The sequence below is a fragment of the Pleurodeles waltl genome, chromosome 5 (assembly GCF_031143425.1).
Source record: "Pleurodeles waltl isolate 20211129_DDA chromosome 5, aPleWal1.hap1.20221129, whole genome shotgun sequence".
NCBI lineage: Eukaryota > Metazoa > Chordata > Amphibia > Caudata > Salamandridae > Pleurodeles > Pleurodeles waltl.
In genome coordinates, this window is record NC_090444.1 from 479,992,762 (window position 1) to 480,281,119 (window position 288,358).

Here is a 288,358-nt window from a genome sequence, read left to right on the forward strand (position 1 = left end):
AGAGATACATTCATGTTCATTCACATTTGGTGTAAATATGACAATGGTCTAATGTTTGTTGGCTAAAGCTACACACAGCAACAGTGATGGAAGTAAGTCCTGAAATTATGGGTCCTTAGTTGTGCATAATGTGAATGTCATGCACATTGTGACTTACAAAACGGTGCACTAATACACTATGGAGTTATTATCATATTAACTTTGGACATATATTGTGAAGAGCCATGTGGAATCCATGGAGTGATAAGAAGTAGCAAAGTTACATCATGCTACACAACTTCACCAGTGAATGTAACTCTTTGAAATGTTATGAGCAAATGACCTCAAGCACAGACTGTCATCCTCATGTGAGATGGCCCTAGTGGATATATTTAATTTCCTTTCTGTCACTCATGTGGAATAAACAAAGTTACACTGACACTTCATATATTTCAAAGCCTCTTTGTTTTGTGTTGCACTTATTTGAGATACTGAAAATATGTCCTTGATATTACAAACTATTTACATTTTCTGTCTACTAGCTGGAAAATGTGGATCTTTATGTATTTAGTCAGTACACATGCTAGTAAATGCTAACTTCAAAGCCTACATGAACAAGAGATTGCTACTCATTTAGTAACTTATAAAAGTTGCAATCTGTGTGGCCATTCATGATGTTCTACATGAGGTAGAAGTGACACTTAGACCTGACATATGTGTACAAATCTTGTTTAATGTGGCTGACTCATGAGTACCATGGTAGAATGCAGAGTTTCCAATCTGCTAGCGCATCACAGTGTCATGTCATTGAATCTGAAATAGAACAATATATATAACAATAAAAAGACACAAACACTCTTGTCGTATTAGGATAATTTAATTTTCTTTATCATTGTTGCTGTTGCCTACATTTATTCATGGGAACTTCTGTTTATGAAAGATTGTTGTGGTGGAGGAAAGCCAAATAACATATAAGTAATTCAATAGTACAAAAGAAATATGCTCATAAATTGGGAAACTTAACTTAACAGTGCACTAAAGAGCATAACCATTAGCTAAAATTATTCTTTGTGACTAGAACCGATGAACAAGCTCAACTACATGTCACCACTTTAAGTCAATAGTGGTTTGAAAAGAAGGTGGCATGATGTCAAACACATCAAAATAAAAAACTGTCAAGCATATCAAAATAAAAAACTGGTTAGAAATCACTCACTAATGTTCAACATGAAATTCCAGGTCTCAAACTTGAGAACTTTACATCTCCATACTCTGAGGAGTGTTCAGCCTCCTGTTCTTGTTTTTGGGGTGTTATAGGAGACGGTGGAGTGAGAGTTAAGGGCTCTGATGAACAAACATCACAGGGTGAAGATGTATGGCTTAATTTCAAAATGACATTGGTGAATGTCACAAAGGCTAAATTATATTTACTGGCAGGGGCTTTCCTGTTCCACAACACAGCAAAGACGATGCTGCTGATGGCACTTGTTGTTTTCATGAAGAAGTCCACTTGCCCTCCAATCGGTAGGCTAAGGTCTCCAGTCCTTGTTCAAAGGACTGGATAGAGGAATTGATGACTCCTAGCTGGTTGACAACATCGCAGGTGCTTGGTGTGAAAGGCTGTTGTTCACCGCTCAGCAACATAACACCAGCAATGTCAGCTGAGGAGGCATCAATTCCATGGAGCCATGAATGGGTGTCTTGTTCTGCCTCTGACAATCACTTATTGGGGCCGAGACACTCCGGACTCCTTCAATAGTGCCTGCTAAAGTGTCCATCCCCAACTTGACTTCTTCCACCATATGCTGCTGGATTCCTACCACTCTCTATTGAAAGTTGACTTGGGGGTCATCAGAGTCCTTGCTGAAAATTTGGCAATCAGGTGCATAAGAATCAGCCTGGGTTGGTTCACTTGGAGACCCAACAACATCTTCTTACCATGCCAAGATTGGAGGTAAAATTTCAATAGTGTCTAAGACTTGGTTGAAGGTGTCTTCATCCATGGAAGGCTGGGGGAGTTGAAGACAGGTTGCTTATCATGGACATGGTGTTGTACACAATTGGTAGCTGTTTCTTTTGGAAAGGAAGTGGAATACATTAGCAAGCTTCAGAGATTGTATTTGATGGAGAGAATTTTGCATTGATTATGACATCCGTTTATTACACTTCCTCAACAATATATACCAACATGTCAAAATAGGCACATTGTTGTACAGGCCAAAGTCACCAGTATGTGCATGTGCTATGGTTTCACACCATCATTTTGTATTACAGTATTGTTGATAAGTAAGCACACCAATGTACCATGTTGACACTCACATATTAGGAATACATATGCATGACCACATAGTTCAAAGCTCAGACATGATAAACATTCCAAAACAAATATTGTATACATCAATTTTTCAACAAAACCTGCTTTCACATCACAGTTGTATTAAGTGTCTGTGGACCTTGGTAAAACTGTATATTCCTTGCTTATAAAGTGATACATGCTCATTTGATAGTAGAAACATCCTTTACCATCTTTCACCTGATGTTAGCAAAACATGACATTATTACTACTTAGTTCAAGCCTTCACTTTAGTATAACATGGAGCACTCGCATATCAAAATACATATTTGTTTTCAACATTATTACTGAGAAATATAGTTAGATTCTTGCCATCCACACACATTTCTGACCGTAGCATACACAGAATCAAAGATTGTCCAACATATCCTGCATTTACCATTCTTCACACCACAGAGATGCATCATGATGGATAATGGCCATTGAATAGTTTACGAGTAAATAGGATTCATGGGGTTCTACTTCAAGTATATGTTGTTGGGGTGAGTTGAGAAGGAATTTTCCCTCACTTACCATTTCTGAAAATTCCATGACATTAATATCCTAAACATGACAACCAGTATGTTTGTTGTTTAAAACATACCCATACGTGTGTTATTTTGGGCGTGTGACACATAATAAGTTAATGAAGTGATCTGTGTCATGAGTGAGCATAATTCAAGCAATTTCTTGGATTTCAGTATAATGACCTATGTTTATGTTTGAAACAAGTGGAACTTGTGAAGATATAGCACAATCCTGCACACATATCCAAACCTGCAGTGCAAGCACCCATGTCATTTGAGGGAAGTGGTTAAGATGCTGATTTAGGCAGCACACAATGCACCACAGGTAATTAGTATCTATATTGTGGGCATGTATCATAGATTTAATTTGGTACTATACACTCCCTTAGTATATATGCACATGACTGCAAGGTGGCTTGTGGGATCACTTTACTGGGCAATTTAGTACCTAAGCCTTACGTTTGTGTGAAGGCAGATTTGTGTGCTTCACAGATTACCCAGTGATATGCAGCTCACGGGAAAGAGGTCATTCCCTCAAGGGATTGTTTTTGTGCATGAAGGTGTCCCTTCCTGCACAGAAAAAAACCTGCCTGAAGCACAGGCACCTTTGCACCATGGCTCAAGGGTGCCTCTGTTGGTGCTATACTTCACTCACTGTGCTGCACAGGGAGAGACCAGGAATGTGTCATATTTTAGTAAATATGGCACATTTCTGCTTTCTCCCCCTTCACGTAGTGCAGCAAGTTGTTTTCCATCATTGCGTTGTGTGACATCTTTGCAAATCTGGCTCTGTGTCTGTAAGTGATATTGGCAATTTAAACATCCATGTTACCAACATTGTGTAACTCACCCTATAAATCTTGTCGGTCCTCAATGTCAGCAATGCCTATGCCTTGACTCTGGCAGCCAGCTCAGTTGGAATGTGTGATGCCACCTGCTCCTCCAGTTGGTTCAACTCCTCTTGGGCATCCAGTCCTCCTCTGTTCCTCATCTCAGCCTTCAGGTTCCTGTCTAGTGTCTCTTTTGTCCTGCGTTTGTGATCATGCCACCTTTCCTTTCATTCAGCTTAAGTCCTTCTTGTTGGTGCCACACAGATGATCCCATCCACTATTGCTCAAGATAAATCACCCTTCTTCGCTAACTGTAATTTAAAAATGACAAACAAAAGGTGCTCATTTTTTGTCATCTTAGTGATCAAAATTTACCTTGCCTCCTCTGTGAAATTTACCTTCCACTTCTTTTTGATCTGGATGTCATACCTATCTTTGGGGTTGGGGTCCTCCTGCTTTCCTGATGCTCCTTCTATGCTTCCAAAATGGTGGTGTGTTGGAACTTACAATTGTTTCGTACTGTGTGGGTTTTTGAGCCTTAGCTCCACGCAACTGCCTTCTACATGATGCAATGTGATATAAGATTTCAAGCACACCAACATTAAATCACAGTGTGGTTCCATAGTGATTCTCCCATCAAGTAACTCTTTATTTAATGCAACTTGGTACAGTGTTCCAAAAGATAATTAAGGAGGTAGCACAATTTTCAATCTCAAAACAGGATAACCAAATAAATGTTCACAGCATTCATAGCCAACACGTATTTTGTCTGCTGTGAATATATAGCAGCAGACTTCATCAGGGCTGTAATGTCAAAATACATATATTAAGACAAATTCCAAATTGTGCAAAGTACTTGTTCCATCACCAAAGATCACCACTTGGACCACCTCCTGTGACGGTCAAAAACATGCAACATGATCCTTTATACTACTATCAACTCCAAGGCAGCTAATTACCAAACACCATTTGGCAACAATCTGTGAAAAAAGAAAAATTTTAAAGTGAGAAAGCAAGTGTATAAGCAAATGAAAAGCCTGGCAAAGTAGCACCACAATAAGAAGTGAGGCTTAAGATCCATTGCTCACATTTCACTAGAATATCAAACTAATTGCCCATCACAGGCAACTAACTAAATTACATGTATACCACTGTGGCAATAAATAGAATACCTAAGCCTACACATCCTCTCATGGATGTATTCAGATCCATATGTGCTCAACTAAAGTCCAATGAAAAGTAATAATGAAGTCTCCTAGTCTCAGGACGTAATTGGCATAGTGTCTGCAAAAAAGTGTTATGTAGTGATTTAACCACCATCAATCTTAAAATAATAAATTAAAAAACTCAAAGAAATATTATAGCCTGGTAATGCACAGAACATACATTATGAAATACTTCGAAGTCTATATCAGTGGGGGGCCAATATATCGACAACCACCTTGTAATCAAACAACTTTCTATATTTCTGGAAATTGTTATAGGAAAGTAGATACTACGGGCATAATTACTTGTGCCTGCTGAACAAAGGTAAAGCAACTATAGGTATAGTTGAAAAAACTGTAAACTTAATTATACACTATCTAACATCATTAGTATGCCCTGCCAAGTATATCCATTAAGGAAACAAAGTAAGCACATAGGTTCTACATAGAATTCCACAAAACATCAACCTTACCAATAGAGAGTGCTCCAACAGGGATCTCGGAGTGCCACAAACTTGTGTTGCCGGCATTCAGTGTGGCTGCCATCTTAACCATCATATTTATAGGCAAAGAAAGAGGACAAAAGCAGTAAGGTAAACCAAGAACTATTGGCTTCAAGACAGACTGTTAACCCCTTCGCTGCCAGGCCTTTTCCCCCTCAGGTGCCAAGCCTTTTTATGGCTATTTGGGGCAGTTTGCGCTTAGGCCCTCATAACTTTTTGTCCACATAAGCTACCCACGCCAAATTTGCGTCCTTTTTTCCAACATCCTAGGTATTCTAGAGGTATCCAGACTTTGTGGGTTCTCCTGAAGGAGACCAAGAAATTAGCCAAAATACAGTGAAAATGTTTGTTTTTTTAAAAAAATGGGAAAAAAGGTCTGCAGAAGAAGGCTTGTGGTTTTTCCCCTGAAAATGGCATCAACAAAGGGTTTGCGGTGCTAAAATCACCATCTTCCCAGCTTTCAGGAACAAGCAGACTTGAATCAGAAAACCCAATTTTTCAACACAATTTTGGCATTTTACTGTGACATACCCCATTTTTACTATTTTTTGCGCTTTCAGCCTCCTTCCAGTTAGTGACAGAAATGGTTGTGAAACCAATGCTGGATCCCAGAAAGCTAAACTTTTCTGTAAAGTAGACAACATTCTGGATTCAGCAAGGGGTCATTTGTGTAGATCCTACAAGGGTTTCCTACAGAAACAAACAGCTGAAATAAAACAATATTGAAATTGAGGTAAAAAAACAGCAATTTTTTGCCACGTTTTACTCTGTAACTTTTTCCTGCGATGTCGAATTTTTTAAAGCAATATACCGTTACGTCAGATAGACTCTTCTGGTTGCGGGGATATATAGGGCTTGTAGGTTAATCAAGAACCCTAGGTACCCAGAGCCAATAAATGAGCTGCACCTTGCAATGGGTTTTCATTCTATACCGGGTATACAGCAATTCATTTGCTGAAATATAAAAAGTGAAAAATAGGTATCAAGAAAACCTTTGTATTTCAAAAAAGGCCACAAGATAAGGTGGTGAGATGCAGTGGTTATTTGCACATCTCTGAAATCTGGGGTCCCCATACTAGCATGTGAATTACAGGGCATTTCTCAAATAGATGAGAGAGATAATAACAAGTTTATTAGTTAATTAAAACCATAAAACTTTTCCTTCCACGTAAACAATAACAGAACAATTTTAGTTCAAAAAAACAATTACAGTTCTTTGGCTTAGGGTGAAATGGTAAGTAAAATTTCCTTCCACATACATTCTTTTAGAAAAGACATACTAGTGCTATAAGGTATTGATAATAGGGCAACAGAATAATCTTATTGAAGGTAAGAAAAAATACAGCGCAAAATAAAATCTTGTGATTAAAATGAAATGATATATGAAGTTTTCCTTCCACAAAGAAATATAAACAGTAACCCAATGAGGTATTGGTAAAAATAGTGCAAAGTGGGAAGAGACCTTCTATCGATTTTATTTACCCCTACTTAAGTCTGGTTTTTGGTACCAGACTTTATTATGACATAAGCTAAACAACCCAATGGACTACCTAGGAGACTTCCCTTCTTTAAGATGTTCAATGCGGGTTATAGGGATTTCGCTATCGTTTCAGCCCTCCCTCTGAGTTGGTTATTTTGAGAGGCTGTGGTTTTTAGAGTGAAAATTTCCAAAAATTTAACCAGCCTAATGTTCAATATTGTATTTCGAGGGTTAAAGGCTGCAATTAATGCTTGTCTGCAAGATCTAATTTTTAAACCGTTAAATTCTTTTTTTAGTAAGAGTCTCCTTTCAGCCGCCAGGGCTGGGCAAATGCAGACCACATGCATCAGGTTTTCATCTGCTAGATAACAGAGACGGCACTCCAGGGAGCCTACTTGCCGCTCCTTCTTCCATTTTGGCGTGAGGTCTAAAGTAGGGACTTCATCCAGCCTAAGTCTGAGAAAGGATTGCTTGATTTTCCTTGAGTAGGGGCCAGCCATAAGTGGTGATTCTTTAAATGTTTTGTAGGAGTTAAGAATCAACCAACTATGCTCCCTTTTGGCCAATGAGATCTTATCTTCTATCAAGCTCTGTAATTTACTTGCTTTATTCACTGCTTTATTGAAAATGGGGATGGGTAGAGACCGGTTCCATACATCATCTAAGTTCAAAAGATTCTTACTTTTTTCTAGATACCTTATGTAGTTGGGGTTCCCTCTTTCTAGGATAATTTCCTGCCAGACTAGATTGGCTAAAGACCCTTTTGAAGCGCGACTCAGTTTGTAGCAGCATTTAATGTATGCTGCCGGTCGGGCTAACGACTGTTTGACCAGCATAAATTCCAATCTGACCTGGGCTGGCGATGCACGTCCGGGCAGCCGAAAAACACGCTTATAGGTTTTTATCAGAAGTTTATCCAGAAGACCTACTTCCATCCCCCTCATTATTTCGGTCCCATAGGTAATAGATGGAAGTAGTTTCGCTCTCATTACAGCTGTTAATGGGTTCAGAGCATGACCACAGATTGAGATTGCTAGCTTGCAAAAGGCGTAAGTAAGGGCCTGCGTCTTGTTTTTTATAGCCTCTTTTTGTGGCGTGTAATTACCTCTAGCATCTACCACCAATCCTAGGTATCTGTATGATGTTACTTCCTGTAGGGTTTTTCCATTCATATGCCATTTGCCTTGTGTGGTTGGCCTGCGGTTTAAGGTAATCATTTTAGATTTTTTATGATTAATTTCTAAATCATTAGAACCTGAGTATTCTTCTAATGCCTTTAACAATTTCTGCATGCCTATTCTGGTATTACTGATTAGTAGTAGGTCATCTGCATATAATAGGTTGGATACTTGTTGACCGCCCAGTGATGGAGAGTGGGATGAGTGACCATTTAACTTGGCGGGGAGATCTGCTATGTACAGGTTGAAGAGTGCTGGAGCCAATACACAGCCTTGCTTCACCCCCACTGTTGTTTTGACTGCCCTGGATAGGTGAGAGCCTTCCCCCAATTTAACCTTTACCCAAGTATCAGAGTATAACATTTTGATGGCATTTAAAATAGGGTGTGGCAGCCCCCACTGTAGTAATTTGGCCCACATTTTGCCACGGGGGACACAGTCAAAAGCAGCTTTAAAGTCAACAAAACATAAATAAGTTGGAGTCCCCTTTGCTTTTGCTCTGTTTATGATCAAACCTAGCCCCATAAGATTTGTTAATGTTCCTTGGTGCTTGGTAAACCCGGTTTGATTAAAGGGTAGAATATTGTTCTCTTTAATCCAGGCTTCTAGATGTTTAAGCACACAGCAGGAAAAGTACTTGAGGTCAACGTCTAAAAGAGCGATTAGTCTGTAGTTGCTTGGGGAGAGCGCGCTCCCACCTATATAGATGGGGTGGATTATTGAGCCTTTCCAGGATGCCGGGATAATGCCTGTTGTAATCACCTCACTAAACATTGCTGCCAGGAAATTGGCCCATCTTTCCATGTCTTGTTTAAATAGTGCTTGCGGTAGGCCATTGGGGCCAGGGGCACAGTCCATTCGTGACTTTCCAATGATTTTTAATAGTTCTGGTGCCGTAAATTTAAAAGGTTCAGGGGTGTTGGGATCCCCACCAATCATATATGACTGCATTTGGGGGCCTTCTTCGATGGTTGATTCTTTTAGATGTGACCTTAAATGGGATACCCATACTTCCTCTGTTATGTTTGCGTTATTGCCTGCTTTTGCACCATTGTCTATTGTATTGATGATTTTCCAAAATCTTTTGGAGTCAGATGGTTTGGTCGCAAAATGTAGTTTGGCCCACAGGGCCTCCTGTTGGCCTTTTTTAAAGGTCCATAGAACCCTTTTATACAATTTCCTTTGCTCTCTAAGGGCGGTCAATATTGATCCATTATCTGGGCATTTACGCAGTGACCTTAATAATTTACCTACTGCTGCTTTCCTTTTGCGCACTGGCAGCGGTAAAAGTGAACTTTGGCGGTGATTCAATTGTGCTCCCTTTCTCGTGTTACTTAAGGAATCTTTTTTATGAGGTTGTGAGCAAAGTTCTCCCAGACTGTTGTCAACTTTGCTCCACCTGTGATAGTTGATTCTGGGTTTCGTAGGGCCTCTTCTGCTTGTCTTTCAATGGTGTCAGAGGACATTTGAGTCGCTTTAGATTTTCGGAGCCTAGTGTCCCGTTTAGGGCTGCCACTTTCTCCGTTTTTTGCGGTGATGCACAAATCCCAAATACCTGTGGTTTGTGGTCGCTTTCCGTGCGGTCCATGATGGTAAAGGTGTTTACTAACTTATATAAAGCAGGGGACACCAAAGTGTAGTCTAGATAGGAGACCGACTTCCCAGAGAATCTTGTCCATGCCGGTGGAATATCCGGGCACTTCCGTCCGTTTAGCGCGAAGAGGCCTACTAATTCACAGGTGCGTATGAAACTCTCCCCTATTTTATCTTTCCTACGTTTTTTTGGGAGGGTTTGGGCGGGCATTCTTGCAACTGTTTGGATGTGATCCTCACTGGGGTTGTGGAATAAGCCGAGATCGAAGTCGCCCGACATTAACCAGAATGCTGATTTTATTGTTCCTTTTATCCTTAATAGTTGAGTTAGAAGTTTGTTTGCTTCAATTTTTTTATTTTTAGGATTGATGTATGTGTTGACCAGAATCAATGGCTCCTGTGTGTTTTTCCCCCAATCGTCTCGCTGGAGCAATTGGAAAGGTTGGTCTTCCTCCTTATGCTCAGAGATTTTTACCAAAAGGCTGGTGCTAACGTAAATGGCGAGGCCTCCCTTTGGCCTTCCACACCTATTTGTTTTCGTTGCTGGGCTAAGGTATTCCATGAATCCGATTATCGGTATTGATTCCATTGCCCAGGATTCCTGTATGAGTAAGATGTCGAAGGAGCTGAAAAAATGTATTACTGCAGGATCCTCCAGTTTTGACCGTAGGCCACCGATTTTCCAGGAGCAAATGGATAAAATGCCGTGTGCGGGTTGATCCTTACCAATTCAATTATTGCCCATCGGTCTTGGGGGTAAAACCGTCGCTACCCGTTCCCTATCTGGATACTTTTGTTGACCCAAGACCACTCTTTCCCTCCCGTCTTCTCTCCATACTTGGACTGTCAGCGGGTGGTTAGGTGGATTCTCCTCACTACATCTTTCTTCAATGGGTCTGCTGGCCTGATGTACTCCTTTCAGAACTGACCATGTGCCTTTGGGAGTTCCCAGGTGAGGTCTCCTTTGTAGGTGGTTACCTCAATGCCCCAGGCTTTCAATAGGTCCTTTCTATTCAAGATCCGCTTTGGGATATCTGGTGCTGAGAAGATGGTGAGTGTTGGATCCGTGTGTTGGTTGCCTCTTGCTTGGATACATTTTATAGCTGCCAGGTCCTCCGAGGCTACAAACTGAAGATCCGGTAAGGCTTTTATGATTCTTAAGATCGAAGAGCGATTAAGAACATCTGTGGGGGACCTGGAGGTGAATTCTGGAATCCAGAGTAACTGGAGGGTATTCGTGTCTGTTATACCTGACTGATTTTGCTCTATGCGCGGGTCTTGCTCCATATAGCCATCTTCCCTCTGACTAATGGCAGACTTGCTGCCCAAATTGACCAGTGTTGTGTGATGGGTTTAGGTTTTGTGCTCTGCTGGACCCTTGTGGGGCTTGGTCTTCGGTTCGTTATAGTGCCAATCGCTTCGGGAGGTCTCAGGGGGGACCTTGTTAAGTGGGTGACGTCTGCTGTGGCTGGGAGTGTTGTCACATCTATTATTGTGTTAGAGCTTGTACTTGTGTGGGTAGTAATGTTTCTATTATACCCTCTATTTGACGTCGCCTGGTCTTTAGATGGGTTCTTTGATGAGTTGAATTGATGGGGTTGGGCGGACTTCCTTCCCTTCCTTGCCCGCTTTCGTTCTCTTTTTGAGAGGGTCCGAGTTATGGGAAACTCAGGGTTCCCAGGCTTATTGTTGGGCTGTAGCGGAGGATGATTCACCATGGGTTCCCAGTGGACACTTGCTAGTTGGCGGCAGTCAGCCAATATTCTCTCCTCACTTAAAAAAGATGAGACAGGCGCAAGGGAGGAAAGGGGCTGCTGCTCTTTTTGTTTCTGCTCCCTCGGAGTAGATTTTAGCATGGTGGCGAGTGGTTTAGACCATGTATGTTCATCCTTCCGGGTGGAGCGGATTTCTTGAAGTATTCCCTCTAAGATTTGCGGCAGTTGAGATATCTTTTCTACTACCTCTTTACAGGAACAAATTGTATAGTCATTAGAGTGAGTGACTTGCGCCCTTGTTATAAGTGCGTTTAATTTTTCCAACTTACTGTCAATCCCGGAGACAAATACTGCCAGGGTGTTTAGCAAGTCAACTTGAATGTCCATTTTGTTTGAATGAAATTGCAGCGCCATGACCGTTGCTTGCATTGAATTTAGGATTGCAGCCCACATTTCTTCTGACCTGACTGCCACGGGGGCTTGTGACGTTAAGTCGGGCGCTTGGTTACCACTTGATAGAACTTTGTTTATTGTTGTTTTATGGGGGACTTTCTGTGCCGCTGTCACTGTTTCTGTTTTTTCTGGCCCGTTTGTGATGACCTGTTCTATACCCCAGAGGTCCTGTTCTTCTTTTTCACAGTTATACATTGGGAATGAGTGAAGTTTTGGACTTTGACAGAATGGGCCACCTTCCTGAGATTCTTGTTCTAAATGTTCTGCGATTGCTACCAGTTCTGAGTCCAGGATGGGTAGTTTCGCTGGACTAGATGTCCATTGGCATTTAGTGGCGTCTAGGGGTTTATTACATAGAGTTAAGTCTTGCCTAGGATTGTAGAGGGATCCTGGTGAAGGGGTAGCTGGCATCGCATTGTCCTGAACTATACTTGATGCGTCTACTTTCGTGGGGTGATTTTTCCTGATCACTACTGTGGGCGATAGGGGGGGGGGAGGAGGAGAATTAATTCTGAGTTTCTTTTCGCTGCTTCCTTGCTGTTGCCGGTGTTGGCTGAGTGGGGTTATTTCCCCAAAACTTGTTTGGGTTGGAGCCAGGGAGTCAAATCTTTTTCTGGTGGCAATGGTACCAGCAGTAGGGAAATAGTCGGTTATCTTGTGATGCTTGGGAGAGGCTACGGTCTCTGGAACCCCCTCCGGCAGAGCCGCCGGTTTCCAAAAGCCGGGCTCCCCCCAGATCGTTTCTTCCATGCTTGAAATTTGGTCGCCTCCCCCGCGTGTGCCCTTTGTTAGGTTTTGCCTCCTGCCTGGGAGGAGGTGGGGGAGATCCTGTTCACTGCTTGCTCTCCTTTTTGGGGTTGCTTCATCCAGAGCCAGGTCGCCCTTCCTTTTTCTCTTTCCTTGTTTTGCTGGACGGTTGGTAATACTGCCTCGTGCTTTGCCTGATCTCATGATCGGTATGTTTTGCTGCCTTGGAGCAGGATGATTTTGGGCGGGCTGTTGGAGTGAGGGAGAAGGGCCTTGTTGAGCCTTGTTGTGCCTTTTGTTGTTTTGGGGCAGTTATGAGTGCCGTCCTCCAAAAAGAGGCTCTAACGGATGTTGATATCTGAGTGTGCGATCGCCCTCAGGGGATTTTGGAGTTTTTGAGGGCCCGAGTCCGGAGATACTGGACCGTGCCAGTCCTTGTTGTGTTGTGTCGGTCTCTCCCGCTCCTGGCACTTGCTGCCCTGGGCAAGGGCGGGTGGAGGAGCAGGGCAAAGGGGGGGGGGAGGGGTGAGACCACGGACTGCCTGGTGGATCTACCAGGGTGGGTCGTGGTGGGGGGTGCTGCGCGCCCTTGCAGTGGGACCAATACCAGAGCCTGGACCAGCTTCCCTCCGCCCTGTTGCCCTCCTTGCCCCCCTTGCCCCTGTCTTACATTTGGAAGGAAAAAATGTAGAGAAAGACAAGGGACAATAACACTTTTTTTACTATTCTGTGTTTCCCCAAGTCTCCCGATAAAAATGGTACCTCACTTGCGTGGGTAGGCCTAGCGCCCACGACAGGGTATGCCCCAAAACACAACGTGGACGCATCACATTTTCAGAAAGAAAACAGCTGTTTTTTACAAAGTGCCTAGCTGTGGATTTTGGCCTCTAGCTCAGCCGGCACCTGGGGAAACCTAGCAAACCTGCGCATTTTTGAAAACTAGACACCTAGGGGAATCAAAGATGGGATGACTTGTGGGGCTCTGACCAGGTTCTGTTACCCAGAATCCTTTGCAAACCTCAAAATTTGGTCACAAAAACACTTTTTCCTGTCATTTCGGTGACAGAAAGTTCTGGGATCTGAGAGGAGCCACAAATTTCCTTCCACCCAGCGTTCTCCCAAGTCTCCCGATAAAAATGGTACCTCACTTGTGTGGGTAGGCCTAGGGCCCACAACAGGATATGCCCCAAAACACGACGTGGACACATCACATTTTCAGAAAGAAAACAGAGCTGTTTTTTACAAAGTGCCTAGCTGTGGATTTTGGCCTCTAGCTCAGCCGGCACCTGGGGAAACCTTGCAAACCTGCGCATTTTTGAAAACTAGACACCTAGGGGAATCCAAGATGGCTTGACTTGTGGGGCTCTGACCAGGTTCTGTTACCCAGAATCCTTTGCAAACCTCAAAATTTGGTCACAAAAACACTTTTTCCTGTCATTTCGGTGACAGAAAGTTATGGAATCTGAGAGGAGCCACAAATTTCCTTCCATCCAGCGTTCCCCCAAGTCTCCCAATAAAAATGGTACCTCACTTGTGTGTGTAGGCCTAGCGCCCGCAACAGTATATGCCCCAAAACACGACGTGGACACAACACATTTTCAGAAAGAAAACAGAGCTGTTTTTTACAAAGTGCCTAGCTGTGGATTTTGGCCTCTAGCTCAGCCTGCACCTGGGGAAACCTAGCAAACCTGTGCATTGTTGAAAACTAGACACCTAGGGGAATCCAAGATGGGGTGACTTGTGGGGCTCTGACCAGGTTCTGTTACCCAGAATCCATTGCAAACCTCACAATTTGGCCAAAAAAACACTTTTTCCTGTCATTTCGGTGACAGAAAGTTCCGGAATCTGAGAGGAGCCACAAATTTCCTTCCACCCAGCGTTCCCCCAAGTCTCCCAATAAAAATGGTACCTCTCTTGTGTGGGTAGGCCTAGCACCCGCGACAGGATATGCCCCAAAACACAACGTGGACACATCCATTTTCCCAAAGAAAACAGACCTGTTTTTAGTAAAGTGCCTAGCTGTGGATTTTGGCATCTAGCTCAGCTGCCACCTAGGGAAACCTACCAAACCTGCACATTTTTTAAAACTAGAGACCTAGAGGAATCCAAGATGGGGTGACCTGTGGGGCTCTCACCAGGTTCTGTTACCCAGAATCCTTTGCAAACCTCAAAATGTGGCTAAAAAACACTTTTTCCTCACATTTCGGTGACAGAAAGTTTTGGAATCTGAGAGGATCCACAAATTTCTATCCACTCAGCGTTCCCCCAAGTCTCCCGATAAAAATGATACCTCACTTGTGTGGGTGGGCCAGGTGCCTGCAACAGAAAAAGGCCAAAAACTTGTAGAGATTGAGGGGATAGCACAGCGAGTTGATAAGCCAAAACTTATTTTGTACATCTTTAGGCTGACTCTGCTTTGGGGACCCACACAAGTGAGGTGTCATTTTACTTGGTCGACTGAGGGGAACGCTGGGGAGTAGGAATTTTGTGCTGGAGCAGTGATCGTACAAAGAAAAGTCAGGCAAATATGCTTTTTTAAGCACATTTTGAGGTTTGCAGAGGAGTCTGGGTAAGAAATGTTGGGGGATCCACACAAGCCACACCTCCCTGGACTCCTTGGCTTGTCTAGTTTAAAAAAAAATCTGGGTTTGGTAGGTTTCCCTAGATGAAGGCCGCACCCAGGACCAAAAACATAGGTGCCCCCTCCCCCCCAAAGACAGGTAGTTTTGTAATATATCATTTTGATGTGTCCACATAAGTCTGTGATGTGCCAAACACTGAAATTGTGAAAAGAAACGCACTTAGGTTATGTGAAAAAGACCCCTCACCCACCAATCAAGTTGGTGGCACGCTTCATCATTGGGGTCCCACCTGAGACACCTAGCGTGTCACAAGTGTGCTGAAACCCCTGATTACAGCGGAGCAGGTTTTGTCATTTTTAACAACACATACTGGTTGGATTTGGCACGAGGGTGAGTGATGGTTCAGCAGATCAAATTTTATTAACAAGAGATTTCACAAAAGTGAAACGCACTGTTAATAGCTGAAAGGCCAAAAAACAGAAACAATGACTCACAGCTCGTGAGCTGTAAAGCCACAGCAAGGCACCAACCGCTTTAAAGTCCATTCACACACCTTTCATACATGACATGCACAAGACCATTCACGCCGCCAGCCACGGGCCCAGCACATTACAACACTTGCATCTACAGACAGCGCCACTCAAGGGTCCATCACTTTCATACGCCCACATGCCTGATACAGCAATCACACCAACTGATGTGTGTGGACTGGCGGTTTGGCTGGCACCGCCAGCCAAGCGCCACCCCACACACACCGCCAGCCAAACGCCACCCCACATACACCGGCAGCCAAGCGCCACCCCACGCACATCGCCAGACAAGCGCCACCCCACACACACCGCCAGCCAAGCGCCACCCCACGCACACCGCCAGCCAAGCGCCACCCCACACATACCATCCCTTTTTTTGTTTGTTTTTAAACAACAAAGAAACCACCAATCATAAATAAGTACAAAACTACAAACACAAAAGCTCTAACTGAATACATGACTAATGCCAACCGTGAAACTGAACATATAAAAATATAAAACAGCAGTTTACGCTCACGGAATTTCCCAATAATTCTTCTGTGTGTGGTAGCTCCTGAAACAGCCACCCACACACAGCCCAGGCTTTGAAGGACAATCAGGGCAGTACATCCTAGTCTCCTTCCCGATACCTCTTCGAGCACAGACTCTACATCTCTTAGCAGGAAAGTTTTTTTTGGCCGTGGGAGGAATGTGCTCAGCAAAGTGACGATCTTTCAATCTAGCCACAACCTCCACCACTGCTTCTCTAGGAACTCTTGCCTGTTCCAGCACAACAAGGCTAGCTATGATAGACTCCTGAAATTTCACAAATGTCATCCTTGACTCTGGAGAACTATCCTTGAACACAACAAAAGCATTAAAAGTTGTCAAGTGGAACAAGTGAACCGCTGATTTCTTATACTAAACATAAGACTTACGAGCAGCAGTGTAAGGTTCCAACCTCTGATCTACTCTATCAACTCTATCAACTCTGAGCTACTCTATCAACACCACCCATGTGCTTATTATAGTCTAAGATGCACACAGGTTTGCGCACTTCGGCAACCTGACCCCAAACAGCCACAGGTGAAGTACTCTCATCATGGATGGTACTTAGCATGTATACATCCCTCTTGTCTACAAATTTCAGAGCTAGCAGCTCATCCTTCCGCAAGGCACTGCACTGTCCCTTCTCAAGTTTTTTACAGACAAGCTCTCTTGGATAGCCTTTCCGATTAGAGCGGATTGTGCCACAAGCAACAGTGTTCACTCTGAACAACTCCTTGAACAACTGAACTCCAGTGTAGAAGTTACCTACATATAAATGGTGTCCTTTGTTAAACAGTCGTCTACCAAGTTCCCACACAATTTTCTCACTAACTCCAAAAGTGAGTGGACAACCAGGGGAGTCAATACTGGAATACCTACCAGTGTAGACCCGGAAATTATAAACATATCCTGTACTACTTTCAGACAGCATATACAATTTAATTCCATACCGTGCCCTCTTGCTAGGAATGTACTGCCTAAAAACCAAACGACCCTTGAACAGGACCAAAGACTCATCTATAGATATTTCTTTGCCTGGAACATAGATCTCTGAAAACCGATCTACCAAATGATCAAGGACAGGTCTAATCTTAAAAAGACGGTCAGAATCAGGATGATCTCGTGGCAAGGCTAAAGCATTATCTACAAAATGCAACATCCGAATAAGAAGCTCATACCGGTTACGACTCATGATGGCAGGAAATATAGCAGTTGCCATCAAGAGACTAGTAGACCAATATGAAGACAGCGATTGCTTCCTTATCAGCCCCATCAAAAAAGTTAAACCCAAGAACCTTTTCAACTCTTCCAGATTTGTGGGAATCCACCGGTTAGCTGTAGAGTGTGGCCTTAGTCTGGCTGCCTTGTCCCTCAAAAACTGCTCTGCACACAAATTAGTCTGCTCAACAATCTCTTCCAAAAATATATTGTCCATAAACAAAAAAGTTGACGGGCAAAAAGTTTTCCATATTAACTCGACACCCTGGAAAACCAGTAAACGCAGGCAACTGTGGCTGCTCCATGTTTGGTGCAACCCACGTGTCAGGTCTTCCAATGGGAAGCCTTTCAGCCGCTGGCTCCTGCACCATCAGCACATCAGTGTCCTCCTCTAAAACAGGCCCTTCATCAGCACTGAGAGAGGCTTCATCATCAGATGATTCCTCTCTGACAGAAAATTCACTTCCAGAATCTTGCAATTCCTCCTCTGCCTCAGATGCAGAGTCAGTCTCATATTCATGGTCAGAAGATGACTCAAAAAGCACACTAACAACCTGCTGAGCGGTCATCCTACGGCTAGCCATGGTCCTTCCTACAAAAATTAACTGGACAAATACACCAACAACCAGCACTGTGTAAGATAAGTAACAAAGCGTAGCTTTATCACTAAGAGTTATAAACTCAAAAACTATACTGCTCACTTGTCTGAAAAAGCTTGACTCACCAGCAACTACTCTGCACAGCCACAGCAATCACCAATGATATCCCACTAAAAAGAGAAAAAAAAAAGCAAATTAGACATAAGACAACACAATAATCATTGTGCATACATCTAAGGACAATTTCACACACAATCCTGCATTCAGTAAACCACCTACAAACATGTCATTCATGCATGGCAACAATACTCACTTGGAGTAAATTTATTTACTTACCTAAAACATGCAACTACACAAACCGCAGGAAAACTACTGCCAAAACTGCAACAAGCCACAGCAATGTCAGCAAAAGCTTTGAACTAGAACAAAAAGGAGAAAAGCTGTTATTATCATAAAAGCAAATACTTTGCCAGTTGACAAACACCCCGCCACCAACCATTTAAAAAATTTCCCTTGTGTCTAGTGTTCTCTGCTTGGGGGAAGATGTGCCTAAATAAAATAGGCCAATCTACCCCTTAGGGGGGCAGAAATGCCATAGAATATATGGCCCCCTTTGGGGGTGACCCTTGCCCAAGGGGCCAACCCCCCCACACAAAGCACACACATGATCCCTGGCGCTAAGTGGATTCTGCCCCCCTTGGTGGCAGATGGGCGTAAAAAAAAAAAAAAACAAGGCCGATCTGCCCCCAAGGGGGGGCAGAACTGCCCAATAGTGGTTTTTGGCCCTTGGGGGCGACCCCTGCCCAAGGGGCCGCCCCCCAACACAAAAAGAAAAAAAACACAAATAAAATCCCTGGTGTCTAGTGCCTTTCTGCCCCCCTTGGTAGCAGATCGGCCTAAAAATAAGGGCAATCTGCCCCCAAGGGGGGCAGAAACGGCGATAAATACATTGGCCCCCTGTTAGAAATGGGGTTTCTGGTTGGCTAGGGTATGCACCTCAGCCAGGCAGAACTTACCCACTCTAGTCAGGGCAAGGGAGTTACACGTCCAAGATAACCCCTGCTCACCCCCTTGGTAGCTTGGCACGAGCAGTCAGGCTTAACCCGGAGGCAATGCGTAAAGCGTTTGCACAACACACACATACATGTGACGCAATATCCCCACCACAAAGGAAACACAACACCAGATTATATGAAAATATACTGTATTGTACACAACGTAATCATTAGACCAACATCACATAACAGTACTATCCTGCTACCTTAGCAGTTGTCAGAACATTACACATTAGTTACTCTGCAAACTAGCAGTAGTCACACATAACACACAGGTTACTCAGTATTCTGCAACATAAGCAGTAGTCAGGAAACACGTAATCACATTAGAACACTTGTCATAAGAATATCATAAAACGCCCATAGTAGGAACATTAGAAAACCTATGGCAAGTTAGGGAAACATATTAGCAAGTCACGCCCATAAAAGGAACATGTGCACACATATGTAAAAGCATCATAGAACAGGTAGGCAATATATCATAATAGCAAAGTCTGTAGAAAGAACTTTAGATTAGGAACATATTGGTCCATTTAAAAGTACCTGTCTTGATGGGGAGGCACTTCCAGTGCCTAAAACAACTAATGGGGCCCCCGGCGCTCCTCTGCGCAAAAACGGGGGCCTCCCTCAACATGGCAGACCGAGAGGGGCGGCACGCACCCTCTCTGAATTTTTGACGGGCCCCTTCTGGGACCCGTGATCACTGGGGGGCCCCCCGGGCCTCCACCGGCCCTCTCCAAGGGGGGGCCCAAGTCAGGGAAATCCTTTAAAGGGGGAGGGGGGCGCCTCGCGCTCCCTCCTGGCAAAGATGTAAAAGATCGTTGCAGGGGTCAGGGGCCACAGCACGCTGCCCCTGGGAACAACTAAACAAGAAGGAGCACACGGCTGGTGGGCCCAGCTACAGGCCAGCACAAGGGGTGCAGATGGTGGCAGTTCCTCCTAGTGACCAGGCAGGTCACAGGTCAGCACAGCAGCAGCAGTCCATGGCGGTTTCCTGGTGAGTCCATTCATCAGCGTTCTGTGTCCAGTTTCAAGTTCCAAGAATGTTCAAATTGTGGGGAAAATTCCCCTGTACTTATAGTCAGTTCTTACAGTGTTTTACAATGGTAGGGAGAGGAGGTTCCAGCCAGTTACAACTGGTTCTGGGAGTGCCCCCTCTCTCCTTTCAGCACAGGCTCCAAACATCAGTGGGGGGTTAACGACCCTATTGTGTGAGGCCAGGGCACAGTCTTTACAAATGCAGGTGTGCCCCGCCTCTCCCTTCTCTCAGCCCAGGAAGACTATTCAGTATGCAGATGCACCTCGGTGACACCTCCACCCTCCCTGTGTACAGGCTGTCTGAAAAGTATGCACAAAGCCCCAACTGTCACTCTGCCCAGACGTGGATTGGAGTCAAGCTGCAAAACACCAGAATTATAAGCACAGATAAATGCGCACTTTCTAGAAGTGGCATTTCTGTGATAGTAATAAAAAATACACCCACACCAGTAAGCAGTATTTATTATCACCATCACAACCATACCAAACACGCCTACGCTACCCCTCATAAATCAGACAATACCCCTTACACATAAGGCAGGGCATTTCTAATGCAATCCTATGAGAAGGCAGCACTCACAGCAGTGAGACACCAAGTTAGGCTGTTTGTCACTACTAGGACAGGCCATGCAATATGGCACATGTCCTGCCTTTCTACATACATGGCACCCTGCCCATAGAGCTAGCTAGGGCGTACTTTAGGGGTGACTTACATGTAGTAAAAGGGGAGTTCTGGGCCTGGCAAGTAAATTTAGATGCCAGGTCCCTGTGGCAGAAAACTGCGCACACTGGCCCTGCGCTAGCAGGCCTGAGACAGGTTTGAAAGTCTACTTCAGTGGGTGGCGCAAGAAGCGCTGCAGGCCCACTAGTAGTATTTAATTTACAGGCCCTGGGTATAGAGATACCACTGTACAAGGGACTTATAGGTAAATTAAATATGCCAATTAGGTATAAGCCAATCATACCAACTTTAGATGGGAGAGCACCTGCACTTTAGCACTGGTCAGCAGTGATAAAGTGCTCAGAGTCCTAGAGCCAACAGCGAGAGGTCAGAAAAACCAGGAGGAAGGAGGCAAAAAGACTAGGGATGACCATGCGTATGGCCAAAAGTCCAACACAACCCCCTACCAGCCAAAAGCCAGGGGAGAACAATCAATACCTTGATGTACTTCCCTGATTGGGGCGATAGAACAAGGACCCAGGCCCACAACAGCAGGGGCATGTTCCAGTTCTACGCCTTCCTGACTCCACTGGGATCTCTCTGTCAACGCGTCCCAGGCAGCCTAGACCAACCCACGGGGATTCTCTAGCTGCCAATGGCCAGAACCAGGCCCCAGGCCATCTAAGAGCCTCTTGTCTCTGAAACCATAATGAGTGGGGGGCGGTAGCCCCAGGTGCAAAGCAACCTGTCTCCACTCCATTTCCGATCAGTTCAGGGGCTCTACCCTGCCACTGATCCACCAACCTAGGGTCCGCACCCATAGGTTCTACAGGGGCTAGAGGCGAGGCTCTCCTCCCTGTACCCCTCCTTCTAGGATCCCGCCCTCCTCTCCTAGGAGGGGTATCACCAGAATCCACACTTGCCAGGGTGCTGGGTACAGCAGCCCTGCACAACTTTCTCGCCAGCCCAGGATCACTACCTGGCGACTGACCACCCAACCTAGGGACGACACCCTTGGGTTGCACCGGGGTCCGGGGCGGGCTTCCCCCTCCCTGAACCCCACTTCCAGAGTCCTGCGTCTCCCCACCTCGGGAGAAGCCACCAGAAGTTTCACACAGGGGGGTGAGCACACTAACCGCCCCCCCAACCAGGTCAGAGTTTACCCCCTGAACCTGTCTATCTAGTCCAGGGACGACACCCTTAGACTGGACCATTGCCCAGCGAACCAGGACTTCCTTGGGAGCACACCTACCCCCTACCAGATCAGAGCTTACCCCCTGAATCTGGCAATCCAACCCAGAGTCACTACCCTGCGGTTGAACCACTGCCTGGCGCACCAGGACTTCCTTGGGAGCACACGTACTCCCCATCAGGTCAGAGTTTACCCCCTGAACCTGATCATCCAACCCAGAGTCACCACCCTGCGGTTGAATCATTGCCTGGCGCACCAGGACTTCCTGGGGGGCACACCTACCCCCCACCAGGGAAATACTTTCCCCAAGGGCCACACAAGAGTCTGACTGGCGCAGGTCTCCTGACCTCTGCCCATCTGACAGAGTCTGGATTCCCCCCAGCCCAGAAATGGTCTCACCAAGGTCCTTCCTGGGGGGCTCTGCTCTCAGAGCTAACCCCTGACCCTCCAGGTTCTCCACTGGGGCCCGCAGCCCCCTCTCAACCCTATGCCTGGATTTCCGCCTCTTCCGCTGTAGAGCGAGACTACCAGACACCAGGACCGGCGGAACGCTATCACCAGCCACCCGCCTAAGTCCTAATGACAAAATGGGATCCTTCTGAACAGCTGGCCCTACGGCACAGGTTAGGCTCACCTCCTGGCGTTCACTCATGGAACCTTCAGGGGCCTGGGGCGGTATCTTGGGCACCTTGGGCCTCAGCCCAGCCCCATTCCCTCTCCTCAGAGACGGGACATGGGGTCCCTCACCCATCCCAGTCCACTGGGACCTACCTGGGACACTCCATTCCTTTCCCACCACACCTTGTTGGGAAACACCTAGACCACTCTCATTAGGAACACCCCCTAATGCCACACCAGACCCTCTGGTACGCAACCAGAAGTCTGCCTCCTTTGCGAGCTCCCTGGGGTCAGAGAGCTCACACACTGACAAGTGTTGGCGTAACTCTGAAAAACAACAACGAAACAGGTGCTCTCTGAGAATCAGATTAAACAGCCCTTCAAAATTGTTTACTGTGCTACCCTTCACCCATCCATCTAGTGCAATGCAGCAATCCTCCACAAACTCCTCCCAAGACTGGTGGGACAGTTTCTTACCACCCCTAAACCTTTTTCTGTATTCCTCAGGGGAAAAACCATACTTCACAATCAGTGCGTTCTTCACAGCGGAGTACCCCTCCCTGTCACTCTCTTCTAGAGTCAGTAGGGCATCCCTCCCCTCCTCAGGAATAAAACTCCCTAGGCCAGTTCCCCAATCCTTCTCAGGGATACTGCGCTCTACCAGAGCCCTCTCATATTCCTTTAACCACTGACGTATGTCACCCCCCTCTTGGAACCTAGGTACCAGATCTATGGGTATGTGAGGAACATCTTTGCTACAGCACTGTACATTGCTGCCACCACTGGACTCCACCTGCAGCGCTGGTGAGTCCAGAACCTTCAGACTGCGCTCTAGAGCGAGTCTTTCTCTGGCAAAGGCCCTCTCTGCCTCTGCCATTCTCTCCTGTACTAAGGCCTTCTCTACCTCAGCCCGTCTCTCCTCAACAGCTAGGCGCGCTAACTGCAACTTCAGGTCCCTCTCTTCCCGCCTATCTCTTAGCTCATCAGGCGTCAAGGAATGAGAGGTAGCCCTGCTTCTTACACTGGACCGAGCAAGGGACTCCCTATCACTGGGGCCTTCCCTGTCAACTGGCGTCCCCAACCGGTCATTCTCACCCTCCTGATCAGTCTGTCTACCACTCTCTAGGGATGAGGTCTGGGAGCCCTCCCATTGGAAACCCTCGCTACACTCAGGATCCTCTGGGTACCCCCTACGCACACTCCCTCCCTGGGTAAATGTCACAAACCTTTCAAAGAAATTCAGAGATCTCCTGAGGTCCCCTTCTACAGGCAGCCCTCTCTCTCTACAGAACCCCTCTAATTCCCCCTGCGTGTAAAACAGCAGGTCCTCTAAATCAAAGGTAAGCCCCATCTTAAAAAGGTACAAATAACTCAACTGTGACAATCACAATACCCAAGCGTGAGAACTGAAAACAGGAAAAATTACCAAAGAGAGAAAGTTAAGAGAAGCCAAACATGTGATGGTCTAAACGCAATCCTTGTAGTGAAATAATGAGTCGCAATGGTATTGTGCAAGCGCAAGTCCTATCCTCACCGCTGACTTCCAAGAGACTGCTCACCCCCTTGCTAGCTTGGCACGAGCAGTCAGGCTTAACCCGGAGGCAATGCGTAAAGCGTTTGCACAACACACACATACGTGTGACGCAATATCCCCACCACAAAGGAAACACAACACCAGATTATATGAAAATATACTGTATTGTACACAACGTAATCATTAGACCAACATCACATAACAGTACTATCCTGCTACCTTAGCAGTTGTCAGAACGTTACACATTAGTTACTCTGCAAACTAGCAGTAGTCACACATAACACACAGGTTACTCAATATTCTGCAACATAAGCAGTAGTCAGGAAACACGTAATTACATTAGAACACTTATCATAAGGATATCATAAAACGCCCATAGTAGGAACATTAGAAAACCTACGGCAAGTGAGGGAAACATATTAGCAAGTCATGTCCATAAAAGGAACATGTGCACAAATATGTAAAAGCATCAAAATACAGGTAGGCAATATATCATAATGGCAAAGTCTGTCGAAAGAACTTTAGACTATAATCATATTGGTTTCTTTGAACAGTACCTGTTTCGATGAGGAGGCACTTCCGTGCCTGAAACGAATAAATGGGGCCCCCGGCGCTCTTCTGCGCAAAACGGGGACCTCCCTAACTTGGCAACTAGAGAGGGGCGGCACGCACCCTCTCTGATTCCTTGCCGGGCCCCTTCTGGGACCCGGGATCATTGGGGGGCCCCCCGGGCCTTCACCGGCCCTCTCCAGGGGGGGCCCAAGTCAGGGAAATCCTTGCAGGTGGAGGGGGGCGCCTCGCGCTCCCCCCTCTCAGAAACGCGGGCCCTTCCGGGGACCCGCTAAACCCTGGGGTCTCCCTGGACCTCCGTGGCCCTGCCAATGGGAGACCCCATGATAAAAGACTCCCGGCCGGCGAGGGGGCCAACAAGAGAGTTGGGGGCCAGGGCGAGCCTCCGGGAGGCTGCTGCCCGGCCTGGAATCACAGGAGAGTCCTCCGGGACTCCTGCACGAGAGGGAGAGGCGTCCTCCTCTCCCTCTCCGTCCAGATGACGTTGCGGTCCCAGGTGGGGCCGGCTGGTGCCCCGGGGGCGCTCCACAAAGAGCGCGTCCCCCGGGAGCACGATAGGAGCGTGACAGCTCCTTCTTCCACTTCTCCTAGTGCCCCGGGGGGCACTAGAGCCGGCGCAAACCCCGCGCCTGGAATCAGCTGTGCAGCCCGGGCTGCGGCGGTGATTTTATTCAAGATAATGCGCCGTATGGAGCGCAAAGGCACCACGAGGCTCCCGGGCTGCGGCGATGATTTTCCCTCGAGGGCTTTTCACAGCGCTAGGACCATTAGGCAGCCTGGGCTGCGGCGGTGATTTTCTTGCACAAAAGAAAAGCGCTTTCAAAGCGCAATGGCCCCTCCGCAGCCTCAGTCATTACAAGAATGCCTTGTTCATCGTAAAAGCATTCTGCCAAAGGGTTGAAGGATCGTAGCAGGGGTCAGGGGCCACAGCACCCTGCCCCTGGGAACAATTAAACAAGAAGGAGCACAGGGCTGGTGGGCCCAGCTACAGGCCAGCACAAGGGGTGCAGATGGTGGCAGTTCCTCCTAGTGACCAGGCAGGTCACAGGTCAGCACAGCAGCAGCAGTCCATGGCGGTTTCCTGGTGAGTCCATTCATCAGCGTTCTGTGTCCAGTTTCAAGTTCCAAGAATGTTCAAATTGTGGGGAAAATTCCCCTGTACTTATAGTCAGTTCTTACAGTGTTTTACAATGGTAGGGAGAGGAGGTTCCAGCCAGTTACAACTGGTTCTGGGAGTGCCCCCTCTCTCCTTTCAGCACAGGCTCCAAACATCAGTGGGGGGTTAACGACCCTATTGTGTGAGGCCAGGGCACAGTCTTTACAAATGCAGGTGTGCCCCGCCTCTCCCTTCTCTCAGCCCAGGAAGACTATTCAGTATGCAGATGCACCTCGGTGACACCTCCACCCTCCCTGTGTACAGGCTGTCTGAAAAGTATGCACAAAGCCCCAACTGTCACTCTGCCCAGACGTGGATTGGAGTCAAGCTGCAAAACACCAGAATTATAAGCACAGATAAATGCGCACTTTCTAGAAGTGGCATTTCTGTGATAGTAATAAAAAATACACCCACACCAGTAAGCAGTATTTATTATCACCATCACAACCATACCAAACACGCCTACGCTACCCCTCATAAATCAGACAATACCCCTTACACATAAGGCAGGGCATTTCTAATGCAATCCTATGAGAAGGCAGCACTCACAGCAGTGAGACACCAAGTTAGGCTGTTTGTCACTACTAGGACAGGCCATGCAATATGGCACATGTCCTGCCTTTCTACATACATGGCACCCTGCCCATAGGGCTAGCTAGGGCGTACTTTAGGGGTGACTTACATGTAGTAAAAGGGGAGTTCTGGGCCTGGCAAGTAAATTTAGATGCCAGGTCCCTGTGGCAGAAAACTGCGCTCACAGGCCCTGCGCTAGCAGGCCTGAGACAGGTTTGAAAGTCTACTTCAGTGGGTGGCGCAAGAAGCGCTGCAGGCCCACTAGTAGTATTTAATTTACAGGCCCTGGGTATAGAGATACCACTGTACAAGGGACTTATAGGTAAATTAAATATGCCAATTAGGTATAAGCCAATCATACCAACTTTAGATGGGAGAGCACCTGCACTTTAGCACTGGTCAGCAGTGATAAAGTGCTCAGAGTCCTAGAGCCAACAGCGAGAGGTCAGAAAAACCAGGAGGAAGGAGGCAAAAAGACTAGGGATGACCATGCGTATGGCCAAAAGTCCAACACCCCCCAAGGGGAGCGACCCTTGCCCAAGGGGCCACACCCCCACACAAAGCACACACACACACATAGCATCCCTGGCGCTACGGAAAAAATAGGCCTATCTGCCCCCAAGGGGGGCAGAACTACCCAATAATACATATGGGCCCCTGGGGGCGACCTATGCCTAAGGGGCCGCCCATCAACACAAAAAAAAAACAACAATAAAATCCCTGGTGTCTAGTGGCTTTCTGCAATCTGCCCCCAAGGGGGGCAGAAACAACGAAAAATACATTGGCCCCCAAAGGGGAGCGAACCTTGCCTAAGGGGTCGCTCCCCCACACTAAAAACACACACACACATACACAAATCCCTGGTGTCTAGTGGGCATTCCTGCTGCCGGATCGCATCGCGATCGGGCAGCAGGAATGCTCAAAGAGGCATGGAGGGAAAGGAAAACCCTTTCCTTTCCCTCGATGCCTCTTTCAGAGGCATCCCTCCCGCATGGAGGTGAAAAACTCACCTTCTCCTTAGAGCCGCTGGAAGCAAATGGCTTCCAGTGCGTCTTTCACCCTTTCATGATGTCAGCGTGCGATCGCGCGCTGACGTCATTGGGGGGTGGGGCGGGGGTGGAAGGGGATGGGATTCCCCTTTCAGCCCTGGCCTTGGGGGTGGGGGGCAGCCCTCGGGGGTAGCGCTAGCGCTTCCCCTGAGGGCCGGTCCCAGGACGTAATGGTTACGTCCATGGCGCCACACGGGCGCTGCCATGGATGTAACCATTACGTCCGTGGCGACGAATGGGTTAATCTAAGAAAGGGGACGGACTACCTAAAACGAAAACAGTTGCCATCTTAAATGGATGATATATCCATATACGTGTTCACAAGGAATATGTAAATATATAATCCAGCAAATCCCAACAAAGAACCATTAACCTTGCGGTAAAGCGTGAATAAATTACCTGCGGCACATCTCTGAATAATGCATCGGATTCCTACCATCAACATTGCACATTGTTATAATATGAAATAATGTATATGTACATAGAAAGAGGAGAGAGCAGTAAAATAAACGACGGACACTCAGCGTCATCCATATAAATGATTGCCATCATATTTGAGTATCTGAGAATCAGACAGGCTGTCAACCTGAAAATGAAAATAAGAGATGGGCTACCTTCAAACTAAATGTAAATAGTTGCCAATGTACTCCAATTCTATGTCAGGACCGGAGGTTTCAGATTACTCTTCTCCTTCTTCGCTGTTTATTATTCACAAAACACAGCAGCCAATAAAATGAAACCTTTATAAAACTACAAATCCCATAAACATGACGTCAAGCATCACCGCTAGTCGACGTCCACACTGTCACATATCTTTGATAACCTCCATTCTCGTTCCTCTTTCTTTGCAGCTTCGGCACAAGATAAGTACCATTATTCCTTCTTACGATTGCATTAACGGGCTGGCAAGCGGCGCACGATCGGCCATTTTTGAAGTAATAGCACCCGGCGGGGTGCCAGGAGGCAAAGGGGAACGAGCGCTTGCAGCACGAAGACCGTAGTCCTCTTTCTAGATCGCACCCACGCATGCGCTCCTCGCGCCACGGGCTTCTGTCATATTCAAATTCTGACAGCGAGCTCACGCCGCTAGAGCCGGCTGTAATCAGGTTGGCTCCCGCGTCAATACAAGGTCGAGCAGAGCATTCCACTCACCAAGGCTGACATTTGGCTATCACAGGCTTTGCCTGAGTGGGAATACTTATTATATATACTTACTATATATACACACCTCCTTGAGAGAGGTTCTATAAAGCTACTGCTTCTACCTTGTTTTTGCCTCCCATACAGCCACACAAGCTTTGGGGACACCCCGCCTATTTCCTTCTTGCATGGGAGCTTTCTTGCTCAAAACTGTACACTATGACCACCATGAGTGCGCGACAGAGGCCAGAGGATGCAGACTTCTTTAATGAGCAGGAGGATTTACTCCTCACTGAGGACATTGTCCATGCCCTGGAGGCCTCTGTCGCACAATCTGTTAACCAAGCCCTGGCAGTTGGCGTCCAACCTATTGCCAGGCAGCTTAAGCGGTATGCCTTGACTGTTCCTCCCTGTGGGAATGCCTTACCCCTTTCCTCCAATAGTCAGGATGAGCACTCCCAAGGCCCTGAATGTCCCTATGCAGCGCCCATGGCCCGTATCTCCCAGTATTCTCACAAGTATTCAGCGCAACCGTTCACCAGCACCCAGGCCCTCTCTTACCCTTCCCCAGACGATGCCTCTGATGCCTCCTGTTTGTCCCAGTCAGATTCAGGCGATTAATCGATTCCTCACAAACGACGCAGACACTCCTCTGACGGACCGCATGGCTCCCCTCCCTCCTTAGAAGATTCAAACCCTTCTTCTGCTCTCATTTTTAACCCAGACAAAATTATCCACCCCAGGTCCTAAGACTGGGTCCCCCTCCCTGCAGTGCCGGACTATGCCCATGCATGCATAAGAAAGGCCTTATACAAGGACATCTGGAGTCACCTCCGGTCCGAGTGTTCACATCCAGACATACCCGACAAGGTGGCTATGACCCCTGAGCTGGACCCAAATTTGGTAACCTTCCTAAAACACTCCACAAAGGACCCCAAGAAAGGCATAGATAGGTCCTGGAAGTCCTGCCAGAGCAAAGTCCTGGACCTCTCCGGTCCATTATGTAAGATCTCAGACTTGGCAGTGACGGTGAAAGAATCTGGCTAGCAAGTGGACCCTGACACACTGGCCCAATGGGCGCAGCGCGCGCTCTGCCTACTGGGGAACGCTAACTGCGCTACCTCCATGGTGAGGAGAAATCTATCCTACTGACAATAGACCCAAAGCTGGCAGATATCGCAAATGATGAACCGGGGCCCCTTGCCGATGGACTCTTGTTCGGCAACAAGTTTGTAAAGGATTTGGGCAAATTCATCCAAACATTCACTGCGCTGGACAAAGCCCAGACCTCAATGAACAAGGTCTTTCGAAATCAGATTTTTGCCAGGGCTGGCAGACTTCGAGGGAGCCCTCAGTCATCCTACACCGCGGCAGGCAGAGGATTCTCGTCTCCCTGAGACACCTTTTACCTGGCCAGAGCGCAAGCAGGTCGCACCTGCTTCAACGAAGGTTGTTTCAAGGCCAATTACAACTCTGGCTCCAAGCCTCAAGGTAAGCTTGATTTCACGTTCTCGGGTAGCCCTTGGGGGAAGGACCAGATTTTTCCTGAGCAATTGGTCAGCACTAACATCAGACCAATGGGTTCTAGAGACAGATGCAGGATTCCGCCTAGAATTCTGTGGGAATCCTCAACAGGTGCCCTTGCCACCTCCTATAAATTTTTCCCAACTAGATCTAGCTTTAATTTGGCAAGAGGTCCAACAATTGTTACTCAGTAACAGCCAGACCCTTCAGGCTACTGCAGCAATATATTTACGGTAAACAAGAGAGGTGGACGGTCACGCCTCGTGATCAATCTGAAGGATACCTGGATTCTACACCAGCAATTCAAGATGGAAGGGATCCACCTGCTCAAGGACATTCTCAGGGAAGGTGACCGGATGGTACGCTTGGACCTGAAAGATGCCTATCTCACAATTCTGATATTTCCCCCTCACAGAAAATATCTTCAATTCCAGTGGGACAGTCAATGGTTCCATTTCAAGGTTCTTCCGTTTGGCCTTTTCTCCGCACCCTGGAGCTTCACCAAGGTTATGCGCCCCATATTAGAGAGCCTTCGGGGCAAAGGAGTCCGGGTGATCGTCTATTTGGACGATATGTTGCTGATGGCCCAGGATGCTCATCTCCTACTGCAACATTTAGATTGGACCATACGGTTGCTCCAGGACCTGGGATTCTTGATCAATGTGAAGAAATCTGCTCTGACACCATCTCGTCAGATGGAGTTTCTGGGGCTCCAGATCGACTCTGTTTCCTCTCTCCTGTTCTTTCCGGCCCAGAAGTTACAATCAATGCGGAAGGAGATAAAGTCCTCTCTTCAGAAGGACAAGATATCTCTAAGGGTTCTAGCCAGGATAGTGCAGCTTCTAGCATCTTCTATACAAGCCATATTTCCAGCACCCCTACATTACAGGGTGCTACAACGTCTAAAAATCCATCACCTTCAAAAGGGTCTTTCCACACAGAACTCATCACTCTCACTCTGGAGACACGGTGCAAGCTTCAATGGTGGCTCGACCACATGGCAGCGTGGAACAGCAGGGCCATCTTTGGATCTCGCACAGATGTCATTCTGGAATTGGACGCCAGCAAGTGGGGCTGGGGAGCCAGTTGCAACGACGTCTCCACAGGAGGACATTGGTCTCGCGAGGAGTCTCGACTTCACATAAATTGCTTGGAGCTGTTAGCAGGTTCATTCGCCATAAAAACCCTGACCCCTCGTTCCAACTGTTGAGTTCTCCTGCTCATGAACAGCGTCTCTGCAGTGTGTTAGGTCAACAAGCTAGGCGGGACAAGATCTCATATTCTAGCAGAGATATCGAAGGCGTTTTGGGACTATTGCCTCCAGAATCAGATCTCGGTAACAGCAGAATGCCTTCCAGGTCAATTCAATACGGTAGCGGACTGGAATTCCAGATTACTCAGAGATCCCAGCGAGTGGAAACTCCATTCCTCGGTTTTTCACGCCCTTCAAAGGAGGTGGGGACAGTGTCACATAGACCTCTTTGTGTCCTGTCTCTCCCATCAGCTACAACAGTTTTTCTTTCGGAGACCAGATCCCCTAGCAATCACCATGGTTTCCTTTCTCCAACAGTTAACAGGGCCACTCCTGTACGCCTTTCCCCCCTTTATAATGATACCCAGTGTTAGAAATGGGGTCTTTGGTTGACAGTCAGGTTACCCCCTGTTCAAGCAAGGACCCTCACTCTAGTCAGGGTAAAAGAGAATCACCCTCAGCTAACCCCTGCTTACCCCCTTGGTAGCTTGGCAGAGCAGTAGGCTTAACTTCAGAGTGCTAGGTGTAAAGTATTTGTACCAAAACACACACAGTAACTTAATGAAAACACTACAAAATGACACAACACCAGTTTAGAAAAAAAGGAAATATGTATCTGAACAAAACAAGACCAAAATGACAAAAATCAGCAATACACAAGTCAAGTTATCAATAAAAATGCAAAAAGAGTCTTTAAGTAGTTTTAAACACACACTAGCGCTGCTAGCGTGAAAATGTACCTGGTGCGCGCCCAAAATAACCCCGCACGGGCGAGTGTGCATCAAAAAGGGCTTGCGAGGCATTGATTCCACTTACGAGCGGGACCGTGCGTAGTTTCTCCTTTCGCCGGGTCGGGCGCGTCGTTTCTTCTCTCAGCAGGAGAGCGATGCATCGATCCGGTCAGCACTCTCGAGTCCAGGCAGGCCTTGCGTTGTTTTTCCACGCCCAGCGGTACGTGAGTCGGAAATCCAGCCACACGATGATCTGCAATCCCCGCAGCGCCGGTTGTGATCTCCCAGCCTCCGTCAGCGATGCTGCGCGTCGTTTCTCCTGTTCCGTGCGACGAGTCTTCGGTCGCGTTTCCTGCGAGCATCGTTTCTCAGCTGCGGAGCCGGCGGTGCGTCATTTTTTCAGCCGCAGAGCGGAGTCGCGTCAATCTTTTCCCCGCACCGCGCTCTGTGCGTGGATTTCCTCGTCTTTAGGCTGCCAGCTTCTCCTTTCATTGTCCCAGGATCTGGATGGGCACCACAGGGCAGAGTAGGAGTCTCTCCAGAGACTCCAGGTGCTGGCAGAGAGAAGTCTTTGCTGTCCCTGAGACTTCAAACAACAGGAGGGAAGCTCTAGATCAAGACCTTGGAGATTTCTTCTCAAGATGGAAGGCACACAAAGTCCAGTCTTTGCCCTCTTACTCTGGCAGAAGCAGCAACTGCAGGATAGCTCCACAAAGCACAGACAGGGCAGCTCTTTTTCCTCAGCTATTCAGCTCTTCTCCAGGAACAGGTTCCTCTTGGTTCCAGAAGTGTTTCTAAAGTCTGTGGTTTTGGGTGCCCTTCTTATACCCAATTTCTCCTTTGAAGTAGGCCTACTTCAAAGTAAAGTCTCTTTTGAATGTGAAATCCTGCCTTGCCCAGGCCAGGCCCCAGACACTCACCAGGGGGTTGGAAACTGCATGGTGTGAGGGCAGGCAAAGCCCTTTCAGTTGTGAGTGACCACTCCTCCCCTCCCTCCTAGCACAGATGGCTCATCAGGATATGCAGGCTACACCCCAGCTCCCTTTGTGTCACTGTCTAGTGTGAGGTGCAACCAGCCCAACTGTCAAACTGACCCAGACAGGGAATCCACAAACAGGCAGAGTCACAGAAATGGTATAAGCAAGAAAATGCCCACTTTCTAACCGTGGCATTTTCAAACACACAATCTTAAAATCAACTTTACTAAAAGATGTATTTTTAAATTGTGAGCTCAGAGACCCCAAACTCCACATGTCCATCCGCTCACAAAGCAAATCTACACTTTAGTCAGATTTAAAGGTAGCCCCCATGTTAACCTATGAGAGGGACAGGCCTTGCAACAGTGAAAAACGAATTTAGCAATATTTCACTGTCAGGACATATAAACCACATTACTATATGTCCTACCTTAACCATACACTGCACCCTGCCCTTGGGGCTACCTAGGGCCTACCTTAGGGGTGTCTGACATTTAAGAAAAGGGAAGGTTTAGACCAGGCAAAATTTACAGTTAAAACTGCACACAAAGACACTGCAGTGGCAGGTCTGAGACATGATTACAGAGCTACTTATGTGGGTGGCACAACAAGTGCTGCAGGCCCACCAGTATTATTTGATTTATAGGCCCTGGGCACCTCTAGTGCACTGTACTAGGGGGTTACTAATAAATCAAATATGCCAATCATGGATAAGCCAATTACATACACATTTTGTAAAGGAGCACTTGCACTTTAGCACTGGTTAGAAGTGGTAAAGGGCCCAAAGTAACAAAAACAGTAAAATCAGAGTCCAGCACACATCAACAACCTGGGGAACAAAGGCAAAAAGTTAAGGGAGACCACGCCAAAGATGAAAAGTCTAACACCCCGGGTTGCATCTCAATCTCTCAATCAGAAAGTGGTGCTGATTCTGATCACTCCCCTCTGGAGAGCTCAGCCTTGGTTTCCAGTTCTCCTAGAAATGTCCAGGGATTTTCCAGTTCAGATTCCTTCAATCCCAGAACTATTGCTGGACCTAGCTGGGCAGACACACCCACTTCTGATCCAAGACAAATGACACCTCATGGCTTGATGCATTTGGTGCAACGTTGGCACCTGCCAGGCCTTTTGGAGCAATCTGCTTCCTTCATATCAGCATTTTGGTCAGACTCCGCCCTCCACCCATAAACGTTATGCCTTGGCATGGCGCGGATGGGTGGGTTGGTGCAACCCTTGGGATTTGGATCCCTTGGGGGCCCCAGTTGCTGCTATAATTAATTTCCTGGTAGCGATAGCATCACTGGGGCTAAGTTTCGGCATTGTAAATAATTATACATCCGCTATCTCAGCAGGTCATATCTTCCTAGATGGGAAACCAATAGGGGAGTACAAGAAAAAGAAATGAGCTACAACTAATGTTCCCTGTTGTCCACAATACAGGACAACCAAAAAATAATGATAGCAGAAATACAGAAAATGATATTTATTACATATGTATGTACAACAACGACAAAACAAAATGGTCAAAGTTAGATATATAAATATTTACATATTCACAAGGAAAGACAAATACTTATTTCTTTAAATATACCTACACATATATACAGTGAATAGACAAAGACAAAGTGTCACACAAGACAAGACAGAGGAGATAAGAGAAACATAACACTGAAAAAATACGATCCAAATTGGCCAAAATACAATAAGATACAAGCTAAATATACACTTTCTCTTTCTGGAGCTTTGATAATACTTGTAATAATAACATATTATAACTCAAATCTTAATTACATCTCCGCCTAACTAATTCATGATTTTTTTTTATTTTAATATTAACCCTAAAGTTCGTAATCCATCGAAAACAACTGTAGGAACCAAGCCTACGCGCTTTTCGGCGGTAACCATCCAATTTGTACAGCCGCCTTTATCAGGGCAGTTCCTTTTCAATATTTGGTAGCTAATGTCACAGGTCTTATAAGTTCTCGTCCTTCCCACCCGAATCAATCCTGATAAACATAAAAAACAACGGAATAATCCATTTAATCCAATTCCTTGAGATCCAAATATCCACCAAAATAATATCGCAACCAAAAATCAGATCAAAAGAATCCAAAGTACAGAAAAAGTGCAAAACAAAAGAAAAAAGAAAGAATAAAAAAACGAATACAAAAGTGATGGGATAACAAAAACAAAACCAGTCGGACACCAGAAACCAGTGGAAAAAAAAAAAATTCAAACACCAAGTACGTGCAGAAAACACCACCATATATATGTGTTCTCCCATAGTAACCTCCACAGAAAAGATATTAATAATAATAAATACCAAACAACAGTGTTGATACGCTCCCTCAGAAAGAAGGCACAGAAGGGCTGATTCTCTAACTTCAACTTCTGACCCCAAAGAGCTCCTTATGTAGGCACATAACTGGATATGCAGACCTACCCCTGTTTTCAGAACAAGACACCTTAAATAAATAAGAAGGTATAAGGGGCCAATCTTTTACCAATAAGGACAAAGGCATATTTCTTCACATACCAAAATAATCTTCAAGATAACAGAATTTCTAGGGGGATCATTCCACACAACTTCCATCAATCTTCCATCTGTGTGAAAAAGGGGAAAAGAAGGTCAAAAGTATGATGATAGTAGGGTTCCTCTACCAAAACTAATCTCTCTTGTTTTTTTCTCTAGTTATCTAAGGTCCCCAGTCCATTATGATTGGGGAATCTACTTGAATGTATTATAGAAATTCTTAGTCAAAGCTTCACAACCCCACTTGCCTCAAAACTGGGTAATATGCTTTCTTGATATGTGAAAAACGAGTCATCGTATAGACTCGAAGACAGCACGTTTCGAGTTTACCGACGTGTGGAAATCCTATCCTGTAGATGGAAACTGTAATTTTTAAAAAGAGAAAATCCTACCTTCTGATAAGCCGATTTCTTTACAACAGATGTAAATCACGGACGCCCGATCAAAGCTTGCCGAATATGGCATCCTCCATTTTAGAATCAGGCATCCCACTCTCATTCGCGGTAAAAACCCGCGCGACAGTTGACGTGATCGCGAGATCTCCTAGCAATAATAAATCAAGAAATGGAGTCGGCCATCTTAGAATGGTCATAGGTCCAGCCTCACACTGGGAAGATGATATGCAAAAAACGAGTCATCGTATAGACTCGAAGACACCTCGTTTCGCGTTTACCGACGAGTGGAAATCCTATACTTTAGATGGAAACTGTAATTTTTAATAAGGGAAAAAGCCTACCTTCGGATAAGCCGATTTCTTTACAACAGATGTAGAACACGGACGCCCGATCAAAAATTGCCGAATGTGGCGTCCTCCATATTAGAATCAGGCATCCCACTCTCATTCGCGTTAAGAACCCGCGAGACAACTGACGTGATCGCGAGATCACATAGCAGAGATAAATCAAGAAATAGAGTCGGCCATCTTAGAATGGTCATAGGTCCAGCCTCACACTGGGAGGATGACCGAAAATAAAACAGAGGAATAATTCTAGTTGAAAAAAACATCCCACTCGATGTTTTATTTAAAGAAAACCACGCAACTATAGAGATACAAAATAAGATAAAAACAAAAACAAAAACACCTACGATGGTCTATTACAAAAAACCTGAGAATCATAAGAGATGTATATATATGTATCTTTCCCTTATCATAAATGGACCAGGGCCTCTCTAATTACATCACAGTATCAAAGATCTTTGGGGAAGAGAACAGCACATACTACCAAAGATGTAAGACGATCACTCACTTCTAGACAGAAATGCACTACATGTTCAGAAGCATTCAAATTAAGGCATTTTCCCAAGGTATGTGCTCGTTAAGACCATTATCATGTGTGCCCAAAGTAAACATCCAAAAAACTTCCCGCTTTTTTCTTATGCTTTCCATTTCTTTACCAGGAACGGCCTTGATTTTTTCCAAAATCGTCCACATCAAATCATCCAACTCATGTTTTTCTTTCAGCCAGTGTTGCACCAGGGGAGCTCCCTCCCTCTTATTCCGTATATTAGATAGGTGTTCTGAAATTCGTACTCTAATTTCACGTCCAGTTTCTCCCACATACCCCACTGGGCAGGGACAGATAATCAAATATACACAATTAGAGGTTCTACAATTAGTCATATCACACAGTTTGTACTTCTTTTGTCTCCATACCAATAGGTCACTTACCATGGCTTTGGGACATGCTTTACAGGTGCCACACTGGTGATTTCCCATAACTGGGACAGTACCGGTAATGGACTTCTGACAGAATTCTTTCTCTCTTGGTAGGGCTGCCTTAACTAGTTTATTACGAATGTTCTGATTTTTCTTAAACGCCAATAGAGGTCTTTCTAAAGGTCTAAGAGTTTGGTCACTGTTCAGGATTTGCCAGTTGCTGTTGATTATTTTCCCGATTTTATCGTTCATATTCGAATGTTGAATGACACAAACTAATTGTTGTTTGGGTTCTTGTGTGGAAACCAATAGGGGAACACCCTCTTGTGTCTAGGGTGATGAGGGGTATCTGATTGGCTAATCCTCCTCAACCAAAGTACACTCATCTTTGGGAGGTAAATAGCATCTTAAACTTTTTGTGACAATGGCCTTGTAACTCAGACTTATCCAGAAAACAATTGTCAGCTAAACTGACGATCTTGTTGTGTTTAATACAATGTAGATGTGTGTCCGATGTGAGAGCTCTAGACATTTCTGGTCGCGTGTTTTCCCAAATGGAGTTACCTTTTCGATCTCCAGGAGAACGAAGACTTGTTCAAAGCAAGTAACCTATCCTAGTTATCCAGAAGATACCAAACTGTGTGTGGTGCATTGTTTAAAGGAGCATGAGGACCGTACCAGAGAATTTAATCAATCTCCTGGGGCCCAATTGTTAATTGCACTTCAGAAACCTTTTCATCTAGTATCTTCTGTGACTTTAGCTACCTGGGTGAGTTGGATTCTGAGTGAAGCAGGGATAGGTACTTCTGTCTTTGGAGCCCACTCTGTGAGAGGTGCTATGCATCGAAGTCTTTTTTTCTCGGGTCTCAGTTACAATAGATAATGAGGGCAGCAGACTGGTCATCCAACTCTACATTTAAGAAGTTTTTTTATAAACCAGTTTTGGATGTAGCCTCGGTTGTCTTACAACAGCTTTAAACAAGCATAATCCGAAGCCTCCGACCCTGATATAGAATGAAAAAATTTCAAGCATATGTGACAAGAATTTTCAATTCTGTTAAGGACACGGAGGTGAGGATTGTCCCACCCAAAAGATCTAGTTTTTACCCACCCAGAAGTGTTGTCTCAGAATAGTGTGTTCATTCAATTGTTCATTGAATTTGATGCAATTTTGATCATGTTGTCTTTTAATTATTGCTATATACATTGCAATGCATATTTCTCTAAGACTGCATGGATGTAATACATTTATTCACATAATATCCAGCTGAATATTACGTAGACATTTTTTTCTTTTATTTCAGTATCCGATCAGAAGACTTTGTGATGCACCTAACGTGGAGTACGTCTTCCTTTGGCTATGTTGGCCTGCTGTTTGAGGAATCTGCTGATTCGGCGCTGGATCCAGTTCTCAGTTTCTTGTTAAGACTGCTTTCTCTAATGTATTTAAGACTTTATTCCTCACTGCAAAGAAAGAGGAACGAGTATGGGGGTTATCAAAGATATGTGACAGTATGGACGTCGATTGGTGGTGATGCTTGACGTCATGTTTAAGGGATTTATAGTTTTTATAAAAGTTTTATTTTATTGGTTGCTGTGTTTTGTGAATAATAAACAGTGAAGAAGGAGAAGCGTAATCCTCGCCTCTGTGTCCTTAATAGAATTGAAAATTCTTGTTGTGTATGCTTGAATTTTTTTCATAATCCCTATGAACAACCATTGAGCTCAAGATTAACCATGGAGAAATTACCTATATTACCATATGTAAATAAACCAACAGAATCTCACAATGAATGATAAACATATGTAATAACACTAGTCAAAGGATAATTCCTGCATTGCAGTTAAGTGCAACTAATGTGAATTGTAAGCAATATTTTCTCATAATTATCCAAGAGTACTTACGTCCAATGTATTCTACAAAAACAAATCCTGAGCACATCACCATTGCCAGGTGTATTCTCACCTATAGGACTTCCAGTTAATTACAGGACAGGTCTTACAGTGGTAAGTGCCACACATTGACAATAACGTGTAGTTCATCATCATTTACTTCAGCTATATTATCACAACTATGTTCTACAGCTATGTTGTCACAACCCCATCTCTAAATTAACCAGACACTAAATAGGAATCATTGTGAAGAAAGTAGAAAAAAGTGTAAGCAAAGTTAAAGGGAGGAGACACACTGAGATGCAAATACGTTCACAGCCGCATGCATACGTTGAGTCACATGAATAAAAAGCTATGGGGATTGTCCCCATTAGAATACTCAAACATTAGCATGAAATTGTGTAAGTCATCATAAGCGATTTGTACTCCAAAAAAGTTACAAAAATACAGACTTACAAACTGGGCTTACGGTTCATAATATATCCAACATTAATAAATAGCAATGTATATTAGACACAACTGCATATACATCATGTGGATATTTCTCTTGCTGAAAGTTTAGTTCTGTTCCAATTTGGTTTAAAGACAATCCTTACAGCTGATTATAGTGATATTAGAATAGAAGCTATACTTTCACAAATACATGGAAGAACAGAGAAAATAGTGGCTTTTGTTTCTCGCTCATTTTCTGATGCAGCAAAAGAATTATTCAGTCATCAGGCGAGAGGCATTAGCAGCTGCCTGGGCCACAAATGATTTCGGTGTCTTCATTTGGTTTACATGAAGAAGTGATAATAAGCCACTGTTGCAAGTAATGAAGCCTAATTGTACAACCAACTGTTCAGGTCGCTTAGCTAGGTTGGCTGTAAAGCTTCAAGACTATGATTGTGAAATAGAATACCTGCGGGGTGAAAAAACATAGAAGTGGATTGTTTATCAAGATTAACTGACAGGGCTTTGGATAACTGTCCGTTTGAGTCTGAAGAAGTGGTGGCTGACATAAAAGATGCAACTGAACTTTTGCAAGGCTGTGTATCTATGAACGAGTGGATGATGGCAATGGACAAGGATGTGACTCTTGAGGCTTTGAGAAAAATGCTCATGGGAAAATGAGAAGGGGAGTACATTACCTGATGCAATTAGATCACTCTAAAAGGTTCTACCAAAATTATACCTGGTGGCAAATCGACTGGTTATGAGGAGAGAAAAATGTGTGCCACCGACAACTGTTCAAGAGAAACTCATAAAATTAGCTCATGAGGGGCATTTAGGACTGACCCATACAATCAAAAGGCTTAAAGGAAAATATTGGTGGCCGAGAATGGATGGGCAGGCAAAAAAAGGGTTGAAAGGAGTGAAGTATGCAAGTACTTTGAAAAAAAACTGAAAGTCGGGCTGGGAGTGACTGAACATGATCAACATATTATTGAAGTGGAAGTTGGGTGGGAAAAGCTATATGTAGATTGGATAGTTCCATATCTTTGCCGTCGTGAGCAGGAGAGATATTCAGAAGAGAAGGCATATCTTCCAAGTTAATCACTAACAATGGCACTCAACTTACTCCTCTTGAGATGAAAACATTTCGGTCTGATCTGAGAGCAAAACATGTCTCTACTTCGCTTTATAGACCAATGGTCAATTTGAGAGGTTGGGTCGTCTAGTGAAGGGCACCATGGAACTAACATATAAATCTGGCTTAGATGTGCAGAGGTCAGTCAAACATATGTTATGGGCACATCACACGCATTATGGAATGGGCAAGACACCATTCAAATTGAAGGGAAGGCAGGCAGCCAGGAACCAAATTGGTTCCCTCTTTGTTGCAGGAAAGTGAGATGTAATTTGTCAGGGTGAAAGTGAAGCCTTGTGGTGTGAGTGGTGGTCTGTCCAAGTTTAGAGCACCATATGAAGTGAAAAAAGTGGGTAGAAATTGGAAAGTTACAAAAAAGTCAGACATGGAACGTTTGGAGAGCTGCTCTATTTCAGAAAAAAGGGAGTAGTGTGATCAAACTAGGTGAGAAGGCCGGTGGTTGCACCAGTTGGCTGTTGATGAGCAACAGCGATTTTTATAAACCTCTAGTGGGTGATAAAATGACACCAAAACGATTAAAATCGGATAAGGGGAACGGGAGATATGATTTTTTTAAGAATTAGTGTTTTTTAGCGCTGATCTGGTCATCTGGTTGCACATTGACTGGGGCAAAGTCAAAATTTAAGGCCGACCGCAATCAAGCCCTGCTCGGCTACAGCAAGCGGGAGGCCTCGGTCAAAGGTTTACCTTCAGACTTGGTCATTTTCTTGAAGATTTTCTTCAGCGGGATGAAGTTGCCAGTCCGATTGACCTCCCTGGAGCCCTTCCTTGGATACGTGTTGTGGGAGCCCTCAGTGAATATTTCTACGTTCGGACTAAGATGATTTTTCAAGATGAAAGACCTTTGACCGGGCCGAACCTGGATCTTGATCCGATATCCCTGGAGCCCTCTTCAGATACACTGCTTGGGAGGTTCCAGTCAGCTTTCTACGTTCGGACTTAGTCACTTTCTCTGAGATTTTCTTCAGCGGGATGAACCTGCAAGTCAGTCCAAGTCACGGTTGAGGCAAGCCGGCTAGAGTTGCTGCGTTGGGTCGGTCCATTTAAGGAGCTTTTTCTAAAAAGTTCTCCAATCTTCTTCATACTTATGGATCTTCTTCCAGAAGGTCTTTTAAGGTTCTTTTGGGGTCTACAGCTCACCCCAAGGTTCCAGAAGCTCTGCGTTGCTCCTTGAGAGCGCAGACTACAACTCCCAGAACGCACCTTGCTCAAACTACAAAATGGCCACTGGACAGTGGTCAGCTGGTCAGTTACTTCAGGATTTGATGCAGGGGACTCTGTTTAGCTATTTTTCACCTGTAGCAATCAGGGATTCCCTCCTTTAATCAGTTGAAGCCAGGCAAAGTTCTTCTTGTGGTGAAGCCCAAGCGTGCAGCTGGTGCAGTCCTTCAGAGTACAGTGTCCAGGTGCAGGTCAAGGGTCCAGCAGGTCCTTCTTCTCCTGATGTTCTTCCTTGTAGGGATCTGGTAGGGAACTGATGTGCGGGTGCAGCTCTGCCATATCTATCCTTGCTCCTGGGTGAAAAACAGGGGGGTCCTGGTTCACTAATCAGATGCAGGGACCCTGTGAGGACTACTTCCTGGGAAGTGTGGCAAAAATGAATTCCATGGACCAACATTCTTCAAAAATCCATCATGGCTGAAACTGATTTTTGTAAGTTACATCTGGCTGAGCCCATCCACTGGTGTGGCTAAAAATCTTAAACACACCCCTCTCTTGCCCTCTCCTAATCTAATCAAGAGGGCACATAATTGTATGGGGTTGCAGGATGTGAGGGAGGTGCTGGGTTGCTCCAAATGTCCTTCCCTGCCTTTGAAGACCAGTTTGGCAGCCCTCCCCTCTGCTTCCCCATCTGCTGAGGTAGCTCTCCTCTCCCAGTCCCATCCTTTGTGTCCAGCTCAGGCCACTTCACACCTCATCAAGGCAGCTTGGTGTAGGGAAGTACCATCTTGCCTGGTATGTTACCTCTACTTTTACATGTATGTCAGTTTGTTTTTGCCTGTCTCACTGGGATCCTGCTAGCCAGCACCCCAGTGCTCATAGTTTGTGGCCGGAATGTGTTTACCTGTGTAGTGACTAACTGTGTCACTGAGGCTCTGCTAACCAGAACCTCAGTGCTTATGCTCTCTCTGCCTTTAAGTTTGTCACTATAGGCTACTGACCACTTTTACCAATTTCAATTGCCATACTGGAACACCCTTATAATTCCCTAGTATATGGTACCTAGGTACCCAGGGTATTGGGGTTCCAGGAGATCCCTATGGGCTGCAGCATTTCTTTTGCCACCCATAGGGAGCTCAGACAAACCTTCAAACACAGGGCTGCCATTGCAGCCTGAGTGAAATAACGCACACGTTATTTCACAGCCATTTTCACTGCACTTAGGTAACTTTCAAGGCACCCATATGTCTAACCTTCACTTGCTCTGGCCCGAAACTGGACAAAGGAAAGGGGAGTGACCACTCCCCTGTCCATCACCACCCCAGGGGTGGTGCTCAGAGCACCTCCAGTGTGTCCCAGACCTCTGCTGTCTTGTTTCCAGAGGTGTGAGGGCACTCTGGAGGCCTCTGAGTGGCCAGTGCCAGCAGGTGACGTCAGAGAACCCTCCTGATAGGTGCTTACTGGACTAGGTGGCCAATCCTTCTCTGAGGGCTATTTAGTGTCTCTCCAGTGTGCATTTCCTCAGATAACGACTTGCAAGAATCCAGCAGGACTCCTCTACACTTCTCTCTTCAACTTCTGCCAAGGATCGACTGCTGACTGCTCCAGGACGCCTGCAAAACTGCAACAAAGTAGCCAGAAGACTACCAGCGACATTGTAGCGCCTAATCCTGCCGGCTTTCTTGACTGTTTCCTGGTGGTGCATGCTCTGGGGGCTGCTTCAGCAGGCACCAAACTTCAGCTTCACCGGTACTCTGGGATCCCTTTCATCCTGACGAGCATGGCCCCTGGAACACAGGTGGTGGACCCAAGTGACCCGGACTGTCCAGTGGTCCAACTGTCCAAATTTGAAGTCCTTGCCTCCTCTCTCCAGACAGTAATCCTGTGCACCGCTTGAACTGCAGCTACAAGGGCTTCTGTGCACATTACCAAGAAATCCTGCATGCACAGCCGAGCCTCGGTCCCCAGCACTCTGTTGTGCGAAGCTCGGCTCCCTGAGTTGATCTCCGGTGTCGTGGGACCTCCTTTTGCAGTATTGAGATGACTGCCATGTTCAGTGTTCTTGAACCCATGTTCAAGGACTTCTGTGGGTGCTTCCTGCTTGTGCATGGGCTCTCTATGTTGCTGAGGGCCCCCTCTTTCTCCTCTCCCAAGTGGCAACATCCTGGTCCTTACTGGGCCCGGGCAGCACCCTTTTTCTCTAACCTCAACTCTTGCAGCTAGCAAGGCTTGTTTGCATTATTTTGCCAAGCAAACACTTCTGCATCCTCCAGTACGCTGTGGGACATCTTCTGCATGAAGTAGAACTTCCTACCTCCTTTCGTTGTTGCAGAATCTTCAGCTTCTTCCAACCAGAGGCAGTCATTTTGCACCTTCATCTGGGATTTAGTGGGCTCCTGCCCCCCCGGACACTTTCGCGAGTCTTGGACTTGGGCTCCTTCCTTTGCAGTTCCTCAGGTCCAGGAATCGGTTTTCAGTGCTTTGCAGTCTGTTGTGGTCTTTGCAAAATCCCTTATCACGACTTTGGTGTGTTTCTGGGGAAATAGTAGTACTTTACTCCTACTTTCCAGGGTCTTGGGGTGGGGTATCTTGGACACCTTTAGTGTTTCCTTACACTCCCAATGACCCTCTACACACTACAATAGCCTAGGGGTCCATTCGTGGTTTGCATTCCACTTTCTTAGTATATGGTTTGTGTTGCCCCTAGTCCTATTGCATCCTATTGTGTTCTACAGTGTTTGCACTATTTCCTGACTTTTTTACCTACTTGATTTGGTTTGTTGTGTATAATTTGTATATGTTACTTACCTCCTAGGGGAGTATATCCTCTGTGATATTTTGGGCACATTGTCACTAAAATAAAGTACCTTTATTTTTAGTAACAATGAGTATTGTCTTTCTTATGATATAGTACCTATATGATATAAGTGGTATTGCACAAGTTTTGCATGTCTCCTAGTTCAGCCTTGGCTGCTCTGATATAGCTACCTCTATCAGCCTAAGCTGCTAGAACACTACTACTCTACTAATAAGGGATAACTGGTCCTGGCACAGGGTGTAAGTACCATTGGTACCCACTATAAGCCAGGCCAGCCTCCTACACCTGGCCAGGCTGCCAGAGGCGGGCCAATCAAAGAAGGGCACTACATGACTGAAGTTGGCAACTTTTCAGGTAGAGTTCAAAACTCTTTACCTGAACTAGTTATAATAAATCCACTAATTGTATGTTGTGGGATTTGTTATAACAATTAATGTGATACCAAACTTGAGGTATCTGACAATTAAGGGGACTTTGTTAATTAAAATAAAGTCTCCCATTTTAGCCTATGGAGGCCATTCACTACACTGAGGGAAAAACGAATTTGGATGTTTTACCTCACCAGGGCTTATAAAACTATTATTATAAGATCCCTGCTTACAGTTACATGGCACCCAACCCTAGGGGCACATAGGCCACACTGTAGGGGTGACTTATATGTAGAAATAAGATAGTTTGTAAGTACTTTTAATTCCAAAGTCGAATGTGTATGTGACTTTAGTTTAAAAACAGCCAGCAAGGCATGCCTGCCTTTAAAATGATACTGGGCACCTCAGCAGTGCACCTATGGTTACACCCTCGATGCTGGGGTCTCTAAACCTACATGCCCTACCGTAAACTAGGGACGTAGAGGTAGGTTGACATAGTCAATTATAATTAGCCTAATTTACATACTCATTTTACACAGAGCACAGGCCCTGGGACTGGTTAGCAGTACCCAGAGCACCATCAGAGTCAGGAAAACACCAGCAAAAGTGAAAAATGGGGGCACAAAATTATGGGGCCTGTACAATCAGCCCTGTTTTCTCACACACATATATATATATATATATATGCGCATCCTATTTATTGTTCTTAGGGTTATTTTGTGATATTTTGTTTTGCTGTTGTTTGGAAGGGAGGGGTTATATTATAATTTGGTTTTTTCCGCTTTTCATTTACAGTATGGAATATTACACATGTCATGGGGTGATGTAATTGCGTTGTGGGGGCCCCATAATGATTTTCAGTGTCTGCAAAGCACTCGCGACGGGTGCAACTGCACCCGTCGCACCCCTGCAAATTCCTCTTTGCAGGGGCTTTCCCGCTGGGCCGGCGGGCGATCTTCTTGAGATCGCCTGCCGGCCCAGCGGGAAAGTTAGAATCACCGCGGCGGTCATTTGACCGCGGTGCGGTGTTTGGGCGGTTTCCGCCCGGGGGGCGGCGCCCGCCGCCCGCCGGGGTCGGAATGACCCCCTTAATCTTCCTGTTCCAAAGGAAAATAAAATGTGTAATGTAACGTGGTGCTCAAATGCCTCTGACCTTGTTTGTGTAAATAAAACTGAAGAAAAGCTTCCTTTTCCAGCTGCTCTCTAATTTTATTTTCATGATCAAACTTAGCCCCACTTACCAGCCACACTGAACTTCCATATTTTTCACTCTGAACCCCACCTTCTCTTCACGCGGTCATAACAAGGCTACGTCTGAAGAGTGCTGCTGTTCTGTTGAATGAGGTGTGACCATGTTATTACGAACACAGCTAATATTTACTTCTTCATATAGTCAAGAAATGACATAAAGAAGTAACATGGTGCATTACATGCCTCTTCTGAAATGGAAATCACAAAATATGAAAAGCGACAGTACAGAACTCCCCAGATTTCAGCTGTGCCAGAGCTTTAATGTTACATCCCCTTTACTGAAAATGAGGAAATTTGAAGGTGATAGGGAATAGGTGTTGCAATTTAATTAATTTATGTAGTTGCTTGACATGGCCAAAGAAAATAGGATGGATAGCAGATACGGTAGACTCACTTCTTGTAGTAAGTGGCAGAGTTGCAGCACGGGGCAGAAATGGGGCTTCTGGAAAGTTTCAAAACGGGCCCTGTGGCTGGGCCTGGAGTATGTATTATGCATTAGAAGGTGAGCTGCTAGGATGAAGGCTCCCAGCTGCAGAGCAGCACGCATTTATCAGTGAAAAGGCAGAGGCTGGGATATTTAATATTCTATAAAAGCGACTTTCTGATGTGGCTGTTTACATCTGCAACAGCTCTTTGTTGATTGCAAGTTTCGTTTACACATTTTCATGTAGTTGTGCTATACCATCTTTTATAATGATGAACTACGTATTTATTGACCTACTTAAATCATCTCCCAGGCTTGCCATGGTTTCCTTGACAAAGTGTGCACACATAATATCCTTAGCTTCCCTGACCAATATAATATTTAGCTGCTCTAGGAGAAGATACATTTATGGTCCCTCCACCTATTACCATGGTGCGTTATGTGCTGCATTGAAAACTTACTTGGTGCCTGGTACTTGGTGATACCCTAGGTAACTGCGTAGTATTACTTTGCCTTTGAACTTTCCATGTTATTTCCTACATGAAATCGAAGCATTTTATGAATTTAAAGGGTGTCCCTTTAGATTGAGATTTAGCTTAGAAGCAGTGTACAAAAACGTTACAGAAGCTTTTCTGTAACTTTTCGGTTGATGTCTTTTCTTCTGTTATCCGCTTTCAAGCTGGCTTGCGGCCATAACCAGCAAGCAGTGGCAAAGCCAACAGGTTTCGCCATTTGAGATGTATTGACTTTCTCAATGGTGTTTAGCTATGCTGTATAGCCTTTTGCATCATTTTGTACGTGTGCATAATGTATGCTGGCACCTACAAAATGACATGGCTGCTTTTTTTCTCTTTTTATTTGCTGATTGAATTCAGATTGGCAAATAAAAAAATGTGGTGGAAAAAGTATTTTTTGAACGCAGGTGAGGCAAGCAAAGTAACATGGGGCAAAGTGGCTATGGGTTAACTAACATTGACATAGAGGCAAGAAGGTAGAATGGGGTGCCGGTTCAGGCTGAAGAAACACGGCTATCCAGAAGCAACACTGAGAGTGCTGGTGGGGGACCAACAGGGAGCGTGGATGGTGGGGGGAAAGCAAACAGGCGAAAGAGAGAGAGCATTTGGAGCTGGGAGGGGGTAAAAGCATACAGGTGAGAATGCAACAAGTGCAGGGGTAGCATAAAAGGGCAAGCCCAACATGGAAGGTGGAAGCAAATGGGAGAGACAGCAGTGTGGAGAAGGGAAAAGAAGCACGCTAGGAAGCCAGCTGAAAACATATGATCTCTCATTCCAGGGGAGGGACAAACACACAAAAAGGAAGGAAAGCCCACACATGCTAACAAACAAGAAGAAAGCAGAGGAGACTAACAGTAAAGCCAACCAATGGTGAACAATGGGCGGAATCTAAGCCTGCTCTAAGCTAACATCATGTCTTGCTGCAAATAGCGCATGCACTGTCTGGAAACATGAGATCTAACATCCTAGATTGCCAATAATTGTGTGCCATATTTTAAGGCAGTGTCATGAAAGAGGCACTTTTACAGATATGAAAAAAGAAATGTTTTGGCATTTTTGCCATGTTGACCTATTTGAAGAGATTTTACAAAATACACAAGCTCTGGCCAAGACAGCACGTCTGGCCTTGGTAGGTGTGTACAATGGTCAGTGTTTGCTTATTTTTGGAAGAATGCACCACAAAAAGAAAAAGAAAAAAGCTTAAAGCGTGGCCACCTAAACAAGGCCACCAGATGTTTGGATTAAAAATCGTAAATTTAAAAAAATAATCACTGATTATATAGAAGCCTTTCAGTTGTGTTATTCACTTTATTACTGATGTTATTATTGCAATTATTATTATTATTATTATTATCGTTATTATATGAGTTTTAGTATTAGTATTGGTTTTATTATTTGTGAAGGCAACAAGAGAAATCACTAGCTGACCAAACATTAAAATTGCAGGAAGGTAAAATGTTACAATGTCACTTAAACACTTCACAGTTTTAAAAACAAAACAAATAAATCACAATCTAACTGGGCATTCAAAGAATATGCCACATACATAGCCGCTATAGTTAATTTAAGAAAACATAACTGAAAAAGCGCCCTGGGAAACAAGTTTAACAGTTAGAGAAAGCAACTATTTATAGGTGGATGTGAACAATGTGCAGAGACTTTGCTAGGAAATCAATGGGTAAAGTGGGTGGACTCTTTGCCCCAGTCTGTGGGAAAAAAGGAAAATGTGAATGACAATTTAAAAGACCCAAGGAGGAAGCCTCCTATCCTAAACGTCTCTCTTCCTATGTATATTACATTTTAACCACTTGAAAAAAACAGCAGTCTGGCGAGAAAAGCTACAGCTGTCTCAAATGGCAGTCCTGAAAATCACAGCTGGTAGCAAACTCCGGTGACACCCGAATGACAGAAAGGCGTTAGCATGGATGTGATTGTGATCTTCAACTGCATATTCAGTTTCTGAGATGTTGCCAACCAAACATTGCTCTTTCCATTACAGGCCTGGATTAACAGGCTGAAAGTCATCTGTCATTTCTGAAATTTCATCCACAACACTGCAGAAAGCACTGAGGGCCAGATGAATAAAGTCTTTTTACATTATTAAATGACCTGATTTACAGAATCAGGCTGCTTGCAATTGCAAAAAGACGTTTTACTATGCATGATGTATGAAGCCACATTGCGATTTGGTAACCCATAACTGAATCGCAGTTTGTGGTTGTGACTAAATACAGATTAGGTTTTTGGAAGGGACCTGTTTAGGGCATCTTTTCCAAACATCAGATCGGATTGGTATATATTAATGTTTTGAGACCGAAATCTGGTTGCTGGGCCTGGAATGAGTTGTCAGCCTTGGAAGTGAGATGGCAAGGTTGAGAGTCATTTAGACTTATTTGACATAGGGAAGATATATAATTTTTATATTTCAGAAAATAATGTAAATAATTATGTGGTATGAATTTATCAGAGAATGTGTGCACGCAAAGATTTGAGCTTCAACAATCCTAGATAATTAATATCATATATGTTACACAATGATGGTTGCCACTGCACAGTGTTAGTTAGGTCAGAGGTCCCACAGAAAGAGAGTTTTTGGTTTTGCTAACAACCTTGGCTCCATTTGACAAATCTGCATAAAAAAGTTCATCCAACTTGGCTCCTTCATGGAAAGTTTCACACAGATCCATATAAGTGCCAAGAACAATAGACTGGGGTCTCCAAAACTTTGATGTCCTATGTTATTTTCCATAGGAAACATTGCTCTTCGATACAGAAAAAATGCCCTATGCAGTGGGGTTTAGACTTCCCAAGAGGATTGGGCTCAGGGTCTTGCTGGAGGCCTGACTTACCTCCAACCCCTGGTGTGCATGGTTGAAAGCTGGGAGCATTGAGTGATTGGACCGAGAGCAGTGGGGTTTGAGCACAGGTTGCCCCAGTTTTGGGCATCTACTCAAGTTTTAATGAGATCAATAAACCCTAGAAACCATTAGAAAAACACAAGATCTTAGCTTATGATAAAAATAACAAATTCACCGAATCAACGAAGGTTAAAGTAATGTTATGATTATGCACTGCAATGAGGTAAAAATAATGGTTAAAAAACAAAAAAACACTGAAATTCACCAGTTAAAGTTTACTGAGCTAACACAAAAACACTGAAATTCACCAGTAATAGTTTACTGAGCTAACTATAACTTGCACCGGCCATGCATTGCTTGTGACCTTGCATATTAGATTACTCATGACATCACTAATGACATCATTGATGACATAACTGGTGACATCACTGATAACAGCATGGTCATACACAGCATGGAATCACTGCATGTGGGTGTTTGGGGTGCAAGTAGTCCTCCTTGTTAAACCAGATAAAGGCTGAATGGCAATGCTGGTATTCTGCTAGTGGCTGACGGCTGCTCTATAGTTCTGATGTGTTTGTTAATATGCTGGTTCTTCTGTAACAATAATAAGGTGATGGATGGAATGCTTGATCTAATCTCAACCACTGGGAATTGCTTGGGCCATATCCCAATCTATAGTTTCTCGCCCACAGTGCCACATCAGTTGGGACCCAGCCATATGCAAATTAGTCTTGACCCTGCTCGAGTGAGAACAGTGCAGTCCGAACTGCCAAGCCAAGTCCTCCCTGAACCAGAAAACAAGTAACCCAGGACCAGTTTCACCCTTAATTATGGACTCTTCAGGCAGGTACAACTTGATTCCAGTGGTGCAGTGATCACAGAATCGACATCTGGGCATACCCATCACTCGGGCTGCATCCCAAACCATTGTTTTTTACTCACCATGCCACCTCAGTTTGGACCCAGTCATACACAAATCAGTTGTAACCCTGCTCCAATGAAAACAGTCCATCCCAATCCATTGTTTTTTACTCACCTTGCCACCTCAGTTTGGACCGAGTCATATACAAATCAGTTGTAACCCTGCTCCAATGAGAACAGTCCATCCCGAACTGCCAAGCCAGGTCCTTCCAGAACAGAAATAAAAGAAACCTAGAACTGGTTGTACCCTTATAATGGGCTCTTCCGCCAGGTGTAGCTTGATTCTAGTGGGACAGTGAGCATGGGGACCACATCTGGGCATGTCCGTCACACTTTGGGTGTCAACTGCAGCAAAAACAACAAGGTGATGGATAGAATGATTGAATTGTTCTAAGCTATTGGCTATCGCTTGAACCGCATCCCAATTCATTATTTTTCACCCACCATGCCACCTCAGTTGCAATGCCCTTCTCATGAGCTTGTTATGTCCCTGTAGCTCAGAACAGGAGGCCAGTCAGCTCACCCCTGGAGTAACTACAGTGGTTCTGGGCTACAGGAGCAGGGTCAGTATTTCTTCCTCAGGCAGCAGGGCAGTCCTTGCCAGCTTTGAAGCATGAGAAACTTCTCAAATTCTCCCCACATCTGGTTCTGAAATGTCCTCCCTGCCCTGGTCCCAGGATGTCTGGAGTCACAAATGGCTAGTGTGAAGTCCTTTGTTTGTGTGCTGGGGATGCTCCTTTGAAGTGGAAATGTTGTAGGTGATGGCTCTGGCCCATCCTGCTAATATCCAGTCTCCGCTTTGTAATTCTGTCTGGGATGAATGCACACAGGCCAGTTGCCTACTATACCTAGTCATGTGACCCAGGATACAGGCTGCAGACATCAAATCGTTAAGACAAAAAAATTGCAACTTTTTAAAAGTGACATTTTCTGAATTATGACTTAAAATCTGACTTAACCATTAAAGACGGTTTTGAATTACAATTCATGAGAAACCAAACATGATACTTCAACCTATTCCCAATCTAAAGGTATCACTTATTAAATGCAAAAAGGTAACTAAAAGTTATCCTATAGAAATGATAGGTCTTGCAGTAGTGAAAAACAAATTTAGGAGTTTTTCACTACCGGACATGCAACATTTAAAAGTCCATGTCTAACTTTTAAAAATAAACAAATACACCATATCCTATAGGGTGTTTAAGGTCTACCCTTGGAGTGACCTATATGTATTAAAAAGGAAAGTTTAGGCCTGGCAAAAGGTATGTTTTGGTAAGTCAAAATGGCAGTTTAAAACTACACTACAGAAAGCAGTGGCAGACTTGAGACATGTTTTAAAAGACTACGGAAGGGTGTGGCACAATGAGTGCTGAAGGCCCAACAGTACCAGTCATCATTTTGGGTGCCGGTCTAGTTGTTTTGCGGGGAAGGCTATTTAGAATGAACGTTGGAAGGGCCGTGCAGCCGGCATGCCTAAGGAAAGCCAGTCTGCGCATGTCCATGCACTGACCACGCACAGTGCCAACCATGCTGCTGATTGTACCTCCTAAACCCAAAGGACCCTAACTGCTAGCGCAGGATCTGCTACTTAGAAGATCAGTTACTGCAGAATGGTAAGCAGTCAGAAAACTCCTCTTCCACACCTACCTCCATTGAGACAGGCGTCAACCCTACTCTCTATACCAACACAAAAACCAATTCCATATAAATTAATGTGCTGATTGATACTGAGAATTTGGACATACTTTTTATGACAGAAACCTGGGCTACCCGACTCTGCAGTACACCTAGGCAAGTCATGCTCTGGGTCTACAAAGTTCATGCCCCTTCAGCTTCAATAGCCCTAGGCAAGGCATGGCTCCGGGCTACAAAGTGCTTTCACATATAAAACAGAAAGGGGAAGGAGTGGGTACTATTTATAATGGAAATTCTCTTTGCTCATCCTTGATGAAATATCAGGCCCTGAACTATTAGGAGTTACTTTTAAAGTCAGAAAGGTGCTCTATGCCCTATGTTACAGACCCACCCCCCTCCCATAAAACCACACCTTAAACCACTTATAGAGATTATCTTCAACATGGCCCTTGCCCATTCAAATTTCTTTCTATTAGCAGATTTTGATCTGTGGTCCGGGTAGGAGTTATCACTGTCATATAGAGAACAGCAGGGTGCCTACAAAATACTTGGACTGCAGCAGTTATTGGAATGTCCTACCCACTGTGGTGGTCACATCCTGGATCTTATTTTTGTAATTTACGTGTTAATCTTAATAAAATATATTTTACACTTGTGCTAGACTGATTATGCACTAATATCCTTTCTCCTCAAGTTAAAGGAACTTTATACCCAAAGGGTCACAGCCATAACAAGGAAAGGCAGGGCCTGGCACAAACTCACCAGGCAAGCACATGGGTAGGTTTTTACCTTTTCCAATACTTTTAACCCCAAGAAATCAGTAGAGGACAATGGTTTAGCTCTTGAGGAGAATACCTTAGCAACACTGGACTCAGAAATAGCACCTACTAGTTCAAAACATGTCATTAACCCTCTGCCCCATGGTATAGCACATCACTAAAAGTTCTAAAACAAGCCTGTAAAAAACTTGAAAGGAAGTGAAATAGGTCTTATTCAGAAGATGACAAAAAATGCTTAAAGAACTCTCAGAATGAATATAAAAGAGAGTGATTCAAAGCAAAGGGCATCTATTATGCAACTACTATCATTGCTGCTCCTAACAGCGCGATGATCTGTGTGATATGTACAACCCTGAGTTTCAAAAATGGGAAATAACACCCTCACAAGATCTTTGTGTGCTTATTTCTTTTTTTGAAGATCAGCAATATTCAAGCAGACAATGGAGGCCCCCCCGAACCGATAGTGCCTGGTCAGTGTTAAAAAACTTCCAGTGCCCTTACATACAGAGTAGTGAACCTTGCCTTAGGGCTGGAAGGCCTGGAAGAGGGGTGTCTTACCTATATTGAATGCTGTGGGTAGTTGACAGGTCACCCAGTCAGTGTGCCATGTCGAGTTTGTCTTTTGGGTTTGCATCAGGACAGTCACCCTGCAATATAGTGCTGGGTGCACCTGAATGCATGGCCCAAGAGGGTGGCACAATCAGTGCATCCGCCCTCAGGGGACTACCCTTATGACCCCGTTCTCTGGGTATCTAAGTACTATTTACTAGGGACTTAGAGTGGCAGCTAAAGGTGTCGCCAACTGTGCCAATGCATCACAACAGTTTTTGGAAAAGAGATCTGGTCCAGGGAGCCTAGTTAGCAGGGACCCTGGCCACTAACTTTGGGGGCTACATCATTTACCAGGCCAAAAGTGTGGTAGCTGTTAAAAGAGTCTTTTTCTCACGGTAACTAATGGCACAGGTTGCAAACAGATCTTCTGAAGGTGCCCCCGGACATTTAAAGTTCAAAAATATCATGTTTACAAACCGGACTAGAGCACATCTGTAGTTATGGATTCACCTAAAGAACTGCTTGGTGTATTGCCTTTTCATTTGAGCATGCCACAGATTGTAAACACATCTTCACATTTGCTCTAGTGCAAAGCCTAGTGACTAAGGAATAAGAAAGCTGCTATGAGCTACTTGTGGGCATCTCTTAATTGATTTCAGAGAACATATACGAGTTTCAAGATGCAGTTTGGGAAAGTGTGGCAAAAGTCATCTGTGGTGATGATACATTCGTGTGCAAATAACCACTGTTTCTAAACTTCATATCTTGTGCCCATTTCAGAAAATGTTTCACTCTTTATATTTTGCCAAATGAATAGCTGTATGCCAGTTATACAATAAAAACCCATTGCAAGGTGCAGCTCATTTATTGGCTCTGGGTACCTTGGGTTGTTGATGAACCTACAAGCCTTATACATCCCTGCAACCAGAAGCGTCCAGCAGACATAATAGTATATTGCTGTCAAAAATGCCCCAACGCTGAATTCAGAATTCTGTCTTCTTTTCAGAGATGTTTAGCTGTCAGGGATTCACCATTGCAGCTAAGGGGTTAACAGAGGATGCTGCAGTGTTTTGAGAAGCTTTTGTATGTCTACCTGCACCATCTTGCCTTAATCTGGTTTCTGACTCTTGGGGCTCATTTTGGTTGCTAGCACTTTCCTGTATTAGAAGGTGGCTAGAGACAACTACTTTCTGCTTGAATTCAGTAATCTGCACAGCTTTTCCTGTAAAACAAATGTAAAAAAAAAAATCACCAACAGCAAACTATTCCTCCAATCCTGGTAAGACTCAGATTTACTTATGTCGAAGCAGATATGCTAATTAAGAGAATTATTAATGATGTATTTACTAATGAAAAATGCGTAAAGAAATTAATCATAGAGAGAAATAAAGTGCACGTTTGAAAATGTGCCCTCGGGGAGTGATCACCATGTGTACTAATAGAACTGAAACTGTATGAAATAATGAAAATATATGAGAAAAATGTAATAATATGTCACAATGAGACGTATAAGCTATGTTTCGCATTAATTTGTAGTGCTAAGATAGCTGAACTAAAGGCCTAGTTTCCCTGGGCCTCGCACACTCGAAGAGTTGAAATATTAAAAGCTTTTGCAAAGGACTGGAAGAACGCACTGACCATGACCCTCTCGATGTTAAAGTAACTTAGCTAGAATTTTCTGCAATGTACCGGCGGACAGGAGGTTATGAAGACAATTTGATACAATTATGTGTAGAGCAGGCTAAATGTACTTTCCCAGGACTTGAACAATAGAAGCACTGACTGAAGAGGGATATGCAACAATTCTGATACCTGATGAGCTGGATGATGAGAACATCGCATGAAGTACCAATCCACATCTTGTGATCAGACTTATGTGAAAATTAGTAGATTCGGTAAACAAATACAATAGGTTAAAGTCATATCTGCTGACTGACTGACCAATTAGCAATTAGGGGGATGGACTGGGAGACCCTAATAAAAAGTCATGACAAGGGGCAGAAATCGAGAGTTGTGGGAGAAGAATTGATGACGTCAGGAGACGCTCTCCGAGGTGCTGATATTAGGCTCATACTCTGAGCCTGACCCGTAGCTGACTAATTGATGACCTGAAGATGAAGATTGACTTGTTGCTGATCCATCCTGGATAGGTAGCTATGAAATGTGACTGACAATTTTTAGGCCTTTTCTTCTAGGTACCAACTGTGCTGATTATAGAAATTCTCACTTAGGTAGATTGTTTCCAAATTGATGTTTTCTCTAAATTGTTTTTTGCATGAAGACCCATGTGCTGATGCTAATCTTGGTTAGTGTTAGAAATTGGGTTTTTGGTTGGCAGACAGGTTACCCCCTGTCCAAGCAAAAGCCCTCACTCTAGTCAGTGTAAGTCACACACAATCCAAGATTATCCTGTGCCCACCCTCTGGTAGCTTGGCACGAGCAGTCAGGCTTAACTTAGAAGGCAATGTGTAAAGTATTTGTGCAATAAATCATACAATACCACCATATAGCACCACAAAAATACACCACACAGTGTTTAGAAAAATATATAATATTTATCAGGATAATTGTAGGTCAAAACGAATAAAGTTGCAATGTGAATTTGTAGAGATATCACTGAAAAGTGATATAAAGTGTCTTAAGTCTTTAAAAAGCAAACAAAGTCTCTTTCAGGCACAAAGTACCTGGTTTGGAGTGGAAAATCTCCTCAGAGGGCCACAGAAGAAGAGATACGTGGAAAAAGGGTGTGTGCGTCGATTTCTCCCCAGCACACACGGACTTGCGTCGTTATTTTTCACGCGGGGAAGTCATGCGTCGTTTTCTGGCGCGCGGACAGTCTCTTTCTGTGGATCGCGGGGATTACCCGATGTCCCGGGTCTGTGCGTGGATTCTCCTGCTTGTTTACCGGCTGCGTATCGTTCTGCGGGGCTGTGCTTCGAAGTTTCGCTCTCACAGCAGGCGTTGCGTCAATTTCTCCTCTGGAGGTCGGGCAGCGTTGTCCTTGCGAGGCCGTGCGTCGAAGTTCCGGTCGTCCCGAAGGCGTCGCGTCGATCAGCGTCGGTGTGCGGCGTTTTTCTTGCCGCGGAACAAGCTGTGCGTAGAAAATTTCAGCGCACGAAGCATCCAAGTGAAAAAGAGAAGTCTTTTTGGTCCTGAGACTTCAGGGAACAAGAGGCAAGTTCTATCCAAGCCCTTGGAGAGCACTTTTACAGCCAGACAAGAGTTCAGCAAGGCAGCAGGGCAACAGCAAGGCAGCAGTCCTTTGTAGAAAGCAGTCAGGTGAGTCCTTTAGGCAGCTAGGCAGTTCTCCTTGGCAGGATGCAGGTTCTGGTTCAGGTTTCTTCTCCAGCAAGTGTCTGATGAGGTAGGGCAGAGGCCCTGTTTTATACCCAAATGTGCCTTTGAAGTGGGGGAGACTTCAAAGAGTGGCTAAGAAGTGCACCAGGTCCCCTTGCAGTTCAATCCTGTCTGCCAGGGTCCCAGTAGGGGGTGTGGCAGTCCTTTGTGTGAGAGCAGGCCCTCCACCCTCCCAGCCCAGGAAGACCCATTCAAAATGCAGATGTATGCAAGTGAGGCTGAGTACCCTGTGTTTGGGGTGTGTCTGAGTGAATGCACAAGGAGCTGTCAACTAAGCCCAGCCAGACGTGGATTGTAAGGCACAGAAAGATTTAAGTGCAAAGAAATGCTCACTTTCTAAAAGTGGCAGTTCTAGAATAGTAATATTAAATCCAACTTCACCAGTCAGCAGGACTTTATATTACCATTCTGGCCATACTAAATATGACCTTCCTACTCCTTTCAGATCAGCAGCTACCACTTCAATACTGTATAAGGGCAGCCCCAATGTTAGCCTATGAAGGGAGCAGGCCTCACAGTAGTGCAAAAACGAATTTAGGAGTTTTACAGTACCAGGACATGTAAACTACACAGGTACATGTCCTGCCTTTCACCCACACAGCACCCTGCTCTAGGGGTTACCTAGGGCACACATTAGAGGTGACCTTTATGTGGAGAAAGGGGAGGTTTAGGCTTGGCAAGTACTTTTAAATGCCAAGTCGAGGTGACAGTGAAACTGCACACACAGGCCTTGCAATGGCAGGCCTGAGACAAGGAAAAGGGGCTACTTAAGTGGGTGGCACAACCAGTGCTGCAGGCCCACTAGTAGCATTTAATCTACAGGCCCTATGCACATAGAGTGCACATTACTAGGGACTTATAAGCAAATTAAATAGTCCAATCAGGTATGATTCAAGGTTACAATGTTTTAAGGGAGAGAGCATATGCACTTTAGCACTGGTTAGCAGTGGTAAAGTGCGCAGAGTCTAAAAGCCAGCAAAAACAGTGTCCAAAAAGTGGAGGGAGGTAGGCAAAAAGTTAGGGGTGACCACCCTAAGGCTGTCAGGTCTAACATGTGTCCCCCCCAGCTGAAAGTGGGGAGAGCTACCCGACCTCCTTGGAGCTCTCATCGCTAAGGCGGAAGTATCTGGAGGGGCCATCAGAATTGGCGTGGTCTACCCCTGGGCGATGTTCCACCGTAAAGTCCATCCCCTGTAGGGAAATGTACCACCTCAAGAGTTTTGGAATCTCACCCCTCATCTGCATGAGCCATCTGAGGGGCCTGTGGTCTGTCTGAACCCAGAAGTGAGTCCCAAACAGGTAGGGTCTTAGCATCTTCAGTGCCCAGACCACAGCAAAAGCTTCTCTCTCAATAGCACTCCACCTCTGTTCCTGTGGTAATAGCCTTCTGCTAATAAAGACTACTGGTTGGTCTAGGCCCTCCTCATTTAGCTGTGCTAGGACCGCCCCTATGCCATGCTCTGAAGCGTCTGTCTGCACGATAAATTCATGGGAGTAGTCAGGGGCCTTGAGCACGGGGGCTGTGCACATGGCTTCCTTCAGGGAGTCAAAGGCTTTCTGACAAGCCTCTGTCCAATTCACCAACCTAGGTTGTTTCTTGGAAGTGAGTTCTGTCAAGGGTGACACAAAGGTACCATAGCCCTAGACAAACCTGCGGTAGTATCCTGTGAGGCCTAAAAAGGCTCTCACCTCAGTCTGAGTTCTAGGTGGTTGCCAGGCCTTGATAGTTTCAATCTTGGCCTGGAGTGGCTGCACCTTGCCACCACCCACTAGGTGTCCCAAGTACACCATGAAACCCTGCCCAATCTGGCACTTACTAGCCTTGATGGTCAGGCCTGCCTGTTGCAGGGCCTGAAGCACCTCTTTGAGGTGGAGCAGGTGTTCCTCCCAGCTGGAACTGTAGACAGCTATGTCATCCAGGTAGGCTGCACAGAAGGCATCCTAGGCAGCTAGGACCCCGTTAACCAACCGTTGGAAGGTAGCGGGGGCATTTTTCAATCCAAATGGCATCACTCGGAACTGGTAATGGCCATCAGGGGTTGAAAATGAGGATCTTTCTTTAGCCCCCTCAGTCAGGGCGATCTGCCAGTACCCTGAAGTAAGATCAAACGTACTCAAGAACTTGGCAGCGCCCAGCCTGTCAACGAGCTCATCAGCTCGGGGGATGGGGTGAGCATCAGTCCGTGTGACTGAGTTGAGACCCTGGTAGTCCACACAGAAGCGGAGTTCTGGCTTCGCACCTGGGGCAGTAGCCTTAGGGACCAACACCACTGGTCTGGCCCAGGGACTACTGGATTTCTCGATAACCCTTAGAGCTAATATCTTGGAGACCTCCTCCTTGATGCTGGCCTTCACCTTATCCGATAACCTGTAAATTCTGTTCTTCACAGGGAGACTGTCACCGGTGTCAATGTCATGAACACAGAGGTGGGTCAGTCCAGGAGTAAGGGAGAACAGGGGGGAGAATTGCTCCAACAGCTCATAGCAGTCTCCTTTCTGGTTTAGAGTCAGGGAGTCAGAAAGAATTACCCCTTTCACTGACCCATCACCTTCTTGGGCAGAGAGGAGGTCGGGGAGAGATTTACTCTCCTCTTCCATTCCTTCATCTGTGACCAGAAGCATGTTGACCTCAGACCTCTAAAAATGAGCCTTTAGTCGGTTAACATGGAGCACCCTTAGGGGGTTCCTAGGGGTTTGGAGGTCCACTAGGTAAGTGGCCTCCCCTTTCCGCTCCTTTACTTCAAATGGGCCAGACCAGCGGTCCTGGAGAGCTCTAGGCTCTAATGGCTCCATTACCCACACTTTGTCTCCAGGTTGAAACTCTACCAGGGTGGCCTTCTGGTCATACCAGCGTTTCATTATCTCTTGACTGGCCTCAAGGTTACTTTGGGCCTCTTTCCAGAAGCGGGTCATCTGGTTGCGGAGGGCCAACATGTAGCTGACCACATCCTGAGGGGGAGCTTTCTCCAACCCCTCCTTGACAATGCTTAAGGGTCCCCTGACAGGGTACCCATAGAGAAGCTCAAAGGGACTGAACCCCACCCCCCTCTGGGGGACCTCTCTGTAAGCAAAGAGAAGGCATGGTAAGAGGACGTCCCACTTACGCCTCATGGCCTCAGGAAGGCCACCAATCATGTCTTTCAAGGTCTTGTTGAATCTCTCCACAAGACCATTATACTGGGGGTGATAGGGTGTGGTGAACTTGTAGGTTACACCACACGCATCCCACAGAGACTTCATGTATACAGACATGAAGTTAGTGCCTCTGTCAGACACTATCTCCTTTGGGAATCCCACACGGGTAAATATCCCCATCAGAGTTCTGGTCACCACCGGTGCAGTTACGGTCCTCAGAGGGATTGCCTCTGGGTAACGGGTGGCATGGTCCACCAAAACCAGGATGAACCTGTTACTTAAGGCAGTTTTGGGGTCCAATGGACCAACAATGTCGATGCCCACCCTTTCAAAGGGGGTGCCAACTACAGGAAGTGGAATCAGGGGGGTTGTAACGCTTTTTCCTGCTTTACCACTGGCCTGGCAGGTAGGACAAGATCTACAGAACTTATCTGAGTTTGTCCTCATTGTGGGCCAATAAAAGTGGGTGACAAGCCTGTCAAAGGTCTTGCCTTGCCCCAAAGGTCCTGCCAGGGGAATGTCGTGAGCCAGACCCAGTAGGAAGGTTCGGTAACACTGGGGGACCACCAACGCATGCGCTGCCCCAAAGGCCGGAACCTTAGGCTCACTGTAGAGGAGATCATTCTCCCAATATATGTGGTGATCGCCAGAGGCTTCACCTGCCGCCTGGTCTGAGGCTTGCTTCCTCAGACCCTCTAGAGTGGGACATTCTTTCAGCGCCTTGCAGAATTCCTCCCTGGTGGGTCGACCCTCAACTTGCCAGCCAGCAAGCTTAGGTAGGTCACCTAGGGTGGCAATGTCTTCCCCAGTTGGCTCGGGAGCCTCCTCCTCAGGAGCCCCGTCAACCACTGCGGGAACTTCTGGGACCGGTTTCCCGCGCCCCTTGCCCCTCCTCTTGGCAGCTCTCTGGGCCATTGTTCCAGGCTCCAGACGCCCTTGACTTCCCTCTCGGTCAGCCATGGACCGTGTGGTCATGCAGACCCACTCAGGTAACCCTAACATCTCCAGGTGAGATCTGAGCTCCACTTCTTTCCAAGCAGTATGCTCAAGATCATTGCCTAACTGACAATCTACAGGCATGGCAGGAGTCACAGCTACTTTCAGAGTACCATAGACCCCCCCCACTCAAAGGGAACCAGAGCCACCGGTAGGTACGATTGTCAGCGACTATGACCTGGTGGAATGTATTAGGGACTATCTGCTCTGTTGACACCAGCTGACTCTTGATAGTAGTCATACTGGCTCCTGTGTCACGCAGAGCCTCTACCTTCTGCCCATCAATGGTGACCCACTGCCTGTACTTGGAAGTATTTTGGGGCATGTGGGCTTTGGGCACCATTTCTCCTTCTCCCAGGGACACAAGGGAAATCTATACCTGTTCCCCAAAGCTATCTGGGTCCATCTCCCCCCGAGCGCTACACTAGTCAACCCAGGTGTCTGTCCGGTAGTGGAAGGTGCTCTCTTGGAGCACTGGGGCTCGCCTTTATAGTGACCATACTGGTAACACTTTGGGGTTGGATTTTCCTGACCTATCATATGTCCCTGGCATTTTCCCAAATCTGGAAAAGGAATGGTTGCCACCCCCTTCCCAGGGAATTCTTTTGGGGGCCTTTGGAGAGTTCCTTATCTGTAAGTTTATCTACCCCCTCTTTCTTCTGTTGGGAACCCTGACCACCTTTGTGGGGGTCTGTGGACGGGTGTCGTCCACCTCGTCTACTAATGCTTTAGAATGGCGCAAATCGCGCGCCTCCTCAGATCCCGTCCCGCGTCACCAGGGAGACGCGTGGAGGCAGGACGTCCTATCGGCCCCGGATTTCCGGGTTGCCAAGAAGAAGAAGGAAGTGAAGACGGACTTCGGGACCCGAGAGGAGGGAGCCGGAAGGGAACAGGACGGAGGAGAAACGCGCCGGGAGGAAAAGACCGTGTTGTGGAGAGACGAGGGACAGACGGCCAGCCCGAGCAGCGGAAAGAGCGACAGAGAGAGGACGAGCCCTGCCACGACCCAGGAGGGTCGTGGCTTCGCAAGGTAAGGGCCCTGTTAAAGGGACATCGAAATAAGGGGATTATAGGAGGCGAGGGGGAAAAGGGAGGGGTAGGAGGAAAAAGGAATACCGGGGAGGGCATAGGGGAAGAGGGCAGGTTGGGCTGAGCACTGGGAACCTGGGGAAAACACTGTTTGTATCCTCTCCCTGCCACCAGCCTTACATAGCTATTATGGTACCCCCCGTATGCCTACACTAATTTAAAATCACTGACCCCAGTATTTCCTTCCCTCACCCTCCCGCACACATACTAACTCAAGGCGACAATCCCATACCTCCCCACTTACCTGGCCTTATCTTCTTGTTTTCCGAGACGCCACCGGAAGAGGAGCCTGGGAGACGTAGTCCGAAGATCATCACCACCTAAGGGAAAAACAGAGCATTAAGGATTAATAAAACCAACAAGCCCTTCGCAGAAACATCTCCAATAAAAAGGATACGAACAGAAGAGAACTGTATTACTACACTAGTTATTATCTCCACCCTATAATAAATAAAATTTTGATTTTTCCCTTTTTTGGGACTTCCTTAAAGTACGAGTCAGAGTCCTCTGTACCGCCGAGCCTTCCACAGTGGTGTCAGAAGTGGGATTTAGGGCCAGATGTAGCAAAAAAACAAATAGCGAGTTGCAATTTAAATTGCAACTCGCTATTTGGTATGCAGAACGGTGTCTCAGACACCGTCTGCAAGTCGGTAAGGGGTCGCAAAGACCCACCTCATTAATATTAATGAGGTGGGTCGCAAATTGCGGCCCCATAGCGACTATGGGCACTCGCAAACATGGAGGCCTGCTGTAGTCAGCAGACCTCCATGTTCGTGACTGCTTCTAAATAAAGCAGTTTTTTTTTTTAAGTGTAGCCCGTTTTCCTTAAAGGAAAACGAGCTGCACTTAAAAAAAAATCCGAAACCTTTAGTTTCGGTATTTTTTCAGGGCAGGTACTGGTCCCTTGGACCACTACCTGCCCTGAAAAAATAATTTGTGGTCCATTCACAAAGGGGAAGGGGTCCCATGGGGACCCCTTCCAATTTGCGAGTGGGTTACCATCCACTTCAAGTGGATGGTAACTGCGACACCATTTGCGACCGCATATGCGGTCGCAAATGCTATTGCATACCACTGCGAATCGCAAATAGGAAGGGAACATCCCTTCCTATTTGCGATTCGGAAATGCATTTTGCGAGTCGCTCCCAACTCGCAAAATGCATTTCTGCATTGGAAACTCACATTTGCAACTTGCAAACGGCATTTTTTGCCGTTTGCGAGTCGCAAAGAGTTTCCTACATCTGGCCCATTATCCCCAGGCGGTACGGAGGTTTCGTGACCATGGGAGAGAAGCCCGCATTAGAGGACATGATAAAACAACTGGCGGAGGGTCAACGCCACCTGCAATTGGTATGGGAAGCACAACAGAGAGAGGCCAAGGAAGACCAAGAGGCCTTCCAAGCCGCCCTGAAAAGCCAGGCCACCATAATGGCTAATAATCAACTGGTGCACGAAACCACCCTTCAGAAATTGACAGATACCATTGCAGCCAGCAAGGTACACCCTAACGTGCCCAGTTCGGTGCTACAAAAATATCAAGAGGGTGAGGATCCTGACTCATTCTTTACAAACTTTGAAAGAGTGGCCTCATCAGCCCAATGGCCTGAAGACCGATGGGGTCAATACATCACCCCCCTCTTGACGGGTACCCTCCAAACTGCCTATCAGGCTGCGAATCCCGGCGGCACTAACCCTTATTCAGACATTAAGAAGAGTATTCTTGAGAGAGTGGGACATGATACTGAATATTATCGGATGAATTTCAGAAAAGTTAAATGGGGACATAATGAGGATCCGCGTACATTTTACTTCAGGGTCAAGGACTTAGGACTGAAATGGTTGGGACCTCTAGGGACCAACCGCGAAGACGCCATTTAAGCCATCATCTTGGAGCAATACCTAGACTCCCTTCCTGGGAGTACCCGTAATTGGATAAGACAGCATCCTAAGATCGACACCGAACTGGCCGTCGACTTGGCTTGTGCCTACCACCGGTCTGTGGATATTAAAAGCCAAGCTCCCAGACCCATGAGTAAAATACCCATAGGTCCTCCCCAATATACACCGCGACAAGGCCTTGAGGAACCTGGTCCCTCCAGGAGTGCGGAGCGGAGCCCCATGCAACAACCACAGTGTTTCAGTTGTGGTGAATGGGGCCACATAGCAAGAGGATGCCCAAAGAAACATGAGGGAGTTGAACCTATGGAGATAGGAGTTACTCGAGGGAGGGTTTTGCGCATTGGAAAGGGAGATAAGACATTCAAATACACCCTAAAAATAAATGGACAACCGGTCGGGGCCTTGATTGACTCCGGGTGTAGTCAATCGGTAATATGCCGAGACATAGTAAAATCTGTAAGTCCGACTCCAAATCAGTGGGTTACGATATGCTGCATCCATGGGGACAGGGCTAACTACCCCCTTGAGTTGATAGACGTAGAATGGGACACATATAGAGACCTCCTTCCCATGGGAGTCATGGACAACCTGATAGAAGATTGTGTCATTGGCACTGATTATTTGAGATTTCTTGAACTCTTAGATCAAACACGAAAATCTGAACCTACCGATGATTGGTGGCGGGACGCCCCGTTTGTTACCACACCCATTAATGGTCCCCCAGAGCGGAGAAAACTATCCCGAAAAGAAAAGAGAGAAGAAAAACGAAAATATGCTCTAAACAAGACACAGGCGTACCCAGAGAAAACAGTGGCCAGTATAAACAATGCCCCGATTTCGTTTAGAGTGAGCCAACGAGAAGATCCCACCTTTGGGCATGCCTGGAGGAGTGTCAAAAGTGACTCTACCGGGGAGGTAGGTCCACACTTTATAGTCCATAAGGATCTTCTATACAGGGTTACCTCGACGATAAACGGTGAAAAGAAACAACTAGTGGTCCCAGAGCCTTACCGGACTGAGGTGTTGTTACTAGCCCATAATCAACCAGGAGGAGGCCATTATGGGCGAGAAAAAACGGAAGAATACCTATTGAGACGTTTTTTTTGGCCTGGAGTCTGTGCCCATATTTGAAAATACTGTACACTATGCCCTAAATGACATCTAGTTGAACCAGGAGCAGTAAGGAGAGCCCCTTTACATCCCCTACCAATTATAGACACTCCCTTCAGACGTGTGGGTATGGACTTGGTTGGGCCTCTTTTACCGTCTACTAAAGGTCATACACATATCCTCGTTCTTGTAGATTATGCTAGCAGATACCCTGAGGCGATCCCTCTTACCAGTACCACTACCAAAACCGTTGCACAAGCCATGATAAAAAAAAATTCCCGTGTTTGTTTCCCCGAAGAAATTCTCACAGATCAAGGCACTCCCTTTGTATCTGGTCTCATGAAACAGATATGTAAAACACTAGGAATTGCCCAAATAAAAACTGCAGTATATCATCCACAGACAGATGGTTTAGTGGAGCGGTATAATCGCACCAATAAAACACTCCTGCGGAAAATAGTAGACGACTCAGGAAAAGATTGGGACCAGAAACTACCCCTAGTTCTTTATGCAATACGGACACATGAACAGTCCTCCACTGGACATAGTCCGTTCGAGTTAGTATTCGGGAGACAACCCCGTAACTTACTTGACATGGCGGCAGAACTGTGGGAGGAAGAGAATAATGAAGAGAAACCCCTCTTAGACTATATCCACAAATTAAAAACACAAAAACAAACAGTTTGGGAAGATGTGCAACACCATTTAGAGAAAGCCCAAGAAACACAAAAGAACTATTATGATCAGGGCGCCAAGTTACGGGTTCTTCAACCCAACGACCAGGTGCTAATAATGCGACCTACATCTGAACATAAACTACTGGCTAAGTGGCAAGGACCTTACCGGGTAATAAAAGCAGTCTCACCCGTTACTTATCTGATTGAACTAAACGATCACCCTAAACGGACCCAAATCTATCACATTAATTTATTTAAAAAATGGGAAAACCCTGAGAACAACAGCGGTCTTCCTGCTATTGGCTACCTAGTAACACCCACCAATACATTAGGACTTGACCTATATCCCACCGCACAACCAGGGAAACTAAAAAAAAACAGTATCAATGAGTCTCTTTCTGAGACTGAGAAAAGTCAATTATTCGAGTTGATACAACAGCATTCCGAGTTTTTCTCCGAGCTCCCAGGCCAAACGTCTCTGGTTCAACATCATATTCGGACACCAGAGGGCCAGACCATACGCCTACGGCCCTACCGGATTCCCGAGGCGAGAAAAAATCTTATGGAAGAAGAGATAAGGAAAATGTTATCTTTAAAAGTCATCGAACCCTCCACGAGTCCGTGGTGCTCCCCAGTTGTTTTGGTTCCAAAACCGGATGGCTCTGTCCGGTTTTGTATCAACTTTAGGAAACTTAATGGGATATCACTATTCTATACATATTCTATTCCCCGGGTGGACGAGGTCCTAGAAAAGATAGGGAATGCACGCTTTATGTCTACCATTGATCTAACTAAAGGATATTGGCAGATTCCCTTAGCCCCGAATGATAAAGAAAAGACGGCCTTTGCAACCCCTTCCGGTTTAAACCATTTCACTGTTCTTCCCTTTGGACTTCACGGTGCACCCGCTACATTTCAACGCTTAATGGACCGGCTCTTACGACCATTCCAAGCGTTCACCGCAGCATATCTCAATGACATTGTCATTTTTAGTGCGACTTGGTCAGAACACCTACAACACCCAGAGAAAGTGTTTTCCACGCTAGCGAGGGCTGGTCTCACAGCTAATCCTAAAAAGTGTGTACTAGGGCAAACCCAAATAGCCTATCTCGGGTATGTCATTGGTATGGGGGTCCTGCGTCCCCAGAAAGATAAGGTAGAGGCCATTAAACAGATACCTCTCCCCAGAACCAAGAAGGAACTCCGTTCTTTTCTAGGGTTGGTGGGATATTATCGTAGATTCATCCCACAATAGTCCACCATTACGGCCCCCCTCACCGACTTGTTGAAGAAGCAGTATCCCGCCACCCTTCCTTCTTTTTCACCCTCTCAGCTTCAGGGGTTCCAATTTCTGAAAGAGGCCCTTACGACCGAGCCGGTGTTACGGTGTCCCGATTTTTCTAGGCCTTTCCACCTCTTCACCGATGCTTCCAACATTGGCCTTGGGGCTGTCCTAGCCCAACCCGACGACCTAGGACATGACCATCCTATCGTATATATTAGTCGTAAACTCCTGCCAAGGGAACTACACTACCCTACTATCGAGAAGGAATGCCTGGCCATAAAATTACAGTATTATCTCCTGGGCAGAACTTTTGTCCTATTCACTGACCATGCCCCTTTGACTTGGTTGGCCTCCCATAAAGACACTAATTCCAGGGTGTTACGCTGGTTTCTTGAGCTCCAGCCTTTTACTTTTCAGGTCCGCCACATCCCTGGGTCCAGCCAATGCCCCGCTGATTTCCTCTCCCGCTGTCCGGATTCTACGGTCCTCTACCAGTCCTGTTCTTGGGATAGGGTGTGTAGACGGGTGTCGTCCACCTCGTCTACTAATGCTTTAGAATGGAGCCGATCGCGCGCCTCCTCAGATCCTGTCCCGCGTCACCAGGGAGACGCGTGGAGGCGGGACGTCCTATCGGCCCCGGATTTCCGGGTTGCCAAGAAGAAGAAGGAAGTGAAGACGGACTTCGGGACCCGAGAGGAGGGAGCCGGAAGGGAACAGGACGGAGGAGAAATGCGCCGGGAGGAAAAGACCGTGTTGTTGAGCGACGAGGGACAGACGGCCAGCCCGAGCAGCGGAGCCGGGAAAGAGTGACAGAGAGAGGACGAGCCCCGCCACGACCCAGGAGGGTCGTGGCTTCGCAAGGTACGGGCCCTGTTAAAGGGACATCGAAATAAGGGGATTATAGGAGGCGAGGGGGAAAAGGGAGGGGTAGGAGGAAAAAGGAATACCGGGGAGGGCATAGGGGAAGAGGGCAGGTTGGGCTGAGCACTGGGAACCTGGGGAAAACACTGTTTGTATCCTCTCCCTGCCACCAGCCTTACATAGCTATTATGGTACCCCCCCGTATGCCTACACTAATTTAAAATCACTGACCCCAGTATTTCCTTCCTTCACCCTCCCGCACACATACTAACTCAAGGCGACAACCCCATACCTCCCCACTTACCTGGCCTTATCTTCTTGTTTTCCGAGACGCCACCGGAAGAGGAGCCTGGGAGACGTAGTCCGAAGATCATCACCACCTAAGGGAAAAACAGAGCATTAAGGATTAATAAAACCAACAAGCCCTTCGCAGAAACATCTCCAATAAAAAGGATACGAACAGAAGAGAACTGTATTACTACACTAGTTATTATCTCCACCCTATAATAAATAAAATTGTGATTTTTCCCTTTTTTGGGACTTCCTTAAAGTACGAGTCAGAGTCCTCTGTACCGCCGAGCCTTCCACAGGGTCCCCCCCAGGTACCTTCTTGGACACTCTGGTGCTAACCCAGAGGTCCGCCTCCTCAGCAAGCTTCCTGGGATCAGTCAGCTTACTATCCACTAAGTGCTGGCGCAACTCTGTAAAAGTAGTATTAAGCATATGCTCTCTCAGAATCAAGTCATATAACCCTTTATAATCATCTACTTTGTTGCCCCGCACCCATCCATTCAGTGCCTTACTGGAAAAGTCAAAGAAATCTACCCATGTTTGTGTGGTTTGTTTGGTGCTGTCCCTGAACCTCTGACGGTATCCCTCAGGGGTCAGCCCAAACTTGGCAAGTAAAGTGGCTTTCTGAAGTGGGTATGTGTTTTGATCAGGTTGATCCAATGTGAGAAGTGTGTCCCTCCCCAATGGCGGTACATAACCCCACATAGCTACCCCCCATTGCCCTTCAGGAACCTCATGAGCCCTTAGTGCAACTTCATAAGCAGCTAACCATTTATCTATGTCATCTCCCACCACAAAACTGGGCACCACATTTTTGGGTATACGAACCTTCTTTTCTCCAGCAGGTCCTGTCAGTATGCTGCCACCATTATTGCTGGATTCAGACTGCTTTGCCTTGAGATCCAGCTCCTTGAGACTCAGCCAATCACAGTTTTCTTTTCAGCCAAGGCTCTCTCAACTGCAGCTTCAGCTCTTTCAGCTTCAATCTGTTTGGCTGCTCTTTCAGCCTCAGTTTGCTTGGCTTCTCTCTCTGCCCTTCTTTCCTCCTGTTGAGCCTCAATTTTCAGTTTTGCCATTTGCAATTGGAACTCCCTTTCCTCTCTCCTTTCCTCTGCGGTCAGGCTTTGCACAGAGACACTGCTCCCTGGTCTGGAAGGGGGCACAATTGCAGTGGTAACACCATCCACAGATAGCAACAAATCCTCTGAGGGGCTATTTTCTGGCTCTTCTTCCTCATCATCCTCTTCTAAATGGGCTTCTGGACAGGCCCTCAGCGCCACTTGAAAGTCCTCCTTTTTGGAGGCCCCTTGGGTGGGTACCCTCATTGCCCTGCAGAATCCTTTTAGTTGTTTGACCGTATATGTATCCAACAGGACTAGGTCAAAGTTTCCTATCTGAGACCCAGTCAGAGACATGTTGAGTGAGGATTTAGTTTTTGAAAATTGTCAGGAAAAAACAAATTTGCAAAAAGAGATAAAAATCAAGTTGACCTTCAACTGTGGGTAGGTAGTGAAATACTTAGCTACTATATGTCACTGCACAAATACAAGTCCTATCCTCACTGCTGCTCACCAATGTTAGAAATGGGGTTTTTGGTTGGCAGTCAGGTTATCCCCTGTCCAAGCAAAAGCCCTCACTCTAGTCAGGGTAAGTCACACACAATCCAAGATTATCCTGTGCCCACCCTCTGGTAGCTTGGCACGAGCACTCAGTCTTAACTTAGAAGGCAATGTGTAAAGTATTTGTGCAATAAATCATACAATACCACCATATAGCACCACAAAAATACACCACACAGTGTTTAGAAAAATATATAATATTTATCAGGATAATTGTAGGTCAAAACGAATAAAGTTGCAATGTGAATTTGTAGAGATATCACTGAAAATTGATATAAAGTGTCTTAAGTCTTTAAAAAGCAAACAAAGGGGGTCATTCTGACTCCCGCCGGCCGCGGTATCCGCAGGGCCGGCGGCAGCCGCCAGAATACCGCTGCGCGGTCACAAGACCGCCGCGGGTATTCTGGGCTGGCGGGCGACTGCCAGAAGGCCGCCCGCCAGCCCAGCGGGAAACACCCTTCCACAAGGATGCCGGCTCAGAATGGAGCCGGCGGAGTTGAAGGGGTGCGACGGGTGCAGTTGCACCCGTCGCGATTTTCAGTGTCTGCATGGCAGACACTGAAAATCATGGTGGGGCCCTGTTACGGGGGCCCCTGCAGTGCCCATGCCATTGGCATGGGCACTGCAGGGGCCCCCATTGGCCCCACGACACCCCATACCGCCATCCTGTTCCTGGCGGCCAAAACCGGCAGGAACAGGATGGCGGTATGGGGGTCGGAATCCCCATGGCGGCGCAGCAAGCTGCGCCGCCATGGAGGATTCCCCAGGGCAGCGGAAAACCGGCGCTACACCGCCGGTTTTCCGTTTCTGACCGCGGCTGTACCGCCGCGGTCAGAATGCCCTTGGGAGCACCGCCAGCCTGTTGCCGGTGCTCCCGCGGTCCCCGGCCAAATGACCCCCAAAGTCTCTTTCAAGCACAAAGTACCTGGTTTGGAGTGGAAAATCTCCTCAGAGGGCCACAGAAGAAGAGATACGTGGAAAAAGGGTGTGTGCGTCGATTTCTCCCCAGCACACACGGACTTGCGTCGTTATTTTTCACGCGGGGAAGTCGTGCGTCGTTTTCCGGTTCGCGGACAGACTCTTTCTGTGGATCGCGGGGATTACCAGATGTCCCGGATTCTCCTGCTTGTTTACCGGCTGCGCGCCATTCTGCGGGGCTGTGTGTCGAAGTTTCGCTCTCACGGCAGGCGTCGCGTCGATTTATCCTCTGGAGGTCGGGCGGTGTTGTCCTTGCGAGGCCATGCGTCGAAGTTCCGGTCGTCCCGAAGGCGTCGTGTCGATCAACGTCGGCGTGCGGCGTTTTTCTTGCCGCGGAACAAGCTGTGCGTTGAAAATTTCGCCGCACGAAGCGTCCAAGTGAAAAAGAAAAGTCTTTTTGGTCCTGAGACTTCAGGGAACAGGAGGCAAGCTCTATCCAAGCCCTTGGAGAGCACTTTTACAGCCAGACAAGAGTTCAGCAAGGCAGCAGGGCAACAGTAAGGCAGCAGTCCTTTGTAGAAAGCAGTCAGGTGAGTCCTTTAGGCAGCCAGGCAGTTCTCCTTGGCAGGATGCAGGTTCTGGTTCAGGTTTCTTCTCCAGCAAGTGTCTGATGAGGTAGGGCAGAGGCCCTGTTTTATACCCAAATGTGCCTTTGAAGTGGGGGAGACTTCAAAGAGTGGCTAAGAAGTGCACCAGGTCCCCTTTCAGTTCAATCCTGTCTGCCAGGGTCCCAGTAGGGGGTGTGGCAGTCCTTTGTGTGAGAGCAAGCCCTCCACCCTCCCAGCCCAGGAAGACCCATTCAAAATGCAGATGTATGCAACTGAGGCTGAGTACCCTGTGTTTGGGGTGTGTCTGAGTGAATGCACAAGGAGCTGTCAATTAAGCCCAGCCAGACGTGGATTGTAAGGCACAGAAAGATTTAAGTGCAAAGAAATGCTCACTTTCTAAAAGTGGCATTTCTAGAATAGTAATATTAAATCCAACTTCACCAGTCAGCAGGACTTTATATTACCATTCTGGCCATACTAAATATGACCTTCCTGCTCCTTTCAGATCAGCAGCTACCACTTCAATACTGTATGAGGGCAGCCCCAATGTTAGCCTACGAAGGGAGCAGGCCTCACAGTAGTGCAAAAACGAATTTAGGAGTTTTACACTACCAGGACATGTAAACTACACAGGTACATGTCCTGCCTTTCACCCACACAGCACCCTGCTCTAAGGGTTACCTAGGGCACACATTAGAGGTGACCTATATGTGGAGAAAGGGGAGGTTTAGGCTTGGCAAGTACTTTTAAATGCCAAGTCGAGGTGACACTGAAACTGCACACACAGGCCTTGCAATGGCAGGCCTGAGACAAGGAAAAGGGGCTACTTAAGTGGGTGGCACAACCAGTGCTGCAGGCCCACTAGTAGCATTTAATCTACAGGCCCTATGCACATAGAGTGCACATTACTAGGGACTTATAAGTAAATTAAATAGTCCAATCAGGTATGATTCAAGGTTACCATGTTTTAAGGGAGAGAGCATATGCACTTTAGCACTGGTTAGCAGAGGTAAAGTGCGCAGAGTCTAAAAGCCAGCAAAAACAGTGTCCAAAAAGTGGAGGGAGGTAGACAAAAATTTAGGGGTGACCACCCTAAGGCTGTCAGGTCTAACAGTTAGGTAAGGCAATTAAGGGTGACGTTGATAGTGACAATGACTGACAAACTGAATTGCTGAACTTCACTATTAATGCTGGTATTCTTAGTTTATAAAAAATTGCATTGTCGCATATATTTTCTCCAAGAGATGATGTTTTCAATTAATAACTTAATAAATTAAGTTGGTTGAATAAAGATTGAACTAACAGATGACTTAGAGTTGTAATCAATAGGCAAATAAAAATTGTTAACTCTTTATGAGTTGTGGTCATTCATGAGTAGATGGTTTAAGGTGTTTTTCTATAAATGTTACCTTGATTATTGATTTGATTATTGGTCCAACTGGTCACGGCATGACTAGAATACTTCATGCAATTCAAAAGATTAATCGACCTATACGCGTCCCCCTGTAAGTTTACTTATTAAGGACCAGGCACGCTAGCACTTATTTGACAAAAGATACTTACCATCCATTTGGTGGCCTGTATTGGATCTTCTTGGTGATTATTAAACCCAGGAGTGATATCACTTGTACGTTAGAGCCTAAAGAAACAACACAAAGAAAAGATACTTTAGGTAATGAGACTGTTGAACATTGACTCATATCAAGAGACTTGTGTATGAATATTTTAGATATCTAAAAGATCGAGTGTTTGTTTAATCTATTTTGGTTAGTCTTCGCTTTATTTTTAGAAATGAAGTAATTCCTTATGAGCCAGGACTTTTTAAGGGACTGTAGTTTGGGAATAGCGGGTTTGCTGAGAAGTAACACAAGTTTTATATATATATATATATATATATATATATGCATATATATATATATATATATATATATATATATACATACATATATATATTAGTACTGAACCTAACTTTTGTTACCTAGGATCCTCGCCTTTAAATGTTCTGGACATAGTACTTGTTGGGTGGTCTGTCTTGTCTGGGGGATTGAGGGAATTTTGGGTAAGGGTTCATAGTCATATGAGAATCATTTGACAGCTGTTAACAGATATGACTAGGAAGAATTATAGTGTTGACTTTATAATCCTTCACTATACTGATGCTAAGGAGGTTGTGAATCGCTTCAAGGTTCCTGGACCCTCTGCACGGACCTTGATTCTTCACACATGTATTTCTTTCTCTCCAATTTCCCTTTCTGGCTGAGGGCTATTCTGACTTAGAAAGTTGTATGATCCTCTTGGTTGTAACAGTGTTTGGCACACAGCAAGTTGGCTTCTGGAGAATAATCTCGCTCCTACAAGATTTCAACACCACCATTCATTTGCTGTGGGTTGCGTCCTGACATGACAAGGTCAGCCAACTGACACTTGGGCCCAGATTTACTAGATTATCATGCAGCGCAGGAGCGCAAAAAATCTGCGCTGCCTGAAAAGGACAGAGCAGGGGAGAGCCATATTTACAGAAATAGGGCACTCTCCTGCCCTTTCCTCAGAAATCTGCTGCCGTGCGCCACGCACACACATTTGTGTCATAATGCAAGGTTGTGTGCATGAGTCCAGCATAAGTTTTGTAGTGGAAGAGTACCTTTCCAGTACAAAGCACTATACATAGACACACTTTAAAACTTTTCGTACATTGCATGTGTGCTGCACATTGCAGCACACATGCAAAGTCAGAAATGAGAGGAGAAATTAAAACATTTCTCCTATTAATGCTTGCTTTCACCTGGCATTACTTTTGGTGCAAAACCCTGTCTACTATTGTTTGTGGCTAGAGTTGTGTGTCAAACGGCATGGGTAGTTGCATGGGAGCCCCCATGTACCACCCACTTAACACCCCCTTGGTTTTAAGTAATGCAAAGCAGTGCTTTGTGCTGCTTTGTGTTACTTTTAGGGTACTTTTCATTGCAAAACAAATTTTGCCCTGGAAAGTAAATAGGTAAATAATATTTTGCCTCAATTTCTGTCACTTTTGTGATGCAAATATGGCATAAAATATTAGTGAAAATACCCCTTGGAGTCACTTCTGGGGTCCTGGCCTTAAACAAAGCAGGTCCAGCCTTCCTTCAGGTTCTGTAGGCAGCAACGCAATCGATCTTTTGATTCCTCACAGGTCCCTAAGTGTACGCAGGGGAGGTCTGTAGGGTCCTCTTGTATGCAAAGTGCCAGCCTGTGGGTGGAGGGCAAGCCTTAGGCCACACCATAGAAAGGTTCTGGTCAGTAACTCCCCTCCCACTGGGTTTGGTGCTCACCTGACTAGAGAGACAAATGGGAGTCAGGCCCTGGTGTGAGCTTCATCTGACAATGACAAGGCAAGCATCCTTTGAAGCTCAGGAAGGGACTGGCCACAGATCCAAGGTATCCTGTCAAGGCGGGAGGCCACCTCCCCTTACTGAAAACCCTTTTGGTCACTGTTGTGTAGTAATAATCACCAAAGGGGAGCTTTCAAGGATCAAGTGACATCTGGACATTGGCAGGAAAGCCCTTTGATTTTAGGCAGGAAAATGACAATACTCTAAAAGTGTATTTTCCAAAATAGTAATGTAAAATCTGACATGGCCATTAAATTGGATTTTATTTACTATTATAACAAGCAGTTAAATCATTTTTCTAGCTGTTTTCAAAATGAAACTAAGCATTATAAGTTGTTATAGTCTAACCCCTTTGTTTTCATATGGAAAAGGCACACCTGCGACAGTGAAAAACGGCAGAGGAGGTATTTCACTGCCAGGACGTGTACAACATTATAAATACTTGCCCTGCTTTTTAATATCATACACCATGCCCTGTGGATATTTAGGGCCTATCTTAGGGGTGATTTATAAGTATTAAAAAGGAAGGCTGAGGCCTGGCAAAAGGTTTGTTTTGCCAGTTGGAAGTGGCAGTTTAAAGCTGCACACCCAGGCTGCAGGGACAAGCCTGGTGACATGTTTTAGGGTGCTACTTTAGTGGGTGGCACAACGAGTGCTGCAGCCCACTAGTAGCATTTAACTTACAGGACCTGGGTATATCTGGTACCATAGACTAGGGAATTTCAAGTAAATAAATTATGATAGTTAGGGGTATTAAAAATATGATGATGTACTAGAATAAATGAATATTCATTTAATAGAAAGTCTGGCTCCTATTGTTCAAACTCTGTTCCTAACACGTGTTATAGTTAGAATAAAGGGTACATGTCTCCAGTGACAACTCACTCATTGTGTGTGGCTACATAGGCATTCATTCCAGGCAATGGGCAAATGTTTCCTCTCAAAATATCTTGTGAAGCATGATTAAGTGCGTTCATATGTGAGTATATAAGCATTAAAATCATTTTAAAGAGAGGTGTTTTTCAAAGTATTATTGTTGCATGTTAAAAAAGAGACAAAAAGGCAATTGAACTCAATCTGTGGATGTGTTGAATGCGACCTTCAAAGCTTCATTAAAAGTAGGGAAAAGCATACAGCTAGTTTTGCGGTATTTAGCATCTTTGACAACCTGGTGTACCCTTTCTTTGTTTTCCCCTCTCCCTCTCTATCGCTCACTCTATCTTTCTCTCATTTCTTCCACTATTGCTCCCTTTTGTCTCTCCTCTCCCATGAATCTCACCTACTTTTGGTTTATTCCTTCCTTATCATCCTCTCCCTCCTTGGCAAGAAAGCTAACGCTCAAGAGATGAGGGATTTATCTTCCAGCTCAACCAAAACAACATTTGTCTACCAATCTAACTAGCAATTTTGGATCATGATGTGGGCAGGGGCAGAAGAGGAGCAAGTTACTCACCCAAGATAATAAAAGATGCAAGGAGAGTGAACTGTAATTGGTTAGGCTTTAGGTAATCCTTTTGAAGAGGAATTATATTTCTGGTTGACCTCATGGACCATAACCAGGTAAGGATATTTTCAAAACCGGATTGATAGGAAATCAAGAAAGCTCAGACTCAAAGTACCATCCATCTTACGGTGCTAGAGTCCACCTTGAACTTTATTGGGTTCAGGATGTGGGAAGGCAGATGAGGAAGCATGCCACATTTTAATGGGGTGAGGGCGCTAAAGTTCCCAGAGATACCTCTTTCTTGGGAAAATCGAAAGGAAACTGCAATTAACCGGATCTTTTTGACGTGTATTTAGATATTTTGGGAGAAGGAAGGTCCAGGTATATGACCTCTCGCCCCTCTATTGTGTATGAGCATAAAGCTTGAAAATCATACAGTAAAAACTGAATAAATAAGACATACTCACATAAGTGAGAAAATGATTCAAACACATAATCAAACACTGAATCAGACTCTTGGTTCTTGAAAGCGCAGAGAGGGCATAAGATTAGGAATGCTGTTACAAGAATTTTGATCATGACAGTACATGGTGAGATTTGGGGTTTTGGACTGGGGATTTAGGAATACTGTGGATATGACCAAATAGGAGCAGGGAAGATTAAATGGGAGATTGTGAGAAAAAATGGGTATACATTTGGATTAGATGGGGCATATTGGGGGCATTTGGGGAGGTATTTCAATGATGCAGGACAATGTGGGAAGGAGAGATAATTGTGTAGTTGTTCAATGGAGTTGTGGCATAAGTATAGGATATTTACCAAATATGAAATACATGGAGAAGGTTGTTCTATTTATAATTGAGGTAGAAGCTCTTATTTAAGAAAGACTTATTCCCTAGGTATCTGCCCCATATAATTTTCCATCTTTTCATGCAAGAGAGAAAATGGGGACAAAATGATTTAGATCAATAATATTGAATTCTGCTTCTGAGGGTAAAATTGTTCAGTATGTTTTTAACTTTAGGTATTGATGAAATAAGTTGTAAAGACTTCAATTAATTTGCTGTAGTCTTTGTTATGCACCTATTCTTTCAAAAGTTTAAAGTTTTGCTTTTCCATCCACTAGTATAAGGTTTTACAATGTTTGTATTTATTAAATGTCAGAGAAAGAATATTGTTGGAATTTCCCAATTGCGATGACGTACCCTTGGATCTTTTTCTTTCCTTTTCATCATTCATCTATAACATATTGTTTTTCTCAATATCACTGGTCTAGACATCTTTATTCCAAGATTCACACATCCATCTCTTGTTTTCATAGATCTGTATTGTTCATACTTTAAAATGTATTCGAATTTTTGTTTTATATATTTGTTTTCAATTTTGAAAATGCTTTTTGTCAACTTCAGTCTGCTGATCTAGTTGGACTATTGGTAGATTCAAATAATTTTAAACTAGCTGTCTATACTTTCTGATTACATGTGTCACGCCTTGACTTGGTTGGTTCATTTTCACTAGTCCTTTAAGGGTTTAAAATAATGTGTCCGCATGTTGATCATTCTTCTTCAGCTCTTTAGGTTACATATGGAACATAACAACTGGGTGCAAGGGCAGTAGTTTTGACAGCATGTCATGCATTCCCTTTATCACCCTCAATCTTGATCACAATCTGCATTTAATTCCCAATAATAATTTTTGATGCTTCACATAGAGATGAAAGTTAATCTTCTGTTTTTGCAATGATGCACTTTTAAAGGTAAAATTCCAAGTATGCCCTTGGGATCCATCTGCTAAATATGTCTGATTTGCCTTTTCCCTTTTTATAGGGATAACCGGTCTTTTTAGTGTCCCTTGTTTAATTATTTGTAAATTAAACCATTTCTATGAATTATTGATGAGGTGTGTCATTGTAACTTCAATTTTTATGTGTTCTATGAAAGCGTACACTTTATCAATATCTCAATTTTTAACTGTGTTTTAGTGCCTGATTTTGTAATGAATTTGCTTTATCTGTATAATGTTCTAGTGACATTTAGTTTGACCTACCGCTTCCTAAAGACTCTTCCATCAATATATACTGTTGTTACTTAACTCCCCCTTTTAGAAATACAGTGAAATATACCTTATTTGTTTCATTTATTAGGGCTAACTTTGTTGGATCAGCTTCCATGAAGTGAGGTATCATTTGGGTGACTAACACACATTTTTACCATCTTTTTCTTGATGGCCTTTTCAATTGGATCACAATATGTTGTTCTTGAATTTAGTTTGATTAAATGTAAGATACCACAATTACTGAACAGAAGGTGACTAACCTGTGATAACTGGCCTGGCAGGAATGATTCACGAAGCTTGTTGTTTCACACCCCCTGATGCTCAACCAAGCCAGTGGCACACAGCACTCATTCTGGAGGAACACAAAGGGGAGTAAGGGAATGGGTAGAATAAGAAAAAAGTCAACAGCTGACTGTGTGGCAGCTTCCTTGCATCACCCTTCCGGCTCGTCTGTCATCTGTCTCTCAGTGTGTAAGTGTCTGTTAATTTGTATGAGACTCCTTCCAAAAAAATGGTTTTTTTTCTAGTTGTTTTTCACTAGAAATAAACTAGTCTCTGGATTTGGAAAGTGCTGCATGGTTTTACTAATGCCTCTCTCTGGTTAACCCCTTCTGTGCCGTGGACGTAATGGTTACGTCCCACGGCGCAGTGCTCATGTGCTGAGAATGTAACCATTACGTTCTTGGCACTGAGCTCAGAGGGAGCGCTAGTGCTCCCTCTGTGGGCTTCCCTCCCACCCCCCCAAGGCAGGGATGGAAGGGGAATCTCTTCCCCATCCACCCCCGACCACCCCTGACGACCACAGTGATGTCTGATGACGTCAGCGCACATTCGCGCGCTGACCTCATCAGAGGCCACTTCCCCATTGCGCTGGAAATCGGAAGAGAAATGCTTTGCATTTCTCTTCCGATCATGTGATGGGGACCCTGAGAGGCTTCAATGGGAAGGAAAGGAATTTCCTTCCCTTTGAAGTCTCTGAGAGCATTTCAAAAGGTGGATCGTAAAGCGATCTGGCTTTTGAAATGCCCACTAGACACCAGGAATCTATTTTTTCAAAAGAAACTGGCATAAGCGGAGCGACCCCTTGGGCCAGGGTCGCTCCCCAGGGGGGCAATGTTTTTCTAGGCCTTTTCTGCCCCCCTGGGGGCAGATCGGCCTATTTTTGTTAGGCCGATCTGCCCCCAGGGGGGGCAGAAACCAGTAGGCGCCAGGGATCTTTTTTTTTGTTTTTTTTTTGAGTTGGGGAGCAACTCCTTCGGCAAGGGTCGCTCCCTAGGGGGGAAATTATATTTAGCCGATTTCTGCAGATCAACCTATTTTTATGAGGTCAGTCTGCTCCCCGGGGGGCAGAAACCACTAGACACCAGGGAGTTTTTTTTTCTATAGTGAATTCACGGAAGGGGAGCAACCCCTTAGGCAAGGGTCGCTCCCTGGGGGTGGCAATGTATTTTAGGCCATTACTGCCCCCCCTGGGGGCAGATCGGCCTATTGTTATTAGGCTGATCTGCCCCCACGGGGGCCAGAAACCACTAAGCACCAGGGATCATTTTTGTTGTTGGTTTTTTTTGTTTTTTAGAGTTGGGGAGCGGCCCCTTAGGCAAGGGTCGCTCCCCAGAGGGCAAATTATATTTAGGCCATTTCTGCCCCCCTTAGGGGTAGATCGCCCGATTTTTGTTAGACCAATCTGCCCCTAAGGGGGCCGAAACCACTAGGCACCGGGGATAAAATTTTTTGTGTGTGTTTTTTGTGTTTTTTTAGAGTTGGGGAGCGACCCCTTGGGCAAGGGTCGCTCCCTAGGGGGAAAATTATATTTAGGCCATTTCTGCCCTCCTTAGGGGCAGATCGGCTGATTTTTGTTATGCCAATCTGCCCCTAAGGGGTGCAAAAACCACTAGGTACCGGGGATATTTTTTTTGTGCCAATTTCACGCAAGGGGAGCGACCCCTTAGGCAAGGGTCGCTCCCCGGGGGTGAGGGGATTTATTTTATGCCATTTCTGCCCCCCGGGGGCAGATCGGCCTATTCTTATTAGGTTGATCTGCTCCCGGGGGGGCAGAAACCACTAGGCACCAGGGATCATTTTTTTGTTTGTTTTTGCGTGTTTTTTTGTTTTTTTAGAGTTGGGGAGCGACCCCTTAGGCAAGGGTCGCTCCCTAGGGGGAAACTTAGAATTAGGCCATTTCTGCCCCCCTTGGGGGGAGATCGGCTGATTTTTGTTAGGCCAATCTGCCCCCAAGGGAGGCAGAAACCACTAGGCACCGGGGATCTTTTTTTTTGCACCAATTTCATGCAAGGGGAGCTATCCCTTAGGCAAGGGTCGCACCCCGTGGGGTACAAATTTATTTTAGGCCATTTCTGCCCCCCCCGAGGGCAGATCAGCCTATTGTTATTAGGCCGATCTGCCCCCGGGGGCAGAAACCTTTAGGCGCAGGGATCATTTTTTTTTTTTCTGTTATTTAGAGGTGGGGAGTGACCACTTAGGCAAGGGTCACTCCCCTGGGGGGTGAGGGGGATTTATTTTTGGCCATTTCTGCTCCCCGTGGGGGCAGATCGGCCTATTTCTACTAGGCCGATCTTCCCCCGGGGGGGAGAAACCACTTAGGCACCAGGGATTGGTGTGTGTGTATGTGTGTGTTTTCTTTTAGGGGAGCAGCCCCTTGGGTAAGGGTCGCTCCCCATGGGGGCACATTACTGTTGGCCATATCTGCCCCCCTTTGGGGCAGATGAGCCTATTTTTGGAAGGCCCATCTGCCCCCAAGGGGGGGGCAGAGATCCCACTAGAGACCAGGGAAGTTATTTTTTCCAAAATAAGAGGGTGGGGGTATGGCCATACCCCCACTCCAAATAAATGGGACCAAAGTTGTTCTGCCCACCAGTGGGCAGATAGGGCAATTACCCCTGATCCACACCAGGGGGGCCAGAAAGTCTAATAGATGCCAGGGAATTAAAATATATATTTTACTGAAGGGGTTAACAGTCTTTCAGCACTCTAAAACATCTTATCCCACAGCAAGCAAGAAGACATGTAAGAGCTTGGCTAACTCTCAAAATCGTCCCACTTGGAATGGTGAGGGCTGCACTTTATGGACTTTGGGACGCTGCCATGTAGAACAATCCACAAGACCTTGACACATCTAAAAACTAAACATCTGGGTGATTCAAGGGTGGTGTGTTTCACATGTACCCTGCACCATTTTCGTACCCACAATGCCCTGCAAACCTCCAACTTGGCTGGAAGTCACACATTTTTCCCATGTTTTTGTGATGGAACCATCCGGAATCTGCAGGAATCCACAAAATTCCGACCACCCAGCATTGTCTCATCTATACCGATAAAAATTCTGCTGCACTTGTCGGCATAAAAATGTTTTTTCGCAAACTGCCCTTTTGGAACCCCTTTGATTCCCCCTCAATATCAACATGTTTTTGGCTCTTCCCTTTCACAAGCACTTGGCCCACCTACACAAATGAGGTGTCATTTTTACCGGGATACTGAGGGGAACGTTGAGTGGTATGAAATTTGTCCCAGTACGGTAATCCAACACAGAAATGTTGGAAAAATGTGGGTTTTTTTGTGCTAAATTTGAGGTTTGCTGAGGATTCTGGGTAAGAAAACATTGGAGGATCCACGCAAGTCACACCTCCCTGGACTCCCTCAGGTGTCTAGTTTTCAGAAATGTCTGGGTTTGGTAGGTTTCCCTAGATGGCTGCTGAGCCCAGGACCAAAAACGCAGGTGCACCCCGCAAAAACAGATAGTTTTGTTTTTGATAATTTTGATGTGTCCAGATAGTGTTTTGGGGCATTTCCTTTTGTGGGAGCTAGGCCTACCCACACAAGTGAAGTACCATTTTTATCGGGAGGCTTGGCGGAACGCTGGGTGGAAGGAAATTTGTGGCTCCTCTCAGATTCCAGAACGTTCTGTCACCGAAATGAGAGGAAAAAGTGTTTTTTGGCCAAAGTTTGAGGTTTGCAAAGGATTCTGTGTAACAGAACCTGGTCAGAGCCCCACAAGTCACCCCATCTTGGATTCCCCTAGGTGTCTAGTTTTCAAAAATGCACTGGTTTGCTAGGTTTCCCCAGGTGCCGGCTGAGCTAGAGGCCAAAATCCACAGCTAGGCATTTGTAAAAAACACCTCTGTTTTCTGTGGAAAAATGTGATGTGTCCACGTTGTGTTTTGGGGCATTTCCTTTCGCGGGCGCTAGGCCTACCCACACAAGTGAAGTACCATTTTTATCTGGAGGCTTGCTGGAACGATGGGTGGAAGGAAATTTGTGGCTCCTCTCAGATTCTAGAACTTTCTGTCACCAAAATGAGAGCAAAAAGTGTTTTTTTGGCCAAATTTTGAGGTTTGCAAAGGATTCTGGGTAACAGAACCTGGTCAGAGCCCAACAAGTCACCCCATCTTGGATTCCCCTAGGTGTCTAGTTTTCAAAAATGCCCTGGTTTGCTAGGTTTCCCCAGGTGCCGGCTGAGCTAGAGGCCAACCACAGCTATGCACTTTGCAAAAAACACCTCTGTTTTCTGTGGAAAAATGTGATGTGTCCACGTTGTGTTTTGGGCCATTTCCTTTCGCGGGCGCTAGGCCTACCCACACAAGTGAGGTACCATTTTTATTGGGGGAACGCTGGGTGGAAGGAAATATGTGGCTCCTCTCAGATTCCAGAACTTTCTGTCACCGAAATGAGAGGAAAAAGTGTTTTTTTGGCCAAAGTTTGAGGTTTGCAAAGGATTCTGGGTAACAGAACCTGGTCAGAGCCCCACAAGTCACCCCATCTTGGATTCCCCTAGGTGTCTAGTTTTCAAAAATGCACTGGTTTGGTAGGTTTCCCCAGGTGCCGGGTGAGCTAGAGGCCAAAATCCACAGCTAGGCATTTGTAAAAAACACCTCTGTTTTCTGTGGAAAAATGTGATGTGTCCATGTTTTGTTTTGGGCCATTTCCTTTTGCGGGCGCTAGGCCTACCCACACAAGTGATGTACCATTTTTATCAGGAGACTTGGGGGAACGCTGTGTGGGAGGAAATTTGTGGCTCCTCTCAGAATCCAGAACTTTTTGTCCCCGAAATGAGAGGAAAAAGTGTTTTTTGGGCCAAATTTTGAGGTTTGCAAAGGATTCTGGGTATCAGAACCTGGTCAGAGCCCCACGAGTCACCCCATCTTGGATTCCCCTAGGTGTCTAGTTTTTAAAACTGCGCAGGTTTGCTAGGTTTCCCTAAGTGCCGGCTGAGCTACAGGCCAAAATCCACAGCTTGGCACTTTGCAAAAAACAGCTCTGTTTTCTTTGTGAAAATGTGATGTGTCCACGTTGTGTTTTGGGGAATTTCCTGTCGCGGGCACTAGACCTACCCCCCCAGGTGAGGTACTATTTTTATCGGACACTTGGGGGAACGCTGGGTGGAAGGAAATTTGTGGCTCCTCTCAGATTCCAGAACTTTCTGTCACCGAAATAAGAGGAAAAGGTGTTTTTTTGGGACAACTTTTTTAGGTTTCTAAAGGATTCTGTGTAACAGAACCTGGTCAGAGCCCCACAACTCACCCCATCTTGGATTCCCATAGGTGTCTAGTTTTTAAAAAATGCGCTGGTTTGCTATGTTTCCCCAGGTGCCGGCTGAGCTAGAGGCCAAAATCCACAGGTAGGCACTTTGTAAAAAACACCTCTGTTTTATGTGGAAAAATGTGATGTGTCCATGTTGTGTTTTGGGGCAGTTCCTGGCGCGGGGCTAGGCCTACCCACGCAAGTGAGGTATCATTTTTTCTGGATATATGGGGGAACACAGAATAGCAAAACAAGTGTTATTGCCCCTTGTCTTTCTCCACATTTTTTCCTTCTGAATGTAAGACAGTGTGTAAAAAAGGTGTCTATTTGAGAAATGCCCTGTAATTCACATGCTAGTATGGGCACCCCGAAATTCAGAGATGTGCAAACAACCACTGCTTCTCAACACCTTATCTTATGGCCATTTTGGAAATACTAAGGTTTTCTTGATACCTATTTTTCACTTTTTATATTTCAGCAAATTAATTGCTGTATACCTGGTATAGAATGAAAACCCATTGCAAGGTGCAGCTCATTTATTGGCTCTGGGTACCTAGGGTTCTTGATGAACCTACAAGCCCTATATATCCCCACAACCAGAAGAGTCCACCTGACGTAACGGTATATTGCTTTAAATAATTTGACATCGCAGGAAAAAGTTACAGAGTAAAATGTGGAGAAAAATTGCTGTTTTTTTACCTCAATTTCAATATTTTGTTTTCCAGCTGTTATTTTCTGTATGAAACACTTGTAGGATCTACACAAATGACCCCTTGCTGAATTCAGAATTTTGTCTACTTTTCAGAAATGTTTAGCTTTCTGGGATACAGCATTGGTTTCTCACCCATTTCGGTCACTAACTGGAAGGAGGCTGAAAGCACAAAAAATAGTAAAAATGGGATATGTCCCAGTTAAATGTCAAAATTGTGTTGAAAAATGGAGTTTTCTAATTCAAGTCTGCTTGTTCCTGAAAGCTGGGAAGATGGTGATCTTACCACAGCAAACCCTTTGTTGATGCCATTTTCAGGGAAAAAACCACAAGCCGCCATCTGCAGCCCTTTTTCCAATTTATTTATTTTTAAACGTAATTTTTGCTGTATTTTGGCTAATTTCTTGGTCTCCTTCAGGGGAACCCACAAAGTCTGGGTACCTCTAGAATCCCTAGGATGTTGGAAAAAAAGGACGCTAATTTGGTGTGGGTAGCAAACATTTGTTTTGAACAAAAAGTTATGAGGGCCTAAGCGAGAACTGCCCCAAATAGCCCAAAAAAAACTCGGCACAGGAGGGGAAAAGGCCTGGCAGCAAAGGTGTTAATACAGATTGATGTCATTCATCGAATAATAATTAAGTACTTGTAAATAATCAAGCATCTTGCATTTGTGTCCAACAAGTTCTTTTACTGATGCTCAGACATGATTCCTTTGTCTCAAATTCCTGACTTGCATGTACGCATGAAGGAGGTAAACATTAAATGCACTCTCTTGTCTTTTTTATCTTTTGCACGTCATTGAGAACTCCATCCAGAAAGCGCAAGGTAGAAGATTTCCTGGATGTGCAGGTAAACTGGATCGGCAGGAGAAGCATGGGTGATGTCTTCATTGGAACTACCATCGCCTAGCAAAGGGTGTGGTCCAAGGGAGAGGTATTTACACCCTCCTGAAATCAAAGATGACAATGGATGTTTCCAGAACCTTCTGGTTTATTCCACAACATTCTGGATTGTTCTGAATAGCTCGACGTGCACTGCCAAAGTCTATTTACTGGCTTGTTCCAGAACCTTCTGGTTTGTTCCTGAACCTTCCTGCTAATTCCAGAAACTTCTGGATTGTTCAAGATAAATTGCAATGTGCTTTCAAAATATATTGATAAGCAATTAGTTGAAAACCTTGTTTATTTTTACCAACAGTCTTAAATTATGTGTTTTCATTACAGTTCTATTGCATTTTAAAAGTTGTGACTCCTCCCTTACCTCAAAGCTTTGGGAACCATATTTGTGCATCTCCACAAACATATCCAAAAAGACCAATCCCCTGGGATGTTCTGTGAGACACCTGACACTGTAAACGGCGACCATGACATTATAGCACCTACTTTGTTTTTGAGGAGCCTACTTTTGGGCACCTCCACATTGGATTCTTCACATACTTCTATATTACATGAAAGTTTGGCCCAGCAGAGCATAAAACAGGCCCATAAACAGCCAAAAAACATCCCATACACTAACCTGGGAGCTTGTGCGACGGGCTCTGCTTGAATGCCCTATAGGCAAGTCTAACCCTGGTGGCATATTAATGTGCATTTTTGGATGCATGCTTCAAGTGCGACATACGAGCCCAATTTACATATTTCTTAACAGAGGTCGGTTATTATCTCAGATGAGGGTGAAGTAGTTTGAAATCATGCAGATGCCAACCTGTGCGGAGACGTCAACATTTTGTCATAAGAAGCTGTGGCATGGCATCATGCCACGTGCAGAGATAAATCACACAGCATCCTCTGGAGCTCCAAAACCACTGCAGGGCGAGGCAATAAATAGCATTAACCCTGCCATTTTACAGACAAAACTAATCATCTCTCCTGCTAAAGACCCTTACCTTTTTTTACCCGAAGGTATTCATCCCACGAGCACCGGTCGTCTGCTGTGGAAAATAATCTCCTCTCATCATCGCGAACAAATAGATTTGTCTAGTCGCCTTACAGTGGTGCGTTTAAGACGAACACCAAGCGCGCCCTTCATTATTTAAACAGCAGCAGGGGAGTTTGAAACTTAAGAAGCATACAGAGAGCACGGGAACATGTCAAAGGCCAGCATGGAAGTCCTTCATTGCTCAAAGGTTAAGGGCATTGCCTTATACATTTGCACCACATTATTTCCTTCTTATGTTCAAATAGCGCCTCCGTTCTCAATGACTAAGGGCTTCTGCCTGACTGAATGAAACGAGCCGTCAAATATACTACGTGCACTAAATACAATATAGAAATGCGTTTTCACCCTCAAATCCAGCACTACACACGTTTTTCAGAGAAGGCCCATTAAAAATACCAACGTAAGAGAATCGTGTAATCATTGCAATTAGAAAATAGAACATGAAGCGGAGAGTGTGCATAATTAATACATTGTAAAGAAATACTAAATAAATGTCAGCGTCTATAAATAGCTTGAAGGCACACTGAATTGCCTGGGAACCGTCGCCAGCCTGAAGAATAGCTGCACTGCAACTATTGATGCCAAACGTCTCGTAAATATACACCAGGCATTAAAAGTTTGCTGTCCTAAATGAGCATGCAAAATAAGCCCCGGCACACCTCCCTCTTTCCAATATGCACTTACGCACGCACGCATATTAACTCATACGCACGCGCGTTATTTATTTAACACACATACGGCTCCCTTAACTAAGATTGTTAGTAATATTCACATGGAATGAGACATGCAGCTTTCACAGATCTGTAAAAGTAAATATATCTAAGCAGACTTCGCAACCACCACCACCATGCTGTGGGACAGCCACGGCTCTACCGTCTCATTAGGGTTGTTGCCCTTCACGTGTCACAGCCTGCCACATAGACCTCAACGTCTTCAACCTGCCAGAGTATTATTGAATGTCTATTGCTTTGGTCAGAAAGTACTTGTTCTACATAAAATTGCCCATTTATATGCATTGATCGGAAGGGATAATAGTGAATGTCAATGCTGAAAATCATAAAGACTGAGACATATTTAGCTAAATATTTTAATTATCCATGTCAGTACGTATTATTACATTTATGCATTAGTGTATGCATTTGTTTGTGCATGTAAGTGGACTTATAGAGTGAAAAGCTGACCTTTAAGCAATAAATCCCTGAATTCATCTATAGGTTTTACAGTCATATCTATGTGTTGTTCAGGTGAGAGTGTAGTATGGATCACATCTATAAAGATGCCGAAGGAGGTATGCTCAACACCATTGCATCTTTGCATGCTGCTGCAGAGTCTGGCACTTGAAAAGTTGAAAGGTTTTCCCTGGATGAATAAGTATTGCTGCTCTTTATCTTCTACTGACCCAGGAAAAATGTCTGGCTGTGCCACGTTATAGGGCCAATCCGAATGAATGTTTCTTTGCAGGAAGATATGTTCAAATAAGTCAGATAGAAGCAAATTACTGCATGCTTGTAGGTGTTTATCTATGTCATTAAGTTGTCTCTTTTGAAAAATGAGGCAATTTCGCATGCAGTTTCTGGAACGCTTTGTCATAAGGTCTCTCCCAATATTCTTTCCAGGGGCATCCACACATAATCGATAAGAAATATGTCAGAATGACTAACATTCCTGCACTGGTGAGCACCGTATGCATATTAAAAAGGCGCTATGCCCCCGCAATCAAGGTCAAACAGCATTGTGAGATTGGTCAAAAATCGACTATCACAAATTGCACAGGTAAAAACATATGCATTAGTAGAATGCCATTAATGAATTAAATAGAATCTGAAGGATACACCTGATCTTCTTAATTGTAACATCTTTCGGAAATAGCCTTGTGCTATAGGAAAGCTATGTCGCACACTCTAGTATCATAGCTACGATTGCTTATTTGTTTCCTTTACATAGAGATTGATACTGAGATAGAATATAATTGTCCTGCTGTAGGAGAGATGTTTTAGTACATTACATGTAATGGAAATCAAAAGACAGTATTGAATGCATTTTATAGTGCCCCCTGGACATGATCCTGTTCTGAAAATGTGTCATTTAAATACAGAAAGGGTTTATATTTTTCAGCAGCCATACCCAAAAATCTACCTGAATGTCAGTTGTAAATGAAATGCCTTTAAACTTTAGGTTATACATGGCATTTCCAATGTCAGCTTAAACTAGAGTAAAGATGAAATGTGCCCTTGTTGATGTTTACAAAATGCATGGAAAATATGCATCCATCTTTTTCAAATGAAAAGTTTGGCATGAGTAACGCAGCGTTTTTACGAAGATTTGATATTTCAATTATTGACGGTCGGGGTTTTCTATTAGAATTTGTTTTTAAGAAAAGATTTTTCGGTTCTTATAAAATATTGCTGGGGGCAAAGTAAAATTCGCAGTGAATAGAATTTCTAAACAGTGTGCATTTTAATACACCAGTTTTGATTTGATCATATTACTTGCCCACCCTGTGATTTCCTGAGTTGTTTTTCCTTATCAGTAGGGGATTTCTTTGAGATACATTTTATGTGGTATGGTATCAATATCATCTGAATCACCAAAGAATAAATTTGATTTTAAAATGATTTGTCTCAAGAGAAAAATACTTACTATTTACCATCCTGCGCCCCCACCCCCACCCTTACTGCGAACCTAGCAGAACAATGTAAGGGTTGCCTTTTTTCTAGAATAGCTGGGCAAGTTGAGCATTTTGTACGCTACTCAATATCCTATTGCCATTAAATCCACTTGTTCATCATAGCAGATTTAGTACATTGTTAGACCTGGCCCTTGTGGCAGGTTCATCCCCTGACTTGTTGCCTAATTCCTCCTATTTTTTCTGACCTCTCGCTGTTGGCTCTAGGACTCTGAGCACTTTATCACTGCTGACCAGTGCTAAAGTGCAGGTGCTCTCCCATCTAAAGATGGTATGATTGGCTTATACCTAATTGGCATATTTAATTTACCTATAAGTCCCTTGCAAAGTAGTATCTCTATTCCCAGGGCCTGTAAATTAAATGCTACTAGTGGGCCTGCAGTGCTGCTTGCGCCACCCACTGAAGTAGCCTTTCAAACCTGTTTCAGGCCTGCTAGTGCAGGGCCTGTGTGCACAGTTTTCCACAGGGACCTGGCATCTAAATTTACTTGCCAGGCCCAGAACTCCCCTTTTACTACATGGAAGTCACCCCTAAGGTAGGCACTAGCTAGCCCTATGGGCAGGGTGCCATGTATGTAGAAGGCAGGACATGTGCCAGGTTGTATGGCCTTTCCTGGTAGTGACAAACAGCCTAACATGGTGTCTCACTGCTGTGAGTGCTGCCTTCTCATAGGATTGCATTAGAAATGCCCTACCTTCTGTGTAAGGGGTATTGTCTGATTCATGAGGGGTAGCGTAGGCATGTTTGATATGGTTGTAATGGTGATAATAAATGCTGCTTGCTGGTGTAGGTGTATTTTCATCACTATTACAGAAATGCCACTTCTAGAAAGTGCTCATTTCTCTGTGCTTATGACTCTGGTGTTTTGCAGCTTGACTCCAATCCATGTCTGGGCAAAGTGACAGTTGGGGCTTTGTGCATACTTTTCAGAAAGCTTGTACACAGGGAGGGTGGAGTTGTCACAGAGATGCATCTGCATACTGAATAGTCTTCCTGGGCTGAGAGAAGGGGGAGGCGGGACACACCTACATTAGTAAAGGCTGTGCACTGGCCTCACACAATAGGGTCATTTACCCCCAACTGATGTTTGGAGCCTGTGCTGGAGGAGAGAGGGGTCACTCCCAGAACCAGTTGTAACTGGTTGGAACCTCCTCTCCCCCACCATTGTAAAACACTGCAAGGACTGAGTATTAGTACAGGGGAGTTTTCCCCACACTTGGGGAACTCTTGGAATCATTTTGGAACTGGATACAAAAGGCTGGAAGGACTCACCAGGAACTGCCATGGACTGCTGCTGCTGTGCTGACCTGTGACCTGCTTGGTCACTGTAAGGATTTGCCACTTGCTGCATCCTCTTTGTGCCGGCCTGTTGCTGGGCCCCTCCCCCTGTAGGCCTTTTCTTCTGGCTCTGTCCCCCAGGAGCAGGGTGCTGTGGCCCCTGACCCCTGTAAGTGTCTGCAGCCAGTGTAGGAGGAGCGCCTTCTTTGGGAGTATAGAGTGCCAGGATGAGCTCTTGTCGGTGGTGGCAAAATGCACTCTGAGAAAGCGGTCTAGTGCCCAAAATAGCTATCTTCTGCGCTTGAAATCTCTTTTCATCACCTCGAATCACTGCCACAGCCCGAGCAGCTCGTTGTCTCAAAGCGCGTAAGGAACGTGCTGTGTAGTGCCCCCGGGCACGAGAAACCCAGCTCCAGAGCAAGGGTGCGCTCAGGCGTAACCGCAGGGCACGGAGTGACAAGTAGGACACCCCCGGGGCACCAACGACCTGTTCTTCAGCTGCTTTTGCTGCGGTTCATGTTGGAGGACACATGTCTCTCCCATTGTGAGACACCTGCTGTTGAGGGGGTGAGGGCCGGATCGCCACACCTAGGAGGAGGTGGGTGGCCTCCCTGAATGCTAATAGGGGCCACACAAGCCTCAGCTTTCTCTGGAGGCCTTCCCCCCACACCAACAATCTCATTTCCGGCTCCTTGTGGGCCGGTGCCCTTGTGTTGCCCCAGTTAAGCCAGGGGGTGGGGCCCTCAGAGATCGCAGGCCCCAGGAGGGGCCCGTCATTAAAACAGAGGGGGTGCGTGGTGCCTCTCTCCTTCTGGGATTCCTGGCTGAGCTTGCCACCCCTTGTGTGGGCTGGTGGAGGCCAGGGGGGCCCCTAGTGATTGCAGGCCCCAGGAGAGGCCCGTCCTGAGAGCAGAAGGGGTGAGTGGCACCCCCTCCTTCATAAAATTAATTGCTGACCTTGGCCCCCCCTTGTGAGGGCCGGTGGAGGCCCTGGGGGGCCCCCAGCGATCATGGGCCCCAGGAGGGGCCCATCAGTAATACAGAGGAAACCAAACCAGGTACCACTAAAAGACAATGGGGGTCATTACAACCCTGGCGGACGGTGTTAAAGCAGCGGAAATACCGCAAACAGTCCGGAGGACAAAAAAAGGGAATTATGACCTTGGCGGAAACCGCCAACAAAGACAGCCACTTTAACACTTCGCCCGCCACGGCGGTACAGACAAGCAGCGCGGCGGTCACCACCAACAGACAGGCGGAACACAATGTACCGCCCACACTATTACAACCCGCCAATCCGCCACCTTTTCCGGGGCGGATTCACCGTGGATAAAAACACGGCGGAAACAGCTTTTGCTATGGGAAAACGCTCACCTGAACATATCCCACGAGGAATCCATGGAGCTGGAACTCCAAATACTCCCTGCCCTTATGTTTCTGCTCTTCTACGACCAACAGCTATGTAGGCGCCGCAGACAACGGTGAGTACTGCACCTACGACATGGGGGAGGGGGTAGGCAAAAGTTAGGGGGACACACACCAAACACCCCCACCCCCACCCTCGCATATTACAACATACACACCAATGCATTCACAAAAATCACAGTAACAACCCACTATCCCCCCGGAAGAATGAATACACAAAGCGAAAATCGGTCAAACAATGTAATGTGCCAATATACATGTCATACAAAAATATACAGATATATATTTGAAAATCAGTCAGAATTATATACAAGACGAGAAGTAGTGCAGATATGTACATAACAATGTCCGTGCACCATCAGTCCAAAAATACATGGGCGAGGCCCACAAACGATACCTGACCACAATCGGAGAGAACACTGCCGGGGCATCAGATAGAAATTCTACAGGCACCTCAGAGGGAAGGGAAGGGGGATCACCTCAGCCGGATGACTGCAAAGCCAGATCCACGATGGGGCTCCAAGCCCATTCATGCCCTCCTGGGGAGTGCAAAGCAACAGTCTCTCAAGTCTATACAGTGGGTGGTTTGCCCACTGTGCCATCCTGGGGTGTGCAAAGCCACAGTCTCTCAAGTTGATGCAGGTCTCCACTGGTACTGGGGGGGACTGGTGCCCAGACTGGATGAGTCTCCCCGTGAAAGGTCGTGTCCTGTCACTGTCCCAGCTGCACATGGGATAAGGATGCCTGATGTGGTGGGCCATTCATTCCTACCCGGTGCATTGCCCTGTTCAGCGGTGCTTTGCCATGGCGGTCTTTGCCCTGTTCAGCGGTGCTTTGCCATGGCGTTTCAGGACAGTTCAGCGGTGCTTTGCCATGGCGGTTCAGGACAGTTCAGCGGTGCTTTGCCATGGCAGTCTGTGCCCTGTTCAGCGGTGCATTGACATGGCGGTCTTTGCCCTGTTCAGCGGTGCTTTGACATGGCGGTTCAGGACAGTTCAGCAGTGCTTTGCCATGGCGGTCTGTGCCCTGTTCAGCGATGCATTGACATGGCGGTCTTTGCCCTGTTCAGCGGTGCTTTGCCATGGCGGTTCAGGACAGTTCAGCTGTGCTTTGCCATGGCGGTTCAGGACAGTTCAGCGGTGCTATGCCATGGCGGTCTGTGCCCTGTTCAGCGGTGCATTGACATGGCGGTCTTTGCCCTGTTCAGCGGTGCTTTGACATGGCGGTTCAGGACAGTTCAGCAGTGCTTTGCCATGGCGGTTCTGATAAGGAAATTGGTGTGTGGCATGACGTTCTATACACTGGACATTGGTGTGTGGCATGACGTTTCATCATTGCCCAGCGGGGCTGTGGCAGCCGGAGCCCTCCAGGGCACTGACTCCGGTGGTGGCAGTGGTCTCCTGACCAGTGATGATAGTGGGGCCCTCCTGGGCACTGACTCCAGCGGTGGTGATGGTCTCCTGACCAGTGACGATAGTGGGGCCCTCCTGGGCACTGACTCCGGCGGTGGCAATCGTCTCCTGACCAGTGACGATAGTGGGGTCCTCCTGGGCACTGACTCCGGCGGTGGCGGTGGTCTCCTGACCAGTGACGATACTTGGGCCCTCTTGGGCTGTGACTCTGGCGGTGGTCTCCTGACCAGTGACAATAGTGGGGCCCTCCTGGGCTGTGACTCTGGCGGTGGTCTCTGGACCAGTGACGATAGTGGGGCCCTCCTGGGCACTGACTCCGGCGGTGGTCTCCTGACCAGTGACGATAGTGGGGCTCTCCTGGGCTGTGACTCTGGCGGTGGTCTCCTGACCAGTGACAATAGTGGGGCCCTCCTGGGCACTGACTCTGGCGGTGGTCTCCTGACCAGTGACGATAGTGAGGCCCTCCTGGGCTGTGACTCTGGCGGTGGTCTCCTGACCAGTGACGATAGTGGGGCCCTCCTGGGCACTGACTCCGGCGGTGGCGGTGGTCTCCTGACCAGTGACAATAGTGGGGCCCTCCTGGGCTGTGACTCTGGCGGTGGTCTCCTGACCAGTGACGATAGTGGGGCACTCCTGGGCTGTGACTCTGGCGGTGGTCTCCTGACCAGTGACGATAGTGGGGCCCTCCTGGGCTGTGACTCTGGTGGTGGTCTCTGGACCAGTGATGATAGTGGGGCCCTCCTGGACACTGACTCCGGCGGTGGCGGTGGTCTCCTGACCAGTGACGATACTTGGGCCCTCCTGGGCTGTGACTCTGGCGGTGGTCTCCTGACCAGTGACGATAGTGGGGCCCTCCTGGGCTGTGACTCTGGCGGTGGTCTCTGGACCAGTAACGACGGTGCTGGCGGTTGTGTCTCGACCGCCGGAAATGATGGCGCACTTCTCCGCCGTGACACTCACAACAGGCTGGGCAGACTTCCTCTGGCCCTTCCCCACCTTTGGTGGAGTCACAGCTGACTCTCCAATCCCCTTGGAACCCATGTCAGTTATTTTCCCACCTGGAGTCTTAACACGGTCCCGTCGTCCACTCTCCAATTTTATTGCCTTTACAGGGGGTGGGCTGCCAGTGCCTTGGCTCCGGGTCCTACTGCCTGCCCTGGTGGCCGGTGCACTCCAAAAACCTTGAGCAGGCACCACTGGTATTGGAGGCTTTTTGGCTGAGGCGCTACGACAGGACTGATGAATTGGAGGGGGGGGTGGGGGCAAAAAGGTCAACTTTACAGAGGGACAGTTTCTGACGAACACTGGGATGGCTAGCTGGAGGGGGTCTGGGAGTGGAGGAAGAGGAGGTGGTTGTCGGAGGTGTCACTTTAGGTGTTTTGGGTGCAGGTGCAGGTACTGGAGGCTGTCGTGAGGTGGATGGATGTTGGGTGAGTGATTGCTGGCGTTTGTGTACTTTGGGAGGGGGCATCACAGACACACTGGGAGAGGACACAGGGGACGTATAAATGGCAGTGGAGGTGGTGAGTGCAGGTGAGCGGGGTGTGGTGCTGGGTGTACTGGTGCGAGTCCTAGTGGCTGTAGATGTAGTGCATGCAGGTGAGAGTGTAGACTACACTGGGAGGGAGGAGGGAGAAGAGGAGGAGGGGGAGACAGTGGAGGCAGTGGATGTTGTTGTGTCTGTATGTGGGTGAGGCTTGCGTGAGTGCTTGTGGTGTGTGTGGTGCCTATGTTTGCTTGAGCTACTTGTGTGTGTTGACTTGTGTGCATGCTGGTCTGTAGGTGTGCTTGGGATGGGCTGGGTTACAGGAGATTGGGTCTGGGTGGAGGAAGTTGGAGGGGGGAGGCTAGACACAGGGACAATTGCTACCATCAGTGCTGAGGCCAAAGATTGTGGGGTTCGCTGAAGGACAGCCTGACCAGAATGAATGCCCTCCAAGAATGCATTACCGTGTTGCAACTCTCGTTCTACACCCTGGATGGCATTCACAATGGTAGACTGCCCAACAGTGAGTGACCTGAGGGGGTCAATGGCCTCCTCACTGAGGGCAGCAGGGGTGACTGGGGCAGGGCCTGAGGTGCCTGGGGCGAAGGTGATGCCCACCCTCCTGGGTGAGCGGGCACGGGGCGAATGCTGAGGGGCTGCTGGGAGGGCGGTGCTGGTAGGGGAGGTGGCGGCTGTACCTGTAGAGGTGGGGGGCACAGATGGTGCCACCACCACAAGGGAGCTCACATCGTCGAACGAGTCTGTGTCGCTGCTTGGTGATCCGGTGGCTGACGTGAAGCTCCCCTCGCCCTCCGTCCCACTGGTGCATTCAGAGTCTGTGGTGTGGCCCTCCATGGCCATGTGGGATGCAGCTCCCTCTTGCTCCGGTGCCACTGTACCTCCGCCTGTTGATGCTGATGTACAAAAGGACAGGGAGAGCAGACAAATGGGGGGAGACAGAAGAAAGAGGGTTTTAGTGCATGGCATACCGCTACCGTTGGCGGACAAGACAAACGCAGATGCCCCCTGCATTACGCCGTGCTCCTGCCCTCTGCACATGCAATTTCTGGGATATGGCCTATATGGCAATGGTGGACATCGGCGCACATGGATGCCACAGGGGCAACTATACCTCAACTTGGCACTCTGCTGAGGTAGGGTAGAGTGCCACATGGCCTACATTACGGAGGGGCCTTGCCCACCTAAGTCGCCCTGGCCTAGGGACACCCACAGCCCATCTCCCCCACCCAGACACCTCCACTGCACGCTAAGTCCGCAGAATGAGGTTGTACTCACCCCCTTGTGTCTGCTGTGATGCCCTCAAGCGCCCTTCCAACTCCGGGTAGGCCACCGCCAGGATCCGGAACATCAAGGGGGTCATGGTGCGACGGGCACCCCTCCCACGTTGGGAGGCCATCCCCAGCTGAGCCTCCGCCGTCTTCTTGCTGCAGCGGCGAATGTCCTCCCATCTCTTACGGCAGTGGGTGCCCCGTCTCTGGTGGGCCCCCAGGGTCCGGACCTCCTTGGCGATGGCATGCCAAATGTCCCTCTTCTGGTGGGCGCTGACCTACATGACATGTACAAGGAAAGAGAAACAGTCATTACCAAATGCACCGTCGTTGTGAGTGGCCCCCTCCCTACTCTGGCCATGTGGCCTATTCATTCCCATGCATTAATGTTCTATGGACTCTGCCCCCTTCCCTCTTCCACCCAGCCCTCTCCACCCAGGCCTAGCCCATACAACGTGCTCCCTGTGTACTAACCTGTTGGTCTGGAGGACCGTAGAGTAGCGTGTGCTGGGGGAGGACCCCGTCTACCAGTTTCTCCAACTCCTGTGCAGTGAAGGCAGGGGCCCTTTCCCCAGATGCAGCAGCCATCGTTGCTTCCAGACCGAGGTCACAGCAGCACTTGCAGTGTAGGTCCTCTCCTGTCGAAGGTCAGGTATGTAGTGATTGAACAGATAGAAAATGACGGTGACATCCGCGGCGGTGACGTCCGCGGCGGTGCGCATCATCACCGCCAGCGCACCTGTTTATTGGCTCCTGGGACCCATAGGGTCCAATGTTAACCAATGCAGCATTGCGCCGCGGTCTACGACCGCCTACCGCGACGGTGTGTAACGCCAGCGCAGTTACCCCACAATCCCATTGTCCCAGTTTAGAGGTCAGGCAGCCGCCATCTCAGGGGCCCACATGGCTTCATTTCATACTGCGTCACACATAGCTAGGCCTACACTCAACACACATACAGGAAGGGTTATGTGAGTGGTGTAGTCTTGTGTGTGACTGTGGGTACATACCTGGAGGACTAATGATTGGTTCTTCGCTGTTGTCCTTCGTAGGCACCGTCTGCTGGGACATATGAGAAGATGGCGGAATTCTCCGGTGTACCGACCGCTGGTGGACCTGTTGACAATGGAAGAGCGACATGTCATCGTAACCTACCGGTTTGACCGTGCCACAATCCAGGAACTATGTACCCAGTTGGAGCCAGACCTGATGTCACCAATCCGCCATCCGACTGGAATCCCCCCTGACGTGCAGGTGCTGTCAGTGCTCCATTTCCTTGCAAGTGGGTCTTTTCAGACAACAGTGGGCATGGCATCAGGGATGTCCCAGCCTATGTTTTCCAACGTCTTGTCCAGAGTGTTGTCTGCCCTGCTGAAACACGTAAGGAGATACATCATTTTCCCTGAGGTGGAGGATTTGCCTACAGTGAAAGGTGACTTCTATGCCCTTGGACATATCCCCAACATCATAGGTGCTATTGATGGGACCCATGTAGCTCTGGTCCCCCCCACAGGAGTGAACAGGTGTACAGGAACAGGAAGAGTTATCATTCCATGAATGTACAGATGGTATGTTTGGCAGACCAGTACATCTCGCAGGTAAATGCTATGTTCCCTGGCTCAGTGCATGACGCCTACATCCTGCGGAATAGCAGCATCCCTGATATGATGGGTCAACTCCTGAGGCACCGTGTATGGCTATTGGGGGACTCTGGTTACGCCAACCTTTCGTGGCTATTGACCCCAGTGAGGAATCCCAAGACCAGGGCAGAGGAACGCTACAATGAGGCCCATGGGCAGACTAGGAGGGTGATCGAACGCACCTTCGGCCTCCTGAAGGCCAGGTTCAGGTGCCTCCATATGACAGGTGGATCCCTATTCTACTCACCGAAGAAGGTGTGCGACATCATTATCGCCTGCTCCATGCTCCATAATTTGGCATTGCGACGCCAGGTGCCTTTTCTGCAGGAGGATGATCCAGATGACGGTGTTGTAGCAGCTGTGGAGCCTGTGGAGCCTGTGGACAGTGATGAGGATGAAGCTGATGAAGAAGACAACGACAACAGGGAGTCAGTCATACAGCAATATTTCCAGTGACACACAGGTGAGAACATTTTCATTTTTAGCATTACATTAACTTTCACACGTCTACCTCTATCCTGTTTTTCGATTTAAGTCAACATTTGGTAACTGAGTTGTACCTTTCCATTACGGTTTCACAGGTGTGGTTACCTACGTGTCAACTGCTTGCATCCTTCAAGGGCTTGTGATGTGTGACATAGGTATGTTAGCTTTAGAATGGCACACCCATTATGACACTGTCATTGATAATACATTTTTACTAAATCACAGACTGACTCCAGATTGTTTTGTGTTTCAAGGGTGTTTATTGAAGTGCTCAGATATGGGAGGGGGTTGTAAAATTAGGATGGGTGATGGTGGAGGAATGTACATGGCAGAGTCCAGTCTATTAGTCTCACAGGTGCACTGCCCATCTGGGCATAGGAAGAGGAGCTGGGGCAGTTAAAGTATGGACAGGGTAACAAAGTGGGACAGTGGGAGGACAATCAGGGTGGTGTCATTTCCTGGCGGGGGTCTTGCCATCTTGCTCTGTCCTGTTCCTGGATCTCAGGGACCGCTTGCGTGGTGGTTGTCCGTCTGCAGGGGGTGGGGTGCTGGTGTGTTGGTCCTGTGGCGGGGCGTCCTGTCCACTAGCGCTGGCGGAGGTGGTGGGCATTTCATCGTCCTGGCTAGTGTCAGGGGCCCCTTGGAGTGCCACGGTGTCCCTCAAGGTCTGCTATATATCCTTCAGCACCCCTACGATGGTGCCCAGGGCGGAGCTGATGGTCCTGAGCTCCTCCCTGAACCCCAAATACAGTTGGTCCTGCAGGCGCAGGGTCTCCTGCAACTTGTCCAGAACCGTCGCCGTCGTCTCCTGGGAGTGGTGGTATGCTCCCATGATGGAGGATAGGGCCTCGTGGAGAGTGGGTTCCCTTGGCCTGTCGCACAGCAGCCCTCCCAGTTCCCCTGTGTTCCTGTGCCTCCGTCCCCTGGACCGTGTGCCCACTACCACTGCCCCCATGTCCCTGTTGTTGTTGGGGTGGTGGGATAGCCTGGGTGCCCTGTAGTGGTGGACACACCGCTGATTGACCTGTCCTGGGTAGGGAGGTTTGGGCCCGCTGGGTGGGTGCTGTGCTGGTGTTACCAGAGGGTGGAAGGTCGGTGTTGGGCTGTGCCTGTGCAAGGGGAACCGACTGTCCCGAGGCCCACGATGGCCCGGGCAGGTCATCAGGATCCAGTAGGGCAGAGCTGCTCTCGTCACTGTGGGCCTCTTCTGGGGGTGGAGTGGTGTTGTCTGGACCCTCTGGTGTGGTGATGGTCCTTTGGGTTCCTGCAGGGGCATAAGAGCATGATTATTGCATGTGTGTGTGTAATGGTGTGCAGTGGGTGGGTGTTTGTGTACCCCAGTGCATGCATTCCTGTGTGTGAGTTTGTGTGGTGATGGTTGGGGGGGTGTACTGGGTATATGCAGTGGGCATGCTTTAGTGAGGGGTGTCCATGCTTAGTTGTGTCATGCAGGGCTTGGTGTTGGGATGGGTGGTTTGTGTCATGGGTACATTAGTGAGGAGTTGTAGTGATAGGGGAGGGGGTGAGGGAGGGTGTGTGTGATAGCATGCAGGTAGGGTGGGGGATCTGATAGTTAAGATTTGAATTACCAGTGTCCCATCCTCCACCGACTCCTGCGAGGCCCTCAGGATGCAAGATGGTCAAGACTTGCTCCTCCCATGTTGTTAGTTGTGGGGGAGGAGGTGGGGGTCCGCCGCCAGTCCACTGTACCGCGATGTTGTGCCTGGAGACCGTTGAACGCACCTTCCCCGGTAGGTCGTTCCACCTCTTCCTGATGTCCTTCCTATTTCTTGGGTGCTGTCCCACGGCGTTCACCCTGTCCACTATTCTGCGCCATAACTCCATCTTCCTGGCTATTGATGTGTGCTGTACCTGTGAGCCAAATAGCTGTGGCTCTACCCGTACGATTTCCTCCACCATGACCGTGAGCTCCTCCTCGGAGAAGCGGGGGTGTCTTTGGCGTGACATGGGGTGGTGTGGGTGATGTGTGGGGTGGTGTATGTGGTGATGAGTGTGGTGAGTGTAGTGGTGTGTGGAAGTTTGTGCGTGGATGTTGTGTGGGTGATGGTGTTGTGTTCCTCTGTGTAGTGGATTTGTCTATTCTGCGCTCTCTCTCTGTCGCCTTTGTGTCTAATTTTTGGTCATAGGGGTTTGTGGGTGATGTGGGTGTGTGTTTTATATTGTGTTTGGTGTGTGGGAGTGTTGTTTGTATGTGTATCAGGTGTGTGTATTTCAAATTGTCCAATGTGGCAGTGTTTTGTATATGTGTGTGTATTTTGAGCGTGGCGGTGTGTACCGCCAATGGAATACCGTGGTTGAAAGACCGCCGCGTGGATTCGTGGGTCGTGATAGCATGGGCGTGTTTCTGTTGGCGTGACGCTGGAGGATTTGTTTTCGCTAGTTTATCACTGACCTTTGGTGTGGCGGACTTGTGTGGGTGTCTGTATTTCAGCGGATTCCAAGATGTGGGTCATAATAGCTGTGGCGGATTTCCACGGCCGCGGTGGTGTATTGGCGGTCTTCTGCACGGCGGTAAGCGGCTTTTACCGCCAATGTTGTAATGACCCCCAATATGTACAACATAAGTTCTTCTTAGAGACTTTTATTGATTTATATGTTGCCTAACTGTTTGATTATGTTTTTCATAGGTGTATGCAAATGTTCCTTTTATGGGCATAACATGCTAATATGTTTTTCTGACTTGCCATTTGTTTTATAATGTTCCTAATATGGAGGTTTATGACATTCTTATGACAAATGCTTTAGTGGGATAACGTGTTTCCTGACTACTGCTTATGTTGCGGAATACTGAGTCACCTGTGTGTTATAGGTGACTACTGCTAGTTTGTAGAGTAACTAATGTGTAACGTTCTGACAATTGGTAAGGTAGTAGGATATTACTGATATGTGATGTTTGGTCTAATAATTGTGTTATGTACAATACAGTATATTTTCATATAACTTGGTGTTGTGTTTCCTTTGTGGTGGGGATAGTGTGTCATGTGTGTTGTGTGTGTTGTGCAAACTCTTTACACATTGCCTCCAGGTTAGGCCTGACTGCTCATGCCAAGCTACCAAGGGGGTGAGCAGGGGTTATCTTGGACGTGTAACTCCCTTGCCCTGACTAGAGTGGGTGGGCTCTGCCTGGCTTAGGTGCATACCCTTGCCAACCAGAAACCCCATTTCTAACATACATAAAGTAGTACCCCAGTATTACTTGACATATTTACAAATTATATTCACTAAGGTAGAGGTGGGTAGTTCCACCAACATTTCTCCTGTCTTTTATGTGCAGTGTTTTGTGCCACAAGTGCGGAGCACTCTGTACACGTGGGTGTACATTGTTAGTAGAAATGTGAGAGGGCCAAGGGGAGAGGCTATAAAACGGGGTCTCTCTACTACAAAGTGAGAAGAGCAAACTGAAAAGGAATCGCGCTCAGGAGGGGGCATTCATATACACACCTCCACAAAACAGACACCCAAAGGTAGTTCAATTGGTTATCACCAAAGTTAAACCCACTTCAGCAGCAGTAATCCAGCCTCCCTAACAATCTGAAATCAACTTCAGTCAAGCCTTGGAGTGAGTCACACACCCCACATGGCCACTCACAGGCACGACAGTCGCATAGACATGGATCGAGGCAGCGAAGAAGCACAAAGGAAAAATATACAAATTGAAAAATTAGTTTAAAAAAATGTATTGAAATGTATTTTTCTAGAAAGTATTTATTTGTCTTTTTTTGCAAAAAGTAAATCATACAAGCACACACCCTTAAGCAGAGTCACAAATAGTATATAGCACATAAAGCTTCAAAACCTATTTCTCTTCAACAAATCTGCTAATACAAGGGGCTGGGCAGCCATGACTTCACAACACCTTGTCAACATAGAAAAAGTGGCACATTAGTAAGAACAAATGTAATCAAAATGCCAATGAAACTCTGAATCAATCACTGGACGAACAATACATTTCTACATTTCATGTAATGATGTTGAATTGAATGATAAAATAGCCTAAATCAAACCTATTAGACATGTCACATTACTTCTAGATAAAAATTACATATCATGATACACATGTAAGACAAACAGATATGTAAAAATCCACACAAACAATTATTCAACCATTTCAGTTCACCAAATTCAAGTAATGTACTCCAATCATCCTTTTACTTTTAAAAGTGTGATCATAAGCTAAAGTTTTAAATGTTAATCCAAATGAGAGATGGTTGCATCATGGTCACATCGCAGCAACTACTATTGTTTATTTTTAGAGAAAGATGTGAACCATAAATATTTCTTATGGGTATTATTTAATATCTCTAACAACCTCTCCTAAAGGGAAAAGGTCAGGTGGTTTCAGCCCCTTTTAAGTGTGGGCCTCATCAGGACCATAGGAGAAGGAAGAACCTATTTATGCCAAGTTGTGTCAGAAATGCCAAATATCTGATCAGTAATATGGAAGACTTAGATTGTTTTGTAATTCTGCTTTAAAAGCGAAGCTTCTTCTGCTTCTGCAAAATCCAGACCGCACTCACTAGTGTGTCCCCATTCGGGCTAGAATGCCCGCGTCAATTACAGTTGCCATCATCGGCTGCAGCATCGGCATTCATCTCGCGCTTCCCTGAAACAAAACAAAAGAGGGGCAAAGCTCCTCCACAAAAGCTTGTAGCAGGTGAAATTCAGTACGTCATCAAACAATCACACACAGCTTGACCACATATGATGACAAAGTACAGCCAAACCTATTTTTTCACCATGTTAGAGAAGGTCTTTTTCGCCATGCCCCTCTTTTTGTTTTTAGAAACATTTGCTTGAGGAGAACCAGCATATACAAGCATAGGGTCACTATGGTTGGTATGTATAGAGAAGCAGTAGTGGCAAAATATCACTTTTCTTGAGATGTGATCCTTGACATGGTTGCAGACTGGACTCAAGTGATCCCTTCACCTACAGCCCACTCCAAGGCCATCCAAGTATGTCATAATACTGACTGCACTCCATTTCCTGGCCACTGGGCCTTTTCCAGGAAGATTCTGAGGACACACTGAGCAACTCACAGGCAAGACATCCAAGGGGCTTGTTCCAGTTACTGAGATGCATTACCACACATGTGCACCAGAATATCGCCATACTACTCACTGGTGAAAAGGCAATGGTTGGCCAGGAAATTCTTTTCCATTGCCCCTTCCCCCAGATATTGGGTGCAATGGAATGCATCCACATTGCACTTTAGCCATTCCACCATAGGAAACACCAGTTGCACAACAGACACTACTGGCACTCCATCAATGTGGAAGCTGCAGTCAATGAAAGTTGCTACTTCACTGTTGTGTATGCTGCATTTTCTGGATACACACATGGTAGTTGCTGTTAGACCTGACAGCCCTAGGGTGGTCATCCCTCAAACATTTTGCCTTCCTCCTCCATTTTTGCAAATCTTATTTTTGTTGGCCTTAGAACACTGTTCACTTTACCACTTCTAATCAGTGCCCAAGTGTGTTCTCCTTTAAACATGTTGAAACTGGATTACGCACATTTAATTTACATATAAGTTCCCAGTAAAAGTGGTACAGCATGTACCCAGGGCCTGTAAATTAAATGCTACTAGTGGGACTGTGGCGCTCATTGTGCCACCTACTTAGGAAGCCCTTTAAAAATGTTTCAGACTGGCATCACAGCCTGTTTGTGCAGTTTAAACTGCCATGTCATCCTGGCAAAATGAACCTTTTGCCAAAAGAAACTTTTTGCCAGGCCTACACCTTCCTTTTTAATAGATATGTCACCCCTAGGGTCAGTCCAGAAGGCAGGGTGCAGAGTATTTGTAAAGTTAGACATTACTTTTGACTTTTACATGTCATGGTAGTGAAACACTCACGTTTTTTTTTTCCTACTGGAAAGCCTACCTCTCCCATAGGATAAGGTTGGGTTAACTTATTATATATATTAAGTGATTACATTCAATTAGGAGCAGGTCGGAATACCAAGTTTGGTGTCTAAAGAATTGCAGTTTAAAACCCACTTTAATGGTTACGTTGGATTTTAAGTCCCAGTTTTGAAAATGTCATTTTTTTCTTGCCCTACCCATTTGGTGTCTGCTGCCTTTATCCTGGTCACATGACTAGTGTAGCTGCAAGTTGGTCTTGGTGTATTGCTCCCAGAGAGTGAAACAAAGGGCCATGGGTGTTAGCAGGATGGTCCATCTCTGCTTTGATAAGGGGGAGGAGCTGTCACATACTACGCTTGCACACCACAAAGGCTCTGCCTGAACACACTCACAAAAGGTTTGACATTAGTCTATTGTGACCTCAGACAATCTAGGGCCAGGGCAGGGAGGCAGGAATTTCCAAACACTTCCGGGGGTGGAAACCTCAAGAACCTTCTCTTATTTCAAAGTAGTCACTAGGTATAAATATTGGACCATCGGACCCAAAGCTTCAGTACACATCTAGACCTGAGGAAAGCTCAAAAGGACTGGACTACTGATCAGCTCTGCAAGAAGGACTGTTACTCTGTTGTCCTACTGTCTGCTGCTTACTGCCTTGCTTTCTGAATGAATGACTGGACCTGCACATTGAACCCAGGACCACCAGAGTGGCTCTATGTAGCAGTTGGCTGGCCTCCTAATCAAAGTCTCAGGGACAGAACAGGCTCAAACAACCTTAAACTCAGCACGTGGACTCTGCCACCTGTGAGTCCTGTCTCTCCAAGTGGTGCCAGCCCAGTCCTGGATTCTTGGAAGTGTGCCTGAAGGTGCTCTGCCAGCCCACCTGTGGGCCCATCAGAACCAATGCAGAGTGACATATCGTCTTGCAAGATTCAGCATCAGAGCCGCTGCATGACACATCCCTGACACAAGACTTTGCACTGTGGCCCGCCACCCCTTGGAACTGCAGCTACGCAACACATCCCGCGCACAGACCCCGCATCACCACTGCAGTTCCTCAGAACCTCCAGTGTGTGATGCATCTCCACACACAGACCTCACATCTCCTCAGCAGCTCCCTCAGAACCATCGTTGCATTATGCATGTCTACCCAAGGTCCTTGACTTGCCTCTTCTGTGCAACACATCCTCGATGCAGGGCTTCACATGGCTTCTCAAACAGAATTTAAGGTACTTTTGTTCAGCTGGCCTAACTTCGTCCCTGTAGCCAGCCGGTGTACCATTGCAGTCAGAATGAACTTGGGACTTAGTCCTGGTATCGAGCGGCCAGATAATCACAGTGGGCACTTTGTGCTTCTAGGTGCTATTTTTACTTCGAACTTTAAAAATGTATATCACTGGTTCTAGTGATTGGATTCTTGTTATTTTAGTGTCAAATAATTTAGTCAATTTTACTTCATTTTTCTAAATTGATATGGGATTTTTCTCGTTTTGTGATTCACTTTATTACTGGTTGAAGTGGTACTTAAATGCTTTATACATTGCCTTTGAGTTAAGCCTGACTGCTTTGTACCAAGCTACCATAGGGTTAAGCACAGGTTAATTTGGGGTTTGCTTGTCTTTCGCCCTGACAGAGATTATGGTTTCTGCCTGAGAAGGGTGCCACCCCCCTCACTCAGTAACCTAATTCCAACAGTCACCTATTGTACAGCAGTAGGATCTAGGGGATTTCGGTGTCATGTGGCTACCAGGTAAGTTTAACTCACAATGGCACTTGCACTGTACCTGGGAAATGGCCACTAAAAGATATTCTCTTATAACTTCAAACTGTCGCAATAAACCCATGGGAGAAACATTGATTGCAGGCATGCATGGAATCCTGCAGTATTATAATGTTAACAGCTGTAAATCAAATATCATGTCTTTATTGTAGGTAATGTCAGCTATGGCATTTCTCTCTTTGCACCCCTTTCCAATGTCCAAGCAGTCTGCCTCAGCAGAGGTACAACAGAGCACACATGTGCACAAGCCATCAGTGAGCACACTTTTAGCATCCTGAAGTCGTATGGAGGTTGTCTTGATCGTACAGGGGTATCCTTCAATACTCCACAGAAGTAGTGTACAAGAGCAAGGTAGTTTCTTGTTGGTTGCACAACATCACCATTTGAAAGAAGGTTCATGTGAACTTGCTCCCGAACTACAACCCTATCCATGATCCTAGGATGGGTCACAGCCAAGGGGTCAAGATCTGCATGATGTATGATTGACTAATTTTCTCATACATCACCTGAGTTGTTAGCTTGGATGCTGCATCAAAGTGGTTGGGCAATGATGAAATGCAAATTATGACATCATAAAGATACTACCCCGAGATACCACAGTTGTACCATATGATGTCCCAACCAAACTTGTAGTTCTAAATGTAATAACTATTTGAACACACATAACTAACTTACTCATCATTTCATTCAGTTGAGAGAGCGTAGCTTATATTATCTATATTGACATGAAATGTTTATGAACTAATGTGTGATAATGCGGCATAGAAATTGTATTAATATATTTTGCTAGACGTGCACTTGAAATGTGACCACGGGGAGTGGCCGCCAATGTATACGTGGACTAATGGAAATATCTAATGTTTATGAATTATTGTAGTTTAATAGTTTTGTACTAATTATTAATGATTATGTTATTAAAGTTTTGCTAAATAAACTTTGTAGGCCTTAGTTAGCATGAGTCAAGGCCTAACTGCCTGGCTCTCATATTGAATGTGTTTTTCTAAACGTGCAGTGTGCTGACTAGCAAAAGGATATGAACTCTTGTTTTTTTCCTTTAAACTAGAAGCCGAATGTAACTATAGTAGATCCGTTCTCATGAAATTCATATTGCTGGTAGAAAATGTAATGGTTAAAATGCAACAGTGTAGATTAGTATAATGTACAAGGTCATTCACACCGGTACGGACAATGGAGCTACTGACTGAAGATGTGCTAAGAATTATAGAAGGATGAAATCATACCGGACGTGCTACCTCTGAGGACGTCAATCATATGGACCAATAAAAGTCTGAGAACTAATGTGGGGTGGAAAGATTAATGACATAATCCGTTTTTTAATTGGCTTAAGATAGTGGGGTGCAATAAATGTCCAATCAAATTTTAGGGGAATGTTCAATGAAAGAGGGATAAAAACCGCTGTCAACAGGAAGTAGATCAGAGAATTAGGGAGCAGGAGACCAGGAGAGATTGGTTAGGGAAATGCTATCGATTTGATCCAGAAATTTGTCACTCTTTTTGGTGACTTATATGGTTTTACTTGAATCATCCTTGTCCTTAGATTGCCCATGTTACACTTCACCTCCTTATGAGGAAAGTGCCCCATTTTCTCGTGAGCTGAGTCTCTGACTGATGGCGAATCAACTGATGTCCTGAAGACGAAGACTGAACCTGGGTGCTGACCTAAACCTTGGAGGGTAACTATGACAATGAAATTGTGATTTGTCTGTTTGCTTTTCCTTTCTAGGTACCAACTGCTTACTTTTGACAGAGACCATAGCTAGATGTTTTCAAAATTGGTGTTCTAAATTGTTTTGCATGAAGCCCAACATGCTAATGCTAATCAGTGGTTAGGAAAGGGGTTCATTAAATTGACGCAAATAGACAAACAACTGAATCTATGCTCTGTTGAACTGACGCGGTAAAGACACTTTACTAAAGTTGATCTATGTTGACGCTGTGTTATGGTCTAATTATTGCGTTCCTTGCTTTGATTAAGTCTTATTCGAGTTGCCAAATTATGACAATGTTACTGAGTGTTTTGGTTTTGAGATTAACACACCTCTTTTTAGAATTGTAATTAATAGGGAATAAAACACATTCAATTCTACTAAACTGGTGTGGTTATTCCTGACTGTAAGGTCATGGTGGTGTTTTGAGTTGATTAATGTCTCTGACTAAAGTAAAATGCATTGTGGTAATAAATATTGATGACATTATTGATATATTGATCGACATATTGATTAGCTATCTCGTCCTAAGGTGTCTCTCAACTGGGTCAAAAGATTCATTGGCCTAAAACGAGTCCTGATGTGTAATAAATCATCATAGAGGGAAGCGTTAGCACAGTCATACATATAATACTTCATTCATCCACACTTCGAATCTCCCCTCACAGTATGACAGACCTCATGAAATGTGTGGAGAAAGACATCTAACACAGGCTGTTTTAAAACCACATCCCATACATTGAACATTTAACTCTTATTCATTTTGAAGAGAATTTTACTTTAAAGTGTTGTGTGATACCATGATGGTGCCATTAATAACCTCAAGTATGTTGCTGCTTCACTCTCTAGCTTCTTCTCTAGTTTTGATGCCTAAGTAGTGCAGATCTACATAGCAGAGGGAGATTTCCCTGCCTCTGTTACCTAGGCCTATAACTATGTAGGAAGGATATTTTTTTACCATTTGTGACAAACAGGAAGAGGACGTAAAACCATTCCTAAGCCGTTCTGATCCTCATCCCGATCCTTCTTTCATTCCAAAAATCTCAAAATAGCTAGCGAAATGATGATTGCCCCCCAAGTTCTCACAGATGAAGTGGAAGTCAATTGGGGTTTTGGGGTGGGGGGTCTCCACAATTGTAGGTGGTACTGGACATCCATCTGAGCAATGCAACCTACATGGACATCTGAGTATCACAAAAAAACACAGGACGAACCAATAACCCAGAGGGAACATGTGTAAATATATAGAAAGAGTTAGAAAAAAAACAATTAATTGCATTGCCAGCAGTTTTGCTTCTCTATCGCGAAGTAAATCGTCCTTAAAATGACATATTGAATAGTACTGTATTGGTAATTTTCATCAATAGCTTGCCTGTATCATAACTGGTACATGGATATTTCTGATACCTTCACGTGGCAAATCCAGTTGATGTTTTTATGAATGGTGGCCTATCTCCTCAAATGTTTCATGAAAAGGACCTCATTCAATTACTGACGCCTAAAATTGATACGTTGACTCTGGGATAACATTTATGGACATCTGCACTCATTAGAAAAGTTGGTTATGTGTCCTTATACTAGTTCCATTACTTTTTCTTGTATGAGGGTCTTAGCACTAAATCACCTATTACTACTCTGCATGGACTATGATTTGCTGACTGCTCACCAATAGTTCTGTTACTATTGCTGTACTCGTTTGATGCACACATTTAAATGTTAATGTTCTGTCTTAACAACAACTGAATAAATTGAATCAAGAAGCCTTATATGCCTTCAACACAATTTATTGGTTGCACACAGAGGCCCTTCTGACAGTCAGAATCAAACACTTCATATTCTGAACATTTAGGTGGAAGTTGCCTGGCACTGTAGTGTCGTGGAAGCAAGTTCTGAGAAGACTCACAGTGCTATGAAGCACAAAAGAGAGAGAGCCTCAGAACCAAGGGGACATGGCCGACCAGACACATAACATTGAAAACTCTCCCTGGAACAGAAAAACGTGTTCCTAAAACCGTGTGAAAATTGTACAAAGAATAAAATGTATAATAGACATCCAAAATTATATTATTTATTAAAATATACTGATGTCTATTTCGAAATTACGAGAACATACTTTTCAGTAACATTTAACATCTTCAAATAGTTGATTACTCCATAGGCTTAGTCCACATCGATTCCTTACTTTTCCGAATCAGCAGCGTCAAGAAGGTGAATTTGTTTTTATAAAGGAACTGCTTAACAAAGGTGTTCAGTGTGAGCACGTTTACTGGTTTAAATGCTTTTATTTGGCTCACACCGGGCATGTGGGCGTGGACCTGGAGTTTGGCGCTCTTTGATGCATATCTAATTTATGTGTTCTAAGCCTATAGAGTAATTCACAATTTGAAGGTGTTATATCTCACTAAAAAGTGGTACAGCTGGATACACAGGAGTTTTTTTTTTTATATCCATATCCTCTTCAGGTTGTTTGAGATGGAAAATGTTTTTTTTTAAAGAATAACATTGAAATCTGGTGATTGAAAAGAAAAAAAGTGTTTACGCCCTGTACAAGGTGGTTTCAAGCACTTTAACCCACCAAACACACCAATGAGCGCAAAAGATCATTTCATATAAAGTTTAATTTTTAAAATATGAATCATTATTTTTTTCAGTACCATACCGTCTGTAAATGGAAGAACGATTGATTATACCATATTTCTCTCAATCTGATAATATATGTTATCCTAGCTTATCCGTACATCTCAATACATCTTAATAAATAATATCATTGTGTAAGTTTACTGTACATTTCATTCTTGACACAGTTTGTACATGGTTTGTAGTGGCATGTTTTCTTGTTCTGAGGGGAGTTTTTTCAGTGTTTTATGGAGCTGTGATGCTATGCACACCTCAAAGTGCAGAAGGTGATGGTAATATCTTTCAAACCCCAGGTGTGGTAACCAAACCTCAGTCCACTGTACTGGGGTCCGGAGAAGACCTTATCCAGACCTTCACACTCAGCTGGAGACTCATGAGTAGGAGCATGGTGATGTATATTGCAAGTCTTCTGCTGTATCTGTGAACTGCAAGGGTTGTGTCATGTCTCCTGTTTAATGGGACTCATCATGTCCCTGTTGTCTGTATGTCATACTGTCATTCATAAAATGTAATTGAGAGCATATGATCAATGTAACTATTGTCTGGATTTGCCAAGTTTTCTAAAGTCTATGTATTATTCATTTTGACACACCAGAAATATGTCATGATAGACCATATGTAGTTTACTGGAAACTCTCTTTGTCACCAGGGCCATATACCCTAATTTCCAGAGTCTGTAACTTCACATGAGACTTATACCTGTGTCTACTTCTCTTTTGTCAGACATACCTCATAGACAATGTGACCCAACTGTCTTCACCAGTCTGACACTGTAACACACCTACACATGTTATTGTTATGTCAAGTATAAACAAGGCACACTTAAACGTTTTCACAATTGCACACTGTTTTAAAAACTTACATTTTATACTCATTACTTTTCACCTGTAGCCCTCTGAATCATACCTATATTCTTGATTGCCATCATTAGGAAACATGAGACAGACGTTACTTGAGTACGTCAAGGCATCCCAAGTGTCAGTGTGAATTCTGAAAATGTTTTATATTTACGGGGGAAATACCCTGTACTATCATGTGCAACAACTATACATTTGTTGCCTATAGTCACCAAAGTTAAAAGTGGCTTGTGGGAATAGCAATCTTTCATAGGACAGGTAAGTGCTGAACATGACCATGTCACTCTTTTTCACGGTCACTATTGCAATGATGACAACATGTGTTGTTATGTACATGAATTAGTGGGAATATGTACTCATGAATATTTTATTCTTTTACCATACCTTCTCAGCAGTCAGATAAGAAGGAGAACTACAGGAGAAGGGGATAAGAAGGTGAAGGGCTTCTACTGTTTGGTCACACAAGATGACAACACCACCAGTGAGGAGGAGAGGACAGGAGCAGGGAGAGTGTGAACACTGGAGTCACAAGATGACAAGAGTCTAAGTGGGGGCGGAGGGACTCCTCCTTTCAAGGAAGATTCATTAAGAGTTGCGTTCCAAGAACAGGCTTCTCTGTCAATATGGCCGGAAGGTAAATGATATGTGAAGTTTTTTTTGGGGGGGGGTGCACCGAGGTATAATGTAGTGCAAAGGGAGTAGTCCCCCGTTATGGTGTGTGTTACAAAATGGCGCAAAGAAATGTAAGAGATTACTTTACGTAATTTATTCTGGCATTTTTAACACCTGCTCAGACCAGGCGTTAAAAGCAGGCTCCCATTTGGTTTCAATGGGCCTCTGTTTACTTTGCAGGATTAGTGTCAACATTTTTATGCTAAATATGAAGAACACATGGTGGCGTTAGGGGACGATAAAGGGTGCAAGAAAAGTGGAGCTGCACTGGGTGCAGCACCCCCTTTCATAAATCTGCCACTTAGTCTGAAAAGTAGAAGTCCACAATTATCAGTGAGTGTAAGGAATCAGAGTGTTAGTTGAGGGAAGTGAGAACCCACCTCATATCATATAATAATTAGAATTCATGTCAGTGTGAATCAGAAAAATCACTAAATAAACCTGTTCTGAACCCTCTGGCAGCTCTGGCACCAGGCTTAAAAGTCCATCATCTGTTCTTTTTGCTTTTGTCCCCCAAGTGGGAAGGGTATACCCAGACGTGGGTCCCGTGTTCACTGTGCCACTGGATTCAAGCTAGTCTAGCTGAAAAAGGGTGATACCCAGAAACCGGTCCTAGGATGCTTGTTTCCGGTCCAGGGAGGATCTGGCTTGGCAGTTCAGGCTGGACTGTTCCCATGAGGAACAGTGTCAAGACTGATTTGCATATAGCTGGGTCCAACCTGGGGTGGCGTGGTGAGCAAAAAAAACGATGGATTAAACCCAGATCTTTGTGAATTGGGGGCGAATGTTTGATTTGCTCTGCATTCCGTCCATCATCTGTTCTTTTTGCTTTTGTCGCCCCAAGTGGGAAGGGTATACCCAGACGTGGGTCCCGTGCTCACTGCACCACTGGATTCAAGCTAGCCTAGCTGATGAAGGGTGATACCCTGAAACCGGTCCTAGGATGCTTGCTTCCAGTCCAGGGAGGACCTGGCTTGGCAATTCCGGGTGGACTGTTCCCATGAAGAACAGGGTCAAGACTGATTTGCATATGGCTGGGTCCAACCTGGGGTGGCGTGGTGAGCAAAAAAACGATGAATTAAACCCAGATCTTTGTGACTGGGAGCGAATGTTTGATTTGCTCTGCATTCCGTCCATCATCTGTTCTTTTTGCTTTTGTCGCCCCAAGTGGGAAGGGTATACCCAGACGTGGGTCACGTGCTCACTGCGCCACTGGATTCAAGCTAGCCTAGCTGAAGAAGGGTGATACCCTGAAACCGGTCCTAGAATGCTTGTTTCCGGTCCAGGGAGGATCGGGCTTGGCAGTTCCGGCTGGACTGTTCCCATGAGGAACAGGGTCAAGACTGATTTGCATATGGCTGGGTCCAACCTGGGGTGGCGTGGTGAGCAAAAAAACGATGGATTAAACCCTGATCTTTGTGACTGGGGGCGAATGTTTGATTTGCTCTGCATTCCGTCCATCATCTGTTCTTTTTGCTTTTGTCGCCCAAGTGGGAAGGGTATACCCAGACGTGGGTCCGATGCTCACTGCGCCACTGGATTCAAGCTAGCCTAGATGAAGAAGGGTGATACCCTGAAACCGGTCCTAGAATGCTTGTTTCCGGTACAGGGAGGATCTGGCTTGGCAGTTCCGGCTGGACTGTTCCCATGAGGAACAGGGTCAAGACTGATTTGCATATGGCTGGGTCCAACCTGGGGTGGCGTGGTGAGCAAAAAAACGATGGATTAAACCCTGATCTTTGTGACTGGGGGCGAATGTTTGATTTGCTCTGCATTCCGTCCATCATCTGTTCTTTTTGCTTTTGTCGCCCAAGTGGGAAGGGTATACCCAGACGTGGGTCCGATGCTCACTGCGCCACTGGATTCAAGCTAGCCTAGATGAAGAAGGGTGATACCCTGAAACCGGTCCTAGGATGCTTGTTTCCGGTCCAGGGGGGACCTGGCTTGGCAGTTCGAGCTGGACTGTTCCCATGAGGAACAGGGTCAAGTCTGATTTGCATATGGCTGGTCCAACCTGGGGTGGCGTGGTGAGCAAAAAAACAATGGATTAAACCCAGATCTTTGTGACTGGGGGCGAATGTTTGATTTTCTCTGCTTTCCGTCCATCATCTGTTCTTTTTGCTTTTGTCGCCCCAAGTGGGAAGGGTATACCTAGACGTGGGTCCCGTGCTCACTGCGCCACCGGATTCAAGCTAGCCGAGCTGAAGAAGGGTGATACCCTGAAACCGGTCCTAGGATGCTTGTTTCCGGTCCAGGGAGGACCTGGCTTGGCAGTTCGGGCTGGACTGTTCCCATGAGGAACAGAGTCAAGACTGATTTGCATATGGCTGGGTCCAACCTGGGGTGGCGTGGTGAGCAAAAAAACAATGGATTAAACCCAGATCTTTGTGACTGGGGCCGAATGTTTGATTTGCTCTGCATTCCGTACATCATCTGTTCTTTTTGCTTTTGTCGCCCCAAGTGGGAAGGGTGTACCCAGACGTGGGTCCCGTGCTCACTGCACCACTGGATTCAAGCTAGCCTAGCTGAAGAAGGGTGATACCCTGAAACTGGTCCTAGGATGCTTGTTTCCGGTCCAGGGAGAACATGGCTTGGCATTTCGGGCTGGACTGTTCCCATGAGGAACAGGGTAAAGACTGATTTGCATATGGCTGGGTCCAACCTGGGGTGGCGTTGTGAGCAAAAAAACGATGGATTAAACCCAGATCTTTGTGACTGGGGGCAAATGTTTGATTTGCTCTGCATTCCGTCCATCATCTGTTCTTTTTGCTTTTGTCGCCCCAAGTGGGAAGGGTATACCCAGACGTGGGTCCTGTGCTCACTGCGCCACTGGATTCAAGCTAGCCTAGCTGATGAAGGGTGATACCCTGAAACCGGTCCTAGGATGCTTGCTTCCGGTCCAGGGAGGACCTGGCTTGGCAGTTCCGGGTGGACTGTTCCCATGAGGAACAGGGTCAAGACTGATTTGCATATGGCTGGGTCCAACCTGGGGTGGCGTGGTGAGCAAAAAAACGATGGATTAAACCCAGATCTTTGTGACTGGGAGCGAATGTTTGATTTGCTCTGCATTCCGTCCATCATCTGTTCTTTTTGCTTTTGTCGCCCCAAGTGGGAAGGGTGTACCCAGACGTGGGTCACGTGCTCACTGCGCCACTGGATTCAAGCTAGCCTAGCTGAAGAAGGGTGATACCCTGAAACCGGTCCTAGGATGCTTGTTTCCGGTCCAGGGAGGATCTGGCTTGGCAGTTCCGGCTGGACTGTTCCCATGAGGAACAGGGTCAAGACTGATTTGTATATGGCTGGGTCCAACCTGGGGTGGCGTGGTGAGCAAAAAAACGATGGATTAAACCCAGATCTTTGTGACTGGGGGCGAATGTTTGATTTGCTCTGCATTCCGTCCATCATCTGTTCTTTTTGCTTTTGTCGCCCCAAGTGGGAAGGGTATACCCAGACGTGGGTCCCGTGCTCACTGCGCCACTGGATTCAAGCTAGCCTAGATGAAGTAGGGTGATACCCTGAAACCGGTCCTAGGATGCTTGTTTCCGGTCCAGGGGGGACCTGGCTTGGCAGTTCGGGCTGGACTGTTCCCATGAGGAACAGGGTCAAGTCTGATTTGCATATGGCTGGGTCCAACCTGGGGTGGCGTGGTGAGCAAAAAACCAATGGATTAAACCCAGATCTTTGTGACTGGGGGCGAATGTTTGATTTTCTCTGCTTTCCGTCCATCATCTGTTCTTTTTGCTTTTGTCGCCCCAAGTGGGAAGGGTATACCCAGACGTGGGTCCCGTGCTCACTGCGCCACCGGATTCAAGGTAGCCTAGCTGAAGAAGGGTGATACCCTGAAACCGGTCCTAGGATGCTTGTTTCCGTTCCAGGGAGGACCTGGCTTGGCAGTTCGGGCTGGACTGTTCCCATGAGGAACAGGGTCAAGACTGATTTGCATATGGCTGGGTCCAACCTGGGGTGGCGTGGTGAGCAAAAAAATGATGGATTAAACCCAGATCTTTGTGACTGGGGGCGAATGTTTGATTTGCTCTGCATTCCGTCCATCATCTGTTCTTTTTGCTTTTGTCGCCCCAAGTGGGAAGGGTATACCCAGACGTGGGTCCCGTGCTCACTGCACCACTGGATTCAAACTAGCCTAGCTGAAGAAGGGTGATACCCTGAAACTGGTCCTAGGATGCTTGTTTCCGGTCCAGGGAGAACATGGCTTGGCATTTCGGGCTGGACTGTTCCCATGAGGAACAGGGTAAAGACTGATTTGCATATGGCTGGGTCAAACCTGGGGTGGCGTTGTGAGCAAAAAAATGATGGATTAAACCCAGATCTTTGTGACTGGGGGCGAATGTTTGATTTGCTCTGCATTCCGTCCATAATCTGTTCTTTTTGTTCTAGGAAAGCGCAGCACTCAAAGAACAAACTCCATGGAGTCACTTAGCTGCAGTCTTTTCCGGAGTGCTGGAGGAATGCCTGGTGTCAGCTGGTACAGGAACGAAGAAAAGAATTGCCTCAAAAGTCCTGAATACGAGGATGACAGCAGGTGCTAGACTGCCAAATGAGATGCTGAGATCAGGAAGCAAAACAAAGCCAAGCAGGGAGGCATGCTTCACTCTGCTATTTATAGCCTATCAGGAAAGCAGTTGAGGTTTCACATGTAGATGAGTCACCACACCCAATTAGAAGCACATGTCTACACCACACCCAATTAGAAGCACATGTCTACACCTGCTCACATTAGCAAACAAGCATTGGTAAAACAAGCATTGATAAAACCAATTGTGTAACACAACACATTGGGGGTGATTCTGACCCCGGCGGTCAGAGACCGCCGGGGCCCGGGTCGGCGGGAGCACCGCCGACAGGCCGGCGGTGCCCCGCAGGGCATTCTGACCGCGGCGGTTCGGCCGCGGTCAGATGCGGAAAACCGGCGGTCTCCCGCCGGTTTTCCGCTGCCCATGTGAATCCTCCATGGCGGCGGAGCGTGCTCCACCGCCATGGGGATTCTGACACCCCCTACCGCCATCCTGTTCCTGGCGGGACAGGATGGCGGTAGGGGGTGCCGCGGGGCACTGGGGGCCCCTGCAGTGCCCATGCCAATGGCATGGGCACTGCAGGGGCCCCCGTAAGAGGGCCCCACTTAGTATTTCAGTGTCTGCTATGCAGACACTGAAATACGCGACGGGTGCCACTGCACCCGTCGCACCTTCCCACTCCGCCGGCTCAATTCTGAGCCGGCGTCCTCGTGGGAAGGATGATTTGCCCTGGGTTGGCGGGCGGCCTTTTGGCGGTCGCCCGCCAGCCCAGGGCACATCCCAAAATACCCTCAGCGGTCTTTCGACTGCGGAGCGGTATTTTGGTGGGGGAACTCTGGCGGGCGGCCTCCGCCGCCCGTCAGGGTCTGAATGACCCCCATTATGTTTACTTAGAAACATGAAGGTTTAACCAAGAACAGAGATATGATTTAACCCTAATCCCTGAGAATGCTGACAGATAACGTAGGAGGCACCTTGGGGATTCCTGACACAGAGGAGGAATCAGAATATGTAGTGGTCGATCCGGTCTCCCCAGTGGCACTCCCCTTGCCCTTCATCCCACTGGTCCCCTCGGCTCCGCTGGTGTCAGCCTCCTGGGTCCCATGGGCTGCAGCTTCCCCACTCACCGGTGCCCCTTCTCCTTTGCCAGATAATGCTGAAGCACACAAAGACAGAGGAGGACACGGAGGGAGGGACAGAGAGAGATAGGGTGCAATCGGTCATTGCCTGCACAACAGTAATACAGGGTAGAACATCAGCATTTGATGCCATGCCATGATACGTTATGCCTACCCTTGCACATCCTACAACTAGGGAACACCATGGGGAAAACCACAACAATGCACATGTCAACTGCTGATGGTCTGACTGATGCATACATGTATATGAGGATTGGCATACCTGCCACACCTGTCCAGCACCTGCCCAGTACCCCTGGCCGTTGAGACAGGCATGTAATGGACTGCACACCCAACAGTATCCTGCATGGGTAGTTGTCAGGCCTACTTGGCTGTGAGCACTGTGACCACGTGGTGCACCCTACCCCACTACACATGCAGTGCCAGCCAGCATATTGAGATCCCGGGATCCAACCCTGGCACAGTTGTTGGCAAGGACTAATGACAATGGCCTGACACCCCAGGTCCAATCATCCTGTTGCCATGAGCTGGCAAGCACATCTAGCAAGTAGGTGGCCACACAGTTTCAACATTGGATGAAGCTGACCCGCTACCACTGACTGCATGGCATTACCCACACCTGTGATGCCAATCCTGCCCAGATGGACACTTCCCATAGTGGACATCATTGTACCAAGCACCCACGCCACAGCTATCCAATAGTGCCCACCCAGAGCCACTATGGCAACACATGTAGGAAGTGAGAGTGTGTACTTACCCCCATGTGGCTGCTGTGCTGCCCTGAAGCACCCATCCACCTCAGGGACAGGCCACCGCCAATATGTGGGCCTTTAGGGGGGCCAGGGTCCAACGGGCACCCCTCTCTCATTGGGAGGACATCCCCAGCTCGGGCTCCGCGGTCTTCCAGGCCCAGAGTCTCAGGTCATCCCACTGCTTTCTGCAGAGGTTGCTCCACCGGGCATGGACCCCCAGGGTCTGCACTTGCTTGGCGATGGCATGCCAAATCTCCTTCTGATGGACGCTGACCTGCATGGGTGACACAGACAGAAGGACTCAGTCATGTAGAGTGGCATCCCTGGGACAGCAGTGGACAGCACACATCACACTTTCACACCCACACGTCGTCACCCAATGTAGCCTTAGACCCCTCACCCATGTCCATGTTCCAGACACACTGCCACCTACCAAGGTCCCCATCCCCATACACACTACTCACATACAGGACAATGACATTTGGCTCACATGCTGCTCTGGTGCCCCATACATCTGTCCAAACAGGGGCAGGACCCCGTCCATGCGCTGCTCCAACTCTTTCTGGTTGAAGGCTGGGGCCGTAACTCCTGCATGATGTGGCATCCTGGCTACCAGAGTCAGAACACAGCAGCACAAACAGTGGAGGGCTTCAGTGCACGAGGTTCAGAAGTCAAGTGAGAAGGAGCACATGAAATGGCAGTCACAGCTGCCGCGGACATCACTGTCACCGCCGGCAGTGATCACCATTGACTCCTGACTCCCATAGGCAACTGTGTTAACCAATGGTGAGTTGCACGGCGGTTGTGACCGCCTACCGCCATGACGTGTTATGTAAGCAGGAGTAACTCCTTACCACCTGCCCCATGCATGCAGGACAGGCGGTGGCCATTTTACATGTCCAATGAGTATTGTGGGTGAAATGTTAGTGCATCATGGGTGACATTTGGTGATATGTGGCCACATCAACACCGTTGACACAGTCTATGGTGTACGACATAATACCAACTCTCTCCTGTTCCTAAGTACGATGTAAGGTTGAGGAGAAAGAATGCACTGGTGTACAGGCCCCTAGTCGACCTTGTCACCCTGGAGGAGTATCACGTCATCCAGACCTATCACCTGAACCGTGAGTCCATCATGGAACTGGTGGCCTAGTTGGAGCCGGATCTGTTGCCTGCCATTCGCCATCCCAATGACATCCTCCCCACAGAGCAGGTGTCATCAGTCCTCCACTACCTTGCCTCAGGCTCCTACAGCTCCTACAGATCCTGCTGCTCCTGCAGGGATGTCACAGTCCATGTTTAGCAACATCCTGAGGGATGTACTATATGCCCTGCTCAAACATCTGGGCAGCTACATCCGGTTCCCCCAACATGCAGGATTGCCCACTGTCAAGGCTGCGTTCCATGGAGTGGCACACATCCCTCATGTCATTGGGACCATTGATGGCACCCACATTGCCCTTGTGCCACCCAAGAGGAGTGGACAGGTCTAAAGGAACCTCAAAAACTTTCATTCGGTTAATGTGCAGGTGGTGTGTCTTGCGGACCAATACACCTCCCAGGTGACGGCCAGGTTCCCAGGCTCTCTGCATGATTCCTTCATCCTGTGGGACAGCAGCGTCCCACACATGTTGGCACCACTTACGAGTGACCAGGCCTGGCTCATCAGTATGTACCCCTGCAGATGTGTGCCCCGCAGCTTTCTGCACTATTGTATCGCTGCCCTATCACCCTCTTGGTGTTGTCGTGGCTCTTACCTCTGGGCACACAGGTGACTCTGGCTACCCCAACCTGCCAGGGCTCCTGACACCCGTTAGGCAGCCATCTTCAGATGCAGAGGACCGTTACAATGAGGCCCACGGTCGTACCAGACGGGTCATTGAGAGGTGCTTCGGCCTGCTGAAGGCCAGATTCCGGTGTCTGCATATCTCCAAGGGTGCCCTGCTCTACAACCCACAGAAAGTGTGCCAGATCATTGTGGCCTGCTGCATGCTGCACAATCTGGCCCTGAGGCATCACATCCCATTGCTGGATGCAGAGGAGTGGCTGATAAATGGGCAGTGATGAAGAGGAGGATCCTGAGGATGCAGCTGACTCCAGGGCACAGTTTATTGGACAGTACTTCGACTGAGAGGCAGGTATGTGTCAGCTGTCTGGGATGTGTCCTCTACAACTTTCTCCCTTGTCCCTGCTACCACCTGTTGTCTGTAACCACTGACGGTATTTGTTGCAGCTCTGACTCTGGGTGGGTTATCATATGTGCCCATGACTTAGGTAGTCACAGTGTACTGGTCAGGCCTATAGTCAGGCAGCTGTTGCGCTGGTACTCTAGTACCATTAACGTGTATGTACAATGTTCCCTGAGCTGCCAGTTTAAGTGCTATGTGTGTACCACACAGGGTTGTTGCATCTGTGCAGCATCTATCTGGGAGTCGACATTGGGTGGCAGTGCTACGTTGTTGTTGGTGGCAGGTGGTTTGGGGTCAGGACTAGCATTGGGTGCTGTGAGGGTGGGACCATTGGGTTGGTATGTGTTGTCTTTGTGTTTTGGTACTAGCCATGTGGTTGTGGACTTGACTGCCATATATGCCTTGGATGCCTGTTCCTACAGTGCATTTGTGTTGCATTGGCATCTGTGACTCCTACAGTGATTGTTGTCTCTGTCTTTCTACTTTCAGGACATTCAGGACTCTGGTACCTGCCTGACCTGTTGCCTCCCTTGACACATATATCCAGCCACTGGCTGCTCCACGATCAACCTCCCTGCATTTTGCTCCCCCTCTGTCACCCTCCCATGCTTGTGCTGGGTGATGGGTTGCCAGTTGCACATGTATTGTCAGTTCCATTCGTACTCATGACAAATAAAGACGTAGGCAGTGTAGGAAAGTACCATCTTGCCTGGCATGTTACCCCCATATTTCACTGTATATATGTTGTTTTAGTGTATGTGTCACTGGGACCCTGCCAGCCAGGGCCCCAGTGCTCATAAGTGTGCCCTGTATGTGTTCCCTGTGTGATGACTAACTGTCTCACTGAGGCTCTGCTAACCAGAACCTCAGTGGTTATGCTCTCTCTGCTTTCTAAATTGTCACTAACAGGCTAGTGACCAATTTCACCAATTCACATTGGCATACTGGAACACCCTTATAATTCCCTAGTATATGGTACTGAGGTACCCAGGGTATTGGGGTTTCAGGAGATCCCTATGGGCTGCAGCATTTCTTTTGCCACCCATAGGGAGCTCTGACAATTCTTACACAGGCCTGCCACTGTAGCCTGAGTGAAATAACGTCCACGTTATTTCACAGCCATTTACCACTGCACTTAAGTAACTTATAAGTCACCTATATGTCTAACCTTCACCTGGTGAACGTTGGGTGCAAAGTTACTTATTGTGTGGGCACCCTGGCACTAGCCAAGTTGCCCCCACATCGTTCAGGGCAAATTCCCCGGACTTTGTGAGTGCGGGGACACCATTACACGCGTGCACTCTACACAGGTCACTACCTATGTATAGCGTCACAATGGTAACTCCGAACATGGCCATGTAACATGTCTAAGATCATGGAATTGTCACCCCAATGCCATTCTGGCATTGGGGAGACAATTCCATGATCCCCCGAGTCTCTAGCACAGACCCGGGTACTGCCAAACTACCTTTCCCGGGGTTTCACTGCAGCTGCTGCCAACCCCTCAGACAGGTTTATGCCCTCCTGGGGTCCAGCCAGGCCTGGCCCAGGAAGGCAGAACAAAGGACTTCCTCAGAGAGAGGGTGTTACACCCTCTCCCTTTGGAAAAAGGTGTCAGGGCTGGGGAGGAGTAGCCTTCTCCAGCCTCTGGAAATGCTTTGATGGGCCCAGATGGTGCCCATCTCTGCATAAGCCAGTCTACACTGGTTCAGGGATCCCCCAGCCCTGCTCTGGCGCAAAACTGGACAAAGGAAAGGGGAGTGACCCCTCCCCTGACCTGCGCCTCCCAGGGGAGGTGCCCAGAGATCCTCCAGTGTGCTCCAGACCTCTGCCATCTTGGAAACAGAGGTGTTGCTGGCTCACTGGACTGCTCTGAGTGGCCAGTGCCATCAGGTGACGTCAGAGACTCTTTCTGATAGGCTCTTACCTGTGTTGCTAGCCTATCCTCCTTCCTAGGTAGCCAAACCTCCTTTTCTGGCTATTTAGGGTCTCTGCTTTGGGAAATTCTTTAGATAACGAATGCAAGTGCTTATCCGAGTTCCTCTGCATCTCTCTCTTCACCTTCTGCCAAAGGATCGACCGCTGACTGCTCAGGACGCCTGCAAAACCGCAACAAAGTAGCAAAGACGACTACTGCAACCTTGTATCACTGATCCTGCCGCTTTCTCGCCTGTTTCCTGGTGGTGCATGCTCTGGGGGTAGCCTGCCTCCTTTCTGCACCAGGAGCTCTGAAGAAATCTCCCGTGGGACGACAGAATCCTCCCCCTGCAACCGCAGGCAACAAAAGACTGCATTACCGGTCCTCTGGGTCCCCTCTCAGCACGACGAGCGTGGTCCCTGGAACTCAGCAACTCTGTCCAAGTGACTCACACAGTCCAGTGACTCTTCAGTCCAAGTTTGGTGGAGGTAAGTCCTTGCCTCCCCATGCTAGACTGCATTGCTGGGTACCGCGTGATTTGTAGCTGCTCCGGCTCCTGTGCACTCTTCCAGGATTTCCTTCGTGCACAGCCAAGCCTGAGTCCCCGTCACTCTAACCTGCAGTGCACAACCTCCTGAGTTGTCCTCCGGCGTCGTGGAACTCCCTTTTGTGACTTCGCGTGGACTCCGCTTCACTCCTCTTCTAAGTGCCTGTTCCGGTACTTCTGCGGGTGCTGCCTGCTTCTGTGAGGGCTCCCTGACTTGCTGGGCACCCCCTCTGTCTCCTCATCCAAGTGGCGACATCCTGGTCCCTCCTGGGCCACAGCAGCATCCAAAAACCCAACCACGACCCTTGCAGCTAGCAAGGCTTGTTTGCGGTCTTTCTGCGTGGGAACACCTCTGCAAGCTTCTTCACGACGTGGGACATCCATCCTCCAAAGGGGAAGTTTCTAGCCCTCTTCGTTCTTGCAGAATCCACAGCTTCTACCATCTGGTGGCAGCTTCTTTGCACCCTCAGCTGGCATTTCTTGGGCATCTGCCCATTCTCGACATTGTGGTGACTCTTGGACTTGGTCCCCTTGTTCCACAGGTACTCTCGTCCGGAAATCCACTTTGGTTGCTTTGCTGGTGTTGGTCTTTCTTGCAGAATTCCCCTATCACGACTTCTGTGCTCTCTGGGGAATATAGGTGCACTTTACACCTACTTCTCAGGGTTTTGGGGTGGGCTATTTTTCTAACCCTCACTGTTTTCTTACAGCCCCAGCGACCCTCTACAAATTCACATAGGTTTGGGGTCCATTCGTGGTTCGCATTCCACTTTTGGAGTATATGGTTTGTGTTGCCCCTATACCTATGTGCTCTTATTGCAATTCACTGTAACTTTACATTGCTTGCATTACTTCCTTTTGCTATTACTGCATATTTTTGGTATTGTGTACATATATCTTGTGCATATTTGGCATCCTCATACTGAGGGTACTCACTGAGATACCTTTGGCATATTGTCATAAAAATAAAGTACCTTTATTTTTAGTATATCTGTGTATTGTGTTTTCTTATGATATTTTGCATATGACACCAGTGGTATAGTAGGGGCTTTGCATGTCTCCTAGTTCAGCCTAAGCTGCTCTGCTATAGCTACCTTCTATCAGCCTAAGCTGCTAGAAACACCTCTTCTACACTAATAAGGGATAACTGGACCTGGTACAGAGTGTAAGTACCCCTTGGTACCCACTACAAGCCAGGCCAGCCTCCTACAGGCAGTAACTGTGCTCAATGGTGTTCATATGGGAGGGACAAGGGCAAGAGGTGATAAGTGGGGTCATGGCAGCTCAGATCATTAGAGTGGCGAGGCAAGCTCTGGGAAGTCCAGGTCCAGTATGCTGGCCATGGGAAAATGGAGATATGAGAGTGCACAGTCGACAGGGTGCCTCAGACACACACAAGGGAGAATGTTCTGGAGCAGGTCACTTCCTGGTGGTGGTTGTGGTCTTGGCATCATGTCTGGCTGGATTTCTAGTTTGACGTCCTTGCTTACGTGGGCGTTCCTTAGCTACAAGGGTAGGGGTGCTGGTGTCCTGAGGGTCTTGTGGTGGGGCCTCCATACCACTGGCTACCGCTGACATGGAGGGCCCTTATGGGATGTGGCCAGTGGAAGGGGCCTGCTGGTGGGTGGTGGACACACACAGGATGGTGGTCAGTTCCTTGAGCACCCCTGCTATGGAGGCTGTTAGAAATGAGGTCTCTGGTTGTCTAGGGTATGCACCTCAGCCAGGCAGAACCCACCCACTCTAGTCAGGGCAAGGGAGTTACACATCCAAGATAACCCCTGCTCACCCCCTTGGTAGCTTGGCACGAGCAGTCAGGCCTATCCCAGAGGCAATGTGTAAAGCGTTTGCACAACGCACACAACACACATGACGCACTATCCCCACCACAAAGGAAACACAACACCAAGTTATATGAAAATATATTGTATTGTACACAACGCAATTATTAGACCAAACATCACATATCAGTAGTATCTTGCCACCTTAGCAGTTGTCAGAACGCTACACATTAGTTACTCTGCAAACTAGCAGTAGTCACATATAACACACAGGTTACTCAGTATTCTGGAACAGAAGCAGTTGTCAGGAAACACGTTATTACACCAAAGCACTTGTCATAAGAATATCATAAATGCCCATATTAGGAAAATTAGAAAATGTATGGCAAGCTATAAAAACATACTAGCATGGTATGCCCATAATCGGAACATTTGCATACATATATGAAGGCATCATAAACAGGTAGGCAATATATGCATCAACAAAGTCTCTAGAAAGAACCTATGATATATATTGCCCCTTTAAAAGCACCTGGTTTGATGATGAGGGCACCTCCATCGCCTGGAGAAAGAAAACATGGAGCCCCTGGCGCTCCTCGGTGCCAAACAGGGGCCTCTGATAAACTCTGAGGCAGAGGGGGGTGGCATGCACCCTCTCTGTACTACTGACGGGCCCCTCTGGGGGCCCACGATCACTGGTGCCCCCCTGGGCCTCAACTGGCCCTCACTAGGGAGGGCCAAAGGAGTTAGGGGAGGGGGTGCCACGCACCCCCTCTGATTTATAACAGGCCCCTCCTGGGGCCCACATTCTCTAGGGGTCCCCCCTCCGGGCCTGCACTGGCCCTCCAATGCAGGACGGAACCACCAAAATTGCACTGGCCCACAAGGGACCAAACAAGGGACCTGCGGCACGGCGAAGCCTCCGGCGCGGCTGCAGCACCACCTGCTGTCCAACAAAGAGCCCTTCTGGGCTCGGCAGGGCAAGGAGAGGCTTCCTCCTCTCCTGCCTGCCTCCGACTTCGTCTGGGCCTGACTCAGGGCCTTCTGGTGCCCTGGGGGTGCTCCACGGAGCGAACCTCGCCCCGGGGGCACCAATAGGAGCACGCTTGCTCTGGATTTCAAAAAAGAGATTTCCTTTGTGCCCCTTGGGCACTGTGAAGGGCTCTTCACTCGCGCTTCGGTCACATATCCTCACCGGGCTGCGGCGGTGATTATGGGCACAGCGACGCGCTCTTTCAAAGCGTCTAGCTCAACATCCTAAGCCCGGGTCGCGGCGGTGATTCCTTGCCACAATCTGAAAAAGCACTTTTCAATCACTAGCAATACAACAGAAGCAGCGCTTTCCACCGCGCTAGTGCAGACATATGTTGAGGCACTCTTCGTGCCTTAAGATAGTCGCAGGGGTCAGGGGCCACAGCACCCTGGCCCAAGGGGACAAGAGTCAGAGAAAAAGGCCCACAAGGGGAGAGGCCCAGCAACAGGCCAGCACAGAGGATGCAAGCAGGTGGCAAGTCCTTTACAGTGACCAAGCAGGTCACAGGTCATCGAAGCAGTCCATGGCGGTTCCTAGTGAGTCCTTCCCGTCCTTTGTGTCCAGTTCCAAGATGATTCCAAGAGTCTCCAAATTGTGGGGAAAATTCCCCTATACTTATACTCAATACATACAGTGTTTTACAACGGTGGGGAGAGAAGGTTCCAACCAGTAACAACTAGTTCTGGGAGTGCCCCCTCTCTCCTCCAGCATAGGCTCCAAACATCAGTGGGGAGTAAGCAACCCTATTGTGTGAGGCCAGGGCACAGCTTTTACAAATGTAGTTGTGCCCCGCCTCTCCCTTCTCTCAACCCAGGAAGGCTATTCAGTATGCAGATGCACCTCTGTGACACCTCCACCCTCCCTGTGTACGGGCTGTCAGAAAAGTATGCACAAAGACCCAACTGTCACTCTGCCCAGACGTGAATTGGAGTCAAGCTGCAAAACACCAGAGTCATAAGCACAGAGAAATGTGCACTTTCTAGAAGTGGCATTTCTGTAATAGTAATAAAAAATACACCCATACCAGTAAGCAGCATTTATTATCACTATCACAACCATACCAAACATGCCTACGCTACCCTTCATAAATCAAACAATACCCCCTACACATAAGGCAGGGCATTTCTAATACAATCCTATGAGAAGACAGCACTCACAGCAGTGAGACACCAAGTTTAGGCTGTTTATCACTACCAGGACAGACCATGCACCATGGCACATGTCCTGCCTTCTACATACATGGCACCCTGCCCACAGGGCTAGCTGGGTGTACCTTAGGGGTGAATTACATGTAGTAAAAGGTGAGTTCTGGGCCTGGCAATTAAATTTAGATAACAGGTCCCTGTGGCAGAAAACTGCGCACACAGGCCCTGTGCTAGCAGTCCTGAGACAGGTTTGAAAGTCTACTTCAGTGGGTGGCGCAAGCTGCTCTGCAGGCCCACTAGTAGTATTTAATTTACAGGCCCTGGGAATAGAGATACTACTGTACAAGGGACTTACAAGTAAACTAAATAAGCCAATTAGGTATAAGCCAATCATACCAACTTTAGATGGGAGATCACCTGCACTTTAGCACTGGTCAGCAGTGATAAAGTGCTCAGAGTCCTAGAGCCAACAGTGACAGGTCAGAAAAAATAGGAGGCAAGAGGCAAAAAGACTGGGGATGACCCTGCATAAGGAAAAAAGTCCAACAGAGGCCACAGTGGATTTGTGGGCCTGCCACTGTTGCATGGCCTCCGGATGGTATTCCCCCTGCAGCCTCTGGATCTCCTGCACAGTAACAAGGATCTGGGTCTCTGTATCAGGGGTCTGCTGGTATACACCCAGGACTTGGTTGAGGGCCTCCTGGGCAGTGCGTTGGTGTGGCTGCCCGAGCCTTGGACCACAGTCCACCTCCCACTACCTCTGGCCCCCTGTGCCTGTGCCCCTGGCACAGGGTGCCCACTCCCAGTACTAGCAGGACCTTCATTGTCCGGGTGTGTGCCCTTGACACTAGCCCCTGTACTATGGGGCAAACCTCTGATGGTGAGGTCCCTGGGGCACAGGTTTGGGGTTCAGGGGCTGGCTAAGGTGTTGTTGCCACATGGGTGGGGGCGTCCGGTGTGTCCAGGGTGGGTCTGCTGTTGGTGGACTGTCCAGTGGCCCCAGATTGCCCAAGCAAGTCGTCTCCATCCATGTAGTGGGGTGGGTTGTAGTAGGTTGGAGAGTGGCAGGTGGTAGGGAGGCATGCTGGGCAGGGGTGGTTGGTGCTTGGTAGATATTGTATACTTACCAGAGATGAGCCCTCCGCTGATGTCAGTCAGGCCCTTGGGTTGCATGTTGTCTAGGACCTTCTCCTCCCAGGATGTCAACTCAAGGGGAGGCTATGGGGGCCCACCGCCAGTCTTGTTGATGGCTATGTGATGGCTGGATGCCATGGAACTGACCTTCCCCCTGAGATCATTCCACCTCTTCCTAATGTCCTCCCTTGTGTGTGGGTGGGTGCTAACTGCATTGACCCTGTCGACGATCTTCTGCCGTAACTCCGTTTTCCTGACTATCAATGTTTGCTGTACATGGACTCCTTGAGGTGTGGCTCTACTCTAATGATCTCGTCCACCATGACCCGCAACTCATTGTTGGTGAACCGTGGGTGCTTCTGGCATGACGTGTTGTGGGGTAGGTATGCGGTGTGCGTGTCGGGAGCTGTGTGGGGTGTTTGTTAATGTGGGGGTGTTTGGCTGTGGACGATGGTGAGCTGTGGTGGTAATTTGTACAAGGTGTGCTGTGTGATTGTTTTTGTTGTGTTTAGGGTGTGCTTCGTGTTGAGTGTGTCTGTGGCTGCTCGTAGTTCTTGCGAGAGATTGTGGGTGTGTGGGAGGGGTGTTATATGGTGGCTTGTGCAGGTGTGCATGGTGTGTGTATGAGTTTCAGGTGTGGGATATTCTAACTGGCCAATGTGGTGTTTTTCACTTTCAGCAGTGCCTTTTTGTACAGCCGCAGTGTGAAGCGCCAACAGTTTAGCGCCGTGCATGTACCACTGTGCTGGAGGTTGCCTCTAGATATGACGGTCGTAATGGTGTAGGCTTGGTGGGGCCAGCAGTTGAACAGTCACTCTTTCGCCGTGGGTTGGCCTGGCAGTGTTGGTTTTCTGTCTGTTTTTGGGCGGTTTATGTTTTGTGACTCGTAATCCGGTGGTCGCTTTACCGCCACCACTGGTGTTATGGTGGTGCCATTTTGCATGGCGGTCTTGCCTGAAGCCCGCCGAAGTCGTAATGAGGGCCACATTGAGACTAATATTGAGAGTGGATTTAGGGGGTTACTGTTGAGAAAAGGTAAGCCCTTGGATAATGTGGACTTTGGCGTTGAGATAAGGAAGCGGGCTGAATAACAGTGAGTATACGGGGCTATTGTTGTACGGGTGAAGGGGATAGAGGCAGTTGAATATTTGGATTTAGGACCGGTAATATAAAAATAAGGAATGGATTGAGATATTATATGGTCACTTTTATAGGTAGAGTGCCCGAACATGAAGGGAGAACGATAGTACAAAGTAGAAAGATTTAACGGGGTAAGTTTATGGGGAATGGAATTTTAATTTTTTCCATCCGACCAATCGCCTCAATAATGAGGCTGGATAAGACTTCAAGCTATAAATACCAAGTCTTTTTACTGGTATTCTCATTATATTGGCAGAGATATTGAGCTGTCAGAGGAGTCGGGAAATAGGGATGGGGAGTTCTCTAATTCCAACTTGTATTGAATTGGTATCACACAGGTACATTACATGGAAATGGGCATCGTTAGTCACAAAAAGTATACACACGGAGGTGCTTAATTGATAGTAGGATCCACATGTGTGTGCAGGAACTGACCATAGTGCTTTGGAGACTACACATATTACTCACACCTAATGAATTTCGGACTGGTGTATTCTTTTCATATTTAAACAACACACGATGACTCGAATGTAATGGAGTTTTGATGAATTGTGGGGTCCCGCTTGCTTCACACATGATGTGGTATAGGGGTATGCCATGGATATTGAAGGAGATCTATACGATATTGTGTATGTATATCGTTTCCAGCCCTGATGAAGTCATTGGGTTATATCCCATATAAACCACATGTTTGCTGGAGTTTGATCTGAAGATGTACATGCAAATAAAACTAAAGGCTGGAGTTTGATCTGAAGATGAACATGGAAATAAAACTGTGAAGATTGCAACACATTGCTGGACATTCGAGGATGTGTGCCTTAATATGTACTGTTGTTTTTCAACAATCAGTGATTGTTGATGTCAGGGGTTTTGGGTGTGTTCCCTGTTAAGTGCACCGTATAGCAACTGATTGCGTGGTGTAATATAGCACAAAATTTGCATGGCAGTGAGCGCCAATTTTCCTCGTTAACCACCCATTTGCCTAACAGTACTCTTTCTCCTCTGTGTTGGAATATCCATAGCTTATCACAGGGGAGCCATTAGAAATCAGGTGAGATTTATGGATTAGGCAAGGATCGCTAACATTTCTGAAAGTGCATTTACCAACATAGTCAAAACTCGATTTCACCATTAAATTGAACTTTGAATAACTAATAAAATGAGTTCTTGAATTATATTTTTTGCTGATCCCAAACCAAAATAATTTTTTGAAGGTGTTTTAAAGTAATTCATTGTTTTCACACTGACCAGCTAACCTTGCCCCAGTCAAAAGGACTACTAGGACCTTTTTACTGTCAGGCCATGTGTAACATTCATTTCTACATGTTCTTCTTTTAATTTCCCTGCACCTTCCTTATTGGGCAATAGGGCCTACATTAGGGGTGACCAATACTTATTTAAAAGGAAAGGCTGGGACTGTCAAAAGGGTAATTTTGACATGTGGAAACTACAGTCTAAAAACTGCACAGCCAGGTTGCAGTGGGAGAACTGGAGGCATGCTTTACAGTGCTGCTGTACTGGGTGGGACAATGAATGGTGCTGCCCACTGGTAGAATTTAATTAACAGGCCCTAGGTACATCTCGCACAATATACTAAATCAAATCAACAAAATCAGGTGCAACTGGAAGAAAATGTGATATTAAAATTGGCTAGAGGCATTTTTATTATAGGTGCTCTTGGACAAGATTAAAAACTATTGGCCTGATTATGGCCAAACATGACAGATATCCTGCCAGCCTTTTTTACAAGTTCCATAGGATATAATATGGTGGGCGGGATATCCGTCATGGTTGTGATGGAGTGTTCCATCTGCCAAGGTCATAATCAGGCCCTATGTCTAATATACCTGGAACACAATATACTAAGCCGCTTAAAAGTGCAAATCAGATACATGCCAATTTCAACATGTTTTAACAGAAGGGAGAGCACTGCATTTTCCTACTTGTTAGCAGGAGTAACGCTCACAGCCCTTAAGCCAACGAAAACAGTTCAGACAAAAATCTGGGAGAATACTAGACTAGAGGTGGTAATTTCCAACAGCGGGCAAGGCTGCAGGCTGCAGCTGAAGAGGGTTCCACAACGTTGAATAACCATTGGATGAGGTCAAGGTGAAGCTGCTGTTTTTTGGTGGGAAAGCTTGAAGCTGGAGAAATTTGAATTTTGTACTTAAGAAAGGATTCTCTCCAGCCAAACACTTTTGGCGCATTTGCCCAGTCAATATTTCCTTTGTTTGTACTTAGTTACTTTTTTGGTGCTGTGATTCCTCAAATGGGGCAAGGCTGCAGGCTGTAGCTAAAGATGGCTTCACAAGGCTGGACACCTTCTCCATGAGGTCCTGAAGATTCAGATATGCTGCTGGGTAGAAGCTTAGAGAGGGAGAAACCTGAATCCCTTCCCCAGTGGCATCGCAGCCAATCAGATCAGCTTGTCAAGATTGTCCCAGTCTCGGTAGCCAAAATGATTCTATCTCCAAGTATTTCAGATGTGTTAAAAGTACAGCCAGACAAGGCCAAGTCTTGCAGGACCTCAGGATCAGAACATAGAGGCCAGGACACATTCTGCTAGAGGCCAATGGCAGGGTTTAGGAGAAGTCCAGTTGGAACTGGTGAGTTGGGCAGTTGCATGAGAGGCCTCTTGTAGCTTTTGTGTCCCTGTAACATGAACAGGAGGTCAGCCTTGTGACCCTTGGAGTCCACTTCTTTTTCAAGGGGATAAGAGAGAGAGCAGGTCCAGTCCTGCCTGACCCTTCTTAGGTCACAGATTGCTGGTGTCTAGCTCTTCTGATCTTCCTTGGGTCTAATAGTGTTCTGAGGAGGGTACCAGGGATGCCACATTTATGCATGAGTGGGGTGACTCCTGGCTCTTCACTAATCAGTGGGGTAAAGATTCCCAGGGTTGGGTTACCCTTTCCATTATTGCATCATTTACTGTGTGCCTTATTGCAAACAATCCCACAAAACCCCCTTCTGTCTAAAGCCAAGGTGGTGAACTCTTTGTCCCTTTGAGCAGAGCACGTGTGCCCACCACAGAGGTGTGGCCAAAGAAATGAGCACACCCTCCACTGTGATCAAACTATCTCTGCTGGCATCTTTCTCCCCACTGGGATTGGAGTCTGACTGACTATGAGAATTAAGGAAAGGACCTGTTCATCTGATATTTGCCTGGGACAGGGGAGGCCCCTTTGAAGTTAATTAAGTTCCTGTGCACTGCCAAAACGATCATACTAGAGGAACAGAAAGATCTGTTCACATCTAGGCCTTTGTTTCTGCACTGGCAGCAGTTTTGAGACCTCATGCAGGGCTTGAGCACTCAAAGAGCTGCAGGTGGAGGCTAATGCAAATTAGCCTCCAGAGGCTTCAGACAGGGAGAAAGGGATTTTCTAGAAGGACCTTTTCATTACTATTTATCAAAAAACTTAGGCCTCTCAAAAGGATTGAATTTAATAGGTCGAATTGCATTTTTAAACCGCTCCAATCAGGTTACAATTATAGGCTCGAAGCCATAATTACACTGACACTGTAGTGGAGGGTAAATAGGTGCTACAATCAACTGGTGGCATTTAAATTGCAGGCCCTGAGTACACTTTGTACCGTATACTGGAAACATAGATAAGCTATAAATGTCAATTAGGGTTATGCCGATTCAACCATGTTTAGATGGGGGAACTGGTACTTTACCACTATTTAGTAGGGGTAAAGTGCACAGAGTTCTACAACCAGCAAAAGCAGGCAAACCTTTGGGGTGCACCACGCAAAATATGGTAATTTTGTAGATTAATAATGTGAAGATTATGATCCAATCCAAGGATCACAATGTAACTCTCTTTGATCTTAATTTCTGAGTGCAATTTAGGGATCACTGACAGAATATCAGAACCAAAAATATTGTGTGGACATAATATTACATCAAAAATATTGTATACCAGAACATCAGGAAGTTAAGTGCAAATAAGTATAGATTTACTATTCTTAACTCCATATCTATGAACGTTGAAGATATATGTATATTGTCATGGTTAATATATTTGTGGTTATATGTAGTAAAACTTTGCTTATCTGTAGAAATCTACTCTCACAATTTACTTTGTCCTCGATATTCCTGACACAATATTTTGTTCCATTATATTTTTGGTTCCGATATTCTGTTTAATCACCCACCTTTGGGCTGGGGGAAGATGGATACCTCTCCCCACTTCACAATTGTAGTCTAGCGACTTAACCAATGACCAGCTCCTATTGCTCCCTTTGAGAAGGCAGCAATTTATGTCTATGTTTTTGTCTCACTCCCTGGTGCAGGCTTCCTTTCCTTTGTCCCTACCCATGACATTGACTTTCCTGGCTTTCTCCTATCTGGTGGACATTCATGGTGACGGTTATCCTGTATTTGCCTCTCCGGTAAACCTGCACATTATCTCTGCTCTGCTGCACCAGATATCTTAATGTATATCTTGTTCCTTCCTCTCTTTCAACCTACCCAGTAAAACCTTCCCTCTTTTCTCCACCCAAAACATTCCTTCCCATCGCTTTTTACATCACCCTATCTGACATTTGCATTCCCACTTATCCCATCAGTTGCCATTCAAACATAACCTTAAGTAGGGAATTACCTCTTTTGCCCTTCCCTGCCCACCTTATTCCATCCACCCTAGCCTATTCCTCCTCCTTTATCTTTACCCTTTTCACGAAATGTCCCTTGTAACCAATGTACTAACTCAGTCTGAATACTCGTTGTCTTACCTTCACTCAACTTTTCTTTTTTTCAGTTTCTTGCTTCCCTCACACACATTCAAAAACATACTCAACAACAATGCCCAGAAAATGACTTTGAAGATTGCCTCTGAACCTCATCCCTACAGAACACACTTCCATCTCTCCAACAAAGCTAGCCATGCCCTCCCTTTAGAGTTATGGTCATCACTTACCTTCCTTATTAGCAACCATTGGTGTTCCTGACTTGGATGAAGCATCATCATCCTTTCGATCTTTCTCTAATATGACCATTCAAAATGATGAGTACAGACCTCTGCTGAATTTTATTTCCTCAAGAAAAGTGGATCATAGCAGCCACACCCAGATCCATTTAGAAACTTTGGTAACACCCTTCATTGAAACTGTGAATGTCTTCTACATAACTGTAGATCATCAATGAAACACAGATTAGAAATTGCTGACACCTTTGCTGACCATGCTTTTGGCTCATTAATACTCACTAAGATGTAGTTTAACAACACATCCTATAACATTACAAACCTTCTCAATGATTCCTCCATTATATGACATAATTGCAAGTGTAGTCCATTATACATCACAATCAGGATATTTATGTTCATTGCAGGAAGATAGCAACTGGCTCCTACTCCTCTTTCCAGTTTTTGAATAAAGATATTAAACTGGGGCACTTTTCTCTCATCAAACCTATTGTCATTTATCACCCTCCTGGTGGCAAGTCAACCATTCTTGATTGGTCGAGCATCGAGCACAGATAAAACTTGTTCTATCTATGTTTTGTTTGAACAACCGTCAGAGTAACCTTAGTGACACCTGAATCAATGATTTCTTGTCATTCCTCTTCCTCTGATTTTATATGTTATAAACCTATATATAGATAAGCAAAGGGTCTACTCTGGATCTCATAATCGCTAAGGATGGTTTGATTTAACTTGGTCACCCAGTTCATGCAGACTGGCGTGATCATCATCTGATCATTTTCTCAGTGGCCTCTGATCATAGGAAAACCTTTGGCTAAATGAAAAAGAAACTTACATGGTTTAGGAACACAAAAAATCTAGATCTTAATATTTTTGCCCACTGGTTTGAACGGCCTCTCTCCTGTCAATCCTAAAGACAATGTCAAGGCCTCCTCTTCCAACTTTAATTAGTGTAAAACTAAAGTTTTCAAATATCTAACCTTTCTTTAGGGCAAAATGAAGAGGTTCAGGCCTTCTGCTCCCCGATTATCCAAGGATCCCTTTTTAAGAAACAAGTGAAAACGATTACCATCTTTTTCCAAACTGGAATCCCTTAGGGTGGCCAGAAGAAGCTTAATAGACAGTTGTGCTCTGTGGCCACCACAGACTGTGATATGCTGAAGCTTCTGGTATGCATGGGACCTGTGGACATAGTGGGATGGTCTGCACTATCATAAAATATTGCAGGTGCCACACTGACGGCACGTCAAGATCTGTTGTACATACCTGTGAACCATTTTGTAAGAAAAAATGTTATATGCTCCACCCTTTGATTTTTGACAAATTTAAATGGTGGAACATAAAGGGGTTTACGTCTGTTGCTTAGCTATGAGGCCATCTAGTGGTTACAGGTCTGTATGACAAGGATTGTCTTGTTAAAGGACATACCATTTATTCTATACAGAATGCTAATTCAAGGTTGCTGTAATGTGTTTTCAACTCATGCTTGGGGTAGTCAGCACAACTTCATTGTTTGCAATGCCCCTTGCAATTCAATTATTTGGTTCCTCCTTCCAGGTTAATTTGGGTTTGGTTTTATTTTTGCCTTTTCCTTGCTTTGAATTGTGCATTTTTTCTCTTGTATTGTTTGCTTTTGTTGAGAGGATTTGTGTGTCTTGTGCTTTTCCCTCATTTCTGAAACATTTTACATCTTGACTCCTTTCTGTTTGAGGTTCATTATGGTATCATTGCCTATCATCTTCTTTCTATTCTTTAGTCACTCTAGAGCACAATGCTGAGGTTGCTGGGGAAGCTCACCATTATCATCCTTGGCTCAGACTTCAGGGTAAGGTAAGGAAGGTGAGACTTGCCATTAACATAGTCTCACAGTTCCACTGCAGTGATATCTGGACTTCAGTGCTGGTCCACCTCATGCTCCTTGTACTCCAGTAAAGGTAAAAGACCTTCCAGAATACACAGGGGGAAAGGGGAATTGGAAAACAATGTCAATGCGTAGTACTCTCTCTTGGACCTATAATGTATTCCTCTCATTTGTTTGAGCCCTGAACACAGTAAACAAACAGCATTACCACTTATTCTCCTGAACTGAATTATATATCATGTTGTATATATGATATACCTTTTAGATTTAGGTAACATGCTGCAGCTACAAGTGCATGTGAATACAAAAAAGTGCGCCTTAAAAATTTAAGGAAAATATTAGTCTAAGGTCTATGTGCTCTGAGTGTAGTGACATATGTTTGAAACCTAATCCTTCAACTGTCTTGCATGATATTTATCCTCAGAAGCAAAATCAAATACATAGTTCAAAGACATTAGAAGGAATGAAAGATTATCCCTCTGAGTCAAAACCATAACTTCAGTTCATTAAAGTCTATGATGTACAATAATGCATTTAAGGAACAACTATAAGTCAATACCAAAGCTGATTGTGGTACTCCAACAATAAGAAGATCTCACAGGAAATTCTAGGCATGAATGAGCCTTCTGACTAAGTGAGACATTAGCAGACCATGAGGTGGGCACTGGGAGGTGAGGTTCATCCAGGTAGTGGCCCTGATGTGCTGGAGATCAAAGGTGGCCACCACAATCTGGTTCACGTTTGTTCTCATTTGACATGAGACCTTATGTGAGCACCATCTGGGTTTAGGAAAAATACATCATACACTCACCATTTCAGCTTACATCTGAAAGTATTGAATGCTACTTGGCTCTGCTTTCAATATTAACTACATGAAATCATAATTCAAGATATAATATTCTGCATGACTAAAATGTGAGAAACTATAAGTCCGTCTGTGTCCACCCACCTTGATTGATCCCTGTGACTAATCCTCATTTACTCTGACCATAAATGTTGCATACAGTGATGATGTTCCTGACAACACTACAATGAAAATATTTTTAAGGCCAAGACTACTAACATCACATTTCAGATGAATAATGCTAAGAATCACCTGAAACAGCCCTTGTATATAGTTGAGGGGGCAAAAAACCTCCTCCCTCCTTTAACGTGAATGTCCTGCTGAAAAAGCTGGAGGATTTCATGAGTTCTGTGATAAGAAGGTCATCTACATTAAGCTTTAACTACTACACTTCCCACATTCAATGAAGCTCAGTGTTACAGGATGTGAGACTTACCTGAAAGCCTTCTGCATCTGGTTCAATCACAGACCTCTGAAGCCCTAGGGAGAAAAACAAAGATATAAACAAACAACAGGGACAGCATGAAAGAACAAGTGTTAGACCTGACAGTCTTAGGGTGGTAATCCCCCAACTTTTTGCTGGCCTCCCTCCACTTTTCTGACATTGGTTTTGCTGGTTTTAGGACTCTGCACACTTTACCACTGCTAACCAGTACTAAAGTGCATATTCTGTCTCCCTTAAACATGGTAACATTGGTTCATCCCCATTTGACATATTTGATTTACGTATAAGTCCCTAGTGAAGTGCACTATGTGCATACTGATTGGGTCTTCCTGGGCTGGAAGGGTGGGAGCCAGAAACTTACATTTCAACGGCCAGTGGCTTGCCCTCACACAATGGACTGATAACCCCCCCACTGGGACCCTGGCACACATGACTGGGCTGAAAGGGGAACGTGTGCCCTTTAAACCACTCTTTGAAATTTGCCCCCACCTCAATGGCATTTTTAGGTATATAAACTGGGTCCCTGACTTCAGCAACTCAGACACTTCTGGACCTACACCTGCACCCTGTCAGAGGAGCTGCCTGGCTGCACAAAGGAATCATCTGGACTGCTTTGCTGAGAAGTACTGCTGCCCTGCTGTTGCCCTGCTGACTGCCGGCCTCTGACTTTGCTGGAAAGACTCTGCCTTCCCCAAAAGTGCTCTCCAAGGGCTTGGATAGAGCTTGCCTCTTGTTTCTGAGGTCTTAGGGCCAACAAAGACTTCATCTCAAGAAATTCCTTCGTGTCGAAAAATCAAAGTAACACCAGCAGAAATCGACACAAAGCCTGCACAGCTGACCGGAACGTTGCAGCCCCGACTTCCCGTCGGCAAATTCGATGCAGCACCTACCTTACAATGGAAATTCAGCTCATCGACTATCGAATCGAGCAGTGCCTATTCTTTCTTCCAGTGCGTCAAGGATTTTCAACGCATCATCCCTGGGCATCAAAATATCCCTGCATCATGGTGAGGAACCAAGACTGCACAACAACCAATGAAGCAAACCCTTGCTGCGTGGAAAGAAACGATGCATCATCTGTGCCGTGCCATAAAATCCTATTTTTCCATGCACCTTCTCCTCTGCGGTCTCCGTGAATCATTATTTTTGATGCATACCAAGTACTGTGTGTAACAAAGAGGCAACAGTTTATTTCTAATGATTGAGACTCTTCGAAACATTTAAAAAGTGATATTTCAACTTGTGCTTATTGGATCTTTGTCTTTTTGACCTTATCTTATTCAGATAAATATTATCTATTTTTCTCAACCTTTGTGGTGTATTTTTGTGGTGTTTTCACTGTGTTATTGTATGATGTATTGCACAAATACTTTACACATTAAGAGAAGACCCGGTACATCTGCCTTCTAAGTTAAGCCTCAGTGCCAAGCTACCAGAGGGTGGGCACAGGATAATTTGGATTGTGTTGTGACTTACCCTGTGATTTACCATGACTAGGATTGTTGTCCCTACTTGGACAAGGGTATATACCTCTGCCAACTAGAAACCCCATTTCTACCAACGAGCATTTGCAATGCAATGGGTCTTCCATTTGCTCCAGTTAGAGCTATTGTTTTTGTAAATTGCTCACTGGACTTTTCTTGCCACATAAATTAAAAATGAAAAGTAAAACAGTTGACATAGGAGATCCGATTCAAAGCGCCATGACCGCCATGAGCATGAGTGCAAAGGAGAGACACAAAAGAAAAAAGAAGTTCACTCGCAGTCAACCATATCGGCAATCGTGCAGTTATTCATGTAACAGGGTCGGTGTTCAAGGCCATAACCAAGCCGCCCCAAGGTAGGACAAATGTGAAGCATTTACCAATGATAACAAAGGATTTTTGAAAGGCAAGCCCATGAACTAATGAAAGTGATGGGCGTGAGGTGGGCATGGTTAAAAGCCCACAATACTTACAACATGTGAAAGAGCTTGGACTCGACCTAAAAAATGAATGAACAGGAAATAGAAACAGTAAAAATACTTTGTTTCTTCCTCTACAGAACATCAACCCAGAAGAGATTGAACTGTGGATGGAACTTCTGGAACATCAGTGATGTTGAAACTACATGGAGGAACTTTAGGGAGAAGTTAGCTGGAACGAGAATGCCACAGCAGAGCTCCACTTCGTGTGAACCCAAGAACACCAAAAAGAGGGCACATGGGAACAGGAGACAAGCTTACTGGAGAAGGGAGGCTCTGCTGTCAGCCGCAGTGCCTCCCATCTGCTGCAAGGACCGGAAAGGCACCTGGCTCCTTTCAAATTACTGTGGGAGCATGTCTAAGACAGGTGGGTTATCACTACCTCCTGTGGAGGTGTGGGGCAGGTAGCAGGAAACTCATATCCCCAATAGTAATGGGAAAAAGCTCTTAAATGCAAGTTCAGGAGGCATAAATGGTTGCTTTGTTAACAAGCCCAAACCGGGATCTTTTTGTTGCTTAATACTTTTATTCACACCTACGTTTAAAACGCCAGGTTACTTGTGCCTTATTAACTATCAATAAAGAGAAGGAAAAGCGTTTTTTGTGGTTAAAGACCTAAGTAGTCATTTTCAATAATCGTGCAACGTCCAACATAAGTATAAAGAGGTGAGTAAACCATTGGAAAGGCGAGAAACAATATTAGGAAGAAAAAGACTATCATATTTTTAGAAAAGAGTAAAGGCGATAAAGAGACTTAAAAAAATGAGCCTACATGCGAACAGAATACTTGTCTACACCCACCTTTCTTTTTTCCGAGGCAGGATCTGGTCCAATCTAGTGTGCACCATGTTAAGCTCCAGACATGTAGTTTGGTAAGATGAGCTTTATTGAATACCACCAACCCACAGCAGATGCAAACACTTCCAACCCTAACCAACCGTCCGATCTCTCTCCCACCCAGTGACCTCACCTGGAACTTGGATGACATGTAAATTCCAGACTGTGCCCAACATTCCTAGGTAACCACAACACATCCCCTTTACATACATTAAAAATATTACACAGAAACAGAGAAGGAAGAATATTTAAAGAATAAACAGGATAAATAAATAATAACATAATATAACTGTGTGGTGACAACCAACAATACCCGCAATGCACAAAGGCATATAATATCGTAAGTTACAAATTATCAAGATACATAATCTTTCAACCACAATGGTCTGGAGCGAAATCTGGAAGGAGCCTTGATGCATGGTGTTGCCTTAGACCCGCTCAAGGAATGATCTTTTCTTAAGTCAGGGGAATCTACCACCCGGTTATTCCATTTCACTATTCTGGACATGCTCCACACGTCTCCATTATCAAGTACAACCACATTCTTCCTAACTTCCTTAATGCAGAAAGGACCTTTGAAGCTTGACTTGCCCTTGGTTCTAAACCCAGGATCCTTCAGCAACACCATGTCACCAACTTTCCATTTGACACTGGAAACACCATATTTGTAATCATACCACAATTTGTACTTACATTGGTAACACACCAACTAGAGGAAAAAAGAGGAACGGATCATCACCACTGCCTGAAGCGGACTCAAACTCCATCAGTACAGATGTATCAAAAACTAAAAGTCAAATCTCAAATCTCAAATAAAATAACTGGAAAAGTGAATAAATTGTCTGCTCACTTATTTAAAAAAAATAACCCCAATAGTCTCAGTACCTTCCCAAAAGCATATACTCACAAACGTTAAATGTAAACCCAGGTTAACATGACTTAGTTTTACTCTCATTCGGAAAACAATCTTAAAAATCATTGCAAAAGTTAAGCTTCAATGGACCTGGTGCTGGCGAACATTGTTACAGATGTGAACAAACGTCTGTTGCTGGGGAACATTGTTACAGTCGTGAACAAACGTCTATTGCCCCACTTCTCATATTTAGTGAGCAATTCTCAAGGAGTGTTCCCTGACTGCCTCAAGATAAGCCAAGTCACTCATCTACTGAAAAAAACACAGTGGACGTGGAGGTTGTGAGCAATTTTCGGTGTGTTTCAGTTCTACCTTTCCTGGAAAAAGTTATTGAGAGTTGTGTTCAAGGCATCTCACTCAACATTCAACATCCCCTAAAAGGGATCATTTTGACAATTTTTAACCAGAGTTCAGGCGAGGGTTGTAGCAGTGAAACTACCGGGTACAGGTAGTTCAAAACACCATTTTCGTTCTTGACTTTGATCACTCATGTCTCTTTGTCCTTCTAGATTTCTTCTGCATTTAATGCTATGTGTTACTTCTTGCTCACAATGGGCCATATATACTAAGATGTTTAGTGAAAAAAGTGGATGCAATTTCTTTACTGCTTTGTGTGATCACTAAATTATAAACGACCTGAGTAACATAAGGCTGGTTCATAAAATGTTGATTCTCAAGGAAGTTGGAGTGATTTACCTAATTAACATTCATTAGGCAGATTGCAAATTTCAATTCAATTTGTTTGGCTTCAAAGACAGGAAAGGTGACCTACAAGGGACAGAAAACTACCATGCTTGTCTTTGCGTTTTCAGCGTAAACGTTTTTTTTAAAAACAAGAACAAATATTTTTAGCTTTGAAAATCCTCAATGAGGGTCTCCAGTGTTGTTTGGATTACTGCCTGCTCCCCTTGAAGCCTCCATCCTATTTTCTAAAGGGGACTCCTTCCTTTCTGCGAAAGAGTTACCACTCCAACTTGAGAGTCACTAACTTAGCAATGGATTAGAATAATGGTCGCAAACCATTGCTACATTGAATACCAATTTGGTATTTGGAAGGTACGTCCAAAATACACACTTTCTGAATACCAAACGGGAAACAATTTCATAAAATGTGTTAGTACATTTGAAAAAGTTGTTTTCCTGTTGTGAGCCTTGTCATTTACCAAATTAGAATGTTTGTGACAGTTAAAAAGTTTAGGGCCTGTTTTAGATATTGGCAGAAGGGTTACTCCATCACAACTGTGACAGATATCCCATCCACTAAAGTCTAAATCCCATAGGAAATAATGGGATTTAGATTACAGTGGAAGGGATATCCTTCACCATTGTGACAGAGTAACCCATCTGCCAATAATTAAATCAGGCCCTTTGTATATATGGAACTATCATTCTTAGAGAACACATAGTCATTGATGGCATTTTCTTCAAATGGTTCATTTCTTACTTGGCAAATTGAGCACAGTTGTTTAAAATTTGCAATTCGTTCTCACATTCAGCTGTCTTGACACAAGTGGTCCCTCAGGGGTCCATATTTGCTCCAACTTTTTTCAGGCTCTATTTACCATTTGGTGTCTATTAACAGTATGTGCACAGATGTTAAAAGGTCTGTAGTAAGATCTACTCTTCCAGTAATGTCTTACTTCTTGCCAAAACTCTGAATAAAGCTGAAGACTGTAATGACTTCAAATAACTTGAAACTTAATGCTCTATAATTTGAAGGGCTGATTTGCCAAGTTTTCTTGCAATGCAGTGCAGCAATATCAACCAACATTTCTGTACTGCACTACATTGCATGTTCAGGAGAGAGCAGAACAGTTCCGTATCTGCATGTGAACTTTAGGCATCCTTGAGTCAATGCACACACCCTTATACCATTGTGCAAGGGTGTGTGGTTGATGTCAGGCCTAGATTTTGAACTGGAAGAGTACACCTCTCGAGCAAACTACTGTGCTTTGTCAATGTTTAACACTTTTTCCACTTTGTAAGTGTAGTGTACAGTACAGAACCCATGCAAAGTTATAAAGGTTTGGAGAAAAAAATGTTTCTCCAAAGTTATTCTGTCTTGAGGAAGTGTAAGTTTTTATGCAAATACCTGTCTACCAATGTTAGTAGCCATGATTTGGGGCAAAATCCATAGGTAGTTGCGTGTGAATACCAGTGTACCACATGGCTACAAGTATCTTGTAGAACAATGCCTCAAGGGTCTTGTGCAAGCTCTTACATCATCAATGATTTACTTTTCAAACTCTCATGTAAAGGTTGATTGAAAAGTACGGCTAGCTCTACTGGAAAACAGAATTTCGTGCTGCGGCACAGTTCATCACAGGAATCAAAAAATTTGATCATATTGCTCCTGTACTTTTAATTCTTCAATGGCTTCCCTTGGAAGCCTTAGCAATGTAAAAGACATTGGGGGTCATTCTAACCCTGGCGGTAAAAACCGCCAGGGCGAATGACCGCGGTAGCACCGCCAACAGGCTGGCGGTGCACCGCTGGGCATTCTGACCGCGGCGGTTCAGCCGCGGCCAGAAACGGAAAGTCGGCGGTGTACCGCCGACTTTCCGCTGCCCTTGAGAATCCTCCATGGCGGCGGAGCGCGCTCCGCCGCCATGGGGATTCTGACACCCCCTACTGCCATCCTGTTCCTGGCGGGTCTCCCGCCAGGAACAGGATGGCGGTAGGGGGTGCCGCGGGGCCCCTGGGGGCCCCTGCAGTGCCCATGCCAATGGCATGGGCACTGCAGGGGCCCCCGTAAGAGGGCCCCGAAAAGAATTTCAGTGTCTGCCTAGCAGACACTGAAATTCGCGACGGGTGCTACTGCACCCGTCGCACTCCAGCAACTCCGCCGGCTCCATTCGGAGCCGGCTTCATCGTTGCTGGGTCTTTCCCGCTGTGCTGGCGGGCGGCCTTTTGGCGGTCGCCCGCCAGCACAGCGGGAAAGCCAGAATGGCCGCCGCGGTCTTGTGACCGCGGTGCGGTCATTTGGCGGTAACCGCATGGCGGGCGGCGATCGCCGCCCGCCGCGGTTAGAATCACCACCATTGTGTATTCGTCGCATAATGTTACACTACTCTACTCCCAGTATTTAGCCTGGGAACTCAAAGTATCAGGTGGACTCCGGTCTCCACATACTACAGAAACGCGTTCCTTGGAACCCTGCGCTTCCAAAAAGGAATATGCTATGACAGTCCTTTCTGGCCATGCTACAAGAGCCTGAAACTCACCCTCCTAACCTTCGGACCACAACCTCACGGGCTACCTTCCAGAACACGTTAAAACTGTTTTTTTCTCTTCCGAAGACACCTCGAAACACGGTATTCCTCCTTACTCTCCTTCTCATAGTATACATCTGTTGTTGAGTCCCAGCTCTCTTTCTCGCAGTAAATATCACCCTGATATACTTCAGCGGCCAGTCCCTGCATTAACTATCTCTCTTGGAGTCCCTCCTCAGCCCCGAACCCTTATGAAAGGGATGCTGCAGAACGATACCCAGATATATGTAACTCTTCTATCTGGTTCAGTTTCCCTTCCAATTGCATTTTGTTTTGTTCATGATGCTTCCATTCATTATTATCATTCTAATTTTCTTACTTACCATTATAATCTCTGACCTATTCAACAAAATTGTTCTTTTAATTTGTAATAGTATTGTAATTGTTGGCATCGTCTTAGTTCTTCTTCTTTCCTTTTCATTGAAAAGCGCTATGTAAAACTATTTAAAGAAATAGACCTTACACTTGTGCTTATTATATTCACTTACTGACAACATAACCATGAAATCATTCTATTTTCTTTAACGATGGACTACACATATATTCTAAGGGCTGATGCTAGTATATAGCTTGGCACAAACCATGCTTGCAGTGTATAATCAGTTTGAACTAAGTAGAAAGGGCAGTGATTTACTTTTTTGTTTGGCTTTCCCTATCCATAAATCTGAAGAAAATAGCCAATGTGGAATTTGTGCTATTTTAACCACTCTCTCTGTTAGTCGAACATGTGAGTAGCATATTCACCACATATGTTTGTGTTATACACATTATTCCACTCAAGAATTTTGCTGTGCATTAACTCACTGAGCTATATTCTTGACTTTAATCATTCAGGTACAATTACGCCAGAAACGTTCCTGTGAAGTTTCATCCTCTCTTTTTAATAATATACTTTTTTCCCACTTACTTTCACATAATGATTGAAAACATACACACATTTCAATAAAAGAGAACACACACTGAATGTCCCGCATTTGCCTGTATCGTAACTTCTGAGCATTCCTCGTTGTTGATTATTACAAGAGGGAAGCTGTGGATAACATAGCAGCTAATAAACGCTCCATTGTGAAAGAAAAACAATATTCAAGGGCAACATTATCGTCTGCAAATAAGGCAAAATGCAGTTGACTGGCTTCCTGGAGCTTGCCCATGGGCAACATTGAATTTACAAAGTAACAAGCACCTTCCTGAACTGCTCCTCAGTCTGTTTAGGTTTTATTCTAGTCAGGAGAGGTGAGTGGACTTCATTTTGTTGCCACTCACATTCATATATGAGCTTTCAAAATGACTTAAAGGGCTGCTGGCGCCTCCATCCATCTGCCTCTGACCTCATATGCCGACTTTCACAGTGAAAGGGCAGAGGCGAGCCCTCCCACAGCAAGTAGTTCCCGTCTGCCTCTCAGCTTGTTGCTGAGAATGGTAGAAACATGACAGACAGGACCTCCCACAGCTCGGCGTGACTATCTGGAGATGACAGCTATCAAGGATAACAAAAATTCTAGCTATCGCGTCAAGAATTTTCAATTCTATTAAGGACACGGAGGCGAGGATTATGCTTTCTCTTTCTTTACTGACTTAAACAGCAGCCAATCAAATACAAGTAACAGAAAAAACTACAACACCCAGGATACCTAACATCCTGTCACATGGTCCAATCACCATCTATGTCCTCTGCTATGAGTCCTTTGACCTATGAAGTCACTTCCTCTTTCTTTGTTCAAAACAGATAATATCAACTTGAAATCGACTTCTTACGCCATCCCGAAATCTGGAGTCATGAACTTCTTTTCCATACGGAAGAACCGAAACTTGGATGGCTCCATGCCGGAGAAACAACCGCTTAGAACATATAACCCAAACTTTCCTTGAGGTTGCGAATTTCAGGCGTTCTTCTGATCAGAAGCTGTAATAATAAACAGGTAGGTAATATCTCATAAAGTATACATTATCTCAAACTTTAAAATTTAAGAAATAATGGGAGGGTTAAATAACAATATATCATCAGATATGTACAATAATTGATAATAAATATTCCATACATATAACCATGGAGGGATAATCCTCGCCTCCGTGTCCTTAATAGAATTGAAAATTCTTGACGCGATAGCTAGATTTTTTTTAATTCTATGTCAGGACCGGAGGCTCCGATTATGCTAGTTCAAAGCTGTTCCATCACCACACTAGCTACATCCAACACGGGTTTATGATAAAACTTATGAAAAGTATTTTCTGAAGACCAATCTGCAGCTTTCATTATGTCCTCTAAACGAGAACCTAGGGCAAATGATTTAGAAGCCATAGCCCCTCTAGCAGAATGGACCCCGAAAACCGAGGTATCAATACCTGCTTCACTCATCAACCATCTCATCCATCTAGCTAAAGTAGCTGAGGAAACTGATTTAAAAGGTTTTTGTAAAGCAATTAACAATTGACCTTTAGCATCCTGACGAAATTCTTCTGTGACAATTTCATAATCCTTTAAACACTGAACAACACATAATTTCGAATTTTCCGTATGAACTGGATAGGATACTGACCTGCAATTTGTTTTAGTTCTTCTTGTCACCGAAAAGGAGACTCCTTCTGGCGAAAAAGTTCTACCTGCTAAATCTAAGGCTCTGACGTCCGATACTCTTTTGCAAGAGACAAGGCATAACAGCATGGTTAGCTTAGCTGAAAGTTGCTTGCGTGACAAATATCTGTTGGTAGGCCAAGAATCAAGGAATTTTAAAATAACATTAACATCCCATAAAACAGTATATTTAGCTTGAGGGGGTTTTGCAAGACTTATACCCCTCAACAGCTTGCAAATTAATGGATGTTCTCCAATGGGCTTACCTTCTAACTGCGAGTGTCCTGCTGAAATGGCAGATCTAAAATTATTGACCGTCCGATAAGCCAAACCCGAGCTAGCTAGTTCTGCTATAAAGTTAACAATTAAGCCAATATGTGCTTCCACTGGATTGGCACCCCTTCCATCACACCAACTAGACCATCTGCGCCAGGCTGAATTATATCTCGTATGGGTACTACTGGCCCAGGCCTGTTTAATGAACTCCGCAGCTTGTTGCGAAACATCTGGGGTATTCCATCTCGACCTGAAATTAACCAGACCAGAAGTGTTAGCTTCCCTGGCAAGTTCAGAGGATGTTGAAGGCCCTCTGGATTCAAGAGAAGATTCGGACGAGGAGGAATCAGAAGAGGAGAGGCACAGGCTAAATGAAGAGCACTGGGGAACCAAGGCTGTGCTCTCCAAAACGGAGTCACCAGAACAATCTCTGTTTTCTGTCTCCGCATTTGCGCCAGAACTCTGGCAATCATCAGAAAAGGAGGAAATGCATAGCCTCGAAACTGGGACCAGTCCTGAAGAAAAGCATCTGTCTTTAATGCATAAGGGTCTGGACGCCAGCTGTAAAATTTTTGAATTTGGCAATTCAGACGTGATGCAAACAAGTCCACTTCGCAATTGCCCTATTCCTTGACTATCTGAGCATAAATCCGAGGATCTAACATCCAGTCGCTGGAGTCTGATAGGTATCTGGAGTTCCAGTCCGCTATGGTATTCTGGTCCCCAGGCAGGTATTCCGCTATGACTACTAGACGCTGAGACAGGCAATAATGCCAAAAGTCCTTGGCAATCTCCGCCAGGATTCTGGACTTCGTGCCTCCCAGTTTGTTGACATACCTCACTGCTGATATATTGTCCATCCGTAATAGTATGCAACAGTCTGTTTTCTGCGGGGAGAGACTCTTTATGGCAAATGAACCCGCTAGAAGTTCCAGACAATTGATGTGAAGGGATTGTTCCCACTCTGACCATCTGCCCCCCGTCACTAGGGAGTTGCAACGAGCTCCCCAACCCCATCTGCTGGCATCGGATTCTATCACTACCTCCGGGCGAGAGCCGAAAATCGCCCTGCCATTCCAAGCTTCCATATAATGAAGCCACCATTGAATCTCCGCTCTTACTTCGGCAGTCAATGGTATTTGTTCTGAATATCTCAGACCCTGTTGTAAATGTCTGATTTTGAGCCTTTGAAGTGCCCGATAATGTAGGGGTGCCAGGAATATCGCCTGAATAGATGAGGCTAATAAGCCCACTATTCTGGCTATATTCCTCAATGATACGGTCTGACAGGTTAAAACCGATCTCAATTCTCTTTTGATGTTGCATATCTTCTGAGATGGAAGGAGAAGATGACATAACGTGGAATTTATCTGGAAGCCCAGAAACTCTATTATCTGTGAGGGTTTCAACAATGACTTCTGTACATTGATCAGGAAACCTAAATCCTGTAGGAGACTGATGGTCCAATCCAAGTGCAAGACTAGGACTTGAGGGGACTGAGCCATCAGCAGAATATCGTCTAGATATATAAACAATCTGACACCCTTGGTTCTGAGCCATTCCATCACTGGTCTCAGTAGCTTGGTGAAGCACCAAGGGGCTGACGATAGACCAAATGGGAGTGCTAGGAACTCCAGGCATTGACCCTTCCACTGAAATTGTAGAAATCTTCTGTGGGGAGGAAAAATTGGAATAGACAAATAGGCATCTTTTAGGTCCAGACGCACCATCCAATCCCCTTCTAACAGGATGTCCCTTAACATGTGGATGCCTTCCATCTTGAAATGTCTGTACAGAATCCACTGGTTGAAATCCTTTAGGTTTAAGACTAAGCGGTGACCTCCTCCCTTCTTGTCTACTACAAAGATAGGGCTGAGGAAACCAAATGGATGAGGGGAAGCAAATTGTACGGCTCCTTTGTCTAAGAGAGCTTGCACTTCTTTGTCTATAAAATCTTGATTTGCTTCGGAAAAACACATTAGTAAAGTGGGGGAAAGTTGTTTGGGGGTACTGACAAACTCCAGTCGAAATCCCTCTACTGTTTGGAGAACCCATGGATCTCTGGATATCCGTTTCCAATTTTCTAAACAAGATGCAATCCTGCCCCCAAGTCTGACCTGAGAAAAGTGAATAATGCTCACCTGTGAAACTTGAGTCTTGAATGGCTCCTTGTTGTCCCCTGCGATGACCCCTGTGGAAGCGGGGCCGACCCCCTCTGGGTCGCGTGGGGTAGAAGGTGGAGTCCTGATTTCCGTACCAACCACCTCTGCCTCTTGGGTAATAGTTTTGGGGACTGTTAAAGGAGCTGCCGCCGGACATACGTCCCCCGTAACGGCCAGCCCTGCCAAAAAGGCCTCGTTTGAAACCTTTTTAAGTGACATTTGTGCTTTGTCAAGGCAAGAAAAAGTGGAGCAAAACTTAGCTAGGTCTTTAATGAATGAGGATCCAAAGAGCAGTCCTTCGGCTGAAGGATCCCGCTTCTGAAGACGCAAGATCCGATAATTTGGGATCAATGCGCATAACCACTGATTTCCTATGTTCAGCTGAAATGGCACAGTTAGAGTTACCTAAAAGACACACCGCTCTTTGTGCCCATACGATAAGCACATCGGTGTCCACCGAAGAACCAGATTCTTTAGCTACATATGCCAATTCCAGGATCTTAGTCAAGGGTCCTGAAAGATCCAATAGTTTGTCTTGGCAGCTGCGCCATGAGCGGTCTAAGCCTTTTTTGGGATCTTTAGTGAATTTTTTGATGAAGGTGACCATGGTGGGGTCTATCTCTGGAGTTTCAGACACCTTGCCTTCCAAATCAGGTCTGGGACACTCTGCCTTCAGGCGTGACCTTACTTCTTTATCGAAGCTTTTTCGCAAATGGGCTTGAACATATTGCGCTACTTCGGGAGGGGGAACCCAATTGGATGACCTCGGATGAATAATCTCTGTAGGATCAAAGTCCAGAACCTGGAGTGGGGGGGGCGTTTTCTTACTTTTCTTGCTCGGCACAGGGTCATCAGAATCATCTGAATCATCAGAGGAGGAAGTCTTATCAGAGGAAGAGGAAGAAAGGGGAATTCCTTTTTTCGAACTGTAACTGTGTTCGCCACTGCGTTTTTTCCGCAGTTTCTCGAAAGCGTCAGCATGAATAGCACTGACCTCTGCTCCTGGTTCCAGATTTTTGGCTTCATCTTTAACTTTTTTGGGTTCTTGTTGCGACCAACCCTGGGAGCGAGTGAGGTCAAATATTTGCCCTGAAAAAGCACCCAGAGCTTTCATTAGAGCATCATTAACTGATTGTTGGACCAATATTGAGGAGGAAAATTATTATCAATCAAGAGTCCAATCGGGGGAGTGCAAAAACCCCAAGTTCAGGCCAGAAAAAGGAGCCCTTAACTAAAGTGTGGAGGGAGCGACCTGAAAGGCACGCTAGGCAGAAGCTGCTCTTTATTTTACAACCCAGTTAGTTTTAATAACTGCTGGGCGTCAGGGAGCAATTTTTAACTGAAGGGATTGGGCACAGACGAACACGCAGCATACACGAGCCGATCGATTTCCCAGATGGAAAGAAATCGGCTCGATAATGCGTGCGCGCGCATGTGCGCGCTAAATATAGAAAAAAGACTGCCCAAGGGCAGCACAGCTCCCACTCCCGCTCCACCAAACAGTCGGGCTACAAGAAATTGGCAAATCGCCAAAATATTAAGCGCGAGGGCGCTTACAACAATAGCATTAAAGCGTGCTGAATCGCGACGCTTATTTAAACCAATTATACATGTAAAAACACTCTTAATACATACAGCATATAGGAGAGAAAATAAACGTGTACTTATCCGCTGCGAAGCAGCAAAGAAAGAGGAAGTGACTTCATAGGTCAAAGGACTCATAGCAGAGGACATAGATGGTGATTGGACCATGTGACAGGATGTTAGGTATCCTGGGTGTTGTAGTTTTTTCTGTTACTTGTATTTGATTGGCTGCTGTTTAAGTCAGTAAAGAAAGAAAACATAATCGGAGCCTCCGGTCCTGACACAGAATCTGTGTAGCTCGGAAAGACGTTAGCTTTCAGCAGCCTGTGACATTTTAGTGACTTATGTTCAATGGGAGTAGAAAACAGCAGTTATGCTTATGTAGTATGACAAATATCATAAATGGCCCACTTCTACTCAGATTTAGCCCCTCATTATAACATTTGCAGTCTTTTTGGAAGACCGTCGTGCTGGCGGGTGACAAAAAAACGCCAGTGTCTGCGATGTATTACGAGTCAGACTTAAGACCGCCATATTACAGCGACAAACCCGGCACCGCCAGGCTGGCCGAGGGTGTAAAAGAGGCGGTTCCACCACCTGCACCTCCACGCCACAAGGACTCCACCCACAATATTACGAGCAGTAACATGGTACAGCAGTCCTTACATGGCGGTGCGGCATTGGTGGTGGAAGCACCAACATCCACCCACTCCCTGATGACCACCTTGACGTGGGCTGCTGTGTGACCCAGACAGATAGCTGGAGCAACTGAAGAGGGTGTGTGTGGCAGGTGCATGTGTGTGGTGTGTGAATGTATGTGTGTAAGCATATGTGTGTGTGCTGGAATGGGTGTGCGTGTGAGCGTGCATGTATGCATACATGAAGAGGGAGTCTGTGCATGTATACGTGAATGAAGGGGTGAGGGTGTGTATGTATGCATGCGTGCGGGGTGACCGGATGAATGCGGAGAGGGGTAGAGGTGTGAATGAATGCTGAGTGGGTGGGGGTGTGTACTAATGCGGAAAGGAGGTGCCTATGTGTGCGAGCGAGTGGGGGTGCGCGTCTGTCAGTGTGAGAGTGAGTGGTGGCACATGTATATCAGTGTGAGAATGAGTGGGGGTGCGTGTATCTCAGTGTGAGAGCAAGTGGGGGTGCTTGTATGTCAGTGTGAGAGCGAGTGGGGATGTGTCTGCAAGTGTGTGGACAGATGGGGGTGTTTGCAAGTGTGTGGACAGGTGGTGGGGTGTCTGCAAGTGTGTGGATGGGTAGGGGAGTGTTTTCAAGTGTGTGGACATGTGGGGGTGCGTGTGCCGGTGTGCTGCTTTGTAATACGTCCAGAGGTCTTAGGCCTGCTGCTGCCCCGGAGGAGCTCACCGCCGGCCATGGAGGTCCGACTCGACTGGCAGGACTGGCGGCGTTGTGGCGGTTTGGCTTCTGCCAAACCTCAAGACTCATAATGCAATGGTCTTTACTGCCTGGTCCGCTGCAGTTACCCCGCCACGGCAAGTGTGGCAGTCTTAAGACTGCCACATTCGTAATATGGACCTTAAAATCTATTAATTCCTTAAAACAGTTTGGAATGCAAAGTGCTCCATTGAAATATCATCAAGTGGCTATAAGTATAAACCACAGTTGGAAGCTGTGTGGCAAGTTGCACACTAGAGACTGATGTTGGCAGGTGTTTTCATTGTCTTCTGAACAAAGGTTGGTCTTCTCAAAACAAAATGTAAGTAGTGAAAGTGCCTTACGTGAGGCTATTGGGGAGATAGCAACCACTGTAATCATGTACTTTATGTGAGCCAAGACTACAACCCCCATGCATACTATAAAGGAAACAGATGACAGTCTAGTACATTCATTATATAATGAATGACTGGACCATGAGCTTTACAGTTACAAGGAGTTATAAACCATTATGAATGGTGTCACTTTCTTGACTTCGTAACAATGATAAGATTAGGCCCTGCTCATATCTGAACCTGTGCCTTTCATATTACAAGCAGATGCCTTTATATAAATGGGCATCACTTGTCTTGTTCAAACAGAACACCATGACTGCACCCGAGGACTGTCTCACACTGGTGGAGCGTCGATTTCAGTTGCAAAGCCAGCCGTGCCTCGTTTATCAGCCGTGTTGCGGATGGTGTGTCGAAAATTTCCCCACACGGCATTCTGTGTGTGGATTTTCAGCTCTTTTCAGGGTCCAGGGACTGGATAGGGCACCACTTGGCAGGACAGGAGTCTCAGCAGAGAGTCCAGGCACTGGCAGAGGAAGTGTTTGATGGCCCTGAGACTTCAAAACAGGAGGCAAGCTCAGTTCAAGTCCCTGGAGGTTCTTCACAAGCAGGAATATACCACAAAGTCCAGTCTTTGTCCCCTTTAACAGGCAGAAGCAGCAACTGCAGGATAGCCCAACAAAGCACAGTCACAGGCAGGGGCAGCACTCCTCCTCAGCTCTTTAGCCCTTCTTCTTGGCAATGGTTCTTCTTGGTTCCAGAAGTTATCTTGAAGAAATCTAAAGTACGTGGGTTTCGGGTCCACCCCTTTCTGCTTTTGAAGTTGGTCAACTTCAAAGGGGAGTCTCTCATGCTTGCAAGATCGTGCCTTGCCCAGGCAGGCTCCAGGCACACACCATGGGGGTTAGAGACTGCATTGTGAGAGGGCAGACACAGCCCATTCAGGGATAAGTGACAACTCCTCCCTCCACTCTAGCACAGATGGCTCATCAGGATATGCAGGCTACACCCTAGCTCCCTTTGTCTCACTGTCTAGAGGGGATTCACAAACAGCCCAACTGTCAAACTGACCCAGACAGGCAATCCACAAAAAGGCAGAGTCACAGAATGCCTACTTTCTGAAAGTGGTATCTTCAATCTAACAATCTAAAAAACAACTTCACTAAAAAATTTATTTTTAAATTGTGAATTTAGGGACACCAAACTCCAAATTTCTATCTGCTCCCAAAGGGAATCCACAGTTTAAAGTTATTTAAGGGCAGCCCCCATGTGTAACCTATTACAGAGATAGGCCTTGCACAGTGAAAACCAAATTTAGCAGTATTTCAATGTAAGGACATGGAAAAAACACATCAGTACATGTTCCACATTTAACATACACTGCACCCTGGCCATGGGGCTGCCTAGGGCCTACCTTAGTGGTGCCTTACATGTATAAAAAGGGAAGGTTTGGGCCTGGCAAGTGGGTGCACTTGCCAAGTCAAATTGGCAGTGCAAGACTGCACTCAGACACTGTAGTGACAGGTCTGAGCCATGTTTACAGGACTACTAATGTGGGTGGCGCAGCCAGTGCTGCAGGCCCACTAGTAGCATTTTATTTGCAGGCCATTGGCACCTCTAGTGCACTTTACTAGGGACTTACTAGTAAATCAGATATGCCAATCATGGATAAACCAATCAACAATACAATTTACACAAAGAGCATATGCACAGTAGCACTGATTAGCAGTGTTAAAATGCACAGAGTTCTAAAGCCAATAAGAACTGGTCAGAACAATTAAGGGGAAGGATGCAAAAATTTGGGGGATGACCCTCAAAAGAGGGCCAGGTCCAACACCTTCTTTCTATTGATCTTTCTTTCCTGCTTCCAGTTGTTCTTTCTTTTCTTCTTTCCATTCTCAATTCATTCCCATTTCCATCTTGCTTTCCATCTGCCCATCCTTCTTTTGTTCCATCTCTCATTCTTTTTTATCTTTGTGTCCTTTTTTCTATTCCTATTTCATTTTTTCCCATTCTTCTTTCAATTCTTTCATTCTTTTTTATTTCTTCCTTTCTTCTTATGATCCTCTTGTCCTTCCTTCTTTCCTTTATTCCACCCTTATTTCTTTTCTATTCCTTCCATTTGTTATCTTCTTTCCTTCAGTCCCGTTCCCCAGTTCCCATTTTTTCACATTATTTTAGTCTATTTTTCTGCTTTTGATATGTTTTTCCACCATTCCAGTTCTCATCTTAGTTATTTGTTCCTTGCATCTTTTGGTCTTGATGTCCTTTTTCCATGCTTCATTTTATTTCCTTCATTCTATCTTTGTTCCTTCCTTTTTTTTTATTTCTTTCATTCTTTCAAGTTTTCTTTTGTGCCCTTTTCCATCCTACTTCCTTTTTGCATTCCATCTTTCTTTTCTCATTTGCATTTTATTCTCTTTTTTCTTTTGAGCTCTTTCGCTTCATTTGCCTCTCACATATTTTGTCTTTACTATTTAAAAAAAAAACTCTTTGCATCTGTCACTTTTTGGCTTCTTTGTCACCCTTTGCCCCTCATCCCACAGCTTTGGTATAGTAATTATTCCACTGCAAGCCTCAGATCAAAGATAGGAAGGGCCATAAAACAATTTATTTTTCTCCAGTGGCACCCCCACATAAGCTGATAAAGTAGGTGCTTTACTGTGCCCTTGATCACAGTAGTTATATGTCAATACTTGGAAACACCAGTACTTGCTCTATAAACAGCCTACAGTCAGCAGCAGATCCCAAGGTGGCTAAGGGGCATGAAGCAGGAGGTAAAATTAACAAATCAGGGGCCAGCTCCTGTTTCTGGACAGACAAGAGTATAGTCCAATGGGAACAGAGTTGCCAGACCAGAACATTTATTTGGCTGCTGTCATGTAGCCTTGCAATGCACCACTGTCAGTGAGAGGCCGGTCAAGAGGCACAGAGGGAAACACCTTAGTTGTCCAGCTGATTGTGTGACAATCACCTTTCCTTGTAGTGATGTGGGGTGTTTACTCAAAATACATTAGTCTAACCTGTGAGGCGTGGCACTTGGCAGGGCTGCAGCACTTGACTCAGGAAGTGCAGGGTGGCGATGGGCAGCAGAATCACCTTCTGTGCCTTTCCAGCAGCTGTGCTTGGTAATTTGCCCTTTTCATCTACCCCTAGAAATAGGGTTGAGTAAAATAATGGAAATGTTATGTGTCCCAAATACAGTGTAAGCAGAAGTTAACTTCTGCTCCCTTCTTGGTGAAAGGTAAAGGATACGCCCTTGAGTGGTACCACAATGTATGGTGAAGGGGGAGACATGAATCCCTCACACCCGTATACAGCCAAGGCTTTACAGAATAGTAGTGCAATCTTGTTTTTAAAGTTTTGCTGATAATTTAGCCTAGTCCCCAAGCAAATGCTATTTGTCCACTCTATCAATGTCCTTCTCAAAACTGAATGATAGTGTGATGTAGGGTTCTTGGAGTCTTGCTAAAGCAGACAAAGGGATATTTAGGTATGTAGACTTTCTCTCAAAATTTGCTACCTAGCAATTTTGTCATATTTGATTGGTAGCCCATCATCACCAGTTCATTTCCATGACAGCCACTCTAATTTTGTGTTTACAGTTCGCGAAATCCAACAAGAGTGAATTTCGTTCTAATGCAAGAATGTGATATGGACCTCACTATTCCCTTGTAAGGTTATTAAACATCTACTATTCAGTGCTTAATATGAGGTAGTGATTGTCAGGTTTTGCCCACTAGCACTCATTTTTGGGTACTGGCACTACTCTTTCCTCATCAGGCATTTACAGAGAGCAAGAGAGGGAAAACATGCAAAAGGAAAGGAGGAGGGAGAGAAAGACTGAAAAAATGTCACAAAGGGAGGAAAAGGGACTGGCAAGAATGAGATAAAGGGGCACGTTGTGTCTGGTTGTAGATTAAAGAGGCCCAAAGTGAATTCAAGACTATGCAACCTTGGTATTCAGAACATTTAATAGCATGGCCACAGGCATCTGAACAGAACTTTGGGCAACAGCACTCAAACTTTTACAAATTGGGCATTGCTTCAATTGGAGTGTAGTAGATCCCTGAGTCCTGTGCCACTACTGCATCATTGATGGCTAAGCTCCTAAGGTTTTTCCTATTTACAATAAATTAGTAGTTGGATTGATTCTATGTAAACATTTAGGGGCATATTTGTGATTGGTTTGCGCCATGCTTACATCCCGCAACATGGTATATGCGTACCGCAAACCACTAAGCTATATTGTTGAAGCAATGCAACACCATTTTGCATGGCTTTAAATGGCTTCAAAAGTATGGAGTAAAGCAACGCAGCGCAAATCACCATGTTGTCTTACTCTGCCCTGGCTAGGCATTCCTTGGGCGTTGCACTGGGTGTTCTACTCATGTCCCATAGGTTTTGACACATTTTCAGATTTACAAGGACTTGTAAACCTGGGAATGTGCCAAAAACGTACAACTACCCAGGGGAGACGTAACAAGGAGAAGTATTTTTTTTCTTCTTTTTTCTCTTTGTTCTTTGTGTGCCTCATTCTGCAACACACATCGAAAGAGGAAAAAGCCTCTCTGGATTGTTTTCAGGGAGGAAGGTGCTAGGCTGTTAAAAGGGCAGAAGCGCAGGGGGAAAGAGCATGAATGTTCCGTATTGAATAAATATGGGACATTCCTGGCCTTTTCCTGTGATGCAGGGCAGCACCGCAAGGTGACTTCCAGTGCTGCCCTGCTTTGCCACACTCATAAATATGCCCCTTAATTTCCACAGGTCTGTGTCTGTCTTACCCTCCGTCTTGTGTTTCTATGTAAACAATAGTAAATCCACTATTATCTCAGTGGCAACCATCTTTTCATCCTCGCCTCGAGAAATGACATTTGTTTGTCATGTTGTCCCTCTTTTCACTCTTTGTATCTAAGTAAGGAACACAGTTATAAATCTTCGCTTTTCGAAGTACACCAGCACAAGAATTTAGATTCACAGCCTTTATCTTATCACAAATCTTTCAAGTAGCACAAGAAGAAACCTACACAAGTAGCTGGTTTCAGAATGTGTATGTATTGGTATTTTGAATAATATTATGTCATGTTGATATGAAGATTTTTATAGTGCCTAATCACCTGTGAGGGTATCCTGGTGCTTAATAAGTGTGTATTGCTGTCCTCAAGGGTTTTATTGAAAAAGCCATGTTTTCAACTTCTAGTGAAATTCAAACATTGAGGAGGGGGATTTAATGTGGTATAGAAGGTGTTTCCTCCCTTTAGGAGCAATGTATAAAGAAGCATGGCCTCCTACTCTACTTTTACGTGCATTTGGTACATGTGCAAGTGGGAGCCCAACTGAGAGTAAGTGCCTGGCGGGCAGTGGAACTGCACACAGCTGTTCAGGTATGCAGGACCTTTGTTGTGTAGTGCTTATACATAGTTTTTTATATTTGGGTGACTGTGAGTGTGTGGGTTTGGTGGGTATTTTTGCATGTAGGTGTGCATGTGTGTGACTGTGTGTTTGGATGGGTGTGCTGTTGAGGTGGATGTTGCGGTTGTGGTGCCTGTGGCTGTGCTGATGGTTGTGGGTGTGCTTGTCGTGGTGATTATGGGTGTGCTGGTAATTGTGTGGTGGTACTTGTGTCTGTGGTGGTGGGTGTTGTGGTTGTGGGTGTGGTGGTGCGTGTGAGTGTGCTGGATGTAGTGCCTATGGGAGTAGTGTCAGTAGTGTATGTATGTTGGATGGGTGTATGTTTGTGTTTTTTGTGTGTTTGTGTTTATGTGTGGGTGTGCCGCTTGTGTCTGTTAGAATGGGTGTGTGCAAAGACATGATTGTGCTTGAGATTGGGTGGGAGTTGGGATTTGGGAAGAGGAAGGGACCTGGGGAGGACCACAAGGTTGGGCCAGTTGGGAGGCTACGGTCAGTGCAGAGACTATTTTTGCAAGTGATCTCTGCATGCAAGACATTGAATTATGAAGGCATCCAGAAATGCAATCATTTGTTTCATTTGACAACAAAGGCCTTGGATGTCATGTCTGGCCTACAGAGATGCTGCTTAACAGGTCAATAGCCTCTTCACTGAGCACAGCTGTGGGGACTGGGGCAAGGGGAAAGGTGCCTGTGGCAAAGGTGACCCCAGCCCTTTTAGGGGGTGGGTTGGGCCAACTGTGGGAGGGGAGCAAGAGGGAGTGTGGAGATGGCAATCTGGGTGGTGAACACAGATGCAGATAGTAAAGGTCCTGTCCACCACCAGGTACTGTTCACTTGTGGAAGCATCCAATACATGACAAGCTGGTGGCGTCCATTCCATTCCCCTCACCCTCCATGCTACTGTGTCTATTGGTGTCTGAGATCTTACCAACCGATATACAGTGGCCAGCTGCTTCCCTGACTTTGTGGCCAATGTCTCCTCCTTCTATTCTAGAAGATGTTGAAAAGACAGATAGAACATTGTGATTGGATCTGTGCAAAGAAACATGATGTTATTTCAATAAAATGGTTCCCAATTTTCATATTTCGCCTGCTTCAAGCCTTTCAAACTTAAGTATACTTTACCATTACCCCATGCGTGTAGTGAACCTCTTTAGGGCTCATTTGCGTACAGTTTTGTAATTTTCAACCATTACTCCCATTAAATTTTTGATAATTTCTCTTAAACATTTTACATTTCTCCTGGAATTGTTTAACACCTCTGAATGAGACAGATTGGATGTTTCGAATAATGAACTCATGTCACAAAAACAAATATGTAGGAAGAAACCTTTGTAACATGTACATTGCCCATTTGCAAAAGTCCCTTTCAACAACTCTTCTTCATCAATATTGATTTATCATCTGGGCATAACAAAGAACACAAAAGTGTTGTTTTTGGGTGTGTGTTACTCTTTCACCAACCTGTACACATTGCTGTCTATTTTATGTAACAATGTTTGCCTAACAAATTCATGTTTGTAAAAACAGACTGGCTTACATGCACATTTGTGAAGGAATAATGCTTCATGCCAATCTGCAACTGTGAACATCAACTGACTTGAATTTTGAAGTAAAAACATATTTTCCACGTTTTTTTTCTAAATGTTTTTGCCATGGTTCTCATGTTCCTAGCCATTTTGGACCACCATTTTGCACCACCTTCTCACCATTGTTTGTTTCTTATACCAAATCATCAATGTGAAGTTTGCAACATTCACTGTATCCTAAATGCATGTCATCTGTAATAGGGCCAACATAACCTCCTCACAATTGTGATAGAACATCGCACCTGACATGAATTGTGGCCTGTTTGGCATGACTATCCCTCATGACATAGACAAAAATACAGGAACATCTTTATTGTTAAATAGGCTTGTGTCTGCTCCAAACAGTCCTTTGGTAGGGATCAGAAATCTACTGGTAAGATTCTCCACAAATTAATACACATACACCAAACACATCATCATACACCTCGTGCAAAACTTACACCTTCCAGAACTCTTCTTGTTCATTTGATGTGTAAGTCAACCTTTATGTCGATGCCATAATGTGTTGCTGTAACCAAAAAAAGTTCTCTAACAATAAAAACTCAAACAAATTACTTACCCCCTTGATGCTGCTGTTAGGCTCTCAACTGCCCATCAAGTTCGGGATAGCCACTATAAGTATGTAGGCAATTAGGGGAGTCATGGTGTGATGCATACACTTCCCACGTTGGGAAGACTGGCTGAGCCAGACTTCTGATGACTTCCTAGTCCAGCTGCGTAGGTCCTCCCACCTCTTTTGACAGTGAATGCTGCACCACTTGTAGACCCACAGGGTCCACCGCTACTTTGCAATGGCCTTCCATAATCTGTACCATCTTATTCCAGTAAGGGTTCCCTGCAGCTCAACCTCCAAGTGGTGGTTGGTCACCAGTGGCTTCCTTTGATTGACTTCAACGCAGATCCTGTTAAGCACCACGGACAACTCTGCACCTGGACGCCAAGGGCCAGGTAAATCTGTACTGACTGTCATGATCTGGTCTTAGGATCTACATAACCTTAATCTCAAAAGAGTCCTCCGCTACTCGCTTACTAAGTACATTTTTGCAACCAGTGATATTTTCTCCATAGACTTCAATGCATTTTTCAAATGCCAGTACTGTTGTGCTTTAATATTGCTTCTAAAATCTATAACTCCGGTTATATTGATTCAACCCTGTTCATTTTGGTGTTGTAAGAAAGATAACAATAAGCTCTATTTTTATAAATTGATGTCCGATTTCTTTTGAGACATGTCATTTACTCATCGTTAATGTTGCTGCTCTGAAATGCTCAACACATTTTTTCTCTGAGTAAAGCATGACTGCTCTTTGCCACACTACAAGGATCGCACTAAGGGTTTTATAGTGTGAATCCAAGGACCATTTTGGAGTATTGTGAAGGTATAACATGGCGAGGACTAAACCCCACAAAATATAATCTTTCTACAGTGGTGTTTCATAAGTGTGATATGCAGGAAAAATCTACTAAATTGACTTTAGTATTAAAAATTATTGTTGTTTTTTTTTTTTTCAATTTTTCTAGTTGGCTTCTAGGGGCTCTGTGTGGATCCCCAATCCATTAGAAATTTAAATAGGCCCAGTGAGTTATGATTTTTTAAAAACGTTTTTACACATTTCTAATAAGGTTCCAACTCTTAGGTTATAAAGCACTATGGATACTGACAAAAGTTTTGAGTTGTCTATCCTATCAGCCCTCAGGATCAGTGGCCTGAGAGCTCTGTGCAAAGCTAGGGGCATTGGCTCTAGAGCTACAGCCAAAAAGCAGAACCTGGAGAAGGCCCTCAGCCTCTATGAAGAAGAGATAGTAGAAAAGGAGGCTTCTTTCTCAGAAGGTGAATCTGTATAGATGGAAAAAGATGCTCTTTCCCAGAAGATTAAGGGGAAAAAGGTGAGGATCATGGTTTGCAACCCTTCTCCAGACCCTGTTTACCTGTGGGAAGTGACAGAAGTCACTCTAGTAGACCCCCCACTGGTAAGAGGGTAGGACTTCTAAAGGAAGAGTTGGATTGAATCTTCTTGGAAAGGAGAAAACTTGAACTTGAGGAAATGAGACTAGCCCTAGAGGAAAAGAGGGCTGAGTTGGGCCTTAGTCCCAGTGATAGAGACAGCAATAGTAACAACAGGGAGATGGAGAAATCCTTTGACCCAAAAGTCCCCAAAGGGTATGTCCATAGGCATAGTGATGGAGATGACATTGACGAATGGTTTGCAGCCTTGAGAGAGCTTACAGAATGAGTATGGTACCATCCCATCTTTGGGGCACTCTGCTTTGAGAGTTGTTCCCACTTAAGGGTAGAGATAGATTTGTTAGTCTTCCTGAGGAGGTGACTGAGTCCTAGACACACACATATGAAGGAGACACTGATAGAAGGGCTTGGACTCACCACTGAAGAATACAAACTGAAGTTTAGGAAAACCCTGAAAGGTCAAAACCAGACCTGGAAGACTTTGTGGACTGTTCAGTCATAGCAATGGATGGCTGGATTAAAGGCAATAAGGTGGACACTTATGATGGGTTGTACATTTTGATCATGAGAGAGCACATCCTAACTAATTGCACCACAGAGAAATTGTGCCAGCATCTGGTGGATTCCGAGTTGTCTTCCAGAGACCTTGAAAAGATTGCTGACAATCAAGTCAGATCCAGGGGGCCTAAGAAGACCCAGGGTGGAGGTGATCATAAAAAGGGTTCACAGGCTTCTCAGAAGGGGAAAGAGGTGAGTAAGGAGATCAATAAAAATAGGGAGTCCTCTAAGGAGCCCCAAAAGACTTCTCAATCCAGAGGAAAGGGGTATCTGGGTAAACATTGGGGCCAAAGAAGACTTCTGGGTTGTTTCATGACTGGTGATACAGAATGCTCTAAAACGTCCCCTGGTGGTGGACAATCCCAAGGGTTGGCTAGCAGAGGAGTGGGGATGGAAGTGTACTCTAGAGGTGCCAGAGGTTACACAGAAGCTACCTTAGTGTCTGTGGGGTGGGTGGATATTAAGACCCTGGCTGTTTTAGCTCCAAACATGGAACTGTTCAGCCAGTGGCCAAAGATCAATATCACTGAGGTAGGGGCTCTGAGGGATACAGGTGACAGAGTCACTATGGTAGCTACTAGACTGGTTACACCAGACCAAGTGTCGCCTGGCGTCAGTCACCAGGTTTTCAATGCTGACAATGAAACTAAGTTCCATCCCATGGCCTTAATGACCTTAGAATGGGAAGGGGTTACTGGTCCAAAGAAGGTGGCTGTGTTCCCTGTCATCCCTGCTGAGTGGGAAGTGATCTAGAGACATCTGCTTAGTAGAAAAAAAGGCTCATGCAGAGATGCTGGGTCTCCCTGGATGTGTGTGTATCTCCACCAGAGCACAGGCAGCATGTCAGGGAATGAGAGGGACTTGGATCCTGAACGCATGGACCAAGCAGCCTCTAGAAAGAGAAAGGGCAGGAAGTCTGCTAGGGCAGCTTCAAGGAGGTCACAGAGCCAGGAAAGACATTTCCAGAGGGAGATTCTCTGGTGCCTGAGGAGTAAACTGCAGCTGAGGGAGCCTGGCTTGACTGGCAGAGCTCCTTAGTGCAGGGGGATCCTCCAGAAAGGACATATGCTAAGGGCAAGGAGAATGTCCTATTCTTGGAGGCCTTAGGCAGCAAGCTGCAAGACAAGAGGAGGGTGGTGTCAGTGGTACCCACAGGGTCTACTGGGAGGATGGGCTTCTGTACGCTGAGGCCAGGGAGCCCAAACCAGGGGGATCTAAGAGAGTGATGGTCCCCAAAATTACAGAGAGTTTATCCTCATATAGACCCATGACGTCTCCTTAGCTGGGACAAGCCATAACCTGGGACAGGTTGGTTACTCATTTTTGTTGACCCCAGATGTCTGAGAAAGTGAAGGAGTTGTGTCGCTCCTGTGTGACCTGTGAAGTCAGTGGCAAGACAGGCACAGGCCCAAAGGCACCCTTTATTCCATTACCTTCGGTTGGGATACCTTTGGAGAGGGTGGGGATTTACATTGTTGTCCCCATTAGACCGTTAAACTGCATCTGGGAATTGTTTTATCCTAGTGATTGTGGGCCATGACACTAGATACCCAGAGACAATTCCTCTTAGCACTGCAACTGCTCCTGCAATGGCAAAGGCCCTAATTGGTATCTTCACCAGGATGTGGTTTCCTAAAGAGGTAATGTCAGATGGAGAGACTAATTTTATGTCTGCCTATCTGAAAGCCATGTGGAATGAATGTTGGGTGAGTTACAAGTTTACCACCTCTAGAAACGACAGACAAATGGGTTGGTTGAGAGATTCAACAAACCCTTGAATGGCATGATAATGATACTCCCTGGCAAACTCAGAAGGAGGTGTGATGCCCTGTTACCTTGCCTGTTGTTTGCATTCAGAGAGGTATCACAATTGGCGGTTGGGTTCAGCCCTTTTTAACTTTTGCTTGGTCATCGTGTAAAGAGTCCATTGAGTCTTGTAAGGGAAGAATGGGAGAGGTCTCTCAAAGAGCCCAAACAGGACCTATTTGACTATATACTAGGCCTGCATTCATGTATGGCAGAGTACATGGAAAAGGCAAACAAGAACATTAAGGCCAGCCAGGAGCTTATCAAGCACTAAAAAGACCAGAGGTCTGCACTGGTGGAGTACCAACCAGATTAGCTGCTGTGAGTGTGGAGCCTGTGGCTCTCACGGCCCTCTAGGACACGTGGACTGGGCCCTATCCAATCTTTGAGAAGAAGGGGGAAGTCAACTACTTGGTGGACGTAGGCACCCCCAGGGATCCTCACAGGGTCTACATGTTAATTTCCTAAAATCCCACCAGGTTAGAGCTGACATGACCATGCTTATGGTCACTGACAAATGACAGGCGGAAGAAAGTGATCCCTCCCTGAGCTTCTGTCAGATAACCCCCAGGATGGGTTAGTGGAAGGTATAGTCTTATCTGACACCTTTAAAGACCAACAGCAGGCAGGCTGACTGTAGGCAGGTCCTGGGCCAGTTTGCTAGGCTCTTTCCTTTAACCCCTGGTCAGACAATATAGTGTACCCATGATGTGGACACTGGTGACAGCCTCCCTGTCAAAAACAAAATATACAGACTTTCAGACCAAGTTAAAGCTTGCATAAATACTGAGGTCAGCAAGATGCTAGAGCTTGGTGCCACTGAGCCTTTTGATAGCCCATGGGCTAGCCCAGGGGTGCTGGTCCCCAAACCTCACTAAAAAGGTGAGAAACCTGAGGTGAGGTTCTGTGTGCGTTACAGAGGCCTCAATGCAGCTACCTGAACTGATGCTCATCGTATCCCTGGGGCAGATGATCTTACTTGACAAGTTTGGTGCAGCTAAATTTCTAAGTACCTTTGACTTAACCTCAGGATACTGCTAAATTAGACTCACCCAGGGATCAAAAGAGAGGCCTGTATTTTCTTCCCCAGAGGACCATTATCAGTTTACTGTTATTTCCATTGAATGGAAAAATGCACCTGCCATATTCCAAAGGTTGGGGAATGAATTTCTCTCAGGCCTGGGGCACTTACCTTGATGACATCACTGTCTTTAGCTTCTGCCTGGGAACACCTGAAGGAAGCGTTACAGGCCCTGCAGCATGCAGGCCTAACTATCAAGTGCCAGATAGGGCAGAGTTTTGTTGTGTACCTGGGCACCCTGTGGATGGAGGCCAGGTACAACCTCTCCAGCCAACAATCCATACCATTCTGGAATGGGGGCTTTCCCTTGCTTGACTGGGTACTATGGGTAATTTCTGAAGAATTATGGGACAATGGTGGCTCCCTTAACTAAACTTACTTCTAAGAAAGAGCCAAAAAAGGTAAAGTGGGCTGCAGGATGCCAAAAGGCCGTTGACACCCTAAAAGAGGCTATGTGCTCGGCATCTGTACTCAAAGCACCTGATTATACCAAGGAGTTCATTTTTCAGACATGCGCTTCTGAACATGAGATTGGGGCAGTGTTATCACAAACAAATGATGAGGGCCAGGATCAACCAGTTGCCTACATCAGCAGGCGACTCCTACCTAGGGAACAGTGTTAGAGTGCCATTGAGAGTGGTTTAATTGAGCTGAGACCATACTTGTTTGGGACTCACTTCAAGGTTCAAACTACCCACAGGCCGCTCAAATGGCTGGTGCACATGAGAAGAGTAAACCCCAAACTGGTAAGTTGGTCCACTCCCCTAAAAGGTATGGATTTCACATTGGAACACAGAACAGGGACTGACCATGCCAATGCACATGACCTTTCTAGGATTTTCCACGTATATGTAGGAAAGTGCCCCTTACGTATGGTCACCCCAATGTTTTGTCCCAATGTTAATGCGTATGAGTCTATTATTGCACTGGAAGCCTGCTGATCAGGCTTCCAGTGCGTGTGCTCTCTCCATAAACTGATTTGTCAACATGGTGATTCCCTGATTGGCAAGACTTTATCCCCTTAATTAGACTGCCAGAGTGGTGAAAACTGCTCAAGTCTGATGGTGCTGTCACCATGAGTGACACAGTCGCATGCACTGCCTTACATCTGTCAGACACCTTTAAGGTAGGCCTCCGCAACCCAGGAGGCAGGGTGCATTATATTTAAGGTGCAGACATATAAATACAAACTCATATATCTATATAGTATCCTTTCCATTAAGGTGCACTATAAGTGCAGACGGTCCATAGGATAACACAGGACTCTATTATGGTACTGACTAGATATGGTGAGTTTGGTGTCAAACAACTTGCTTTCTTTCCCCCAACTTGCTTTCTTTCCCCCATGTTGTACACTAGATGTTGCCCACCTATATGCCACCCTTTCGTTGTGCTCTGACCAGTCAGCCTGCACTTTTTCCCATGCTTTGTGCCACCAAACATGTTTCTGACCTCCTGCTAGGCAATGTAGGTGCTCCCAGGAATCAAAAACAAATGATGAGGCAGAAAAGGACGTCACACCTGCCGCCCCCGCCCAGGCTGGTGAATAGAGCCATCATGCTGGTTAGCTTCAAAGGTTTCACAATCCTTGATAGCCATCTGTTCTGTAACCTGGTGGAGGAGATAGCCCTCCCCCTGTGTCAAGCACATTTGGTTATGGATAAGTGGGAAATTATGTATGCAGAACTATGCACAACCCCAACAGGGTGACCACGCCTCTAGGATGAGCATCCTGGTCTCTACACTAAATTTTGATTTCTGCCGTCTTAGGTGTGGCAGAATAGAGGGTTCTGGGTAGCTAAAGGTGACCTGTCCCACCGGATGTGATCACCTCACTGGTGGATTAGCTGCAGGAGTTAGTTGCCCAATAGTCACTAGTCACCACGCCCCTAATTCACCTTAATCTAGGGTTTAAGAGACACCTCTGACACGAGAAACTCTGTTCTGATTGACTAACTTCAAAGAAGGACCAGAAGGAGCTCTGCATCACTGAAAACAGGACTTTGCCCACTGCACCAAGGCAAAGGAGGGATACTCTGTCCCTGATGCAACACACTGGGAACTGCATGAACAGCAGTCGCCCTTGGCTGAAGCTCATTATTCCAAACCGGAGGAACCTTTGTGGATGCCAGAAGCACCTTCAGACTCCTTTGGACTGATGGAATCAGTCCCCTACAAACTGCAGGTAAAAACACTTACAGAATCTAAAGTTTTGCCAGCCATCAGGCCTAGCGTGGGATCATCTAAAGCTAGGTGTTCAGTGTCTTCTGGGAGTCTTCTGGGAGTTGTTGTCCCACCTGCCTCCAAGTTCCAGGCCACTCCTTCACTCCTTCGGACCCCAGGAAGTTCCTAAAGGATTTCTGCACCTTTACTGCTGTCTAGGGTTGGTGGTTGACAGTTCGGTAACTAACTCCCACACTTCATGCTGCAGGTGCAGGACACAGTGTGCAACCTGCAACCAACATCTGCAACTTAGCTCCAAGGGAGATTTTGCATCCCTTTATCAGCACCATAGTGTAAGCAGTAAAATCACCACCAGCCCGAATGCCGTTCAGTACCTCGGACATCCAGGACAACTCTGCAGTGGACCAGGTAGAAGTGAACTGACTGCTGTGGCCTAGTCCCATGACCCGCACCATCTTAACCTTGCTTCTAAAATCTATAACTCTGGTTAAATTGGTTCAAGTCTGTTCATTTTGGTGTCTAAATTAAGATAAAAAATAAGGTCTATTTTTATGAATTGTTGTTAGATTTCTTTCAAGTTGTGTCAATTACTTATCATCCATGTAGGTGTCCGAAATGCCAAACCCTACGTTCCTCTAAGAAAAGCTTGACTTTCCTTTGCCACACTACCAGGACTGAGCTAAGGACTTACCAGTGTGAATCCAAGGACCATCTTGGGGTATTTTGAAAGTACTACATGGTGAGACCTAACTCCCACACCACATAATACTCCACTTTCCTGCTGAGGTGGTTGCAGATGTTTCTGCTTGTGGCAGGGACTCCTGTGCCTGAGGCAGGTGTAGTAGGCCCAGATGTTGGATGAGCCATCATGTCTAGGGCTGATGTAGGGATCCCAAGACCTGGTCAGTGGTGGCCTCAGTCACAGCCTCACTTTGCTGGACCACAGGTTCCCTCCAACGAACCCTACCCCGACTACCCTGTGCCCTTGAACCAGTGTGTCCCATCCCACTGGGTTCAGGCTGAACTTGAGGTGGTGGTGATGTTGGCTCTACAGCAGCCAGGACTGCATGGCACAAGATTGGGGTGATGTTCCTTTGGACACAGGAAGTGAAGGTATCCATTGACAGAAGTGTTGTAACAGCTGGGGTGGGAGGTGTAGGTATGGGCCAAGTGAGACTCCATGGAGCTGTCTGCCCAGACAGACCCCATGGACCAGGCGTGCCTCATCTTCCGGACTTGCAAGAGTGGAGTCCTCACTGAAGGCTTGATCCTGGTCTGGAGTGAGGTATCCTCAGTGTTGGATGGCTGTCCACATACTCTGGGTGTTGCCCCTAATATGAATTAATTATGAAAACAAATTGTAAAAGTATGGATTATGCATCAAATGTGTTGTGAGCTACAAATGAAGCAACCTAAAATAAAAAAAAATAGGATTAAAAGTATGGTTAGGCCTTTCAGTGTTTTTTGGTAATTACCCAAACACTATAAATTACACACATGCAAACTTCAAAAAAGCATGTGAAGGAATGGTCTGAAAAGAAAAAGATTACTTAGGAACTGTGCATAAAATATACCACACATTCAACCCAGATCATTAGATAGGAGAAATAAAAAGTAAACCATTCCAAGGCCTAGCAGGCTCAAATTCTGACTATTATACAACTTAGAAGGATTAATGCCATTGGTCAGCACATGAACCTTGTTAAGTAGATTTATTATCATCACAACTTATATTCTGCATAAAACATAACATGAAATACATTCCTTAGGTCAACATACTTTGATTTGTGAAACCAATTACATCACTTCAATGCAATAACAGGAAATTGACAGTATACAAATTGTAATAAAATAATCCAATTTTTGTTGATTGCAAAAAAGGGGGTTGAGAAATGCCTGACATTTCGACAAATGGGCATATCTGGAAGAAAAGAAAGAATGACCAACATCACATTGTAAACATATTTTTCAGATACAAAAACAAGTCATGCTGGTAGTTGTACTCCTTTCAATTTGACATTACCAACATTTGGAAAATTGTAAGTTGAACATTCCTAGTAAAATATATGCAGTGAAGATGTACACACATTTACTCAATTATGACAAATATGAAATATGTTAAAAGGTGAAACAAGACTTTCATGGTATAATATATGGAGGTTTGAACTTATTATCTTGACTACAACAAAATACATTCAAACGAAGAAGCAAATACATGAACTGATCAAGGAAAAACAACACACATTGCACCACAATGCTACTGATTTGATGAGGACAATTGAGTTTTGATTTTTAAAACTGGGTTTATCTGTTTTGCAATGGTACAAAACACATTATCAATAGCTATCTTAAGAGCAAAAACTACATTTATGTTTAGTTAGACACTCCTAAGTCTAACTTACCGGTCACCACTACACCACGGATTCCTGTCAAGCCTTCAGGATGTAGGATCTGCAAGACCTTCTCCTTCCAGGGGAATAGTTGTAATGAGGGGTCGGGAGAGCCACCACCAGTCCTCTGGGCCTCCAGGTGATGCTTGGAGGCCAGGGAACACACACTCCTATAGGTCATTCAACCTCTTCCTAATTTTGTCCTGTGTGAGCAGGTTGTTGGCTGCAACATTCACTCTGTCAACTATTCTGGACCACATTTGCCTTTTTCTGAGCTATGATAGTATTTTGTATTTGTGCTTCAAAATATTGTGGCTCTACTCTGACAATGACAATTCTCCTCCCTGCTAATATGAGTAAATAAAATCGAATGTAATAGAAGACTGACAAGTTACAGGAAAATAATAAACAACTGAAAAACTAACAGAGAGAGTAAAAAAGAAAATAAACTGACTTTTGTATGGCAAATTCAGCATCAAATGGTGTTGTGCAGTAGAATGGCAAAGGATCATGGTCTGAAATGGAGTGTGTTTTGTAGTGTGGTATGCAGGTGTTCCCAATTTGCAAAAAGACATAGTACAATGTTGAGTGGGTACCATGATGGTCTCCCGTCGTCAGGAACCCAACACTAGAACATTGCCAGCACAACGGTGAAATCCAAATATGCTTGGAGCTATCCCACCATCCTGACAGTGACAGAGTATTGTTAGCCAGCATAGGAGTCCATCACGTCGGCTGCGGGAAACTGCTTAGGTGGTGGACTACACTCTGTCGATGGGGATGAAGCTTCAGCTGCTATACATCTAAATACGACAGTCGGAAAGCCATCGGCTTGGCGGAGTACTTGAAACCGCTCCCACGGAGGGACAATCAAACTCCCATCAAGATCTAAATCAGGGCCTAAGTCACTATTTTGGAGGTTGAAAATCTTCAACTGAACAAGACTGGAGGCTCTAGTCAATGAGAGTTCCACAAGGCTGGGGACTCCTTTGATGAAGGACTGCTGAACCAGATATGCTGCTGCGGAGAAGAACGTAGCAAGAGCTGTCGTGATATCAGGCTACTGGTGATGCACCTTGGGCAGATAGAGGAGCAGGTTGATCACAGTCTCCTCTCAATTCTTAGAGCAGTTTTTACCCATAAATGTTGAACTACCTGGGCACTTTAGAACCACCACCGTGGGGCCTGTACTGGAGGGGCACCACTCGGGGGTTAGGACTCACTTAGGCTGGGTCCAGGTGAGGGTTCATTTTCTGTCCTAGAGGCTTTGATCAGGAGGCCAGTCAACTAGCACTTGGAGTCATTCTGGTAGCCCTGGGTTCAGCAGCAGAATTGGGCTCAAACATCAGGGCAGGTGTCTGCGGGTTCAAGGCAGGCTTCAGGCAGCACTCAGTCCTTCCAGGTGCAGCAAAGTGGTCCTCTGGAGTATACAGCTGGCCACAGCAACAGGCAGTCCCCTGAGAGTCCCTCCACAGGTCCAGAAAATCCTGGATCTCCAACATCACACCCACATCACCCACACCTTAATAAACTCTACTGGCTCCCGCTTCAGAAAAGATGACAGTTCAAACTCCTCACCCACACATTCAAGGCCCTGCAGGACTCTGGACCTGCCTACATCAACCACTGCCTGCGATTCCAAGAACTCACCAGACATCTCCGGTCCTCCTCCCTCGTGCTGACCCATATGACCCACATATAGCACAGTAGAGCAGGAGGACTTTCCTTCTATCTTGCAATCAAAGCCTGGAATAGCATTTCCCTGTACTTCAGAACCTCCCCTACTAGACAGGAGTTCAAAAGGATGCTGAAAACCTAGCTCTTTAACTGAGACTCTGGACCCTGTCAGTGCCTGGATACCCTCACGGGTGACAAGTCGGCTGATTGATAGATTGATTGATAGAAAATTAACTGAAGAGTGGACCTAAGGGTCTTATTTTTACACCTGGTGCCTTCTTTGAAGTAGGGTACTTGTGGTGTCCTGCCTTCCCTGCCCTGGCTCCAAGCTGACTACATGAACAATTCAGTGATGACAAGTCCTTTGTGTAAAGGCAGGGCACAGCCTATGCAGTTTCAAGTGGGGATGTGCCCGGTTTGCCCCCAATCCTGTAAGTTCATGGTCTATCCAGGCATATCTAATCCCTCTATTCTGTGGTTGTACAGGATGAATAAAAACAGTCCAAACACACACACCCAGTCATGGGATCTAGAAACAGGCTGCAGGAACCCAAGAGTTACAGCAGGAAAACTGCATTTTCAAAATTGTAACTTAAAATCTGAATGTAACATTAAAGAGGAATTTTAATTCCAATTTCTCCAACACCAAACATTAAATCCTAAGTACGCTTAGTGGATCTTATACAGCAAATGGTCAGGGACTCAGCTCGGTTTAAAAAAAAACATGAAATGTTCACCTGTTTCCAATCAAAGCTAAGTACTTATTAAATGTAATGAGGCAACACAGTATTATCCTATGTAAGAGATGCCTCACTATAGTGAAAAATGAATTTAGGAGTTTTTCCACTACCAGCACATGTAAAACTTAAAAGCACATATCCATCTATTAATAACAGTGTAATGTACCCTATGGGCTACCCAGGGCTACCCAGAACCTACCTTAGGGGTGAGTTACATGCAAGGAAATGAGAGTTTGAGGCTTGCCAAGAGAATTACATAATACTGCTAAGTCGAATTGGCCATATAAGGCAGCATACAGGTTGCAATGGCAGACCTAGGACATGTTTACGGGGGCTACTTAAGTGGATAGGACAATAAGTGCTGCAGGCCCACTAGTAGAATTTAATGTACAGGCCCTAGGTATATGGTATGCCACTTTACTAGTGACTTATAATTAAACTAAATATGTTATTCAGGTGTAAGCCAATTTTACCATAGCTTAGGGAGTGAGAACAAGCACTTTAGCACTGGTTAGCAGTGGTAAAGTGCACAGAGTCCTAAAGCCAAAAAATACAGCTATGTAGGAGGGGCGAAGGCAAAAGGTTAGGGTGTGACCCTGCAGAGAGGGTAAAGTCCAACAACACTGCTATATCCACATTGTAGATTTCACATTCCTGATTTGATCACTTTAAAGCAAGTAGACTACCAATTCACACTGAGGTGACTGGCAGCTTGTATTTTCCCCCTGCTTCAAGAAGCACCATTGTCAACCACCTTAAACACATTGTACATGGTAACTTCCACACCTGGTTTGTCAGACTCAAACTTGCTTCATGCAAACAAGATTTCTCCTACCCTACTTGGCAGCACTGTATTATATCAGAACATCTACAGACCAACCTATTTAATTAGAAATGCCCTTTATGTCGTTTTTTTATAGATCGTGATTTAGCATGTAAGAACTTGGTTATTCACTAGCTTTGAATTACTTAATTTATGTTTTTAACTGCTCCGTAGGGCTCTCTGTGCTATACATATATTAGGGGTGGGAGGAACTCATGCAATTTCACTTTTCAGAATTCCTCAGAGTCACATATAAACTCTGCCAGATTCTGCGGAGTTCTGCCAATGGGAGGAAATATGCATACAGTACTGCTCGTGCTGCAATTTAGCACCAGTAACGTGTTCTGCTCTGAAAAATCAGTTTGAATGGCACCACGCGGTGCGCAAGAGCTCACAGCCATTCAGGTTGGTTTTGCTGCCATTCAAGTGGAAAATCTACTCTTAAAGCAGCCCTCTGACCGCGCCCATGACCCCTTGTTCCTGCCTGCATTAGAAAATCTCACTGAAAGTCCTCCTAGTGACTGGAAATTGCATCGGGGGTGCCAAACCTTACTGCACTTGCTTGCCAGCTCACATTTCTGGAGCCTCATTGGAGAAAAATCCCACCATGCTGCTATCGGCAGGATTTGGCCAGAACTCCTTGTTAGAAGAGTAACATGGAGTTGCCAAAGTCCACCAATGCTGCAAGCGGAATTAAATATTCCTACCAGGCCTAGAATGGTTATGGCCAACCTATGCAAATTAATGTACATTTCTTTGATGCCAAAAGGTGCAGACATGATGATTAGTCCACTCAAACCGGATCATAGTATGTCTCTGGGCCTTACTCATGTCAACTAAGTTACCAATCTCTTCTTACATGGGATCATCATCCATGCACCTTTCAACAACAAAACCAGGCTTTGGCTTGCCAACCGTGAGAAAGTGCAACTGTGCTACGAGTCCACAAATATCGCAAGTATGCGCTGTGCAAATACCAGATAACAGCAAAGTTGAAGTACTGTAATTTCAGATATATATGAACTTTTCCTATTTGATACTGTCCTTGAAACAATGTCCATCTACTGTGTGCCCAAAGTTGATTCCTTTATCTGTTGGCCAGTCTGTATCTGCGCTCTCTCAACCTTTCAGGGAGTGTCTGATTATTCGGAATTAGATGTAGATCCCCCCACACATGCCTGAATTTGGACTACCAAGAGAAAAGTCTTTGTGTGAACACTAATCAAAAATATAAAGAAAATGAAAGTAGCGCAGATATAATGAAGACGACTATGAAGTTGTTTTTAACTAATATTAAAGAAAAAAACGACATATTTGGGGCATCATTTCTCTTTATTATTTTTTTAGCTTAAAAATTGTTCGATTTTAAGGCTTATGTTGTTTTGAGGGTTACGCAAAAGGTCTTGATAATTATGTGTGTGGTTTGTGTAAGGGTTCGAGTAAGGACCAGTGTAACTTTTACATGAATGTTTAGGGTCATACCTAAAATTAGGGCTGCGCTTCTGGTAAGGTGTTTGGTTTGTGGTTAGATTAAAGCTTTGAGTTGGAGTCTATGTTGAAAATAAGGTTGTGGTTACATTTGTTAGCGATTTTCCCCGTTCTGGTGTGCCTTATATATGTTTTATCATTGTCTGTGCAAGGAAAAGTACTTTTTTTTAATTCTGATTTCCTATTAATCACTTTTTCATACATGTATTTCCTCAACAATGTCTACATTCTTCATTATCACATACATCCAGGTAAAACTCGAAATATATACCAAAGAAGAAATTATCCATAAAAATCAATAAATCAATAAAAATACTGAACTGTTGAAATTTTACTTTTAGTCAAGCATTGTTTGTTCTGTTATTTTAAATACGTTGTGTCATCATACTATTGACACATATCCATATTTACAGCTCTGTTTGCACACGCTGCGAGGCGAATAGCTTGCATGAGGAGTTAAGTAGCAAAAGATTGTGAGATGCACATTTAAAGTCATTCCCACACACAGCGAAGCACATGAAACAAATAAAACATGCGCATCTGAGCCCCGAGGCAATATAATATGTTGGACGATTACAAAATATAAACACGATTTTGCTCTCTTGCTCTTTCTTTGCATCTCAGATTATGTGACTGTACTTTTGAAGACTGTGGGTCAGATACCACAGCACTAGAGCCTAGGTTTATTAAAAAACAGAACTGTGTGTAATACGAAGAAAATGCAATGGTAGTTAGCACATGCAACTTCTTTAATCCGCCTGTGTATCCTCAAAATGAATTCTGCAAAGTTTTTGTTAATTTATATTAAACGCGCGGCGATTCAAAGCAATATGACTTTTCAGGTTAACATCTTTGGAAAGTAATACTCTTAGAGACCACGGCTGCTTAATTTGAGCAGGTGGTAGTAGATGGAGCCCACCATCACTCATTTTGCGGGACCGGCCCTTATTTGACTTAGACTCAAGAGTAAGAGAAGGAAAAGCACACATGGCGGTGGGTGGGGAGGGGCGAAGAAAGATGGAAAGAAACATGATAAAGGGAGAAAGCAGGAAGCTACATGAATGAGATAAAGGGGCAGGGAGTGCCTGGAAGTGGCTGAAAGAGGCTTGAGGTGGAATCAAGACTATGCATCTTTTGGTATTCGGCATACCAACAGATATTCAAAAGGGTTGGTCATAGGCTTCTGAGCTAAACTATGGACCTGGCATCTGCCACTTTTGCACATACGCACTGGAGGACACCCCATTCTTCAAATCCACAAGACATGTCTTTGGGTGTAAAAGTAATACCATTCCTTGAAGTAACCAAAATATTGTAAAATTAGGACACTGAACAGGCTTAGAAGTTAGGGAGATGCAGTGCTTTAAATGGAAATATAGAAGTGTGGGTACTTTCCATTTAGAGTACCTGTTTGCTGCTGAGAAGTGTTGGGACTCATCCATTGTAATGTATTGCAAAATTGTTAAGAAGTGCAGGTACTCAGTACCAGACAGTACCTGCCTATTTGAAACACTGGGGAGATGAGAATGTGGTGTGTGTAGAGCAGTTGGGTTTACAGTAAGCAGCGTTTGGAGCATTGCTACTAGCCACATCAATGGGGTGTGGTCTGTTTGTGCAGTGATGTGCATTAGAGATTCTATCAGATTTCTCACTGTTTCCAATTGTCAGAACAGCAGGACCTCTCCCATATTTCAATTTAGGCATAGACATAGGTAACAAAGATATATTTTTATGTGCCTGTAAGAACCTAAGAATGGGTTTACTGGAAGTCCTTTGTCGTAGGCTAGTGCCTCCAGGCACAGACCACGAAAAGGTGAAATACTAATACAGTGGTACGCATTAGAACATTTTGGAGCACTCACTTATTGAACTATCTCTAGGGAGAAATGTGTTCAGATGGTGAACTGGTTTGTGTATTTATAGAACGGGTCTATCTAAAATCTAATGTCAATCCAGACTCTTCCAATTTAACTGGCGGAGAAGAAGAGAATTAGGCCCTCATTATGACCTTTGCGGGCTGCTACAGCCGCCCGCCAAGATCTGACCGCCGGGCGGCCGCCAATGCAACCGCACCCCGCCGCGGTCATTATGAGATCCCCGCCGGCCCTGCGTATATCTCTGCTGTGCCGCCGGTGACGGGTGCAGTTGCACCCATCGCGCTTTTCACTGTCTGCATAGCAGACAGTGAAAAGCTGCATGGGGCCCTGTCAGGGGGCCCCTGCACTGCCCATGCCAGTGGCATGGGCAGTAAAGGGGCCCCCAGGGGCCCGCGACTCCCCGTACCGCAAGCCTTTTCCTGGCGGTTCAAACCGCCAGGAAATGGCTGGCGGTAGGGGGACTCGTAATCCCCTGGGCAGCGCTGCCCTGGCGGATTACTACCGCCGGGGCCATTGTGGCGGGAAACCGCCGGCCCCGGCGGTGCGACCGTGGCGCTTCCACTGCGGTCGTAATGACCAGGGAAGCACCGCCAGCCTGTTGGCGGTGCTTCTGTCATTTCTGCCTTGGCGGTCTTGTACCGCCAGAGTTGTAATGACCCCCTTAATCCCTTAGGGTAGTGGTGAGTAAGTCATTGTAGCATTTGTCTCTCAGTGTAGCTAAGTAGAGCATCCCAAGGCCTACTTAAGAGAGGTGGTGTGGGTTAGTAATCTATGTTCACTGGCATGAAACATCAGTACTCAAATAATTACTCTCCAGTTAGGGCCTTATCGTTTTAAAAAGTTGTACGTTTATTATACGTACTCTACTGAATACTATGCATTCACTTCGAAACACATTCATCAGATAGATGGAAACACCTTTGGTGACATGCTCATATGATAATACACCCCTAATGGGCCGTGAATGCCACAATGAGGCCCACCTGTACCAGATGCAAAATCACATTATAACGGGATATCATTAGACATAAGGCATGCCTATTGGCTTTTTCAAAAGTGGCCACATTATTAAAACATCCACATGTCATGATTTACCATGATATCACCTTTAAAATGAATGAGGATACAAAACGTATTCAAATGCATTCATTACAAGCATAAGCATTGCACTGTTCATCAATAATTTAAAAACATTTTAATTAAAACATCTCAATCATAAACATGTATGCCAGAGACTTTCTTCACTGTTTACAGACCACATATTGCAGCCATAGGACAAACCTCAAAGGGTACCTACAATCTAGAGCTAAAAATCAACAATTACAGCTTTGAGAGCACTTAACAGCTCAATAAATATTCTCTGGGGTCATGTTCTCTAGGTCTCAGGAGAGTTGTAGACACTTTTCTACAAACCTTTCTGGGGGACTGCCTTACTGCCTACATCCCCCTGGACAGTATATTAGTATTGTTAGGGGTGGTGCCCCTACCCCTCCTATAGCACCACAGAAAGACGTTAGGTCAACTTTCATCCCCTTCGTGGAGCAATATAGGGTGCTCCTCGACCCAAACATGAAAGGTTAATGAGCACCTTTACTGCTGTTTTCTGAGGACTCATACCGTGGGATTTGTCTTTTTGTGGGGTACTTTGGTCTGACCTGAGGCACTCACAACTAGTATGGGGGTCACTGGGGACCTGCGGGGAAGTCCCAAGGCCTCAACACCCCTTTCCTCTGGCTTTCTGTGCATGCTGCACTCCTTGTGTGGTACAGGATCAGACTTAGTTCTTGTGTTTCTCCATCACAGTCAATGCAGGCAGGGCGATGGTGACTGTCTTTTCCCCCTCACCCCAGTCACAAGCACAGGGAGAGAAGGAGGCACACAGCCTCAGATGAAAGTGTGTTGGAGTTCATATGGACTCCTTGATGTGTGAGATGATGTCCCCTCTGCCAGAATTTGGCTGGGAGAAGGGAGCCCCATCCATGCTCCTTTCCTCATGAATGACTGAAGAGAAAAAAAATTCTAACGTCCGAGCCCTGGCCCAACACATTGGTATTTTCAGAGACTCGAGCGGAACACCAATCCTGTGGATTTATGTTGAATTTTATTGCATAGCTCTGGCCCCGTTGCGTGGATTTTCACCAACTTTGGCTCATCTTACTTCTAGTGGCAAGCTCTAGCAAAGGCCTCCTGGCCTCTCTAAAGGGGGCCCTTTGTGGATAGTTAGGTCTTCTAACTCCCTGCCCCAATCTTTTCTGCTTTGCAGCCCTTCTGGTGCCAGCCAACAGCGAACCCTCATATCTGCCTCCGATAGGCCCAAAGCCTCTTGGCTGTCTTGAAGCCACCCCAAGGGGTGGGGTAGGGTGGCTTCCAGGTGTTTCTGGAACTGTTCCTCAGAGAACATGGGGCATAAAGGTGCTGGTACCACTGGCTCTAGAGAGACCCATCCTAGTCCTTGGGTCAGCTGGCGTCAAAGTCCTTCGTTACTCTTTGCAGAAATTCAGGTGGCTTCACTTTTCCAGCTGACCATTCATCCATTGTCATCCCCTCCCATATTTAGGGTCTTGTTCTCCATCACTCCCTTGTGCAGACATTGTTAAGTGTGGTGGACATTTCTAGATGACAGACACCCCTGGCCAATCCAAAAATGACACATCACCCCTCCACCCCATCCCATCCCTCCTGCACAGCATTCTGTAATAATCAAACATGGTGCTGTCAAGTTTTCTTTGGAAAGAGCTCTCTCTGCGGGCCTAAGCTCTGCCCCAGCTGACATCACTGCCACATCCCTTCCCACCATAACTTGAAAGATGGGCCCCACCTCAGTTGGATTCAGCGGTCTAGCTCTTCTCTTTTAGTCTTGTGGGCCTAGGCTCACTGAGCCATGGTGCAGTGTAACAAGCTAGTTATCAGGTGAAATTTGCCCCATGCCCCACTTTCCAAGGGAGAATCAATCAAGAATATGCCCAGATGTGGGGTCTGTGCTCACTGTGCCACTGGAGGTCAGCTTATATGGGTGAAAAGGTTCCTAGGCTGTTTGTGTTCCGGGTCGGTGAGGACCTGGCCTGCATTTCAGAATGGACTGTTCCCATGATGAGTAGGATCAAGGATGATTTGCATATGAATGGGCCTAAACTGAGGTGGCATGGTGCACAAAAGAACAATGGGTTAGGACGCTACTCTGAGCGATTGCTAGTGGGTAGACAAACTGCACGTATACCTCCTATCACCTTTTGTGCATTTGGAATAATTGATGTTCATTATTTAGTTCTTTCAGAAATAAACCTTTAAGCTCAGTCACAGAATTTTCGTTGGTTTGGTATCCTACACGTGCTCTGACTGTGGCTGAAGAGTTTTGATTAATCACACCAGTACAAACAAGGCTGTGTGCATGAGGTGGCTGAATTGCAGTTTGGGTCATGTGGGCAAGCCATTATATGTGAGGCAGTTGGAACATGGCCTGATTCCTTTGTCTGTCTATCATGCCATCATGTTACATTCTGGTGTGATGTGCAAATATTACGACACAGTATCAACAAACTTACCTGCCTCTTTTGAGAATAAAACTGATAGCCCTCCATATACACCCATATGCACTGTTACAACCTGTACCAAGCAAGTGATTAAGTTCATTGTGTAGTATAGCTAATCCTATGAGAATCTATGTTTAAAAAAGTTAAGAGCAACTGATTGAATTCTCCATGAGGCCTTGTCTCAAAGTAGCTGGTGACATCATGGGTCTTTTAGATTAATTGGGTATCCACAATAGATGTGTTGCAGTGAAGGTAGATTACTATTCTAAATATTCAATGTTGAGTTTAGGAGTAAATATCTGATACGCATATTTATGGAAAAAGTATTTCTCACTGAAGGATATTCTGAACATCTAGGGCCATATTTATGACCTAGTTTGCTTCGATCTTGCACCACACAACATGGTGCAAGAGCGACACAAACCTTAAGTGAGATTTATGAAGCCACTGAAGACCACCTTGCATGACCCTGTATGGCTTCATAAATCTTGAGTAATGTAACACAGCACAAATCGTTGCCTTGCATTACTTTGTGCCAAGGAGGCATTTCCTAGGGTGCTGTGTGGGTGTTCCCATGCAACATCAATGGATTCTGACACATTCCCAGACTTACAAGAACTTGTAATCCTGTGAATGCATCACAAATATACGGTGTAATGAGGAGAAATATGTTTATTTCTCCTGGTTTTTCCCCTTTCTATGTGTGCTGCTTTCTACAACACATATAGAAAGAGGAAAATCCACTTGGATTGTTTTTGTGCTGGAAGGTGTCCCTTCCTGAACAAAAATAATCCTGCATGCAATGCAGGCACCAGTGCACCATGGTGCAAGGGTGCCTACATTGGCACTAGGCTGCCTAAAGGGCACCAGTGCAGGGGAAAAGACAGGAATGATTGGCATTCTTTTAAATACTGCACATTCCTGTCCTTTCCCTGTGATTCAGGACAGTGCCGAAAGATGACTTGCTGCGCTGCCCTGCACCACAAAGCCCATAAATATTAACCCTAGTCTTGACTTATAGAGTACAATTCTGTTCCGAAGATGTGAAAAGATCTTCAAATGAAAACCACCAGTCATTAAAAGACAGCTATATATAATTGTAAGACCAATAGTTTGAGAGAGTCAATACTATGATCAAAACAGTATTCAGCATTGGTGAGCAACAGTATTCAAACACTGGTATACCCTGGATGGATTTGGTGAACCCAATGATATGCTCACATAGGACAATTAACATACTACAGGGCACAGTTCGTTTGAATTACTAAGGGGTGTAAGCCCAGCACAATATTGACCACAGGAAATGTCAACTTGAAGAGTAATGTGGGTGTGTAAAGGATTATGGAAAGAATAAAATATGATGCCTACTAATGGTCATTTTACAACAAGTGGAGTATGAAGAAGTTAAACATAAAAGTGTATCAGATGTTGAAAACAAAATGGTACCTAGGGGAATGCCTAGCTATGTTGAACCCATTAAGGTACTTTAGGTGGGGAAAAGTCCATTAGAATGGATGATGGGACTGTTAGGAACAAAAGAAGATTGTGCATTTGGGTAGAGAATAGATTTATGAACTCAAATGAACCATACAATTCAGCAGATGATAATATGAAACAGAAAAATGCAAGACATTGTCAACCAAAAAGAGAAATAAGAAAATCATTGAAAATCAAAGACTATATTACAGAAATATTTAATCTAAATTGATATGTAAGCAGTTCTAAGATAAACTTTGAATACATTATAATTATAGTTTTTGTGCATATGTATATAATTTGTAGTTTTATCCAACTGTCCCTCCTCATCTCACCAATCCATCCTTTACAGTCTATATTTCTATCTATTATGTCATCTTAATCATAGTACATAGAGCTCTGATGTAGTCTAAATTGTAGTAGGGTCCCTTTTGTCACAAAAGTCGTCAGGATGTGTCAGTTTATGTCTTATGCTAATCAGGGTATTATTAGGCCTTGTATAATATGTCCCAAGAGACGATAGCTGGAATAACCCCTGTGATAAATTGTCTGAGTGAGCAGGGTATCTTAAAAGAAATTCTGGGAAGTCACATGACTGTCCCATTTTAGGATTGTGGAAGCCCAATGGAAAGTATTGAAAACTTCAAAATTTGAGAAAAGTGAACACGATTGTCATTCCATGTTATCCCGTGATACCGAATCCAACAGTGATTTTATCTCAGATTCTCTGTGAAGCTGAATGGTTTACTGTAATTAATCTTTGGCAAGCATTTTTCTCTATATCACTACACAAGGAAAGCCAGTATCTTTTTGCCTTTAAATTCGGCAGTCGTATTTTGGCATGATGCTGAGCTCCACAAGGGTATGCCAAGTCAGCATCTATTTTCAACCAGATCTTGAAAAAGAATCTGGAGTCCTTTAAAATGCCCTATAATTCAGTCTTAGTGCAGTATATGGATGACTTGTTGGTTGTGGCAAACACCCGAGAAGCATGCAGAAGAGATGCAATTACCCATTTAAATCATTTAGGAGAGAATTACCTTAAGGTGTACCCTGCAAAATTACAGAAGTGTAAGAAAGAAGTCCTGCATTAGGGTCACCACATTCAGAAAGCTGAGAGAATCTCAACAATCATAAGAGTGATTCATTCTGTAACACAAAAATAAGTCATAATGTTTTTGGTAATGGTTGGCTGCTGTCAGTAGATTCTAAACATTTCTCTTTTAGCCAAGCTTTTACAGAGGGTAACACACAAAGATCTGTCTGATCCGGTACCATTAGATGACAACTGCTTACATGCCTTCACTGAGGTGAGAGAAACGCTAAGCTGAACACCAGCTCTGATAATGCCTGATTATAAGAAATGTTTTTCTTTATTTTGTTGTGAATGAGATGGATGTGCTTTTTTGGTTTTGACACAGTTGCATAGAAATGAAAACACGGCTGTAGCTTATGTTTTTTTAGCTACATTTGATCTGGTAACATCACTCCTGCCTGGCTGTTTAAAAGCAGTTGCTGCACTTAGCACCAGCAGTGAACAGTGCGAAGGCATTGTTATGGGACACCCACTGTTTTTATACCCCATGCAGTGGAAATGTTGTTCACCTGTACTAAGACACAGTACCGTACAAGTGCGCGTTTGACCCATTATGAACAGCCTATACTTGCCTTTTGTCCAATGTAAATATTAAACGTTGCACTATGCTGAACTCAGCTACCTTAATGCCTAGTCCTATTAGAATGCAAGTGACTGTGAAGATGAGGTTGAGCATGACTGGCTCGATGTGACTGAGTTATGCACAAAACCAAGACCTGATATTCGATGTTCTTTTAGATGTAAATTACTATGTCATATTCGTTGATAGCTCCTGTTTCGGAGATGAAAATGGTATCCTGAGATCACAATGCACAGCCTAAAGTATGATAGGAGCCTCCCTGCTTTGAAGAGTTTTTCAGCCCAAGAAGCCAAATTGGTTGCTCTTACTGGAGCATGCTGTGTTTCTGAACAGGTAAAAGTGACATTTTCACTGATGGTCAATATGGTTTTGGTGTTGTTCATGATTTAAACAGTTATGGTCCAAGAGAGGTTTTATGACCTCTTCTGGTTCCCCAATACAAAACATTGACAAATATATTCATCTGCTAAAAGGATTACTGTTGCCAGCCAAAATTGCCATTGTAATGTATGGCACACAGGAAATCAACTGATTATGTAACCTTAGGCAATGAGGAAGTTGCTAGATACTGCACCCTTAGTTGTACCTCCTTTAATGTAGAGTGGAACATTGATACACGAGATGAGACAAGGCAAAACTTCTTATTGGCGGCTGTTGACACATGGGAGGAAGTGAAAAGATTGCAGGAAGAAGTGACAGAGGAAGACCAGCAAAGCTTAGAGCATTGTGTGTCAAAAGAAATGGAAATGATGTTTGAGTTTCAAATGATGGAAAAGCAGTGTTGCCAAGTAGTTTACTATCTACTGTCCCCAATGGCAAGACATTACTATAAACAGACACACAAGGGTAGTGATGCAATGATCAGAAGATTCAGTCAAACATGGTTTAACAAAAGGTTTAGAGTGATTGCTGAAGCCACATGCCACAGAAGTGTCACCTGTCAACAGATGAATGTAGGAAAATCCACAGTTGTTGCATTGAGTCTTATAGGTAGATCAGGAGGACCTTTCAACAGAATGCAGTTGGATTTTATTGAGCTGCCAGTGTGCAACAGAATTAGATATGTGTTAGTCATTGTATGCATTTTCACCCACTGGGTCAAAGCTTATCCCTCTAGAAGAAACGATAGTCTCACAGGAGTGGAGCTGTTACTTAGAGAGCTGATAGCTTCTTTCAGCATCCCTACTTCTCTAGAATCAGACGGAGGAACTAATTTTAACAGTGAGGTCCTTAAATTGTTTTGTGCGGCATTACAAGTTGAACAAAGACTGCATTGCAGCTCTAGACCAGAAGCTTCAGGACTGGTAGAACAGATTAGTGGAACTTATAAATCAAATTGGTGCATCCACAACACTGAAATGGCCAGATGCATTGCCTCTTGTTTTGAAGAGTATGCAGAGTACACCTGACAGGAAGGAAGGCTTGCCACCTCATGAAATCATCATGGGATGAGCTATGACATTGCCAGCACTACCTGCAAATGTGCTTAGGACTATCATGAATAACTTAATGCTGGATTATTGCAAAGGGCTGACTGACGTGGTGTGCTCTTTGTCTCATCAGGTTGGAGAGGCTACAATACAGCTGCTGCAGGAACTGTCATGAACTATGTCCCGGCTCCTGGGTCATGATTAAAAAGCAGGTAAGGAAAACATGCTTGGAACTGCCTTGGAAAGGCCCTCACCAGGTGGTCCTCGTGACATCTGTAGCTGTGAAGAGTGCTCATCTCCTGAACTGAGTGCTTGTGAGCCATACTTGTAAAGTTCCAGGTCCCTTAGATGAAACAACACCTGTTCCAGAAGGGTCAGTTACAGTGAGGGAGCAGGGTCAGGTCAGCCAAACTGTTGGGGCTGGATAAGTGATAAGCAAGCTCTGATGGGATTCTGAGTGAGTCAACAAAAGTGAATGGAGCTGAAGAATCTAATCAGAATCAGTTTACTCAAGCAAGCTGATAAAGAGTAAGTTGCTGTAGGAAACAGACCTGTACCAGGAGACAACTGGCCTAAAGAGAAACTTGTGCCTGCTGTACAAGTGCCATCGGCTATTGCTGAGGAAACTGAAGAGTTGAGTCAAAGTGACAGTGATGCTGAAAGTAAAGTAAACAGAAGGTCGAAGAGAACAAGAGTGCCAAGTGGAAAATACTCAGTACTTGAATGGACGTATGTCTCTGCTAATATCTGGGAACAAGAGTTTATTATCTTTTGTGCTAACAATTTCAATGCAATTCAACATTCTTGCAATTGAAATTACATTGGAGCTGAACTTTGAAATACTATTGCCAATTGATAAACAGAGACGTGGCATTTTGGAAGTGATTGTCAGTAATTACGTACTGTGCCTTTATTACAGACATTTGGGGGTCCAGAGTTCCCCCCTCCAGAATACCGCACCGCGGTCAGGAGACCGCTGCGGTTATTCTGTGTTTCCCGCTGGGCTGGCGGGCGACCGCCAGAAGGCCGCCCACCAGCCCAGCGGGAAACCCCCTTCCCACGAGGAAGCCGGCTCCGAATGGAGCCGGCGGAGTGGGAAGGTGCGACGGGTGCAGTTGCACCCGTCGCGTATTTCAGTGTCTGCTGAGCAGACACTGAAATACTTTGTGGGGCCCTCTTACGGGGGCCCCACGACACCCCATACCGCCATCCTGTTCCTGGCGGGTGAACCGCCAGGAACAGGATGGCGGTATGGGGTGTCTGAATCCCCATGGCGGCGCAGCAAGCTGCGCCGCCATGGAGGATTCAGCAGGGCAGCGGAAAACCGGCGGGAGACCACCGGTTTTCCTGTTCTGACCGCGGCCAAACCGCCGCGGTCAGAATGCCCTGCGGGGCACCGCCAGCCTGTTGGCGGTGCTCCCGCCGACCCTGGCCCCGGCGGTCAAGGACCGCCGGGGTCAGAATGACCCCCTTGAACTTTTGAGTAGAAACCTTTGAACATTTGCTAGTAGAGAAAACTCTTGATAAACTTTCTAGAAGATCAAGGAATATTGAGAATAATTGCATTTTTGAAGAGACAATTTTTGATTTTGTTTTGCCAACAAATAAAAAGGACTGAAAAGAGACAGTGATATATAAAAGCTGCTTCCAATTTTAATTTTAGATTTTTGAATTCAGACTTTTTGGTCTGGAATTAGGGTTGAATCGCAGTAAGAGTAGTAAGTGCAAAAACCCATGGGATTAGCAGTAGTGACAGTTATTATTAGTATATTATTGATTATATGTTTGAGTTTGTCTAGGGCTAATGATTCAGAAAAGATTGCATCCACAATTGTCCGAAACTGGTAAATTCCCTTGCAGATAAGAATTCACTTTCTACTGATGAGACGTATTTACACACTAATGGTTCCAGAGGTGATTTATCAGTAAACATGTATTATAAGCTTTTGTATAAATATATAGAGACCATGGAAGCAAGAGAATGCTATGTGTGTACACAGCTGCCTTCATCAGTGAGTGAAGGAATTACATATCACAGTTTACCCCTAACCTATGAAATTCCCTGTAGCCTGTATTCACATTGTTTTATCAGAAAGAGTATTATCAATGCTTCTACTCAAATTATGACTTTGTGTTTTCAATTATCCCCGTCAAGAAACAGTTAAGTGATATTGCAAAAACAGAGAACATTGATTATGTGGGAGGTTTCTTTGAACCTAGCTTGACATTTATTACAGTTTTTGCCCAGAAAAATAATTTGACCTGCATTCTTAGCTCAGTAGAAAATGAGTTCATGGGACAAGTTGGGGAGAGAAGAAGAGCAATGAAAGACAAAATATAAAAAGGAGTAGTTTTGCCAAATTGGGGAAAAGATGCAACACATTCAGTGGCTGGAAATCAAGGTTTCCTGGTTATAGATTGTTAACGAGTAGGGAAGCTACGTATACAGAGTCATAAATCAAAGATTGGAACCCATTTTGTAGGTGCTAGTGAGTGCAGACATATATTTTTATATAAAAGTGTTTGGAATTTCATGTTAAATGATCAAGAACCCACCATGCCATGTTTTTATTTGATACATGGGAAGAATGCCTATTACAAGCTGCTGAAAGGTTGGTATAGAACGTGTTACCTGGAGGTAGTATTTCTATCATGTGGACCATTTCAATGATCCAATTTGGAGTAAGAAATCCAACTGCAAAATCAAAAGAGGAGCACATGCTTCAAACATCGCATAATTCCATCAGTAGGTATAATCTTGAATGATATCAAGTTTATAAAGCTGGCAACAATAGTATATAAAATATCTACAGACAGTGCAGGTGCTATATTGCTAATGGACACTGAGATGGTAGCTATGAGGTCAATGGTTCTGCAAAATGATCTTGCTTTAGACATTACTCACAGCAGAAGGCAGAGTTTGCATAATGTTACATGTACAACAATGTTGCATGTATATACCTGTTAACAGTAAGGAGATAAGAAAGTATATTACAAACATGACTGGCTTAAAACAAGACCTAAAAGGACTGACAGCAACAGGTGCATGGGAAGCTTTAGGTAATGATTTTACAGCCATTGGAAGGTGGTTTGGAAATCTGGGAAGAGGTATTGTGGGATCCATTTTGAGACCCTTACTCATTGTAGTGTTATGTGCCCTAGTTGCAGTTGGATCTTACAAGTTATACAAGAAACTGAAGGAAAAAAGAATCAAGAATAGACAGAGAAAAAAGGGGATTGAAATGGAGACTAGAATAATCCTTTGATCCTTTCTGGCTGGTGCTCGCATTTCTAATAATCCTGAGCCCTCTGACGGGCCGTGATGAACGGAGAGATTTGTTTCTCGTGCTACACGAGTTTCCAGGGTGACCCTGGGTACCTTTGGTGCTAGCATGCAGTTAAGACTCATTCATGTATTTAAGCTTGGTTGATAAAGAAACATACAAAATAATAAGTCATCATTTTATGGGCTTCTACTCATTTGGTGCTATGGAATCAGTGGATATGTAAGTAGTTGCCACTTTGTTTTTTCTTTTAGTTGTTGGCAGCATAATTAAAGACGTGGCTGTCATATGGTGAATTTTGGAAGGTTCCTTCCCCCCTCTGTGTTTTTCCTGCCCTTTCCTGGCTTTTGCTTGATGACACTGTGGTATATCGTGAATCCTGCAGTTATTATTAGGGTGCTTCCTACATAAACATCTTGTCCTGATGATGATCCATATTGAATACATTTTGTAGGTTGGGCTGAAACGTCAGTATAAATTGAATGTGGACTGATTTTAAAGCTGCTAGTGGATTCTTGACACCTATATTATGGGTGTTGTATAGAAGATCACATGATCCTTTATCCACATTTGTATATTTAATTTTATACATAAAACTGGTGCACTTTAGATCACTTTACTCACCTGCACTGCATCGTCACTTATGAGGTGCACATGAATTATGAAAGTGAAAATCATTTTGAATTTGACAATTTTTTATAAATTTTGTTTATCTGTTTAAAATAAAGTTGCTTAACAAACATTGCCCATGTGGAGGGTTTTTGCATTATTTGACCACTGCCGAGGAAGTCAAGCGCTACAATTCCTCCCCAGGGACCACCATTTTGTTCTATAAATACGTACTACAATAACGTCAAGCAGTAGGAGGATTTCAGGAGATCTTACCTGAAATGAAACTCTGGAATTCTGGGCTGTCTCATTAAAAATGAGAGTGGGAGTATTTTGTGATGGCATAGTTGCCATCAAAGGGGGGACTGAAGTAGACTAAATTGTAGTAGGGTCCCTAGTGTCAAAAAAGTCATCAAAATGTGACAGTTTATCTCTTATGTTAATCAAAGTATTAATAATTTAATGTAGAAGCTACACTCACATGCAATTTAAATGTGCATGTGTTTGTATTGCAGAGATCGACTTTGAATTTTATTTAAATTACACGTTAGAGAGCTAAAACTGATGTTATAATGAAATTTAGACTCTAGACTAACAGTGCATATTGAAAAAATATTGAATCTCTAATTAATGATTATTGAACTGAGAAATGCACTTCTCTGGTATGTTAAGGAAATGTGTTAGCAAAGCTTTTCTGTTTAAAATGGAATGTATACTCATATTAATGAAGTATTAACAATGCTGAATTCAAAAGTCTGCATATTATTTGTGATTTATTACAATGTATTACCTGAATGTATTGTTATAATTTGTTTGTATTAGCATAAGTGAGGCCCATCGAAGCTTGTATTTCATGGCTGTGCAGGAACTGCTGATTTAATTTAATATCATGAGTTGTCTTTTTAGAATGTTTTCCATGACAAGACTAGATTTTAGTGATAGACTCCATTGTTTAGACATATAGAGAATGTAGTGTAGTTCCCTTGAGAAAAGGATTTTGTGGAACATGGATTGACATCATATACATTAGTTTTAATCTTGTGTGGAATCACACAGATGGAAAATGCCAAGGAAGGCTTGGGAAAGGATCAGAGGCCCTCATTCTGACCTTGGCGGGCGGCGGAGGCCGCCCGCCAAAGTCCCGCCGTCAGGTTACCGTTCCGCGGTCGAAAGACCGCGGCGGTAATTCTGACTTTCCCGCTGGGCTGGCGGGCGGTCTCCTTCAGACCGCCAGCCAGCCCAGCGGGAAAGAGGCTTCCACGATGAAGCCGGCTCGGAATCGAGCCGGCGGAGTGGAAGCTGTGCGACGGGTGCAGTTGCACCCGTCGCGTATTTCACTGTCTGCGCAGCAGACAGTGAAATACATTTAGGGGCCCTCTTACGGGGGCCCCTGCAATGCCCATGCCAGTGGCATGGGCACTGCAGGGGCCCCCAGGGGCCCCGCGACCCCCCCTACCGCCATCCGGATCTCGGCGGTCCGACCGCCGGGATCTGGATGGCGGTAGGGGGGGTCAGAATCCCCGCGGCGGTGCAGCAAGCTGCGCCGCCGCGGAGGATTCAATGGGGCCGCGGTACACTGGCGGGACCCCGCCAGTGGTGCCGGTCCGACCGCGGCTTTACCGCCGCGGTCGGAATCCCCATTGAAGCACCGCCGGCTTGTCGGCGGTGCTCCCGCGGTCCTCCGCCCTGGCGGTCAAAGACCGCCAGGGTCAGAATGAGGGCCAGAATGTTTAAACTTGGAGTTGTGTGATTGATTCTTATTGGATGATGCCCCTTCAACATGACATGGACTGATATCTTTGATGAATCAGAATGCTTGCTGAATTTTGATATACTACTGATGAATTGGAGTTTGATCAGATGTTGGCAGATGCTGCCCAGATGCTTGCACTTGCCTTGCTGAACCCAGATGCTTTGCTGAAGAAGAGTGCCTATATTCTGATCCCCTCGGAGAGGTGTCTTCCTCTCTGCTTTTGCCCCTTGAGATGTCCTCTGAGATTTAGAAACCTTTCCATCCCCTTCAGAAGGCTCTTGATAGAGCTTGTAATATGCTGACGCTTCTCATTTTATCTGTGTTTTGCCCACCTTAGTTAATAGCCTACAGTCCTAGATTATCTTTTTCAAAATAATTCTTGCCATTTTTGCGCTTTATGTCTTTTGTCTGCATGTGTTTCACCCCACACATGTATTTCCTCGATTTAGTTGGCTGTAAGGTTTCTCATTTTCAAGCCTAAAGGATGACTTGGCTTAATTGAATTGACTGATGATTGCTAATCCGTTAGCAATGCTTAATTTCTGTATCTCAGATATTTCTTTTAATATTTGTTATTGTTCTTCTTGAATGCTTAGTTGTATTAATGTTAGTTCATTTGAACCTGTTTCGTCCGTTTGGACAGCCCTTGGTGAATTCCGAATAGCCTATTTGACTTTGAGCTTATGTTTGTATTAAAACTCCTTAATCTTTTTTCCGACTGGAGTTTTCCTTCTGTGACCACATGGGTCATGGTGTTTAAACTAACTGGGTATGTAATGAAATTGTGTTAGTGATACTATCACACTATTTACTGGGTTCAAAGATTCATCAACCTCGAAGAGCATTGATTCCTGAAAAAGATGAAAATGCTACATCAGTTCATTGAAAGGGAATATGCTGTATACCTTGTACTTAGACACCAAGGACTCCATTGTCTAGAGGTAAAGTGCAGTTGTCAGAAAGGGCTGCACACAATGTGTGCTCTGGGGGCTTTTTCAGTAAAGGTTAAAGATTTTATAACCCTGACAGATCAGATAAGCTATAAACATAGTGGTTACACTTGGCTCTGTAATAAATAGATCAAAACAATTTACCTAGTAATAGATAAACCTAGACACCCAGACATGAAGAATTATAACAAATAGGGTATGGCCTGACTGGCCATGGAATGAGACGGGTGGAGCAACTACTGAAAATCAGGTCCCAAAGTAAAAAATCCTGAAAAGGGAGGCTTTATTACCCAGGCAGAAGAGGTGACAATCCTGAGGTGAAAGGAGAGGTGTCAGCCCAAGGTGGACACCTGGATGCTGAGGCAGCAGCTACAATGAGACAAAAAGGTGGCATGTGGACTCTAAGGCAGCACCAGAAGCAGCCAAAGATTTGTAGGGGAAATCGAATACCTGTTGCAATGGCCAGCGTCCTGTCAAAGCTGTTCAGTGGAAGTGAAGGACGGCGGTTGAGGCTCCCAAAGGAACGAGGCAGGCCCAGTGTCCAGCGAGATCCACCACCCATGCGAGAGTCTCTGACAAGGGATATGATGCAAGCCCGGCTGCAGCAGTGACAAAACAAGGGAAAACTAGAGTGCCGGGGTGGCCGGAGTTTCCGGAGCAGGAAGGAGGTGAAAGGTGGCCATTGGGCCTGGATTCTGCCATGATTGGGGGGGGTTGCGTCCTGGATCCTGCTGGGATATTGTGGAGACGCCCCTCCTCGAGTACAGTGCCATATGGAGTGGCTGTAATAGGCTGGAACTGAGTGGGCAAACCACTGAGGTCCACTCTAAAGAGGCAAGAGATTGAGGGGGCAGCTGCGACTGACCTGCCTGGGTTGTGCTGTTGCCCATAGAGCAGGAAGTACTGAGGGAATGATACATATACCTTGCTGGCCCCCAATTGAAAGACTACACAGGCTGTGGCTGTGAAGGTCAGCCCTTGAAACACTTGGCTATTTATTGCCTCTGGATCAGTGGAGTCTGTGACTTGGGGTTCACAATGGGGAATCTGTCTGGGCAGTAACTGTGCACATTGACACAGCCCAGACTGAAGAGGGCTGACCTTCCTGGACCTGACTGCTACTGTACACAAAGGCTGCTTGATGAGGGAGATGAGGTGAGGAACGACTGGGCCCCATTACGGCCCCCCTAACCCTAATTAAGGGGAAAAGGAACCTGGAGTGATGGGGAGGACTTATGCACTGAAGAGTGGGTCTCAAGGTGAGATGGCGGAAGCGGGGAAAAATGCGCACATGCAAGCTGAGGGTTTGGATGACTCCCTGCCCAAACACATGGTGATGATACTGGAGGCCATTAGGGACCAAGTCCATTTTGCCACTGTGGTCAATGAAGTAGGTTTCTTGCATGAGGACAACAAAAAGATGGCCAAGCGAGTGAAGGAGACTGATGCATAGCTCAGCCCTGTCCAACCAAATGTCAAGGACCTCAAAACAAGGGACTCTGCCATGGAGAGAGATATTAAATCATTAGTAGGACACTTGGAAGATGAGGAAGGCAGGTCGTAATGACACAATGTGAGGCTGGTGGGTGTCCTAGAAGGGACAGAAAGCCCAATTGTAGAGCTGTTCGTGGAAAACTGGTTGGCAGAGATGGAACTACAGGGCAATTGTTTCTGTTCTTATCCGTCAAGAAAGCCCACCGAATACCAGTGACTCAACTGATGCCGGAGGTGGGTCCAAGGCTGATCATTGCCTGGCTAATTAATTTTAGAGACAGAGATGTTATATTTCAGGCGTCACAGAAGCATCGCTCGTGAATGCTGGGCAGCCGCGAAGTCAAACTGAACCCAGATTACATCACCCTGTTCCAGAGGCACAGAGAAACATTTGTGTTGATCAAGAAAGTACTATGCCAGCTAAACTTGAAATATGCACACATCTACCTGGCAAAACTGAGGATTGTACATGGGCAGAAGGCCCATTTCCTGCTAAAGATGCAAGTGGCATTGAACTGGTTGGCACAGCAGGGCTTATGGTCTGGCCCACACACGGGGCGATACAGGATGGTGACCGGTGCCTTCCAAACATCAGAAGGACAAGAGATCTAAGGCTTCAACGATAAAGGAACAAATGAGAGCTGAGTAAGAGAAGACAGTGTAAGGGGTCAAAAGATACAGTTCACCTTGGGCAATGACAAATGGTTAGCACTAGACTTTGAGAAAGAAAGAAGTGGATCTGAACACAGAGAGACCGAGCCAGAAACAGAGAAAGAGAGCTTGTCGAAGATCACCGAGATGATAGCAGCAGACCTTGAGTAAGGGGACTTCTGCAGGTGGCAGAACATTCCACTGCATACAGTTGAACTGGCCATGTTGCTTGGGAGTGGACACCTAGGTAGGCAGGTGCCCACAAACTATGGAAATACCTGGAATGCTGTCTAGGGCACAAGATGGCATGGGCATTATTGTCAAAGCCCAGCTCATCTGAGTTCTTGTTCAGTTCTGATGGAGGTTGAAGACAATCCGACCCCACCCTGAAACTGCTTGTTCCAGCACACTAGTTTTTAACACAGTGCACTAAGAACAGAAGCTCAAGGGTAGGGGGGAAGTGGATAAAATAAAAAAAAGAGAGACAACACCGTTCTTGCGTTTCCACTGTTGAAGTGCTGCACAAATCTGCGGCCCTTTCTGACTTCTGTAGAAACTGGTGCCTAATGAAACATAAACAAAGAACAGATAAGTGCAACCTATTCCTAAATGGGTTCCTGACTATCCCTTTGTTTATTATAAATTCTCTTCTAAAAGTACCTCTTGGATCCTGGTCTCGAGTTTCCAGGTTTGGAATGTGTTACTGCTCTGGGATGTGCTTTCTATTACTGTAAAGCTTCTAAAACATTAAACAAATACCGTTATCAGAATTACCAATATCAAACATTCATCTTAATATAACTAAAGCCTAAATTCCCAATAGCAGACTCACTTTTCCCATATCTCCAGAATCTTTTGGAAAACAAATACTGTACTTTTACATCAAAATACAGCATGTAATTTGTGCAAGTCCTTGATTTACTGTTTGCCTTGCTGTTAATGGTTTCCACTGTTCGATTCTTAAAAGTTCCATAAAAAAAAAACAATGTTTGTTTCACAAAGCTCCGCAAGGTATTTTTGCAACAAAGAGCCTGAATCACAATGTTCGTGGAAGGTATCTCGCCTCAAACCGTCCACACACGAATCCAGAAATTGCTGTCAAAGTTCCTTCAGGTAATAAAAAGTTTTGCACTTACTTGTTGCTGGCAAGAGATACTGATCAGTCTAACCTTGTCTTCTTTCTCTTTTGCAGGTTGTTTGTAGGAGAGAGGCTGAGGCAAGGAGGAACCGGAAACCAGAAGAAGGAAGAGCCAGCAGCTGCGCCCATTGAAGCCAATGAAAGTCTGTAGAGAGCAGGAGTGCCAGCGCCGAGGGATCTGTTCTCAGGTAAGCGGGAGGTAGACGAGCACAAGCACTGGGTGAGGCTCGGGGGCTGCCTTTTATAGACAGGGCTGGGTGTGGTTCGAAGAGCTGGGTGTGGTTTGAAGGGCTGGGTGTGGTCCTCACATGCTGCACATGTTCTTGAAAGGTGAGCAGAGCTGGGTGTGGTTTGAAGGGCTGGGTGTGGTCCTCACATGCTGCACATGTTCTTGAAAGGTGTGCAGAGTTTCAGTTATTATGCAAATGAGTTGAATTAACACATGGCCTAGGGAGGAGTGTTTTAAAGAAGCCTTGGTAAAAGCAAGGCCCAATGTGTAAACAAAACAGCACATTAAACAACATACACAGAAGCCTAAGGGGGGGGGGAAGGGTGAGATAACAAGAAAGGGTTTGAATAGTAAGTTTAAAAGGGAGCTATTACAGAACCCACTAGTGCAGTGAGAGGGGACATGCTCTTTGCTGTGCACAAACCCTAACAGTTGCCCCCTTCAAAGGCCCTCCTACAGGACGGGGTTTTCCTGGGTTTTTTAAATAAAACCGTCTAATCAGCTGTGGGGCATGTACATATGATGCTGGTTCCCATGAATTCTCAGATTCATCATATCCTTTCCATTCTACTAAATAAAACAGACGTCCACTAATTCTTTTTGAGTCTTTTATGCTTTTCACTTCATATTCTAGATTTCCCTTAATTGGTATGGGTGGAGGTGGTGGTTCAGGTCGGGTTTTTGGGTTGTACGGCTTAAGCAAGGACACATGGAATGTAGTATGTACTGGATATTCTTTTGGTAAATCTAATTTTACTGTTACCGGGTTTACTATGGCAGTTATACTAAAGGGTCCAATGAAACGTGGTTGCAGCTTTCGGGATCCCTCTATGTTTAGGTTCTTTGTGGAGAGCCATACCTTGTCACCAATTTTATACATTGGGGCCTCAGATCTGTGTTTGTCTGCTTGTCTTTTCATGCTTTCCTTGTACTTTAATAAATGTTTCCTGGCTTTGTCTTGTATGTCACCTAACCTCGTTAGTCTATCCGTTACTGTAGGCAACAGGGACTCTTCTAACAAAATGGGTATAGCTCTTGGATGATACCCCTGCAAGAAATAGAATGGTGAGCAAAGTAGAGCTGAATGCTCAGTATTATTATAAACAAACTCCGCTACAGGGAGAGCTTCCAACCATTCACTAGAATAATCAGCCAATAAACAACGTAGCGTTTGAAGTAAGGTTTGGTTCAGTCGTTCAGTCTGTCCATCTGTCTCTGGGTGGAAAGCAGTGGATAATGCCACATCTATTTTCAGTTTTTCACATAATTTTTTCCAAAATCTAGAGTTGAACTTGCTCCCTCGATCTGACACCACTTTGCTTGGCAAACCATGTAAACGCACAATTTCCCTTATAAAAATATCGGCAAATTCTGCCGCCGTGGGTAATTTCCGTAATGGTACAAAATGTGCCATTTTAGATAAAAAATCCACTATAACCAACACTGTTGTGAAGGATTTTACAGGTGGTAAGCCTACAATAAAGTCTACGCTCACAGTGTGCCAAGGTTGCTTGGGTGTTGGCATTGGTATTAACAAGCCGTCAGGGGCCTTATGAGAAGATTTATGTCTTGCACAAATTGGACAGGTAGTGACAAATTGCTTAATGTCCTTTCTTATAGTGTCCCACCAAAAGTGTTTTTGCACATTTTCCAGGGTTTTTACCCAACCAGGATGACCTGCCAACGGTGAGGCGTGATGCCAAATTATCACCTGTGTTTGTAATTCAGAGGTGGGCACTAACAGCATGTTGTCGTGATACAATAAACCTCGTTGTATTGTGTTATGGGAATCCTTTAACCAATCCTGAGGTGCTATTTGCATGTGTGCATTATATAGATCTGTGATGAAATCCTTCTGTTGTACTGCTGCCAAAAACTTTTGGGGAGGAATAATGGGTTCTCCTATTTTATCTTGTTTCATGTCTGAGGTATGTCCGTATCTAGATAACACATCAGATTGAATTTGTTGTGCACCTGGTCTATAGGTTATAACAAAGTCAAATGTGCTAAAAAAAATTAACCAGCGCATCTGACGTGGTGTTAGTGCTTTAAGTGATCCAAAAAACTGTAGGTTCTTATGGTCAGAAAAGATTGTAACTGGGTACTTGGCTCCCATTAAATGATGCCTCCATTCTGAAAAGGCTACTTTGATAGCTAGTAGTTCCCTTTCAGCCACAGTGTAATTTTGTTCAGCTGGTAATAACTTTTTGGAATAGAAGGCTATAGGATGTAACTGGCCATCTACTATATCTCGTTGAGAGAGAACTCCTCCTAAAGCTACTTGTGAAGCATCCGCTTCAACAAAAAAGGGCAAGTCAGGATCAGGATGTTTCAGAATTGGGGCTGAAGTGAACTTTTGTTTTAGGAGTTGAAAGGCGTGTGCCGCCTCATCAGTCCAAAGAAATCGTTGCCCTTTCCGCAACAAGGTAGTTATTGGGGCCGCAATGTCTGCAAAATGTGCAATAAACCTCCTATAAAAATTGGCGAAACCCAGAAATTTCTGAATATCTTTTACAGAGGATGGTTCTGGCCAATCAGCAATAGCACTGATTTTCTTTACATCCATAGTTATTCCTTGAGGTGACAGGCAGTATCCTAAAAAGTCCACCTTGCTGACATTAAAAGTACACTTTTCTAACTTAGCAAAAAGATGATTTTCTTTTAACTTTGATAATACTGCACGAACATGTTGGGTATGTTCTTCTGAGTTCTTAGAGTAAATGAGGATGTCGTCTATGTATACTATGACACAAACGTCCAGGAATTCGTGTAGGACCTCATTTATAAAGAACTGAAAGGCCGCAGGGGCATTACATAACCCAAAGGGCATTACTGTGTACTCAAATAAACCAAACTTTGTCTTGAAAGCTGTCTTCCACTCATCCCCCTCTTTTACTCGGACCAGGTGGTAAGCTCCCCGCAGATCTAGTTTAGTGTATACAGTAGAATGTCTTAATTGATCCAACAACACAGGTATTAGAGGAAGAGGATATTTATTCTTTATTGTAGCCTTATTTAGTCCTCTATAATCGATACACGCGCGCAGGGATTTATCCGGCTTCGGGATAAAAAAGAGTGGAGATGATACCGGAGATGTGGAATGACGGATGAACCCAGACTGTAGTAGGTCATCTAGGTAGGTTCTTAAGTATTTGGTTTCTTCGTCAGTCAAAGCATATACTCTGTTATTAGGTAAAGGGGCCCCTGGGATAAGATCTATACGGCAGTCATAAGACCGATGTGGGGGCAGCACACTAGCCTTTACTGGATCAAAGACGTCTTTAAAGTCAGAATATTCAGGAGGGAGACTTGGTTCATCTTGTGTAACACTAGCACAGTGTAATACTGTGCTCTGTTCTGTACCTGCTTCTTGATAGCAATTGGTTCTACAGAAAGAGGAATCCAAAGTAACAGTTCTATTCACCCAGTCAATTTTTGGGTTATGAGTTGTTAACCAGGGTACCCCGAGAATCAAACCAAAATTAAGAGTATCTATCAGATCAAAGCTAATCACCTCTGTGTGCCCGTTCTGACAGACCATAACAAGTGGACTTGTTTGTTTTGTGATTAATCCAGAGGTCAATTCTGACCCATCCACTGCACATACTGCTTCTGGACAAGGCTTTAGGCACATAGGAAGTCCTAAGTTTTCAGCTAACTTATTATCCACAAAATTTCCTGTCGCGCCTGAGTCCAGTAGGACAGGGAGAGAATGCCTCACTTGGGTAGTAACAATTAAAACGACCTGAATTATGAAATGTCTAGGTATGTGCGGTACCATGAAGGCTGCAGCATTAGAGGTTTGATTAAGATGTTTTCTCGAACAAGTAACCTCTCCCCTTGTCGAGCTTAATCGTTTCCCGATTCAGTTGAGGAGGTGGAGAAAACAGCACCCTTTTGTGGAGTTTTAGGCTTTACTGGACATTCTCTGGCAAAGTGACCTGCCCTGCCACAATATAAACATAATTGAAGTTTTCTCCTTCTTTCTTTTTCCTCTGATGTGAGTGGACCTCTGAGTGTCCCTATTTGCATAGGCTCAGGTTCAGGGAGTTTATTATCTGTGTCTTTCTTCTTGTGTTTAATAAAAGTTAACCGTGATTCCAGTTTGTATTTATCTCCTTTTCTTTCTCCCAGTCTATGTTCTAATTTCACAACTAAATCTACAAAGTCCGAATAGTCTTCTGGCAAATCAACGATATGAGCCAGCGCGTCTTTTAACTCGTCTCTCAAACCTTTATAAAAAAGGGAGACACGCTTTCCTTCTGGCCACTGTGTCTCGGTGAGTAAACAATTAAAACTAGTGAGATAGGTCAATAAATCCTTGTTACCTTGTTTAAGATTTAAAAGCTCATTATCACTTGCCTGCATGAAAGTGTGTTTTGCAAAAAGGCTGGTCATGGTACGTTTAAATTGATTCCAATTATGGAGGATGGGATCATCTCTATCCACGAAAGGAATTGACCAATTGGCTGCTGTGCCACCCAAATAAGACAAGACGAATGCCACTTTCGTATCATCAGTAGGGAACTGTTGTGGCTTACAAACGAAGTGTAATTGACATTGATGGATAAAAACATGGAATTTGTTACTATCTTCATGAAAACGTTCAGGTGCTGCTAAGGGCACAGCATTAGGAACATTAACAGTAACCTCAACTGGGGGAGGCAAAGTTGTATGTTTTGATGGCGCCCCTGTCTCTGAGGTGGTTTTAAACAAAGGCGTAAAAGCTGTGTTCCACTGAGATCCCCTAAATTTATACCTGCTTAAATCCTGTTTTAAAGAGGTATTCTCCATCTTTAATCTCTCTATTTCCTCTTGCATATGTTGTAAGATGCCAGACACTGATTCATTATGAGCCAAGTCCTCATTTAGGGCCTGCGCCATATCCGTGACGTCAATGCCCTCTATTTCTTCCCCGGTATTCATCGTCCACCAGAACTGACATTTTTTAAGGCTTGTGCTTCTGTCAAAGCCCAGCTCACCTGAGTTCTTGTTCAGTTCTGATGGAGGTTGAAGACAATCCGACCCCACCCTGAAACTGCTTGTTCCAGCACACTAGTTTTTAACACAGTGCACTAAGAACAGAAGCTCAAGGGTAGGGGGGAAGTGGATAAAATAAAAAAAAGAGAGACAACACCGTTCTTGCGTTTCCACTGTTGAAGTGCTGCACAAATCTGCGGCCCTTTCTGACTTCTGTAGAAACTGGTGCCTAATGAAACATAAACAAAGAACAGATAAGTGCAACCTATTCCTAAATGGGTTCCTGACTATCCCTTTATTTATTAGAAATTCTCTTCTAAAAGTACCTCTTGGATCCTGGTCTCGAGTTTCCAGGTTTGGAATGTGTTACTGCTCTGGGATGTGCTTTCTATTACTGTAAAGCTTCTAAAACATTAAACAAATACCGTTATCAGAATTACCAATATCAAACATTCATCTTAATATAACTAAAGCCTAAATTCCCAATAGCAGACTCACTTTTCCCATATCTCCAGAATCTTTTGGAAAACAAATACTGTACTTTTACATCAAAATACAGCATGTAATTTGTGCAAGTCCTTGATTTACTGTTTGCCTTGCTGTTAATGGTTTCCACTGTTCGATTCTTAAAAGTTCCATAAAAAAAAACAATGTTTGTTTCACAAAGCTCCGCAAGGTATTTTTGCAACAAAGAGCCTGAATCACAATGTTCGTGGAAGGTATCTCGCCTCAAACCGTCCCCACACAAATCCAGAAATTGCTGTCAAAGTTCCTTCAGGTAATAAAAAGTTTTGCACTTACTTGTTGCTGGCAAGAGATACTGATCAGTCTAACCTTGTCTTCTTTCTCTTTTGCAGGTTGTTTGTAGGAGAGAGGCTGAGGCAAGGAGGAACCGGAAACCAGAAGAAGGAAGAGCCAGCAGCTGCGCCCATTGAAGCCAATGAAAGTCTGTAGAGAGCAGGAGTGCCAGCGCCGAGGGATCTGTTCTCAGGTAAGCGGGAGGTAGACGAGCACAAGCACTGGGTGAGGCTCGGGGGCTGCCTTTTATAGACAGGGCTGGGTGTGGTTCGAAGAGCTGGGTGTGGTTTGAAGGGCTGGGTGTGGTCCTCACATGCTGCACATGTTCTTGAAAGGTGAGCAGAGCTGGGTGTGGTTTGAAGGGCTGGGTGTGGTCCTCACATGCTGCACATGTTCTTGAAAGGTGTGCAGAGTTTCAGTTATTATGCAAATGAGTTGAATTAACACATGGCCTAGGGAGGAGTGTTTTAAAGAAGCCTTGGTAAAAGCAAGGCCCAATGTGTAAACAAAACAGCACATTAAACAACATACACAGAAGCCTAAGGGGGGGGGGAAGGGTGAGATAACAAGAAAGGGTTTGAATAGTAAGTTTAAAAGGGAGCTATTACAGAACCCACTAGTGCAGTGAGAGGGGACATGCTCTTTGCTGTGCACAAACCCTAACAATTATGGAAGTAAGTTCAGAATCAAAAGACTGAGATGTTAAGGTTGCAGAGAGAGTATCTGCGACACCCACACAGCTACAGCCTACTAGCTGTGCCCCAGCCAAGAGCGTTAAAACATTGTAATGTAGTTATTGTTTGGGGTGTATACATGCCAGAAAGGAAAGGGAGGGACTGCATTTGTGAAAGCTTACTCTGGAGTCGGGATAACTGGTGAAGGGAAGTGGGCATTAACAGAGGCATTTCCAGTATACATGAAATCATTCTATAGTATTAAATTGCTGACTTTGGACAAAGAAATGCTGGCGTTTGTAAGTGACTGCAGAGTGCAATATCTCAGACCAAATCAAAGAAGGGGACTGGAGGCCGACATCTCGGAGGCAGAAGTAGCATTGGCATTGTGGCAAATGCAGATCGAGAAGGTCCCAGCCCACCTGAACGGGCTCCCCATCGAGCTCTTCCTCAGAATGAGCAGAAGGCTAGTTGTCAGGTGCTAGCCGGCGCCTACAGGGCCGATCGGGAGATTGTAGTCATTAGGGACTACACCTCCCATGAAGCCCAGCGCGGTAGAGATCGCGTAAAAGTCAGCGCACCCTGGAAAGGGTGTGCGTTATTCTGTGCTAATGAGGCAGGTCGGAGCCTCAACGAAGTCGGAGCGGACGGCGTTCCCCAGGGGGGAAATCATCGGCGGCCGGAAAAGAGGAATGAGATTCATCAGGGCCCCCTCCTGGAATCTGACCTTTTACCGGCAGAAGGAGTTCCTAGCTGCTCCTCCGTTCTAGATCCAAGTACTAAGGAGGTGGTAAGCGGCAAGCTGTGCTACTTGCCGGAGGCTATCGCCTTTCTTTACTTCTGCATTCCTTACGGCCAGGTTGTGAGTGACTGTTATATATTGGAGCACTTTACTTTTTGAGGTACCATAATAAAGGAACGGCGATCTTAGGAGACATAGGGCCTGATTCTAACTTTGGAGGACGGTGTTAAACCGTCCCAAAAGTGGCGGATATACCACCTACCGTATTACGAGTTCCATAGGATATAATGGACTCGTAATACGGTAGGTGGTATATCCGCCACTTTTGGGACGGTTTAACACCGTCCTCCAAAGTTAGAATCAGGCCCATAATCTTTTGGCTTTTTGTTGGCGGCAATTCAGAATGAGATTTACTGTTTGCAGGATTCCAAACAGCTGGGACAAATGATTCTTGTCAACATTCACTGAGAGATGAACGAGTTACTTCTTCAAATATACGTGACATTAACAAAAGGCTCAGTGGGTTAACTGAATCATAGGAAGAAGTGCAAAATAGATTTTCTTCACCTTATTCTTTCTCCTCATGTTGGTTTCTTTATACGTACTGTAGTATTGTTTAGGAGGAGGGGCGGTGAGACCCTTAAGTGATTATTAGTGGCCGTAGTTGGCTTGGGGCATCCATTGGTGATACTGATGGAACGTAGTCAGGCTTTGGACTAGTTCTGCCCTTATGAGTTATGGGCAGGCCAGGTCGTTTTGGTTTTAGTGAGACCTTATGAGAATAGACAGACAATGTGATAATTAACACTGTGTATTTTTCTTTGCAGTTATCCCGTCCCTGCTGATCCTTCCCCTTCCTTCCCTCGCTTGATTACTCCAATGCACTGTGGTTTTTTATCGGTGACTTGGTGGTGTCAGGAGGTGGACCTTGTTTGCATCACACCGAGTCTGAGGAGTACCTACACCGTGACAGAATAACGCACCCACGAATAATACTCCTCCTGCTCGGTGTAATGCAAAGATGGCATCTATGGATGATGTATTACAGGCGTTAGTGGTAGTGCAGCAAGAGTTGGCAAATTCTAGGGTGGAGGCAGCGGCCCTAAAGGACAAGGTAGAAAGGCTTACTAGGAATCCCTTCGATGCCTCAGCATCTACACCGCAGGTAACCGTGAACGTCTCCCCTCCAATCCCTTTGGCCAGTCCGCAACGGTTTTCAGGGGACCCCAGGAAAGTTCAGGCTTTTTTAACGCAGTTGTCTCTTCAATTCTCATGTAGACCGGCGTCTTTTCCCTCTAACCTTTCCAGGGTAATGTTCGCTATTTCTTATCTCTCGGGAGATGCAGCTAACTGGGCAGTGCCGTTAGTTAGAAACGATGACCCATTATTATCAGATTGGAATGCCTTTCGGTCGGCCTTTGAGAAGGTGTTTGATCACAGAACAACCACCTTTAGTGCTGATAGAGAATTGCTGGAACTGAGACAGGGGAGGTCTGACCTGGTTACTTATCTTACGACCTTCAATAGACTGGTGGCGGAATCAGAGTGGCCAGAGGAGAAGAGAATGTCTCTCTATTATCAAGGATTAAGAGACGACATGAAGGATATCCTAGCCCAAATAGATCCACAGCCTTCCACGTGTACTGAACTTGTGAATCTTACCTTGAGATTGAATCATCGGCTAGCAGAGAGAAGGGGAGAGCGTAGAGCGGGTGATAGGCGGCCAGTCATTCCAGAAAGGGAGGGGCGACCAGTTCCTAATTCCCATGATTTATGCGGGGAACCTATGGAAGTGGGAGCCGTTAGGGCACCTCTGTCAAGGGCCGAAAAAGAGAGTAGGAGGGTACAGGGGTTGTGCATGTATTGCGGCAGGAAGGGTCATTATGTGAGAGAGTGTCCCCAAAAACCAAGAAAAAAGTTCTCCTACTCCCCCACTCAAAAGGCCGCGGTGACGTCAGGGAAGATATCAGAGAAAGAGGATTTGCCCTTTATAGAACCCCTATCGGGGTTCCGGTTGACTTCTTTAACCCTCTTGCCACAAGAAGAAAAGGCGTCACACCTTTTGTTATCTGTAGAGCTGGTGTCCCAAGATCGAACCCATCCTGTGTGGGCAATGATAGACTCAGGAGCCACGGGAAATTTCATAGATGAAGGGGTGGTTAAGAGACTGGGACTTCTGAGAATTCCAAGAAAGAACCCCGAAATAGTGTTGGCAGTTGACGGTACACCACTGAAGTCTGGACCCCTTACTGAACAAACTGAGGATGTGGGGTTGGTTTTCAGTGGAGTATCCCCGGCACGCAGAGAAATAATCAGGCTAGATATAATAGAGGCTCCTCAGTATGAAATAATTTTGGGAATGCCCTGGCTAAGAAAAAGCAATCCTGTCATCGATTGGCAAACCAAGACGGTTAGTTTTCAGTCCTTGAGGAGTGAGAAAGTCTGTTCCTTATATGATAACCCCCCCGCGTTAGCGTTGGCTCAAGGGTTACAGTTGGCCACAGTGGTGGAGAAAGCGGTGATATTGCCCTCTGTTTACGCCAAGTTCAAGGATTTGTTCGACGAAGGTCAGGCGGAGACATTGCCACCCCATCGTATATACGATTGCAAGATAGATCTGATTCCGGGAGCACTCCTTCCTTCTTGTAGGGTATATGCTCTATCAGACCCAGAAACCAAACATTTGCGAAGATATCTGGACCGCTTCCTGGAAATCGGGTTCATTAGACCATCTTGTTCTCCGGCAGCTTCTCCACTCTTTTTCATAGCTAAAGCGAATAAAGAGTTGAGAACCTGCATCGATTATCGAATGCTGAACAAGAACACAATAAGGAATAGATACCCTCTTCCCCTCATTCCTGTGTTATTGGAACAGGTGAAAGAGGCAACTATCTATACAAGGTTGGATCTGAAGGGGGCTTACCATCTGGTCAGAATCCGTGAAGGGGATGAATGGAAGACGGCGTTCAAGACCCGTTATGGCCTGTTTGAATACTTGGTAATGCCGTTCGGGTTATGTAACGCCCCGGCGGCTTTCCAGTACTTTCTGAACGATGTTCTCAAAGAATACGTAGACCACTTTGTGATCGTTTATATAGATGACATATTGGTGTATTCTACCTCCCTAGAGCAGCACATGGAACATGTTTCCCTAGTACTCCAAGCATTGCAACAGCACCATCTTTATTGCAAACTGAGCAAATGCGAGTTCCATGTACAGAAGGTTGAGTTCTTGGGGGTGGATTTAAGCCCGGAAGGGTTCTGCATGTCGACAAGAAAAATACAGGCGGTTCAAGCGTGGCCAGTGCCCACTAGTGTGAGAGACGTGCAATGCTTCCTGGGGTTTTCCAATTACTATAGAAGATTCATCTGTCATTTTTCCCACATTGTGTCACCTATAACAAGGTTGCTAAGAAAGGGTGTGTCTTTTGTTTGGTCAGAGGAGGCAGAGGAGGCCTTCTGCTTCTTAAAACAGGCCTTCTGCTCAGCGCCTATACTTCAGCATCCACAGCCAGAAGTACCTTTTATAGTCGAAGCAGATGCCTCGGATATAGCCATTGGGGCTGTGTTATCCCAAAGAAACAAGACCTCGGGACAGCTTCATCCGGTTGCGTTTTTATCTAAGAAGCTATCTGCTGCGGAACTCAACTATACGGTGGCAGAAAAAGAACTACTAGCCATCAAGAAGGCATTTCAGGAATGGAGACACTATCTCTGGGGGGCCCAACACCCGGTCACGGTATATACTGATCACCGAAACCTGCAGTATATGAAGGAGGCTAGACAGCTTACCCAGCGGCAAATGAGGTGGATGCTGTTCTTTTCAGAATATGAGTTTGTAGTAACCTTCCGTCCTGGAGTCGACAATCGCAAGGCAGATTCACTGTCTAGACAAAGGGACGCGAGGAACATCACTTCAAGACCTGATGAAGCAATCATCCAACCGGAAAAAGTGCTTTGTGCCCTTCATATCTCTCACTTCCTAGAAAAGGTCTCTAAGCATAAGTCTGCTGCTCAGTGGAAGGAGTGGGCCGAAGTAAGTCAGGACCGTACTCTTAAGCATGGAATACCGTTGCAAGGTAATCGTTTGTATTTACCAACACCTGAACTTCGAATGCAAGCCTTCAATTGGTGTCATGATGTGGTAACAGCTGGTCATCCGGGGTACACCAAGACTGCGCAAATAGTTCAACGACATTTCAGGTGGAAAGGTTGGGCTAAGGACGTTGCGACATGGGTAGCTCGGTGTGAGATATGTGCTCGATCCAAGGGAGAAAACGCGAAGAGCCAGGGCAAGCTGATGCCTTTGCCCACTCCGGAAAAACCATGGCAAACCATCAGCGTGGATTTTGTGGTAGGATTGCCAATGGATCAGGGGTACAATGCAATCATGGTGGTAATCGATAGTCTTACCAAGATGGGTCACTTTCTCCCTTGTAGAAACCTACCTACAGCAAGTCAGACCGCCCATCTAATTCTGTCTCAAGTGGTGCGGTTACATGGTTTACCAAGAACCATTATTTCAGACAGAGGCCCCCAGTTCGTTGCTAGGTTTTGGCGCATGTGGTGCAAGGTTCTGCACATTGAATCCGCCCTATCCACCAGTTTCCACCCACAAACCGATGGCCAGACGGAGCGCCTCAACCAAACCCTGAAGAAATATCTGAGGTGCTATGCAAAGGACGCCCAGGAATCGTGGGTGTCATTGCTATGGCTGGCCGAACTATCGTACAACAATGCTTGGCATAGCTCGATAAGGGAGTCTCCTTTTCGTGCTAACACAGGGTTCCACGCGGAGATGTTGCCCATAATCATACCTCGGGATGTCACGGATCAACCTACTGTCCATGCTATGGTTAAGAACCTACAATCCATGCAAAAAAAAATACGACTTAATTTGGATAAAGCCAAGGAACAGTATAAGAAATGGGGTGATGTACATCGGCGTGAGGGGCCGGTGTATCAGCCAGGGGATCGAGTGTGGCTTTCCACCAAGTATATACGCTTTAAGATGCGTAGCATCTTTCATCCTCGTTACATTGGTCCTTATGAGGTGGTACGCAAGATAAACCCTGTGGCTTACCGTCTCAACTTACCTGCTTCCTTAAGAATCCATCCGGTGTTTCATTGCAGCCTTTTGAAGCCAGCTCTGTCAGCGACCCGGCGGGCGGTGCCTCCGGTGGTTAGAGACGGGCAGCTGGAGTATGAGGTGCGCAAGGTGTTGGATTCCAAACTACGGGGGGGTAAGTTATGGTACTTGGTTTCGTGGAAGGGGTATGAGGCCGAGGAGGATTCATGGGAGCCGGAAGGCAATGTCCATGCCCCTAGGGCGGTGCAACGGTTTCATGCTTGTCATCCCACTAAACCTGGCCCTAGGAGGCGCTTTGGAGGTGGGCGTACTGTCAGGTGCTAGCCGGCGCCTACAGGGCCGATCGGGAGATTGTAGTCATTAGGGACTACACCTCCCATGAAGCCCAGCGCGGTAGAGATCGCGTAAAAGTCAGCGCACCCTGGAAAGGGTGTGCGTTATTCTGTGCTAATGAGGCAGGTCGGAGCCTCAACGAAGTCGGAGCGGACGGCGTTCCCCAGGGGGGAAATCATCGGCGGCCGGAAAAGAGGAATGAGATTCATCAGGGCCCCCTCCTGGAATCTGACCTTTTACCGGCAGAAGGAGTTCCTAGCTGCTCCTCCGTTCTAGATCCAAGTACTAAGGAGGTGGTAAGCGGCAAGCTGTGCTACTTGCCGGAGGCTATCGCCTTTCTTTACTTCTGCATTCCTTACGGCCAGGTTGTGAGTGACTGTTATATATTGGAGCACTTTACTTTTTGAGGTACCATAATAAAGGAACGGCGATCTTAGGAGACATAGGGCCTGATTCTAACTTTGGAGGACGGTGTTAAACCGTCCCAAAAGTGGCGGATATACCACCTACCGTATTACGAGTTCCATAGGATATAATGGACTCGTAATACGGTAGGTGGTATATCCGCCACTTTTGGGACGGTTTAACACCGTCCTCCAAAGTTAGAATCAGGCCCATAATCTTTTGGCTTTTTGTTGGCGGCAATTCAGAATGAGATTTACTGTTTGCAGGATTCCAAACAGCCGGGACAAATGATTCTTGTCAACATTCACTGAGAGATGAACGAGTTACTTCTTCAAATATACGTGACATTAACAAAAGGCTCAGTGGGTTAACTGAATCATAGGAAGAAGTGCAAAATAGATTTTCTTCACCTTATTCTTTCTCCTAATGTTGGTTTCTTTATACGTACTGTAGTATTGTTTAGGAGGAGGGGCGGTGAGACCCTTAAGTGATTATTAGTGGCCGTAGTTGGCTTGGGGCATCCATTGGTGATACTGATGGAACGTAGTCAGGCTTTGGACTAGTTCTGCCCTTATGAGTTATGGGCAGGCCAGGTCGTTTTGGTTTTAGTGAGACCTTATGAGAATAGACAGACAATGTGATAATTAACACTGTGTATTTTTCTTTGCAGTTATCCCGTCCCTGCTGATCCTTCCCCTTCCTTCCCTCGCTTGATTACTCCAATGCACTGTGGTTTTTTATCGGTGACTTGGTGGTGTCAGGAGGTGGACCTTGTTTGCATCACACCGAGTCTGAGGAGTACCTACACCGTGACACTAGTTGCCTGCCTGCATGCAGCATATGGTGTTAGACCTGACATCCTTAGAGGGGTCACCCCTAACTTTTTGCCTGCCTCCCTTCACTTTTTAGATACTGTTTCTGAAGGTTTTAAGACTCTGCGCACTTTATCACTGCTAACCAGTGCTAAAGTGCATCTGCTGGCTCCCTTTAAACATGGTAACATTGGATCATACCCAATTGAATTATTTAATTTACTTATAAGTCCCTAGTAAAGGGAACTATATATTCCCAGGGCCTGTAGATTAAATGCTACTAGTGGGCCTGCAGCACTGATTATGCCACTCACTCAAGTAGCTCCTTAACCTTGTCTCAGGCCGGTCATTGCAAGGCCTGTGTGTGCAGTTTCACTGCCAATTCAACTTGGCATTTAAAAATACCTGCCAAACCTAAAACTCCCCTTTTTCAACATATAAGGCACCCCTAAAGTATACCATAGGTAGCACATAGGGTAGGGTGCTGTGTAGGCAAAAGGCAGGACATGTACCTGTGTAGTTTACATGTCCTGGTAGTGTAAAACACCTAAATGAATTTTTACACTGCTGTGCGGCTTGCTCCCTTCATTGGGGCTACCCTCATATACTGTTTGCGTGGTAGCTGCTGATCTGAAAGGAGTAGGAAGGTCATATTTAGTATGGCCAGAAAGGTGATACAAAATTCTGCTGACTGGTGAAGTTGGATTTAATATTACTATTTTAAGAATGCCACTTTTAGAAAGTGAGCATTTCTCTGCACTTAAATCCTTCTGTGCCTTACAGTCCACGTCTGGCTGGGTTCAGTTGACAGCACCCTTGTGCATTCACTCAGACACCCCCCAAACACAGGATATTCAGCCTCCCTTGCTTACATCTGCATTTTGAAAGGGTCTTCCTGGGATGGAAGGGTGCAGGGCCTGACACTTACATGTCAAAGAACAGTAGCCTGCACTCACACAAAGGACTGCCACACCCCCTACTGGGACCCTGGCAGACTGGATTGAACTGAAAGGGGACCTTGTGCACTTCTAAGCCACTCTTTGAAGTCTCCCTCACTTCAAAGGCACATTTGGGTACTTAAACAGGGCCTCTGCCCCTACCACTTCCTGGAGAAGAGAACTTGAACCAGAATCTGCAACCTGACCAGAAGAACTGCCTGGCTGCCCAAAGGACTCACAAGACTGCTTTCTGTGAATGACTGCTGCCTTGCTGCTGCCCTGCTGCCTTGCTGCTCTCTGGCTGTGCTGAGAAGTGCTCTCCAAGGACTTGGATAGAGCTTGCCTCCTGTTCCCTGAAGTCTCAGGACCAAAAAGACTTCATCTCTACAAGAAGGACTCCTTGTGCTGCAAAAATCGACGCACAGCCTGCATCACAGTGAAAAATTCACTGCACTCCGAACCGGAATGACACAGCCCGACTTTGCAACAAGAAGATCGATGCAGCGGCAGCGTAACGACCAGAAATTCGATGCACAGCCCACTGGACTGACGCACAGCTGAGCCGTAACAACACAGCCCCACTTCCAGAGAGAGAAATCAATGCAGCGCCTACCGGGCTGTATAAATTTCCACGCAACACCCACCGGATCGATGCAGCCCCTGTAACTTTGTCCTGTCAGCGCTGGAAATCCACACATCATCCCGGGGGCATCCAAAAACCCTGCGACCCGAAGAGGATCCACTACTGAGCACCAGAAATCAATGCACATCCGTCCCTGAGTGAAAACTAAACGAAGCATCGCCGTTGCGGCCTGAGAAATCAACGCACACCCCTCTGTTTTCCGTGCATCTCCTCCTCTGCGGTTCTTTGCAGAGATTTTGAACGCAAACCAGGTACTTTGTGTAATTGTAAGAGACATGTATTGCTTTTAAAAGACTAAAATACTTTTACAGTGATATCTCAACATATACTTATTGCATCTTAATCGTTTTTGACCTGCATTTTATTAGATAAATATTATATATTTTTCTAAACACTGTGTGGTGTATTTTTGTGGTGTTATACTGTTTTATTGCACAAATACTTTACACATTGCCTTCTAAGTTAAGCCTGACTGCTCAGTGCCAAGCTACCCGAGGGTGGGCACAGGATAATTTGGATTGTGTGTGACTTACCCTGACTAGAATGAGGGTCCTTGCTTGGACAGAGGCTGACCTGACTGCCAACCAAAGACCCCATTTCTAACAATATGTATATGAGGTGATTGAACTTGCAGAGTTGTTGGGGGGTCTGAGAATGCCCACATTCGTTCTAATCCATAAAGCCAGTATACTCCATGGCAGATGTGCCTCATAGAGGCTGATATCTTTATTAAATGCTGACACCAAAATCCTGGTGAGAATTTAGCTACAATATTGTATGAGATGATATCTGCTGGGATCCAAACAAGTTTATGAAGGGCCATTCGACTAAATTGAACCCGCGGAGGCTTCATAACTACATTGCCATGGTAGAGAGACTGAGGGAGTGAGAGCCATAGTGCTGTTAGATGTCATCAAGACATTTGACTCGGTGGAGTGGTTCTACATGTTTGGGATCTAGCAAAAATAGGGTCTGAACCTAAATACATTAGGTGGATACAATTGTTGGATAGTAGAACCAAAGCTAGGGTGAAACTTAACAGCTGCATTTCCTGGGACCTCCAGGTGGCTAAGGGCACCTGATAGGGGTGTGCACTGTCTCCGATGCTCTTTGTGTTGGCAATAAAGGCACTGGTGACATGAGTGTGCATAAATGCCCAGGTATGGGTGGAACATATTTCGTTATCCGCAGATGATATTCTGCTGTACCTTATGAATTTGGAGCAGTCGCTCACCCACATGCTCAAAATCTTCTGGATCTTCAGTAGGTACTCTGGCTTTGCTATTAGTTGCGAAAAGTCCCTTTTGTACCAGGAGGGGGGGATGGGAGCCACTTGGGGCTCTGCCTTTTCCACTACAGGTGGAGCCCCAAAGATTCAAACACATGGGGATTTGAATCAAGAGGGATGCAACCTCTCACTATGAGGCAAAGTTGTTGCCCAAGGTTAAGCAACTGGAGGGGGATGTGAGGCACTGGCATATGCTGCCACTTTCTATTATGGACAGAGAGGCAACGTTTAAGATGATTACGCTGCCCAGCTTCTATACATTCTCAAAAAAACTGCCCGGACAGGTTCCAAATTGTATTTTTTTATTAAGGTGGGGGCACTGGGCAGAACACTCCTGTGGGTGGGAGGGGTCAACCCCAGATTGCAATGAGGGTCCTCCAATGACCTAAGTATGATGGGGACATAGCACTACAGAACTTAAGTAAATACGATGAGGTGGTGAAGGTTAGCATAGTCAATGATTTGGCTTATTTTACATGGACAACCCAGCAGTTCACCTAGACAAGCAGGGAATGGGAGGCAGACCTCCCAGGTGGGACCAGTGACAAAGATAATGACGGACATTTGGTGAAGACTGCACACGGTGGTGATGTTGGACAAGAGACTGACCCCCAAAACATCTTTATTGGAGGGGACTAGACTATAACCAGTGGCTTCGCTGTGGGACTGTCCCTCCACACTGGCAGATGTCTGGGACACAAATGGTATTGTTCCATTTGACTACCTGCAGAAAGAATATAAGATGCCAGAGGTACAGTGGCTGAGGTACGGACAGCCACAGCATGTGCTCCAGGGCTGCATATCTAGAGAGGATGAAACATTAGAGGACTCTGCTTTGGAAGGGAGACTATAGGACTGCATAATCGGAAGAAAACGTATCTCACTCACTTACGGCACACTAATGAGAGAAACACAGGACTCCCTCATGTGACTGCAGGGTAGATGGGAACAGGATGTAAGGGAGATGGACAATGAGGACTATCAGACGGCACTTGGATTTCCTGCAGAAATTGTGATCAAGACAAAGCAACTGCCTGATCAAGCTCAAATCATCCACAGGACCTAGTACACAAGGGTCTCACTCCACAAAACAGGAAGGGTGGAAAGTGTGTTATGCCTGCGAGGATGTGGGATGGAAAGCATGCTGCTGCACTCACAATAGAGCTTGTCTAGGCTGTGTTCATTCTGGGAGGCAGTGGCTGATTCCTTAGAGGATTCTAACAGGTTTCCCCCTTTATTTGCAGCCGAAGCTCACACTACTGGGGAAATGTGATCCCTCTGATATAACACAATATCAGAAAATCCTGGTTAACATGGTTTGCATGGTGGCCAAGCAGGATCTAGCAGAAAAATCAGGCAACGGGTCTCCCCCAGTATTGGGACTGGGAGACTAGCATGGAATTGTACAAGCTGATTGAAAGAGAGAATTACAAGATGGAGGGATGACAACAAAAGTTTGGGAAAATCTGGGGCACCTGGGTGTGGCTAGTAGATAGGGGATTGGATGGATGCAAGGGGTGGAGACATTCCAGTGAGGGGCGTTCAAGGGATGGTTACATACGCTGAATTGTGGGGTCAGTGACTGACAAGCATCAGTAAATGAAGGAAGGGTGAGACGATTGTCCGATGCGCAGTAGTGATTAGGGATTGGAGTCAGTCTGGTTGTTATGGGGGGATATGGCGATGGTGCGGGATGGTGTGAAGTGTTGTGTAGAGATGTTACTGTTCAGAGCTATAATAATCTGTTACTTTTAGAATACAGTTGAATAAGGACAGTGTTCAGCATTGGACAAATATGCAGAGGCTTGTAAGGCTGACGAATGCTCTGGTCAATCAATGTGCAAATTTATGAATATGATTTGTTGTTGTTCTGATTGATACGACATTAATAATGCACAATGCCCTAAACGCCAATATGATTGGACCGCACATTGGTACATCGTAAGTGATGCAAAAGTTAAAATAAAACATTGTTAAATTTAAAAAATGGTTATACCAATGGAGGCTGATTCAAAGACTTAATGTAAAACCGCACACTCCTGGATCAGCAGCATTTTTTCTACTCTATAGATTATATATTTTAATTTTTACAGTGCATGGCATAGAGTCACTGACTGACTTTTTTTCTGCTGTATGAGGCTCTGATTTCTAGAGTGAGTGGCTGTGTCATAGATGTAAATGGCATACCTGACCACTCACTGTAGTGAAAGAATACCTAGAAACCCAGAGCACCAGAGGAGATACAGAATCTACAATAGCGGCTTAGGGAATACATTGATATAAATGAACCATCTATTACCTCCATACACATATCATGTGTAGCTGGAAAAGCCTATATTAGGATCGTTGCTAATGAATGGCTTAACCGACATGTATGTAAAAAAGCAAGGGCAGCAATAGCCACTCTGGAAGCTGAAATAAGAGCACTTGAGAACCAGTACTCATTATAACTATCAGATGAGAACCTAAACCCACTGCTGAAAAAGATATATGAATTGAAGGCTGTTTTCAACTCCAAAGCAGAAAAAGTATTGAATCACATTAAATGTAAACCTTATGAACATGGGGAAAAGAATGGCCCCCTATTGGTCTTTAAACTAATATAAAGAGTTACGATCATTGGTACCAGAAATGTCTCATCCAATGGATATTACCAACGAATGCGTGTCTTAATTTTCAAGGCTGTACACATCTCAAAAGGGCTGGCTTTAGCGCTGGTGCTCTGTGCAACAGTCTTTTTTAGCACCCCTCCGCCCCATGACCACCTCCTTGGATTCCCTCACTACCACCTGACAAATGTGCCCCTCACCTCTCCATAGCCCCCGTTTCACATTCATTCATTTGTTTCAAAGCACTTGTAGAAGCTGGCTTTTAAAATCCACTCAACTAGCCACATAAAATATAGTTCTGTTCCATGAAAGCTGTTCTGGAAGCTATGAAAATGATCACGACAACAGGTCCCAGCTGGGGAATTTAAATGAACGCTATATGCAAATGATGATGTACTCACACTTAAAGGAAAGAACTCGTCTCCTTGCTCCCTGTCACACCTAATCTCAGAGATTACTGAATTTTCAGGCTAAAAAATAAACTAGCTAAAGAGCGAGGCACTGCCAATGTCCCAATACTACTGATCAGGTGCTGAAACACCAACCTTTAAATGGATCCTAGGAAAGATGCGATACTTGCAAACTTGGATTAGCATCGGTATGAATCAAATGGCTACTGATGATATAGCAGGTTTAGTAGACCAAAAGAAGAAAGACTTCATTAAATTTGATAAATTATAATTAGCAATATGGGGAATAGTCCAAACAATAAGAATGGTTGTGGCGCCACAGTTCAATTGTGTGTTTGGCATGATTTCCCTCAAATATCTACCTCCTCATTGACAATGAATGATCTTTTGATAATAAGATACGTATGGGAATGGCTAAACACTGGGTGACACTATCAAAAGACTACACAGCTTCTGCTTCATGGGGCTTTCAACATTCTCAAACAGGGACATGCTATACATCCCTTCACCTATCTCAAATACCATACTACCTGAACCCACATCTGAAAACTGTGGACTAGCTGTGATTGAAGAGAGATCTTCGGAATAAATGTTCTGACTGTTCCCCACATCATCTACCTACAAGGGAATAACTCAAGAGACTATAGCAATCCAATATATACAAACATGTTTGATGTGGATTTTGACACAAAAAGTGATGACTAAAGAAGGATACTGTACCTTGATACCCTCATTTAGCACAATGCTGAGACAGGGAATGCTGGTAAACCATTCTCCAGGACAGACTGGAATGATAACGGCATTCAAACTCTGTGTCAGCTTATTTTACATAACAGTACAAAATTATTCTCGGATTTAATGGACAAACTTCATAGGCATGAAGAGCACTTCTGGAAATAATTATGTTTGAGACACTGTATAGTGCTAAAACATGGAAGTGCATCATATACCATTCAACAATTCCCATTTCATAGCTACTTAGTGAAATGGGACACTATAAGAAACTCAACTCAGGATTTTACAAAACTATAGTATGAGAACAACGGGCTAAGCCAAAAGAAACGGTACTTAAGCAAAAACGGCAAGTAATCTAGAAAAAGGTTTTGACAATGTCAATAGGTCTGGTTTATGAACACACTGTCAATCCAGACCTAAAAATACATGTAAGTTAATGACTTCCTCCTCCTATCTGGCTTCATCCTCCTATCTGTGCTATTGCCAGATAAAAAAAGTAACATAAAATCAGTGACATTTTAATATTTAATAACGTAATGATGGCTTTTGTGTGTGGCTTTTAACCCCTTATGGCCTGGTCCTCCCCTCCACCCCGACGGGCCCCTTTTTTTGATTCTGTAAGGTAGTTTGCACTTAGAGCTCCATAACTTTTTTCCAAATAGGGTATCCATGCCAAATTTGCATCCCTTCTATCCTTTCTAACATCTAATGTCCTGTGGTTTCTAAAGGTACACAGAGATTTTTGATTCCCCTGGAGGGGACAGAGAAAATAAACAAAATATAGCTACTTTTTTAGATTTTAGGGCAAAATAGGAAAAAATTGTTGTGTGGAAGTGTTCTAAAATGGCATCAATTAACGGTTTGCTATGTTCCAGTTTGTGGTGAAAACTAGTGTGAAACACATGGGTGAGCCATGAAAGGTATACATTTCTGAAATGAAAACAGACAAAATTCTGAATTCAGCAAGGGATTATATTTGTACATCCCTCAAGGTTTTCCCAAATATATTAACTGTTAAAATAAAGAAACATTGAAAATTAGTAGGAAAAACTCTACCATTTGTGGCAACGTTTTCATCTTTAACTTTTTGTCACAATAGGCAATTTACAAAAGCAATATACTGTTAGATCCGCTAGGCCCTTCTAGTTGTGGGGTTGTATTTGGTTTGTAGGTTCTCCAAGAACTCAAGTTACCAAAAACCAACAAATGTGTTTAATCTTAAAATGGTTTTCCATTGAGTACCGAGTATAAACCAATTCACATGATGAAGTGTGTGTATAGCGAAAAATGGGTATCAACAAAACCTATATATTTCTAAAATGGGCACAAGATTTGGATATGTTTCAAAATATCTTCTTTCATAGACAATGGCTTACATTTAAAAGGCACAAATGCAGTGAAATCCAAATGGTAATAACAAATGTTTTACTATTCTCTCCCTACATGTCTTCCAATAGAAATGGTACTTATAAGGTTAGGCCTAGGGCCCGCAACAGCAAACAGGCCAAAACACAACATGGAGGCATCTAGCTCAACTGGCACGTAGGGAAACCTAGCAAACCTGGACATTTTTGGAAACTAGACACCTGGTGGAGACCAGGGTGATGTGCCTTGCATGGATACCATGAGGGTTTCTTACCACAATAACCAGCAAACTTCATACTTTGCCTGAAAGCCTGCATTTTCCTTATATTTCTGTGATAGAAACTTCCAGAATACACAGGAATCCACAACATTTCTAGCAACCAGCATTACCCCGCTTGTGCAGATAAAAACGCTGCACCACTAGTGTGGCCGGGCCTAGAGCTCACAACAGGAAATTATTAAACTAAGGTCAATGGGAGCCTTTGCACTGCAGATTTGGGGCACACCTTCTGGCTGCCTGGGGCAGGAGGGGGGGGGGCAGGTTTGTCCCTTTTCGGGTGGGCGTGGCCAATGCCAGAGTGCAAAACCCACACCACTTTCTTTTTCTCCCATAGGTAAAATGCCTAGTGTCAGGTAGATTTTCTAATTCCCGGGGCACTTTGGGGGCAACCTCCCCTATTGGGACACGCCTCCTATCTGCCCTGGAGGAGCAGAAAGATATTATTGACCTCACTGGGGCGGGGGTACAGCTTAATGCCAGGGTAAGCTCTTGCACCCTTTTGTTTGTTTTGACACCAATTCACAATCTCTGGTGTCTAGTGGGTTTTCTGCCCCCTGGGAGAGGGGTGGCAGATTGAGGATGAATACCCTATCCATCCCCTGGAGGGGCAGAATGTTTGTTTGGTAGGGGTAGGGGGAGCACAGACCCAGACCTGGGGGGTACTCCCACTAAAAAAAAATATTGCATTAATGCAGTCCTTAGTGTCTAGTTGACTTTTTGCCCACCTGGGAGGAGATTGGAGGTAATTACCCCATCTGCCCCCAAGGGGGGGCAGAAAGACTGTTGCCTCATTTAGTTGGGGTGGGGGCATAGCCATGCCCATGGTGGGCAGCCCTGTCCTTATATTTAAACACAAAGTAATTCTCTGGTGTCTAGTGGGCTTTTTACCCTCTGGGGGGCAAATCAGGGATAATTAGCCCCATATCTCCCCTCAGGGGGCAGAAAGACTATTACCACATTTAATTGGGATGGTGCCGTGCCCATGCTAGGCAGTCCCTACCAATATATTTTTATAAGAGAAATCATCCCTGGTATCTAGTGGGCTTTCTGCACCCCCTCCCAAGGGTCAAATCAGGGGTAATTGCCCCATCTGCCCCAGGAAGGGCAGAAAACTGAAATTATAAATTTCCCTCTGGGGGAGCAGAAAGCCCTTGCCCAAAGGGTCATTCCACCTATCCCTGGTAGCTATTGGGTGGATCCCTGCTTAAGGCTCGCTCTCTTGTGGCAATTCCCAAGCAGGTTTCAACTGGTCAGAGGTACAATTAAAAAGGGGAGAGTCTCCCCTTTCCAACGATTCTCCCATCTCCCATAAGAATAAGTGCTTGGGGGCAGAGATATGTCCCTGAGCAGTGACTCAGTGAAAGTCAAACAAGCCCTTTGGCTTGTTTGACTTTCACTTTCAATTGCAATTACATTGACATGCCTTTGCATGCTGATCGTCACCATAGTAAAAAAATTATAATAAAAAAAAACAATCAGACTGCTTGAAAAGCTCTTCCCGAGCAATCTGATAAAAATAAAAATAAAGGACTCCCACTGGTGCAGTGGGGGCATAACCCTCCCCAGTGTTGACCAATGGCTGACATCTGCACTGGGGAGGGAATGCAGCCAATGGCCACACTACAGGGATTAAAGTTAAAGCTATGGCAGATGGATAAATAAACAAAATGATCACAGCTGTGTGGATGGCTAACCAATCAAAGTCTATGCTCCTGGCTGATGACATATAGGTGGATTCAAATCTCCTCTCTTCGTGATTTGCATATGCCTGTCTGGTGACAACTGCGCTGTTGAGCTAGACCATAAAAACTATGCAGATAAGTATTGGACAAAACGACTTGGGCACATGATAAAGGTCTAAGTGAGACACGCCTCAAGTTTAGATTCTATAAAACATGCTAGCAAAATAGCATTGCCCCCGCCTATAAACTAAACACAGTTAAAACCTTACTCATGCTACTGTGCTGGAGATGTCATTAAACAAGAGCAGATATTTTATGGTACTATCCATACACAACACTACTGTGACAAGTCTGGCGCTGCATCTCCATTAACATCACTGCAGCCATTGCACCATCACTGGACCTTGCATTATTGCACAATACACTAGACATTGTGGAAGTAACAAATCATAGAAACAGGTGGATTGACACAGCACTGGTGGCAGCTTAACTTTGCAACCTGAGGCAGTGGAAATTGACACCCCTGTATGGCAATGAATGGGATTGTTAGTAATGGCAGTTTATAGGCACCTTAAAAGTAATCATTACATTACTGATCAATAGCATACATTTAATGTTTTTTCTGAAAGACTATAACAGTTGCCGTCTTCTACAGGTTCTGCACGATGAGATTTAAGGCCCACATCCAGGCAGCTCCAACTCAGTGTGCTCTTGTAGCACTGAGGATTAGAGAGGCCTGGTGAGGTGAACTGTGCAGGAAGAGTATGGAGATCTAAAAAGGAAATAGTTATTTCACAACATTAAACAGCAATACTTTCAATAGTCTTCTCATCAGACTATATAGATATATATTTAGCTACAGCATTTTGATAAAGGCACATACTGTTGCATGAGAAGAACCATGTGTAGCTAATGTTGCAAGAGATATATCAAAACCTTATATGATAAAAGGTAGTTATGGTAAACAACCTTTATGCCGAATTTTTTATAACAAAGTCCTGGTTAACGAAAGCGGAACAACGCTTTCTTTAACCACGACTTCGTTATTTTGTGCCTTAACCACGCATGTCCTGAACAACGAACATGCATGGTTAAGGTACAAACAAGGGAGTCGGCTGAGGAGGACGACGCAGATGACAAGGTGATGAATCAGGTAAGTGGGGGGTTTTAGGTTTTGGGGAGGGGGTGGGGGTCAGGGGATTATAGGTTTTGGGGTGGGGTTGCGGGGGTGGGGGGTTTTTGGTTTTGGGGAGGGGGTGGGGGGTCGGGGGTTTTAGGTTTTAGGGTGGGGTTGGGGGGGTGGGGCGTTTTTGGTTTTGGGGAGTGGGTGGGGGGTCAGGGGGTTTTAGGGTGGGGTTGGGGGGTGGGGCGTTTTTGGTTTTGGGGAGTGGGTGGGAGGGTCAGGGGGTTTTAGGTTTTAGGGTGGGGTTGGGGGGTGGGGCGTTTTTGGTTTTGGGGAGTGGGTGGGGGGTCAGGGGGTTTTAGGTTTTGGGGTGGGGTTGGGGGGGTGGGGTAAGGGATATAGGGTGAATGGTGCCTATTGCTAATGATTTTATCAGGAATGCCTTTACAACGAAATATCGTTGTTAAGGCATTCGTGGTAAAATCATTAGTAGTAAAGACGAGGTCGGTGTTCCGACCTCGTTGTTAAGGTTAGTAGTAGTTTAAGATTCGGTGTTCCGTCATATAACCGGTAGTTATAGTTTTTGTTATTTTTTTTGCCTATAACTTTGGCGCTGCTTGACGAATCTTTACAAAATTTTCTAAACATATAGGGGGTCATTCTGACCTCGGCGGTAAAAGGCGCCTACCGCCGGTCAGAAATCCTCCATAATCCCGCCGCGGTCGCGGAAACCCGCCACGGTCATTCTGACCCGCAGAAGGCAAACCTCCGAAAATCCGACCGCCACAACAGACCGCCAGACCAGCGGTCGGCGGAAAGGTGGAGGTGACCAAACCTCCACCGCCACGCCAACAGAAATACGCCCATCCCATTACGACCCACGAATCCACGCGGCGGTCATTCAAACGCGGTATTCCATTGGCGGGACACACCGCCGCGGTCAGAATACCCACCAACGAACAAAACTCACCCACATTGGACGATTTGAATCCCACACACCTGATACACATACACACACCACTCCCACACACACAATACAATATAAAACACCCACCCACATCACCCACAAACCCCTACGCTTACAAAATCGTAAAGAAGGCAAGAGCGAGACACCAGCATCCAAAACATAACAGCCACAGCCACTCAACACCATCACCCACACACTATCCACACACAAAACAACACACACCACCACACTCAACTCACTTAAATACACATACTCCACCCCACACATCATACACACCACCCCATGGCACCCCAAAGACAACCCCGCTTCACAGACGAAGAACTCAGGGTTATGGTGGAGGAAATCGTTCGTGTAGAGCCCCAGCTGTTCGGCACACAGGTCCAATACACCAGCATTGCCCGGAGGACGGAGCTATGGCAGAGGATTGTCGACAGGGTGAACGCAGTGGGACAGCACCCCAGAAATCGGGAAGACATCAGGAAGCGATGGAACGACCTACGGGGGAAGGTGCGTTCCATGGTATCCAGGCACAACATCGCCGTGCAGAAGACTGGCGGAGGACCCCCACCTCAACCCCCACAATTCACATCATGGGAGGAGGAAGTCTTGAACATCCTGCATCCTGACGGCCTCGCAGGAGTCGGCGGAGGAATGGATACTGGTAAGTTGAAGCTTCAATACTGCTTCCCCCCCACCTGCATGCCAAATCAGACCCCAACCCTCACCCCCATCCTCGAACCCCACCCTCACCCCCACCCCCACCCTCACCCCCACCCTCACCCCCACCACCATCCTCACCCCCACCCTCACCCCCACCACCATCCTCACCCCCACCACCATCCTCACCCCCACCCCCAGCACACCTATTCCCCGCCAATGTCTCACCATCACAACCCACACATCCCAAAACCTAGGCCTGCATGCGTCCACTAAGCATGGACACCCATCACCAAAGCATGCCCAATGCATATACACATCCCCCCCACAAGCCACCCTCACCAAAGCCCCCACACACGAATGCCAGCACTTGGGGACACGGGAACCCACAGATACACCCATATGCCACACATTGAAACTATAACCATACCTCTATACCCCTGCAGGACCCGACCGTCAACACACCGCGGCGGAGGGGCCAGAATTATCCACACCCCCCACCCAAGAGGCCGTCAGCGATGACAGCAGCTCTGTCGATCTGGACACCGATGACCAGCCCGGACCATCGGGGACCTCTGGACAGTCGGTTCCCCTCACACAGGCACAGGCCACTATAGACCCTAACCCCTCTGGGAACACCAGCACAGCTCCCACCCAGCGGGCCCATGCCTCTGTCTCCAGGGCGCGTCAATCTGCGGTGTGTCTACCACTACAGGGCACCCAGGATAACCCACCACCCCAACAACAACAGGGACCTGGGGGCAGTGGTAGTGGGCACACCGGCCAGGGGGCAGAGGCCCAGGGAAACAGGGCAACTCGGCGGGCAGCTGTGCGACAGGGGGGGGAGGAGAGGCCCAGGGAACCCACTCTCCACGAGGTCCTCACCACCATCATGGGAGCATACAACCGCTCCCAGGAGACGATGGCGACGGTACTGGCCCGGTTCCAGGAGATCCAGGTGCTGCAGGAGGAACACTATCGGGGGTACAGGGAGGACATCCGAGCCATCAACACCACCCTGGTTACCATGGTAGGGCTGCTGCAGGACCTCGTAAACAGCAGGGCGGACACTGAACAACACCCAAGGGCCCCTGCCACTAGCCGGGACCAAGAACAGCCATCCACCTCCGCCGGCGCTAGTGGACAGGAGGCCCCCGCACAGCAGCAGCCCACCAGACCCCCACCTCCTGCAGGAGAAGAACCACCCCGCAAGAGGGCCCTGAGATCTCGCAAGACAGAGTAGGATGTCAAGACCCCCGCCAGCAATGGATACCACCTGATGTCATCCCACTGTCCCACATTGTCACCCTGTCCATCCTCGAACTGCCCATGCTCCATCTCTCCACAGGCCTCTGGACAATGCACCTGTGTGACTGTTACTCTGGACTCTGCCATGGACATTCCTTCACCATAGCCCCCACCCACTTGAAACCACCCATCCCATTTTGAGCACTTCAATAAACACCTATTTTGCACCAAAATATCAGGAGTCTGGCTGTGATTTCAATAGATTGTAATTGACATGACAGTGCAAATATGTCCTTGTACATGGTGAAGTCAACAAACAGCTGCCACAAAGCTGTAGTCCATGGGGAAACGAAGCACAGGACTCGTAGTGGGGACCCCAGATCTGAAATAGGGAGGGAAAAGCCAAAACTCAGTCATCATACACTGGGGCAAATAGACAGGCAGCAGAGATGCTGCAGAGTAGTTAACTTTTACTAAATTATCTTTGAAATGTTACCTGTGTCCTATTGGAAGTACTGTTCAATGATTCTGTCCCTGTTGTCTGTTTCAGCCCCGTCGTCTTCCTCCTCGTCACTCTCCTCAGGTTCCACCGCTGCCACAACACCACCGTCTCGACCATCCTCCTGCAGGAAAGGCACCTGGCGGCGCAAAGCCAGGTTGTGAAGCATGCAGCAGGCCACGATGATGTGACACACCTTCTTAGGTGAGTACATTAGGGATCCACCGGTCATATGCAGGCAGCGAAACCTGGCCTTTAGGAGGCCAAAGGTGCGTTCGATCACCCTCCTAGTACGCCCATGGGCCTCATTGTACCGTTCCTCTGCCCTGGTCCGGGGATTCCTTACTGGGGTCAGTAGCCACGACAGGTTGGGGTACCCAGAGTCCCCCACTAGCCATACACGGTGTCTCTCTAGCTGTTCCATCACGTAAGGGATGCTGCTATTCCTGAGGATGTAGGCGTCATGCACTGACCCTGGGAATTTGGCATTTACATGCGAGATGTACTGGTCAGCCAAACACACCACCTGGATGTTCATTGAATGGTAACTTTTTCTGTTCCTGTACACCTGCTCCCTGTCTCTTGGGGGAACCAAAGCCACATGGGTCCCATCAATGGCACCAATTACGTTGGGAATATGTCCAAGGGCGTAGAAATCACCCTTCACTGTAGCCAGTTCGCCCACCTCAGGGAAAATGATGTAGTTCCTCACGGATTTCATCAGGGCAGACAACACTCTGGATAACACCTTTGAAAACATGGGCTGAGACATCCCAGAAGCAATTCCCACGGTTGTCTGAAATGACCCACTTGCCAAGAAATGGAGTACTGACATGACCTGCACCAGAGGGGGAATCCCTGTGGGTTGGCGGATGGGGGACATCAGGTCGGGCTCCAGCCGGGCACACAGTTCATGGATAGTGGCACGGTTAAGACGGTAGGTCAGGATAATGTGGCGTTCTTCCATTGTCGACAGGTCCACCAGCGGTCGGTACACGGGAGGATTCATCCGTCTCCTCGCCCAACCCAGCGGACGGTGCCTAGGAAGGACAACATGGAGCACACAGTCAGGCAACCCACAGGTACGTACTCACAGCTAGCACAGTATACGATTCTCTATGCAGTGAATGGCGTGTATGAGTGGCTATGCAAGGCCTAGGCCTGTGTGACGCAGTTGAAATTGAGCCATGTGGGCCCTGGAAATGGCGGCTGCCTGACCTGTGAAGTGTGACAATGGGATGTGAGGTCAATGCGCTGGCGTGGAACACCGCGGCGGGCGGCGGGCCAAGACCGCGGCGCGAAGCCGCATTGGTTCACATTGAAGCCTATGGGTTTCAGGAGCCAATGGCGAAGGGCGCCGGCGGTGGCGGGACGCACCGCCGCGGTACGCACCGCCGCGGACGTGACCGCCATTTTCTATCTACTTATCCACTTGCGACTTGAACTTTCACAGGAGAGGACCTATACTGCAAGTGTTGCTGTGACCTCGGTCTGGAAGGGATAATGGCTGCTGCGACTGGGGAAAGGGCCCCTGCCTTCACTGGAGAGGAGTTGGAGAAACTTGTGGATGGGGTCCTCCCCCAGTATGCGCTACTCTACGGTCCTCCAGACCAACAAGTGAGTTTAATTCTATCTGGATTTGGGGCCACTGGCTGGCTTGGGGGCCTGGCGGGGATGGGGGGCATGTTGGGGCTGGCGGGGGCCTGGCGGGGATGGGGTGCATGTTGGGCATGGCGGGGGGCCTGGCGGGGGGGCCTGGCGGGGATGGGGTGCATGTTGGGGCTGGAGGGGGGCCTGGCGGGGGGCCTGGCGGGGATGGGGTGCATGTTGGGGCTGGAGGGGGGCCTGGCGGGGATGGGGTGCATGTTGGGGCTGGAGGGGGGCCTGGCGGGGGGCCTGGCGGGGATGGGGGGCATGTTGGGCATGGCGGGGGGCCTGGCGGGGGCCTGGCGGGGATGGGGGGCATGTTGGGCATGGCGGGGGGCCTGGCGGGGGGCCTGGCGGGGATGGGGTGCATGTTGGGCATGGCGGGGGGCCTGGCGGGGGGCCTGGCGGGGATGGGGGGCATGTTGTGCATGGCGGGGGGCCTGGCGGGGGGCCTGGCGGGGATGGGGGGCATGTTGGGCATGGCGGGGGGCCTGGCGGGGGGCCTGGCGGGGATGGGGGGCATGTTGGGCATGGCGGGGGGCCTGGCGGGGGGGCCTGGCGGGGATGGGGGGCGTTGGGCCACTGGAAAGGAAAATGCTGAGTAACTTGAACGTGGTATTTCTCCCTCCCTGTACGTGTCACATAGGTCCGCGCCCATGAGAAGATCGGGATTTGGCGTGCCATCGCCAAGGAAGTCCGGGGCCTGGGGGTCCACCATCGACGGGGCACCCACTGCCGCAAGAGGTGGGAGGACATCCGCCGCGGGACCAAGAAGACCGCCGAGTCTCTGCTGGGGATGGCCTCCCAACGTAGGCGGGGTGCCTGCCGTCAACTGAGCCCCCTGATGTTCCGGATCCTGGCGGTGGCCTACCCTGATTTGGATGGGCGCGTGAGGGCAGCACAGCAGACACAAGGGGGTGAGTACAAGCATCATCTACTCTGTTGTCGTGCAGTGGAGGTGTCTGGGTGGGGGAGGAGGGCTGTGGGTCCCCCTAGGCCAGGGCGATATCTGTAGGCTGGGCACCCCCGTAAGCCCCTGTGTCCCCAGCCACCACCCTCAGTAGTGTGTCAGTACAGCCATCCCTGGGCCGTGTCATCCATGGGTGCAGTTGACAACTCTAGGCGTGTAGGGCATGTTCCACGGAATGTGTAGCGGACCCCAAGTGCGCAACTTAGTGCAGGGGGCATCTGTGTCTGTCATGTCCGCTAACTGTACCGGAGATCCATGTACTCAATATCCCTTTATTTCTCTCTCCCCCCCCCTTTTTGTTTGTCTTTCTGTGCTTGTGTGCATCAGCATCATCAGGCGGAGGAGAAGTGGCATCGGGGCAGGAGGGAGCTGCATCTCACATGGCCCAGGAGGGCCATGCCACAGAGTCAGACTGGACCAGTGAGACGGAGGGCGAGGGGAGCTCCACGACGGGGACGACTGGAGCCTGCAGCGACACGGACACGTCCTCGGAAGGGGGCTCCCTTGCGGGGGTGGCACCATCCGTGCCCCCCGCCATTACAGGTACAGCCGCCACCCAGCGCACCATCTCCGCCCTCCCAGCAGCCCCTCCGCGTTCGCCCCGTGCCCGCTCTGCCAGGAAGCCGGGCATCTCCTTCGCCCCAGGCACCTCAGGCCCTGCCCCTGTTACCCCCGCTGCCCTCAGTGAGGAGGTCATTGACCTCCTCCGAACGCTCATTGTTGGGCAGACTACCCTTTTGAATGCCATCCAGGGGGTGGAGAGGGAGGTTCATCGCAGCAATGCGTACCTGGAGGGCATTCATTCGGGTCAGGCTGCCCATCAGCGATCGTTCCAGGCTCTGGCCTCAGCACTGACGGCAGCCATTGTCCCTGTCTCCTGCCTGCCTCTACTAACTCCCTCCTCCCAGTCTCCTGTTCCTCTGCCTGTCCCACCCACACCATCAGACCAGCCTGCACACACCTCAACACCCAAGAGAAGCTCATCCAAACATAAGCACCACAGATCACGCAGACATTCACACACGCAACATTCCGATGCAGACATGCCAACAGTCACTACCACCTCTGTGACCCCCACCTCCTCGTCTCCCTCCTCCCTCCCTGTGACGTCTACACTCACACCTCCATTCACCTCACCATCAGCCAGTGTTTCCATCACCAGCACACCCTCCACTCCAGTCCGCACACGTGCAGTCACCACCCCCACTGCCATTTACACGTCCCCTGTGTCCTCTCCCACTGTGTCTGTCACCCCCTCTTCCACACCACACAAACGCAGCCACCCACCCACCCAACAGCCATCCACCTCACGACAGCCTATCCCTCCTGCACCTGCACCCAAAGACAGCAAACGTGACTCACCTACAACCACATCCTCTCCCTCCACTCCCATTCCCACTGTACCTACCACTCTCCATTGTCCCAAGAAGCTCTTCCTCGCCACTACTAACTTCTTTCCTGACCCTGAGCCCCCCCCTCCTTCTCGTCGGGGTAAGAAGAGCACCTCAGCCACCACCAGCCCTGCAGCCCCCTTGACAAGGGTGCAGGGGTATTGGAGCCCGCCAGCCCGCATGTCTGGATCTTCGCCCAGCAGCAAGGGGACAGCCAGCCCACCCCCTGGGAAGAGGAGCAGAAGGCGGAAGGGGCGCCGCAGGAGCCCGCCTTCTACATCCCCCCCGGACACCACCCACAGACAGTCACCAGCCACAGCTCCAAAGGGAGGCAAGGGCCACAGGCCGACGACTAAGGAGGGCAAGGGCAGCAAGTTGGAGAGGTCAGGCAGCAGGCCTGCTGCCCAGGAGGAGCCCACAACCCCCATAGCCGCTGCCCCGGGAGGAACCGGCACAGCTGCCCCGGGAGAGCCCACCACCCCCATAGCCGCTGCCCAGGGAGGACCCAGCCCAGCTGGCCAGGAGGGCCCCACCACCCACAGCCCAGGTGGGCAGTGAAGGAGCACCATCCCCGCTGCCCAGGAGGGCACCACCAGGCAATTAGCAGTTGGCCATAGACCGTCCGCCGTCTCAAGAACCGCTGAACTGGGCCCCGCCGTCTCAAGAACCGCTGAACTGGGCCCCGCCGTCTCAAGAACCGCTGAACTGGGCCCTTCAAGGCAAGAACCGCTGAACTGGGCCCTTCAAGGCAAGAACCGCTGAACTGGGCCCCGCCGTCTCAAGAACCGCTGAACTGGGCCCCGCCGTCTCAAGAACCGCTGAACTGGGCCCCGCCGTCTCAAGAACCGCTGAACTGGGCCCTTCAAGGCAAGAACCGCTGAACTGGGCCCCGCCGTCTCAAGAACCGCTGAACTGGGCCCCGCCGTCTCAAGAACCGCTGAACTGGGCCCCGCCGTCTCAAGAACCGCTGAACTGGGCCCTTCAAGGCAAGAACCGCTGAACTGGGCCCCGCCGTCTCAAGAACCGCTGAACTGGGCCCGCCGTCTCAAGAACCGCTGAACTGGGCCCTTCAAGGCAAGAACCGCTGAACTGGGCCCCGCCGTCTCAAGAACCGCTGAACTGGGCCCCGCCGTCTCAAGAACCGCTGAACTGGGCCCTTCAAGGCAAGAACCGCTGAACTGGGCCCCGCCGTCTCAAGAACCGCTGAACTGGGCCCCGCCGTCTCAAGAACCGCTGAACTGGGCCCCGCCGTCTCAAGAACCGCTGAACTGGGCCCTTCAAGGCAAGAACCGCTGAACTGGGCCCTTCAAGGCAAGAACCGCTGAACTGGGCCCTTCAAGGCAAGAACCGCTGAACTGGGCCCCGCCGTCTCCAGAACCGCTGAACTGGGCCCTTCAGGGCAAGAACCGCTGAACTGGGCCCCGCCGTCTCAAGAACCGCTGAACTGGGCCCTTCAAGGCAAGAACCGCTGAACTGGGCCCCGCCGTCTCCAGAACCGCTGAACTGGGCCCTTCAGGGCAAGAACCGCTGGCCCTTTGGCAGACGTGGCAGGGCAGGATCTATCTCGGGCAGGGCTGCAGGATGTCCTCTGGCCAACTTGCCTCCTCCAGTGGCAGTGGGGTCTGTTATGGACTGTATGGACTGTGGCTTTGCTCTCCCCAGGATGGCCCAGTGGGCAGGCCACCCACTGTATGGACTGTATGGACTGTGGCTTTGCTCTCCCCAGGATGGCCCAGTGGGCAGGCCACCCACTGTATGGACTGTATGGACTGTGGCTTTGCTCTCCCCAGGATGGCCCAGTGGACAGGCCACCCACTGTATGGACTGTTTGAACTGTGGCTTTGCTCTCCCCAGGATGGCCCAGTGGGCAGGCCACCCACTGTATGGACTGTATGGACTGTGGCTTTGCTCTCCCCAGGATGGCCCAGTGGGCAGGCCACCCACTGTATGGACTGTATGGACTGTGGCTTTGCTCTCCCCAGGATGGCCCAGTGGGCAGGCCACCCACTGTATGGACTGTATGGACTGTGGCTTTGCTCTCCCCAGGATGGCCCAGTGGACAGGCCACCCACTGTATGGACTGTTTGAACTGTGGCTTTGCTCTCCCCAGGATGGCCCAGTGGGCAGGCCACCCACTGTATGGACTGTATGGACTGTGGCTTTGCTCTCCCCAGGATGGCCCAGTGGGCAGGCCACCCACTGTATGGACTGTATGGACTGTGGCTTTGCTCTCCCCAGGATGGCCCAGTGGGCAGGCCACCCACTGTATGGACTGTATGGACTGTGGCTTTGCTCTCCCCAGGATGGCCCAGTGGGCAGGCCACCCACTGTATGGACTGTATGGACTGTGGCTTTGCACTCCCCAGGATGGGCCAGTGGTCATGGAGTCCCCTCGTGGATCTGGCGTCGTGTACTCAAGTGGCTGAGGTGCCCCCCCTTCCCTTCCCCCTGAGGTGCCTGTCCTATTTTCTTTCTGATGCCCCTGCAGTGTTCTCTCCGTGGAGTTCTTGTCGTGGGACTGGGCCTTGCCCCTTTGCACAGGACCCCTGTGATCCACGGACAGTGGTTGGACTACATTTAGTAGCTGTATATATTTTGTACATAGTTTATTTATTTATTTGGATTACTGGTGTCCATATTTCAATATATCTGGCCGTTTATGATCTCTTCTTTTGGTCTTTGCATTATTTCGGAGGGGGGTGGTTTGTGGGTTGTGACAGTGATCTGTGGGAATGCATTGATGTGTGTGTTGTAGTGGGTGTGGGTGGGTGGGTGTGTGCCGGTAATCTTTTCCCTCCCCTGTGTCGTAGGTGCAGTACTCACCGATGTCTTCCGCGCCGCCGGGCGTGCTCCTGGTATATGAGGAGGAATAGGAGTGCGGGGATGACCTGTAACTCTGGCTCCATACTGCCGGAATCTCGCGTGGAGTGCGTAGAGGTGAGCGTTTTCCCGTTCGTAGTCTGTTTCCGCCGTGTTCTTATCGGCGGTGCTCCCGCCCCGGAAAAGGTGGCAGATTGGTGGGTCGTAATAGGGTGGGCGGTACTTTGTCTGCCGCCGGGCTGTTGGCGGGAACCGCCGCGCTGTTTGTTTGTACCGCTGTGGCGGTCGGAGTGTTAAGTTGGCGGGCTGTGTTGGCGGTTCCCGCCAGGGTCAGAATGCCATTTTTAATACCGCCGGTCTGTTCGCGGTCCGACCGCCGCCTCTCCGCCGACCGCCAGGGTCAGAATGAGGGCCATAGTTTGCTAAGTTCAGCTTCTGTCTTGAAGGTTGTGTGGTGAGCCATTGAGCAGGGGCCGAGAAAATGGGGGGCTCCCAAAACACGTTTTCCCCATTCATTTTTCCATAGGACCTTTAGACACGCCTACAGCCCAAACCGCTAAACGGAATTACACCAAATTTAGCAGGAAGCTAGATTATGTTGCACAGATCACGCTATTTGTCATTTGGTGCAAATTGGATCAGTTGTTTCTGAGATATTAGAGTTTAAAAATATATATATATAAGGAGGCGGATCCTCCATGGATCCAGACCTGTGGATCCAGGTCCGGATTCGCAAATCTGGTGGAAAAGCAAGGCCCTGATTGGCTGGTCGTAACCTGACAGAAAAAAGTTATAGCCACCATTTTGTTTGTCGCATCAGCTTGAGGGTGGGAAAAGGAGAGGGTAAAAACACATTAGGGGTCAGGATACAGGTATCATGACCCCAAAGGACAGATAGAGGGGTCCCTTCATATGCAAAAAATTGCCCAAATATTTTATTTTCATCTGATCCATGGAGCTGTGGGTCCACAAGTGGAACCGCCAATACGAACCCAGGGTTCCAATGGTGGAACCACAGTTTCAGCGAAAAATTGGAAGAAAAAAAACACCTAGTGCATCCAAATTCATGCTTCATGCTTGGGTGCATGCAGGAGGGTTGGCCAATGGCCTGGCTATAGACAGGCCCCTCCAGCCAACCCCTGCCGCGAACCGCCAAAGTCTGTGCATGGGGCTGTTTATATTTACTTCTGTGTATGCTAGAAAAAACATAGAAATTCACTTAAAAAAACAAAGGTTACAGGGACGTTATAGTTAGGTTCTGAATTCCTATCCACAAAACCATAGAAATTCAGCAGTTATAGTTAATGTTAACTCAAGTAACTATAACTTGCGCCATGCACAGCTAATTACGGCACATATTACATCATTGATGACAACTTCTAAGGCATCATTGATATTATTACTGCAACATTTGCAATAAAAATTTTGATAGGAAAACTGTGCATGGCGGGGGCACAAGGATTCACAGCCAAGGGTATAACAATAGACTGAAATGGTGAGGCATTCTCTCAGGATTCTGCGCAAAAGTTGGTTAACTGGACAGCATCTTTGGTGAATGGTGGTGTTTACTATTGCTGTTTCAGGGTCTAAGACACCATTTCATTCCAATTCAATAACCAAGTTACTCCCTTTGTACACTTGACTCTCTAAAGGAAGCAAAGATAGGGAGAGCGTCCAAAGATAGTGCCAGGAAGTACGTGAATTGCTGCTCAAATGCTTTATGATTTTTTAAAAGCTATAGCTTTTTAAGAGACTAGGGCTCTCATTTAGAGTTTGGCAGATGGTTTATTTCATTGCAAATGTGGTGGACATATTGTCCACCGTATTACAAGTCCATTATATCCCATGACACTTGTAGTACAGCGGACAGGATATTGATAATCTTAGTGATGCAGTAAATCATTCACCAAACTCTAAATCAAACTTTGGTTGTCAGATTTTGAGGAGGGTGTTATAGAATGAAATTCTAAAAATCCACTTGACTCATACCCTTTAAGTAATGCTCGTTTAGGGTTTTGGTTGCCTAAGGTGTCTCTGCAGTGCTCTGCAAAGTGATATAGGTATCACTACTAGTCTCCTGTCACAATATTGAGAGCATGTGTTGATTTCATTTAATTAAACCCATCTGTGGCATTCATAGTAGAGTCCAGTGCAATGAGTAGGTTAATGTAGGCTCAGAGAATGTTGAGGGATACACCAATCAGTCTATGTTATGTTATAGGTACCAGTTAAGTTCAGTGTTACTGGCTTCTGGGCATTACAGCAACGCATTATACCATATAGAGAATACACACACCATTGCAATTCTTACATGTGGCATTGAGAAAAAAAACCGTTCCTTTTACTGCTTTCCTAGAAATTATCATTCGTAGTTCTGACTTATGGTGGCAAGCCAAGACTTGACCACAAATAAAGATGCTTTTCATACACAATTGATAGAAATTCCATGTAGTGACTAAATTAAAAACACATGCATACAAATGTGCATGTTAAGTTTTACATCAGTGAAGAACTTTTTGCAAACTGTAATCAACACCAGATCCTAGGCTTTAGCCCTGCAAAATAAATTACACTGATGGCAAGCACTTGCTCAATTTCTAACTTCCACCTAGCCTAAACACTACTTCATTCTCTCCCAAAAATGGTACAGGAACTATCATGGTGGAATATAATACAGTGGCCTAAATGTTGTTTCCAGAAAAATCTCCTAATTCAAATTTCTAATAGAAATCCTAGACAATATTTAGGAAACAATGTATATGACAAATTAAATATCTGTTGATGATATTCTAAAATATATCTGAGCCTCATCTTGCAATTAGTCATAAAAGTGTTTGACACATAGTGGACAGAAATAATCAATCTGCATCAAACAACCCTAGTGCTCTACTTCAAATATACTTTATTTAGACAATCAAGTCCATTAAAGTGTCATGTGCAAGTAAAAAGAACATCATAAATCATAAAATGAAACAGGTTAAAATGTAAATTGAGGACAAATAGCAGCAACTCACTCACTAAGTTTCTGTGAATTCCATTTCCATAAACAGAAAACAACAAAAGACCTACAAAGTTTCAACACATGTCTTGTTAATGCCATATAAAGCAAAATAAAATGGTGCTTGACAATTGATTTCTGCACCTCTAAGACTAAGAGATGTAGCAACGAGAGCTGGAAATTAACATAATTATATGGCTTAATAATATAGTTTGCTCACTGGCAATGACAATGATTCTCTAAAAATCAACAGGGAAAAATAAAGAGAGCCAGAAAGGCTTAAGGAGTTAAAAATCCACTTTATATATGGTGGATGCTCTGCACCAACATTCATTGTTTATTTATGAAACTATGAGACTGGGCCTATGTCTCTGGAGCATTTGAGGTGGTGTTTTTTTGCCTTAATGATTTGTCTACCATCTCCAGAATTTTTATGAGTCTAGTGATGACGTTGTTACATCTTATGTATATTAATATCATCTGCTCTGGTCTCCAAAAGAAAGCGTTTGCCAGGGTCCACTGACTCTAACTTCAGAGCCAAGCAGTCCGAATAGTAACCTCATAAAACTGGACCACTTAAAACATGCTCTTACATTGCTCAAGTCACCCCTGTAGATGTCAGGAATACATTTAAAGTCCTATCCCCTAGCCACAAAGCTTGGTGAGGAAAGGTCCCATCTACGGGAACTCACCTCACTACATCACCATAGAGATAGTTACTTTTTATCAGCCATTTGTATCAATCTTTTGTCCTTCAAATAAGAAAAACTTTAGGGTAACCTCTGGGTGTTCAAGGACCACGTTTCAGGAACGCCCTTAAGTCGATACTAAGAATGAACCAAACCAAATAAAATTCAAGAAATTCTTGAAACTAGACTTTTCAGACTAATTTCAACTAAAGTAGTATAGGAACAGGGGCTGTGTTAGAGAAAACATTATGTTTGATTACTGATGCCATGCTAACATTTTCTTTGGACAATCACATTGTACCTTCTACCTGCAAAGGCTATGGCGTTATCAAAAGGTAACATACAGTGCTACACAGAATTCCACAGTGAATAATTTAATACATAGGGGCATATTTACAAGCCCCTTACGCCCTCTTGAGCCTCCCTAGCATCATTTTGTATGCTAAGGAGGCCTCCACCATCTGCCATACAAAGTGGAGCAATGCATGCATTATGCCACTTTATAACCCTTTGCGCCACATTATACCTGGTCCAAGTATAATGTATGCAAGGGGGCGTTCCTGCTCAGGGAGGCCCAAAAAATGTTGCAGTGAAATTTACAAGATCTACTGCACCATTTTTTCTTTAATTTGTAATGCCTGCTCAGGACAGGTATTAAACTGATGCTTCCATAATAACCTATGGGCCTCCCTTTTCTTTGCTGGACTAGCCTGGTTCTAATCCAGCAAAGCGCACACCATAGCCTCATAAATTCTGATGCTGGCATGCATCATGGTCCTCTATAGTAAATACAGTGCTCCCATGGTGACGTTAGGGGGGTGCAAGGCGAAGCAGGAAAAGTGACGCATCAGAGCTGATGCATCATTTTCGTGTAAATACGCCCCATACTGTGGACATGCTTAATGGAGTGACATGGAAATTAAGAAAATAGCTAAGCATGTAGTTAATGTGAACTGAGCATCTAAGGGATACTGCAAATCAAAATTACTTACTTATAGATGAGTGTAATGAGACATAATGAGTACTGATTCACACACCTTTCTCACGTGTATGCAAAACATGTATTCAAAGCATAGCTGTTGTAACATAGTCAAATCCAGGGAAGGGGTAAGCCCTGTAAGATACCCGATTGCATGAAGGGGTGTGGCAAGCTAGCAGTTCAGGATTTGATCATAAAATTGCCTGTCTGCAGTAATGGACATAACACACAATTAAATGTGGCAAACTGGGGAAACAGATAAGTAAACAATTGTTTGAATAACACTAATGTAGAGTCACCTTTTTGTGCTTAGCAACAATTGTCGACAAGGTAGTGAAAACGCTCTAATGAAAGTTATATTACAGTGTGGCATCTTGAGTCACTTTGACAAAGTGTTTCTGCCTGACAAGAAGAAAAGAGTGGCTATTCAGGTGAAAGGTCAGTGTCCCCTACAGAGTGTAGAGGTATCACTTTCCCAACTTGTGATCCTAGACATTGTCAAGGACTTTAAGGCTGAAATCAGATCACCAATGTCCTCCTTCCACATATCAATTTTGGCACTGCAATGTATGTCTTTGAGTAGAGGACCAGCGAATACAAACAGTAATAAAGTGAAAATACTACACAAGAAAATTCCCCCACTAATTTAGAGCAATAAAGTAAAATGTAAACATTTATTTGACACCAAAGTGCAAATATTCAATCAGTAGAACCGGAGATGTACAATTTTATAAATATAATATTAGTATAGAGACTAAAGCACGAAGAGCATGGTTTTCTGGTCATCCAAGACTGGGTGAAAGCCACAAGTTCAGGCCATCTGCAATGGAGCCTGGGCCGGATACAGGACCAGGTTAGTCACATTGAAAAAGTTACCTTCTAAAGTCAAGGGCCAAGAGTTCCGTTAGCTGTGGAGGAGGCTGTGAGGAGCAGAAAAAGCATTGTGAATGGTCATCCCTGAGGCACGAAGAGGAGGCTACATGTCACAGACGTTTGTTGCTGTAGCGTAACAATCCTGTCAAACATCTCAGACAGCTGTTGCTAGAGATTCGTGTTGGCTGTCAACGTGGGCTGTTGATTCTGCCATGTGAAGTGCAGATCAGTTGTTGCCGGTCTTTGCTGGTGGTCCCAGTAGCACAAAGAGTCAGGTTCTTGGTTTTGGCAGTCAATGCGATTGATGAAATCTTGGTGCGAACTGGCCCTTCGCAGTCGTGAAGATCCCAACATTTCAGGATTTCTTCATTTCATTCAGCAGGAGATTAACTGATGGCATACCAAGGGTCCAGGACCTGGAAGGCACCTCTAAGGGACCAGGAACACACTCCAGTGGAAGCCAGCAGGGCTAATGGGGGTCCAGCCGCAGAAGGTCAACTGGACAGTTACAGAGAGACCTTAGGAGCTTGTTGTGCCCCTGTAGCTCAGAACAGGAGGTCAGCCATCTGACCTTTGAAGTCAGGATGAAGGGGGCAGGCCCATTTTTCTTTTTCAGCAAGCAGGGTAGGCATAAAGCAGCAGGGCAGCAGATGGAGTGTTTCTGCAACATCCCCAGATCCATGAGTGTACTGAAGAGTGGGCCTGAGGGTCCCCTTTTTATAACTGGTCTTTTCCTTAATGTGAGAAAAGCTTCTGATGTTTCCCCCTACAGAGGTGTCTGGAATTTCCTGCCTCCCTGCCCATGTCCTAGTCTGTCTGGGGTTCACAATAGGCTAGCGTGAAGTCATTTGTGTGTGAGCTGGGCTGCTGCTTTGAAGTGCAAGTGTGGTAGGTGACAGCTCCACCCCCTATCCTGCCAGAGATGGCCCATTCTACCAACACTCAAACCCTCTATTTTGATACTCTCCATGAGGAATACACAAAGGCCAACTGCAGACTACCCTTAATCATGTGATCCAGGAACATGAAACAGGCACCAAATGGTTAGGACATGACAATGGCAATTTTTAAGATTGTCATTTTTGGAATTGTAACTTAAAATCCAACTTTACTATTGAATAGGGTTTTAAATTACTAATCCCCAGACACCAAACATGGTTTTTCTATCTGCTCACAATCAAAAGTTATGACGTATTAATTGTAATAAGGTAACCCAATGTTATGATATAGGAGAGGTGGGCCTTGCAATAGTGAATAATAAATAAGTGATTTTTGCACTACCTGGATAAAATAACCATAAAAGTACATATTTAACTTTTTAAATACAACACACTGTCCTAGGGGATGGTAAGGGCCTCCACTGGGGTGGCATATGTATTAAAAAGAATAGTTTAGGCCAGGCAAAAAGTTTATTTTGCCAGGTCAAAATGGCAGTTTACAGCTGCACACATGGCCTGCAATGCCTGAGGACATTTTTAAAGAGCTATCTAAGTGGAGGGGGGGAGGTAAAATGGATGCTACAGGCCCAGTAGATCAAAAAAATGTTGAGCATGATGAAGCTGCTTTCTTGACTGTCAAAGGTGCACCTTCCCTGGGGATGTTTTAGTACCTTGTCCTAATCTTCCAGTAATGGAAAATATGACTTAATTCCACATTTCTCAAACTGCTGGGAAAGTTCTTTCATCACAATTGCAGCTGACAGGTTCTCAGGAAATTTTTCTAAGCACCAGGCATCTCCTCTCCTGTCTCCTCCAGGGTCCTTTTCACAGGGTTAGATGAGCCAAGCTGGAGTCAAAAGTCCTTCTTCTGTTTATGTGTCTGCAGCTGGGAACAGGATACCAACAAGTAGAATTTTAGAGAGTGTAAGAAATTGAGTTACTGGTTGAATGGGGTGAACCCCTACTCAAGCAGTGACTTCAATCCTTGTCAGGATGAGGCATAAATCAGCCCTAAATCAATTTGTGCTCAACCCTCTGGTAGCTTGGCGCAGAGCAGTCAGGCTTAGTTCAGAGACAATGTGTAAATTATTTGTGCAGCACGTCAAACAGTAATAAAGTGAAGAACACTGCACAAAAAGGATCCCACGCCAGTTTAGAAAAATAAAGTTAATTTTAATGAATACAACACGGCCCTCCATGAAAAGGCAACCACCACTGTTTTGCAAAACCCCCTTTGACACCCAGACACGGTTTAACCCCTGACCTTGATTTTAGACACCCTTCGGTGTCGCTTTCGGAGATAGATTGACTATGTGACGGATCGTGGGGAGAGTTTTCTAACACTTACGACCCTGAGCACATTAACCACTCTGCTCTTATTGTTTCAACTTTAGCAATCCCATTATCCCAAATGGACTCTGATATTCGGGGAACTTCTGAAAACTTTTTTTATTTAGCCAACAAGGAGGGGGCCCCACTTTCTACAACCACCCCCAGTGAATTTGGGCCCCGTAGTTCAGATACCTTACCAGATATGAATTCACTTGGTTTAGCACTCTGCGACATTACACAGGTCAATACTGATGCAGGCAATTACATGTCAGCGGGGAATAGTACGGCTCTCTGCTGTACTGTTCCTAGTATGAAACATCCCTCAAAGGAAGCTAGACACATCAAGCCAAATGATCTTGCCAAGGTCCTCAGTTGGAATATAGCAGGGCTGGAAAGTAAATTGCAAAATCCGGAATGGGGTCAATTTATTGATGAACACCTATTATGTCTATTTCAGGAAACTTGGGCGATGGGTCCCAAACACAGATTAGGTTTCAGAAGCTACTGGGTTCCAGCACGAAAGTCGCCCTCTGGGAGACCCTCTGGAGGGCTACTTACATGGTTAAGTAGTTCTCTCAGATGTAAAGTTGTAGCAATAGACACAGGCTGCCCTGATCTACAGGCCTTACTGTTAACGATCTACGAGCAGAGATCTTTACTAATAATCAATGTTTACATCAGGAATGATGGCAGTCCCGTAGACTATGATGCCCTATCCTCACTGGACAGCCTCCTTAAAAACAATTTATCTCACTTTATTCTGATTGGAGGGGACTTTAATGTCACTTTTGAGCCCAACTCCCTGGTCCAAGAGATATATCAAGAAGAGGATGCCTATTGGGGGATTCCACAGTTAGGGCCTCATTCTGAGGCCGGCGGGCGGCAGTCGCCGCCCGCCTGGCGGGAACCGCCATATGGCCGCTCCGCGGTCGAAAGACCGCGGAGGCCATTCTGGCTTTCCCGCTGGGCTGGCGGGCGACCGCCAGAAGGCCGCCCGCCAGCCCAGCGGGAAACCTCTTCCCACGAGGAAGCCGGCTCCGAATGGAGCCGGCGGAGTGGGAAGAGTGCGACGGGTGCAGTAGCACCCGTCGCGAATTTCAGTGTCTGCTAAGCAGACACTGAAATTCAAAGTGGGGCCCTCTTACGGGGGCCCCTGCAGTGCCCATGCCATTGGCATGGGCACTGCAGGGGCCCCCAGGGGCCCCACAACACCCCTCACCGCCATCCTGTTCCTGGCGGTCGGAACCGCCAGGAACAGGATGGCGGTGAGGGGGTCGGAATCCCCCATGGCGGCGCAGCAAGCTGCGCCACCATGGGGGATTCCTCAGGGCAATGGAAAACCGGCGGGACACCGCCGGTTTTCCTGTTCTGACCGCGGCCATACCGCCGCGGTCAGAATGCCCTGCGGAGCACCGCCAGCCTGTTGGCGGTGCTCCCGCCGACCGCCGGGGTCGGAATGACCCCCTTAGTCTCTAACAAAAGACCGAGATTGAATAAAACAGCACGTTTAGTGGCAGATGTTACAATAACATACGGCCTTCGAGCCTGCAATGGTCGCTCTTGCTCTGACATAAACTTGCATCCCACTTTCAAACGAGGAGGGTCCAGAAGCCAGATTGATTATATACTTCTTGAAATCCGACTGTGGGGCCACATGTCTGATATGAGAATAATAAGAGCATGAAGAGAGTGACCATGACCCACTGATTCTATCGACTAGAGGTCTATTCCCTTTACTTGAGACACCCCACTCTAAGGCTTACACCCAACAGCTAGTGCTATCAAATAATAGATGCAATTTAAAATGGGAGTCTGTCATCACATCCCCGATCATCTTTTATCAATATATATGCCCTCATTCTGACCCTGGCGGTCGGCGGAGAGGCGGCGGTCGGACCGCGAACAGACCGGCGGTATTAAAAATGGCATTCTGACCCTGGCGGGAACCGCCAACACAGCCCGCCAACTTAACACTCCGACCGCCACAGCGGTACAAACAAACAGCGCGGCGGTTCCCGCCAACAGCCCGGCGGCAGACAAAGTACCGCCCACCCTATTACGACCCACCAATCTGCCACCTTTTCCGGGGCGGGAGCACCGCCGATAAGAACACGGCGGAAACAGACTACGAACGGGAAAACGCTCACCTCTACGCACTCCACGCGAGATTCCGGCAGTATGGAGCCAGAGTTACAGGTCATCCCCGCACTCCTATTCCTCCTCATATACCAGGAGCACGCCCGGCGGCGCGGAAGACATCGGTGAGTACTGCACCTACGACACAGGGGAGGGAAAAGATTACCGGCACACACCCACCCACCCACACCCACTACAACACACACATCAATGCATTCCCACAGATCACTGTCACAACCCACAAACCACCCCCCTCCGAAATAATGCAAAGACCAAAAGAAGAGATCATAAACGGGCAGATATATTGAAATATGGACACCAGTAATCCAAATAAATAAATAAACTATGTACAAAATATATACAGCTACTAAATGTAGTCCAACCACTGTCCGTGGATCACAGGGGTCCTGTGCAAAGGGGCAAGGCCCAGTCCCACGACAAGAACTCCACGGAGAGAACACTGCAGGGGCATCAGAAAGAAAATAGGACAGGCACCTCAGGGGGAAGGGAAGGGGGGGCACCTCAGCCACTTGAGTACACGACGCCAGATCCACGAGGGGACTCCATGACCACTGGCCCATCCTGGGGAGTGCAAAGCCACAGTCCATACAGTCCATACAGTGGGTGGCCTGCCCACTGGGCCATCCTGGGGAGAGCAAAGCCACAGTCCATACAGTCCATACAGTGGGTGGCCTGCCCACTGGGCCATCCTGGGGAGAGCAAAGCCACAGTCCATACAGTCCATACAGTGGGTGGCCTGCCCACTGGGCCATCCTGGGGAGAGCAAAGCCACAGTCCATACAGTCCATACAGTGGGTGGCCTGCCCACTGGGCCATCCTGGGGAGAGCAAAGCCACAGTTCAAACAGTCCATACAGTGGGTGGCCTGTCCACTGGGCCATCCTGGGGAGAGCAAAGACACAGTCCATACAGTCCATACAGTGGGTGGCCTGCCCACTGGGCCATCCTGGGGAGAGCAAAGACACAGTCCATACAGTCCATACAGTGGGTGGCCTGCCCACTGGGCCATCCTGGGGAGAGCAAAGACACAGTCCATACAGTCCATACAGTGGGTGGCCTGCCCACTGGGCCATCCTGGGGAGAGCAAAGACACAGTTCAAACAGTCCATACAGTGGGTGGCCTGTCCACTGGGCCATCCTGGGGAGAGCAAAGCCACAGTCCATACAGTCCATACAGTGGGTGGCCTGCCCACTGGGCCATCCTGGGGAGAGCAAAGACACAGTCCATACAGTCCATACAGTGGGTGGCCTGCCCACTGGGCCATCCTGGGGAGAGCAAAGCCACAGTTCAAACAGTCCATACAGTGGGTGGCCTGTCCACTGGGCCATCCTGGGGAGAGCAAAGCCACAGTCCATACAGTCCATACAGTGGGTGGCCTGCCCACTGGGCCATCCTGGGGAGAGCAAAGCCACAGTCCATACAGTCCATACAGTGGGTGGCCTGCCCACTGGGCCATCCTGGGGAGAGCAAAGCCACAGTCCATACAGTCCATAACAGACCCCACTGCCACTGGAGGAGGCAAGTTGGCCAGAGGACATCCTGCAGCCCTGCCCGAGATAGATCCTGCCCTGCCACGTCTGCCAAAGGGCCAGCGGTTCTTGCCCTGAAGGGCCCAGTTCAGCGGTTCTTGCCTTGAAGGGCCCAGTTCAGCGGTTCTTGAGACGGCGGGGCCCAGTTCAGCGGTTCTTGCCTTGAAGGGCCCAGTTCAGCGGTTCTTGCCTTGAAGGGCCCAGTTCAGCGGTTCTTGAGACGGCGGGGCCCAGTTCAGCGGTTCTTGAGACGGCGGGGCCCAGTTCAGCGGTTCTTGCCTTGAAGGGCCCAGTTCAGCGGTTCATGAGACGGCGGGGCCCAGTTCAGCGGTTCTTGAGACGGCGGGGCCCAGTTCAGCGGTTCTTGAGACGGCGGGGCCCAGTTCAGCGGTTCTTGCCTTGAAGGGCCCAGTTCAGCGGTTCTTGAGACGGCGGGGCCCAGTTCAGCGGTTCTTGAGACGGCGGGGCCCAGTTCAGCGGTTCTTGAGACGGCGGGGCCCAGTTCAGCGGTTCTTGCCTTGAAGGGCCCAGTTCAGCGGTTCTTGAGACGGCGGGGCCCAGTTCAGCGGTTCTTGCCTTGAAGGGCCCAGTTCAGCGGTTCTTGAGACGGCGGGGCCCAGTTCAGCGGTTCTTGCCTTGAAGGGCCCAGTTCAGAGGTTCTTGAGACGGCGGGGCCCAGTTCAGCGGTTCTTGAGACGGCGGGGCCCAGTTCAGCAGTTCTTGCCTTGAAGGGCCCAGTTCAGCGGTTCTTGAGACGGCGGGGCCCAGTTCAGCGGTTCTTGAGACGGCGGGGCCCAGTTCAGCGGTTCTTGAGACGGCGGGGCCCAGTTCAGCGGTTCTTGCCTTGAAGGGCCCAGTTCAGCGGTTCTTGAGACGGCGGGGCCCAGTTCAGCGGTTCTTGCCTTGAAGGGCCCAGTTCAGCGGTTCTTGAGACGGCGGGGCCCAGTTCAGCGGTTCTTGAGACGGCGGGGCCCAGTTCAGCGGTTCTTGAGACGGCGGGCCCAGTTCAGCGGTTCTTGAGACGGCGGGGCCCAGTTCAGCGGTTCTTGAGACGGCGGGGCCCAGTTCAGCGGTTCTTGCCTTGAAGGGCCCAGTTCAGCGGTTCTTGAGACGGCGGGGCCCAGTTCAGCGGTTCTTGCCTTGAAGGGCCCAGTTCAGCGGTTCTTGAGACGGCGGGGCCCAGTTCAGCGGTTCTTGAGACGGCGGGGCCCAGTTCAGCGGTTCTTGAGACGGCGGGGCCCAGTTCAGCGGTTCTTGAGACGGCGGGGCCCAGTTCAGCGGTTCTTGCCTTGAAGGGCCCAGTTCAGCGGTTCTTGAGACGGCGGGGCCCAGTTCAGCGGTTCTTGCCTTGAAGGGCCCAGTTCAGCGGTTCTTGCCTTGAAGGGCCCAGTTCAGCGGTTCTTGAGACGGCGGGGCCCAGTTCAGCGGTTCTTGAGACGGCGGGGCCCAGTTCAGCGGTTCTTGCCTTGAAGGGCCCAGTTCAGCGGTTCTTGCCTTGAAGGGCCCAGTTCAGCGGTTCTTGCCTTGAAGGGCCCAGTTCAGCGGTTCTTGCCTTGAAGGGCCCAGTTCAGCGGTTCTTGAGACGGCGGGGCCCAGTTCAGCGGTTCTTGAGACGGCGGGGCCCAGTTCAGCGGTGCTGGAGACGGCGGCCATTCTATGGCCAACTGCTCATTGCCTGGTGGTGCCCTCCTGGGCAGCGGGGATGGTGCTCCTTCACTGCCCACCTGGGCTGTGGGTGGTGGGGCCCTCCTGGCCAGCTGGGCTGGGTCCTCCCTGGGCAGCGGCTATGGGGGTGGTGGGCTCTCCCGGGGCAGCTGTGCCGGTTCCTCCCGGGGCAGCGGCTATGGGGGTTGTGGGCTCCTCCTGGGCAGCAGGCCTGCTGCCTGACCTCTCCAACTTGCTGCCCTTGCCCTCCTTAGTCGTCGGCCTGTGGCCCTTGCCTCCCTTTGGAGCTGTGGCTGGTGACTGTCTCTGGGTGGTGTCCGGGGGGGATGTAGAAGGCGGGCTCCTGCGGCGCCCCTTCCGCCTTCTGCTCCTCTTCCCAGGGGGTGGGCTGGCTGTCCCCTTGCTGCTGGGCGAAGATCCAGACATGCGGGCTGGCGGGCTCCAATACCCCTGCACCCTTGTCAAGGGGGCTGCAGGGCTGGTGGTGGCTGAGGTGCTCTTCTTACCCCGACGAGAAGGAGGGGGGGGCTCAGGGTCAGGAAAGAAGTTAGTAGTGGCGAGGAAGAGCTTCTTGGGACAATGGAGAGTGGTAGGTACAGTGGGAATGGGAGTGGAGGGAGAGGATGTGGTTGTAGGTGAGTCACGTTTGCTGTCTTTGGGTGCAGGTGCAGGAGGGATAGGCTGTCGTGAGGTGGATGGCTGTTGGGTGGGTGGGTGGCTGCGTTTGTGTGGTGTGGAAGAGGGGGTGACAGACACAGTGGGAGAGGACACAGGGGACGTGTAAATGGCAGTGGGGGTGGTGACTGCACGTGTGCGGACTGGAGTGGAGGGTGTGCTGGTGATGGAAACACTGGCTGATGGTGAGGTGAATGGAGGTGTGAGTGTAGACGTCACAGGGAGGGAGGAGGGAGACGAGGAGGTGGGGGTCACAGAGGTGGTAGTGACTGTTGGCATGTCTGCATCGGAATGTTGCGTGTGTGAATGTCTGCGTGATCTGTGGTGCTTATGTTTGGATGAGCTTCTCTTGGGTGTTGAGGTGTGTGCAGGCTGGTCTGATGGTGTGGGTGGGACAGGCAGAGGAACAGGAGACTGGGAGGAGGGAGTTAGTAGAGGCAGGCAGGAGACAGGGACAATGGCTGCCGTCAGTGCTGAGGCCAGAGCCTGGAACGATCGCTGATGGGCAGCCTGACCCGAATGAATGCCCTCCAGGTACGCATTGCTGCGATGAACCTCCCTCTCCACCCCCTGGATGGCATTCAAAAGGGTAGTCTGCCCAACAATGAGCGTTCGGAGGAGGTCAATGACCTCCTCACTGAGGGCAGCGGGGGTAACAGGGGCAGGGCCTGAGGTGCCTGGGGCGAAGGAGATGCCCGGCTTCCTGGCAGAGCGGGCACGGGGCGAACGCGGAGGGGCTGCTGGGAGGGCGGAGATGGTGCGCTGGGTGGCGGCTGTACCTGTAATGGCGGGGGGCACGGATGGTGCCACCCCCGCAAGGGAGCCCCCTTCCGAGGACGTGTCCGTGTCGCTGCAGGCTCCAGTCGTCCCCGTCGTGGAGCTCCCCTCGCCCTCCGTCTCACTGGTCCAGTCTGACTCTGTGGCATGGCCCTCCTGGGCCATGTGAGATGCAGCTCTCTCCTGCCCCGATGCCACTTCTCCTCCGCCTGATGATGCTGATGCACACAAGCACAGAAAGACAAACAAAAAGGGGGGGGGAGAGAGAAATAAAGGGATATTGAGTACATGGATCTCCGGTACAGTTAGCGGACATGACAGACACAGATGCCCCCTGCACTAAGTTGCGCACTTGGGGTCCGCTACGCATTCCGTGGAACATGCCCTACACGCCTAGAGTTGTCAACTGCACCCATGGATGACACGGCCCAGGGATGGCTGTACTGACACACTACTGAGGGTGGTGGCTGGGGACACAGGGGCTTACGGGGGTGCCCAGCCTACAGATATCGCCCTGGCCTAGGGGGACCCACAGCCCTCCTCCCCCACCCAGACACCTCCACTGCACGACAACAGAGTAGATGATGCTTGTACTCACCCCCTTGTGTCTGCTGTGCTGCCCTCACGCGCCCATCCAAATCAGGGTAGGCCACCGCCAGGATCCGGAACATCAGGGGGCTCAGTTGACGGCAGGCACCCCGCCTACGTTGGGAGGCCATCCCCAGCAGAGACTCGGCGGTCTTCTTGGTCCCGCGGCGGATGTCCTCCCACCTCTTGCGGCAGTGGGTGCCCCGTCGATGGTGGACCCCCAGGCCCCGGACTTCCTTGGCGATGGCACGCCAAATCCCGATCTTCTCATGGGCGCGGACCTATGTGACACGTACAGGGAGGGAGAAATACCACGTTCAAGTTACTCAGCATTTTCCTTTCCAGTGGCCCAACGCCCCCCATCCCCGCCAGGCCCCCCGCCAGGCCCCCCGCCATGCCCAACATGCCCCCCATCCCCGCCAGGCCCCCCGCCAGGCCCCCCGCCATGCACAACATGCCCCCCATCCCCGCCAGGCCCCCCGCCAGGCCCCCCGCCATGCCCAACATGCACCCCATCCCCGCCAGGCCCCCCGCCAGGCCCCCCGCCAGCCCCAACATGCACCCCATCCCCGCCAGGCCCCCCTCCAGCCCCAACATGCACCCCATCCCCGCCAGGCCCCCCTCCAGCCCCAACATGCACCCCATCCCCGCCAGGCCCCCCGCCAGGCCCCCCTCCAGCCCCAACATGCACCCCATCCCCGCCAGGCCCCCCTCCAGCCCCAACATGCACCCCATCCCCGCCAGGCCCCCCGCCAGGCCCCCCTCCAGCCCCAACATGCACCCCATCCCCGCCAGGCCCCCCGCCAGGCCCCCCGCCAGGCCCCCCGCCATGCCCAACATGCCCCCCATCCCCGCCAGGCCCCCCGCCAGGCCCCCCGCCAGCCCCAACATGCACCCCATCCCCGCCAGGCCCCCCGCCAGGCCCCCCGCCAGCCCCAACATGCACCCCATCCCCGCCAGGCCCCCCTCCAGCCCCAACATGCACCCCATCCCCGCCAGGCCCCCCGCCAGGCCCCCCTCCAGCCCCAACATGCACCCCATCCCCGCCAGGCCCCCCGCCAGGCCCCCCGCCATGCCCAACATGCCCCCCATCCCCGCCAGGCCCCCGCCATGCCCCCCGCCATGCCCAACATGCCCCCCATCCCCGCCAGGCCCCCCGCCAGGCCCCCCTCCAGCCCCAACATGCACCCCATCCCCGCCAGGCCCCCCTCCAGCCCCAACATGCACCCCATCCCCGCCAGGCCCCCCGCCAGGCCCCCCTCCAGCCCCAACATGCACCCCATCCCCGCCAGGCCCCCCTCCAGCCCCAACATGCACCCCATCCCCGCCAGGCCCCCCGCCAGGCCCCCCTCCAGCCCCAACATGCACCCCATCCCCGCCAGGCCCCCCGCCAGGCCCCCCGCCATGCCCAACATGCCCCCCATCCCCGCCAGGCCCCCCGCCAGGCCCCCCGCCAGCCCCAACATGCACCCCATCCCCGCCAGGCCCCCCGCCAGGCCCCCCGCCAGCCCCAACATGCACCCCATTCCCGCCAGGCCCCCCTCCAGCCCCAACATGCACCCCATCCCCGCCAGGCCCCCCGCCAGGCCCCCCTCCAGCCCCAACATGCACCCCATCCCCGCCAGGCCCCCCGCCAGGCCCCCGCCATGCCCAACATGCCCCCCATCCCCGCCAGGCCCCCGCCAGGCCCCCCGCCATGCCCAACATGTCCCCCATCCCCGCCAGGCCCCCCGCCAGGCCCCCCGCCATGCACAACATGCCCCCCATCCCCGCCAGGCCCCCCGCCAGGCCCCCCGCCATGCCCAACATGCACCCCATCCCCGCCAGGCCCCCGCCAGCCCCAACATGCCCCCCATCCCCGCCAGGCCCCCAAGCCAGCCAGTGGCCCCAAATCCAGATAGAATTAAACTCACTTGTTGGTCTGGAGGACCGTAGAGTAGCGCATACTGGGGGAGGACCCCATCCACAAGTTTCTCCAACTCCTCTCCAGTGAAGGCAGGGGCCCTTTCCCCAGTCGCAGCAGCCATTGTCCCTTCCAGACCGAGGTCACAGCAACACTTGCAGTATAGGTCCTCTCCTGTGAAAGTTCAAGTCGCAAGTGGATAAGTAGATAGAAAATGGCGGTCACGTCCGCGGCGGTGCGTACCGCGGCGGTGCGTCCCGCCACCGCCGGCGCCCTTCGCCATTGGCTCCTGAAACCCATAGGCTTCAATGTTAACCAATGCGGCTTCGCGCCGCGGTCTTGGCCCGCCGCCCGCCGCGGTGTTCCACGCCAGCGCATTGACCTCACATCCCATTGTCACACTTCACAGGTCAGGCAGCCGCCATTTCCAGGGCCCACATGGCTCAATTTCAACTGCGTCACACAGGCCTAGGCCTTGCATAGCCACTCATACACGCCATTCACTGCATAGAGAATCGTATACTGTGCTAGCTGTGAGTACGTACCTGTGGGTTGCCTGACTGTGTGCTCCATGTTGTCCTTCCTAGGCACCGTCCGCTGGGTTGGGCGAGGAGACGGATGAATCCTCCCGTGTACCGACCGCTGGTGGACCTGTCGACAATGGAAGAACGCCACATTATCCTGACCTACCGTCTTAACCGTGCCACTATCCATGAACTGTGTGCCCGGCTGGAGCCCGACCTGATGTCCCCCATCCGCCAACCCACAGGGATTCCCCCTCTGGTGCAGGTCATGTCAGTACTCCATTTCTTGGCAAGTGGGTCATTTCAGACAACCGTGGGAATTGCTTCTGGGATGTCTCAGCCCATGTTTTCAAAGGTGTTATCCAGAGTGTTGTCTGCCCTGATGAAATCCGTGAGGAACTACATCATTTTCCCTGAGGTGGGCGAACTGGCTACAGTGAAGGGTGATTTCTACGCCCTTGGACATATTCCCAACGTAATTGGTGCCATTGATGGGACCCATGTGGCTTTGGTTCCCCCAAGAGACAGGGAGCAGGTGTACAGGAACAGAAAAAGTTACCATTCAATGAACATCCAGGTGGTGTGTTTGGCTGACCAGTACATCTCGCATGTAAATGCCAAATTCCCAGGGTCAGTGCATGACGCCTACATCCTCAGGAATAGCAGCATCCCTTACGTGATGGAACAGCTACAGAGACACCGTGTATGGCTAGTGGGGGACTCTGGGTACCCCAACCTGTCGTGGCTACTGACCCCAGTAAGGAATCCCCGGACCAGGGCAGAGGAACGGTACAATGAGGCCCATGGGCGTACTAGGAGGGTGATCGAACGCACCTTTGGCCTCCTAAAGGCCAGGTTTCGCTGCCTGCATATGACCGGTGGATCCCTAATGTACTCACCTAAGAAGGTGTGTCACATCATCGTGGCCTGCTGCATGCTTCACAACCTGGCTTTGCGCCGCCAGGTGCCTTTCCTGCAGGAGGATGGTCGAGACGGTGGTGTTGTGGCAGCGGTGGAACCTGAGGAGAGTGACGAGGAGGAAGACGACGGGGCTGAAACAGACAACAGGGACAGAATCATTGAACAGTACTTCCAATAGGACACAGGTAACATTTCAAAGATAATTTAGTAAAAGTTAACTACTCTGCAGCATCTCTGCTGCCTGTCTATTTGCCCCAGTGTATGATGACTGAGTTTTGGCTTTTCCCTCCCTATTTCAGATCTGGGGTCCCCACTACGAGTCCTGTGCTTCGTTTCCCCATGGACTACAGCTTTGTGGCAGCTGTTTGTTGACTTCACCATGTACAAGGACATATTTGCACTGTCATGTCAATTACAATCTATTGAAATCACAGCCAGACTCCTGATATTTTGGTGCAAAATAGGTGTTTATTGAAGTGCTCAAAATGGGATGGGTGGTTTCAAGTGGGTGGGGGCTATGGTGAAGGAATGTCCATGGCAGAGTCCAGAGTAACAGTCACACAGGTGCATTGTCCAGAGGCCTGTGGAGAGATGGAGCATGGGCAGTTCGAGGATGGACAGGGTGACAATGTGGGACAGTGGGATGACATCAGGTGGTATCCATTGCTGGCGGGGGTCTTGACATCCTACTCTGTCTTGCGAGATCTCAGGGCCCTCTTGCGGGGTGGTTCTTCTCCTGCAGGAGGTGGGGGTCTGGTGGGCTGCTGCTGTGCGGGGGCCTCCTGTCCACTAGCGCCGGCGGAGGTGGATGGCTGTTCTTGGTCCCGGCTAGTGGCAGGGGCCCTTGGGTGTTGTTCAGTGTCCGCCCTGCTGTTTACGAGGTCCTGCAGCAGCCCTACCATGGTAACCAGGGTGGTGTTGATGGCTCGGATGTCCTCCCTGTACCCCCGATAGTGTTCCTCCTGCAGCACCTGGATCTCCTGGAACCGGGCCAGTACCGTCGCCATCGTCTCCTGGGAGCGGTTGTATGCTCCCATGATGGTGGTGAGGACCTCGTGGAGAGTGGGTTCCCTGGGCCTCTCCTCCCCCCCCTGTCGCACAGCTGCCCGCCGAGTTGCCCTGTTTCCCTGGGCCTCTGCCCCCTGGCCGGTGTGCCCACTACCACTGCCCCCAGGTCCCTGTTGTTGTTGGGGTGGTGGGTTATCCTGGGTGCCCTGTAGTGGTAGACACACCGCAGATTGACGCGCCCTGGAGACAGAGGCATGGGCCCGCTGGGTGGGAGCTGTGCTGGTGTTCCCAGAGGGGTTAGGGTCTATAGTGGCCTGTGCCTGTGTGAGGGGAACCGACTGTCCAGAGGTCCCCGATGGTCCGGGCTGGTCATCGGTGTCCAGATCGACAGAGCTGCTGTCATCGCTGACGGCCTCTTGGGTGGGGGGTGTGGATAATTCTGGCCCCTCCGCCGCGGTGTGTTGACGGTCGGGTCCTGCAGGGGTATAGAGGTATGGTTATAGTTTCAATGTGTGGCATATGGGTGTATCTGTGGGTTCCCGTGTCCCCAAGTGCTGGCATTCGTGTGTGGGGGCTTTGGTGAGGGTGGCTTGTGGGGGGGATGTGTATATGCATTGGGCATGCTTTGGTGATGGGTGTCCATGCTTAGTGGACGCATGCAGGCCTAGGTTTTGGGATGTGTGGGTTGTGATGGTGAGACATTGGCGGGGAATAGGTGTGCTGGGGGTGGGGGTGAGGATGGTGGTGGGGGTGAGGATGGTGGTGGGGGTGAGGGTGGGGGTGAGGATGGTGGTGGGGGTGAGGGTGGGGGTGAGGATGGGGGTGGGGGTGAGGGTGGGGTTCGAGGATGGGGGTGAGGGTTGGGGTCTGATTTGGCATGCAGGTGGGGGGGAAGCAGTATTGAAGCTTCAACTTACCAGTATCCATTCCTCCGCCGACTCCTGCGAGGCCGTCAGGATGCAGGATGTTCAAGACTTCCTCCTCCCATGATGTGAATTGTGGGGGTTGAGGTGGGGGTCCTCCGCCAGTCTTCTGCACGGCGATGTTGTGCCTGGATACCATGGAACGCACCTTCCCCCGTAGGTCGTTCCATCGCTTCCTGATGTCTTCCCGATTTCTGGGGTGCTGTCCCACTGCGTTCACCCTGTCGACAATCCTCTGCCATAGCTCCGTCCTCCGGGCAATGCTGGTGTATTGGACCTGTGTGCCGAACAGCTGGGGCTCTACACGAACGATTTCCTCCACCATAACCCTGAGTTCTTCGTCTGTGAAGCGGGGTTGTCTTTGGGGTGCCATGGGGTGGTGTGTATGATGTGTGGGGTGGAGTATGTGTATTTAAGTGAGTTGAGTGTGGTGGTGTGTGTTGTTTTGTGTGTGGATAGTGTGTGGGTGATGGTGTTGAGTGGCTGTGGCTGTTATGTTTTGGATGCTGGTGTCTCGCTCTTGCCTTCTTTACGATTTTGTAAGCGTAGGGGTTTGTGGGTGATGTGGGTGGGTGTTTTATATTGTATTGTGTGTGTGGGAGTGGTGTGTGTATGTGTATCAGGTGTGTGGGATTCAAATCGTCCAATGTGGGTGAGTTTTGTTCGTTGGTGGGTATTCTGACCGCGGCGGTGTGTCCCACCAATGGAATACCGCGTTTGAATGACCGCCGCGTGGATTCGTGGGTCGTAATGGGATGGGCGTATTTCTGTTGGCGTGGCGGTGGAGGTTTGGTCATCTCCACCTTTCCGCCGACCGCTGGTCTGGCGGTCTGTTGTGGCGGTCGGATTTTCGGAGGTTTGCCTTCTGCGGGTCAGAATGACCGTGGCGGGTTTCCGCGACCGCGGCGGGATTATGGAGGATTTCTGACCGGCGGTAGGCGCCTTTTACCGCCGAGGTCAGAATGACCACCATAATCTGTTAGCCGATCAAATGGAGTGCATGCTTCAATACAAAGAAGACGGCGATGGTAATAGGCTTTTAGCAGCCCATAGTAAACTGTTTGATTCTTTAAAACACCTCTTTACAAAAGAGATTGCCAGTAATCCCAAGAAAAAGTGCCAGGCATGGTGGTTCAATAATCTATGTAGGGAAGCACAGCTCACACTATTGAAAGCTTTAAAAACAGACCAGGTTGAATCTATAAGATCAGCTAGAAAAGACTACAAGAACGAATGTACCAAGGCACGTAGAAATTGGGAAGAGGATAGATGGGTTGCCATTCTGGAGACCGCAAAATCAAATGACACCTCCAGATTCTGGAAATTAATAGCTGAAAAATGTGGAGACTCCGCCTCTGTACCTGGCACATCAATTCTTCCTGCAGCTTGGGTTGAGCATTTTAGTCAATTATACGCAGGACCACTCGAGGAACCTCCCAGGACCTCTAAGAGCTGCATTTGATTTGATCCCCAGGAACAAGTTATGGTTAACACTCTCTAACATGGGGGTTCCCTCAGGTCTCTTGAATCTCATCACCCGACTCCATGACAATACTTATGCACAAATCAGATGTGGCAAGGTGGGCGAGCTGACAGATCCCGTACCTATCAATAGAGGAGTCCGGCAGGGGTGTGTTCTGGCTCCTACTCTCTTTTTGCTCTACATCAATAACTGTATCTGCTACTTGGAGAATTGCATAAACGACTCGCCAAAATTGGCTCGGGATAAAATCCCCTGTTTATTGTATGCAGATGATACAATTTTGTTAGCTAAATCACCCATGGGAATCCAAATCAATTTTGCACTTTTTGCAGGGATTTTGGTCTTGATGTTAATGTCAAAAAAACGAAACTTATGATATACTGTATAGTACTCTAAGAAAACGCCCACGTGTCAGAATTGAAATGAACTCAGTCCCGCTGGAGTAAGTGGATGAGTTTGACTACCTGGGAATCAGATTATCGACTACAGGAAAATGGGAGGCTGCTATTGATAAAGGGGCACTTGTCCGAAGTCAAAGAGGTGGGGCCCTACTGCGCAGGTCAAGAAAGGCTTCGAGTTCCCCTCTGACCATAATTGCTGAGCTCTATAACGCCCAAATCCGTGCAGCGGCCCAATATGGAGCAGAACTTTGGGGATTGCACAGAAGATTGGATATCTTACAAATAAAAGAAAACAACTTCCTCAGACAGGTCTCCCGGTTAGGGGTGGGCAGTCCAATGACTCCTCTTAGGCTCGATTTAGGACTAAACAGCATCAAATCCATAGCGGCCCTGAGACCACTTTCCTATTGGATTCGTCTATGGAAAACTGCTGAACTCGAACCATTCAGGATGGCGGTGAGAGAACTTATAGCCATTCCCCAGGGCCCAACTAAAATTCAATGGCTCCAGGAGTTGAAATCTGCTTGGGTTAAAATAGGTCTCCCTCATTTCTGGGAACACCCGGAGCTGATTCCCAATAATGCGAGACAACTTGTTAAAAGAAGATATTGGGAAAAAATCAATGAAGACATACTGCGCCAAAATGGGATGGGCAGGTTAACAATGGAATTCCTTCAAATTAAACATGAACCTTGTCCTGAGATTTTCATGAACCTCCCCATGTCACCTTATGCTCGTGCTCTTTATCTCCAACTTAGATATGGTTCCTTGCCTGTCAACAACCTTACGGCCCACTGGTCATCCAGCGACCCTTCAACTGACAGATGTATATTTTGCCCTTACTATAAAGAAACAATAGAGCATATCCTGTTCTTTTGCCCTCCATATAAGAGCCCTAGAGGAAAGTGGATTATCCCCCTCTGCAAAAACCTATCACTATTGGACAGAGCAAATGCCACTAGAATATGCAAACACGATACATCCATACTGGTAGTCAACTCAGTTACTAAATTTTTATCGGCGGCTTGGTGTATCCGCCGTAGGCTCATTCCTGCGAAGGGCTCCTAGAGTTGGGTGAGCCTCTGTTCATAGAGGGAGATTTCAATTAGATATATATATTTTTTTTTTGCACCTCCTTTTATTTTTTTGCTACCCACCTTGCTATTACTGTGAACGTGTTAATTTATATGCGACACCTCATTTGTATTTTAGTAAGAACTTGTGGCCCATTGTAGGAGTAAATTGAGATTGTATAAGCTTATAGAGATATTTTTTACGTCAAATTTGTTAAACTGTTGTATTTTTAGTTAGATTGTATCTACAGTTATAAGGATTTTATCGAAATATTTTTTATGTCAGTTGATTACTAGATTTTACTAGTATCCTGCATGATTGTTATCATGGAACACGATGGGTTATTGTGTTTCTAATGAATTTTAAATATTTATGTTAGATTGTTATTTTTACCAATTTTAAATGGCCCACATTTTTTGGACCGATTGTATTTAAATGAAAATAAAACAAGACCAAAATGACAGAAATCTAATCAGTAGAAGTGGAGGTGCAATTTTAAAGATTTCAGTGAACATAGCAACAAACAAGCACAAAGCACCAATTGTGGATATCTGAGTGCACTGGACTGGGACAAAGTCACAAGTTCAGGCTGACTGCAATAAAGTGCGGGCTGGGTACACGGACTCAGTTAGGCTTACTGAACAGAATACCTTAAATCTTTGTTTGTTGGGCGTTGCAAGGACCATGTTGAAGATGTACTGCGAAGTGGAAGTGATGTGTCGATTCCAAGATGCTGCGAGGCTGTGATGCAAAGGCCTGCATCATCATCAAGTATCCCATCGACAGGGCTTGTGATGTGAAGTCTAGCATTGAAGATGCATTGCACAGTTTGGGCAATGTGTTGGTTCTGTGGAACTACGAGGGTGTGATGCGGAGTCTAGCATTGTCATCAGGGCCGTCGATGAGCGATGCAGAAACCTGCGATGAGGATGCATCACGCAGGGGCCGTTTTGATGAGGCTGTGGACTGTGATGCAGGTCTTTGCAACAGGGTGATCCACGCAGACCAGCAATGGATCAGCTCTGCTCGGGCTTGTGCTGTGCAGCAGAGGAGATCCATCCGTGCTGCAAGCTCCACAGAGACCAGCAGAACAACTTAGGCCCGCTTCCTAGGCTCTAGGACAGCAGGTGGCACCACTTGGCAGGGTAGACTCACAGATGGCAGAATCCAGGTGCTGGGGTCGAGTTTGTAGGAGCCTTCTGTCCGAGGTTCAAGTCAGGAGGCCAGACAACTACCCCTTGAGTCTTTCAGTGTGAGCCCCACTAATAGCATTTAATTTACAGGCCCTGGTCACAGGTGGTGCCACTTTAGTAGGGATGTACAGTAAATTAAACATGCAAATTCAGTACAAGTCATTTCTACCATGTTTTAAGGCGAGAGCACAAGCACTTTAGCACTGGTTAGCAGTGGTAAAGTGTGCGGAGAGCTAAAGCCAGCAAAAATGACATCAGCAAACAAGAAGTTTAAAGGCAAAAAGTTAGGGAGAAAGCCATGCCAAGGATGCCAGGTCTAACAGAGAGCAGTTCCAGTCATTGGGAGCCAACAAAAGTCATGATTCCTTGTGTCTCCTCTGTGTCAGGATCAAAAATAGTTTCCCTCCTGCTGGGTTGGAGCCAGAATGCCACTGAGGGTCTTGGGAATGGACCATAGCAGTTCCTGCCAGCCCCAACTAGCATCTTCAAGTGCCCTTTGTTCTGATCGATGCTCATGTCCTATTCCCAGTTGGACAATTCCTATTAACTAACAACTGTTGACCACTTGTTGACAACACCCCTGAGTTCCTGTGCCCAAAGGCCAAGCCATTGCCTTCTAAGAACAGAGTTGTTAACATCTAGCCAAGGATATGTATTGAACCTTTGGTTTTCTGTAGTAGGGCTGAGAGAGAAACTGGCTTTATACGTACCATGAGGCAGCACAAGGTAGCTTTATTAAAGTTACTCTTCCACTAAGGTTATCAAAAGCTAATTTCACTAATGAATAAGAATCAAATGCAAATTTACAAAATATTAGTTTAATTAATAGCTGGACCTCTTCATGAAATGTGCAGCTTTACCAACACAATGAAAACAGCTTTTGGATTATTATTCACTTTTAGGGCATGCTTTTTCAATATGTAGCATGTCTTGTTTTTTATATATTAGATAGCCAGACATCTGTGCTTACAGGACACGCTTTAGGGGGTGACTTAGCCAATATATAAAAATAGGATTTTCTACATTACACAGGTGCTTGTCTTTGCCATGTGTTACTGCAGTGCTGTTAAACTGCTGATCAGCCAGAGCACAACGGTGCTACCTTGAAACGTACATGTTTGTCATCTGTTTGGGTGGTACAAATACACACTGCAGCCCACATATGCTATTTAACTTCCATGCCTCCAGAGCAATTTCTGCTCACTCCAGGTTACAATGGCCTTACTGGAGTGTTAAACATAATACATGGGACAAAGCATTTTTACAGTACCCTTTTGGGAGCAGAGCACACGTAGTTAAGCAATAGAGTCAGCATCACAGTGCACAGAGTCATGATAACAGCACAAATATGGTTCAAGGGTATTCATAAACAGAGGATTGCTACGATCCCTATGCAGTTCCAATGTGGGTGCAGGAGGTCACAGCTGTTCCACTTCACCTCCCTCTTGCAGTAATGTTTGTTATTCCGAGATAGGGACCAGCACACAACTCTGGGATTATAACTCAAGCTTCCCATGCAGCACTCACTGCAATTGGAGTACAAGCTCCCAGAGTTATCTCTGTGTCACCAAGCTCTGGACTCGAACACCTTTGTTATTGCAGGACAAAGCCCTTCCACATCTCAGCCAAAGCAGCTCAATAGCACTTACAGAAAGTCTAGACATAAGTGTATCTAATTTCTCTGCCCATCTACCTTGATTGGCAATTTTGAGGACTCCTCATCTACTCTGACCACAAATGATGCATAGCATGTAGATGTTCCTGGCAACAGGCCTAATAAGAGTAATAGACTGCAACCTTGTCTAATTGTAGAAATCCTCGGCCTCATGAATCCAGATGGCTGACGCCTTCATTAAAAAGTGGCTAGATGCCTCATGGTCATGCTTACCAGATGTTTATGTCTGCTTTTATCTGCAATAGCTGGTCACTCTAGAGGCCAGCTAAAAATGTATAGCCAGACTGGCCTTATTTCCTCCCAGGCACTCCCAGTGGCCAATGTTAGCTTCCCTACGTGGTAATCGTGAATGGTGTCCCACCAGAGCAGGAGTAAAGGAGTATTGCCTGGTTACCCTGCTTCCTTGATGTCCTCTCATTGCTACTGCCTAACAAACAGATGATAGTGGATTTGCATCGAATCATTGCACATGTGATTATGGGACGCCTTAATTTTTGGCATTAATTCACATGTACACTGTGTATGCCTGACGACAGGGAGTATTTCCAAAAGCGGCAATTTTGCTAGCACTTGTAGTGGTTATATAACTCCCTTCTAGGATTGGAACGAACTCAGCCGTGCCTCGAAGTCCCTGTTTCTGTTCCTCGTCGGTTGAGCATGATGGAGGTACATTCAGTGACAAGCAGACACGGCGAGCGGAGTGAAATAATGATGAGCTTGGGCAGCCATTTAAGTCTGTCCATCACTGCAGTTCAAGTCCTGTTCGGTAGATAGGCATTGTTTATGTATGGGAACCAGTGTCCAGGAGTGAGAGAGAGATGCCTTCCAGAGTTCTCTGCCTCTTGCAGGGCCGCCTTTAGGGGTGTGCTACTGGTGTAGCAGCACTGAGCGCTGACCTGGAGAGGGGGCACTGACCTCAGGGGAGAGGGCGCTGTGCTTAGCAACGACTTACAATTTAAAAGCACGTGAAGCAGAGTTCCTTGTACGTCCAGCTTTCAGGCAGCAATAAAAATGCCATGATAAGTCTTGTGATTAATGTTCCAGCTAGAGGGAGAGAGAGAGAGATTAGACTTTTGTCTAGTGGCAGTTTTGACTCACCATAAAATAGTGCAGAACGTTAATATGCCTGCTGCAAATAAAAAATGTCTATTTTATGTGAATAGTTGAGTGGATTAACAAAGCCAGCCTTTACCAGTGCTTTAAAACAAATGAATGTATGTGAGAGAGGGGAATAAAGAGATGAGGGGCTCTTTCACTGGTTGCTAGTGCAGGAATCTGAAAAGGTCATAGGGAGGTGCCATTAAAGATTGTCACACATGGAGCCACCAGTGCTAAAGCCATCCCTGGCCTCTTGTACCATGGAGGCAAGCTGGTAGGGTCATTCAGACCCCATTTACAACATTTGGCCTGCTGTGGGATTGCGACAAATCCCCCCTCCTTCTGCACCACCAGGCCTCCATTACAATCCATGGAATTCAGGTGAGAGTCTCAAGAAGCTGTGGCAAGTTGTTCCACTTTAGAAATGCACCTGTAATTTCTGAGGCTCTGTGCTTTTATTAATTCTTGATTTTAAGGGGAAGCTCACAGCTCTTTCTCATTCACCTTTGATAGCGCGTCCAGTCTTCATAAATTACTTATACCTGGACACGTTGGAGGTCGCTGAACCTTTTAGCCGAGTTGGGCTCTCCTCATCCTAGAATAGTCGGATCTCTCAAATCAATAATCAGTAACCATTTTAATCAATACCCAATGCTCAATTTACTAGATCAAACAACACATTAAAATCAATAACAATCGGTATTTTGACACACCATGACCTTTCAGTCATGAATAACCACACCAGTTTATTAAAAGTTAATTTGTTTATTTCCCTATATTAACAAAGCTAAAACAATATATATGAGTCTCAAAATCAAATGATATATGTATACGAACATTACTAGCTGTCCATAACGGCAGAAGAAACACAATCTACGCAAAATCTGAATTATAATACACTCGGTTATAGCAATGCAAATCACTAATATGAGTAATTGAGTTTGACTAATTGCATACATCTGTCAGCATAACAAGATTTCAATTCAACATGGTGCGTCAAGTGAATACCTCGACTAACCTCTAATTAGCATTGGCATGTGGGACTTCATGCAAAACGAATTTAGTCAATACAAATTCAGAAAACTTCTAGCTTGGGCCCTATCAAAATAGCAGTTGGTACCTAAGAAGGAAAACTCAATGCATAATACAGTTATCCTTTCATAATTACCAAATACAATCAGCATTCAAGAAAGTCTTCGTCCTTCAGGTACCGGTTCGATCAGCATGGGGCAGGTTTCAAAGGGGCAGAGTTAAGGGCAAGTTTCCTTGCAGCAGCAAGGAGAATGGGGCAAAGTTACTGCATGGGCAAGACTGGGCAAATTAAAGTTAAAGTCTCTAGGGTGAGAATTCTTAAAGTCTCTTTCTCTGGGATAGAGAAAAGGGCATCAAGATGTCGTCCAAGATGACGTCTGGCATTTGGCTTCAAAGATGGCATCAAGGGAAAAAATGGCTGACTTCTCTTTGTCCAGTGGGTTTAAGTAAGAAACATTCCAAATACTTCAGGGTCTTCCATTGGAGGATTCATAGGGTGGCTTCAATTTGACCAATGAATAGTGTCTTTCTCCTAGTACTCTTTTATGCATACATTGTCCTTGGAGCCTTGGGACGCAAGTTGCAACAAAGTTTGCCAATTATTTCGGTATCAGTACTTTTATTGTCTGCACCTGCAGGAGCTGACCTTGCATCAAAAGGGATGCAACCAGCCTAGCACGAAACCTTGAGATAAGTGTATTAGTCATTTCTACTGGAAATATACAACCTTTAAATGAAATAATATGTTTTTGGTTAGTGCAAGTGAAAACCACGCAGTTGAATTTGAGACCAGGCAACTAGGCCAAAGCCTCTACTAAATTTAAGCTAAGCATAAAACAGTTTCAACAAGAAATCATAGAATACATTTGCAATTATGACGGATTACTACATTTGTCAATTCTTCATGATTAATTAAGCCCGTTTATAATAATGGCGAACTACCCTGTGGGCACCATTTCCCACGTATATTATTTTTCTTTGCTAAAATCACACTACTTTATACGATTTTGATTATATGATATATGAATATTTGTTAGTCCTTCTTTTTCTGCGTCATCACCTTCATCCTTTGTCACCACTGCCATTCTCCACCTACGGTGCGAGACAGTCAAGAAAAGGCAACGATATTGACGTAGAAATAGCATGTCCCCTTCAAAACAAAGTGAACATAATGCAATGCCTTATGGAACAGAAAATGAGAGGGGGAGCTCCAACAAGATCAAGATCCATAAAGGAGGTCTTTGAATGGCCCTGCAATTACTTCAACTGTGGGTGCCCCAAGTACTCCAAGACATGCGAGAGGCAGGTCAGAGGTTTCTTAGAATTACAGGGGTTCCGTGCCAGCACAGAGTCAATGGCGTAACACAAAATGATGGGGCTTCCTGTAGAATGCATGCATAGAGGACCTCTGAGAGTTCCACGTTTCATCAATATTCATAGCTCCGAGGCTCAATGGAGGCCTTTGACGAATTGGGACCCCCCCCTGCAGCGCAGTGGCTGTGGGGCTCTATTTTATGCCCCTGCACAGAGTGAGCTATTGGCCGTAGTAGGAGTCCAAAGAAGGATGATCATCAAGCTAGAAGCAGAACTTAAGAAGCTGAAGAAATCAAAGGAGATACAGAGGACAATGAAAGAGGTAAAGTCTAGCCCCCAGAAATCAGTAACAAATACATACCGCTGTCAAACAAGACTTGCGCAATCTACTCTCCATGAATACAATAATATTGCACACACTGTCTACTTAGCGAGGAGCAACAGAAAAAGTGTATTTTTCTCCGAATGCCACGATTGCACACCAAAAAACAGTCCGGGAAATTAGTTCACTTGACAAGACTACAAAAACAGGAACCCTTGTCCCAGCTCAGTAGCTAACTGAAATCCCACTCTCATGGAAGAGACCGGAAAGGAAAATAAATATAGAATCTAAAACCACCACAAGTGACTGTTTCTTCGGCAATGCCTTTGTGGAGCCTTAAGTTAAAGTTATTGATGTAACCGATTGATGACAAAGAAGTTTGGCCCAAGGTAAACGATACAAGAAATCCTGTTATCACCAAGGTCAGACAAGGACAGAAAACAGGCCCAGCCACCGAATTAAATGTGGCCCCAATTGTGAATTACATAGTTTTAAAAAAGTAGCCTACAATCGGGACAGTTTTGAACTAGTACAGACTAGTTGTATAAGTATTTTGCACGGCATTTGAGCTTGCAGGAGTCAATGTTTGTTTTAATATCAGAGAAACCACCAATAATCGTCTCACCAGGCCACAAACAGGACCACAAACAGCCAAAAATGCACCCCACACACTGACCTTTTAGACCAGCCCATCAGCCCCTGCTGATTGCCCTATAGGTCATTGCATCCCTGGTTATCCCAAAGGTGGCTAAAACGAAATAAAGATTTGGCATAGCTTATGGGGAAAACACGTCACAGGTATGTGCGGTCCCAGGATATGACTCCTGTGAGCAGTATTTGAGTTAAGGTTTGGGATCAGTCAAGGAACTGGATTATTATAGGGTGTGAAAAGAACAATTTACTAAGCTTCCTGGCATTGACTTTGGATATATGTTGGAGTGTAGCTTTTATAATCAAAGTTTAACAGGAACTGCTTGCAAAATAATGTATAATGAAGCTGCATAGAAATGCATTAATATGTTTCTAATGTACGCGTTTGAAATGTGCCCATGGGGTGTGGCCACCAATGTATACGATGATTAATGAAATTGACTAATAATGAATTATTAATGTTCTAATGTATGATTCTGTTCTAGTATTAAGAGTTATATGTGAAGATTTTGTCGAATTAATCATTAGGCATTAGTTAGCAAGAGTCTGGGCCTAGCTGCCTGGCCTCATATTAAATGTGTTTTCTAAACGTGCAATGTGCTGTCTTCTTGAAGGACATGAAGCTGTACTTTTCCAGAAGCTAGAGTTGTGTGTAATCGTAGTAAATTCTTTCTCATGAGATCCGACTTGCTCAAGGAGACATTCTTGCCAAATGCAACAGTGTAATTCGCAACAGGTACAAGGTCGCCTAAACTGCTAAAGACAATGGAGCTACTAACTGAAGCTGTGCGTGTAACCTTTCTTACCTTGCATCTCACCCGATGAAGACGTAAATCACAGGAGCCAATGAACTGCATGAGAACTGTGTTAGGTGCAATTCTAGTAAGGTGACCACTCAACCATTGGACAGCGATAGTGGTGCGCCAGATTTTGCCCAATTGGAAATTAAGGGTTTGTTCGACGGATTTAATATAATGACATGCCACAAGGAAAAATGGTCCACTCTTTTGCCATCCTTTGCTGTTCCTTGCAGCCATTACCTTATCATTAATTTGAGAGACTTTTTCCTACTTTGAATCATCCTCTTTACTCGACATTTACTTCACCTCCTTAAGAGGGAAGAACTTTCTACCCTGTTTGCTGAGACTTTGCGGTTCTGTCCTGGCTGATGGCAGATCGACTACTGTCCTGAGGACGAAGACTGACTCTGTATGCTGACCCATTACAGAGGGTAACTGTTAGAAATGGGGTCTTTGGTTGACAGTCAGGTTACCCCCTGTTCAAGCAAGGACCCTCACTCTAGTCAGGGTAAAAGAGAATCACCCTCAGCTAACCCCTGCTTACCCCCTTGGTAGCTTGGCAGAGCAGTAGGCTTAACTTCAGAGCGCTAGGTGTAAAGTATTTGTACCAACACACACAGTAACTTAATGAAAACACTACAAAATGACACAACAACAGTTTAGGAAAATAGGAAATATTTATCTAAACAAAACAAGACCAAAACGACAAAAATCCAACATACACAAGTCAAGTTATGAATTTTTAAAGATTAAACTAAAAAAATAGCGCTTAGAAACAAAAATGCTTCGATGAGATGTTAACATGGCGTCGTGACGGAGTCGTTCCCAACAAGCTGACACCAGCGGTGCCGGACACGGAGTCGTGTAGACCCCCAAGTACAGTACCTTTGGTGAAGAGTGAAAACAAGCCGATGCGCGAAGTCGGGGATCGCAGCGTCTGTGCGAAACGTTGAATCCGTGCTCTTCGAGCGGCGTCGGTCACGACGTAGTGCGGCGACTTCCACGGAGTCGCGGACTTTAGCGGGGTTGCAGCGGCGTCGGGCCTGCGAAGAGCGTCACGTTCCAGCGAAGGTTACGGCGTCGGGTGCAGGCGGCGTCACGGGATTCAGCAGCGGCGTCGGTCCAGAGTCGTCCGAAGTCGATTTCCTTGGATTTCCACCAGCTTTCCTTTCAAGGACCCGGGGACTGGATAGGGAACCACTTGTCGGAGCAGGAGTCTCTCCAGAGACTCCAGGTGCTGGCAGAGAGAAGTCTTTGCTGTCCCTGAGACTTCAAACAACAGGAGGCAAGCTCTAAATCAAGCCCTTGGAGATTTCTTCACAAGATGGAAGGCACACAAAGTCCAGTCTTTGCCCTCTTACTCTGGCAGAAGCAGCACTGCAGGAAAGCTCCACAAAGCACAGTCACAGGCAGGGCAGCACTTCTTCCTCAGCTATCAGCTCTTCTCCAGGCAGAGGTTCCTCTTGGTTCCAGAAGTGTTTCTAAAGTCTGTAGATTTGGGTGCCTTTCTTATACCCATTTTAGTCTTTGAAGTCACCTTTCTTCAAAACAGTGAAAAACGAAGTTGGCAGTATTTCACTGTCAGGACATATAAACAACATTACTATGGCCCTCATTCCAACCCTGGCGGTTGGTGTTAAAGCGGCGGCTAACCCGCCAACAGGCTGGCGGTTAAAAAAATGGAATTCTGACCCTGGTGGAAACCGCCAACAGAGACCACCACTTTAACATTCCGACCGCCACGGCGGGACAAACAAACAGCGCGGCGGTCACCGCCAACACACAGGCGGGAGACAATGGACCGCCCACCCTATCACAACCCACCAATCCGCCACCTTTTCCGGGGCGGTAGCCCCGCCGATAAAAACACGGCAGAAACAGACATTTCAAACCGAAAATGCTCACCTCCATACACCCAACGAGGAATCTGGACAGCATGGAACCCGAATTACACATCCTACCAGCTATTGTATTCCTATTATATTAAATATTAAAAGTCCGATAATTCTCGCTGTCATTGTCCGTGGACCACTGGGCCCAAATCACATGGGCAAGGCCCACACAAGATACCTGATCTAAACGGAGAGAACACTTCAGGGGCATCAGATAGAAAAACTACAGGCACCTCAGGGGGAAGGGAAGGGGGGGCACCTCAGCCACATGTGTACACGACGCCAGATCCACAAGGGGCCTCCATGGCCACTGTCCCATCCTGGGGAGTGCAAAGCCACAGTCTCACAAGTCTCTACAGTGGGTGGGTTGCCCACTGTTCCATCCTGGGGAGTGCAAAGCCACAGTCTCACAAGTCTCTACAGTGGGTGGGCTGCCCACTGCCATATCCTGGGGAGTGCAAAGCCACAGTCTCTCAAGTCTCTACAGTGGGTGGCTTGCCAGGCAGAGGTTCCTCTTGGTTCCAGAAGTGTTTCTAAAGTCTGTAGATTTGGGTGCCTTTCTTATACCCATTTTAGTCTTTGAAGTCACCTTTCTTCAAAGGGGACTCACACCTACTTGTGAAATCCTGCCTTGCCCAGGCAAGGCCTCAGACACACACCAGGGGTTTGGAGTCTGCATTGTCAGAGGCAGACACAGTCCTTTCAGATGAGAGTGACCACTCCACCCCTCCCTCCTAGCAGAGATGGCTAATCAGGAAATGCAGGTTACACCCCAGCTCCCTTTGTGTAACCGTCTAGTGTGAGGTGAAAAACAACCCAACTGTCAAACTGACCCAGACAGGGAATCCACAAACACGGCAGAGTCACAGAATGGTTTAAGCAAGAAAATGCTCACTTTCTAAAAGGGCATTTTCAAACGCACAATCTCAAAATCAACTTTACTAAAAGATGTATTTTTAAATTGTGAGTTCAGGGACCCCAAACTCCACATGTCCATCTACTCTCTAGGGGAATCTACACTTTAATCATATTTACAGGTAGCCCCCATATTATCCTATGAGAGAGACAGGCCTTGCAACAGTGAAAAACGAAGTTGGCAGTATTTCACTGTCAGGACATATAAACAACATTACTATGGCCCTCATTCCAACCCTGGCGGTTGGTGTTAAAGCGGCGGCTAACCCGCCAACAGGCTGGCGGTTAAAAAAATGGAATTCTGACCCTGGTGGAAACCGCCAACAGAGACCACCACTTTAACATTCCGACCGCCACGGCGGGACAAACAAACAGCGCGGCGGTCACCGCCAACACACAGGCGGGAGACAATGGACCGCCCACCCTATCACAACCCACCAATCCGCCACCTTTTCCGGGGCGGTAGCCCCGCCGATAAAAACACGGCAGAAACAGACATTTCAAACCGAAAATGCTCACCTCCATACACCCAACGAGGAATCTGGACAGCATGGAACCCGAATTACACATCCTACCAGCTATTGTATTCCTGCTCCTCTACCAGGAGCACGAACGCCGACGCAGAAGACAACGGTGAGTACTGCACCTACGACACTGGGGAGGGGGGAGGAGAAAATATTACGGGGACACACATACGCGACACACCCACCCCCACCCACTACAACACACACATCAATGCATAGCAATACATCACTGTTACAACCACCAAGCCCCCCCGAAAGAATGCAAAGACAAAAGGAATAGATCATAAACAGTCAAATATATTGGATTATTGCCTTATAAAAATATCACACATTTAAAAGTAATATATACATAAATATTAAAAGTCCGATAATTCTCGCTGTCATTGTCCGTGGACCACTGGGCCCAAATCACATGGGCAAGGCCCACACAAGATACCTGATCTAAACGGAGAGAACACTTCAGGGGCATCAGATAGAAAAACTACAGGCACCTCAGGGGGAAGGGAAGGGGGGGCACCTCAGCCACATGTGTACACGACGCCAGATCCACAAGGGGCCTCCATGGCCACTGTCCCATCCTGGGGAGTGCAAAGCCACAGTCTCACAAGTCTCTACAGTGGGTGGGTTGCCCACTGTTCCATCCTGGGGAGTGCAAAGCCACAGTCTCACAAGTCTCTACAGTGGGTGGGCTGCCCACTGCCATATCCTGGGGAGTGCAAAGCCACAGTCTCTCAAGTCTCTACAGTGGGTGGCTTGCCCACTGTCCAATCCTGGGGAGTGCAAAGCCACAGTCTCTCAAGTCAATATCAGTCTCCACTGGTACTGGAGGGGGACTAGTGCCCAGAGTGCTTCGTGCAGCCCTGCCCGACACAGATGCGGGCCTGCCCCTTCCGCCAATGGGCCAGCGGTGCTTGAGACGGCGGTGCCCTGTTCAGCGGTGCTTGAGACGGCGGTGCCCAGCGGAGCAGTGCTTGAGATGAAGGGCCCAGCGGAGCGGTGCTTGAGACGGCGGTGCCCAGCGGAGCGGTGCTTGAGATGAAGGGCCCAGCGGAGCGGTGCTTGAGATGAAGGGCCCAATTCAGCGGTGCTTGAGATGAAGGGCCCAGTTCAGCGGTGCTTGAGACGGCGTTGCCCAGCGGAGCGGTGCTTGAGATGAAGGGCCCAGCGGAGCGGTGCTTGAGATGAAGGGCCCAGTTCAGCGGTGCTTGAGACGGCGGTGCCCTGTTCAGCGGTGCTTGAGATGAAGGGCCCAGCGGAGCGGTGCTTGAGATGAAGGGCCCAGCGGAGCGGTGCTTGAGACGGCGGTGCCCTGTTCAGCGGTGCTTGAGACGGCGGTGCCCTGTTCAGCGGTGCTTGAGACGGCAGTGCCCTGTTCAGCGGTGCTTGAGACGGCGGTGCCCTGTTCAGCGGTGCTTGAGACAGCGGTGCCCAGTTCAGCGGTGCTTGATTGAAAGGGCCCAGTTCAGCGGTGCTTGAGACGGCGGTGCCCAGTTCAGCGGTGCTTGAGACGGCGGTGCCCAGTTCAGCGGTGTTTGATTGAAAGGGCCCAGTTCAGCAGTGCTTGAGACGGCGGTGCCCTGTTCAGCGGTGCTTGAGACGGCGGTGCCCAGTTCAGCGGTGCTTGAGACGGCGGTGCCCAGTTCAGCGGTGCTTGAGACGGCGGTGCCATGTTCAGCGGTGCTTGATTGAAAGGGCCCAGTTCAGCGGTGCTTGTTTGAAAGGGCCCAGTTCAGCGGTTCCGGCCCAGGCATGGGTGTCACTCGCCACCTGGCATGTGGCTGGCAGGGCTTTCCTGCCCATCTGTCCGTTGGCTTGCGGGGCCCTCCTGGGCTGCCGTACCGGGCCTCTGGGTGTCTTCCTTCACACCTGGGAGGGGGCTGGTGGGGCACTCCTGGGCAGCTGGCCTGCTGCCGGACTTGTCGGGCATGCTGCCCTTCCCACCCTTCCCTGCTCGTCTGTGGCCCTTTGACCCCTTTGGCGGTGTGCCAGGTGGCACCCCACTTCCAGACGGAGCCAGGGTAGGGATTTTGGTCCCTGGTGTCCGTGGCCTCTCGCGCCGGGCACTGCTCACTTTTGGGTGCTTTTCCGGGGATGGGCTGCGCGTGCCTTGGCTCCTCGCCGGAGTTGTTGCCCTTGAGGGTGGGGGACTCCACAGTCCTTGGACAACAGTCCTGATAGGTCCTGGTTTGGTGGTGGCTGAGGTGCTGATTGCAGTCTTATGAGATGGACGGGGTGGGGGAGTTGTTGGAAAGAGGTTAAGGTTGGCAAGGAAAAGCAATTTGGAAAGAGAGTGATGGGTAGGTGTAGTGGGTATGGGAGTGGAGGAAGAGGATGTGGTTGTAGGAGTGTGAAGTCTGGTGTCTTTGGGTGCAGGTGCTTGGGCTGGAGGCTGTCGTGAGGTGGATGGCTGTTGGGTGGGTGGCTGCTTGCGTTTTTGTGGTTTGGAAGAGGGGGTGACAGACACACTGGGAGAGGACACAGGGGACGTGTACATGGTAGTGGGGGTGGTGACTGCACGTGTGCGGAGTGTTCTGGTGGGTGTGCTGGTGATGGACGTAGTGGCTGAAGATGTTGTGCATGCAAGTGTGAGTGGAGACGTCACAGGGAGGGAGAAGGGAGACGAGGAGGAGGGGGACACAGTGGAGGCAGTGGCTGTTGGTATGTCTGCATGTGGATGTTGCTTGTGTGAATGCTTGTGTGATGTGTGGTGCTTATGTCTGAATGAGCTTCCCTTGGGTGTTGAGGTATGTGCAGGCTGGTCTGTAGGTGTGTCTGGGATAGGCAGAGGTACAGGGGATTGGGTCTGGGTGGAGGAAGTTGGAGGGGGGAGGCTAGAGACAGGGACAATTGCTGCCGTCAGTGCTGAGGCCAGAGCGTTGAACGATCGCTGATGGGCAGCCTGACCCGAATGAATGCCCTCCAGGTATGCATTACTCCGGTGCACCTCCCTTTCTACACCCTGGATGGCATTCAAAAGGGTAGACTGCCCAACAATGAGCGTCCTCAGGAGGTCAATGACCTCCTCACTGAGGGCAGCAGGGGTGACTGGGGCAGGGCCTGAGGTGCCTGGGGCAAAGGAGATGCCCACCTTCCTGGGTGAGCGGGCACGGGGCGAAGGCTGAGGGGTTGCTGGGAGGGCGGTGCTGGTGCGCTGGGTGGCGGCTGTACCTGTTGTTGCGGGGGGCACGGATGTTGCCGCCACCACAAGGGGGCTCCCTTCAGAGGATGAGTCGCTGCCACTGACATCAGCACGAGTCCCCGCTGTGGAGCTCCCCTCGCCCTCCGTCTCACTGGTGAAATCAACTCAGTTGCATGGCCCGCCATGGCCATGTGAGATGCAGCTCCCTCGTGCTCCGATGCCACTTCTCCTCCGCCTGATGATGCTGATGCACACATGAACAGGAAGGCCACAAAAAAGGGGGGGGGAGAAATAAAGATATGTTGAGTGCATGGATTACCGCTACCGTTGGCGGACAAGACAGACACAGAAGCCCCCTGCACTACGCCGCGCACTTGGGGTCCACTACGCAATCCGTGGGACATGGCCTACAAGCCTATCGACGACAACTGCACACATAGATGACACAGGGCCATGGATACCTGAACTTGGCACCCTACAGAGGTGGGGGGTTGGGGCACAGGGCCATGCCTTACGGAGGGGCCTAGCCTACAGAATTCGCCCTGGCCTAGGGAGACCCACAGCCCTCCTCCCCCACCCAGACACCTCCACTGCGCGCAAAGTCACCAGAATGAGACTGTACTCACCCCCTTGTGTCTGCTGTGATGTCCTCACGTGCCCATCCAAATCGGGGTAGGCCACCGCCAGGATCCGGGACATCAGAGGGGTCAATTGACGACTGGCACCCCTCCTACGTTGGGAGGCCATCCCCAGCAGAGCCTCCGCCGTCTTCCTGCTCCCGCGGCGGATGTCCTCCCACCTCTTCCGGCAGTGGGTGCCCCGTCTGTTGTGGACCCCCAGGGTCCGGACGTCCTTGGCGATGGCACGCTAAATCGCGATTTTCTGGTGGGCGCTGACCTATGTGACATGTACAGGGAGAGAAAAATTGTCATCACCTTCTGCATGCTCAATGTGAGTGCCCCCCATCCCCACCCTTGCCATGTGGCACATGCTCTCATTTGTCATCTGATGCATGACTCAATCGCTCCCCTCCCCACCATCTTTCATCCACCCGACTCAACCCAGGCATTGCCCCCAAAGCATGGTCCCAGTGTACTTACCTGTTGGTCTGGAGGACCGTAGAGTAGTGCATACTGGGGGAGGACCCCATCCACGAGTTTCTCCAATTCTTCAGAAGTGAAGGCAGGGGCCCTTTCCCCAGTCGCAGCAGCCATTGTCTCTTCCACACCGAGGTCACAGCAGCACTTGCAGTGTAGGTCCTCTCCTGTGGAAGATCAGGTATCGAGTGATTAAGCTGATAGAAAATGGCAGTCACGCCCGCGGCGGTGCGTACCGCAGCGGTGCGTACCGCGACCGCCGGCGCACATCGTCATTGGCTCCTGAAACCCATAGGATTCAATGTGAACCAATGCGGCTTTGCGCCGCGGTCTTCGACTGCCTACGGCCACGGTGTGCCACGCCAGCGCATTGACCTCACATCCCATTGTCACACTTCACAGGTCAGGCAGCCGCCAATTCAAGGGCCCACATGGCTTAATTCCTCATGCGTCACACATACCTAGGCCTTTCCTCAACACTCATACACACCATTCAATGCATAGTGAATCGTGTTGTGTGCAAGCTGTGGGAACGTACCTGTGGGTTGATTGACTCTGTGCTCGCTGTTGTCCTTCCTAGGCACCGTCCGCTTGGCAATGCGAGGAGATGGAGGAATCTTCCCGTGTACAGACCGCTGGTGGACCTGTCGACAATGGAGGAACGACATGTCATTCTGACATACAGGCTTGACCGAGCCACTATACATGAACTGTGTGCCCAGCTGGAGGCAGACCTGATGTCACCCATCCGCCAACCCACAGGGATCCCCCCTCTAGTGAAGGTGCTGTCAGTACTCCATTTCTTAGCAAGTGGGTCATTTCAAACAACAGTGGCCATATCATAAGGGATGTCTCAACCTATGTTTTCCAAGGTGTTGTCCAGAGTGTTGTCTGCCCTGCTCAAACACATGCGGAGCTACATCGTTTTCCCTGAGGTGGGGGATTTGCCTACAGTGAAGGGTGACTTCTATGCCCTTGGACATATCCCCAACATCATAGGTGCCATTGATGGGACCCATGTGGCTTTGGTACCCCCCAGAGAAAGTGAACAGGTGTACAGGAACAGGAAAAGTTATCATTCAATAAATGTCCAGAGGGTCTGTTTGGCAGACCAGTACATCTCACATGTTAATGCCAAGTTCCCTGGCTCTGTGCATGACGCCTACATCCTGCGCAATAGCAGCATCCCGTATGTGATGGGGCAACTCCAGAGGCACCGTGTGTGGCTATTAGGGGACTCTGGTTACCCCAACCTTTCCTGGCTATTGACCCCAGTGAGGAATCCCAGGACCAGGGCAGAGGAACGCTACAATGAGGCCCATGGGCGGACTAGGAGGGGGATAGAACGCACCTTCGGCCTCCTGAAGGCCAGGTGCCTCCATATGACAGGTGGATCCCTAATGTACTCACCAAAGAAGGTGTGCCAGATCATCGTGGCCTGCTGTATGCTTCACAACCTGGCTTTGCGCCGCCAGGTGCCTTTTCTGCCAGAGGATGGTCCAGATGGTGGTGTTGTAACAGCTGTGGAGCCTGTGGAGAGTGAAGAAGAGGAAGCCGAAGAGGACGACATAGACAACAGGAACACAGTAATAGAGCAATACTTTCAGTGACACACAGGTAAGAGTACACACCGGCATATTACATTTACTTAAAGACTCCTACCTCTCTATTGTCTGACTTTTTCCCCCAGTGTATAGTAACTGTGTTGTGACTTTCCCTTCCGTTTTCAGAGCTGTGGACCCCACTGCGTGACATCTGCTTAGTTTCCCCATGGACTACAGCTGTGTGACAGCGTTTTTTTGGCATCACTATGTGAATAACAATTGTGGCACTGTCATGTCTAATACATTTGTTAAAATCACAGACAGACTCCAGATTGTTTATGTGCAATAAGTGTGTTTATTCAAGTGTTCTAATTTGGATGGGTGGTTGAAAATCGGTGAGGGGTGATGGTGGAGGATTGTCCATGGCAGAGTCCAGACTATCAGGATCACAGGTGCATTGTCCAAATGCCTGTGGGAAGTGGAGCAGGGGCAGTTTAAGGTTGGACAGGGTGACAATGTGGGACAGTGGGATGACAATCAGGGCGGTATCCTTTGCTGGCGGGGGTCTTGACATGTTACTCTGTCTTCTTCCTGGATCTCAGGGCCCGCTTGCGGGGTGGTTCTCCTTCTGCAGGGGGTAGGGTTCTGGTGGCCTGTTGGTCTTCTGTCGGGGCCTCCTGTCCACTAGCGCCGGTGGAGGTGGTAGCCAGTTCTTGGTCCATGCTAGTGTCAGGGGCCCTTTGAGGTGCCAGAGTGGTCCGCAATGTTGAGATTAACTCATTCAGGGCCACTACGATGGTACCCATGGCGGTACTGATGTTTCTCAGTTCCTCCCTGAACCCCATATACTGTTGTTCCTGCAGAAGCTGGATTTCCTGAAAACTGGCCAGGACCGTCGCCATCGTCTCCTGGGAGTGGTGGTATGCTCCCATGATGGAGGAGAGGGCCTCGTGGAGAGTGGGTTCCCTAGGCCTGTCCCCCCCTGTCGCACAGCTGCCCTCCCAGTTCCCCTGTTTCCTTGGGCCTCCGTCCCCTGGACCGTGTGCCCACTACCACTGCCCCCAGGTCCCTGTTGTTGTTGGGGTGGTGGGTTAGCCTGGGTTCCCTGTAGTGGTGGACACACCGCTGATTGACGTGTCCTGGGGACAGAGGTATGGGCCCGCTGGGTGGGTGCTGTGCTGGTGTTCCCAGAGGGGGGAAGGTCTGCTGTGTCCTGTGCCTGTCTGAGGGGAACCGACTGTCCAGAGGTCCCCGATGGACCGGGCTGGTCATCTAGATCCAGGGAGACAGAGCTGCTGTCATCACTGTGGGCCTCTTCTGGGGGTGGAGGGGACATTTGTGGACCCTCCTGCGCGGTGACCTGGCGTTCGGGTCCTGCAGGGGTATAAAAGTATGGTTATTGCTTCTGTGTGTGCCAATGGCGTGCAATGGGTGGGTGCCCGTGTACCCCAGTGCTGGCATTCCTTTGTGGGGGGTGTTGTGACGGTGTTTTGGGGGGGGGGGGGGGTGATGGGTACGTGCATTGGGCATGCTTTGGTGATGGGTGTCCATGCTTTGGGGCCGCATGCAGGGCTAAGTTTTGGGATGGGTGGGTTGCGATGGTGAGACATTTGCAAGGGGTAGTTGTGAAGGGGGTGAGGGTGGGGGTATGAGTTGGCATGCAGGTGGGGTGGGGGGGATGAAGTAGTGAAGATGAGACTTACCAGAGTCCATTCCTCCGCATACTCCAGCGAGGCCCTCAGGATGCAGGATGTTCAAGACTTGCTCCTCCCATGTTGTAAATTCTGGGGGAGGAGGTGGAGGTCCGCCGCCAGTCCGCTGTACCGTGATGTTGTGCCTTGATACCATGGAACGCACCTTCCCCCGTAGGTTGTTCCACCTCTTCCTGATGTCATCCCGATTTCTTGGGTGCTGTCCCACAGCGTTGACCCTGTCCACTATTCTGCTCCATAGCTCCATCTTCCTGGCAATGGTGGTGTGCTGCACCTGTGTCCCGAACAGCTGGGGCTCTACTCATAGGATTTCCTCCACCATGACCCTGAGTTCAGCATCTGAGAACCTGGGGTGTCTTTGAGGTGCCATGGGGTGGTGTGGATGATGTGTGGGGTGTAGTGTGTAGTGATAGGTGGGGTGGTATTTAGTGGTGTGTTGTGTGAGGTGTGTGGAAGTTATGTGGGTATTGGTATTGTGTGCCTGTGGATGCTTGTTTGTAGATTCTGGTGTCTCTCTCTGGTCTTCGTTCGATATTTCTGGTCGTAAGGGTTTGTGGGTGATGTGGGTGTGTGTTTTATAATGTATTGGGTGTGTGGGAGTGGTGTGTGTATGTGTATCAGGTGTGTGTATTTCGAATTGTCCAATGTGGTAGTGTTTTGTAGGTGTATGTGTATTTCGACCGCGGCGGTGTGTACCGCAAATAGAATACCGTGGTTGAAAGACCGCCGCGTGGATTCGTGGGTCGTAATGGCATATGCGTATTTCTGTTGGCGTGACGGTGGAGGTTTGGTCATCGCCAGTTTATCGCTGACCTTTGGTGTGGCGGACTTTTGTGGATGGTGGTATTTTAGCGGTTTGCCTAGTGTGGGTCAGAATGACCGTGGCGGTTTACCGCGACGCGGCGGTGTTTTGGCGGTCTTCTGTCTGGCGGTAAGCGCCTTTTACCGCCGAGGTTGGAATGACCACCTATATGTCTTACCTTATCCATACACTGCACCCTGCCCTTGGGGCTACCTAGGGCCTATCTTAGGGGTGCCTTACATGTAAGAAAAGGGAAGGTTTAGGCCTTGCAAGTGGGTACACTTGCCAAGTCGAATTTACAGTGTAAAAATACACACACAGACACTGCAGTGGCAGGTCTGAGACATGATTATAGGGTTACTTGTGTGGGTGGCACAACCAGTGCTGCAAGCCCACTAGTAACATTTGGTTTACAGGCCCTGGGCACCTCTAGTGCACTTTACTAGGGACTTAACAGTAAAACAAATAGGCCAATCATGGAGAACCAATTACGTACACATTTTAAACAGGAGCACTTGCACTTTAGCACTGGTTAGCAGCGGTAAAGTGCCCAGAGTAACAAAAACAGTAAAATCAGAGTCCAGCACACATCAACAGCCTGGGGAACCGAGGCAAAAAGTTAAGGGAGACCACGCCAAAGGATGAAAAGTCTAACAGTAACTATATGATAATGGAAATGTAATTGTCTGCTTGCCTTTCCTTTCTAGGTACCAACTGCTTTTGATAGAGACCATAGTTAGATGTTTTCCAAATTTGTGGTACTAAATTGTTTTACATGAAGCCCAACATGCTGATGCTAATTTCAGGCTAGTTAAGGAGTTCACCGACAACTAGGTGCAAATAGACAAACAACTGGATCTTTGCTTTGTTAAATAATGTATCAATGCTACTCTGCTAAAGTTGATTCATGTTAATGCCGTGTTTTGTCTTGATGTTTATAATCTTTGCTTTGCTTAAATCTTACTCAAGTTGCCATATTGTGACATTATTGATGTGTTTCCTGGTGTTGAGACTAATAAACTTGCTAGTAGATTGTAATCAATAGGGAATAAATCTCATAAACCTTACTAAATCAAGTGTGGTTATTCGTGGCTGAAAGGTCATGGTGAGTAAGGATTCTTATTAATGTCATGAACTAATTTAATTAATTCTCTATTGTGAATACTGATGAGGTTATTGACCTATCGATTGATATGCTGATTAGTTCTCTGGTCTTAAGGTGCCTCCAATCAGGGTCAAAAGATTAATTGGCCTAAAACGAGTCCCAGAGTAAGTAAATTACTTAGGGCGGGACGCTTTATCATATACATTTTCCATGTGCTGTCTAATGCTGTCTAATTTGTAAAACTCATGCAGCATTTTCCAAACACACTATTTAATTATATTTAATTCTCTGTTCTTCCTGCTTTCGTTTTTGCTTTTTCAGTTGTGTACTGCAATATTGAATCCACTTTGTATTTGGTGTTTTTGGCTCCTGTCCTTTCCGAGCTGAAAGTAATTACTCTCATTTTAAGGTCTCATTAGAAACACAAATTCTGCACCTTAGGCAGCAGACTTGGTGACAGATTTATGAAGGCTTTTCACCAGTACGTTGAAAAAGTGACACAAACCATCAAAAGGTATTTAATTGGGATTTACTTTTCAAGGCTAATCTGGATCTGCCCTGGAAAGTAGCCTTAACTTAACGCAAAGTAGTTCTTAACACTAATTTGAGTCACGAGGGCACCCTATTTATATTAAGGGGGAGTCCCCTGGGTGGCAGATGGGTGTTCCCATGTAACCACGCATAGATTTTGACACAAAACTTCATCTACTAAAAATGTAGACAGGGCTTTGTGCTAAAAATGTTCACCTCCTTGAGGAAGGTGTATTGTTTAAGATGTTTTAATTCTCTCAAACCTTTTCTAACTTTGCCTATATACTGTAATGTAAGCCTAAGTATTTTGTACTGACGGTTATGCTTCCAGTACAAAACCTACACTATTACCTCACACATACACCACTGCACAATGGTGTGTGTGTGTGTGGTGTGCCGGTGCAGGTTTATTTTAGTAGATTTGGCACTGTCTTGCTGTGTCCTTTCATGCAGCACAACAGAGGAGTGTTAGCTGCTCCATTGTATTGCATGAAATATTAGTAGATTTGGCCCTTTTTGTCTATCAACTTCGTGAGGATGAAGTGCTACAACAGTATGTGAATACAGTGGCCTTGCATACAGATTTCTGGAGTTTGTGCATCACCATATTGATGTCAGCAGGCATGCATGGAGTTGCTGTGTACACAATCTAGGCATTCAGATAAGAGGACAGTATTAAGTCCTGGTGTACACCCATGACCTTATGGATGTTTATTTTAAATTGGTTTAATTTATTCAAAAATGTTCCCTGAATGTTCAACTGTCGGGTTTCAAATTGCAAGTGATGTTAGGCAAAAAGCTTTTATTTCCTGTGCTACAGGCTGGATTTCACTTTTTCCTGACGCTCACTCAAAGCTTATCTTGAATTCACTTTCGTACAACTTGTCTTTTGGCAGCAGTGTGCTAGCGCGCCTGGTCCTTAGTAAGTAAACTTACAAGGAGACGCGTATAGGTTGATGAATCTTTTGAATCGCATGGAGTATCCTAGTCATGCAGTGACCATTGAACAATAAACAACATCAATAATCATGAAACAATTTTAGTTAATCACCTTAAAACCCATCTACTCATGAATAACCACAACTCGGTACAGAGTTAACAATTTTTATTTCCCTATTGCTTACAATTCTAAATCATCTGTTAGTTCAAACTTTATTCAATTTATTAATCCATTAAAACACCATCAATTAAGAAGACATATGCGAAAAGGTAATTCCATAAGCTACAACATTAGCATTGATACTGAAGTTCAGCAAATGAGTTTGTCAGTCAATTGTCACTGTCAACGTCACCCTTCAATAGCCTACCTAACCAAGATTAGCATTAGCATGTGGGTCTTCATGCGAAACAATTTGGAGAAAACATTAATTTGGAAAAATCTACCTAAATGAGGATATCTATAATCAGCGCAGTTGGTACCTAGAAGAAAAGGCATAAAATCGTCATTCACATTTTTATAGCTACCTATCCAGGATGGATCAGCAACAAATCAGTCTTCATCTTCAGGTCATCAATTAGTCAGCTACAAATCAGGTTCACAGTATTAACCCAATATCAGCACCTCGCACAACGTCTCCTGACGTTATCAATTTTCTTCCCTCAATTCTTTATTTCTCACCCCTTGTCGTGACTTTTTATTAGGGTTTCCCAGTCCATCCCCGTAATTGCTAATTGGTCAGTCAGCAGATATGACTTTAACCTATGGTTTTTGTTTACCAAATCTACTAATTTTCATATGTTACAAGTCACAAGAAGGGGAAAGTACATTTAGCCCGCTCTACACATAATTGTAGCAAATTGTCTTCATCATCTCCTGTCCGCCGGTACATTGCAGAAAATTCTAGCTAAGCAACTTGAACTTCGAACGGGTCAAGGTTGTTGTATACAGCAGTTTCCAGTCCTTTGCAAGGCGTCCGGTTTTTCCATGTTTAGAATGTGCGAGGCCCAGTAGAACTAGGCCTTTAGTTCAGCTAACGTAGTACTATAAATTAATGTAAAACATAGGTTATACATCTCATTATGACATACTATTACATTTTTCTCATATGTTTTCATTATTTTGCACATTTTCAGTCGTTTTAGTACACGTGGTGACCATACCCCGAGGGCACATTTTTTAAACGTGCACATTATTTTTCTACGATTCATTTTTCTATGTATTTCTCATTAGTAATAACATATAAATCATTAATAATTTTCTTAATTAGCATATCTGCTTCAACAAGTGTAAGGCCAAATATTAAATGGACATGGAGGCAGAACTCTCCTTTCCCATCCTGAGAAGAATTAATGCATGCTTGGGGGCATCATATACTGCTCTAAAAAGGAGTGATGTTTCAGCACCACGTAGGGTGTTATTAAAGTCCCCAAAGAACGTAGGTTTTGTTGTGACATTGAGGTCCCTCTGAGATTAGTAGAGACGGATGGATAGAGTCAAAGTGGATTTTATGCATGGTAATCCTAGAGTAAGCATTAAGCATAGTAGGTGTTGAGTGTGCATTCAGCAGTCAGGCGAATTAGGATTCTGGTTGGGTTGTATGTCACAAATGTAGCTTCAGAATGGTTGAGGGTGTTAAAGGAATTAGGTCATGAGTTTGCCGCGTTAATGTTAAAAGATGCGTGAGTGCAATGTTGGTGAACAAGTAGTCAAAATGGAATGCAAGGACAAGATGTTTTGAATATGAATATTAAATGTTAAATAGACCTCGCACAAAAACCTTTAAACAAAAGGAACCTCATAATCACTCGTAGGAAAGAACAATGGTTTTTCCATGATGTGTAATTTATATATTTATAAATAATTCTGTTTTTTAATAATTAACTCAAGTTTACATTTATATCGAGGAGGAGCCTATGTTCTGTCCTATCATTATTATTAAATATGATCCTCCTTATACTCGGTCCTCGTTTCATGAAATCAAAAGTTACTGGGGTATTTTTAAAGAGGAACAACTTATTTGTCACAGCAACTTGAAGTTCCTGACAAGTAATCAGCCCACCTAGCCCCACTGATTGTTGTGCTGGCAAGATGGTGCTAGATTGGTTAACGTTGTCAGTGCATTAGTAGGCCATATGTCCTAGAAATGCACTATCCTTGAAAGCACAGTAAGCAGCTACTGTGGAGTGCAGCTCTCTCTTGAACCCAGGATGCCTTTTTCATGCATGCTGTAGGTGATGCTTGAAATGTGTTTGGTTGAGAATGAGTACTGTGATAGTGAGTGCAATATGAGTATGTTTGCTTGGTCCAATGAGATATACCCTATGCATCATTTAACTCACCTTCTATTATTTCCCCAAGATTTTCCCACACCCCATTTCAATGGTGCCATTGTTGATTCCCTTGGGTGATCTAAGTCTGACTGAGACACTGAACCTGTCATTGGTGCTCCGCAATGTTAAGACTGAGAAACAGGAAAAAGCAGGACAGTTTGAGAGGGCTATCTTGAGATTACCTTGCTAAGGACAACAAGAAAAGAGACAGGAGGGAATGGGAAGAATGGGACTCGAGGAAAGAAAAAGGGAAAAATAGGAGAGAAAGGGGACGAGAGAGAAGGAATGGCAAGAGAAGGAAAAGGAAAGGCAATGTGTGAGAGGAAGACAATATCCATAGAGAAACAGAAACTTAGGATAGCAGTATTTCTGGAGGATGGGAAGTCGACCCCATCCCTACAACTCTGCAGGGTTTCCTGTGAAGGTTCCAAAAGAGCTTATGCATATGTACGTGGATTATCATAATATCTTGGAATGGCTTGGAATGGTTGCCAGTTTTGAGATTGCTTGTAGGTCATAGTCTTTTATGGATGTGTCTAAGGCAGAAAAGGAGTCACTCGCCCATAGAAGGAAAGACAGTAATTGGGAAGATGCCTGTAGTTAATCAAATTAACTATGTGTGAATGATGGAAGGTATAAGAAGATGGTTTGGGCCAAAGCCAGCTCAGTAATGTCAGAGTTTCAATGACAGCAAAAGAGTGTATGGTGTTCTGTTTGAAATGTGGATTCATGGTGTGTTTCCTGCCTAGAATGAGTATGTAAGAGAATAGAGGCCAACAATTTTCATGTCTTTAACCAGTTAATGTTAACAGAGATGCTCAAAGAGTATTGTGAGAAGCCTAAAGAAGAGTTCTCTATCACACTAAACAGTACGTGTTTGACTTGATGGAAAAGCGTCCAGAGAAACTTGCAGTGTTGGCTCTCAGGTGGTTAGCTAACAGGATGAACAAATAGCTGAAGGAACACAGTCAATGTAAAAAGGGAGAGCTGAACTGTCAATAGGCTGGTTCCAAAGCCGATAGTAAAGGCCAGGGCAATTTCCGGAGGTTTAAAGGGAGGACAAAGAAAGAAAAGAAAGAGGGACCCAGATGCCCTAAAACACACCCATCCGGTTACAATGGGATTAGAGCTGGAAGCAAGCATCAATGAGAGGAAGATTCCTGCATGATGACAAGGAGCACTTAATGCCCGAGCTGATGTAGAAATTATTGGCTAGTTGGCCATGGTAATGTATGGGTAAGAAACAGAAAATGTGCTTGGTGTCTCTTAGGTAATCACTTAATTGCCTCTGGTTTACTTCCAGGATCAGAAGCCTAAATGACTTGAATTACATCAGCAGTGTTACCTAGATCACAGGCTGCAAATCATACTAAGGAAGAGACTGGGGCCATCCCACATTTACACAGACCAGATTAGTAAGCTGATTAGGGCAAACACTGAAAAAGCACAGGCATTAGCATCCTTTGCCTCTTTGGGAGAGAAGTTTGAAGCACCCAAACAAGACCAGATGTTGGAGTCTGAGTCACTACAAGAGTTGCAAGGTTTTCTGGCTGCTGGAGGACCTACCTAGAACGAATTCCACCAGGCACAAATTTAGTGCCCTTAGGGACTTCAGAAGGTAACCCAAAAATAGGTCAGCATGGAAGTGGTTGAATGCTTTATGTTTCCTGGAAGGATGGACTGCTGTATAGTGAGTTTGTGATTCCTGAGCCTGGAGCTGGCAAAAGGCTAACAATGTCCTTAATGCACAGGAACGTCCTTCCTCACTGGCCAGTGACATGCCTTTAGCAATACATTTGGGCATTAAAAAAATCCATGATATCTTGGAATCCTTGTTTTATTGGCCAATAATCCTCAGAGACATAAAATGGTTCCTTAAAACCTGCCCAACTTACCAACTGATTAGTAAGTCAGAAAGTAAGATCAATACACTGTTCATGCCACCATCAGTAGTTTGTGTTGAATATTTGAGTGGGTGGGCATTGACATTGCTGGTTTGTTTCACTCCACGCCTGTATCAGGCAAACAAAGTATATATTGGTAGTGGTGGATCATGCTAACAGGTATCCAGCGGAGGTACTGCTGAGGATCGCAGCTACTAATGTAGTAGTAGAGCAGTTTTTAGGAATTTTTTCAAGGTTTAGATCTCCTAAAGCTGTCATTTCAGACATGAGAAAACAACTTTAGCTCTTTTTACGTAATAAAGAAGTGACAGCAAGCTGGTGTGACCTATCACTTTTTGGCAGCATGCCACCCACCGGTCAATGGGTTCTGGAAGGGTTTAATAAGACCATTTAGATGCTCCGTGGAGCTTTCGGGGAGAAATTCAGGAGAAAATGGGATCTGCTGCCATGTCTCCTATTTGTAGACAGAGCAATTCCACAGGAAGGAGTGGAGTCCAGTGCTTTTGAACATTAGTTTGGTTGCCCTGAGTTTTGCTCACTTACTTTAGTTAACAAATCTAGGAAAGGAGCTGTCAAGTCACTCCAGAAGGTTCTTGTGGACTACATGCTTTGTTTCAGAAACATAATGGTGTGCTATATGAATTAGGTGAAACCTCCAGGAAAGCCAGGAGCTGATAAATGAGTGGTAAAACCAGAATTTGACTGGGTAACAAGAGGGTGAAGAGCTATTTGAAGGTAAAGCCCATTTGTCCCAGAGCTTTGAATGATAAGTGGTGTGGCTGATACAAAGCACGCAGAAGTGTTCTGATGTAAAGAATTTGGTGGAAACAGGTGCCAAACTGGAACCAAGAGACATGTCCATATTAACCAGACGAATCCTTACCTCCAGAGAGATTTTACAGAGAATATCTTGGCAATGACAGAGGAGGACCTCCACATCAGTATGCTGCATGCCAGCATATATCAGGTCTACTTATGTTGGGAGAGGGAAGTTCTGGATCAACACCCATTTAATCTGTGGCCTCTCTGAAGCAACAGCCAGTATGAAAATGTGTTCCAAACTTAATTGTGGTTTCATGAAAAGGTTCTTATTCTGCTGCAAAAGACAAATAGTTCAAAAGTAAAAAAAAACTAGCAATTGGGCGAGAGTCAGGAAAGAAATTAAATTTAGCCAGCTACAGTAGGAGGACAAGAAAATGAAAGTTCGGTGACTCACATCACTTGCAGTGTGAAATCCATCAATTGTACATTTCTCGTTATGGCAACTTTAGCAGTGTAATCATCAAAAAATTCAGAAAGAACAAGGTTGACCCATTTAAAGAGCAATTTCAAGTAACATTTTTAGATAAACACAGACATTTTGAAATGAAATTCTTTTATAATGCCACGGGTCTGCGCAAGACAAAATGCTGTCACCTTACCTGAAAGAACAGATTAATTATACAGCAAGGCCATGCAGGCATGAGTCTCTCGCATACTGCAAAGGCCTGTGTACAGGGTCAATGTTTTCAAATACCAACGTGCCTATGTCAGTATTTCAGCCACTGGAACTGATAAATACCAGCTCTGCTGTGTTAGATGAATATGCCACTTACTTCTGAATCCTTAAATCGAATACATTTAAAAGAACAGAGCCTCATAAATTGCGAGGGTATTTTCAGTGAAACATGTTACAGCGCCTTGAGATTCCTGAACTGTGCTCTGCCAATCTAAGCTCCACCGAATTCTGTGATAGCCGGGTGGTGCTGAATGGGTTAAGGTTCTCAGTGTTACGGTAGGCCACATGACGCAGCAATTGGGAAATCGCCCAGGTCCCCCAGCTTCCATGGGGCTCGCTGGGAAAGTGAATTTCTATCTATGCACTTTCCATTCTTTTTTTGTAGTATTGTGTAGGAAAGTACCATCTTGCCTGGCATGTTACCCCCATTTTCACTTATATGTATGGTTGCTTTTGCCTGTGTCACTGGGATCCTGCTAGCCAGGACCCCAGTGCTCATAAAGTGTGCCCTGTATATGTTCCCTGTGTGGTGCCTAACTGTATCACTGAGGCTCTGCTAACCAGAACCTCAGTGTTTATGCTCTCTCTGCTTTTAAAATTGTCACTGCAGGCTAGTGACTCATTTTACCAATTCTGATTGGCACACTGGAACACCCTTATAATTCCCTAGTTTATGGTACCTAGATACCCAGGGTATTGGGGTTCCAGGAGATCCCTATGGGCTGCAGCATTTCTTTTGGCACCCATAGGGAGCTCAGACAATTCTTACACAGGACTGCCACTGCAGCCTGAGTGAAATAACGTTCATGTTATTTCACAGCCATTTTGCACTGCACTTAAGTAACTTATAAGTCACCTATATGTCTAACCCTCACTTAGTGAGGGTTAGGTGCAAAGTTACTAAGTGTGAGGGCACCCTGGCACTAGCCAAGCTGCCCCCACATTGTTCAGGGCAATTTTCCCGGACTTTGTGAGTGCGGGGACACCATTACACATGTGAACTACATATAGGTCAATACCCATGTGTAACTTCACAATGGTAACTCAAAACATGGCCATGTAACATGTCTAGGATCATGGAATTGTCCCCCCAATACCATTCTGGTATTGGGGGGACAATTCCATGCATCCCCAGGGCTCCAGCATGGACCCCGGGTACTGCCAAACTAGCTCTCTGGGGTTTTCTCTGCAGCTGCCGCTGCTGCCAACTCTCAGACAGGTTTCTGCCCCCCTGGGGCCTGGGCAGCCCAGTCCCAGGAAGGCAGAACAAAGGATTTCCTCTGAGAGAGGGTGTAACACCCTCTCCCTTTGGAAATAGGTGTTAAGCGCCTGAGAGGAGTAGTCTCTCCTGGCCTCTGGAAATGCTTTGAAGGGCACAAATGGTGCCCTCCTTGCATAAACCAGTCTACACCGGTTCAGGGAGCTCCCAGCCCCTGCTCTGGCGTGAAACTGGACAAAGGAAAGGAAAGTGACCACTCCCCTGTCCATCACCACCCCAGGGGTTGTGCCTAGAGCTCCTCCAGTGTGTCCCAGACCTCTGCCAACTTGAATGCAGAGGTGTGAGGGCACAATGGAGACCTCTGAGTGGCCAGTGCCAGCAGGTGATGCCAGAGTCTCCTTCTGATAGGCTTTTACCTGGTTAGGTAGCCAATCCTCCTCTGTGGACTATTTAGGGTCTCTCCTGTGGGTTTCTCTTCAGATAACGAATGCAAGAGCTCACCAGAGTTCCTCTGCACTTCTCTCTTCGACTTCTGCCAAAGATCGACCGCTGACTGCTCCAGGACGCCTGCAAAACCGCAACAAAGTAGCAAGAAGACTTCCAGCAACATTGTCGCGCCTCATCCTGCCAACTTTCTCGACTGTTTCATGGTGGTGCATGCTCTCAGGTCAGGTCTGTCTGCCTTCACCCTGCACAGGAAGCCAAGAAGAAATCTCCCATGGGGCTTCTGTGCACTTTTGCAAGACTTCCTTTGTGCACAGCACAGCCCAGGTCCCCAGCACTCCGTCCTGCATTGCCCAACTCACTGAGTTGACCTCCGACTTCGTGGGACCCTCTTTTGTTGCGCTGAGATGACTATCATGCTCAGAGTTTCTGAACACCTGCTCAGGTGCTTCTGTGGGTGCTGCCTGCATTTGCATGGGCTCTTTCTGTTGCTGAGTGCCCCCTCTGTCTCCTCCTCCAAGGGGCGACTTCCTGGTCTTTCTTGGGCCCTGGCAGCACCCAAAAGCTATAACTGTGACTCTTGTAGCTAGCAAGGCTTGTCTGCAGTCTTTCTGCGTGGAAACAACTCTGCATCCTCCGGCATGCCGTAGAACATCTTATAACCAAAGGAGAAGTTCCTGGCACCTTCTGTTGTTGCAGAATCTTTGGCTTCTTCCACCTGGAGGCACCCCTTTTGCACCTTCATCCGGGATTTAGTGGGCTCCTGCCCCCCCTGGACACTTGCGTGACTCTTGGACTTGGTCTTCTTCCTTTGCAGGTCCTCATGTCCAGGAATACATCTTCAGTGCTTTGCAGTCAGTTGTTGCCTGTGCAGAATCCCCTATCTCAACTTTACTGTCTTTCTGGGGTAGTAGGGTAACTTTACTCCTACCTTTCAGGGTCTTGGGGTGGGGTATCTTGGACACCCTAAGTGTTTTCTTACACTCCCAGCGACCCTCTACACACTACACTAGGCCTGGGGTGCATTCGTGGTTCGCATTCCACTTTTGGAGTCTATGGTTTGTTTTGCCCTAGGCCTATTTTCTCCTATTGCATTCTATTGTGTTCTACAGTGTTTGCACTACTTTTCTAAGTGTTTTACTTACCTGATTTTGGTTTGTGTGTATATTTTGTGTATATTACTTACCTCCTAAGGGAGTATATCCTCTGAGATACTTTTGGCATATTGGGCCAGATGTAGCAAGACATGCTTTTGCGACTCGGAAATTGCGAGTCGGTGCGACTCGTAATTTCCGAGTCGCAAAAGCATATGCAGAATGGTGTCTCAGACACCTTCTGCGAGTCGCTATGGGGTCGCAAAGACCCACCTCATTAATATTAATGAGGTGGGTCGCATTTTGCGACCCCATAGCGATTCCCTGCACTCTCAGGGATGGTGGCCTGCTGAAGACAGCAAACCTCCATGTCTGTGACTGATTTTTAAATAAAGCAGTTTTTTTTATTTTTATTTTGCAGCCCGTTTTCCTTAAAGGAAAATGAGTTGCAAAACAAAAAAAATAACGAAACCATTTGGTTTCGGTTTTTCAGAGCAGGCAGTGGTCCATTGGACCACTGCCTGCTCTGAACAACCCTTTTTGGCAACATTCACAAAGGGGAGGGGGTCCCATAGGGACCCCTTCCCTTTTGGGAATGGGTTACTACCAGTGTGACACTGGTGGTAACTGAATATTGCTTTGCTTTTCGCAGTTTGCACCATACAAAATGCATGCTACATCTGGCCCATTGTCACTAAAATAAAGTACCTTTACCAGCTCGGTGAGCACACAAGCCATGTGTTCTCATAGGCAGCCTCAATAACCCAGTGGATGAACCTACTTACCAACATGGTGGGTCAGAACGCAACACCTGGCAAGGACTTTCAAGACAGCCATTGGAATCTCTGCAGAAGAACTTCTTTGGCTCATGAACAGACTAGTGGAGGTTGAAGTTGTAAAACATGGACATGGGCTCAGGTGACCGACTACACATACTATGGTTCCAGTTGTAGAGGAGAGGGTGGAAAAAGCCAAATATATGTGATCTGTCACTAGTTATAAGGACATTCTTTGTATTTGTATTGTGCTCGCCTTTAGATACATTGTGGTTCACTATGCTACATTGTGTCTGTGCGTTTGCCTTGTACATTCTGTGGTATATCAGGTGCTTGCAGTAGCTGGCTGTTACCCACAATGACAAGAAATGTCTATGTGACACGTGGAATGTTTGTTCAATTTACTGCATCACTTGTTAGCATGCACATTTGTGTCAATACACACAAAGCTTATGCACCCAGCTTTGCTAAAACACTCACACTAATAGAAACAGAGGAAGCTCTATTAAAACCAAGCTACATACGTGTTATCCATTGCTGTTGGTTTTCTGGGAACACCCACAACAGAAATGTTTAAGATTAAGTTGTTGAATCCCCAGAGCTTGTGGCTATTCAGCCAAGGAGATGTTCTCTTGCACTGAAGACTGGTATTGGAACAAGGATTAAAGCATTCAAAGGCACATAAATCATCCTTTCACGCAACACAGAGCAGCAGGCAAAGTTGCTGTTCTGCATTGTGTGACATAGAGAGATCAAAAATGCTTCATATTTAGAAAGATGCAGAACAATTCTGCATCCCCATCCCCTTGGTCTGGTGCACTGTGTGCAGCCTAGTGCCACCTCAGGCACCCTTGCACAATCCTGGATCACAGACAGGATTGCTTTAGGGGAAGAAAGGACACATTCCTGCACAAAAACACTCCTTAGAGTCATTTTCCTCTTTCTATATGTGATGAAGAATGCACGCTCATAGAAAGAGGAAGTAACAAGGAGAAATAACGATATTTCTCATTACTATGGCTCCCCGAGGAAGATGTGGCATTTTGATGCATTCCCAGGTTTACTAGATCTGGGAATGCTCCAAAATTCATGAGTGTGAGAGGGAGGTTCTGACTATCAAATCCACCCAGATTTTTTGATTTTGGATCACCCAGTTTTTGACATTTTACTGTGCAGGAGTCTCTTAGTCTCGGACTCAGCCCCAGTAAACTCATGGTAAAATGGACTTTGCATGTTTACCGTTAGTGCCGCCTTTGTGTGACATAGAGAGCACCTGTGTGAGGGCTGCATGGTGAAGACTCCTGCTGTGCACAGCCCAAGAACTGCACACAGGAAACCTGGCACAAAATGGTCTATGCAGAGTTGTTGGTAACTTGAGTGAGGCCTTATGATGTGAGTGTACACATGTAACAGATAGTCAGTGTGCATTACTGTCTTCATTGTAGTGACATTATATTCCAATGGGAAAGGCTTCCCTAGGCGCAACTCCAGTTTCCTAGGGTCCACAGGCTCTAGAGTCGCACCAATGTACACTGTAACCTCTATGGAAAGAACACTGCTGTAGATTTTAAAAAGCATATCTGTACAGCTTATGAATTGACCAGGAATGTCATCCTTCTCTGAATCAGCTCAGGATTAGGGCCCAGGTCTTTTGTGACCCTGCTGGGCTGGATTAATTACTGTTCTGTCTATCTGAAGGAATGGGGCACTGCATCAATCAGCGAGCTGTCAACCTGGGCCAGAAACTGGATCTTCCCCAGGCTACTGAGAAAGGGAGAAAGCCCAGACCTCTGTACCCAAGCAGGGGGGCCTCCTTTGAAGATTGGCTGGGGGAGGCTCTGGCTGGGATGTCCGGGGAGAGTGGAGCTGAGACCTCCAAAGCACATGTGACAACTGACTCTTCGGTGACGCCATTTTGAGCTATCCAAGAAGACTGTGCAGGGAGGTTGGGATGGGGCAGAGAAGTGATGTGGCACATCAGGCCAGAGGCACAGCCCTGCTGGACACTCCCCCTCCTCAAAATGTATTGCAAAGGGGAGAGAACAGTCGCCTGGATCTGCTTCCATGCAGAGCACTGGGACTGAAAGCCGATGCCATGGACAATTGGAAGGAAGAACCCGTGACTGCCCACTGGGGTAAGGACTCTGCCTCTGATGGACCCCAGGTCCAGTAGGGCACACCCCAAGACCAGTTAAGCTTGTCCCTCTTTACCCCCTAAGGACTAGTTGGGGGAAGGATGGAACGGCTGTGCAACCAATTGAAAGGCTGACGCAGGAAGTCAGTGAACCTTGATGCCTACCAAGTTGGGATTCTTTGAGGTCAGGAGGCCTGAGGAAAGTGCTCCAGGTGGCAAAAGCATGCCACCAGGCGCAAAAGGACTCCAGAATAGTCAAACCTGCCCCAAAGGGGCCCAAGTTATGGCTGTTGGTAGGTTGGCAAACTTTGTCAGTTCCAACGTGGGCGACAAAGCACATGGGGTTCCACTGCTGTTTTGGTCTGTGCCCCCAGAGTGTGCCAGGGCCAGAGGTCTTCCCACAAGAAGAAAACCTGCTGGGGAGCAGCGTTGCACATTTCCCAGCGAATAAGACGGATGTGAGGAAACGCTGTTGCGCTCCCTGTGTTCCGAAGATGGGGAAGGCTAGAAGGCAGAGCCAGCAGCAGCACACAAAGGTGCTGGCCATGCATGGAGATGGTGAGAGCAGCTGAGAGTGGGCTCTCTGAGCTGATCTCTAATGTCATTGGAGGCTGTGGGTGCCCCAGTGGGAATGGCATCCTCAAGAAAAGGAAGCCGGTGGTGCAAAGCTGCAGCAAAAAACAAGGAAAGAGAAGGAGAAAGGAACCCGATGCAGCTCTCCTCAGCACAGCAAGAGCGCAGCAGTTCAAGTATTCATGAAATCAGACGGAGCGCACCCCAAAATGCCCTGCAGTGCCTGGCCCATGTTTTCTGCCAAAAACTGAGGATGGGGTCACCACCAACAGAAAGCACATGGACAGGGTGAGTTGCTGGAGCAGCGCAACCTCCTCTAACCAGACATTTTGCACCCCCACCCTGGGTGGGGTGGAACTGAAAGAAAATAACCTCTCAAGGGTTTTGCAGCATGTTGAAACACTCACCTGGCTGTAACATTTGTTTGTAGCTGTGAGTGATGCTTCATCTAGAGGGTAAAAATATAGCTACAGTGTTGTGGCCTGCAAAGGGACCATGTGGAACCTTATGACCGTTCATATGAAGCAGTACCATCTAGGGGTGAACATTTTTGAAAAATGGTAATTGCACATTTGTGCATTTACTAAAAGTGATGTCTTTCAGAGATTATGGCCCTCATTACGACTTTGGCGGTCTCACTAAAAGACCGTCGAAGCCGCTGGCACCACTATACCACCAGTGCTGGCGGTATATGTGGCTCCCTATTATGACTTTTCCGCTGGGCCAGCGGATGGAAACAGTGTTTCCGTTCGATGGCCCAGTGGAAAAGTCACATCAACATTGCAACTGGCTCATAATAGAGCTGGCGGCAATGTTGATGTGCAGCTTTTCAGCAGCACCCGTCGCCCATTGGGCA